The sequence below is a fragment of the Centruroides vittatus genome, unplaced genomic scaffold, assembly GCF_030686945.1.
Source record: "Centruroides vittatus isolate TY-2023 unplaced genomic scaffold, ASM3068694v2 contig_634, whole genome shotgun sequence".
Classification (NCBI taxonomy): domain Eukaryota; kingdom Metazoa; phylum Arthropoda; class Arachnida; order Scorpiones; family Buthidae; genus Centruroides; species Centruroides vittatus.
The window spans coordinates 159,766-438,939 of NW_027122389.1; the positions used below are offsets into that span (position 1 = coordinate 159,766).

A 279,174-nucleotide genomic window follows, 5' to 3' on the forward strand; every position below is an offset into this window, starting at 1 on the left:
ACCGGTAACCTAAGGTGACTGTGGCCTATTTCTCGAACGTGAGCCTCTGCCTAACCCACGAACGCGGACCTTGTTAACCTGTCTAACACTCGAGCCGGTATCACATCGAGATCTGGTTACTACCATGATAAATATCTCCACAGTATTTGGGTGTGGTCACTCTTAGCTTCATTTCTCCCATCGACTTTACTGGAATGCGTGTCCCTACCAGGAGCTTGTGCTCCAGCCTGCATTGCCCTATGGATAAGTAAAATTACTAGGCTCTCCCACCACGACCAGGTAGTGGCTAAGGAAAGCTATCATTATTATAATTATTATCATCATCGTCGTCGTCATTATCTTCATCGTCAATTCATCTCGATTATAAATGAAAAAAAACTTTATGAAATATTTTCAATATACTTGATTACTTTGTAATGTCCACAAGCAGTTTTTCAAGTTCATTGAGAAGAAATGATTTTAGTAAGCTTAAATAAGTCATCTGGAACTGTCCAATGAATGAGACGATTGAAAGAACTCCGATTTGCCAAATATTGTTGTTGTTCAGAATCATTAGAGAAACTAGTTTCTAAATCTTTCATGTGTTCTTGACCGTTTTTAGATGTTAAGAATTTTTCAAGATCTAGGCTAGAGTTGTATTCATTTTCCGTTACATCATCAGTGGGTTCATATTCATTGGAAAATAAAACAGAAATGTCAGAAATACTCATCCATACAATCTGGTGTCCTATGGAACAAAATTCTTTTTTTTTTCATTTTAATACTGAAATTAATTATTTTTCATTTTTAAGTAACTTAATACGTTCTGCGACCTCAAAAATAATATTAATTCGTAAAATATGTATAAAAAATTACCATCGAATTACGTAGAAATTTTCACAAATACAAAAAATTTATTAAAGTTTGTTGGAAACGGCTTACAACAAAAAGGCCTTTGAATTTAGTTGAAAATTTAAAAAAAAAATGAGCTTAGATCAAACTTCTAACTTTCAAGGTAATTTTGGTTTTTTAAATAAAACATAATACAAAATATTATTGTACGTTTTTATAATAAGATATTAAAAGCAAAGACGGTCAATACACCGATCACTCGATCTGATTTTTATTTTTGTAATGAAAAATACTGCTTTCGAGAAAGCCCTTTCCGATTGAATTGAGGTCGATGGAATAGTCTTTAATGCGTTTACGAGAAGACAGATGTTATGTGTTTTTTCACCCGGAGTCTAGAAGATTTGTAGTTCGTTTTTTATGCGTTTTAGTACTTCGTTTGCTCTCTAGTAGTCTCGATTTCTCTATCTCGGCTAATTTCGAGCTTACATCCCAATAATTCGGCAGTTCGTTTGGCTTTAATAATCAAATTTATAAAGAAAAACTTCATATTGCATACCTCGTACTTTTTTGTATCCTTGCCCAATTTGCCCAACCTAGCATATTTCAGTTATTAAAGCTACTAGGAACGGTTAAAAATTAAGACAGATAAGTACAATTATTCCAGATATTACAGGTTCTGACAAGTAAAGAATTTTCACAGTCCTGCAGCAAATAGGCTACACATTGATTATCGACAATCTGTGACATGCCATAACAAGTAAATACTTAAAAAAGTAATAAGCGGGCTTAAAATACATTTGTATTTATTTTTTTTTTGACTATTAATTATACTTTTTATTTGCAAAATTTCCTACACTTTAACACAAAATAAGAAAAAAGTGAACTTTTAAGAAATTTGCGAGTTTTCCCGGGATATTTTTCAGGTTAAAAACAGCAAAGATCGCGGAATTCTGTTAGAAAAATCCTAGGACATATGTAAGTATCACCTGAGATAATATCGAAATAAAAACCAAACTAACAGTTTAATCAGTTAAAAATAGTAAGGCTTTTACAATTTACAATTAACAGTAAAATCTATTTATTTGAATATTGGGAAGGATTATACTTATAAATTTTCTAAAGTATATAAAATTCTACTAGTATAGACCAGACCAGCGGTCATCAAATTACGGCTCGCGGGCCGGATCCGGCCTCCGAGGTCATTTTTATCCGGCCCGTTGCCATCATGTGCCACAAACGAGCTCAAATATAATTATCTATATGGAAATATCATTAATTGTAGATAAAATTACTATGTTAAAAATTGAAATAAAAGAAAGTAAAAATGCCAAAATTGGTACTGTACAATCTGATTTTTGCATTTGACATTAATTTAATATAATTTTTAGATTAAAAGGTGAAATAATAACTTCGGAGACTTTTTGTGACTTTGGCGATCAGTGCTTTTTGTATAAGTACCTCAACGAAGTTTCTAAGAAAAAGCGATTACCAGCTTGCTGCAGCCATCGTGTTTTTGTATTGGTAAATAAATATGCTGGTTGTCTTAACTTTTTGTGTATTCAGTGTGCTGTATTGAACAAAATGGTTATGCGGCCCGTGCTCGTCATTCTCTCAGTTATTTCGCCCGCTGTTAAAATAGTTTAGTGACCCATGGTGTAGACAATGAAAATTTCGAATTTTTGAACAGCCGTACTCAAGAAATCTATTCTCACACAAGTGCTATCGCTTAACTGAACGACTCAAACGCCCTGTAGAGTTGCCAACTCTTTAGTGTTAACACCAAATCTCGGCACGGTAGAATATTCCTTTGAATGTAATGCATTTTCTAGATTCTGGTACTTTAGAATATTTGTGGTTCCTGGGCGTACCACCCGGAAAGAAAAGACTGAATGCGGTCCAGTAAGATATTTGACAGTCCAAATACAATATCACTTCCATGGCTTGTATTTCTGATTTGTGAATTTTACTTCTGGCATTACTCTTGAATCTCGAAATAATCTTGTTATTTTTTTCACAACATAACTATGATAAAATATTCACAAATAAAAAAGTTTGATAAGGACTTTTTGTTCTTAGGAATAAATGTGCTACATACTATTACAGCAGTGGTAAATTTACGGTAAAAGACATACGTTGCTTGTCAGAAATACCCGATAGCCGCATCACGTAATTACGGTATGTATTATAAAAATAAAATACTGTAGTTATCACAGTTTTATAGCAAATATCAATATTTCTTTATTTGTTCCTTATATATTAACAAGATAAACAATTTTATTACTCATCTTACCTTAAAACCATATAGTTGCATTTGCCCGTTAAAGGTTAGCATTGCGTTATATTTACAATCTCTGTGTATATTATAAAACATAACAATCAGAAAAATTATAAAAGAGTTACATATGTGTATGCAGTATGTATCAAGTATATTATAGCCGCAAGAAACGTCGAGCTAAGCATTATGCTGCTCGCAAGACACAAGGCATTATCATAATAAATCTTTTTAAAATTTTTTTAAAACATTCCTTAAGACATTACATATAAATGTGTCTTTTTAAAATTTAATTTTATATGAAGTGCCACCGCCAGAGGGATATTTTAACTGTTTTGCAGTTAAAAGCGGAGAAGCAGCTTATAAAAAAAGGTCAATTTTGCCGTAAGATTGTTAATTCCTCAAATATGCGTTTAAAAAAACCAGATTGAAAGAGAGACACATTTGTATGTATTGTCTTGAGAAATCTTTTTAAAGAATTTTTAAATAATTTTAGAAAATGCTGCCCATAGAAAGTCCTGGTCATATTTTAAATTATTTAAAGTTATTTCATTAACATTCTTATATTATCAAAATATATAATGTTAATATAATCTGCAATGTTTATCACATAACAGAAATTTTTTTATTCTTTCTTATCTCTATTTCCGTAATGTTTTGATTGGAAGTTACTTTTTTTGTGATGTTCTATTTCTTGAACGTTGGACAGAAGACTGCTCAATGGGGATTCGAAAAATACGAAGAAGAACAGAGCAGCGATCAGTGACAGGAACATAGCAAAGGAATATATCATCAACTGTAAAAAGAAATGTAATCAGTTACAAAAGTTAAATTGTCACGCCACAAAGGAAAGAGCGTACCCACACGCACATCGCGGGACCGGTTCAGGTGAATCTACCGGTTTCGCGATTCGTGGCTGTACGCATTCCTTTGTCATTTTGCGTTTACACTTTTAAGGAGTGTATATAGTTTATATTTTTATAGTTATTTTATAATGAAAATTATAAAAGGTGATTTCCTAGTAAGATCTCATCACAGCTAGAAATGTTATGCACTCGTTCCTGGATTTTCTTATTACGAACAGTGCTACATTACATTTTGCAAGCTGGAGATATTTTAAATGTCATTCGTTCAGAAATGCTTCACATTAATTGTGTTCCTCATGGTCTGTCTATCGATTAGCCGAAAATATGATAGTTTGTTCTCCTGCAAACAATGAGGAGATAGTATCAGTCAGAGAAAAGTGTTTCTGAAATGAGCCTCAAAATTGAACGTTTAGAGAAACTCTCCAAATGTTTCCCTGCCATAAAAATCAGTTTTGAATCATTTAAGTACATGTACTGTACATGGCTGAAAGCTGTGTATTCTACGATGTGAATCGCATCAAAGTAATAAATAATATTAAAGAGAGGATATAATTTCGTTAAATAATGCTTATATGACGATTTACTTAGATCATTTTCAAATGTTTCTAATATTTGATAGCGAAGAAGCTGCAGCAGTTTGGCATGCAATAATTGCAATCTGTTGCAGCTTAGTTAAGGCACATTGGAAATACTTGCAAAATAATTTTGAGGATATTCTAAATTCTACTGCCGAACTGGAAAGTAAAGGTCTGCTGCTGGTAAAAACTGTTGACATTTTCTTTGAAACTACAGTCTTGCCATAGCTTCTCGCAAAATTGCAGCAAATTATAAAAACAATTCAGATAAAGTAACAGTAAGGAAAATTGCAGAAATTTTATCGAAATCTTGCACAACTACAGCCAATTATGAATATTTCCAAAGTGAAATCGGTTTATTCGAGCATGCAGCACGTCGTGCGATGTTCAGAGTAGTTTCTCTCATTTAAACATTATTGCAAAAGCAAGTGATTATGTCTTTAAACTAATGTATCGCCGATACCTGAACTTTCAATCGCCACTAGATGGCGCGTAAAAGAATATATAAAGCCGGTTCGCGCACGTCTCCAGCATATTTTTCATGGTTTGTAATTTCTTGTATGGTGACTAAAGGGATAGTGAACTCTGAAATTTTCGTTGGCGAACAAAAAGCAATATGCCGAAGATTCTGGGGATAAATACACATAAAACGAAGAATACGTGCTTTCAGTATTAGTTTCAACTAATCTTTCTATTTTTAAACATCAAAGTGTCTACTTTTTGCCTGTGTACCTATATTTTACAGTTATAGAAATTTTTATGCCTATATGTCCTACACTTTAGAATAATTAAATTTATCACGAGAATGGAAGTGCATAGACCACATCGCGGTTTATTAAATACAAGATTAGTAAGACTATTCCAAAATACGAAAAATTACAACTTTACCATATTAAAATGTGATATAACGATAGCCTTTCTCATACTGCAAAAAATGTAAAAGATGATCAGACTGTTAGACAGATATATCCAAGTATTCAGACTGTTGAACACTACAAAAATACGAAGAGATAACAAACGATTGACGGTTCCTGAAAATAAACAAATAAAATTTTTATAACGTGACGATTGAAGTTAACTAAAATGTACACAAAGTACGGTTCACGGTAAAGTGATTACTTAATGTTTTTCGAGTGACAAGTAAATAAAAATTTTTTACAAATACAGTCAGATTATTTTATTCAGAACAGGATCAAAAATTAAACTGAACAAAGTACAACTTCCAGCCTATTAATTTAATTAACTAGAATTATCATGTATAACTGTATCGGTAAGGTCAACAAACTTGTTCAGATAAAATAGTAGAGATTGGCTACAATATAAATATACTTTGCGGTATAAAAGTAATAATTATTTAAATAACTCTAATTCAGTTTCTGTATTTATTTACCCAAATGTAGTAGATAGGATATGCATCAGGTAGGAAATGGTATTTTCCATCAGGTAAAGTTTTAATCTTACAAATTTCACAAAACGTAATTAATATTATTATTAATGCAGCTTATTACCAGTTACAGTAAATTAAACAGAAACAAAAATAAATATAAACCTGAAAAATACATTTATTTATTCATAATTATATTTACATGAAAAAATTCGCCTGTAAACACTAGATAATGAAAATTTTCTTTACCTCCATGACCTCTCACACAAGCCACTGTCAACCAAGCGAGTCCGACGGTCCAAGCAAATGGAGCAATGCATTGAAAGGCGATGATTATGTTTTCGTTGGCCAAAATATTTTTCTTGTAACTACGAACTCCAAAAATTGATAATGTCATTAAAACAATGCATCCGGTCCAACAAAGTAGAAGGGTAATCTAAGAATTCAAACGTAAAATTTTTAATAAACGGACTACAAAAAAAGTTTAATTTAAAATTATTTCACAATACTTTCTCTAAATTGAAAATAAATGTTTAGAAATTTAAAAAGAGAACGTCTTAAATGAAAATTATGATATTTACTAACATCACGAGTAACAGTCCTGTCAACAACAATGTATTTTTTGTTGCAGCTTCACTTAATTAAATATTAAATATTCAATGAATGTGAATCTAATTATGCCATGAATTATTTTACGATGGTTAATTTTATTCGTAAGATATCGCTATTCGTTATAGGAAATGTGTAAGTGTTGAAGTTGATTACGTGGATAAGATGTCATATTCACAAAACAATAAAAAGTACAAGTTTCTCTCGTATATCACGGTAGTTATGTTCCGAGAAAAGCCCTATTATGCGAGTCCGTCATATACGACACTAAGGAAGACTGCAAAAACAGTTTATGCTCCAAAATCTAATGAAAGTATACAATTTTTTTTTGTTCCAAAAAGAAATATGTTTACTACAGTAATCGGTAATTCATTTCTAATCAATAATGAACTAACAGTCACAATTGAAAGTATTGTATTACGCATTTATATTAATTTTAGTTAAACAAGGGCATTTTCTTTTTACAAAGTATCGTGATTATCTGAGCTTGTTCAGTCAAGTACCGAGAATTTTTTTTTATAAAATTTGTGTTGGAATACCGAAGTTTTCGAGTTGGAACAGTTCGAGTACCGAGATACCGTTGTATTTCGTTCGTTATTTTTACGAACAATTACTTACCTGCAGTTTTAAAAAAGTTTAATGACACTTAACCGTTAACGCGTGAGGTGAAAAAAAATACATAACCCGTGAGGTGGGGTCACTGTGATTCCTGAACTTTTGTTACAATTTGTGTAATTCAGAAAAGGAAGATAAGGAAAAATATAATCAAAAAATACTTTTTACACTTTATTTAACACACCAGAAATATAAAATAAAATTTTTAATAATCAATTATAATTTTAAAAAAATCTTTGAACTTTTAGAGTACTAGTAACACTTTAAAATGTTTGGCGCTTAATTAATTAAAAATATTAAATAAGGTATACTAAATACAAAGATTAATCTATAAAATCTAAACACTGTGACTCACTTAGTGGGTAAAGTCTAAAAGCAACAACAATACCAGCTGATTGATAAAAAAGCAAAGACAAAAGATGAATAATTGTATTATTAGTTTTCATTAATGTAATCCTGACAAAAATGTACTTACTTTCATACTTACTTTATGCCATTTAGAACTGCTTCTAGCTTAGATTTGCAAACCTAAACTACATTTTTATAAATGTTGTATATTTGAACTAAACAGTGAGCATCGAAATTAAAGAAAAGATTATCTATTGAGAAAACAGCTTCGGAAGTTGGTGTAGGAGGTTTCAGTATGTTGGCAATAAAAAATAGTAAGCTACCACGTCCGCAAAATTTGAGACCCGGAAAAAAGAGTATATTCAGTATCAAATAGAAAGGTACCGTGTACGTTTGATAACAATGGACAGGTTAACTTGCCATTACAGATGAAGACAAAATTGAAACATGACATAAGAGTAGTCAGGAATTCTACAACTATTCACAAAGGCCTTAAACATAACGACTTCAAAGCTACAGTTAAGACTACAAAGTCTAAACTTACCAATTCACATAACTCGAAACGTCTTGATTTTACGAAAAGTTACAAAAACTTCACCTTTGAAAATTGGAAGAGGAGTGTATAGTCAGATGACACAAATCATAATAGGATACGTTCAGATAGACAAAATGGGTGTAGACCATATTGATGAAGTTTAAAATTAAGCTAGACCTACCAATAATATTGAAATTTGGTAGGGGTAGCTTTATTATCCTAACTGTTAATACCAATTTTGCAGTGGCGTGCCGTGACATTTGATAATAGGGGAGTTGTGTTTCTGTGAGAAGCCGACTTCCGGGGGCAATCAGTTAAATGCGCGTCAGTGATGGCCTAGGGTCCATTCGTACTGTACGTGCGTGGTGGCAGAAGAGACGTATCTGACAAAAACCGAAAAAAAGAAACATATACGATGTACAAAGTAGTTTGCTTTAGGACAACCAGCCGTTCGGACATCCTGGGCGTCGATGTGGTTCTTTCATGGTCGATCGAAGGTGGCTTCGGGAAAGTGGCGTTAACAAGTCTGTAGGGCACGGAGAGACTTCTTCTGTTTGCGTCGGGGACACGGTCCAAGTCCGAAGTGGCACGGGTTACGGGTTGGCACAATAGACGAGAAACTGTTTTTTTTGCGCGTTGGCGCGCGGCGTTTCGGTTATTCGGAACGTTAACCGAGTGCCGGGTGTCTTCGATTGTCAGAGATTATATCAATCTCCGTTCTCTCTTTCATCCATTTTGATTGGTCGTTCTCCCTCACTCACGCCTCCAGACTGGTCGATCCCTCGATACTGAACGTAACGAGACTCTTACCTGGAGCGCGAGAGAAGTCAAAATCGAAGACCAATTCGATCTTCCACCGATCATAGGACGACTTCCTTCCGCGATTTATGGTTTCTGCCTGGCAGTTTAATATAAACAATGGGTGTCCGACTACAAACGACTTTTTCCTGTGTTTTTTTAAACTAATAAATTTTTTCTTGATTAACCGTTTTTTCGCGTCATTCGTGACGGGTCAGACCTGTCCGGTACATGACATTTCCATAAAAGTTTTAAACAGATACGGGAAATGAGAAAAATAAACAATTTATGTATTATAGTTTTAAAATACAAATAATACATACATAATGAAATTGATACGATACAAACAATGATAGAAAAACTAATTTTTTATTTTTTATAAACTAACTCTATTCGGCGACTTTTTTTCGCAAAGTTGTTAATTACTTTATCATAAAAGTCGCCGGTCGTCGACTTCATCAACGTATTTGAAAGCTCTTTTTCTATCTAAAGCAACGTTAGCGACTACAATCTTCCTTTGACCGAGTGTTCCTGGCCAATGTATGAATTTGCTTCGTGGTCGAAAAACTGCGCTCAGCAGACCCACGGGTAGATGGTAACGAAAAAATTAATGATATTACATGATATAATTCTTTTACTACGTCGTTGTTCGGATCGATATTAAATGTGAAAATTCGAACCGCCGGAACCAAGCCGTTAATAATAAAAGTATTTTATTGCTTGGCTCCCACGGAGAAAATATGAATCAGGAGGAACAAGAGTCGAAAAACGGGGGTTGGCGAAACGGAATAACGTGACCGAGAGAATAAAAGGGCGACGAGGGAAGACAGGGGGGCCGGTTACGTTCTGTCAATTTGACTGTGTGTTCGCGCAATATCGAGGGAAACCGCCCGAAATCGACGGAATACGTTGACTACGAGGACCGACCCGGATCACGAGGTATGACCCGAATTTATGTACACTCTCCCTTCGCGGATGCGGAAAGAGGCGACCGTCGCGCGCCTCTTCTGTAATTATATCGTTAGCTTAAATAAATTTTTGTTGTTGTTATTATCCGTTGGCTATGTCTTTTATTCGGGTATCGTCACCGCCGCTCTATCGTCGGACCTATCCACTTCCTCCACTCGCCTAAAAACGCGTAACGCGTAACCTTTCAGAATTGCCATCTTGACGTGGGCAGGTTTCACGGACCTGTTAGCCGACAAAAAGGAGAAACGAGGCTCTGTCCGCCTCCCAGCACCCACATAAATATAATATGTTTTATGTTTTACAGTTACTTGTCAATAAGGCCTATAGACCGGACACGAATATAAATATTGCGATTCACTATGTAATTTAGATAAATTAAAAAATTACCTATTAAATTTACTTAATTTAAAGAATTAAAACACGCTTGGAAAAACTGTTTTTCATAGTATTAAAATTATTAACATTTAAAAGTGATAAAAACTCTAAAGATTTTATGTCTGAAAATCTGTCAATATAATTATAGTATAATTAAAAATAAATTATAATCAAATATAACTTTGCAAAACAACGTACATAAAAATAACATTGAATACTCTATACTTTTTAAATCTTAAATAATTCACTTAGTCAGATTATTCCCTACCCACTGGCTAAGGGATAGAATTGTTGGAAGCGTTAGGACTGTTTTACGCTATGACCGACCGGTCAGACATGACCGATCCTATAATCGGACTGACTAGTAATAAAAGCATTCACGTGTGTAGCTTTTACCAACTAAACCCGGTAAGGATGGTGCTCTGTAAAGCTCATGCACCAATGTCCTCTGGCTGCATTACACCATTCAGTTATTTTCGCCGTGGAAGCTGTCTCGTATGCGCTTCCGTTTCGCCACTGATATTCGAATGTACTGTACAATAGCAATCTTATCGTTATTTTCACATGTAGTATAGAAATTTGTAATAAGATACGTCATGCGGTTATAATAAAATATTAATTTTAATTAATTCAAAGTACGTTAAAATATGATAATTTATATTATAAAAACTACAAGGGAAAGTCATTGGAAGGTGGAAGCGCCGCTTCCACCGCTTCCAATGACAGAACTCCACTGCTATTTTGAGCCCGGAATGCTGTGTTTTGTACTTAATAATATGTACAGTGTTATTTACACTTACAAGTTAGATGGTATCGTTGCAATCTGTTGACTATTAGCGCATAAACAGCTCTTTCATTTATCAGAAAAATAACTCAATGACTTAAAACACATATCGTGAGGGCAATGGCATGTCTTCGGGATTAATATATTAATTTGCTAGGCTGGCGTTATCAGTCGTCCCTATTTCGACAAATTAAATGCATCTACTAATATTCTTCTTAAACGTCGCTTATCTCACGATGTTGCCGTGTCCGAAAGCTTTTGCCAATTACGGGACGTGTGCAGGTTGAGTGAAAGAAAATAACATTGCACGATTGCGGAAAATTTATTACAGTATTTTTATGAACAATCGCATTACAAATGTCTTACTGGCAAAAAGAGACTACACAGGTATCCCGCAAATGAGATATATAGTTTGTTTACATCAAAATCCTTCCAAATACATCGTTACAGTACATTGTACGCTGCTATTATCAACAATATAATTACGTTGTTTAAGTAATTCTAACATTAATTATTCCCTTATGTGTATTTTGCATATTAGGCCTACGTATTTGGAATTTTGTTTTTTGCTAAACGATTTTTGGAACATTTTGCAGTTCTTTCTGTTTTTTTCTGAATTCTTTGGAGTAAATTTGACGCTTACTCTACTCCAGTAAACGCAGTATTTATTCCATTTAATATATTACATTTTATATTACTTTTTCATTAATAATATTAAATATTCGTTTGAACATAAGAAATAATTATAACATATTTCATTAAAAATTTTAAATCTAGTAATCGTATAGATATAGATATTCCCAAACCTAAGATATTTTACGAATTACGAATATTATTTATTTTTTCGTAACGTTTTCGAAAAGATCAACCTCAGTGTTTTCGAAAAATACTTAAATAAAAAATTTAAAATAGTAGACACAAATTGAACAACATTTTAAAACATCGGCTACGAGTTGCTTAACTTTCTAGGCAACATTGAATGGCTCCATCTCTTATGATATTTTATTAAAACACTATTTATATTTTTAACTACTGTATTATAAAATGGCAGAAAGCTTAATTTTCAAAACAGGCATGGATTTTATAAAAAAATTGTAAATCCTAATAACAAGTAAAATTTGTCAATAAGTTTGATCTTACTCGAGATACACACAACACTCTTTATTCCACCTCGACTTTTAATCAGCAAATTGTAATACGATTAATCTCCATAATAAAGAAACGCTCACGCCAAATCTTAAAAATATTCGACAAAAAGTACGGGAATTATTAAGCTTCAAGAAATTAAACAAAATCGCGCTACACACACATATACACAATAATGTTTATTAACACAGTAAAAGCTCCACTGAAATTTTTCCATTTTTTTCAGTTTCTAGGATGTCCTATCTCCAAAATATAAGAATCTCGGGAAAAAATCATTTTTGACCGATCGCCACACCTTTTCTCTGTGATATATAACAGCCGAATCTAAAAATATCTGGGGGGCGTTATTTTACGCCAACAAAACAATGGAGAAAAAGTTTAGAATATATAATAAAACCTCGCTAACGTAAGATGAACTTTATGAATTCAAAGCAGACTATAGATTTACAAGCACAATATACAATGTTTTTTGCATAAGTCTCATTAAGTCGAAATTGTAGAAACCGAAAACTATATTCCGGCTTACCCTCACACTTGAATAAGTCCGTGATCTTACCTTATATCCACGCACTTATATTTTATTTGAAGGTAGAAGATTAAGATAAATAAACACTATGGCTCTCCGCCGAACACAGCAATACTCATAATATCTTTTCTCTCATTCTTTTATTGGTAAACTATGTTACCGAATGGAGGAAGTAGGGTGCCAGTGATAAGACAATCAACAACGACAAAAACTGAATACAATTTACTAATCGTTTGTAAATATATTCTTGAGAATAAACTCGATAACGTTAAATTTACCAAATCGTAATGATTTCAGAAAATTAATTTCTTTAACTCGAAAATCTTTAATTCCAAATCGAGATATTTCCCATTAATCTTCGTCTTAGAAAAGGTTTACTTTTTTTGGCAACAATTTATAAAAATTGTAGACTTATAAATTCTCACTGTTTTCTTACATTCGTGAACGAAGATAGATACATGAATGTCGAGACCATATATGAAAACCTTGGATAAGGTGGAGTTCGGATATAGTTATTCCTAATCGATAAACTATATCCGAACTTCCTATGCAAATCAGAAATCACGTTATTTATATTCAAAATTTCTCTCGAAAGACGTTAGATAAATGACCGGTACAAATATATTATTAAAGAAAAAATGCAATGTACGGAGGCAAACCACGACTAATCTCAGGTTGAACTACATAAATTAAATTAAATACATTTAAAAAGTATAATTGAAAAGTGCAGCCGGAATCATGACCAAGTCACAAAAAAATAACTACTCGTATATATATGTGTGAGTGCATATATAATAATAATAATAATAATAAAAATAATAATAATACATATAATAACACATATATCACTCTACAGAAGGCCACTATATTGAATACATGTAATATTGTGAGAAAATTCCTGAATACAGACACACACACTGATACACTTTAATTTATGTTTTGGTTACTATGCCTTGACTTTGGTCCGGCATAGTACTTAGCCACCGGTGTTAACCGAGTATATCTAACTTAACCCAACATAATAATAATAATAACAGCCCTCAACAGATGTGAAAAACTAACCCAGCCTTGGTGTTTCTGTAGCAATGCATCCACAGACCACGAAGGCTAGAAAACCACGCTAACAAATGAAATGGATAACAGAAATAAACAACTTTATCATCCGTACTTATTACACCATCACAAAACTCGAAACAAACACGACAGCATACAGACAACAACTACACCATAAATTCACACAACAATATCCTCACCTCACTGTCACTGAACAAAGAATTGTTGATCAAATAAGAACAATTATACACAACAACCTTATTCCACAAACAACACTTGAACTTATTAAACAACAGGTTGCTGATCAAATACATCAACAGACAGAAACATCTAACATTAATGAAGATCATGTAATCTGTCAGGATAATCCAGCAACAAGCATTGATAATAACACACATACAACAATTACCACTAATGATACTACAGACACTTCCTCATCCATCACTGATAACATAGACATAGATTTAGTTAATACGCTCTCACTTATATTTCAGGAAACACTCACTAAATATACAGGCACAAATCCCACACAACGACCACGAATTCCAAAAATCAACACGTCAAAGGAACTAGGAAAAACACTAAATTACGTAAACACTTACTTACTACCACACTACATTCATTCAATTTCTACACTCGCTTATACTTTGTATAAATACAAAATCCTCAGGAATGATAAAGATGTTATAAAGGCAGAAGAGAAAGCAGGAGTTTATAAAATTCCGTATGAAAACATGCAATTGGGCGTTAAAAAAGATTACATCGGAGTAACCACTAGAAGTTTAGGAATTAGAATCAAGGAGCATGGTTATGATATCAGAAAGGGGTCTAATGCAACAGTTTTGTCCCAAATGGCGCAAGCGCCAGGAGCTACGGTCAAATGGAATCAGGCGGCCATCATAAATCCTTTATCGTCTCCATCATTAGCCTTGACAGCGGAAAAGTTGCAGATTTTTAGAAGTAGATTACAAGAAGGCTGTCTTAATGCGAGGGACGCAGATAGTCTTCCCTCTGCATGGAAGTTTATGGTTAAGAAGTTTAATAAGGGCTCTAACCAATCAATATAGTGGTTTTATTGTATGTCTTAGAAATTTGCATTTATTAATGCTTACGTATTCATTTGTTACATTTTTATATATTTTTTGTTATTTTTTGCTTTATGTTAGTTATTCAATATTTTATTTTGATTGTACCTTATTTAATTTTGAATTTGAATTTTTGTATTCCATGGATGGAATTTTAATTTCAAATGTATTCCAAGCCTGAAGATGGCCTGTGAATCAGGCTGAAAACGTTTGCGTGTTTGTTGCAAATAAATATATTTTTCTCGGCAAGTGTAAGGTGTTAAGTACGTATATCTATAATGATTTGCTGAGTGCTTTATAATATTACAAATACAGTCACTGCGAAAGTTTTTTTACAAGAAACAAGAAACATCACAATTACATAAAGCAGTAACTCTAGCAGATTGAAATAACACACCATTAAACTAACACTCACATCATATGGACACAACACAACATATAAAAGGAATAGACACCATTAAGCAATCGTGGGCTCGAAAAGCACTCCATGACAGGCATTCTTACGACCTGGCCCAGGATTTTGTTGACAAAACTGCGTCAAACAGCTGGTTAGCTCGGGGATGCCTCTTTGGGGAGACGGAAGGATTCATGATCGCCATACAGGATCAGGTCATAAATACTAAAAACTACAGAAAACACATACTCAAAGATGCAACACTCACAAATGACACGTGCAGAAAATGTCACATCATGCCAGAAACTATACAACACATCATTTCTGGTTGCAAGCTCTTGGCACAGACAGATTACTTACACGGTCATAATCAAGTAGAAAATATAGTACACCAAGAGCTTGTAAAGAAACACAAATTAGTAGACATCCACGAACCATACTACAAATACATTCCACAGACAGTATTGGAAAACAACACGCACAAAATGTACTACGACAGAGCCATAATCACAGATAAAACAATTTACCACAACAGACCAGACATCACACTCATTGACAAACACAATAGAATCACATACATTATAGACATATCCATTCCAAACACTCACAATATACAAAACGCATGCACTGAAAAAATTAGCAAGTACACAAAACTCGCCCAGGAAATAAGGCATCTGTGGAGGATGGATAGGGTGCTTATTGTACCTGTTGTACTCTTTTCTACAGGTGTCATACCACACACACTACACAAAAGCCGGGGCACATTACAATTGAATAGAAACACATACATCACACTACAGAAGGCCACTATATTGAATACATGTCATATTGTGAGAAAATTCCTGAATACAGACACACACACTGATACACTTTTTTAATTTCTGTTTTGGTTACTATGCCCTGACTTTGGTTTGGCATAGTACACAGCCACCGGTGTTAACCGTGTATATCTCACTTAACTAAAAATAAATAATATAAAAAAAAAATAAAATTAGTATACTTTTCCAAATGTCACCTGTTTCTTCTTCCTTAATATATCACCAATTAAAGCTCCAAGACAATAAGAACCAAGATGGGAATAATACGGTTTAAAATAATTATAAGCAATATATTTATAGGTTTTCCTAGAAAATAAATAGAAATATCAATCAATTTATTTGACTAATAATCATTCAATATCAAATGACAAAGAAGTTAAATGTTCATACTCAGCAGCCGCAGGTATTACAATCATCGCGTAATATCTGTTTGAAACTACGTCAACTATATACATGATAATCCCTGTTAACATTAGTACAATTATGCCGAGTCTTCGAAATCTTGGCCATCTGCAAAATCATATTCAATACATAGTAAAGATATTGAAAATATCAATCCTCCGTTAAATAACAATATTTAAGATATTTGTAAATACTGAAAGAATAATGTATCCCTATCTAACGCCATTTTGACAAATCTTAAGGGTTGCATTCGAAATTCTCTACTTTCTAAATCTATTGCAAATCTACTTTGGTGTGATATTTAGTAACAAGCTAAAAACAATTCTGTAAAAAAATTAGTATCAAACCTTACCACCATTGTGCTTTTGGCGCTGCAAGCAACAAACATTCTATACGAGCCGAAAACTCATGCTATACACAGGCGGTAACGCTGCAAAAGACACTTTTCAATTTTTAAACGTCCGTGTTTAACAACTCCCCAACGATAGTGCCTGCGAGTAGAGCTCGAGATGTCGTCCCTCGTTTTTAAAATTAATATTCCCGTTTTTTTGGTTTCGGATTTGTTTTTTTCTTCGTGTAGTCAAGTGTTTTTTTTGTGATTTATGTCTATAACAATAACTTCAATAAAGTATTTTCTGAAGACTGCAGGTATGTATGATTTATCGTACTATCCTGCGCTGTGAACGGACAAATTATCGTTAGATTATCGAAACTGAAATTAAATTAACGATAAAAGATCTTAACCCTAACATCAATATGGTCTCCATTCTGAAGATGGATAGCTTAAAGGAGGTGAATAATGTGTTTAATGACCGAACCTAATTTATCTGCGATGCGTATTACGTTCAATTTGGTAGTGGGTTTCAAGATGCCAAATTTTGCAACTCGACTTCGAAAAATTTTACTTATCGAGTATTAAAAAAACCGAAAATTACACGAATTAAGAACCGGAAACCTAAAAATGTAAGCGACTTTGGGGATTACACTCTGTAAAATCTAACACATCTAAGAAAATCCATTTCAGACCATTACGAGATAATTCGATACGTGTTGAAAAGGCTGAGTTAAGTACATTTAAAAAAATCAATATTCCTGCAATTATTGCCTAGCATCATTCGTACCCAAACATGTTCCGTTGGCTATTCGCCAGAAGCTTCAGGACGAGTTATATAGATGAAGTGCTCAAAAAATTTTCTTGATCTACACAGCTGATCCAGAATGAGATCTTCTTATCGTGCCAATTTTAAACAGAAAAGGAACAATTAGAAAAGATCTCTGGCGATTACAAAAATATTATGACTAAAGCCGTGCGATTAGTTTTTGATTTTATACGGATTATAAGCGTCAGTTTAAACTTCATCTGCAAAGCTGCATGTTTTCTAAATTTGACTTAGTCCAGGCTTAGCATCTGCTTACAGCGGATGACGAAACGGCAATAGTACAAACAATATTTGCCAATCGTGATGGTTTTAACATTTATTGCTTTCCTAGCATTGATTTTTATTAGCTTTTTTGGAAACATCTGTAACGCCGTGTAACTATAATAGAGATGAGCCCGTGTTCTCGAATAAGATTAGAGCCCAACGTGAAACAGAAAAGAATAGAATCAAATGTGAAATAGTGAACTACTAGATCAAAAAGGGAGGAGAGTGGAAAGACACATTTCCTGCCAGCACTAAAGATACAGAAAATCCTAAAACTGGGCTGTAGTATAGTCAGCATTAAAGTCGGTGTTCGTGGACACCGCCTCACATTTCTGCGGTTGTTATTTTTTTTATTTGAATAATTTTCGGTTTGTCCTATTTGCATATAGTTAGCGAATACATTTTGAAACTCTGTACAGATGCATTTCACAAAAACTAAGCAAGCTGTAGTGTCACGGTCATAGATGATCTTTAGTTAATAACCAATAGAGATAATTTCATTTGGAACAAACTCTTAAAGAATTCGAAACCTTTAGTAAGCTTATCTAATCGATTTAGCATTGTACGATGGGACCAGCGTTGCCAAATTTAGCTGAACGTAGCCAAATTTGAATAGCCTATTTTTAATTTGCGTAAAAAAATATCATTTGCGCATTCGCTACTTTTTGGGCTACATTAATTTGACTTGGCTACATTTTTGGCTTCTTATTATTTATAAATACATTATATATAACAACAACTAACCCGTTACATATAAAGATCAACTACTGCCGAATTATCGGGCTAGCAAATGGCTATAGTAATATTAATAATTAAAGTTAATTTGCTACTAGAGTTAGGCGTTAGGCACCATCTCTTGCTAAATTTAATAATTAGAATTTTAATTAAATAATTTAAATAAATTTAGGCCTAACTGGAAGAAAAGAATCGGCCCGAAGCAGGATTCGAACCCGCAACTTCTGCTATCCGTGCAGACACGTTACCAGTTACGCTATTCGGACCTTCGCTTCGATCTTTCCTTCCAGTTTATATAAGATTACTGTACCACCATCGACGGCCATTACAATTAATGTGTCCCCAGCTGGCATTGTAATGGCCGTCGATGGTGGTACGGTAATATCAACTGGAAGGGAAGATCGGAGCGAAGGTCCGAATAGCGTAACTGGTAACGTGTCTGCACGGATAGCAGAAGTTGCGAGTTCGAATCCTGCTTCGGGCCGATTCTTTTCTTCCAGTTAGGCCTAAATTTATTTAAATTATTTAATTAAAATTCTAATTATTAAATTTAGCAAGAGATGGCGCCTAACGCCTAACTCTAGTAGCAAATTAACTTTAATTATTAATATTACTATAGCCATTTGCTAGCCCGATAATTCGGCAGTTGTTGATCTCTATAAATACATTATTTGAATAAAAATTCACTTTAAAACGGTGTTTCATTATTTTTTTTTATTAATTAAAGACCCAAATAAAACAAATATTTGTGTTTATCAAATAAATTTTTGTTTGTCTCCTGTATAATAAATGAATTTATCTATTTGTAAGTGAAAGTTAAAAGTGTCTGTAAAAGAAATTTTTAAAATATTCTTTTTCGTGAGAAAGTTTTAATAATTATTACTATAATACAAACACGTTAATCCATAAATTATAAAAGTAGGAAAAATAATATTAATTTTTCTAAAGTTATTTAATTTGAAAGTTGGCTGAGATTTGTTTATCAAACTAATACAGTAGATCATCGATTATCCGAAACCCGATCAACCGTCACATCAATTAACCGACCGCGTTCTAGTCGGCAAATTCGAATGTCTGCTAGTGATGTGACACTACAATATTTGTCTATGTATTGGCTACTTTAATGTTAGTTTTGTTAAATTTTTGCGTGTCTTAGCTGGAAACACTGGCTCGACCATAAAAGGGAAGCCAGGATTTAAACCAAGCTTAATTTTCTTTTTTTTTTATTTTTGTAATTATTTTGTGCAATATACAAAAATAATTTGACTGTTACTTTAAAAAAAATTGTTAGGCTTAACATCGATAAAAGTTCAACGCGAAGTAGGTTAACAGAGATATACTAATATGCTTATTACATGGGATACACTATAATAATAATGTATTTTTTCCTACTTTTCGGTTATCCGATTGACCTCGGTCCTTAATTGAGTCGAACAATCGATGCTGCACTGTACATGCATTTTGGATACATCAATAAAATTCATCAATTTGGTTTTTGTTCTTCTGTTTTAAAAGATGATCTAGAAACGATTTTCAGTTTTCCTTACGCAATTTTCGATGATAAACTTAATATCTGTTTTTAATATCTTAATTTGTTTTTGTAGTCTACTTTCTGTACGGGATGTAAAAATTCTTTATGTATTATATATTTGAGCATCAAACACAAGACCGTGTTATTTATTAAACACTTGGCACTTTTCCACTTCTATTAGTTGATTTTAACCTGTGATTTGTTTTTTACTAGAGATTCTTTCCATGCGCTAATCTCCATGTTGGGCGGATACTGAAATCGTTTTACTAATTTCTCATGTTTATTGGCTTCGTAATCGCTTAAATTTATAATCGGGTCGATTCTTTTGTTTGAGTATTTCGAATTTTTGTCGTTTGATTTTTTAAAATTGCGCTTTAATTCTCTAAGCTTTATATATTTATACTTTATGGCTGATCTTAGTATTTTCAAATTAAAATAGTTCCTATCCCTTGTCGGGATTGCTTTAGCGATGGACTTAGGAAGGGAAAGTGTTTTAAGTGTTCTCTTTTCCCTTAGATGTGTTTTTCAGTAGTTTATATCGATAATTATTTTATTTATTAATCTCACCTTGCGTCCTGTCGATGTGCGTAGTATCCATTTTGTTAAGCTGTACGTGTGAATTTTCTATTTCTCGATGGAATTTGCCGTTTCTATGACAAAAATTTTTATAATTTAAGTATTCTTGAAACCGTGTTTTCTTATATGTTGAGCATCAAACACAAGACCGTGTTATTTATTAAACACTTGGCACTTTTCCACTTCTATTAGTTGATTTTAACCTGTGATTTGTTTTTTACTAGAGATTCTTTCCATGCGCTAATCTCCATGTTGGGCGGATACTGAAATCGTTTTACTAATTTCTCATGTTTATTGGCTTCGTAATCGCTTAAATTTATAATCGGGTCGATTCTTTTGTTTGAGTATTTCGAATTTTTGTCGTTTGATTTTTTAAAATTGCGCTTTAATTCTCTAAGCTTTATATATTTATACTTTATGGCTGATCTTAGTATTTTCAAATTAAAATAGTTCCTATCCCTTGTCGGGATTGCTTTAGCGATGGACTTAGGAAGGGAAAGTGTTTTAAGTGTTCTCTTTTCCCTTAGATGTGTTTTTCAGTAGTTTATATCGATAATTATTTTATTTATTAATCTCACCTTGCGTCCTGTCGATGTGCGTAGTATCCATTTTGTTAAGCTGTACGTGTGAATTTTCTATTTCTCGATGGAATTTGCCGTTTCTATGACAAAAATTTTTATAATTTAAGTATTCTTGAAACCGTGTTTTCTTATATGTTGAGCATCAAACACAAGACCGTGTTATTTATTAAACACTTGGCACTTTTCCACTTCTATTAGTTGATTTTAACCTGTGATTTGTTTTTTACTAGAGATTCTTTCCATGCGCTAATCTCCATGTTGGGCGGATACTGAAATCGTTTTACTAATTTCTCATGTTTATTGGCTTCGTAATCGCTTAAATTTATAATCGGGTCGATTCTTTTGTTTGAGTATTTTGAATTTTTGTCGTTTGATTTTTTAAAATTGCGCTTTAATCTCTCTAAGCTTTATATATTTATACTTTATGGCTGATCTTAGTATTTTCAAATTAAAATAGTTCCTATCCCTTGTCGGGATTGCTTTAGCGATGGACTTAGGAAGGGAAAGTGTTTTAAGTGTTCTCTTTTCCCTTAGATGTGGTTTTAAGTAGTTTATATCGATAATTATTTTATTTATTAATCTCACCTTGCGTCCTGTCGATGTGCGTAGTATCCATTTTGTTAAGCTGTACGTGTGAATTTTCTATTTCTCGATGGAATTTGCCGTTTCTATGACAAAAATTTTTATAATTTAAGTATTCTTGAAACCGTGTTTTCTTATATGTTGAGCATCAAACACAAGACCGTGTTATTTATTAAACACTTGGCACTTTTCCACTTCTATTAGTTGATTTTAACCTGTGATTTGTTTTTTACTAGAGATTCTTTCCATGCGCTAATCTCCATGTTGGGCGGATACTGAAATCGTTTTACTAATTTCTCATGTTTATTGGCTTCGTAATCGCTTAAATTTATAATCGGGTCGATTCTTTTGTTTGAGTATTTCGAATTTTTGTCGTTTGATTTTTTAAAATTGCGCTTTAATTCTCTAAGCTTTATATATTTATACTTTATGGCTGATCTTAGTATTTTCAAATTAAAATAGTTCCTATCCCTTGTCGGGATTGCTTTAGCGATGGACTTAGGAAGGGAAAGTGTTTTAAGTGTTCTCTTTTCCCTTAGATGTGTTTTTCAGTAGTTTATATCGATAATTATTTTATTAATCTCACCTTGCGTCCTGTCGATGTGCGTAGTATCCATTTTGTTAAGCTGTACGTGTGAATTTTCTCTTTCTCGATGGAATTTGCCGTTTCTATGACAAAAAGTAGTCTATCGGTTATCCGATTGACCTCGGTCCTTAATTGAGTCGAACAATCGATGCTGCACTGTACATGCATTTTGGATACATCGATAAAATTCATCAATTTAATTTTTGTTCTTCTGTTTTAAAAGATGATCTAGAAACGATTTTCAGTTTTCCTTACGCAATTTTCGATGATAAACTTAATATCTGTTTTTAATATCTTAATTTGTTTTTGTAGTCTACTTTCTGTACGGGATGTATAAATTCTATATGTATTATTATTATTAATGTACAGTTCGAATTGGCTTCATGAAAATTCTAATAGTCAACTTTTAAATTAATTAAATAACTGCACTTTGATAAATTGTTAGTAATAGCAAATTAATAACTATTGAAAATATTACATAGAAAAATTAATTTTTATAGTCCGTCTTGGCGAAATCACTTGTCGCAATATTCGTTGCAATCTACTTTGTAAATAAAATGAGTATTCCCGACATAGTAAATTACACTGTGTGTATGTTTTGAGTCTCGCGATCCTTACTTATTTCCGATCAGTTTACAGGCCTGCAAATTGACCAAAAGCATTTAATGGGATGAAAGTTACCGCTCGAAAAGCACGAATAGTGTTTTTTTTTAATGTAATCGTCAAAACTTAGGTTATTATAACAAACTTTTTGAGTTAGGTACTTTCGCGCAACTTGTAAAATTGTATTTGGCTACAAACACTAAAAGTATCAGGCAACACTAGATGGGACCATATTACAAAATATAAATAAATTTTTCGTATTAGTAAGAAACAAATAGTCGAATTCTTACCTGTCAACAATACATAATAAAAATGACATTAAGATGGAAAGCTGCACCAACACACTGATGAACCATATTACATCGAGGAACTCCTAAATAATGTTTATAAAGAAGACAAATTAAAAACTAATGATACTACTAATATTTTATTCGATGAATCTATAAATATTTAATGCACACAAACACAAGTAATATCCATAAAAGTATTCATCGACTGGCAGAAATTACAAAAGTTTACTTTTTCCTATCTTTATGCCATAAATTCATTTATTAAAGCCATTCCTACCAATTACTGAGCGTTAGTAAATTTTATCACTGTTTCTAAAGTTCCGTTAATAAGATTTTTCTTTTAAACGTTTCTCATTTTACTTAAAAAAAAAAGAAAAACGAGATAAAACATATTTCAGATGTTATTTAGTTTTCTGCACATTACAGATTAATACAGTTTTTAATAAACCAATAAATCTCTTTATTAAAGCAATCACGAGAGAATTGCTTCGGACGAATCCTTATCTAACCATTAAACTAACCATCGGTTTCGATAGTTAAATAATACTGCTTTTTTCACATAATATCGTGATTCCACCTGTTTTCTAGAACGTGTAAATAGTTCGTATTTCACTATGTCACTAAAACAGTATTTTCGGAAGCAACAGCAACCTGCACTACAATTAATTATCGAAAAATTATAATAATATGTAATTTGTTAAAATGGTTTTGTAAGAGATGTTTACATTTATAAAAAAATTATTAAAAATTAAATATAATACATAATTTAAAAAAAAAAACGAATTAAAATGGAATTTTAAACATTCTTCGTATTACTAGAAAACCACATTTATACTTCTACTGAATTTTTTCCACCGATTAAAGTTGCGAAATTTGTAGTGAGTTGCATTTCTCTTAACAAACAATCGACATTACGGATAATCAAATGGAAAACGTCCCAAAGAAAACATACTTATGCAGAAGTTTAAAGTGAAGAAAAGTTCACAGACTTATTAATGTATAACACGTAAGGAAATTTAAAAACATTTGTGGCTTAACGATTAATAGTATATATCTAATACATTGGTTTGTTCAAAACAGCTTGCGTGAATGCAAATGTCAATAATTTCACGTAATCATTTATAATGTCCGAAACTTTAATCGAAAACTGAATTTTAACTTTTATGCATTTACCATCGATCCATCCGGTAAGTAAATATGAATATGAGTGATATATTTCCACCATTCGTTTTCTAAGTGTTTTCCCTGAATAATAACGTAATCCCAATGAGGACCTTCTCCGAGAAGAGGCAGAAGAATTGCGAAGCCCAAAACGAAAAATATCGGAAGTGTATATCTGCAACACGAACAAAATATAATACACGAACCAATAACAGTAAGTGTTAAATATTTTACCTGATAATTCGCTTGACTGAAAACATAATGTAGTACTTGGCAGAGTTTCGTCCACGTTTTTGTCTCAGATACATTACCATAAACCCGCTAGCCAGAAATATTATTCGTTAGTAATTTTAAACAGAAAAGTATTTCCGCTAAAAACTATAAATGTTTTTATAATTACTATGATAGCAAATGTATACATTCTGTCGACTATTTTATTTATACGTATCAATTAAATTAAAATGACTTACCTGTAGAAAAAGTATGTTTCTACCATAGTGAAGCCTTGGAGGCTAATTTCGAATAAAAAATGATCCACAAGCTTGAAGATGTTGGAATATTTTTCTAAAAAATATAGTTATCGTTTTTTTTAAATGGGTAAATATAAAAAATGTTTTGTATGAAATATTTTATTTCGATATATAAATTTTAGATATATTAACTAGCTGCAATATGATAGAAATAACCCTCCCTCGATACGTCACTAAAATTCTGAATCGTTAGTTGTTACTAATTTCCAAAAAGTGACTGATTTTTGTTTGTTTCAAACTATAGCACGCTTTAGAAATACTGCGGCACTATCTATTGTTTACTTGATGAAACTGTCTTTACTTGTTGCATACAATATAATTTGTATATTTCTTATGTATAAAAATATATATATATATATTTATATATTAATATTCCTAATTACTCAAAAAATACGAAACTTATAAAAAACAAATGAGTAATCCGGAAAATCTGAACTTCAATGTAACATTTATTAAATAGTACAATTTTAAACAAATCAAAAAATATTTAAGATAAAACTTTTTGTCTGTAATTTCGATAAAAGATGACAAATTTATTCCATCTGCGCAACAAAGCTACAAAATTCCGACCAAAAATTTAGTTTCAAATTATTCTCTTGTACCTCATTTTTACCAGATTAGAGACGGAATATTAAAAATTAATTTCTTAGCGGTTATCTATATCATTTTAGGAATGCGCTGTGAAAATTACTCCTTTGGGTTTAGTCGTTTGCTCTCGACGATGATGAATCAGTAACTCGGAAAATGTAATTTTATATATATGTTACCGCTAAAGTCCGAAAGCCGTTAAGGTATACATTGCCTCGCTAATATCCAGATTAAAGTTTCGAAAATTGTTTCATTTCTCAAATTACCTAGGTAATGTGTAGATGATCTAGGCAATCCGCATATTACCTACTAGGCACTCGGTAGAGTGAAAATAAGATCTTTGCTGGAACAACGGCAACGTTTCTGTACGCTTAAATTAACATAACGTTATTTATTTAATTTTCGACATCTAAAGAATCCAGTTAATACAATTAAACAATCAACAAATTAGTTGATAGTATCAATTATCAATCGATTAAAAAACTGTAATACAAAAAATCAAACGGTTTAAAATATTATTACAATTAGGGAAATGAATATGAAAAACATGATAAAACTGTGCTTACTTATTAGTGTAATCTAAAGATTGGTGACACTTTGAGTTACATAGCAATTGGTTTTTGCGACAAGCGCGTCAATTTGTGGTACAATTAGATTTACGGTTTCATTTTCTGAAACCCTGCCCAGTACAAAGGGATTGTTTTAGTGCTGTTTGACGTAAAGATATTTCTACGGCGGAGACATCTCCTTCGTTAAAATTCTTTCTTTGCAAACACCGAATTCAGATTTAGCATACAATTGTTTTAGAATACTCGTTTCAGTACCAATTTTATAAAAGCCATTCTCTGTTTTTCCAAGAACCACAGCTAAAATTGAACGTGCATCAGTTTCTGCTCTGTCTTCCTCGGTAAGTTGTAGAGAAAGAAATGAGAGAAACAAACTTTTGAACTTTTACGATACGAAAGTCGTTAATGTGCAGTTTACCTAGGTAAAATGTAGAAAAATCTTGATTCCGCACGTTAACGGATTAGCCTAGTTAATCTGAAAATTAGCCAGGTAATGTACACATTAACGGCTTTCGAGCTTTAGCGATAACATATATATACATTTTGAATAACTATTCTTAAGCAATCGTTCCTCTTATGTGGTATTCAAACGAATTTTTTCAGACGGAATAAGCTTATAATATTAAATGATTATGCTTTATTGAATTATTTAAAAAACAGAGCGGGGAGTCTATTCCTTTAGTTAATAGTTATCGAATATCGGGAACTCGACTTTTTTTGTTTAATCTCTGTAGTCAAGATTAAAAAAAGTAATCTTTAAAAATTTAAAGAAAATTCAGGCGTCGCCGTCATTTTCGGGCATTAGAGTTTTCGACGATTTGTCATACAGATCAAGATTAAGGCGTTGAAAACTGTTGCCTTTTCTTGGGGAAGCAAAATCTTTGAAAAAAACAAGTATTTCTGAAAGCCGACTGCCTGACTGTCGATGGTGACAAATTTACTTTTAATTTGGATACGAATGAACTACAGAACATCGATACTTTTTTAGACAAACCCAGCCAAAAAGGTGAAGTGGAAGAACCGCTAACGAGACAAATAAAACTTTGGAAATGAGAATATTGTCTCGGAATTGCCAAGGAACGCTGGACTTATCAGCGAACGACCAAGAGTTCATTTATTTATTGCAAAATTATGATCTAGTTGCTTTAACTGAGACACGGTTAACTAAGTATTTCAAACCGGTTCTCTCTATGTTGAACCCAGATTTGTTTCTATACGAAAAACTTGCTAAAAGACCAATTTTGGTCCCGGTCGTCTTTATGGCGGTCTTATTTTTGCAATTTCCCAGTAATTCGGCTCTTCGAAAATGTTGTTTAACTCCGATAATCTTATGGTGATTAAATTAAATTATGGAAGATTTTTTTGTTCGCTTAGTCAAAGCTTCATCATTGTTCTCGTTTATATGAGAATAGATCTTTACGATTTTCTGTTTAAAAAAATGGAAGACTCGTTGATGAATTTCCCTGACGACGATATAGTTATTTTAGGTGACACGAATGCCAGAATAGGCGAGGAACTAGAAAATTTTTATGCTGGGAGTAATATTAATGTTTTAAATTTCCGAAGATCTAATGACTCAACATTGAACGAAAGAGGAAAAAGTTTTTTACAACTGATTAAGTCGCACGGATTATATATTTTAAATGGTCGATGTGCCTCAGACAATCCGGCTAAATTCACTTTTTTTTCGACAGTTGGTCTATCTGTTATAGATTTAATAACAGTAAATGTTTATTTACTAGATAGATTATTGGATTTTAGAATTCTCGATATTTTCAATTCTGATCACTTTCCAATCTCAATTTCATTTGAATTTACGACGGATAGCGTACGTATTCTGAAACTCCCAAAAATTCGTTACGTATGGAAACAAGATAGATCGGATGACTATTTATCTTTGGTGAACTATTAAACATTTTGTTGACTTCGGCTTTACGATGTGGGATGGTCAAGAAGAACATTTTCTTATTATCATTTGAGGGGCAATGGTTTGATCCACATTGTCTACGTTTAAAGGACAGATAGTTTTAGTTTAGAAAACCGTAGATTTGAAATTGCGTCTAACTTTAAATATCTGGATATTTATTTTTCTTCACACGGTACATTCTCCTACCATTTAAACAAGGTGTTACCTGCTGCAAGATCTAGTATTTCCAATCTCGTCACGTTACTTATTAAAATCAAAGCGTCTTCATTAAACAACTACTTTAAACTATTTGATTATTTGATTGGACCAAGCATGTTTTATGCTTTCCCGGTTTGGGGCGGTCTTTTAGTGGACAAGTTTGAACCGATACAGTTATTATTCTTTAAGCGGGTGTTCCGTATTAACAGATCTGTCTCGGGGTCTGCATTGAGAATGGAATTGGGAAGACCTCCCCTCGCAATTGGATTGGTGATAAAATTGTTTAGATTTTGGAGGAAACTAGTTGACCTACCGGAAGACGATTATCGCAAATTGACATATACAAGACTTTCAAAGATAGATAGTAATTCTTTTTTGAAGCCACGGCCTGCTATCGCTAAAGGATTATTAAATAATATAGGATTGTCATATAGCATTAGTCATATGTGTTTAAGTAAGAGTCTGTTTTTTCTGGACTGTGGTCGACGATTGAGAGACCTGTATTGGTTTATGGATGTTCAATATTTGACTGAAAGAGGTTAGAACAGTCAAATCTTTCTAAATTGAATGTGGAGTTCAACGCCTTATTTATTGTCTGATTTGAGTTATAAACTAAAGTCATTTGGTGCACAGTTTAGAGTAAATAGATTCTCCATAAACCTAAACGGCAAAGCAATTAATATCTCGGACGACTCAGAGTGTTTTTTTTTTTTTGTGTATTAGTAGTGATGGATATGAAAAAACACCTTCACGATTTTTGTGACTTCTTTTTGGATACCCGAGCTGCTACTCTGCCATCTGATTTTAGTTATCAAATTATACTCGATGATAATTTTTTCAAGCTAACTTTGTATAAATTATACAATTTCTTTGTTCATGTAACTACCTTAAAACAATAATGTTCTTTTAATTCCTTTTGTAATAACAAAAGTTATATCAAAAAATAAAGATTGATTGATTGATTGATTATATCTTACAATAAAAGAAAAAGTACCTTCTATTGTTGGAAAAAACAATGCTGTCACGTATACATGTGTCATCACCACAATATTTACTAGAAGAAATTTCACACCGCACATCGACTTTGTACTTTCGTCAAGATTCGTCGAATATAATTTATGCACAGATTTATAAGGTGAAGCTTTGAGAATATACTCGAAAATTTTTCCTACAAATAACAAACATTAATAATTTATTTTTTTTTGCACTTAACAGATATAAATATATTTATTGTAGAACTATTTTTATGAATTGTTCATAATATAGTCGAAAATATCAGCATTAAAAATCATTTTCCTGAACTTTAAAATATGAATAGATAAATTCTCATTCTTAAATATGTTAAAAGTTTATTTTGATAATCGCAAAGACTTACCTTTACTCGCCTCCAAAGGAATAACATCGAGTCTCAGTAATATTTCTGTAAACGTTGCCAATGAAACCCATGCAACAAATATGCCGAGAACAGTTCTAAATTATGATAATTAATATTTTTACATCAATTTACTTATATATAATTTACATCATTTAACAATTTATTAGTTAACTATTATTGTAATCAGCGGTGTAGCGTGGGTGTCAGCCGCCCTATTATTTAGGTATTTTTACAAGATATTATTATTTATTGTAAAATTTTGCCGCCCCCTATAAGTGCCGCCCCCACTGCGCTACGCCGCTGATTGTAATTGTATCTGTTCGAGTGTAACAAGATAAACATCATTTTTGTATACATTATAAATTAATGCAATTTTAATGTAGCTCTTATTTATAAATGTCTTAGACACTCGCTTAAATTAATGAAGCCCTTTCACTTGTGAAGCTCCGGCTGGGTCTGAATCAACATCAACTTTTTCTTACAAAAACTGTAGAACTAAACCACGAAAAATCACAGATACTTCTCATTTAAAGTCACACAATGATGGGAACTGACAAACATGTAAGCGCTTTCGGTATCGAAATTCGATGTTAAATCGAACACCGACGTCGACCTCTCTTTCGTCACCAGCTGATACCGAATTTTCTCTGGAAACTGATAGAAGACCATTCGAAAAGCGCGAGCGAAAAGCGAAGACTAACGAGATGAGCGATCAAAGAGAAAAACGGATAAAAACACGTAATGAAATAACCCGGATTCTATTTTAATGTGTTCGTTCCTTCTCCAGCAGATTCCTCTCCCACAATTCCTCCTGAAACATTTTTAAATGGTCCCTTCTTTCGTGCGTAAGTGTTCAGGAAGGTCCCATCGATTCATCACGTTACTCTCTTATCTGTAGAAGGAGAATCTTCCGTATGTCTGCCGTCTCGAAACGTTTCAATGGATCTACCTAGTGTTTACTGATAAACTTCTTTTTGAAGAATGGTTGGTCATTGGATATGAAACGAGATCAGCCGCTGTACATCGAAGAGCGGAGGAAAACTCGCTATTATTCGTTTTTATACTGAGATTTTACCATCGAGCAACTATAAACAATTATTAAAAAATTTGGTTTAGATTCATTCATTTAAATTATTCGTTTTTATTATTAAATATATTCTGCAATGGTTTTAATGAATTTAATCCATTTTTGTACAATTTAAATAGGTAAAGTGACCTCACGCATTTAAAATTAACATTTATACACTTAAGTAAAGTACATTATTTTAAAATTATTTATTTACCTATTGTTTTAAATATGTTGTGTATGACTAAAAATTATGTAAACATTTATAATCAAATATGAATCAGTATTGCGCCGAATATGAAAATAAGTTCAATCACTTCAGCAAATCAACGTCAGCCAAAGATGTATTATCATTAAATAATAATAGAAAAACTATTAGCAAAATATGAGAACAGTTATAATGCCACCAGAATTGTATTGTAATACTCATTTTAGAATTTTGTTTTAACTCTAACGAAAATCTCTGTCGATATCGAATTGGTACGAACTGTGCGATTTGAGATTTTTACGCGCTTTGGCAGTATACAGCAGAGAAATTGCAAATCAACATATTCGAATTATCATTACCATAATATTTTGCAAGTATTGCAAATAAAGTTCTAGTCGAAAAATCAGCAGATCAATTGCACAAACAAAAAAAATCGTCACAAATACCAGCGAAGAGATTTTACCTTCAATCTACGGTTTGGCAGGAAATGAAATTCCTCGTGCAGAATTAACAAGAAAAATTCCGTAATCTCACAAAAGAATTTCTCTTAAATACGAACATATTATGTATGTCGCTCACGCAGAAATTACTCTAATTTTTTTAATTGTGTTTTGTATAAAGTCTAATATGACCGATGTTTCGTGACGTTTTGTAAATGTATTTAAGGTATTATACCACGCAGTTCCGAGTCGAGTAAGAGGAGATACAATTGAAAGAACAGACTGTGAATTATCACCTATTTTATTTAGCAATTATATGCAATCTATAAAGACGTACAGGGAAACAAACAATAATTCTGTAAAGGTAAACGATAAAATTTTCAACACAATACGTTTGCATATTTCTGGTTACAAACAGGAATAAGAACTACAAAACATTCAGATCCAATTAACGTTTCGACTGAATGATAGAGAAAAAGAAGTTAGAGGGCGGCCTGGAATGTAATATATTAAGTTGTAGTAAAAGGCAAAACACATTACGTGATTCCGTTCAATAATTTTTTAAATAAAGAAAAAAGAAAAAAAAAGCAGCAATTCACGACTTAAACCAGAGTATTTTAAATACAGAAATCAAGACAGACGATGTGCATTCAAGTAGAAAATGAATTTCTCTTTAATATCATGTAACGCGCTTCAAATTCGATTGGCTATTTTCTTTGTTAAACTTGTTTTTTATGGTATGATTATTAGTTAACATGTTTTCAATCAATTTATTATCGCGTTTTACGAAAAAAGTTTATTATTTATTCATATTTTTTATTGCACCACCAATTTGCCGAATTTTTAAGTAATTTGATGTTATTTTCATACTTTTCAGATTCCTAATTTAATATAATTGTGAGATCGGAGCTATGTATAAACCAAATTTTTCTTTCCTCTCGTAAACTTTCAACATATTTTAAATAAATTCGTCACGCATCCGTTAAAACAACATCGCGGGGAACAGAAATCGAAAATCTCTTCAATAACTATCAAAATTTATAACCGTTCTTTTTGAATGTAAACATTTACCCACCCAAGAACTTATTCTCAAACTGCAAGACTTAAAATCAAACGTTAATTGTAAACTTTATCACTTTATTTTGGTCCAGGAAATACCTTTAACCTTCACACCTGCTAAAGTAACCTTTACCTCCGACATTTAACCATATGACATATTTTTCCAAGACGAATCTATGAAAGCACTCCTCCTCCCTCTACAAGAGAGTACCTCGTCGAACCTCTAACGGTGACAAATAGGAATAGACCGAGGAACCGCTATGCCGATTTTGTCTATACCAAGTGCGCGTTACGAATCTAGTCGCGACTTTTTATAATTGTGTACGCCTACCACAACAAGGACAGATTCGAACCTGCAAGAAAACATCAAAGAGGTATGATAGTGTGGGAACGTCCGGAGAGAGGACGGAGTCGTACTTCCTTTTTTTCGGAGAACAGGTCGGCAAGACCCACTCCACTGTCGCGGATGGCTAAATTTTTATGATATCCCGACTTGTCGAGATTGGGTAATTATTTGTCGGGTCGAGTAGAGGAAGCGTGTGGGTTCGTAGATAAGTTTAAGGCGATATTCGAATAAACGGAACCATGGTGAAAACAAATAACGATTTATTTAAACAGACAAACTAACTACAGAGAATAGCTCTACTCTAACGCGTCCGGTTCAACCGCAAGAGAGAGAGAGAATTTACAAATTTCGGGGTGATACCTCTTTTTAGGATGTGTCGGCTGGAGTAATTGTATGGATAAGCAGGAGGATCGGTCGTTCTCCGGTCGTTGAGGTTGGCAGAAGGATCGATCGTGGCGACTCGTCTTCAACGGGATTCGGAGTCTTCGGGGTTCGGCCCTCGATTCTCGATTCGGATCAGACCGGACGTGCGTCTTATTCGGACCTTCAGCGACCCCGTTATTAGCCTTTTCCCCCTTATATACTACGGGTCACGTTATCTTCGATCACCAATCGCGATAGTTGGTGAATCGCTGATGATTCAATCTCTGTGACTAAGAGTTTCGATCCGAAGTAAAAAGAGATGCCTTGAGGCGGCGGAAAGCTAAACATTTTTCGAATTTCGACCTTTTCTACAATTTCCCACGAGGAGTTTTGAACAAAAAAAAAAAAAAGATTCGGGCCGGGTTAAATCCTGTCCTCACAATAGTCAATCGTATAAACTCTCTTTTCGCCCCACTTCCTTGTACTCGGAAGCTAGAGAAAACTCTCGATAGATATTCGATGTTTGTATTTTTAATCCTCTAATTGTTTTTCAATAAATATTCGTTTTTTTTCTTAAATAATGTTATTTGTTCGTTTATTGCCTACGTCTTACCGACGACTCCTCTCACCTCCTCCACTCGACTTGACAAAAAGAATCTCGACACCTCGAGATCATAGAACGTAAAGCAGCCATCCTCCGACAAGTGGGCAGTTTTCACCAAACTGTTGCCAAAAAAGAGGCAAGACATTTGCCTTGCCTTCGGTTACCGTATAATTAATTTAATAAAAATATACTTACAACGATATCAATTGTCCTTCACTATATTCAATGCGTTCATCTATAATTTTGCAATATTCGACATTCAAGTTTAACATTGTTCCTAATACTGAAAAATAAAATAAAGAAAGTAGTTAAACACATAAATAAGTTCATAAATTAACTTTTTAATAAATTAAATTGAGAATTTAATTTACTGCTTATCTTATTTTCAATTTATCAGATAAAATGGCGTTTAAAATGCATTTTCCCCCCTTGAGTTTCTAAAGGATAAAAATTAAATTATTGTAAAATAGAATTGAACTAACAAAAGGACAAGTGTTTGAAAGAAAGCCAATCATCCAATGCAATGCTTCCCTTCACACGGAGGAATTTCAATGGTAGTTTTTACATCAGAACCATCTGACGTAAACTCTTCAGTCAATTCTCTACAAATTCTTTACAGAATCTGTCATTGATGGGCATTCCACGAAGTACAGTTACTACTTCCTTATAAAAACAGCAAAAAAATAGTTTTTTTCCAATTTATACAATTTACTTTTGTTAATCCGAATTCGTTATCGTAAGACGTTTACGGACTACTGAGTAATAATTTTAAAAATTTTTTATACTGAATTCGGTATTTATATACATATTAAAACACATTTTAAAATTATTATTTGTATATAGAAAGTTATTATGAATTTTAGCGTGATTTTGTTTTGTATTTGTCTAAATATATTGATCAGAATTGTTTCGGTTTCAAGAAAAAATTGATTAACGCTTGTTCGAATTTACGAGAGTATTTCGTATAATTACAAAATATCAAACGACTTACTCCAATTCCCAACGTTTTTTAAGTCTTCGTTACTGCATGTACTCGGAATGCACACATCCAAACGTATTCCCGTCTTCGTTTTGACTACATCTGTTTTGAATATGTCATCGAACTTCATCGGTTTCTAAAAAATTAATTAATTCAGTATGAAGATTTTTCAGGAATTATTTTATATACAACTTTGTTGTATTACTAAATTAAACTAAAAAGTACACTAAACTGTATTAATCCATCGCAAAATTTTTGTTCAAACTTTAATACTTACAATAATCTCTTTCGCTATTTTAAGCAATGTATTATTTTCAAACTTATGAATTGACTTCGTAATACGCTTTAGTGATTTTTGTATTCCAATTGTCAGGGCACAGTATTTGCCTCGAATCTGTTCACTTCCTTTGTCGGTAGTTTCTTTTCTATTTTGAGGAATATCTATGCTCAAACACTGGTCATAATCCCCTGCTATCCACTGTGTCATTCCTAACATTCCTGCCGGCAGTTTTCCAAAAGAATCAATCACTGCAAATAGCAAATACATAAAATTAACGTTATCTTTATGTATTACGTGTTTGAAAAACAAATCGAAAGAGAAAATAATAATACTTTCTCGTGCAGTTACACAGTAGAGAACCCTCGATATATGTAGTTAATTTTACTACCACAAAAATAGCGCGCAAGCGAAACCGCGAATGTAGGTGCTAACAATAAACCGGAAATAAATGAACTTTTAAAACCGTAATCTGTACATTTAAATTTGATTGGAAGAAGCGGAAACGATAATTATCAAAGATTTAAGACAAATTACAGTGTAGTTGCACTAGTAAATGACGTCTTAAAAACGTGGTAAAAATATTTATCCAAAAATCCCCTCACTGTTGGTACAAACGGATTTACCATTCGAAACTTTCGTCCGTTTGTTCCAACGATTTGAAAATACTTCAAACGTTTTATCACATTAATACTTTAGGAATGACTCGCAGGTAGTGACAGCCATTCTCCTAGAAGAGTAAAACCTTGATTAAAGATCCCAACTTTCGGGTTGAAGGTTTAGACATGGAGCCAGCTCTCCCCTTCTCGAGAAAAAAAAACTTAAAAGCTAAAAATCCCAACAGAAGTAAGCCGGCTGCATATTCGGGACGACGTGAAAGACAACGGAAAACGACAATGATTATTGAAACGTGGAATGTGCAAAGTATTAATAATAAAAAAAGACTAATTGTCTCGGAATTAAATAGAATACAATAGGATATTATTGTATTTACTGAAACCAAAAAGGAATAACAGGTAGTGGTAATAAAGGATAAATATCTACATGTTTAGTGGCGTATTGAAAATACTAGATCAAAAAGAGGAGTTTCTGTTCTGATATTCACGAAATACAAGAAAAGTGTAACGTCTCGAGAAGCAATGAATGAGAATATGATTAAATTACTTTAACTCTATTTGGTAGAAATATTACAATTTGGGAATATATGTGTGAAATTCGAGTTTTTATCTAGTTTTTCCGAATTAAATGTTCTTACGATTTTAAAAACGAAAAACAGAATTCGTGGGAAATTTTATAATTTTGCCTATTATGGCAACCGATCTCCCGCTGCAACATCATAAAATTTAAACTAAACTGAATTCCTCATTTTTTTTCTTTCTGACAACGATCTCGTGACTCAGTTCCCACGGCGATCTCAGTTCATTGATTTTAATAAATATTGTTTTGTTGTTAAATAAAGTCTTTACTTGACTGTCGATCACACCTTGTCGTCGACCCCATCTCATCTTCTCTCCCTCGCGTAACGCGTAACAAAACGTAACAGCCACCCTTGACAAGTGAGTAGGTCAACGATGTGTTGCCGGAAAGAACAGTCAGACTTCCTCAGACACTCTCCCAGGCTCACATATTCTTTAAGTGATAGTGAAAATAAATTAGGTAAAGATGAATTCTTTGAGAAATTAAATACTGTAATAAATAATATTGGCAACAATAGAAAAGTTATAATGGCAGCAAATTTAAACGGCCGAATTGGTAAAAAGCGTAAGAACCAAATAGCTGGACCTTTGGAGAGTATAGAATAACTGATTATGGCGAATGATTAATTGAACTATGCACGCAGAACTCATTAAAAATAACAAATGGTTATTTCTAGCATAAAGATATTTATAAACACACTCGACATCAAGACAAAATTCAAAATCAATATTGGACTATATCATTGTGAAACAGAATACTGCAAAAACTCTGACATCTTGGACCGATAGTCCAAGATTTTTAGAGGAATTGATTGCGGAAGTTTTTATTATGTGATTAATAGTAAAATAAATTTTCTATACTTTTAAGTTGACACTAGTATCAATAATGGGTAAAAAAGGACAGAATTACAAATTCCAAGATATAATCTACTCTCTTTCCAAAATGAAAGTAATCAACTATTGTATCAGAAACGACTAGATGATAAATTAGAGAAAACTTACTTTGATACAGTACAGGAACAATACACTTATATAGTTCAGAGTATACATCAATCGGCTAAAGAAGCATTAGGAGAAGTTAAATGTGGAACATATAAGATAAAAATGTATTATTGGAATAAAGAAATAGCAAAATTGGTAAAAAATTACAGAAATTTATATTTAAAATCGATAAATACAAAAAATATAAAAGATAAAATAAAGTACAAAAAAACGTCAGAGTGTTATTAGGAGAAAAGTATGGCAAAAAAAAATAACAATTGGGACAACGTTTGTAATACCTAACAAACTTTTATACGTAAAAGACGAAATACTGAAGCATACAGAATTTTGAAAAATTTCAGAAATAATAATAAGAGAACCAATAGTATTCAGCACATATCACTAAATAAATAGGAAGACTATTTTAATAATCTTTTAACAGAAAACAGTAATAAATGTATGAGTTTACTAGCTGTTACCCTCGGCTTCGCCCTCTCGGATTTTTCAATTTGATAGAAATAACCCTCTCTCGGTACTTCACTAAGGTTCTCAATCATTAGTTATTACTAACAAATAAACATCAAAATGTGCATGAGACAGGTCTTGCATAAAATTAGAACGCAGTCGCTTCACGGGATTTCCTTCTACACCAAATTTCTCATACAGCTCGCCATTGCAGTAAACTTCGAAAGTTAACAGAAATATTTGTCCCGTTGCTACTAACTCGCATAAACCTCCATAAGTACGAAATCGCGACAAATCGTCGAAGTATTCGACAGAACTGCTATAATTATTTTCATCACTATCATGCGAGATAATCGAAAATTCATTGCAGTGACTCATCACATATTCCACTATTTTTGAACGTTTTTTTGGCCATCACTTGGGTGTCATACAAAACAAAGGATATTGTTTTAAAAAGGCAACCTCCATTGCTTATAATTGGAAAGATGGTGTGGGGCATCATAACACCATAGTAATTATTTAATTTATAACAATCTAATCTAAAGCTAAATATATAAAATACTGACACGAGCAACAATCAAACGTGGGTCGTATCAACTTACAGACTACTAACTTTTTCTCCCCTCCTTACTACTTCGAGGTTCTCACCAAAAATGAATCTATCTCTTTCCGTTTGGCCCCAGAGCCCCACACCGTCTTTTGTTCTACTTATCTTCGTGGAAAAGATAATCCTACTCAAGATAAGGGTTAGATAAGAATGTTCTAAAATTAATCTAGAACAGAGAAACAGGAAGGAAGGCTAAGATTAATTCAAATAAAATATACAAATATACAATATCATGGCTTACGGCCACACTATAATCGAACAAATATGTAATAAATTCGGATTTAAACGGTTCGAACATTTATTTCGTTAAAAAATCGTAATACCTAAATATTGTACATTTGGATATCAACTCTTCCGAGGTCATGTGATTTTTCGATTTAATTTCAGTCACGTGGCCTTCAACAGACGCCATTTTTTATCTTAAAATAGTATAATTTTTGGCTTCGCTTCAAAAATTATTATTTCATCTTTGTTTTCTTTATTCTCTCTACTTTTAAACTGTGTAAAATATTTTTATATCGACAGAATTGCTTTATTTGTGTCGAATTTAATGTAATTTGATACGTAAAACGTAAAAAATAAACATACCTTTTTTCACTCGCTGTAATTTATCTCGTGTTTCGCCGATTGCCATCGGGTTTGTTCGTAAATAGGGAAGAAATGTAACTCTTGCAAGTTAAGTCAGTAGAAATTCCGTACTATTGCAAGAAAATTTGTCCACAGACCTCGCGATACCCCCTAAAGTCATAAACGTTAATTGTTTTTGACTCTATTTTCAAATGTTACTTTTTGAGTTGTAAATCGACCAATTGACAAAGTTTTTATCTCGTTTTACTCATAGAAATGTTGTATTTACGATTTAACAGGTAGTTTTCTTAGATGTTTATATATTAATTTAATTTTTAGTTTTTAAATTTTTACCATCGGAAACAAAAAATCGCATCTGAAATAGTACAGTTGAAGCCGTTCTTCTGGTTAAAACTTAATGCTCTCCCTTTCCACGCCGCGGGAAAATTTCGAAAAATCGCTTCTCAGTGCGCATCCCCATGGCGGACCCTAACTCTGTGCCGAATGTCACCTTTTTAGGTTCAGCGGTTTGCTCTGGGCGATGACGAATCAATCAGTCAGTCAGTCAGTCAATCAGGACAAGTAGCTTTATATATATAGATATAATACAGAGAATGAAGAGATACAAGATAATATAAAGAATGGCAATATTCCGATAATATGAAACTTTTTTAAAGTACAGTGGAATTTCGGTATACGATTTTAATCCGTTCCTGATGTTTGGACTTATACCGAATAAAACGTATACCAAACCAATCTTTTTCGTAAGAAGTAATGTAAAAATAATTAATCCGTTTTCATGTAAAAAATACCCTCTTGATATGATATATTAATCAGGTTGTAAAATATTGATCATTTAAACTCTGAGCACATTAAGAAAACCTTGGCAAGCCTCTAGAAAAGGGTCGGCCTCTCCTGAACCAGAGGATCGAAGGCGACAAGAGAAAAGACAGTGAAAACTCAAATCAAGTGAGCGAATCCAACAAATTCTTAAATCAGACACTGATTCGGAGGATGAGGAACGGTGGAAAGGCGTCGTTCGGGCCGTAGAAACTCAAACAAATTCCAAAATCATTATATTATACATAAATAATGTCCCAGTGGAATTCGTCATAGACCCTGAGTCGAATGACACAATGTTGTCGAATGAAGTGGCTAATCGGCTTAAAGGAAAGGCACCTGTTAAGTTTGGAACTCGAAGAAAAATCAACGGCTCAAGAGGAGAGTCAATTTAAACAATTGGCATGGCAGTTCCCACGTTTAAGTTCAGGGGACACAAGTTCCTTATGTCATGCAAAATTGTCCGAGAAGATGTTACTTTCCCGTGTGAGGGAATCATCGGAAGAGACCTCTTCGAACAAGAAAATCTAACGATCGATGAGAACAGGAGGAAAGTTTTCTTGCCCGATGGCAAAGTTATTCAAAGTTATTCAAAGCTCTTCGAAAATGCCAAAGACCAGACGTAAAAGAAAATCTCCTGAGAACAAAGAAGAGGAATTGGTCGTTCTACGATTCATGCAACAGTGTCAACACCTCTCCCAAAATCACGTAGGTCAACGACCCAGAAAGGAGAGAACACAATCATCTAAACTGAGCTACAACCCCATCATCCGAAACAACTCGATCAATTTCGAAGGGTATACAAAAACGGAAATAAAGCGAATTAACGTCGAGACTAGAGAAACAGAGCCTCCATCGGATCCAGAAAAACGAAGTGAATACGAAGACACACGACAACGTCACAACGAAACTGAATCACGAGGAGATACGGAGAAACAAAAACGTGGTCAAAGTGAAAGAGCGACACGTCACACTAATCTTCTTCACTTCATATTATTCATCCTATCTCTGATTACAGGAACCTTTCCAGGCGAGAAATCAAGGAGAATTCAACAGGGCGGCGCTTTCATAGAAAATGAGCTCAACGCAGGCTATAAGCGAATTAGCGAAAACGAAGCCGAAGTAGAAGAACTACCTAGACTTAACCCTTTTTATCCTTTAGAAAAAGTTTTTGAACATCAGCAAATAGCCTCTGAACATTAGCGCATGTAAGCGATTTTATTAAACCCCAAAGTTTGTAAGAGCGCGTGTTTAGCTTTTGACTTTTTGTATCACATTTACCTCTCCCACATGGAGAGAAAGACATCGTAGAACTTTTTGTGAACAAATTATTTTTACGCCTCGAACGCCAGTAGCTAGACATCCGGAAAGTGAGACCGACATAAATTCTACGACCCACATCGCAGTCCACAAACACCGACCACATAGAAACTGCATCGAAGGACATTGAACTGTTTAAACTGTCAACAATCAACCACATCAGCAGCTGTGACCATAGGTCGAAGACCTTTGTAAATCATCAAGGAAATTTGTAAACAGGTCGGAAGTGCCGATTGCACGTCACGCGGTAATGTTTGAACTCGTCCCAAGCAGATTTTGGCGGAATTTTTGTTTTGACCGAGAGAAAGAAATTTAAAGTTAAAATTATACTCCAAGCATAATTTTAACGGAAGCAAAGGATGGTGTGAGACCGCGGACTTTAGCGGGCAAATTTGTGTAAATGAAAGATAATTTTTATTTTTTGTTCAAAAATTAATTAAACAATCACCGATAGAAAAATCTTCTCGCGGAAAAACGGAGCAGAGGTCCCCAGTAACTATCAACAGTTAGGAGGGAAAGTTGACACTTAGCTGTCGAGAATTCGCGAGTCATCGTCACAACCGACCGCTTCCCACGCTAACACTATAAATGCTCGCGCCACCGAAAACTTAGCACGCTCGCATAGGAAGTTGTTTCTATTCTTGTGTCGTCGTTCTCCATGCCTGGGAACGAAGTCCTGTCGGCGAGAAGACCTACAGCAACTCTTTAACATCGTCGGCGACCGCCATACATCGAATTATATCGCCCAATCTCACACTAAGAAGTATTTTGTTAGGACCTTTGTAAACTCTTTCTCTCTCCCAACGGCAATAGGCTTAGCTCCTAGCCATCTGTTTGTTTAGAACTCGTAGAGTTATCTACATGCATATAACCGCATTTAAACGCATAGCATCGTAAAATAGTTGTAATCGTCAGCAAAAGTTTATTGCTTCACTTACTTGCAGAAATTCATTTTTATAATGAATCTATCATTTTTTAAATTTTAGACAAAATATACTCTGGTACTATAAAATTCTCCTGTAGTAAGTATTAAAATAATTTATAATAAATATCGTTTTTCTTTGTATGACTATATTTAATTGAGATACTTTAATATAAATTAGATTTCAACTCTCAAAAATTCCCAAATGGCCTGCATTAAAATTAATACAGTGTATTATAATATAGTTTTTGATATAGATATTATCTTCGTTTACAATTTTCGGTAATAAACGAGGCCAAACCTAGAAATATAGAAAATCACGAGTTGAAAAAGCAAAAGTTTGCCTTAGACCAAAAGTTTGGGTTAGACATTTTTCTAGATAAAAGTAAATCTTTCGAAAATTCACGAGTTTAACATCAATTTATGGAGGTGGTAGAATTTTAAACTATATTGATGAGTTTATAAAATATGAAACTCAGATGAACCATGTTATTCCACAAACAATTTTATTAGCTTCATTCAATAACTATTGTAGTAAAAAAAGCCTGTCAATGTCTTATGAATATAAGTATAAATAGAGCCGTAATTTTTTGTTACAATCAACAAAACTTTAATGTTATATTATTTTAAATTGCTGTTTTAAAAATTATTATTATTATTGCAAATCAGCACAGTTTAATTCCATAATTAAACTAAATATATTAAACTTTGCTTTAATTAAAATAATTTTATTTTAACAATAAGATTTATGATTAGTATAGCTAAAGAAATTTCGGTGTTATATTATTTGAAATTGTCGTGTTTTAATTTACTCTGACATTAGGATAAATTTGATAGCTAAACACAATATATTAAACTTATTGTTAAAATAAAATTTATTATAAACTGTTCAAATGACTTATAATTTCTTCTTTTTTTCATCTGTAGATTATTTGCACGGTTTATATGTATCATATGAGAAACAAACTTTTAGGGAGTAGGCGCTAAGTGATAGAGTTTAAAAGTACTATATAACTTATTTCTGAAATATGAAAAATTTTTGCCGACTTTATGTAAATTAATTACTTCACTTACTTGCAGAAATATGTCATGTTGTAGATAAACTGGAGGGAAAAGTTCAAGCAAAATTCATTTTTATAACGAATCTATTATTTTTAAAAAGTTAACAGTTAGACATAAGAATTCAGCAATTATTTGTAGGGTTTATATCTATCGTGTGAAAAACAAATTTTTAGGAATTACAATCAGAGGTTCGTTTTCTTGGAGTTTAATATTCTTTAAACTCTTTCTTAATTATATTTAAATAAATACTCAGTAATATAAATTTAAATGTATAGAAATTAATTAAAATGATAATATTATTGATAATAAGTTAATATTAAATAAATAAATGTAATCATATTATAGATAAATTTTTTAAATATATTTAAAACTAATCTAATTTTACGTATTATAATATATAACTAATACAGATAGTGTTACAATTTTATTGTTTTTAGTTAGCTTAATTAAATAAGTTGTTTTTAAAATAAACCACCTTATTGTTGTAAAATTTATTCTTAAAGTTCGTTGATATATAATAATTTTCATTGAAGTGAAATGAGTTTATAATAAATAAAAAAAATGTATGTAATCACAGTTTTATTTTATAAATTTAATATCTTTAATTAGAGTTTGTCAGTTAAATAAATATTATTTTAAAAAAATTATGGTTTAGTATAAACCGTATAGTAATTCAAAGTTAAATAGGTTGAATCACACAGTATAAATTTGATTTGAAGAAAGACCATTTTGTAATATTGTTATTATCATTATTGCTACTGTACAATTTGAGTAAAATTTTTGTAATATATCTTTTACTTTCATTTCATTACAGAAATAAATTTTGTAAATTTTAAAAACAAGTTTCATTTCAATTCAGTTACAATATAAATTTTAAAAATTATATTTTTATAGATTTCACATTAACAATTTAATAAAATGGATGAAATAATTGAATATAATCGCGATATAATATCAAAAATAGAAAGACGAGACAACATTTAGTACATCAATTAACATTCTATATGGTCGGTAAGAAATGTTTATGTATGAAATCTTTTCGTTATTTTCTTATTAAATATAAAATAATAGTAATCCTAATTTTTATTTATACAAAATTACAGAATGCGATGTTAATAGATTTTCAAGCATTTCAACTTATCGACTGTTGGCCATAAAAACATTTGACACTCCTATAGAACTGTAATAGACTTTTATATGGATTCCGTTAAAAAGTATCAATTATCAGCGAAAGATCAATGGCAAGTTAATTTTACTACCAAAAAAAAACATTTATGGAGTAATAGTTTCTGATATAAGAGTTATCCATGTCTTCGAAGCTTTCACGATCCGAGACGAAAATCTTCCATTCAACATCTTATGTAGACAAATTGGGTTTGAAGCAAGACATACAAACAATTTTTGGAAGATGGATTTTTATAATCAATTCATTACTTTCGATAATTTATCACCACGAGATAATAAAAAAATCTGTTAAATTTGGAAATTTCTTTACATGAGCTGTATTTATCATATAAAAAACATAATTTTGGATGTTAGGAATTCATAGTAAGGTATATGAAATTTTATTTAATTTATATAAAAAAGTACGATATAATTTATTACAAGGGAGGGCAAATTGAATTTAATTTTTTAAACTTAACCGAAGCAATATATAACATAAAAATTCCATCATTTCACACTGAAAAGTTGGGAGTACCTAAATCCTCAAAAATTGGACAGATAGAAATTTTTATTTTACTAATGGAACTACAATTATTCAGACATCGAACTTCTTGGGTGTTTAAGATTGGATAATATTAAAAAGAAATGTTCTTTTTGCGATATGCTATCTTACCAACAGTTCTTAAACAAAAACCAGATATTCTCAAAATGAATACACTGTATAGGTATTTAATAAATAAGTAAGAAACATAATTTAAATAATTATTATATTGAACTATTTCCGTATTTTACTTTGTCTTATTGTTAAAATATTATTTTAAGTTGTCGTGTTTTAATTTACTTGGATATTAGAACAAATTGTAAAAATTATTATTGCAAATTAATTTAATAATTTAATAATTAAAAAAATTATTAAACTTTGCCTGATTGTTAAAGTATTATTTTAAGTTGTCGTGTTTTAATTTATCCTTTATATTAGTATAAATTGTATGGATTGAGAAGTTTTCTAAAAATTAAAATTATTTATAATTGTAATTTACTCGACAAATGTTTGATCTGAAAATAATTTCATTAAAAAAATATTTATATTCTGAAAAATTATTTGTAACCTTAACTTAATTTACTCGACAAACTTTTATAATTTTAAATAATAATTTATTGATTAAATTAAATAATAATTTGTCGAAAAATTAATTTTGTGATCTGAAATAATTCTATTCGACAAATTTTTATTTCTAATCGTAATTTAATTTACTCAATAAATTTTATAATAAACATCAATCGAGAAAATAATTAATTTAAAAACATAATTTCAAAAAATTAATTCTGGTATTGATGAAAAAACTATTACTCGACAAATTTTTATTTGTGATCTTAATTTAATTTACTTGACAAATTTGTTATCTGAAAAATTAATTTTGTGATCTGAAATAATACCATTCGACAAATTTTTATTTTAAAAATGATCACTGCAACTTAATTTTATATTAAAAGAAATCTTAAAAATTAATTTTGTGATCAAAGCTTCCCAATATTGTTAAAATAAAATTAATTTAATTCAAATTTGTAATTAGAAAATTATTTTTGTGATCAGTATGGCCCAAACCACTACTACTGCCCAATCTCACACTAAGAAGTATTTTGTTAAGACCTTTGTAAACTCTTTCTCTCTCCCAACGGCAATAGGCTTGGCTCCTAGCCATCTGTTTGTTTAGAACTCGTAGAACTGTCTACTTGCATATAACCGGATTTAATCGCATAGTATCTTAGAATAGTTGTAATCGACTTGTATTTTATTCTAGTTATTCAATAAATGTTTTATTTGTTAAACCTGTCTCCTGTCAAGTCAAGACCCCTTTCGACTTACTGACGAATTCCCCACTCACTTTTTGCCCTGCTAGCTATCCAACGACAAAGAGATCGGGTTTCCCCAACCCGTGCAGTGTAAGTGGTCAGCGAGCATGAACCCCTGACCCTCTGCTTATCTCACAAAACATAACACAGTTATGTTGCATGTTATAACAGCCAGGAAAGTAACGTAATAAATGCTACGATTTTAAAACTTTCCCTTCACTCCTCTTATCGCAAAAAAGTAAAATTAAATGACTACTTTCTTTTCTGTCAAAATAGAATAAAGTATTGTTATCTTGTAAAATTTGTCCCTCCGAGATATTTGTAAATCTTCGCGTTTTCAGACCTCCCGGACCCAGTTCATAAGACATTTTCATCTGCGTTATACGAGAAATACCTGTGTATATAAATTCTAGCTTAAATTCTAATAATTGAAAACATTGAAGTTTACTTACTTCGAAGAGGCCACTCTTTCAGTTTCATCAAGTCTTTCAGGAAGAGCGTGGAAGACTTCACGCAAGGTGAAGATACGTTTACTTCTTCGAAAATTCTCATCAGGTAAGGAAGACTCTGCTTTAAAACGGACTTCAAAGAGGTTTTGATTCGCATCTCTGCAGTATCTAACATTTCCGACGTTTGTTCGAAATCATCGCCGTCATCAGGATTTGTATTGTTGCACTTCGCGTAAAACGAGAATATCGTCAAGAGTAAGAAGAAACTAAAAAACCTTTCGTACTTCATTTTCGGAGCTTTCTTTGTCTCGATGAGCAACTTGGAAGTGGCCTTGTATTTACTCTCGTCACAGAATTTATAAAATTGCGTTTCCCGATTATAAAAATCTGACTTATCGATAAGAACTACTTTCCTGAAACTTATAAAACATGATTTGTTGTCTAAAATACAAATTACCAAATAATTTTTGGATGTTCTAATTATTCCCGGTGTTCAAGTGATTCGATTATCTTTTAAATATTAAAAGAAAAATAATAAAAATCTTATTTAATATTTGAAAAATATAATTGTATATTTCACTATCTAAGGGCAAAGTGTTCGGCTAGCAAATGCAGTTCGAGGAAGTACGTGACAGAAAAATAATCATGGTTTAAACTTATTCAAAACTCGTTTGGAAACAATAAAAGAACCGCGCAAAAAAATAACTCTTCTAAGTAAATGCATTTTTAGGCGGATATTTTACACTAACTGCGTATTTATTATACAGTGTCTTTTCCTCTTAGAGATTGTTCGTACAGATAGTAAAATGGAAAATCTAGTAAGCAGATTTCGGAAATTTCACTTTAAATAGCGAGGGTTAAACTGTCAGCCTAATAACTAATGCGTAAATTCAAATTTAACTTCCACAATTTACACTTCGCAAAAAATTTCGAGCATTGTCTCATTTCGCGCCTCGTATCGAAAGACTTAATTACGGGTTACATATACATTTTATTTGATGAGGGAGAATTCATGAGAATATATAAATATAGAAATAATAAGGAAATAAATAATTACTGCATACCGACAGGATAATGTAAAATATATCCGACAATAAGCTGCGTAATTTTCCCGGTTGAAAAAAAATTAAAATTGTACCTGGCGCAATCTGTTTCGATATTTTATTTTAAAATGTTTATATTATTAATTATTCTAAAATGGCAAAATGTTAATTTCCAGGTTAGAGACGAGTTTTATAAATAAAAAACAAAACATTGCCAGTACTTATAACGAGTAAAATCTTCGCGAAGTCCGACCCCTATCGAGATACGACGTGTGAGCCCCGTACTTTCCCCACTTCGTAGACCTTTAGCCACCAAAATTGAGCAGCATCGATTCTCTTAATGTACAAACTTCTCTGCAAAAGTTTAGAAATTTTCGACAAAAAAATAGTTATAAAATTCAAATTGAATGAAAGAAACGCTCTCGCCCAACACACACTAATAAACGTACACATAAAAAACACCGAATTTTGTTTTTCATTTCTCCATGCTTCCAGAACTGTTAAATTCATAAATATGAAAATCTTAACCGAGTTATTTTCTGACTCATTTCCATGCTTTCTTACTGTTGTTCATAAACGCCGAACGAGTAAACAATAATATTTTAGTTAAAAGAAATAAATACGATTAATTATGTTCAAATAAATATTACGAAGAACTATAAAAACGCAATAATTTAAAAAAATAGTTCAACGAGTAAATTATTTATTTATTGTTGAAGTGTCTGAGATTTTCTCAATTCGATATTAATTTAGGTAACAGGTACATTACAAACACGTGATTTGAATTAATGATGTGTCGAAACACATTATTAATTCAAAACACGTGTTCGTAATTTATATTATTATCAAGGACACCGAGATTTTAAGAATTTTCTGCTTTTATTTACGTAAAGAAAATTTTTATTTTTTTTAAATCCGGGAAATAGTTTATCATATTTTTAAACAGTTGTCTCATCCAAGGCAGAGTGTAGTGTAACATGCAATGTCGTTGTTCGTCGTTATGCCGATTTGTACACTTTTACGCTTTATTTTCGTATTAATCTGTTTTTAATTATATATATGGCTCGTCTGTTGCTATGACCACGAAAAAATTCAGTAATCGCCACTTTTATATATTACTTACATTATTAATTTATATAACTTCACTGTTAATATTAAAAAGTACAGTGCGATTACGTCAGTTACAGATTTTCGATACTTTATTTTATTTATATCTATAAATTAATTTTTATTTTCCCGGCCGTTATGCGCAAGGATGGTTAGAAAATGACCCTCACGATTTTCGGACCTAGCACATAGAAATACCGAAAAAGGAAGAAACAATAAATTGAAAGTTTTCTTTATACACGTGTGTATACGAAAGGGACGATTTTTTCCACCTAAAATAAAGCGTAATAACTCCCGTTCGTTTTGACCATGATTTCTGATATTTGGTAGGGTGGTTTGTGTATTAGGGAGATTGGTGTCATTAAATTTTAGTAGTTAAAGGTGGAAGAAATTGCGGAATATTGATGATGATGAGTATTACGATGAAATGATTTTAATATTCTTATTGTTTCGGTCATAAAAAACGACAACTTTCGTTTAAACTAAAAGAGGACTCCATAAATTAAAACAGGAATTGAAAATTTAAAGAACTGGATGTCTCTGATTACTGAATGTTTCCAAAGCACCTAACTTATAAAAACACAATTTTAGGAAATTAATGCGTAGCTGACTGCGAAATAGCGAGAAAGTCAATTTACATACTGCCACATAAGTAAAAAACCTGCATGTTTCTCTCAAGTTTGAAGTGTAAAAGTATTTTTTTTATCATGTCTCGTAGTATCCATTAAGCAAACATCAAGAAAGGACAAATTGTAGTTTTGAAAAGCACTGATTTCAGTTATCAGGCAGTAGCAAACAGCATCAAACGTTCAAAAAGGTCGTTCGGCATTATTTGTCAAATCCTGCAAATTATAGACCAAAGCGTAGAAGTGAATGTCCTTCGAAGCTTACCCTGCAAGACCGCAGACGAACTATTAACGCGGCTTCTAATTGTACAGCATTCGCGCGTAAAATTTGAGACGATTTGGTTATTTAAGTACATCACGAAACCGTTCGAAGGATTTTATATGGCAAAAACAATAATGTTTGGTCTCGAATGAGAAGTGCTCTGCACTTAAGCCTGAGCACAAAGCTGCCCAACTCGATTTTACTAGGAAAAATATCGCCACTTAATAGAATAAGATAAGTTTTTTGTTTCGTTTAGACCTATTGTACTAGCACAAGAAATAACAATGTTTTTGTCGTATAGATAATATTTTCGGGCAAAAAATTTAATTCGGATGGGCTAGAATTTAATTCAATTTAGCGTTCTACTGGCGTGATTTACAAAAGCAGCTCAAATCCTTTTTGCAATGGAACTTCGGTTGTGGGTGTGTTATTGTTTTACGTGCTTTTTCTGCATTGAAACAATTGGATTTAGCATTCGTTACCTGTCGCATGAACAGCGCCGACTATCAACAAGTTCTGCAGAACAAATTGCTGCCATACAAACGTAGATTCAGAAGAATTTCTGTTATTTTTCAACGGGACAACGCATCTACCATGTATCACAACATACGAAACAGTGTTAGAAAATAAAGGAATTGGCCAATTCATTCTCCTGATTGCAACTCTATAGAAAACGTTTAGGGATCTTGGTTGACCGAATTTATGACGAAAATTATCAGTATGCCGACATTGAACACTTAAAACAAGCAATTGTTACTGCATGAAACTTTTTTCGGGCACCGATTATAAAAAACCTTGTTGATATCGTGCCAAATTGCATTTTCGATGTTATCAGTAAAAAAGTGCGCAAATAAATCACTATATCAAACTATTTTGTAGTATATAATTTGTTTTGCATTCATTTACTAGTCAGTTCTATACTTTTGTGGTGTTTAAAATCACTTTATTTACAATTTCTGCTGTTTGCAGCAATACAGGAAACTATGAGTTTCGGTCTCACGTAGCGCCGTGTATTGGCAAAAATGTTAACAAAATAATTAACTAAATATAATTTCTACAAAAAAGGATATAATTTTAAAAAATATATATTATATTCACTAAATTACTGAGATTATAATATAGCGCGAAACACATGCGCCATTACGCCATTTCTGCGACAGGTAGCAGATAGCACTTGTCTTGCAGTGTAGTGGTGTTTTGCTGCTCTACATCATACTATTCCTGTTAGCAATAGAGGAGATTCGAATGTGAGACTGATAGGTTTGCTGTCATTGTGCTCTCCATATTTTTGGTCGTTTTGTGCGTAATATCGTTGTGAATACGTTAAATTTGTCAATTTCTTTTCCGGAAGATCATGGAAACAAAATAATATCATGTATGACCACTTTTTTCCAAAAATTTTTGAATTAGAAGCTAAAATTTGCTATATTCGCTTATCCGGAATTTTCGCTGCCGGTAAATTGATTTTCGTAAAGACACCTTTTGCGTACAGTAATAACATGTACTGCCTTCAAAATTGGTAAATTTTGGTGCATTTTTTAGCAATTTATCACTGTTTTTGGTGCATTATTCAGCGATTTATCACTGTTTTTTGGTGTCATTTCCGGTCGGTAATCGAACGCCGTTTTCTCGCTTCCGGTTAATTATTTTCAAAAGATTTTTTGGAGTCACCATCTACACCAATTATGTAACATTATCGCAAATTTTCGTCAATATCTGTTTATTAGATTTTAAATTATGAAAATTCTTAAAACGTATTCTATTTCCATCTTTTTAGTTTCCGTGACAACAGTCATTGACCTTCCGTCTGAAAACTTCGCGTAATAAAATAGAAGCTGCTTTTATTCCTTGCCTATTCCTCTGAAGTATTGCATATCATATATTTTTGGAATCAGGACAATCTGTTGATTTCAATTATTGTACTTCATTCCTAGTAAATTGCTTTTTCCATATAGCTACAATATAGATGCGTCTGATGACTCACTTTTTCCAGCAGCCCGTATGGCTGCCAATAAAGTAATTTCTGAGCTTAAGGGTTACATAGCTATAAATACTAAATGCAAACTCTCCACTCCCTGTCATACCGATTTCATTTTCGATTGTATAAATCGCATAATAAAATTATATGAAGATAACACACTCCTCACTATGTTAACTGAGATAAAAGATAAAGTTGAGAAACTCGATGACAAAACTGATAATGTCTACAAACTAATGTAGTGGCCGATACCTGATCTTTCAATCGCCACCAGATGGCGCGTAGAAAAATATAAAATGCCGGTTCAAACATGCCCCCAGCACATTTTTCATCGTTTGTAATTCCTCGTATGGTGACCAAAGCGATAGTGAACTCTGAACATTTTTTGACAAACAAAAAGCAATATGCAGAAAACTCTATAGATAAATAAACATAAAACAAACAACAAGTGCTTTCAGTATTAGTTTCTACTAATGTTTTTTATTTTTAAACATTTAAATGTCTACTTTTTGCTTGTGTGTACCTATATTTTACACTTATAGAAATTTTTATGCTTATATCTCCTACACTTTAGAATAACTAAAATCATTACGGGAATAGAAGTTCAAAGGTCACATTGCGGATTTTTAAAGATCAGATTAGAAAGACTATTCCATAACATGAAAAATTACAACTTTACCACATTAAGCTGTAAAAGACCAGTAGCCTTTCTCATACTGCAAAAAATATATAAGATGATCAGACAGTGAAGCAGATATATCCAAACATTCAGACTGTTTAACACCACAAAAATACGAAAAGATAACAAACGATTCACAGTTCCTGAAAATAAACAAACAAAACTAAAAATTTTAAAACTTTTATAATTTTATATTCTAGTAAACTTCAATCGTGACGATTGAAGTTTACTAGAATGTAAATGTACAAAAAATACAGTTTACGGTAAAGTGATTATTTAAATTTATTCTAGCGACAAGTAAATAAAAACTTGTAAACAAATACAGTCGAATTATTTTATTCAGAACAGGTTCAAAAATTTAACTGAACTAACTAAAACATCCAGCCTATTAATTTAATTAACTACAAATTCCGGTAAAACTGTATCTGAAAAGTTAGTAAACTTGTTCAGATAATATAGCATACATTAGCTACAATATAAATACACTTTGCGGTATGAAGTAATAATTATCTAAATAACTTTCATTAATGCAGTTACCATATCTATTTACCCAAATATAGTACATAGGCTATGTATTATGTAGGAAATTGCATTTTCCATTAGGTAAACTTTTAATCTTACTAATTTCACACAACGTACTTAATATTATTATTAATGCAGCTTATTACCAGTTACAGTAAATTAAACAGAAACAAAAATAAATATAAACCTGAAAAATATATTTATTTGTAATTATATTTACCTCCGTTACCTGTCACACAAGCCACTGTCAACCAAGCAAGTCCGACGGTCCATGCATATGGAGCAATGCATTGAAAGGCGATGATTATATTTTCGTTGGCTAAAATATTTTTATTGTAACTACGCGCTCCAAAAATTGATAATGTCATTAAAACAATGCATTCGGTCCAACAAAGTAGAAGGGTAATCTAATAATTCAAACGTAAAATTCTTAATAAACAGACTACAAAAATTTTAATTTAAAATTATTTGATAATACTTTCTGTGAATTGAAAATAAATGTTTAGAAATTTAAAGAGAGAACGTCTTAAATGAAAATTTTGATATTTACTAACATCATGAGTAACAGTCCTGTCAACAACAATGTATCTTTCGTTAGCAGTTTCACTTAATTAAATATTAAATATTCAATGAATGTGAACCTATTTATGTCATAAATTATTTTACAATGGTTAATTTTGTTCGTAAGATTTTGCTATTCGTTATGGGAAATGTGTAAGTGTTGAAATTGATTACGTGGATAAGATGTCATGTACCCAAAACAATGGAAAGTACAGGTTTTCCTTGTATAACACGGTAGATATGTTCCGGAAAAAACCGTGTTATGCGAGTCCGTCATATACGAAACTAAGGAAAAAGTATACAATTCTTTTTTGTTCCAAAGAGAAATATGTTTATTAAAGTAATCGCTAATTTATTTGTAATCAATAATGAACTAACAGTCACAATTGAAAGTATTGTATTACGCATTTACAGACATACGTACTTAACACCTTACTCTTGCCGAGAAAAAATATATTTATTTGCAACAAACATGGATGGAATTTTAATTTCAAATGTATTCCAAACCTGATGATGGCCTGTGAATCAGGCTGAAAACGTTTGTTTGTTTGTTGCAAATAAATATATTTTTTCTCGGCAAGAGTAAGGTGTTAAGTACGTATGTCTATAATTATTTGCTGAGTACTTTATAATATTACGCATTTACATTAATTTTAGTTAAACAAGGGCATTTTCTTTTTACAAAGTATCGTGATCATCTGAGCTTGTTCAGTTGAGTACCGAAAAATTCTTTTTCCAAAATTTGTGTTTTAATACCGAATTTTTCGAGTTAGAACAGTTCGAGTACCGAGACACCGCTGTATTTTCGTTTGTTATTTTTACAAACGATTACTTACCTACAGTTTTAAAAAAGTTTAACAACACTTAATTAAAAATGCTTAAATAAAGTATACTAAATAAAAAGATTAATCTATAAAATTTAAACACTGTGACAGACTTAGCAGCTAAAGTTTGAAAGCAATAACAATACCAGCTGATTGATAGAAAAGCAAGGACAAAAAATAAATAATTGTATGAGATTTTCGTTAAAGTAAACCTGACGAAAGGCATCTAATAATTTCAAAATTTCAAATTTCTAAAATCTGTGGGTAAATTTGAGAAAATGTGCATGCTCGCTTGAATAAAAAAATATCAAATAACACAGTTTGGACTTAAAAATTGGGAAATTTTGTCAGAAGATTTTTCAAATTGTCAATTTGTGTAAGAGCGAAATCAGTTGTAGAAATGCCGTGTTGTGTGCGAACCAAATCTGTATTGGAATCGTATAGAATTTGACCATAAGTGTGTGTTTGCAAAACTATGTTTTCAGTTTCCTGAACCTTGCCGAAAAAAACAAGTTTCGTGCATTTGTGTGTGTGGAAGGGTACGTGTGTATTCGCATATTTTTTAATATCTTAGCATGAAATAAATGTTAAGAAACGAAATTAGGCAGGGTAACTTGTATGCATAGCAGATGATGTTTTTAAATTTTGATGGTGAAAGAAGATCGGCGGAGTGGGAAGATAGAGGGAATTCAAACTTAATGAAAATTTTACTCGTTATTGCCATTTACAATTTTTTATGAAACTCATCACTACTCTCAAAATTGAGCTTTTTGTATTTCGAGTAACAATAATAAATAACATAAATGCTATTTTTATATCAAAATTTGTAACAGATAATTTTATTTATTAATATTAATAATAGAAAAATAATTTTTTTCAATAAAATTTCATATCAGCTAGGAGAGATACATAACTCGTTGCTGAATTTTTATCGTTCTACTCACAAGAAGAAATGATCTTGTCTTATTAGTGTATTGTATGTCAATTTAACAGCTGACAGAAATAAGTCATGACAAATTTAACAACCAAAGCACATCATCAGAATTCTTTGCTCAGAATAATAATCTGAAAATACCGCCATCAGTTATTTTTATTAAGAAAGTTTTCAAATGCTTTAGTATTCGGCTTTAAATTAGTTTCAGTGCAAAAATCCCCCCTGTCAAATAGTCAAAATCTAAATTTCAGCATTATACAAAAAAGTTTGTACCTTAGCTTATAATAAATTATATACTTTTCTTATAGTAAAAGTTTACCAAGCATAAAATATTTGTACACCAGTCTAACAATTCTTTTATTATGTTCTAACTTCTTGCAAGTTTAACAGCCGGATGGCCGAGTGGTCAAGGTGGCAGCCTACCGCTCGGAGTTACCCGGGATGGAATCCGGTTCCCAGGTCGAAAAATCCCTAGAAATTTTTCGGGGGTGGTCAATCCAGATATGTCGGTCTCTGTCCCTCGCCACCCGGCTGCCCAATTGTGGGTCTGGTTAAATCCATAATAACTTTATTAAAAAAGGCCCTCTTAGCGCCCACAGAACGAGAATAAAAAGTTAAAAAAAAACTTTTTTCAAGTGTTAAATGTGACTCTCGCTACAGATCACTACAGAACAGATGATCCAACGTCACCCAATCATGGATTTTCTAGTTCTTTGTAAACACGGGGCAAAATATACATCGCATCTAATGCCCAACCATCCTGCAAGAGAGCGAGAAGCAAGAAAAAAAACCCATGCTGTATGAGCTGCCAATGTTTTAGATATGGGCTAATCGAAATTACCATAATGGTCGAAGTTTCTCGCTTCATTTTACCTCTGTTAAATACAAAATTAATTCACAATTTTATCAAATTACTAAAACTGCAGATGATAAATTAAGATAAAATTTATCTAGCTTTTAAATAAAAAACTAATACAAGTACATAGCCGGCATTATTCACATTACAAATATAAATACAACTTTACATAGATAAACCTTTGCATTTTGTCCTTTCTTTTGCCATTGTAGGAAGGACAAAATGAAAAGTTTTATCTTTTTAAAGTCGTATATATATATATATATATTTATTTATTAAATGGCTATATTTATTAAATCTAGCTTGTCCTCACTCATCATTTCAGTCTTAAACGATAATATTAATAAAAAAATTTCCATAAACTATGTTACAGTGTAAATATTTAAGATCTGGATTTCTATAGCTCGAAATTTTAATTATTTCCACCTCTATTATATAACAGCTTAGTCAACAAAATTCCTTAGCTAAGAAAAATATGAGACCCTCTTTCCCTAACTTTCAACTATCCATTGTCTTTACACTGTGTGCAGATTAACTTGCAACTTAAGTTTATAGTTAGCGTCAGAATTCGTCATTTGTTTTGAATTCTGGCAAATCCTATCACCCTAATCGCAATCAGCCATCGATCACGTGATCAATTTTCCCATCGAAAAGCTATAAAGGCCGTTTCTCTCCCCCCTCAGGGGAGACGATCGTCAACCGAGATCGAGTCACGTTGGATTTTACAATTTTACCTTTGTGCCTAACCTACCAATTTACCCTTGTGCCCAATTGGATTTCTAAGAATATACGAATTATACCAGAAAATACGGTTTATCAAAGAGGTATGAAACCCATCTTTATGAACTCTCTCTCTCTCTCTCTCTCTCTCCTTCGCGCATTAGAGATTAGTAACTCCCCTCAACGTTAGATTTTGTGTAATGTCTCATTAGTTATCAAATAAACCGTTGTTTCCTCATTTATTTGTGTCCTCCTTGCTCGAATATTATCTGCCGCCTTACCGACGACCGACCCTACTTCTTTCCTTTCACTAGATCTGACGTAAATCAGTCCTGTCCCCTCGGAACCTGTATCGTAAACTTAGCTACCTTGACAAGTGAAAGGACCTGTTGCCAGAAAGGGGAGGTGACGACTTCCTCCTCCTCCTAGCAGTTCACAAATGTTTAAGTTCAGAATGACTAAATAAGAACATTTGATTTAGAAAAGTCAATAAAATCTGTTGATTTTATTGAAAAAGAAGATTGTACGGACACAAATATTAGGCAAATCGGGAAGATGGCATGGTTAAAGAATGTTGTAAGATGCTGAAAACTACCAGTATTTAACTTCAAAAATTTTACAGGATAACTGACAGCCTTTCGTTTATCTGCACTGCATCATCAAAAAAGCTAAGACTTTTACAAACTATGTTATGTAAGTGGAAACGTTCCAGATATACGGATAAGATGCAAATAGTATAAAAACGGAAGGACAAATGGAAGCTGCCAGATCTATGAATTATGAAGAACCTAGTATTTTTGAACTGTGATACGTTGTATAATAATTGATGCCAAATCTGCCAACTTCCTGGTATTATTGTAAGCTTATCGTACCGAGTTTTATCAAAACTTCTCATACATCATTTATTATATTTTCAGTTTACTTCAAAAAACATCTACACAAGACTTGTACATGCACTTTCTACAGTAATCTCCGCCGGGTCCAAAAACTTAATGAAGCCATTTTTTATCGGTATATTCAATTCAATCACAAATATATCAAATACAATATGGTATCTTATCTCAAACGTCAAAAAAATGCCACCACAGCCTAGTCCTCAAACTGCCTCACGTACACTTTGTTAGCCAGGCCACATAATTATGAATAATATGTAAATACATGGATTTACGTCAGACACAGGACCAATCAACTTTAATCAGAGGATCGGTAAGCGAAACATTATAACGTTTCTGATTAACAATATCACTGTGCATAAATCTGCATTATCCTCTGATGACTGACAATAAACAAATAGAAACCTTCAAGTCTTATACCACGCACCTAAATGACAATAAATGCAAATAAACTGTAAAAGTATGAGTATAGTGGCATCTTCCCCTAACCTACATTATGTATGCAAAGCTGAAAAAAATTTTTTACACTAGAGTTACCTCTAGCCCGGTCCTAAATTCCTTCATCTCCATGAATTTGATTATACTCTAAATGAAATGATTTACTAAAGAAAGCATAAATAAATGTAAAATTAAGTTTTGAAAACCTAACCTACATTTTTATAAACGGTGTATAGTTGGACTAAACAGTGAGCACCGTTATTAAAGAAAAGATTATCTATTGAGAAAACAGCTTCGGAAGTTCGTGTTGGAAGTTACAGTATGTTGACAATAAAAAATAGTGAGCTACCACATCCGCAAAATTTGAGACATGAAAAAAAGAAAGTATTCAGAACTAAATAGAAAGGGACTGTGTACGTTTGATAACAATGGACAGTGCAATTTGTCATTACAGATGAAGACAGAATTGAAACATGACATAAGAGTAGTCAAGAATTCTACAACTATTCACAGAGGCCTCAAACATAACAACTTCAAAGCTACAGTTAAGACTACAAAGTCTAAACTTATCAAATCACATAAACCGAAACGTCTTGATTTTACGAAAAGTTACAAAAACTTCACCTTCGAAGATTGGAAGAGGAATGTATAGTCAGATAACACTAAACATAATAGGATACGTTCAGATGGACAAAATGGACCACATCGATGAAGTCTAAAATTGAGCTAGACATACCAATAATATTGAAAGTTGGTAGGGGTAGCTTCATGATCCCCAGTGTTAATATCTATTTTGAGCCCGGAATGCTGTGTTCTGCACCTAATAATATGTATAGTATTATTTACAGTTATAAGTTAGATGCTGTCATTGCAATCTGTTGACTATTAGCACGTGAACAGCTCTTTCATTTATCAGCAAGATGACCCAATGACCCAAAACATATATCCTTGAGGGCAATGGCATGTCCTCGGAATCATAATGATAATTTGATAGGCTGGCGTTATTAGTGGGCCCTACCTCAACAAATTAAATGCTTCTAGTAATACCCTCATTAAACTTCGCTTATCTCACTATGCTGCCGTGTCCGAAAGCATTCGCCAATTACTGGACGTGTGCAGGTTGATTAAAACAAATTATCATTCCGCGATTAGAAAAGTTATTACAGTATTTTTTATGAACGATCGCATTACAAAAGTTTTAAAGGCAAAAAGAAACTACACAGGTTACAGAAGTATCCTACAAATGAGATATATGGCTTCGTTTATATCAAAATCCTTCCAAATACATCGTTACAGTACATTGTATGCTGCAATTATCAACAATATAATTACGTTGTTTAAATAATTCTAACATTAATTACTTCCTTATATGTATATTGCATATTGCATATTAGAAATTTTGTTTTTTGCTAAACGATTTTTGGAACATTTTGCAGTTCTTTCTGGTTTTCTCCTGAATTATTTGGAAAGAATTTAACGCTCACTATACTTCAGTAATCGCAGTATTTTTTCCATTTAATACATTACTTTTGATGTTATTTTTTATTAATAATATTAAATATGAATTTGAACATAAGAAATAATTCTAACGTATTTTATTAAAAATTTTAAATATAGTAAACGTACAGACACAAATATTTCTAATCCTAAAAAATTACAATTAATATTTATTTTTTTCGAAACGTTTTCAAACAACAATAATAATAAATAATGTAAAATAGAAATAAAATTAGTATACTTTTCCAAATGTGACCTGTTTCTTCTTCAATAATACACAGTGCGGCAATTAAATTCCGGGACTGAAGCTATATCTCAGCAACCAGTAGCAACATCTGTTTAAATTTTATGTCATATGAAGTTTGGACATGTATGAACATAACCTAAAACTTTTATTTAAATCGGTTGACATTTATCATTGTTTTTGATATTTTGTTTATCAGTTTATTTTGTTACATGTCGGAAAACAATAATGGAACAACGTGCTGTTATTAAATTTCACGCTAAACTTGGCACAAGTGCCACAGAAACGTTCAAAATGATGCAAAAAGTGTATGGAAGTGAGTGTTTATCACGGTCAAAGACTTTTGAGTGGCACAAGCAATTTTTGGAAGGCAGACAATCACTGGAGGACGACAAACGTGTGGGAAGGCCAATAACAATTCGAACAGCAGATTCGATTCAAAAAGTGCAAGAATTTGTATCCAACGATCGCATTGCGACACTGAGAATGATGGAACAGGCATTAAACATTAACAAAGAGAGAATACGACAAATTCTTAAAGAAGATTTGGGCAAAACAAAAGTTTGTGCTAAATTTGTTCCGCACACACTAACCCAAGAGCAAAAATTGAGGAGACTAGAACATTCCAGACAGATTGTACGAGCAGCGAATAACAGCTCAACCTTCCTCAAATCAATTGTTACTGATGACGAGACCTGGTGTTTTCAATATGACCCACAAACAAAACGTCAAAGTGCCGAATGGAAGTCAAAATCATCACTTCAAGCCAAGAAAACACGAAAAGTTCCATCAAAAATCAAGACGATGTTCATTGTTTTCTTCGATAGCAAAGGCATCATCCACCGTGAGTTCGTCCCACAGGGTCAAACAGTTACTGTTGCTTTCTACTTGGGAGTTTTACAACGATTAATGAGAAGAATTCGTCGAATTCGACCAGAATATCGCAATTCTGATGACTGGTGTTTGTTACACGATAGTGCACCGAGTCACACATCATTGATTGTTCGTCAATTTTTGGCACGAAATCAAGTCTGTGTGTTGAATCATTCGCCGTATTCCCCCGATTTAGCACCATGTGACTTCTCTTTATTTCCAAAAATGAAAATGAAGTTGAAAGGACGCATTTTTAATGATATTGAAACCATCCAAAGAGAGTCTACGCGCATATTAGAGGCAATACCGAAAATTGAGCTTGAGCAGGCATTTGAATCACTATTGAATCGCTGTAAAAAGTGTATTGAAGCAGGAGGAGAGTATTTTGAATAATTTAATAAAAGGATTTGAATAAAATTGTTTTGTTTCATTTTTATAGATCCAGTCCCGGAATATAATTGCCGCACTGTGTATATCTCCAATTAAAGCTCCAAAACAACAAGTACCAAGATGAGAATAATATGGTTTAAAATAATTATAAGCAATATATTTATAGGTTTTCCTAAATTAATAAATAGAAATATTAATTAGTTTATTTGATAAATAATCATTCATTATCAAATGACAAAGAAGTTAAATGTTTATACTCAGTAGCCGCAGGTATTGCAATCATCGCGTAATATCCGTTTGAAACTACGTCAACTATATACATGATAATCCCTGTTAACATTAATACAATTATGGCGAGTCTTCCAAATCTGGACCATCTGCAAAATGATATTCAATACATAGTAAAGGACTTCAAAATATCAATCATCCGTTAAATAATAATATTTAAGATTTTTGTAGAAACTGAAGAAATAAAGTATCTACTATCACTCTTAGGTACTGGAAGTTATAATGTCTTTTTAAAAGCTTTCTATTTCCAGTAAAACATAAAAATATTAACTTGTTCAAACAATCGTTTTCGTATCTCTATCGAGAACTGCTTCAAGTTCATCATTGTTCTAAAATTGGAATGCGCAGAGTTTAAAAGTTAACTGCCAATCAATACAGGCGTTCGAATTATTTGATGTAAATTAATTTGGCTATTTATGCTTCCCCCCACTATAGGCTTTCACCAATTGCATACTAATACTCTAGCCCATAATTCCATGAGTAAGATGTCACATTTGTTGTTGTTCTTTCTGGCATGCATATTGCCATGCATACGATATGGCGTTGCTGTCTTTGTAATTTATGCTGTTTCCTGCTTTGCTGGCATTGCATATTTCCAATTTTTCCAATTTCCTTATATCGTCGGTTTGGAATGATTTTTTTTATAAGAGTAGCGGCCGTTAGGTCAGCATGTATATCTGGGTCTGGCGCATATGTAGACAATGCGGTTGTATTCTTATTTTTGTCTATATCGTATTTATGTGTTTTTAGCCTTTTTTGTATCGACCTTTTTGTTGATCTTATATATCCCAGGTTCTTGTGAATTCTATTATTTTTGATTGGTACTTTGTATACTCCTGGCACTCTCATGGTGTTCATCTTGTCTTTGTCATTTCTTAGCAGCTCATATATTGTCTGGGTCTTTGTATATGTAAATTTGATTCCTTTCTCTTCCGCTATTTCCCTATATATGTGATGGAGGTTTTTACTGTCTTGGACAATTACACGATTTGGTCAGAAATCTTAGTATATCCCGCTTGTCCTATGCCATTAATAATAGAATAGAAATCTACATAATAAAAACCGTAATGGCATAGGACAAGCGGGATATACTAGGATTCCTGAGCAACACAATAACGCAAATCGTGTAATTGTCCTAAATATTTGGTTATGTCTTGACTACTTTAATATTATTTTTGTTAAATTTTTGCATGTTTTAGCTGGCAGCACTGGTTCGACCATGAAAGGGAGGCTGGTATTTAAAACAGGCCTAATACACTATACTAATAATGTATTTCTTCATACTTTCTGGTTATCCGACTTTTCTATTAATTCGACCAACCCCAGTCCCCAATTAAGTCGGATAATCGATGCTTTACTGTACATTATTTGAATAAAAATGACCTTTAAAATGGTGTTACAGTATTTTTTAATAATTAGAGACCCAAATGAAACAAATATTTGTGTTTTTCGAATAAATTTTTGTTTGTCTCCTTTATAATAAATGAATTTATTTATTTCTAAGTAAAAGTTGGAAGTATCTGTAAAAAAAATTTTTAAAATATCCTTTTTTGTAAGAAAGTTTTAATAATTATTACTATAATGTAAACATGTTAATCCTTAAATAATAAAAGTACAATAAATAATAATAATTCTTCTAAAGTTATTTAATTTGAAAGTTGGCTGAGATTTGTTTATTAAACTAATACAGTCGAGTCCGAATAAGTCGATCCTTAGATAACTCGACACCATCAATTAAGCAGTCAGTTTTCTGTGGTCCCGGCCAACTTACATAGACATTAATGTTAAAAAACTTCGGTTTACTCTACACCGTGTAACTCGTCACCACTGGTTAAGTCGACATACTTTTGCTGTCCCACACTCCGATAAGTCGTCACCCCCGCCTGAAAATATAAATTAACTCCGCACGTGTGGTGCGAACTCATTTTTTTTAGGAGGGGTAGTCGATTTATTTATTAATATATAATTAAATATTTAATAATATATTAACATTATTAATATATATATATATATATATATATATATATGCCCTAACATTTTATGTATAAAGTAATAACAGATAAACAAAAAGAAAATATACAATATACATCAACGTCACACCAGAATCCAATTTTGCATTTTCTCACGCTAGAGGCATTAACCTCTTAACAGTGGAACAGTCAGACTCGGCGCTACCAGTTAGTTGTGGAAGTAAATCGTGGGAAATTTTTTAAGAATTTTCCCGCGCGTTTCTCTCGTTTCCGTTTAGGAAAAAAAAAATTTTAAACAGTTACGTCTAGTAAAGAAAAAATTGTTCTTTATTGTCATATAATTATTATATATATGAATTTTTTTAGCGGTAATTTTTTGCTAAATTTTTTTTTTCAAATTTATATTAAATTCTTTCTTGATTTTCTATCCGATACGATTTTTTCAAAAGTTTTTAATTTATTTTCAATTTTATATAATTTTTTAAAGTTTTAGGCATTTAAGTCATGACGATTTTTTTCAACCTTCGAATCAAATTCAAGAAAATGTAATTGACAGCTAACGAATTTTATCCACAACAATAGATGACGTAAAAGTTGTTACGTTTACAACTACGACGCCTGGCGGCCTTTCCCCCCAGACTGAAATGTGGGTGAAAGTCGTCTCGTGTTCTACTTTCTGTAGAGTAACGTAATCATTGTAAATAAAAAAAAATTTCAGAATATCGTTTATTTAAAATTTTAAAATTCGTTGTTCAAATTTACACCGAGATATTAAAGCGGATTAAAATATTAGCATTTTGTAGATAAACTTACTTGACATATAATAAATTTAAATAAATTAATCTTTAAGAAACAACAAAACAATAAAAAAATGTAGAAATATTTTTATATTCATCTTCACATTTATAACATATGTTATCGTCATTGACCGATATTTAATTTTAAAAACAATTCTCATCATTGGCATGCATCAGAAAAAAAATGCACAACTTCCCTAAAACACACTTCATTGAGAAGGTCCGCTTCGCTCTGAAAAAGCCGACAGTTTTATGTCAGAAATCCAATGTGTGAATTACTTTCTCTAACATAGTAAAACAAAGTAAGTTACAGTACAACAATACACATAAACCTATATAAATTAGTAGCCCAATAATACATACTTTCATGTAAATCCATATGTTATATCCAAAAGTCAGTTCTCCCAAATTGTTGAAAAATAAATTATTTTCAACTTTTCTTTTTGTAAAGTAGCATATTCTGAAAAACAAGTTTTATATTCAGCGTAAAATTTTCACCTTTTATCCGTTAAAAACAACGCAAAATGTACGAATCCACGTAATAAAAAATTATCGCAGTGAACTTCGAAAAAACCAGAAACACAGATACACCAGACCGCACTGTACAAAATTTTTTCACGAACTGATTCATATTTTAATGCACATGTGAATAATTTCATCACATGACGAAAAGTTTTTGAATAAAAGCTAAAAGTTTTTCAAAATTCTTTCATAAAATCCGATGAATTTAATTAATACACAATAACTAAATCTGTTTAATAAAGATTAATAATTTTCCATTATAATTATGCAAATTAGATATAAAAAAGATCATCGCGCAAATTCTCCCGCGAACTATAGATGACTCTTACGTCATGTGGATTGAAGTTTTTTGCAAAATACTGAAAATTTTTATATAATTATTTTACTAATCCAGTCAAATTTAAATAATATAAAATGTCTAGATCTGTTTAATAAAGATTAGTAATGTACTATCATTAATATGCAAATTAGATATGACAAAGATCAATGCGGGAAAATTCTCGCCAAGATAAAAATAGCTTTCGGTCACGTGATCACCAAGAAATACGAAGAAATATGCCTTAAATTTAATGTTTGTGTACAAATTAATACATTTTAACTAATGTCATCGTTTAAAATTTAATGTTTCTGTAAAAATTAGTAAATTGTAACAAATTTCATCAAACACAACAGAATAATTTTCAGCTTATAAAAACTCTACAATAAATGATTATTTCTTCGAAAGACGTCGATATGCACGAATAAATAATAAATATACAATAATGCTTTTATCCATTTTAAGTGGATATTGTAAAAATTAAGCTATTTAATTTGTTTGGCTTTTATAATTTAGTTTCCGAATATTTTACTGTGAAATTCCATTTAGTAAACAGAAACAAAGACAAGCTATTAGTTATAAACAGGACAATAAAATAATTTTTACGTAAATTGAGTGAAAATACAGAAAAAAACGAATTATATCAAAGATGGGGACAAACAAGCTTACATCCCTAGAACAGAGCTTATAATTTGTTGACAATTTCAGCCTGTTCCTACTTTGACTGTTTTATGTTGGTAAAAACTTATTTTTTTAAAATAAAAGTACTTTGTTGTTAGTGAAGAAAGATAAAAGTATCGAAATAAAATATTCAGAATTAAAAATATTGATGTATGTCCATATTAAAAATGTATATTTTTTTCCGATATTAGAGATAATATCACGAGAAAAACATTATATAAATGAAATGCGGCCATAAACAATTTCTTTCTGTCAAATAAATTACGGATTAAACAGGCTTATCTAAAAAAATTCAATCGCGAATAACTGACTTTAAATATACAGAGGATACAGTATGCTTGTTATGTGATAGTATCTGCGTTTACAAATTAACAGAATTTTCCATTTTTTTTTTGTTTTTACATATTATTATGCTATAATCTAGGAAACTATGTTTAATACACAAGACATACTACAGAAAGGGTAAGAAAGGAATGTCAGTCATTGTAACAAATGTATTATTAAAAGTTTCATTTATATAGATAATTAATTTTATTAAGATACATTTCTCCAGAAGAAAATTATCGATATTTCTCGTAAATATAAGTAAATTTTATTATAATTTAGATAAAAACTCATTTTTTTCCCACGCATGGCTTCTTTCTCCTCCCTTTTACTTCTATACTTGGAACATTTCATTTCTTAATTTGATGTAATAATAACGTTTAAAATGATTCTAAATAAAATATTGACACTTAAACTAGGTTAATATATATTTGTCACGAGTCTCAGGTGTATTCATAAAAATGTAATAATCTATACAATAATACTTTCTCACATGCTCCATGTGTTAAAGTTTGCAGCTGTAATTGAAGGTAATATATAAAGAAACAAAATGTTTATATTATCAACAGTTATAAAAGATATCTTATTTTCACGTAGAAAAACAAAATAAGACAGAAGAAACAGACAATCACACGATATCTCTATCCAGGACATTCTATAATTGATTTCAAATTTCTAATGTCGACATACATGAATATTTTTGTGTGTGTGAATATTATATTTCGATACTTTTATGTTTCTTCACTAAGAACATCTTAAAACATTAACTTTTTACCAACAAAAAACAGTCGAAGTAGGAACAGGCTGAAAATAACAACGAATTATAAGCTCTGTTCTGGGGATGTAAGCTTGTTTCTCCCATCTTTGATATAATTCGATTTTTTTCTGTATTTACACTCAACTTACGTATAAATTATTGTATTGTGCTGTTTATACTTAATAACCTAACTTTGTTTCTGTTTACTAAATTGAATTTCACAGTAAAATATTCGGAAACTCTAAATTATAAAAGCCACACAGATTAATTTTTACAATATCAATTTAAAATAAATAAAAGCATTATTAAATAATTATTATTTATTCGTGTATATCGACTTCTTTCGAAGAAATACTCATTTATTGTCCGGTTTATGTAAGCTGAAAAATTAAATTTTAAACATATTTTTTTGTGAACACGTGACCGAAAGCTATTTTTATTTTGGCGGGAGATTTCCTAGTGACCTATCTCATATCTAATTTGCATATTTGTAATAATATTTGTGATAATCTTTATTAAACAGATCTAGACATTTTATATTATTTAAATTTGACTGGATTAATTAAATAATTATATAAAATTGTCAGTGTTTAGTGAAAAAGCTTCAATCGCATTGACATCGTAAGTTTTTCCATGACGTATAGTTGGCGGGAGAATTTGCGCAGCGATCTTTTTTATATCTAATTTGCATAATTATAGTGGTAAATTATTAACCTTTATTAAACAGTTTTAGTTATTGTGTATTAATTAAATTCATCGAATTTCATGAAATAATTTTTTAAATCTTTTAGCATTCATACTAAAACTTTTTCGTCATGTGATAAAATTTTTACAGGAGCATCACTATATCAATCAATTGGCGGGAAAATTTAATAGCGTGCGGTTTGGTGTTTCTGTGTTTCTCGTTTTTTTGAAGTTCACTGCGATAAATTTTTATTACCTGGATTCATAGATTTTGCGTTGTTTTTAACGGATAAAAGGTGGAAATTTTACTCTAAATATAGAACTTGTTTTTCAGAATATGCTACTTTACAGAAAGAAAAGTTGAAAATAATTTATTTTTCGACAATTTGCGAGAACTGATCTTTGTTTGGATGTAAATGAAGGCATGTATTATAGGTTTACTAATTTATTTGTGCATATAATTATGTAGTTCTAGTTTCGAGATATTTATGGTTTTTAGTGTTTATAAGCGTGTTATTTAGACATGTCTACAAATTTAGTGCTAAAACGTAGAACTACGTCAAAGAAGAATACAAACTTTAATTAGCAAGTAGTATCTTTATTAGCAAACTAATTTGTTGGTAGACTTTTTTACATTTAAAGTGTAATTACATGAAACTAAATGGATGTGAACATAGAAAGTAGAATATGGCAAGACTAATAGATAAAACTATTATTACATATTACTCGATCAGAAAAATTTATACTTGACGAATTTTGTTTTGATAATTATTGCCTAGGGTTTATGTCGAAAATATTTTTCAGTTATATTTGTAATTACAGTTAATTCGAATAGTAATGGCGCTTAAATATTTATAGGATTAATTGAAGTTTTCGAATTTTGTTTGAGGAAACTGAGGAAGGCAAGAGTATCGACAGTTGTATAATGAACTGAATTTAAGTAAATTAGGTGACTTTGTATGTTTCGATGTAGTTTTTTTATAATATTACGATATACGAACTTTCGATTTTGTAAATTGTATTATACTAAAAAATAAAGTTTTTCGTTATTGTCCTACTTCATGATGTATTTATAATGTTTTTGAACTAAATAATATTTATTAAATTGAAATCCAAGCTTTACAAAGTACTATAAATATTAGAGAAGAGCGTTTTACTATAAACTACTACGTTTTACTACAGCTTACTCCAATGTTGATTCTACGAAAATTAGGTCAGACAAGGACCGTTAGACTAATGACGTAGACTGTTTACTTTTTCCGGTTGCATCGGTGCTCTCCCGATAGCGTCATTTACAGAAGTCACACCTACTTTTTTCTGACGCGAGCCAATTAGGAATATTAATTTTTTTAACCAATCAGATGACGGCGGAAATTTAAATTCGATTTATGTCGATAGATGGCCGTCTAAAATTTCATATTTATTTTAATTTTCTTTCTTTTATTGTAATTTCTCGAGAACTAAAGGATATTCCAAAACAAAGTTGGAGAACCCAACTACTCGTGAAAATTCTACGACTTCACGAAATGGTCCAGGTATTTTATAAAAATTTTTTAACGTCGGTTAATGTTACCTATGGTATCCAAGATGGCGACGGGGAAATTTTTCTACCCTACAATCTAGACGGCGGCAGGGATTTTTCCCCCGCCCGTATATTGCACGCGGCGACCGCGAAATTTTTTCTTTCTACCGTACATTTAAACGGCGACGTGAAGGTTATTTCTACCCGACGGTCTATATTAAGAATACTAAAAAACACACGAACGAAAAAACAAGAGCACTTACTTTGTTACTGAGCCTTTCCTCTTTTTCTTCGTTTCCCGTCGACTGAACTTGATTCTCCGGCATGAGAAGAGGATCTCTTTTGCGCTTTTCTTTTAACAATGTTCTCGTTTTTTTCCACCTTTTTCTTCTTGGCAATAGGTGCGGGAGCGGCCGGAATGGTCTCCGGTTCTTTCCAACTAGGTACTTTTCCGCGACCGGGAAATATCATTCTGACGTGTTTGATAAAGGTGTGGAATTTTTCGCCGGGATTTTTTAACGTCCAATTGTGATACTTCTTATACATGAATGCGTACATATACGAATCCGACAAATCTTCTGTGTAATGTTTCGGCAAATTCTTCTTGTTTTTTAAGTGACCCCACAATCTTTCGATATTCTGAGTATGAACGCCTGTAATCGGGTTGACAAAATTTTCAGAGTGGTTTACTGTTTTATGAGAAATTTCTATACCTTCTAAATCGTCGATGTGGTTATATCCCTTCCATTCGTCTGTGAACACTGAGCTGCCGGAGTTAACGTATTTCGAAATGATCCAATTGAGAGTTATTTCAGATCTGTCATTAACCTGGCATATAAAACAAGTCTTGTCCTCCCGGCACAAACCTCCGACGACCCATTTAGTGCTTTTCATCTTTCTTCCTTTCTCGTATTTTCGTTTACATATCACTGTTTCGTCTATTTCCACTGTTTTGCCGACGCCTCCTATTTTAAACGATGTCAGATTGTGTAAGGACACTAACATAACGAAACGTACGTGGTTAGCCCAGTCTATTCCTGCCTTTTTAGAAACGCCCGAGGAAATTGCCGAATTACTCGTCGTGCACTCTAAACCAATATAGTGCCATATGAATGCCAACAGATTGGCCCACGAAACATTGCCGCATTTCCCTTTGAACGTTCCATCGAAAGCCGAACTATTCCGCCTGCATTTTCGGCAACGCATCGCGCAAGAATTCCGGTCGCTGCGATAAATCAATTTGCATGTTTGGCCGCATTCCTCGCAAACTTCCTCGGCGTGTTGGAGGCCTAATTTCACGGCGAATTTCAGTCCGCCATCAATTCTTTCGTCTAATCCCAACTCGGAATACTCCGCTTCGATTAACTGATAAAAACGTCGTCCAGTACACTGTTTCCAAAATCCGTCCGATTCTAAATCACAATCCGCCATGACTCGGTTGCGAAATATCTATTCCAAAAATCACAGAAAACGCTTAGCCTACTTTTCAATATAAACAACTTTTCCAACAGCCTAAATTCGCAAATAAAATTAAGAACATTACAAATTACCTCGTAATAGAAAAATTCCAGAAGTAAGAAAAAACCAACGAAATCTCTCGGCACGACAAGACGCCCACTCATACTCGGAGGAAAAATTTGCATAATTCCGATAACACGCAATTCGAAGAATCAAAGCGCCCTCTACGGATATCTTCAGTTGATGACGAAATCATGACGTAATCCCGGTCGCAATCTCGAACGGAGAGTGAAAAAATTTCCCCACCGCGGTCTAGAATTTCCCCGTCGGCCTCCAGAATTTCCCCGTCGCCATCTTGGCTACCATAGGTAACATTAACCTTAACGTCTATTGACGTCCCTCACCACCGCCACTCGATCGCCTTGGACGTCTATTTACGTCCCTCACTGTTAAGAGGTTAAGATTGAATACAGCAAATTTTGAGTTGAGTAGGATGTTTAGTGTATCCGAAGAAACAGTACGAAACGTTTTCATTACTTGGATCAATTTCATGTATATACAATGGCGAGAGTTGGATATATGGAGTGAAAGATCTCTTGTTGATATATACATGCCTAGAGATTTTAAAATGAAATTTCCGAATACTAGAGTTATCATTGATTCTCTAGAATGCAAAATAAGCAAACCAAAAAATCCTGTTGCACAGCAAAAACTTCATCTGTTGTTCTGACTCTTCTTCACTTGTAAATTTTAAATTTCAAAACAACAGATGAAGTTTTTGGATATAGTCATAAAGAGAAAATAAACAAGAGTATTATTTAGTAAGTACGAAAAACCACGTAATGTAAAAAAGACTATTAATTATAAATCTTATTGTCTCATAGACACTAAAAGGAATGCATTTGTTATGGAATTAAGAAAGATCCTAAATAGAACAACCCTCAAAGAAGATATGGACTTAGAAATAAAACAACTTTTCCAAACATTTATGTTAAATGACTACCCCAGGAATATCCTTCGTAAGTGGTATAACTCACATTTAAACTATAGATTTAATGTAAAAAACGAGATAAAAAAACCTTTTTATATAAAATTTCCTTATATGTTTAAGCTATATGAAAAATATAAACCAATTTTTAAAGAATTTTCTGTATGTATGTCATGTCAAAAAAACAAGATGTACGGTATAATTAATTTTGTAAATAATGTAAAAAAACGGCACCAGAGGACCAATTGGGAATCGCAGGAGTGGTTTACAAGTTAGTTTGCACCTGTCCAGTACCAAATTTTTACATTGGAGAAACAGGAAGAAGACTTGGCCTATGAATGAAAGAACACGAAGCGGCGATTCGACTAAAGAGAAAAGAGTCAGCATTATTTTTACATTGTAGTGAATTCAATTGTAATATAAATATTAATAATGTCAAAATATTATATACTGAAAAAAAAATAATAGAACATTTTTGTATCACCAAACATGCAAATACGATGAATTTGAATACCGGCATAGCCGTCGATGCATGCTGGGATAGATTTGCTTGACATAAAAGGAATGTAAAGATTAACAAGAGGATTGTTTCACTGACGAGGCTCTGTCAACGAGCGAAATGCATTTGGAATATGGAAATTATGATATTAATGAAATAAAACTGGTAATAACGAAATGCTGAGGTCTTTCTTTCATTATTAGTTCGTCCGTCTGAACTTGTCGTGGTTTCCTCGAAATCGGATTAAGAAAGTATTTTTACTTGTTTAAAGTTAAGGATAAATCCTTTTTTTTAAAGAAATTTTTTTATAAAGTATTATTATTCAAAAGAGTATTATAAGACATCAACGATACGAAATTAAAAGAAAAATCGTGTAGTAACAACATATCTTCGAGACAGGATATCTCTTTTTGCATTTTATGACCAAAGTTTATTGTAGATTATGGAAAAAATGTTGTGTGATTTGTACATTATACTTTTTGTTTTTAATTTTACAGATAATTTGATATTACCAGCATCACAATAATGATATTTAATTAATACTGTAAAAAGAAAAACAAAATTTAAAAACTTCATACGCAGTGTTTGTAATAAAATGTTTTACTGCACGAAACAGATATGCGATAAAGCAGCATCATTAAAATTACCACAAAATAAAATATACGAATGGAAATTCTTTCTAATAAATAATAAAATAACTGAACTCTTTCGTAATTGCATTAATTGTAATAAATAAATGTTGTTTTTTATTTTAGATATTGTATATTCTAGAAAACTGAGCGAAAATGTATAAACCCCGAAAAGTCTTTCGAATGGGCAGCAGGATACGGTGTTTTCAGTAATAATAACTATGTAACTGAAGCAGTGGCGTAGCGCCGGTGTCAGCCGCCCGGGGCGGAGGAAAATTTCGCCGCCCCCTTATTTAGGTATTTCAATTTAAAAGACTAAAATATACAGTAATTTTGAGGAACTTTTCGGCAAGAACAATCATCATTATTGTGTATTGTACAGGTTTCAAATAAAAAAGTCATGTATATATCTTTTACAATATAATAATCACATTTATTATAAAAAATTTTTACCCGTATGCCACTTATCCGCACTGTAATCTAATTTGCAGGTTTATTAGGCTATACAATATTGATTACTATTCTTTATATGATAGAAGTCATTCTCGCTGAATATTAGTCTTGAACAATCCAAGCACGAAATAAAATACACGAATCCCTACAAGTCGGCACAGACGTGTTGACAGTCGCTACAGTGAGCAAGATGTCATTATTATACATTTATTTAAAGAAAGGGGATTCCCCAGTTTCGTCACAGAATAAGTAATAGAAAATTCCGTGCTCATTTCAATCGGTCCGAATCGTAGGTGCGACAAAAATATGAAATGAAATGGTTCAAATTTTTACAAGATATTATTATTATTTATTGTAAAATTTTGCCGCCCTGAAAGTGCCGCTCGGGGCGGGCTGCCCCTGCCGCCCCCACTACGCTATGCCACTGAACTGAAGCAAACGAACGAAAATTGATGTTCACAGATTTATCAATCTAAATGTAAAATAATTGCTATGGTAGAGTAGTTTTAAATGTGTTTATAAAAGCCAGAACTGCAATTGCACAAGTAATATTTGATAAAATCTTTACTCCGACTTTATTGAAAAATCTGTTCGATCTATACCCGAATAAAATGGTATAACTCAAATTTTATATCATATTATCATCTATTGACTGATTCTTTTTAAAACAGTGTAATCGTAATTTTGTAACTATATATAAAAATGTATCCTTAATCACGTATATTGTATGCATATAAAAAAATAAGGAAGTTATATTCTAATATATTATTTGCTTTATGTTTTTCATTATAGAAAATAAACATGTGCTCGTTAATTGGGAAAAATCTTCGAGTTGAGCAGTGAACGAAAACACCATCCGACGTTTCAGAGATCGATTTCTCTGAAATATTACGAGTCAATGAAATGACTCGACTATTGACTTCATTTCCGAATTTGTATATAAATTAGATTGGGTGTTTAAATAAAGAAATTTTTATTTCCTATTTCATTTACTGACAAACATAGACATGTAAAATGGGAGGAGATTTGTGAATATCAAATACTAGAAGAAGAATTCGTGAATGACTTGTAAAAATATTTTTATTGGGATCAGATAGGTGGATTTTAAATTCTTTCGGATAAATTTATTAAGTGTAACTTACATAAATTTAATTTCAAAAGAGTTTTAAAATACCAACGATTGAATACTGAAACTGTACGCTGGATAACAGATCAGCTGCGCAAGAACTTGTTTTACCGCTACCAAATACTCGAAGAAAAATTCATAAATAATTTTCAAAATATTCTTCCTTGGTGTCATAGTCTAAAATATCGAAAAGTAAATCGGAAATATATTATTGAAAATTCGCTAAATTTACTACTTCGCGTCCTTGCAGACATTTGTAAAATTTGTTTTTAAATTTAATTTCAAATCATCTACACATTTATCAACACGTATTATGATATTTTGTATATAAAAGATTACAAGTAAACTCTAAAACTTCTTCAAAGAAGCTGACCTTTTGTTTTTATTGTTACGATAGAATTGCCATTAATTTCGAAATTACGTCGTAACTTTCATTATATTAACTTCAAATACCTTTAAGCACCAGGTAATGGTAATAAAACTGCCACTTCAATGCGGTCCAGAAAGATATCAGCGGTTCAAATGCAATAAAATCTGTATGGCTTGTGTTAATAGTTCTGATTCATGAATTTTATTTTCCGATGTTACTCTTAAATCTCGTAATGATCCTGCTACTTTTCTCATAACATTACGTTTGTAGATATTTTAACATACGGTTAACCACTTACATTGACATTTCACTTGGAAATTCACGTGTATACGGATTACATTTGTTACTTTTTTATATCTTATACTATAGAATGTCAGGTTTGTGAATAACATAAGCGATACTTAGCTTCGATAGAGAATTACATACTTTAACGTACTGTACATACATATAAATTTTCACGCTTATAATCCAAACAGAATGAGCAACAGGCAAAAGGAGACTACAGTCCTACAAATAATCCATTCATCAACTTTCCTGTGCAGGGACACTTTTGTTTCGGACACACTCGTGCCTTTTCTAGCACACTTCCTCGCATTCTCTTTCTGACTCAACACATTCCGTTCTTTCAGATACTAACCCATTTGTTCAAACAAAGTCTTTCTCGGCTTTCCCCAGCCACGCTTTCCATCCACCTTTTTCATATATACTTTTTTTCAACAGTTATTCTCCTTTTGTTCTCTCAACGTGGCGAAACCATCGTAGAATCAATTCACTTACCTCTTGGTTAATTGTAATCACCCAAAATTCCTCCAACTCTTGTTCATTCTCATATAGTCTCTTTTTGTTATTCCCCGAACTTCTCTCAAATAACTCATTTCAATACAATATTGCGACTCCTATGGCGTTCTCCAATAAACGACAAGACAGTTAAAATATATATAAAAATTGCTTCAGTTTGATAAGGCTTTTTGTTCTTAGGAATAAATGTACTACCGTGAGAATAGGGCTTTATTTTTTTCAAATTATATAAAACTTTAATTTTTGTAAAATATAATAATAATATTTCTAAAATTATAAAACGCAACATTATGATGTAACAAGGATGCTTCCGTTTCGAACTTCCTTGACAATGAAAGACAGAACTTACTCATCTTTCATTTTTTCATCCCCCATCTATAAAACCAAGGTTCATCTAATATATCATTAAAGAAATACTTTATTATACGTGGAATTAATTGTAATAATTGAGGATTATGTTGATTAGTTAAAGAAAGAATTACTTTAAATAAACTTATTGCCAATGTGAAAGGGAGGAATTACCCCCCTTTCCGTTAAAGAGGAAGTTCGACAACTCTTATCACCTATCTCATCAATCAGTTTCAGCGTCATCGAAAACTCTGTTTCCCAGATTTTACCCCAAACTTCTAGGTTACGTAAAGAAAATCCTTTATTTTGATTGGGTAAAACAGAACGATATTATAGAGTTTCGCGACCAAATCGAGGAGTCCGCCGAAAGACTTTATCAAAGAAAAAAGTGTAGTAAGTGTTCTCCATATACTAATCAAGGAGTCCGTTTAAAAACTTCATCCCACGAAGAAGTGAACTAGAGTTCTCCACATTTATATGATTAACGGCCTCCATATGTCTGCCTATACAAAGTAGACTAAAGATTTATATATGTGCCTATAGAAGAAGTATGAATTTTTAAATAAAAGACATCGGGTCTGCTAATTTGATGAGGTATTATGAACCACGAGAATTATGTGTAAGCTCTCTCTCTCGCGCGTTAGTTTAGATTTAAGATCGTTTAATTTGTAATCCATTTATTTGTATCTCATTTATTTTTTCGATTCAATGAAACGTTTTTTATTGTTATTGTTAAATGGATTTATCATTGACTCAGATCCATCCAGCACCCGTCCAAACTTACTCGCGACCTTCCTACTCGTTATTCCACGCGAGGTAAATTTTGCGAGTCAGTCCTCACTGACTGACTGGTGTCAAAAAAAACCCGACAACAGGGCGTCCACGCGTCCTTGTTTTACGGGATATCTTCGCAGATACCCGTCTCATCTTAAAGGAAGCCATTCCAAATTGACAAACCGGGAATCATTCACGCGATCGTACGTCGATTAAGTGACAGAAGATCGTTTCTAACCTGTTCTGCCCCCGATTATAATCTCACACTACACGTTATTACAGCAGTGGTAATATATACGGTAGGAGAAATACACTGACGTCAAAAATACTCGATATCACGTAATTATGGTATATATTATATAGAATAAATACTGTAGTTATCACAGTTTTATAGCAAATATCAATATTTCTTTATTTGTTTCTTATATATTAACAAGATAAACTATTTGTTTTTGTTTTCACAGCTAAGTGCATAGGTAGACACTAGGCATCTTTGACATCACTCTTTATTCAGGAATACCCTGCTGGCCGATAAGCGTTTCGGGCATACTCTTCTCTTCTGTCGGCTTTTCTTTTGAAATATCTTATAAAAAGGTGCTAATTAATATTTATCTTGCTTAAAAATTACACACATTTACAGTTAAATGTTTGTACAGATAAACTTTCCCTGCATACCACTGAATGGTACTTAGATCAAACTTGCGATGTCCGTGATTACAAATTGTCCGTCGGAGGTTAACATTGGGTCATAGTTACAATCTCTGTGTATATTATAAAACATAACAGTCAGAAAAATTATAAAAAGATTACATATGTGTAAGTGGTAAGTACCAAGTTTACAACATGAAATCATATAAGTATATGCAATAAACGTTGAAAACAACCATATGCTGCTCGCGAGACATATGGCATTATCATAATTAAATAAACATATTTAGTATATCATTTAAGTTGTTTAATTAACATAGTCTCATATTATCGGCATATAGAATGTTAACCCAATTTTCAATATTTATCACACAACAAAAATTTTTGAATTCTTTCCTGTGTTCATTTCCGTAATGGTTTGATTGGAAATTACTGTTTCTTGCGATGTTCTATTTTTTGGCACGTTGAACAAAAGACTGCTCAATGGGAATTCGAAAAATACAAAGAAGAACAGAGCAGCAATCAGAGTCAAGAACATAACAAAGGAATACGACATCCACTGTAAAAAATAAATGTAATCAGTATTCTATGGATAAATATTAGTGATGTAACGAATATTCGGTTACTACCCGGTATTCGGCCTATTTTTCGCTATTCGGCCGAATACCGAATATCTAAAAACAGGAGTAAGAAATAACAAAAACACAGTAAATTGATCATTTCGGTAACTTATTAATGCTGAACATTAAATTATAATTATTAATGTTAATAAGAAATAGCATCTAACTCAAATATTAAATTATTTCGTAATTAAATAATATTATAGCCTTTATCTAGCCCGATATCTTATGACATTGATGGCGTGTAGGTTAGAATGTATCGGGCATTAATGTTATTGTTTAGTTAATTATGTTATATTCGTATTCGCGTATATTTTAATATTTTTTACGATATTTTTAAATGATTTACGAAACGTTTTATTGAAACTTATCGTATTTGATGAAAGAATTATTTATCTATTTCTAGAAGATAAGTAACTAATATATAATTTATTTTATATATAAAGCACAGAATGAGCATTTCTCATTATATACAAAAGATAACATTTAAAATCGTGTTAATTTTTAAAATATTGACAAAAACAATAGCAACAAAATATCACAAAACTTCACAAATAGAAACCCCCAATAATATATTTGAACTGTTCCACATCTGGGGAGAAACTAGACCGTATGTCCCCACTAAAGTATATCCTTAGGGTACTATTCAGTCTACAAATACGTAGTAAAAACAACATTTTAGTGCTTAATTAAACAGTTAAAAAGATCGATTGCAAATAAAATAACTAATAAGTTACAACGTACATCTAAATACCAGCAACTGCCGAATCGTATCGGGCTATTTACGGCAATTACATAAATTATAAACCAATTTGGCACTAGAGGTAGACGTTAGGCTTCATCTCATATTAACTTTAATAATTATAATTTAATTAATTAATTTAAATAATTTAGACCTACTGGAAGAAAAAATCGTAGTGACAGCGAACCAGTAGAGAGCAGGGTGCGCGATCCTTGCCATAAGGCAGTTTGCGCGCCAATTTTCGTACGTGCGTTAATCGAGCCGCATAGTTTGGCCGAATATTCGGCTATTCGGCCACGCTCCTAGCGGAATACTCGGTATTCGGCCTCAGGCCGAATATACTATTCATTACATCACTAATAAATATAAATAAAACAAATAATTGCTGCTTTCAGTTTTAGCGTATACTGATTAATTAACTTTCAACTACTGTGCCTATTGTTTTCCTGTGTGTACATATTTTTTACCCTTATACAAATTTTTATGCCTATATGTTCTAGCCTTAGTAATGACTGAAATTATAACGGAAATAGGTCACCTTGCAGATTATTAAAGATTAGATTAGCAATTCTATTCCGTAACATGAAAATTTACCACTTTACCATATTAAGCTGTAAAAGACCAGTAGCCTTTCTTATACTGCAAAAAATGTAAAAGATGATCAGACCGTGAAGCAGATATATCCAAACATTCAGACTGTTTAACACCACAAAAATACGAAGAGATAACAAACGATTGACGGTTCCTGAAAATAAACAAATAAAATTTTTATAACGTGACGAGTGGAGTTTCCTAAAATGTAAATATACACAAAGTACAGTTTACGGCAAAGTAATTATTTAATCTTTTTCGAGTGACAATTAAATAAAAACTTTTAAAGAAATACAGTCGAATTATTTTATTCAGAACAGGTTCAAAAATTAAACTGAACAAAGTACAACGTCCAGGCTATTAATTTAATTAACTACAAATATCCGGTAATACTGTATCTGTAAAATAAGTAAACTTGTTCAGGTAATATGGTATAGGTTGGCTACAATATAAATATACTTCACGGTATAAAAGTAATTATTATCTAAATAAATTTAATTCAGTTACCGTATTTATTTACCCAAATACATGGGTTATGTATCATGTACGAAATTGTATTTTATATCAGGTAAAGTTTTAATCTTACTAATTTCACAAAACGTAATTAATTAGTAATATTATAAATGCCAGTTATTACCAGTTATAGTAAATTAAACAGAAATAAAATAAAAATAAACCCGAAAAAATATGTTTATTCATACCTATATTTAGATGGGAAAACAATCGACTGTAAACACTGAGGGTTGAGTTACAAACTGCGTAACGTAACCGTGTCCGTATTCTTAAATGTTTGCTACACTGGATATCTACAGTAATAGTTATAAACTACCGTAAGGCCTTTCCGTATCCGCAAAGGCACAAACGTTTTTTACCGTTCACAAATCAGTCCATCGTCAGCGTGCGCAAAATCATCGGTACTTATTGCCAGATCTAACACTATAATTATTTATTCATTTTGTCATTTTTCTATTCTTTTATGACCAAAGTAATTCTTAACTTAAAATTTTATATTATTCAGAAGCGGCATTTTCGGGCAAAAGTTACGTTTTAACCAATTTGTCGAAGATTTGTCGGTTGCTTCCGGCACAACTTCCGATTGTATATCGACTGATGGCGACTAGCGCATGCGCAGTAAATCAATTTTCCGTATCCCTACCGTAAAAGTTTAATCGATTCACACTTTTCTTACGGAATACGGTACATCCATACGGATGAGATACGGAGTTTATACCCACGCTATACGGATACGCTTACGTTACGGAGTTTATAACTCGACCCTAAATAATGAGAATTTTCTTTACCTCCGTGACCTGTCGTACAAGCCATTGTCAACCAAGAAAGTCCGACAGTCCATGCAAATGGAGCAATGCATTGAAAGGCGATGATTATATTTTCGTTGGCCAAAATATTTTTCTTGTAACTATGCACTCCAAAAACTGATAATGTCATTAAAACAATGCATCCGATCCAACAAAGTACAACAATAATCTAAGAATTCAAACGGAAAATTATTAATAAACGGACTACGAAAAAGTTTAACTTAAGATTAGGTGATATTACATTCTGTGAACTGAAAATAAATGTTTAGAAATTTAAATATTCGAGTTCAGAATGCCAACATAAAAACATTTTGTTTAAAAATGTCAATAAAATCTGTTAATATACATGAAAGAGAAGATTGTACAGGCACAAACATTAGGCAAATCGGGGACGATGGAACTGTTAAAGAGTATGTCGTAAGATACTAAAAACTAACAGTATTTCACATTGAAAATTTACGGGATAACTGACACTCCTTCGTTTAATTCTACTTCATCAAAAAACCTAAGACTTACAAACTATACTTTCGTATCTTATGTAAGTAAAAACTTCCTTGATAAATATGGTTAAGATGCGATATTTTTTGTATTAACCGAAGTACATGGAAGGTGCCAGATCTATGAACTTTGAAGAACTCAATATTTATAAACTGTGATACGTTGTACATTAATCACTGCCTAATTCCAACTTCGTGGTATAATTGTAAGCTTATTGTTCTTCGTTTTATTAAACCTTCTCGTACAACATTTATTATATTTTCAGATCACTTTAAAAAACATTAAACAAGACTTGTACATGCATTTTTTACAGTAATCTCCGCCGGGTCCAAAAACTTTATGAGGCCATTTTTTATCGGAATATTCAATCCAATCACAATTATATCAAATACAATGTGGCATCTTATCTCAAACGTCGAAAGAATGCCACCACGGCATAGATATCAAACTGCTTCGCGTACAGTTTGTTAACCACATAATTCTGAATAATATATAAACATATCGATTTACCTCAGACACAGGATTAACCAACTTTAATCAGAGGATCGGTAAGCAAAACATTATAACGTTTCTGATTAACAATATCACTGAGCGTAAATCTGCATTATCTTCTGATGAATGACGATAAACCAAAAGAAACCTTCAACTTTTATTCCACGCACGTAAATAGCAATAACTGCAAATAACCTGCCCTGATCTCTGTTGGCTGAAAAACGAACTATATGTATAGTGGCATCTTCCCCGACTTACATTAGGTATGAAAAGCTGAAAAAAATTTTTTAATACCAGAGTTATCGTCCAAATCCTTCACCTTCATGAATTTCATTATACTGTAAATAAAATGATTTACAGTAGAAAGTATAAATAAATGTAAAATTAACGTTTGCAAACCGAACCTATATTCTTATACACGTCGTATATTTGGACTAAACAGTGAACATTGAAATTAAAATAAACATTACCTATTGAGAAAACAGCTTTGGAAGTTCGTGTTGGTAGTTGCAGTATGTCGATAATAAAAAATGGTGAGCTACCACATCAGCTGGCGTTATCAGTCGCCCCTACCTCAACAAATTGAAAGCATATACTAATACTGTTCTGAAACGTCGCTTATCTCACTATGTTGCCGTGTCCGAAAGCATTCGCTAATTATGGGACATGTGCAGGATGAGTGAAACAAAATAATATTGCACGATTGCGGGAAAGTTATTATTTTTATGCCCAATCACATTACAAAAGTTAAAAAAAAAATCTACAAAACTTATATATTTTATTTGTAAGAAAATTTTGTAACTCTTTACATCAAAATCCTTTCAAATACATCGTTACAGTCAGTGTTGATATTCAGCGGGTTCGCACAGGTTCGGCCGAACCCGTTGGTAAAATTTTCAGTTTCCGGAACCTTGTTAAACACACGTAAAATTTTTCAGTGGTTTTGTTTCTTTTAAAAAATATATTAAAATATACGTATTATACTCTTGTAACACTACTAAACTAGAGCGTTACACCCCGTTCGCACCGAGCATTTCAATCTAAATTGTGAGCAAGGTCGGAAACTATGCCTTGGAGGGATCTCTCTCGACCGTTTCAATCTCGACCGAAACGACGTTTAATCGCGATCGATTCGAGAGAGTTCTCGAAACTAGATCCAGTCATAAGAGAGATCCCACAATCTCACGCGCGCGAGATAATACAAGATGGCTGTGGAACACGTGTCGAGCTATGGACAGCGAGTCGACAGCACTAATATGCTATTGTTACCTGGTCTTCGCCCAGGAACCCTTACGTTCCAAATACGCCACTGATATATCTCAAGAAAAGATGTTGTATTTATCTCTAGCCAAAACTTTCATTTTGTTTGTCGGTGATTGTTAGGGAAAAATTTTCTGCTAGCGAACCTTTTGTTAAATATTTCAAATATCACCACTAGTTACATACAGTACATTTTATGTTGCTATTAGCAATAATATACCCTCATTGTTCTTGTAATCGTAACATTAATTATTTCCTTATATGTACAGTAGAAACTCGTTAAGCGGAACCCCGGTAATCGGAATCGCCGGTAATCGGAACGATTTTCAGTCGGACTGTGTCGTGCCGAATCGACCGTTTTTGACACTAAATTTACTTCTAAAGTATAATTTTCATGTTTTTAAATTCTTCAATATATTTATTTTGTTTGTAGAAAATGCAGAAATAATTTTTAACGATACGATAGCCTCGATTATTATTATAAAAATTTTCGTTAGGCTTAAAATAGACGAAAATTCAACACGAAGCGACACGCAACGGAAAAAAATTTGAACATCAGACAGGTTAATATATTTATTTGTACATAATCGGTAATCGAAACAAATTAGTAATCTGAACAACCCCAGTCCCCAATTGATTCCGATTTTCGGTTCTCTACTGTATATTGCATATTACGTATAAGGGAATTCGTGCTAAACGTGTTTTGAAACATTTTGCAGTTCTAATTGGATTATTTTGATTTCTGGTATTTATTCCATTTAATATATTACTATTGATGTTAATTTTTTATTAATAATATTAAATATTCATTTGAATATAAGAAATAATTATAACGTATTTCATTAAAAATTTTAGATATAGTAATCGTGTAGATATAAATATTCCCATTAAATTTCCTATAGTAACTGTATTATATGTTAATCTAGTAATAGTCTTTTTAATCCGAAAAATATATTGACGGTACACTGTCTCACAGCTTAACAGTTTCAAACTTTTTTATCGCTTTTTTACAGATGCATTTCGGATCAGTATTATTTTTTCTGACCCCTCTTCAGTGCTATAAAACAAAATTTACATATGTAACAAAACTAACGCGAGCAGAAAAATCAAGAAACGCTTTTTAAAATACCGTTTTTCCAATACCTTAAGTTCTTCATGCACACCCTTATACCTATACAGTACTTCTGGGTTCTGTTTACATTGCCTTTTAAAATACAGTTTTCTCCTATTGCAACAGTCCACTACAGCAATGCTACATAAGTAATTGCAAAGTATGACATTTAGGAGTTTGAACCTGTTAAGTTGTGAGACAGTCTACCGTCAATATATTTTTCGGATTAAAATGACTATTACTAGATGAATAATCCCAATCGAAAGAAATTACGATTATTATGAATTTTTTCGTAATATTTTCGGGAAGATCAACCTCGTCGTCTTCGATAAAAACTTAAACCAACGTTTTAAAATTGTAAACACGAATTCTGCAACATTTTAAAATATCGGCAACGAGTTGCTTAACTATCTAGGTAACATTGAATGGCTCCATCTGTTATGATATTTTATTAAAACACTTTTTATGTTTTAAACTACTGTATTGTAAAATGGAAAAAAGCTTAATTTTGAGGATAGGCATGGGTTTTATAAGAAAATTGTAAATCTTAATAACAAGTAAAATCGTCAATAAGTTTGACGCTACTCGAAATACACACAACTCTATTCTTTCTCGACTTTTAATTTAAAAAATTTAATACGATTAATCTCCATAATAAAGAAACGTCCTTGCCAAATTTCGAAAATATTCGTCAAAAAGCACGGGAATTATTAAACTTCAAGGAACTAAACAAAATCGGACTACACACTCAAATAAACAATAAAGTCCACAAATACAGTAAGAGCACCCTTGACATTTCTACATATTACCAGGTTTCAGGATGTAAAATAAGTGAAAGGATTCCGAATATATAGTAAATTTTCGCTAACGTAAGTCGAACTTTAGTAACTCAATGCAATCCCGAGCACAGTATACAAGTGTTTTCGTATAATACAGTCTCGTTAAGTCGAAATTGAAGAAACGGGAAAGTATTTTCCCACTTGTTCTCGGCACTTGAATAGGTCTCCGATCTACCTTACCTTATATTCATTCATTTATATTTCTTTTCAAGGTAGATTAAGATAAATAAACACTTTGGCTTTCCGCCGAACACAACCGTACCCATAACACCTCCTGTCCTCATTGTTTTATTGATAAACTATGCTACCGAATGGAGAAAGCAGGGTGCCCGTGATAAGACAATCAACAGCGACATAAACTGAATACAATTTACTAATTTGTTCTTTTTTTTCTAACTTTGGACACTTGAAAAGTCCAACCGCCCGTGTCATCTGAGATTAAAGATTAATTTCCTGTGAGCATATTTTTGAAAAAAAGCTCGATAACAGAAAATTTGCCGAATCGAAATAATTTCAGGTAATTAAATTCGTAAGTTTGAAAATCTTTAATTCCAAGTCGACATTTCTCCCGTTAATCTTCGACTTCGAAAAGGTTTAGTTATTGGCCGCAATTTGAAAAAATTGTAGACCTGTAAATCTCGAATTTGATCCGTCTGTCTTTCCTTACACTCCAGAACGGAGTTATAGACGTAAATGTAGAGAACATATCTGGAAAACGTCGGAGAAGTAGGCTCCGATGAACTATATTCGAATTTCCGATACAAACCGGACGTCGGGTTATTTCAATTCAAATCTTTTTTCTCGAAAGGAGTGAGATAGATGACAAGCACAAGTCTATTGATAAAGGGAAAATACGACGTACGTGGAGAAACCACTAATCATCTGAGGTATTCAAAATAACATGCATCCGTTGACTAATACATGCTTTAAATTAAATACATTTAAAAAAAATAAAAAAATAAGAAAAATTGCAGCCGCAATTATGCCAATGAAAAAACATATAATTACTCTTATATTATAACATTAATAAATAATATAAAATAGAAATAAAATTAATATACTTTTCCAAATGTCACCTGTTTCTTCTTCCTTAATATATCTCCAATTAAAGCTCCAAAACAATAAGTACCAAGATGGGAATAATATGGTTTACAATAATTATAACCACTATATTTATAGGTTTTCCTAAATTAATAAATAAAAATATCAATTAGTTTATTTGATTAATAATCATTCATTATCAAATGAGAAAGAAGTTAAAAGTTTATACTCAGATATCGCAGGAATTCCAAACATCGCGTAATATCTGTTTGAAACTACGTCAACTATATACATGATAATCCCTGTCAACATTAACAAAATTATGGCGAGTCTTCCAAATCTGGGCCATCTGCAAAATGATATTTAATACATATTAAAGGAATTCAAAATATCAATCATCCGTTAAATAATAATATTCAAGAATTTTGTAGAAACTGAAGGAATAAAGTATCTCTATCCAACGCCATGTTGATAAACCTTTAAGGTTCCAAATGCAACCAGATCTGCTTTCTTTTGGTGAGATTTCGTAACAAGCTAAAAACAATTGTGAAAAAAATTAGTATCAAACTTACCACTATTGCGCTTTTGGCGCTGCAAGCAACAAACATTCTATACGAGCCAGACATTCATGCTATACACAGGCGGTAACGCTGCAAAAGATACTGCTCAATATGCCTACATTCTGACGACGTAAAACTTGAAGGAGATACACAATGTGTTTAATGATCGAGCCTAATTTATCTGCGATGCATTTTACCGACAGTTTGGTAGTGTGTTTGGAAGCTGTCGAATTTTGCAATTCGAATTAAATAAATTTCACTTTTCGAGTATTAAAAAACCCTAAAATTACACGAATTAAGAACCGAAAACTCAAAAATGTCAGCGACTTTGGGGATTACACTATCTGAATTCTACCACATCGAAGAGAATCCATTTCAGACCATTGTGATATACAGTAGAGAGTAGTCAATCGCGATCAATTGGGAACTGGGGTTGTTCAGATTAGTGATTTGTTCCGATTACCGATTATGTACGAAAAAATACATTAACCTGTCCGATGTTCAAATTTTTCTCCGTTGCGTGTCGCTTCGCGTTGAATTTTTGTCGATTTCAAGCCTAACGAAAATTTTATAATAATAATCGAGGCTATCGTATCGTTAAAAATTATTTCTTTATTTTGTACAAACCAAATAAATATATTTAAGAATATAAAAACATGAAAATTATACTTTATAAGTAAATCTTGTATCAATAACGTTCGATTCGGAACGACACAGTCCGACTGAAAATCGTTCCGATTACCGACGATTCCGATTACCGGGGTTCTGATTAACTACTCTCTACTGTAATTCCATACGTGTTGAAAAGGCAGAGTTAGGTACACTTGACCGAACCCAATATTCTTGCAATTACTCACCAGCATTATTCGTACCCAAACATGTTTTTTTCGGGTGTTTCCGGGTGCTTCATGACGAGTTATGTAGATGACCGCTCAAAGTTTTCATGATCCACATAGCGGATCCGGAGTGGGATCTTCCTATCGTGTCAATTTTAAACAGAAAAGGAACAGTTAGGATGTCCGGCGATTACAAAAATATTGTGAATATACCCGCGTTATCAGGTTCTTATCCTGTATGGATTATAAGCGTCAGTTTAAACATCATCTGCAGAGCTGCATGTTTTCCAAAATTGACTTAGCTCAGGCTTACCAGCTGCTTATAGTAGATGATGAAACGTCAATAACACAAACAATTTCGGTCAATGGTGGTGCTTTTAAAATTTTTTGCTGCTTTAGCAGCATTTATTATTAGCTCTTTATCGGAACGTCGAGCACGATTCACTGACGTTCCAAACGCCATTGTCAAACTTCTAGGCTTACAGAAATGCGGCGCTAAACGTCCGACATACTTCTAGTACAGTACATCTTTGTTTACATCGTCATTAATTATAACATTTTTTTATGTCTAAGACTGACTCGCCAATGTAGACTGGACATAATTACGTAGTAAATTGCTATATTTATATTTTAGATAACTTAAAATGTTTTTCATAAAATTTACTTAAAGAATTAAAACTCTCTTCGGAAAATTGTTTTTCATATTATTTAAAATCATTAACATCTAAACGTAATAAAAATTTTACAGATTTTATCTCTGAAAATCTGTCAATACGATTATAATTTTAAAAAAGTATAGTTGAATATAGTTTTGTAAAAAACCGTACATATAAATAACATTGAATATTCTTTCCTTTTTAAATTTAAAAACAATGCATTTATTGAAATAGCGCCCTACCAGTTACTAAGAAATCGAATCGTTGGAAGCGTTATACGATATTTTGGTGTTTAGTATCCACCAGCGAAACTGCCAGAGGTTAATGCTCCGAAAAGCGCATACACTAATGCCTATTATCTGGCTGCTTTACACCATTCGAATATTTTTGCCGTGGAAGCTGTCCCGTATTCGACGATACGGCGCTACCGTTGGTAATATCCATACACGAATTTATATTTGAATACACAATGTCAATCTTATTGTTTTTTACATGTTTAGAAATTTGTAATAAAATACATAATGCGGTTATATTAAAATAATGATTTTAAGTAATTGAAAGTAAGTTAAAGTATAAAAATAATCGCACGGTATGTACTTATATTTTAGAAAATACAACGGAAGCGGGGCTTCTACAGCTTCCATGGACGGCACACCACTGGATTGTAGTATAGCAGAATTAGAGGAGGTGTTTCTAGACAATACCTCACATTTCTGCGACTGTGTTTTATTTATTTCACTCGAGTAATTTTTGGTGTGTCGTGTTTGTAAATAGTAAACAAATACGATTTGTTAGTCTGTACAGATGCATTTGACGAACCTTGGAGACCTGTAGTATCTCGGCCATATATGATCATTCGTTACGGAGAAATAGAGATCACCCAATTCGGAACAAACACTCCAAAAATGTCGAAATACTTCACGTAAGTTTATCAAATCGATTTATCATTATATAAGAGAAGCATATTAGAAAATATAAATACGTTTTTCATATTAGTAATAAATGAATTGTCGAATTCTTACCTGTCAACAATACATAATAACAGTGACATTAAGATGGAAAGCTGCAGCAACGCACTGATGAACCATATCACGTTGAAAAACTCCTAAAAAGATTTATAAATGGAGGAATTAAAAACTAATAAACATACTAATATTTTATTCGATTTATCTATAAATATTTCATGCACACACACACAAGCAATGTCCACAAATGCATTCATAGACTTGCAGAAATAACAAAAGTCTACTTTCTCCTATTTTTATGCTATAAACCCTATTTATTAAAGCCAAGCAATTACTGAGCGCCACTAAATTTTCCGTTAATAAGATTTCTCTTCTAAACCTTTTTCATTTTACTTAAAAAATTGCGATAACGAGATAAAACAGATTTCAGATGTTATTTAGTTTTCTGCACATTACAGTTTAATATAGTTTTCAATAAACCAATAAATCCTTTGATTAAAGCAATCACGAGAGAATTTCTATGGACGAATCCTTATCTAACCATTAAATTAACCATCGGTGTTGATAGTTAAATAATACTGCTTTTTTTGCATAATATCATGATTTGATTTGTTTTCTAGAACGTGTGAGCAGTTCGTATTTAACTAAGATGCGACTAAGACAAAGTTTTTCCAGAAGCAACAGCAACTTGCAGTAGGGATACGCTGGTGTTGCTCTGCACTACAATTGATTATCGAAAAAATATAATAATATTTAATTTGTTAAAACGATTTTGTAAGAGAAGTTTTTATTTATTAAGAAACTTTTAAAAATTAAATATAAAACATATAATAAGACATTATTCGTATTATTAGAAAACCACTTTTATAGGTCTACTGAATTTTTCCCACCGATAACAGTTGCAAAATTTGTAGAGAGTTGCATTTCTCTTTACAAACAATCGACATTACGGATAATCAAATGGAAAACGTCCAAAAGAAAACATACTTATGCAAAATTTAAAGTAAAGAAAAGTCCACCGACTTTTCAAATTTCCTTACATGTTATACATTAAAAACGTTTGTGGCTTAACGATTAATAGTATATGTCTAATACATCGGTTTGTTCAAAACAGCTTGTGTGAATGCAAATGTTAATAATTTCACGTAATCATTCGTAATGTCCGAAACTTAAATCAATAACAGAATTTTAACTTTTATGCATTTACCAACGATCCATCCGGTGAGTAAATATGAATATGAGTGACATATTTCCACCATTCGTTTTCTAAGTGTTTTCCCTGAATAATAATATAATCCCAATGAGGACCTTCTCCGAGAAGAGGCAGAAGAATTGCGAAGCCCAAAAAGAATAATATCGGAAGTGTATATCTGCAACACGAACAAAATATAATACACGAACCAATAACCGTAAGTGTTAAATATTTTACCTGATAATTCGCTTGACTGAAAACATGATGTAGTACTTGGCAGAGTTTCGTCCACGTTCTTGTCTCAGATACATTACCATAAACCCGCTAGCCAGAAATATTATTCGTTAGTAATTTTAAAGAGAAAAGTATTTTTGCCAAAAAAGTATGTGTTACTATAATTTTTATGATAGCAAGTGTAAACATACTATCGAATATTTTATTTATATGTATCAGTTAAATTAAAATGACTTACCTGTAGAAGAAGAATGATTCCATCATAGTGAAGCCTTGGAGAATAATTTCGAATAAAAGAAGATCCACATGCTTGAAGGCATTGGAATATTTTTCTTTAAAATATAATTATTGTTTTTCTTTATTAAATGGGTAAATATAAAAAATGTTTTGTATGAAATATTTTATTCGATTTATAAATTTCAGATATATTAACTAGCTGCAATATGATAGAAATAACCCTTCGTCGATACGTCACTAAAATTCTGAATCGTTAGTTGTTACTAATTCGGAAAAATTACTGATGTTTGTTTGTTTCAAACTATAGCACGCTTTAGAAATACTACGGCACTATCTATTGTTTACTTGATGAAACTGTCTTTACATGTTGCATATAATATAATTTGTATATTTTTATGTACAGTACATGTTAGAGTCAAAACCCGTTTTTAGTTAGAAGGCGTTTTATCTAATTGAAACTAGTTTATACTGGATGTCTTTGTTAAAACCCGTTTTGTCTAGTTATGACTAATTTTAACTCAAATTCATTTTTGACTAGCAGTAAATTCTAGTTTTAACTAGACAAGACGGGTTTTCTCTAGTTAATTTACTGCTGTATATGCTTTGATTTTAGATAAAACTAGTTTTAACTTTTAACATTAGTTAAAACTAATTTTAGGTACATAAATGTTTGGGGAAATAAATAAAGTTATGTATAGTGATTCGTAGGAAGATGCCTAACATTTTGCTTATGAAGGAAATTATGAGTTTTGGAGGCCTCTAACGAAAATATCGTATTTTTGAGCATGTTTTTCAAATAAAACTTTGGAGTATATGAAAAATAATTGTATATTGTGTTTCTAATGACAACTTTTTTTCTCTCTGGCATTTTAGACATCTCACCCCAAGTATCTGGGTGAGATGCCCAATGACATTAAGTAAGATAACAAATATAATTGCATAAAATTAATTTTCGAATATCTTAACCGAATTTAATTTATTGCATATGTAGTACAAAGTACTTCATAGTAAGTATAACAGTGCAGTGTAAGTATTGTTAAGTTTCCGCCCGTTCTAACGCGCTCTATAGCTAGCCGAAAGCTTTCTTCAGTCCAAAAACCTTTTTGAGAAGTCTTTACATAATTTCTATGCGTATCCTGCAATAAAACGAAAAAACAGAAATATATTAAAAATAGGCATATCCTCTTGGGATGCCGAGTGTCGTATATGACACACAATTTTCCTTCTAAAAAATGAGAAGCAGCTTTTGTTTTTTGCTTGCTAAACAATTATGTTAGTTATTTTTTTCATCACTTGAGTTTAGTGAAGCTTATTAGACCACATGAATCCCACTGCGATAGAGATGAAGGAAAATATAAGTGATTGTCTGAGCACATGTTTTTGGAAGTGATCACAAGTATGACTGTTTCATGTAAGTATTCATTTATCTCTATTGATTATAATTTTACAATTTAAACGTGTTTTTGTTCAGGAGACTTCTAAGATTATATAAGAGTATTTTTTAAAAACTATATTAATAACAGTATTTCATGAGATGAGCTAACTTTTGAATGTGTCGTATATGACACGTTGGTTCTTAGTGTTACAATAATTACATTACAGCCTATGAACGGTTTTCCTATTGGCAAGTTATTTACTTTTATAGTTATTTTGTCATTTAGTCAGCAATATGTATTCTATTATTTATTTTCATTTTTATTAAATTAATTTATTAATAAAAATGATTATTTATTTTTATTAATAAATTAATAAATTAATTTCTGTCATTTGTTTTTGTATAGTTATTTATCTGGTCTGCAAGATTTTGTTTGTTAAGAATTTACAAATTACTAATATCATAAATTATATATTAAAACTAAATCTTTGACATTTATTATAAATTTTTCAGTGTCAACAGATGAAATAAGGAAGGAACATGATAGGACACTTGATATTGATAGAAATTTGTGTAGACTGGAAGGCTGGTCCAGTGATGAAGACAGTGACCAAACATTTAAACCAGTCAGAACATTTATCAACCAAACTGTCCTGAAGAATGTAAGTCATTAGATGATACATTTGACAATGATGAAAATAATGCTTCAGCTATGTAAATAGAGGAAGATTTCTTGACATCAGTGCAGTAACAGACTTCACCATGGTGCCATACGAATAGATTTAAGCCCTTGCTACCAGCTGCTACATTTCAGGAAGAACCCTGAAAGGGTAAGGAGTGTGAGTCTAAAGAATATTTCTTGAATTATATTCTTGAGAATCTCTTTGATGTCATTGCTTGATGATGACATGCACAAATCAAATATCACTGATTCACCTGGAAAAACTTTTGAACTTTACTGCTGATGAAATGAAAACAATTTTTGGATAGCCTGCAGAAGAGATAGTAGAGCAATACAATAAAGAGGAAGAAAAACACACTTCAATATTTAAAATTTAAAGTAAAAGTGTCAAAATGGCTATTCCATTCAGATAGTACAGAAAAAAAAATTAACAGTGAAGATGACAAAGAAAAGGAAAATAATAAAAAAATACTCCAACTCTACATCCCAGAAAAATACAATGCAAAAGTGGAGCAAAACATATACCAGAAATCATTGCAAATGGGCAAAATCACTGCTGCCAAATGCACTGATATAAAAGTGTATGAGCTACAGTGTACTGTATCAAATGCAAAATCTATCTGTGCCTTGTGACAAATAAAAATTGCTTCAAAGCATGCCATATGTAAATATAAAATGTCAATTATTGTACAAAAACAGTCAAATAAACCATTTTTACATTAACAGGACAGTTTGCATTTTGTACAGGTAGAGATCCATTGTGTCATATATGACACATGCCATTTTTTAATGACCGAAAACAAAAAAATTCAAAAAAATGATAATTTACTAACAAGTGACACCCAAAGGTCAATAATATAACAAAACTTCAATTAAAAAAAAGTTTTTTCTAGTAGTGGATCTCAAGAGGATATTGGAATTCAATTAACAAAAAGTAGGCATGTTACCCCAAGAAAAATGTGGCATCTTTCCAATTTGTCAGGGTAACAGGCCTAGTGGAGTCACGAGTTCTACCATATCCAATCGGGATCGGCGGTAGCTCACAATGGAAACTTTAGAACCTTAACTACATCACACATTAATTGTTTTTCGCAAATTTTAATAAATTCTATTTTAACGTTTAGTTTTAAAATGATTCTAGAAACATTTCGCAACAAAAACTTCGTTTTTATCTTCCTTTTATTCTTCTCGGATGTAGAAAATGAGGTAACGGTAGCCAACTACAGCTTTCCGCACTCGATATTGGCCCAACGACTCATCGTACAAACACGTGACAATATCTGACGTCACCGTTCGAAAATGTCAAAAAGTAAGCATCTTTCCCCCGCTTACCATCTTACCCCGAATCACTCTATATGTTGTAGTCAAAACCAGTTTTTAGTTAGAACGCGTTTTAACTAGTTAAAACTAGTTGATACTGGATGTCTTTCTTAAAACCCGTTTTGTCTAGTTAAAACTAGACAAAACGGGTTTTAACAAACTAGTTTAAACTAATTAAAACGCGTTCTAACTGAAAACGGGTTTTGACTGTAACATATATATTTTTTAATAAATTAATGTACTTAATTACTCAAAAAATACAAAACTTATAAAAAACAAATGAAGAGTGATTTGGAAAATTCTGAACTTCAATGTAAAATCTATTAAGTAGGCCTAGTATAATTTTAAACAAATCAAAAAATATTTAAGATAAATTTATTCCATCCGAGCAACAAAGCTACAAAATTCGACCATAAATATGTTTGGAAATCTGTACTTTTGTACCACCTTAGAGGATGAATGTTAAAACTTTATTATTTTTTTTTTTTTTTTTTGCGGTTATCTATGTTATTTTAGGAATGCACTGTTCAAATTTCTCGTCTAAGTTCAGTGGTTTGCTCTGGGCGATGACGAATCAGTCAGTCGGGAAATGTAATTTTCTATATATATAGATTTTGTTCAACTATTCTTAAGCAAACGATCCTCTTATACGGTGTTCAAGCAAATTTTTTAAAAAGGAATTAGCTTATAATATTAAATAATTTTAAAAACACTCCAAGCAATTTTTTACTGTAGAATAAAAAATAAATTATTTTAGTTAAATCATCATATTGCAAAATTGTAAAGTTTTTTAAAACATTATTTTGAAAGAAATTTTGTATTTTTATACAAAAACTAAAGAAATTGCACGAGATTCGGTAAACACGGGTGGATTTTTATTCGATTTCTTCTTAAGCGTTTCGAGTTTCCCAAAATCGAATTAAAACAGCATAACAAAATAAAGGCAACATTTCATACTCGAATATATTCGGTTATTCTTCACAATCCTGAATCTATATAAATAATCGAGACGAGTTGATAATAATAATAATAATTAAATCCATGGAAGAAGGTGAGTTCTATAAGTATTTAGGATTCCAACAAGCCAAACTAACAGAACATGCACAAATGAAGCAAAGATTAATTAAAGAATACCAAAGTAGGTTAAATGCTATTCTCAGAACAGAGCTAAATGCAAAACACACAATTAAAGCAATAAACACATGTGTCATCCCAGTACTCACATATTCTTTTGGAGTTATACATTGGACTCACACAGATCTCGAGCAACTCCAAAGGAAAACAAGAACTACACTTACTAAGCATAAACAACATCATCCTAAATCCGCCACAGAAAGATTAACCCTTCCACGTAAAGATGGCGGACGTGGCCTGATTGACATAGTTAACCTTCACTACAAACAAATACAGTCACTGCGAGAGTTTTTCTACAAAAAACAAGAAACATCACAATTACATAAAGCAGTAACTCTAGCAGACTCGAATAACACACCATTAAACTTACACTCACATCATATAGACACAACGCAACATATAAAAAGCACAGACACCATTAAGCAATCGTGGGCTCGAAAGGCACTCCATGGCAGGCATCCTTATGATCTGGCCCAGGATTTTGTTGACAAAACTGCGTCAAACAGCTGGTTAGCTCGGGGATTCCTCTTTGGGGAGACGGAAGAATTCATGATTGCCATACAGGATCAGGACATAAATACTAAAAACTACAGAAAACACATACTCAAAGATACAACACTCACAAATGACACATGCAGAAAATGTCACATCATGCCAGAAACTATACAACACATCACTTATGGTTGCAAGCTCTTGGCACAGACAGATTATTTACACAGACATAATCAAGTAGCAAATATAATACACTTAGAGCTTGTAAAGAAACACAAATTAGTAGACATCCACGAGCCATACTACAAATACATTCCGCAGACAGTATTGGAAAACAACACGCACAAAATGTACTACGACAGAGCCATAATCACAGATAAAACAATTTATCACAACAGACCAGACATCACACTCATTGACAAACACAATAAAATCACATACATTATAGACATATCCATTCCAAACACTCACAATATACAAAACGCATGCACTGAAAAAATTAGCAAGTACACAGAACTCGCCCAGGAAATAAGGCATCTGTGGAGGATGGATAGGGTGCTTATTGTACCTGTTGTTCTCTCCTCTACAGGTGTGATACCACACACACTACACAAAAGCCTGGGCACATTAGAATTGAATAGAAACACATACATCACACTACAGAAGGCCACTATATTAAATACATGTCATATTGTGAGAAAATTCCTGAATACAGACACACGCACTGATACACTTCTTTAATTTCTGTTTTGGTTACTATGCCTTGACTTTGGTCCGGCATAGTACACAGCCACCGGTGTTAACCGAGTATATCTCACTTAACCCAACATAATAATAATAATTATAATCAGTGCAGAGCCCAAACGGTTAGGAGTTAAAAGTTGGAATTTGGTACACAGTACCAAATTTAAGTACTAAAGTGTTAAGTAACAATGGAAGTGTCAACAATGGAAGTGTTAAGTAACAATAGAGAACAAGAGAAAGCGACGTGCAAGATTTATTGGCGCTAGAAGAAGAAGAAAAAAGAGCAATATGTTAGAACATATTCGATTTTAAAATTTAAACAGATAAGAAAGGTCGAGAAAAACCGAACTAATTTAGAACATTCGATGACAATCGAACGATATAATCAGAACACGTTGTGAAAATCGAACAATATTAGAACATTCGATTTTTAAGTTCGACTTTTCTTAGAAACATTTAGTTTGTTGATGAAATTACTTTTTTTCTTTTTTGACTACAGTAGACCGTCGGTAAGTGGAACGTCGGTAAGTGGAATAGCCGGAAAGTGGAACGATTTTCAGTCGGACTGTGTCGTGCTGAATCGAATGTTTTTGATACTAAATTTACTTCTAAAGTATAATGTTTTTATATTCTTCAATATATTTATTTTGTTTGTACAAAATGCAGAAATAATTTTTAACGATACGATAGCCTCGATGATTATTATAAAAATTTTCGTTAGGCTTAAAATCGACGAAAATTCAACACGAAGCAACACGCAACGAAGAAAAATTTGAACATCGGACAGGTTAATATATTTTTTCGTACATAATCGGAAACTGAAGCAAATCATTAACTAGAAGGACCCCAGTCCCCAATTGGTTCCACTTTTCGACGCTCTACTGTATAACGTAATAATCTTAATCTTCGCTATCGTTACTTTTGCCCGAGCAACGACGGGCCTACTTGCTTGTAAATAATAACTTAAAACTAACTTTGATTAAATAATCTACATACTTTCTAAATAACGCAACTTCAATTATCCTGCTGAATCATTTTCCTCTCAGCAATCTCAAATGTTTAGCCTAAATATTAATCGAGTGAGTTTCACCCATGATTTCGTATTGGAAATTTTTAAATACAAGACAGAATTCGTATGAAAAACGAATAATTCGTCACTTTTTAAAACCGCTTTTTTTTCTTTGTTTCTAGAAATTTATTTTTTCATTTAATTTTTGAACATTCGTCTTCACTTCTTAACGTTTCGAGTCCACTTACCTTTACTTCCCATCAAAATTTCACAGCAAACTTCCTTCAATTACAAAACTTTTTGTACTGCGCAAATCTTGCCTCCCATCTAGGTCATACACAAATAAAGATAAAAGCTGTCAATAGTAATTTGGTATTCTTAATTCATTGTTCTTATTTTTCTAAATTTTATCCGTTGCTTTTACATTCATTGTAGCTTTGACCAATCTAATGATTTTCTGCCGAAATAAAAAGAATAATTTTTTTCTCCAATTATTATTATTATTCGATATTTCATGTATTGGATCGATGGTATAAATCAACACATAATGTAAACGATCTGCTAAGAGGTGACTTCGAGAAAGTTCCTCTGCAAATCTAACCCCTGCACAACTGATTGCATGTTTCTCTTAGTCATTATCTCAGAAGTGTAAATCATGGAGTTGTTTCTTAAGATGTTCAAAAAGACAGAAATAGAATGCCTTGCGTTCGAACTATCAGCATAACGGCTCGTATGCTGCATGGGAATTCCAGTTTCCATACTGCATGACTAACTTTAAAATGGCTAAAATGGTATGGATAAAAGGATATGGCAAAATCAGTTTGTACATTTGTATACGTCTTATCAAACGTTTTGGTGACTTATGTTTCTCAGACGTTGACGAAGTTAAAGATGCAGTCGTGCACTTTTTGAAATCATTAAGCGGGGATCTTTCTCGGTAAAGTACTCTTGTCGTTGTATTCAGCTAGAAAAAGTGTTTTGAAACAGTAGCAAGCACCTAGAAAAATAACTTAGACTGTGTATTTTTCAACGACTAATTTAAATTTCAAACGTAATTCGTTATTAAATTTCTATAAAAGGTTGTACCTTATTTTCGGCACGTGCCCGGATCATTATTCAGTACTGTAGTTTTTCGTGTGCTTCTGCTGAAACACACACGTTGTTTTTTTTTTCATTATTAAAATTTAGTCCGTATCTTTGCTTTCGGATGTGCAGTAAACAAATTAAAACACGTAGTCTCGAAGTCGGTTTGCTTTCTTCGCTTGAACAGATGTTTCCATCCATGTTTTTACATTTTGTCGCTAAATTTAACAAAGAGATTTCAGAAATGAACGCGGGTCGCGGGAACGGTCAAAATTGAAGTTTAATTCGATTCCCATAAGGACATCGACGATCTTGGTTTCTCCATTCTTCTATTGTTTAAAAGTTCGCGTCGTTTTCATTAAGAAAAACTGTTTCTAACTTCTACTTTTTTCTCTAAAAAGATAAATTCCTTTTCTTAAAATAAATCATTTTAACGCGAATTTCAGTGAGGTTCGGACCTGTTTAGAGCCTCACAAAAAGTACATACTACAATCTCATACTAAAACTACAACTGACGAATCGCATATTATTCATACAAGGAAGTCGAGCACAGAATGCAGAGTTAGTATAACTTCATCGAACACTAATTGCAAATATCTCATTCCTGACAGAGTTAGAAGAATCCGTCTATGTAACGCATGACTGCTTTTACATAAGCAATACTCTAAATTTTCGAATTCGGAATAATAATAAACAAAACATTGTTTGATGTAGAGTTGTCTCTTACATAAATTTGCATAAAATGACAGGATAAAAAAATAGGATAATTGTTGCGACAGCAAAGTACTAATCTGTTATTCCGTTAATCCGTCGGAATCGTCTTCTCTGTTCTGTACAATGAGGTTGTATTTCTTGCCACGACGTACCTGTACGTTGGAGGATCGTGCGATGTGTTCGATGGATTTTGCAACCAGTCTTTCCGTTTCTGTAATTTGTCAATTGCTTGTTTCTATCTCCAACACTTTTATGAAATTAATCTGTAAATACTTGTAAAGTGTTTTTGTATGCGTGATACAGATATGTTCGTTTGTGAAATTTCTGAGTTAAACTCTGCGGTGGAACGTAAAACCGTGCAATAAATAGAGAGGTCAAGTGTCATCTCTAGAGTGGGGTCAGATAAACTAAAAATTCTAATTGTTATTTGATTCGTAATAATTCAGAAAACTTATTCCTATTTCGAAAATACGTTTCCGCTTATTATAATAATTAATAAGTTAAAAATCGATTTTTAAATACAATTTCCCAATAGATTGAACCATACATAAATTAACATTTTGAATATAACGGTCAGTAGTGAAAAGCACTTCTCTGCTGTTTTCCGTAGCATTTCATCTTCTCAGGTTAAATTTGGTTTTCATTTTTGTACAGGTTATTAAAATAATTCTCTAAAAATTTAAAATTGAAATAAATATCGAAAAATGGTTACGGTTAATATTCGATCACTCTGTGCAGAAAGTAACTGTAAAATGAGTGACACGCAGCAAAATATTATTTTAAATCTTAGAAACATGATCACAAAATTCTCTTCGGTGACGCAACACTTCGGGTGATCTGCCTTTTTAATAAAGGAAACTGGCCCCTATTTAGGTGTTACAGACGTGAAAAATACCGGAAAATTCCACGTGGCCAGCCCGTCCGAGCGAGGCGCGAAACAATGACGAAACTCCCAGTGTTCAGGGTACGAAGACCACTTAGCCACTGGTGGTTATGTTTGTTACCAGCGGCAGCCTTGACTGCGAGGCCCTGGGCGGCAGATCTTTGCGTGGCCCTTGTCCTTTGTGCAAAGTATGTGAATTGAAAATAGATATATCTGATGACTGACGAGAAATGCAAAAGTTATAAATAAATAAATTTAGTGTGTTAAAATATTATATTTGAAGATTTATAAAAGTTAACAGTCATAGAGACGACAAATTAGTAATGACGATAAACTAAGGTACACGTACATAAATGCCTTAAAACATATACGCAGGGATTTAAAAATGATGATGTTTGCGGCTTATAACAAATAGCTAAAAATAAAATAAAAAGTTTTAAATATCAACTATTTTCTACTCGAGTTGTTGCGCGAGGCCCCTGCAAAAGCGAGGCCCCGGGCGATTGTCCTGCTCCCCACCCCCTATGGCCACCACTGTTCGTTACAGAATTAAAAAAAACCGATTTAAACCAGAAATTTCTTATTTCGTAAGACGATTACGCTACTTTTTAGAAAGTTAATTAAAAGTGATAATATAATTTCATTTTTTATATTGACTATAACAATGAAGGTTAATGTTACCTTAGGTCACAAAATGGCGGCGGTGGGATTTTTTCCCTACGTTGGAGACCGCTGCGGGGAAAAAAGCTTTCCCTCGATTCAAGATGGCCGCGATTCCGGCCGCCATCTTGATTTTCTCTGCAGACTCCGCGGATGTTAACCGAAATAAAAAATAAAAAAAAAGGATTTTTTTACTCACGTTTCGATGGTGGTTGCCTGCTTTTTCCTATCTTTTTTTCCTTTCCGAACGTACTTTTTAATATACGCCCTTTCTCGTACTTTCTTTTACATAATACGGTCTCGTCGATTTCCACCGTTTTATTCGGCCATCCTATTTTAAACGATGTCAAATTACTCACAGCTATAAGCATTACAAACCGTATGAGATTTAACCAATCGACTCCCGTTTTTCTTAATATGCCCGCCGCAATCGCCGAGGTCCTCGCCGTATATTCCAGACACAGATAGTGCCATATAAACGTCAGAATGCAACCCCAGCAAATGTGGCCAAATTTACTTTTAATTGTTCCTTCGAAGGCAGTAGTCTTCGTTCCGCACTTACTACGTCGCAATAAACAGCTTTCTCTACTACTCCGATAGTATAATTTGCATATAAAAAGGCAATGAATGCAAACGGACTCGGTCGGCTGTAAACTTAATTTTACAGCAAATTTCAATGCGTTATCGATATGGGGAGGCAAACCTACCTCCAAAAAGTCGTCTTCCATTAACTTGTAAAAATCACGGGTGGTGCATCTCGACCAAAATTCGGCGTTGCAACTCAAATCGGCAATACTACTCGTTATCGAACAATTGGCAATAAACTAAACACGGGGAGGTGGGGAGGAATAAAAATGAAATATCGTAACCAGAAAAAAAAACACAGCAATTATTCCAATACGCAATTCGTCGCAACACTGCGGTAAACGATTCCGACTGAAAACTAGTCGATTTGCATAAAATTGCATTGAAATTAACGGAAATCACGTCACAGATCGAGCATTTGCATATTCGTTCGTAACACCACTACGAATTCCCCGCCGATATTACTCTCGCACGACGTCACGAAAAAGCTCCCTCTACCGTCGCAAATTTACACACACGACGGTCGCTGTTTCGAGGTTACAGGATAGTCGGCAGCGTCGAACTCAGGGTTGTAACCGAACGGGGAAAAATTCTCAACGGCGTCGACGTCACGACTCTAGGGAAAAAATTTTTCCCCGCAGCGGTCTCCAACGTAGGGAAAAAATCCCACCGCCGCCATTTTGTGACCTAAGGTAACATTAACCACAATGAAGTACAGTCAAACCTGTTTTTGTGCGGGGGATAGGGACCGCATAAAAGAAAATGCACAAAAAACATCGCTCGAAACTTCACGAGTGGCTATAAAAAATAGTTTTCGCAACACAATTAAAAAAATATTTTTTTTATGCGGTGAATAGGGAACGCATAAAAAAGTCTCACGTAGAAAATAACTCGAAACCGTACGAAATAACTAGGAATTAACATTGAAAAGTTAAAAATAATCGTTAAATAATGATTTTATTTGATAAATATAGCTGCAGGAAGTGTTATTTCATTTAACAAGGCGTGAAATTTCACACCCGCAGTCTAAAGCTGGAGAGGAGCTAACTTACCGCATCTGTTCAAATATAACATAATATTTATAGTTTTTATGCTATTATAATAAGAGGGGACCGAAATAAATGTATGAGAAAAAAATTTTACTGAATAAAAAATTAAAAAATCTGCTGATGTCATAGAAAACAACCAATAAAGTTTTTAAAAATTTTACAAGAGTCAATTATGTTCCAATTTGATTGAAATTTTCATATACCGCGCACAAAAAATATCGCACAAAACAAATCGCACAAAAACAGGTTTGACTGTAATTGAACAATACAAAAATTTTGTTACTGTGGCAAGCCTTCTGCATACACTGTGGCAAAAAATTTTATAAATATTAAATATTATATCTTACAATAAAAGAAAAATACCTCCTATTGTGGGAAAAAACAATGCTGTCACGCATACGTGTGCCAACACTACAAGATTTACTAGAAGAAATTTCACACCGCACATCGACTTTGTACTTTCGTCAAGATTCGTCGAATACAATTTATGTAGAGATTCATAAGGTGAAGCTTTGAGAATATACTCGAAAATTTTACCTTAAAAACAAATATTAATAAATTAATATTTAGGTGCAGTTAACAGATATAAATATATTTATTGTAAAACTATTTTTATAAATTGTTTTTAATATATCGGAAAATATAAGCATTAAAGGTCATTTTCCTGAACTCTAAAATAACAATAGATAAATTCTCATTCTTAAATACGTTAAAAGTTTCTTTTGATAATCGTAAAGACTTACCTTTACTCGCCTCCAAAGGAATAATATCGAGTCTCATTAATATTTCTGTTAACGTTGCCAATGAAACCCACGCAACAAATATGCCGAGAACAGTTCTAAATTGTGATAATTAATGTTTTTACATCAATTTACTTATATCTAATTTACATCGTTTAACAATTAATTAGCTAACTATTATTTTAATTATATCTTTCCGAGTGTAAAAATATAAATATCATTTTTGTGTACATTATAACTTAAATAAGAGCTATATTAAAATTGCATTACGTCTTAAATACTTGCTTAATGAAGCCCTTCCACTCGTGAAGCTCCGGCTGGGTCCGAATCGCCATCAAACTTTGTCTGACAAAAATTGTAAAACTAAACCACGAAAAATCGCAAATACTTCCCATTTAAAGTCACACAATGACGAAAACTGGCTAACATTCGGTATCGAAATTCGGCGTTCAATCAAACACCGACGTCGACGTTTCCTTCGTCACGGAGCTGAAACCGAATTTTCTCTGAAAACTGATAGAAGACCATTCGGAAAGCGCGAACGAAGAGCGAAAACCAGCGAGATGAGCAATCGAAGAGGAAAACACATAAAAACACGTGATGAAATAACACGGATTCCATTTTTATGTGTTCGTTCCTTCTCCAGCAGATTCCTCTTCCACAATCCCACTTGAAACATTTTTAAAAAACCCCTTCTCTTGTGCGTAAGTGTTAAGGAAGGTCTCATCGATTCGTCACGTTACTCTCGTATCTGTCGAAAGAGAACCTTCCGTATGTCTGCCGTCTCGATACGTTCCAACGAATCCACCCAGAGACGGTTTATCCGGTTTTAACCGATAGACATTTTCTCTTTTGGAGAATGGTTAGTCATAGGACACGAAACGCGATTAGCCGCTGTACGTCGAAGAGCGGAGAAAAATTCGCTACTATTCGTTGTTATTACTAAATAAATTCTGCAATGGTTTTAATTAATTTAAAACTATTTTTTGTACTTTTTAAATAGGTGAAGTGACGTCACGCATTTGAAATTAACATTTATATACGTAAGTGAAATAGATTATCTTAAAATTATTTATTTACTCGTCGTTTAAATATGTTGTGTATATCTAAAAATTATGTAGACATTTATAACCAAATAGAAGATTTCGTATTACGCCGAATATGAAAATAAGTTCAGTCACTTTAGCGAATCAACGTTAACCGAAGATGTATTAACGTTAAATAATAATAGAAAATCTATCAGAGGAATATTAGAACAGTTTTAATGCCATCAGAATTGTATTGTAATACTCATTTTAGAATTTAAAATTAATTTAAAATTATAATTATTAAAGTTAATAAGAGATGACGCCTAACGCCTTTCTCTACTGCCAAATTGGTTGCGTAATATATTTAATTACCAAATCTAGCTCGATAAAATTTCGGCAATTGGTTGGTGTCTAGCTTATAACATATCGAGTGTAGCGTTGTTGTTTATGGTAAAATCTTCAACACAATACGTTTGCATATCTCTTGTTGCAAACAGGAAACAACAGCTACAAGTGGTTTTGAAAAATCTTAATGACTAAGAGCCAAACCCAAACATAAAATAATGATTTCTTTAAAAGGAAATCGAATGAAATGCTAAAACAACACGAAAGGGTTGACAATTAAACAGTGTGGACGAACATCTGACAGGTTTAAAAGATTTGTGAAGTCGGAAATTGAGCAGTGAAAGACGATAATATCAAGAACATCAATGTGAATGTAAAAAGAAATCTTATTAAATGTTTGGAAAGTGACGTCGTTTGGAACGGAAAATCCATGTTTTCGAACCATTCAAAATCAGAATCTATAGATTTGATGAAATTTCTGTTTAAAGAGAAGAAAAAACTAAACCCTATAGATAAACGAAAAAACAACATGACAGGACATCTACTAAGATATCCAGGTCCAATTAAGCTATCGACTGAGTGATAGAGAAAAAGTTACAGGTCGACCTGGAATGTAATATATTGAGTTATAGTAAAAGGCAGAACACATTTCATGATTCTGTTCAGTAATTCTTGGAATAAAGAGGAAAGAAATAGCAGAAGCAGTTCATGATTTAAACCAGAATATTTAAAATACAAAAATCAAGATGTGCATACAAGTAGAGAATCAATTTCTATTTAATATCATGTAACGCGCTACAGAATAAAGTAGATTCGATTGGCTATTTTCTTTGTTAAACTTATTTTTTGTGGTAAGATTATTGGGTAAAATGTTTTCAATCAATTTATTATCGTGTATTTCGAAAAATAAAATATTATTTTATAGTATACTGGCACAATGAAATGACTTCCATTCAACTCTTCGCAAGTTTTCCATCTTTTATTCAGTTACTACGCCATTTACAGATGCGTTTCGGGCGTTCGCCCCTCCTCAGCTAACTAAACATGAAAACAGATATAACGTAACATAAGAAACATTACACATTTAAACGTGAGCTAAACACACAAATTATTTCATAACCAGTAAAACATACCTGAGATTAAATTCCCCAGACACACCCACGAACAGCATGTAATGGATTGACAGGTGACAATAGAGATCGCGTAACGATTATTGTGGTATTTATAGATACAGCTCCCGTACATCTGTCACGACTACACAGTCGGGTTCCTTTAATTTTGAAAATAATGGTGAACAACTTTATACATACATTAAAACTGCGTTTATGATACATCAATGCGTCTACAATTTTGTTGTTCCTAACACAGAAGTTAACACGAGTTATGCACAAGCAAAAACGAACATATCTCAAAACTTAAGTATTAACATATAGATGAAAGATCTAACGAACAATTTCCAATTTTGCGGAGCGAATGAAAGAAGGGTTGGTTTGACACGAGGCACGCCTAATAACACAGCGTTTAAATATAACTAGTTATAAAATTAAATTATCGAAACAGAAATTACAAACATTATATCGATAACTAGCTTACCTATAGTGTATAGCATAAAACACAGTATGAAATTACATTGTGTTACAGTTCTTTCGGACACATTTTATAAACTGCTATCCCGACTCTGCTATCCTGTTTACTAATTTGCATATATATCGGCATGCAGCAATATTACATTTTGAATTTTCACATAAATTATTAAAAAGAATTAACGGTAGAAACACACTCGAAGTTTTGTACATAGTAAAACATCTTGAAAGTACCTGTATATTAACCAATTTTGATTAGCGTGCAATTATAACGAATAACCAACCAATTCTAATATTTTCATCCAGTTTTCACCAACTCTAACGCTTAGATTCTTATTTATACAATTCCGATATTTATTTCTTATTATTCCTACACTCTCTTTAAATTTTCGATCGTACGCTTTCTTTTCGTTATGTAAAATCTGTATATTCAATTGATCGATATTACAGTTGTTGATTACGCGATGGTCATGAAAAACTGAGTTTAAGCGGCTGTATTTTAAGTCTGATATATGCTCTTTGACACGTGTTTTTAGTTTTCGTTTAGTCTCGGCTATGTAGAAACTATTATTTTTGTATGTACAGGGTATTTTATATATTATGTTTTTCATTTCTTCTTTATTTACTTTTTGTTATCCTGTACTTTGTTTAACAGTTAATCTGGAGATTAAATTTTTATAGTTTGAAGCGAGCTTTATATTATTTTTCCGTATCTCTTTATCTATTTTTTCGTACGTATTTTTTATGTATAGAAAACTTGAGTATTTAAATTTTGGTTTTGTTTTTTTCTTTTTTACTGGTATTTTAATAATATTGTCTATTTTTCGTTGCCATTCATTGATTAATCTGGTAGGGTATCCATTTAGGCTAAATTTTCTCTTTAGATCATTTATGTATTTACTTTTATTTATTTGTTCACTAGTTCTATTTTGTATTTTCTTATATTCCGTATAAAAAATATTCTCTTTAATATGCAAAGGTATATTAGAGTGATAATTCAGTGTGGTTTCGATCGAACATGCTTTTTTAAAAGGTTTAAATATTAATGTGTTTTCTTTCCCAGCGATTACGACATCAAGATACCGTATAGTTTTGTCAGTTAGTGCTTCTTCTTCAATTTTAAATTGGATTTCCGTATCAATGTTGTTTATTAGTTTACTTATTTTTTTAATTCTAACTTACGCTTCATTATGTACGATCAGAACGTCATCGACGTATCGTTTATAGTATTGTATACCAGGAATATGTTTAATTTTTACGTCTATTTCAATCATTATCAGTTCAGCTAATTTCGGCCCTACGACCGACTCCATACTAATACCATTCTCTTGTATATAATATTTGTCGTTTATCTCAAAATGATTACTCTTATAAGCACATTCTAATAGATCTATAATATAAAGTTCAATATTCAATTTTCTTAATTGGTTATTGATCACTTGCCATTTTATTGATGGATACATTTCGATTACGTCGAGACTAGCCAATTTTGACGTGTTTCGTATTTGGACCCGCTTTACATCATGCAGAAGTTCGTGTGTATTTTTAATAGAATAAGTTGAATTTTCATAACTCCTAAGCTTTCGTTTTAAAAATTTTTATACGTTGTAGAATACGGTGAATTTAAAATCTACAATTGGCCGCTCTTTTCGTCTTTCTTGTGAGTTTTCAGTTGTATATTTAATCTAGGTTTCATTTTATCTGAGGATAAAATGAAACCCTTTTCACTTTTAGTAACATCTCCAAGTTTTTGTAGCTTCGCGATTTTTTTATTTAATTCGTCGTATATGATTTTCCTTGGATTAATCGGTCATTCTCTGAAGTTTTTTCCTTTTGTAATTTCTAGCTTTTTTAAGGTAATTCAGTCTTGAGTCACAACAACAATCCGCTTGCATTTATCAACTAATTATATTAAGTTTATTGTCATTTAAATATTTATGCAGTTTTTCTATTTCGATTCTATATTTATGGTAATTTTTATCCCAAATTGTTACCTTATGTTTCTGTTTCACGATATATTTTTTTATTATATTACTCAATTTTGTTTTCGTTATCTCGGAATCTACTTCTGTTAAATACCACAAGAATCGTTACGCGATTTCTATTGTCACCTGTCAATCCATTACGTGCTGTTCGTGGGTGTGTGATTTAATTTAAGGTATGTTTTACTGGTTATGAAGTAATTTGTGTTTAGCTCACGTTTAAATGTGTAGTGTTTCTTTTGTTACGTTATAGCTGTTTTCATGTTCAGTTAGCTGAAAAGGGGCGAACGCCCGAAACGCATCTGTAAATGGCGTAGTAACTGAATAAAAGATGGAAAACAAGCCAAGTGTTGACTGAAAGTCACTTCATTGTGACAGTATACTATAACATAACTTTCAACACGGTTTCGATAGCGTCAGTTTATTATTTATTAAGGATGTACCGATAAGCAAAATGGCCGATTACCGATTATTGATTACCGATTACCGATTACCGATTAATCGGTCACGCATTATCGGCCAATACCGATTAATCGGTCGATTAGTGTTGATAATTTATTGTGTTAATAGGTAATTATATTATGATTATAATCGCGCGAAATTATATATTCTTAACAAAAATATAAAATTTCATACGATAAAAATAATTTTATAACAATTTCTTATAAACATAATTTTCAATATGAAGCTACTTTTTTCTTTTTCAGATTTATGTATTAAATTGAAATGATAAATTATTATTTTGGAAAAGTTTTTAATTTTAATTAATAGCCAAATCCAAACTTTTCGTGGCTTCCAGTATTGCTTGGAAATTTTTAGCAAAGATAAAAAGTAAAAGATTTCCAAGTTCAATTTGTGCCAGGCTTCTATGTCCAGAGGTGAAAAAAATGCCGAAACTTTTATCTCCGAAAACGTGATAAATCATCTGAACAAATGTCGTCGTGAAAACTATAGCTATAAGCAAATTGGAGAATTTACAAGACAAGTCAGGTTTGCAGAAACACAAATGAATTCAAGATGTTTCTACTCGCTGGAATTCTACATACTACATGTTGCAAAGAAACTTGAAACAGCAAAAAGTCCTTGTCGTGTATAATATAGATAATAAAATTTTCACGTTGAGCAAATATTAGTGGCCTCTCGTTGAAAAAAACTGTTCTACTTTTAAAACCATTCGAAGAAATTACTGTTAAAGCCAGCAACCGAGAAACCAGCTCATCTTCAATAATTCACGCAATAGAGACTCTGAAATTATTCTTATTATTAAAAGTAAAAAGCATTAGTTTCTTCAGTGGCATTAATACCACAACAGGACTAGAAAATTCAATAAAAAAAAGATTTTTATCACATATATAGAGAACAAGTCTTTATGCTTGTCATCTTTATTATATTCAAGATTCGAAATAAAATTTCAAAAAAAAAAGTATGGTAGAGAAAATAAAAAGATAGAGAATTGATAGCTGAGATAATGTTAATAATTCAAAATTTCAAGAAAAATTAAATCCCGAAGCTTCCATTTCTGGAGATGATTAAGATGGAGGAGAATCTCTAAATTTTTCTAATTTATTGATGAATTAGATTCTGGTAAACGAAACAATGAATAAGAGTATGTTTTTAAAAAGAAAGTAAAAACGAAACAAACGAAGAAACGTTTCGATCAAGAATTAGATAAATATTTACATTTACCTCTAATACAAAGACATAGTGTCCCATTTTGTGGTGAAGTTCAAAAGAACTTTTTCCTAATTTTAGCAAAATAGCTACGAAATATTCAAGTGCCCCAGCATCTTCCATTGAAAGTGAAATAATTTTCAGAATGGAGGTAACATTTACCAGCCGGCAAGGAACAGGCTATGCCCTGAAAATAATAAATTTCTCCTGTTTTTGCAACACAATTTAAGGGTTTTAAAATTTGAAAACTAAATTTTCATTGGTTTTATATATTTAAAGTTTGAGCTTTAAATAAAACAGATAGCTTTGAATAAATTATATTATACCTTATAATACGTATTGATAAAAGAAATAATTTAACTTAAATTTTTTTTAATATTTAGTTTGTCATGTGATATATAGTAAATATATAACTGAAATTTATTATTTTTATTACTAGTCTTATACGTGGCATTCTAACAAAAAGAATAAAATGCAAAATTGTCCGATTATTCAAACCGATTAATCGGTGAAATAAATGGCCGATTACCGATTACTTACCGATTAATCGGTGCATCCTTAATATTTATTCATATTTTATATTGCATCACCAATTAGCCGAATTTTAAGTAATTTGATGTTATTTTCATATATTTCAGGTTCTTAATTTAATATAATTGTCAGATCCGAGCTACGTGTAAACCAAATTTTTCCCTTCTCTCATAAAGTTTCGACATATTTTAACTAAATTCGTCACTCAACCGTTGAAACAACATCGCCGAAAAAAAGAAATCGAATATTTCTTCAACAAATATCAAAATTTACAACCCTCTTTTTTGAATGTAAACATTCATTTATCCGAGCACTTATTCTCATACTGCAAGACTTAAAGTTTACCATTAACGTCCGACTTTATCAATTTATTTCGGTCCCGAAAACGCCTTTACCCTTCACATCGGAAAATACGTCATGTGATTAAATGTGGACGGAGGTAAAGATTTCTTTAGCAGGTAACCTTTAGCTCCTTCAACATTTAATCACATGACGTATTTTCCCAAGACGAATCTATAAAAGCCCGTTTCCTTCCCCCTTCAAGAGAGTCTCTCGTCAAACCTCTAAGCGGTGACAAATAGGAACAGACCGAGGAACAGCTTCGCCGATTTTGTCTACACCAAGTGCGCGTAACGAGTCTATTCACGACTTTTTATAATTGTGTACGCCGACGATATCAAGGACCGATTCGAACCTCGTAAGAAACACGATACCAGTATGATAGTCAATCGTCTAAACTTTTTTTCCGCCCCTCTTCCTTGTACTCGAAAGTTAGAGAAAACTCTCGATAGATATTCGATGTTCGTATTTTTAACCGTCTAACTTTTATTCAATAAATCTTCGTTTTTCTTGTTAAATGGTGACGTTTTCTCGATTATAGCCTATCGACGACTCCTCTCACCTCCTCCATTCGACCTGACAAAAAGAATCCCGACAGCTCGAAATCATAGAAAGCAAACAAGCCATCCTCCGACAAGTGAGCAGTTTTCACCAAAGTGTTGTCGAGAAAGAAGCGAGACATCCGCCTTGCCAGCGGCTACCGCATAATAAATTTAATAAAAATATACTTACAACGATATCAATTGCCCGTTACTGTATTCAATGCGTTCGTCTTTGATTTTGCAATACTCGACATTAAAGTCAACCTTTGTCCCTAATACTGAAAAATAAAATAAAGAACGTAGTTAAACACTTATATAAGTTCATAAATTAACTTTTCGGAATGAGAATTTAATTTATTGCTTATTTTATTTTCAATTTATCAGATAAAATGACGTTCAAAATGCGTTTCTTCCATTCCCCTTGACTGTCTGAAGGATAAAGATTAAATTATTGTAAAATCGAATTTCACTAACAAAAGGACAAGTGTTTGAAAAAAAGCCAATCTTCCAATGCGGTGCTTCCCTACACACGGAGGAAGGTCAATGAGAGTTTTTACATCAGAAACATCTGACGTAAACTCTTCAGTCAATTTCTTACAAATTCTTAACAGAATCTGTCATTTATGGGCATTCCACGAAGTACAGTTACTACTTCCTTATAAAAATAGCAAAAAACTAGTTTTCTTTTTCAATTTATACAATTCACTTTTGCTAATCCGAACTCGTTATCGTAAGACGTTTACGGACTACTGAATAATAGTTTAAAAAATTTTTTATACTGAATTCGGTATTTATATACATATTAAAACACATTGTAAAATTATTATTTGTATATACAAAGTTATTATAATTTTTTAGCGTAATTTTGTTTTGTATTTGGCTAAATATTATTGATCAGAATTGTTTCGGTTCCAACGGAGAATTGATTAACGCGTGTTCGAATTTACGAGAGTACAAAATATCAAACGACTTACTCCAATTCCCAACGTTTTTTAAGTCTTCGTTACTGCATGTACTCGGAATGCACACATCCAAACGTATTCCCATCTTCGTTTTGGCTACATCTACTTTGAACAAGTCATCGAACTTCATTGGTTTCTAAAAAATTAATTAATTCAGTATGAAGATTTTTCAGGAATTATTTTATATACAACTTTGTTGTATTAATAAATTAAACAGACAAATTACACTGAACTGTATTAATTCATCGCAAAATTTTTGTTTGAAATTTAATACTTACAATAATCACTTTTACTATTTTAATCAATGAATTATTTTCGAACTTATGAATTGACTTCGTAATACGTTTTAGTGATTCATCTATTCCAATTGTCAGGGCACAGTATTTGCCTCGAACCTGTTCACTTCTTTTGTTGGTAGTTTCTTTTCTATTTTGAGGAATATCTATGCTCAAACACTGGTCATAATCCCCTGCTAGCCACGTTGTCATTCCTAACATTCCTGCCGGTAGTTTTCCAAAAGAATCAATCACTGAAAATAGCAAATACATTAAATTGAAGTTATCTTTATGTATTACGTGTTTGAAAAAACAAATCGAAAGAGAAAAAATTATACTTTCTCGTGCAGTTTCACAGCACAAAAAACCTTCGATTGATATGATTAATTACTACCACAAAAATAGCGCAAAAGCTAAACCGCAAACGTGGGTGCTAAGAGTAAACCGGAAAAAAAATGAATTTTTAAACGTGTCTGAAACCGTAATTTCTACATTTAAATTTGTTTGGAAAAAGCGGAAGGGATGATTACCAAAGATATAAGACAAAATACAACGTAGTTTCACAAGTATATCAAGTCTTAAAAACGTGGTAAAAATATTTTTCCAAAGAAACCCTCACTGTTGGTACAAACGGACTTACCATTCGAAACTTTCGTCCATTTGTTCCAAAGATTTGAAAATAATTTAAACGTTTTGTCCGATTAATACTTTAGGAATGACTGGCAGGTGGTGACAGCCACTTCCCTAGAGGAGTAAAATCTTGATTAAAAATTCCAACTTACGGGTTGGAGGTTCAGACATGAGACCAGCTCTCCCATTCTCGAAAAAAAAACTCAAAAGCGAAAACGTTCAACAGAAGTAAGCCGACTGCGTATTCGGGACGACGACAAAGGCTACAGAAAGAAGACAATGATTATAGGAACGTGGAATGTGCAAAGTATTAATAATAAAAAGAGACGAATTGTCTCGGAATTAAATAGAATACAATAGGATATTATTCTATAAACAGAAACCAAAAAGGAATGACAGGTAGTGGTAATAAAAGATAAATATCTACATTTTTAGTGGCGTACCAAAAGATACTAGAACTAAAAAGGAGTTTCTGTTCTTATATTGACGAAATAGAAGAAAAATGGAGGAAGCCAGTGTTTCTAGCTAAAACACGCAGAAATTTAACAAAATAATATTAAAGTAGCCAAGACATAGCCAAATATTGTAGCGCCACATCATTAGCGGACATTTGAATTTGCCGACTAAAACGCGGTCGGTTAACCGATGCGACGGTTGATCGTAGGTCGGATAATCGATGCTCTACTGTATTACAATTTTGGAAGTATGTGCTTTAAGTGACAGTGAAAATAAATTAGGTAAAGATGAACTTTTTGAGAAATTAAATACCATAATAAATAATATTGGGAACAATAGAAAAATTATAAAGGCAGCGGAATTTAATGGCCGAATTGGTCAAAATCGTAAGAACCAAATATTTGGACTTTTGGAGAAGATAGAATAAGTGATAATGGTGAAAGATTAATTGAACTATGCATGCAGAACTTATTAAAAATAACAAATGGTTATTTCCAGCATAAAGATATACATAAATACACTCGACATCATGACAAAATTCAAAATCATATATCATTGTGAAACAGAATACTGCACTATCGGTCCAAGATGTCAGAGTTTTTAGCAGGATTGATTGTGAAAGCGATCATTATGTGATTAATAGAAAAATAAATTTTCCATATTTTAAAGTTGACACTAGTATCAATAATGAGTAAGAAAGGACAGAATTACAAATTCCAAGCTATAATCTACTCTCTTTACAAAATGAAAAGAGAGTAGATATAGGAACTGTATCGGGTAAAGGTGACAATAGAAATGTATTTATTGCTTTAAAAAATCCACACAAATTCAGTTATTATTCAACTATTCTACCAGAAACAACTAGATGATAAATTACAGGAAACCTAAAGGACTGACAGAGGAGGATTTTCGAGACAGAACAGAATGGAGCAGGAAAGTTTGGGCACAGGAAGATGCTTAAATGAAAGATATTAATAATAATAACCCTTACTGTCGCTGTGCTTCCGCTCTTCTTTTTGTATAGTTTTCACTAAAAGTTGAAGAATTAAAAAAAAGTACACTAAATATGAAAATAAACTTACTAAATAACATCACTGCACGAATAAACTAAGTTTTATGCTCACTTGTAACCAACATTGAAAATGAGTGAGAAAAACTTTCAAGCGGAAGCATTACGAGAAAACGGTCCCTTAAGGACTGTTTTTTTTCGTAACGCTTCCAAAAATTTACGGGCTACTTTATATACATCGTTATTTATGTCCTGTGCAAATTTCATGAATTATTCTTGCCGCAAAATTTTTTTTATCACGATTTATTAATTAGCTACTTAATTGCGCTATTTTTATGGAAATTTTTTTATCAAATTAATTAAATCGTTCTAAACCTCTATTGGACCGGTTTTACTTGTGTAAAAACTTTTAAATCACTATTAGATGTTTTCTGTGACATCAGCAGCTTTTTTTATTTTTATTTAGTAGAAGTTTTTTTATGTATCTTTTTTTCGGTTTCCCTTGTATTTTAATAGCATAAAAATCAGAGATTTTGTGTTATATTTTAATATATGTTCTTCCCCTCGGGCGTACATGATAACGTCCCATGAAAGCTGCCACCAGCTGTTCTCTAGGTCAACTGATTTTAAACGATGTAGACTGCATATGTGAAATTTCACACCATGTTAAATGTAAGAATAACATTCCCTGCAGCCATTTTTATCAAACAAAAGCATTTCTTAGATTATTTTCAACTTTTATATACTTTTTTTTATAATATAACTTTTTCAATAAAAAAATTAATTAATTACTGGAATTAAAGCGCGGATTTACGACTGATACGTGAAATTGGAAGGGTTTTAATTACTTCAATACATAGTGGCCCTCATTTAGATAGCTTTCTGACGTAGTGTTGCCACTTTACAAAATCGCTGACCCGGACAGTAGGTCAGGTTTGTTCGAACAGAAGTTCCTGCCTGACATGTCTTTTTACAATGCGAATTATAACGTGCATGCTGGTTCTAAATCACTTACAGTTAGGGACTAGGGACATGCGTAAGAGTAACATACACGCAAAAAAAACGAGAGACAGGTTGCGCGTCACACGTCAGCATAAACAGAGTAACATGGCGGAATGGCAGATGAGTTTCACTGAGTGTAAGGCAGAGTGGCGTGCCGTGACATTTGACGATAGGGAAGCTGTGTTTCTGTAAGAAGCCTTCTTTCAGGGGCAATCGATTAATTGCGCGTCGGGGCCCGTTCGTATTCGTTCGTTCGATAAGCCAGTAAAAACCGTACACTTCTTTAAATGTATTTTTAATAGATTATCCGACGTACTTAATAAATAAGAAAGTTCAATATAGTTACCCCGTTGTTAGATTCAATAAATTTCCTACGCCCTCTAAATGCAAATTCTCGCTTTGAGAAAAAATATATAACGTCTATTAATTTAGATATACCTATTAATCCTAATTATCTCGTTATAATTTTCAATATTTATTTTATATTGTCTTCCAATGTTAAATTCTATTCCGCTTCGATTTCCAAATTGCTTCACTTTTACGAAAGAATCGTCATTCGTCATAAATTTTATCGTCAAAATGTCGAAATTTTTTGTCGACGTATTTATATTTAATTTCGGCATCGGTCTTTCTCTTTTAATAACGTTTTCTTTTTCGTTATACGGTCTGGAGCCAAAACTTTTTTAAAATAAATTTTTGAATCGCTAGCCACGATATAAAAGCTAAAATTAAAATTATCAGAAAAACTTACTCGGTAAAACAAAATGTGTGACGAATATACTTTTAAAGAAACTTATAATTAAGTATAACTTTGCGAAGAAACGTACATAAAAATAACAAAATATTCTTTACTTTTTAAATCTTAAAACAATCCACTTAGTCAAATAGCTCCCTACGAGTGGCTGACGAATGGAATCGGAAACGGTCCGGGTAGGTGTGCGCGTGCCAAATCCCGAGGGTGTCGATACCGGTCGACGTCGAATGCCTCTTTTGTCGCGTCACTAGTATATATCGAAGGACGCGACGGGGTTGTCGTAGATTTTAAACGGTTGTCACCGTAGCCGTAAAAATCTAAATACGTTAAACTTAACGGATTGTCCGTCGTTCGTTTTCTAACTAATTGGTTTTAGGACCGAGTGTCCGCGGAAATTTCCAAAATTTACGACTTTTCGGTCACTCTCGTCGAACTGGAAAAATTTCTGTCTTTATTACGTCTAATATTACGAAGAGATCGGACCCCGCCGTACTCGGCGAGAGATCGGTTGGGTTAAGCTTCCGTTTAAGTAAAATTTCGGCTCTTTCGTCGAGGTTTTATTTATGTTTCTAATTACCTAATCGCTTAATTATTTAATAACTTCTTAAGTAGAAATAAGTCGAAACCGGTTACTTTGTACCTGAATATCCGTAGTCTCGGAAAAGAAGTGGAAAGAAATTTTTATGAAACGGATACATAAATCGTAAATTTAAAGAAAATAAATTCTAGAGCTTTTTTTGTGCCTTGTACGTCTCGTTCGTTAAATTTGGTCGTAAATGATGCTGCCAAAATAACAGTTAATTTTTTAACACTGTCCTAGAATTGTACACGTTTTTTCTGCATCCCCTTACAGATGGGACGTACTAAATCGTAATATCACCGGTTTAACATCGAAATCCGTAAGTAATATAAGATGGGAGAGCGGAATTAACGCGGAGTAAATATATCAAATGTTTTAATGGATTTTTTTTAAACTCCCGTCGACTATACCGAACTATCGTAAAAACGTGCCAGTAAACTCTTATCGGTTGGGTTGTTATAAATCTAGTCTAGGGTGGGCAACCTTTTTTATAACGCGGGCCAGAATAAATTTTACGTTTTTTCCGCGGGCCGTAGTAGTTAATCCACGCCTTCTTGCGACTCGTAATTTGTTTAGTCTGCAAATACGAAATAAATAAATAAAAAGTTAATTACTACATTTATTTCTCTTATCGTTTTCGAAAATTACAAAGAATTGGAAAAATAACTAATTAATCTATTAAAGATTTCGCGGGCCGGATAGAAACTTCGCCAGCCGTAGCTGGCCAGCGGGCCGGGGGTTGCCCGCCGTTGACCTAGTCTACTCGTGATTTGCATAATCGGGCGAGGGCGGCCGAACATCTAGCAGGCGGGCGGCTAACAGCCCACAACCGGTCCGGAATATAAAATTAGATGCTTTACGCGTGTGTCGCTTCTACCGGCTAAACGGGGTGAGGTTGGTGCTCCGTAAACCGAATGTGACAATTCCTATATAAACTGGCTGATTGGAAACTGACCCGGTTTCGACACTCCTTCCGCCACAAAATTATTTGAATATGCAACAGCAATCTTATCGTTTTTCTCACATGTAGTATAGAAATTTGTAAAAGATACATAATGCAGTTATAATAAAATATTCATTTTAATTAATGCAAAGTACGTTAAAATATGAAAATATATATTTTATAAAATACGAGGGAAGGTCGTTGGAAGGTGGAATCGGCGCTTCCATCGCTTCCAATGACGGCACGCCACTGGTGTAAGGTCTTTCGTTGATCGAATGGTGTAAATTTATAACAATATTTGCAAGAACTTTGTTCCATTGTAATTTCACAATTTCTACGAAATTCCCGGACAAAATTAATAGTTCACCCGGACAGTGAGTCAATTCCCGGACTGTCGGGGTGAAAACCAGACGGGTGGTAACACTATTCTGACGAGATGATTAAATCTAATTTCTTATTAACCCTTAATAATTTTTGGGCTGTATACATTCTGAACAAACACATTTTTAGATCTTCCATACATCATTGATCTTGTGAGAATACGATTTGTATTTTTATTTTATTAAGAAAAGAAAGATTATTTAATATTGTATTTTTTTATTTGATAAATAATTTTTTTCAACTTGTTTAAACTTAATCTTGTGCAAGAAAGGACGTTTCCGTTTGGAACTTTCTTGTCAATGATAACGGAACTTACTCATTTTTTATTTTTTCACCCCATCTAAAAGGTTTATCAATTTTTCCATTTAAGAAATACTTTTGATTGATGTTATCATACGTGGATTTAAATACAATCTTCAGTTATTATAATTAAGTGTTAAAGAAAGGATTAATTTAAACAAATTTATTGTCAATGTAAAAGGGAGGAACTACACTCCCCCTTTTTCTTTAAAACGGAAATTCAACAGTTTTTATCACCACTGTCATCACCAAGTTTCAACGTCATCCGAGACTTTGTTGACGCCAAATTTGGCATTTCAAAGTGTTACTTGATGTAAAGAGTATCATTATAACAACGTTAAGAAACAAATATATACAACAATACACTATTAATGTACTAGTGAATTTACAAACAGGTGTAGCAATGCTACAAAGTGTCCCACGGTCGCCCGAATGGAGTTCTCTCAAGGATTAATAAATAAATGTAATCTCGATAATGTGTTTCTGCAAATGCATTATCAATCGGTGCTTTTATACAACTACAGTATTATTCATTTTAATTTCGAAATTGCGCATCGATTAATTCCACTAATCGTTTACTAAATTTCAACTATCACCGATTTCAGTTTGTTATACGGGCAAATGACTCCAACATGCATACTGCTGCTTATAAAGATTCTTATGGAGTCAATAATATCACTTTTAAATGTGAAAATTAAATAAATATTTAACCCTTTGTTGGTACGTTACTGGTAACAAAACAAAAATAATAATTACTTAGTAATAACATAAAAAATAAAAGTTTATATTTAACGTATCAGATTGATGAACGTTCACAATATTAACTAATATCTTTTGAATAGCAATCACAAAATAAACTTAAACAAGATGAACTTTTCCCGCCTTCTAATTTGCAAATTCGTCTATAATGTCCTCAAAATCGGTTTCTTTAAAAATATCGGTTAATGTTACCCTTGTTGGCAAAATGGCGGCCGGGGGAATTTTTCCCTACATTCTAGACGGCGACGGGGAAAATATTTTTCCCTGCGTTCGACGTGGCGACCGTGTTTCCTGTAACCTCGAAACGGAGACGCGCGATTTCGCGTTTGTGACGTGTGAGAGAGAGGGAGCTCTTTGGAAATGTTGTGACGTAATGTGTTGGTGCCGAAATCGTCGAATTATGCAAATTTTGTTTGGCGGGAGTGTAGAAAACAGTGGTGTGGTGCATGTTCGTTGTTGGCATCGAATTTTTTTTTTTTTTACAATATCTGTTCTTTCCGATTTGCTAAAAAGGTAATTTATATTTTTTACAAGTAAAAACAAAAAGAAATCGCGTGCACATCAGGGGCGACGTTGATTTGAGTTCGAAGGAATTCTGGGCCAAATGTACTACCTGGAAGTTTTATAAAATGATGGAAACAGATTATTCGGAATTGGGATTGAACCCGGCAATTGATAATGCATTCAAATTTGCGGTCAAATTAGGTATACAGCAGATGGAGTCGACGTGTTCTACGTGCGATAAGACATGCAAAATACATTACGGAAGCGAAAAAAATTAATGTCGTCTTAGATGCAGTTCTGTGCAGTTAAATATTCAGTGTACGAAGGAACTTTTAAAAGCAAATGTGGTCGTCTGTCTTGGGGATGTATCTTGTCATTCATATGGCACTACCTATGTCTAGAATGTGGTGCTACGATTTCGGCTTTAGCATCCGGGATATCTCGAAAAGCTAGTGTGGATTGGTCGAATCACATACGTCTGGCAATGATGATATCACTAAGTAACATGATGACGAGCTTCAAAATAGGCGGCCCGAATAAGATCGTCGAGATCGACGAAACTGTCATTTGCAAAAGGAAGTACGAAAAAGGCAGGTTGTTGAAATCGACGAAATGGGTTGTGGGTGGCATATGTAGACAGGACAGGAACTGTTTTATTTGTCAGGTAAACGACAGATCCGAACAAACTCTAAATTGGATAGTTTACAAATACGTCAATTCGGGAAGTTTGATAATAACCGACGAGTGGAAGGGGTACAACCACATTGACGACATCGAAGGCGTGGATCGAAGATCTTTACCAAACGAAGATCAAGGTTCGAAACTCGGGAAGAAATGTAAAAAAGAAAATGACAGACAATCAACGTGAGTAAAAAAATAATTTTATTTCTATTAAAATAGGGCTTATATTAGCTCATTATAGTATAGGAGTTACTAGGTCGCGTTATTACGATACAGCGCGCAACGTGCAGTCTCCATAGAAGACCAAGACGGCGACCGGAAACGCGTTAGTCACGTGACCACAGGGAAAAAATTTTCCCCGTAGCAGTCTCGAATGTAGGGAAAATTTTCCCCGTCGCCGTGTAAAATGTACGGGAAAAATCCTTCTGGCCGCCATCTTGCCACCAAGGGTAACATTAACCAAAATATCATTTTCTACGGATAATAAACTTAAAGTACTCGATCTGTCTCGGGACATTGTAGAACGTACATAGCTCTTAATGATTTTTAACTTACCGACACCTCTCACCCGAAACAACAGTCACGGGTAGTGTAAGCATTATCCTTAATGCAATACTGATGTTGAGATCAGACTCACAGAGATCCCACTCAACCATTCCCTGTAATATTTGTAAATGATGTAAAGATATCAAATTTTCAAATATTATTTTTGCTAGACTTTGAAAACACTCTAATTCGTTTACTATTTGCGTTGCATCCAATTCACTATATACAATGCAACAGTGGGCTGCAGCTTTTTTTAAATGTACTAATGGCGTGGTAACCAAATTTTTTCCATTTAAAAAATCAAAAATCGATTATATTAAACACATATTTTTAAATCGATCACCTAGTTGGGATATAATATTGTCAACAACTTCGTAAAACAAATGTTTTAATTCATCCTGCCTCGAAAGCTCCTTCTTCTGTTTCTCCAGGTAACAGTTTTCTTCTGCGTTTTCGCTTCATCTTGACTATTGAATCAATTCCCAACTCTTCACATTTTTGTTCGCATTCGAACATGATAATATCATACCGATTATTTCTAAAATGTTGAAAAAAGACACTAGTCCATTTAGTAATTCAGAAGGGCGAAAAAATGTCTCGTGATTTATCCCGTAACTGGTTATTTACAACATTTATTTTGGCTAAAATATTTTCCCACATAATTAACATAGAAATAAAATTGTATGATTTAATATGTCCAATAATAATTCTAGCTGTAACGACTCCATCTCCAAATGAAGAATCTTCCGATATTTCTTTAAGGACATCTTAAACTTCATTAATTTGATATTTAAATGACTTACTGAACGTGATTTACAGCACCACATCGTGTTGCCATGTCCTTTTAGTGTTGTCTTTAGTAATGTAATTTTTTTCCCATCTTCGGGTAGATGAAACAAAAAACTTAAACCATTTCTGGATTATTCCAAAAAAATGAAACCGTCTCCGACGTAATACATGCTGCGTGCACTCCAATTAAATTAAGCTAATGCGTGGCACAGGAACAAATTTGGCAAGATCGCTTAATCGTGCTATTTGCGCTTGCGTGCCATTATATATATATTCCGGTCATGTTTGCTCCGTTATCGTACCCTTGTCCTCTTATAGTTTTAAAATTTAAACCCTCATTTTTTATCTTATCCAAAACTTCAATTGCGAGTCCTTGTCCCGTTTTACATTTTGACAGTACAAAATCAACAAATCTCTCTTCGATAGTTATTATTTTATTTTCAATTTTTACGTATCTGATAATCTGGAATACTTGTACTTTATGAGCTACATTAGGAGTACTATCAATTATTATGCTAAAATATTTATCTGTCTATATATTATTTATAATTTTGTTTCAAACTTTAGATGCCAGTAAAACTGGTATAAAGTAAAGCTGTTCTGCAGGTCAATCAGTTTGTAAACAATGTAGACTGCAACATTTTTGAAATACAGTAGAGAGTCGCAATCGGAATCGATTGGGGACTGGGGTTGTTCGGATTAGTGATTTGTTCCGATTACCGATTATGTACGAATAAATATATTAACCTGTCCGACGTTCAAATTTTTCTCCGTTGCGTGTCGCTTCGTGTCGAATTTTCGTCGATTTTAAGCCTAACGAAAATTTTTATAATAATAATCGAGGCTATCGTATCGTTAAAAATTATTTCTGCATTTTGTACAAACAAATAAATATATTAATGAATATAGAAACAGGAAAATTATACTTTAGAAGTAAATCTAGTATCAAAAACGTTCGATTCGGCACGACATAGCCCGACTGAAAATCGTTCCGATTACCGGCGATTCCGATTACCGGGGTGCAGATTAATGACACTCTACCGTACATGTTCGTAGAAATTACAGATCATAAATACTATATAAATATAAATATAAAAGTTTTTTGTGTTATTAATCTCGAATGCATATTATTCCGAAACCTTCTCGTTGGCACCTTTGTTAAATCGGCGCCTATGGCGGGGGCCACATTGGCTATATTCTGGTTACGGCTCTGTCTGTCACTAATATACAAAACAGGCAAAAAACATGAATTTAAAAATTACAGAGGTACATTCAGCATGATATATGAAAAATTATTAAACTATTACTTAAAACAGGAATACAAAGATATGGAACATGAGAAACAAGCGTGTTTTAGGAGTGGAAGATCCACACTTGATCATATTTTCTGTTAGAAAAAATTACTGAGAAAAAAGTTGCTAGAAATCAAATTACACATTTATTATTTATAGATTCAGAAAAGGCATACGATTGTATACCAATCAAAAAATTATGGCAAGTATTGGATAATACAACAATAAATAGGAAAGTAATCTATATATATAATCGAGACGAGTTGATAATAATAATAATAATCAACGCAGACCTCAAACGGTTAGGAGTTGAAAGTTGAAATTTGGTACACAGTTAGGGTACGTCACGAAAACGCACACTAAGAAGGGATTTTTCGAAATTCCTCCCCACGGGGGAGAGGGACAGGATTAAGTCTTAACACTTCCATCAACAATGGAAGTGTTAAGTAACAATGATAGTGTGAAGCAACAATGGAAGTGTGAAGTAATAATGGAAGTGTCAACAATTGAAGTGTTAACAATGCAAGTGTTACGTAACAATGGAAATGTTAAGAGCCCAAACGGTTAAGAGTAGAAAGTTGAAATTTGGTACATAGTTACGGTACGTCACAAAAACGCACACTAAGAAGGGATTTTTTCGAAATTTCTCCCCACGGGGAGAGGGACAGGATTAAGGCTTAACACTTCCATCAACAATGGAACTGTTAAGTATCAATAGAAGTGTTAAGTAACAATGGAAAACAAGAGAAGGAGACGTGCAAGATTTACGGGCGCTGGAGAAAAAAAAAAAAAGTAATATGTTAGAACATATTCGATTTTCAAATTTAAACAGATTAATTCAGTTTTTCTCGACTTTTCTTCTTTAGAACATTCGATGAAAATCGAACGATATAATCAGAACACGTCGTGAAAATCGAACAATATTAGAATATTCGATTTTCAAATTCGACCTTTTATTAAAAATATTTAGTTTGTTCATGAAATTACTCTTTTTTTTCTGTGACTATAACGTAATAATTTTAATCTTCGCTATCATTACTTTTGCCCGAGCAACGCCGGGCCTATCTGCTAGTAAATAATATTTAAAAATTATATCATAACTCGATTGTTAAAATTAAAATAGCAACAAGATTATCTGTAGGAGTTATAGTTACTAAAGGTATACGCCAAGGTTGTTGTATTTCCCCAACATTTTTTAAATTTACATTTAAAAGGCTGTGGATATATGGAAGAAAAAACGTAGTAATATGGGTCTAATGGTTGGAGACACTACTGTATATATATTATTATTTGCAGATGACCAATTAGTTATAGCTGACGATTACGATGATTTAACATATTTGACAAGAAAACTGAAAGAATACAATAACTGGGGACTAAATATAAATACGGGGAAAACTAATTATATGGTAATTGGAACTGAAGACATACATGATTTAGTTTTGGAGGAAAATGGAATATCTGAAATGAGTAAAGGATGCGATGAATTTAAATATTTTTGGAACAAAAATGACTAATGATGGTCGGATGGAAATTGAAACTAGGAACAGAATTACGAAAGGAAGATCCACAATAAAAAATGTTAAATGGCATCTTATGGGATAAACAAATCTTTAAAACAACAAAATCTATATAAATCATTTATTATGTGTGTGATAACTTATGGAGCAGAAGTGTGGTGTGAACTCAAAATTTAAATGCAAATTAAAATCCACAGAAATGGATTTTTTGAAAAGATCCGCTCGTTGTTCAAAACTAGATAAAGAAATGAGGAAGAAACTCTATACTCGATTATATCCATAACAAACAATTAACCCGGTATGGCCATGTTCGGAGAATGAATGAAGATAGACTACCGTAACAGATATTGAAATGGATTCCGGCAGGCAGAAGGACGAGAGGAAGGGCGGGGACTACGTGGATACAGGAAGTAACAAAACCTATGGAGCACAAAGGACTGACAGAGGAGGGTTGTCGGGACAGAACAAAATGGAGAAGAAAAGTTTGGGGACAGGAAGATGCTTAACCAATCAGATGATGGCAGGAGGTTTAAATTCGATTTATGTCGATACATGGCTGTCTAGAATTTCATATTTATTTTTATTTTCTCCCTTTTATTGTAATTTCTCGACAGCTAAAGGATATTCCAAAACAAAGTTGGAGAATCCAACTACTCGTAAAAATTCTATGACTTCACGAAAAATGGTCCAGATATTTTATAAGAATTTTTTTACGAGTATAGTCGTCCCTCACTACTGCCACGCGATTGCCTTGGATGACTATACTCGTCCCTCACTGTTAAGAGGTTAAGCATTATTAACCTGTATAATAATAATAATAACCCTCGACGTTGCTGCCTCTCTTCTTTTCGTATAGTTTTCACTAAAAGTTGAAGAATTACAACAGAACGTACTCTAAATGTGAAAATGAACTTACTAAATAACATTACTTCACGAAAAAACTAAATTTAATATTCACTTGTAACCATGATTGAAAATGAGTCAGAAATTTACGATTTACATTGATAGAAGAAATTTACGTTTTTCGTAACGCTTCCAAAAATGTATGGGTTAGTATACATCGTTATCTATGATCTGTGCAAATTTTATCAATTATTTTTGTCGCGGAACTTTTTATGACGATTTATTAATTAGCTACATAATTGCGCTATCGTTTTTTATGGGAATATTTTATCAAATTAATAGAGAGGTTGAGGCGCACGTATTCAGCCCAAAACGTAAACGGCGGACGGACGAGCGCCGCCATCTGGCAATTCTGTACCATCGATAATGGCGTTTGCTACGTCTAGAATAGCGAGTAGACGCCCCACCGGTGGGCGAGTGGACTCCGTCTCCGCTCATACTGGCGGAGACCAGACCCTAAACACCGGAGTTCGATCGGAGGTTCGATCCTCACTCGGACGATCTGGCAGCGGGAGTTTTTTCCAGGTTTTCCTCCTTGCCAATGACGCCTGAATAGGGGCCAGCTATCCCCCAAGTCCTTCCGGAAGGCATTTCTATCTCCCCTTCTCGCGGTGGCCGTCTCCTATAAGGCCGACTTTGGTCGCCCCCGTGTGACCTCTCCTCTGTCTTCTATAAGGCCGACTCTTCGGTCGCAGTGCGATCATTATTCTGTTCTTCCGGAGTATAAAGCCTCAGTTGCTAAAAACTCCACTCTCCCACAAGGAACAAGGATAGCGAGTAGACGATCGGCTTAAGCTTCTTCATTTTTTGCCTCGGTGGTTAAAATTATGACGTATTATATTACAATAATGATTATTTAAGTATTTACTAATAATATTGTAAAGAAACAGGCAAGGGCGTCGCCAGAGGGGGCAGAGGGGCAGTTGGCCCTCCCTAGACACGCGAAAAAAATTATTTAAATGCTAAGTCATTTATTGCCCGATTTATAGTTCCCGCGCGAAAAACCCAAGAAGATTATGTTTTAATTAAAATAATCTTCTTAAGCTTCTTAAAATTTATGAATCGTTTTTATTTTACCTACATACAATTCATATCCTCTATCAATTTATATCATCTTGCCCCCCTGGCCCACTGGCTGGCGACGCCTTTGGAAACAGGTTTTAATCCAGAAATTATTAAATTTTTTAGCAAGGTTGTGAAGTGCCGATAGTATTTACATATATTCGCTTTTATAATAGCTTATCTTAAGGTAGGTTCGTTCTTGCATGGCATCTTCTACCATCAACAACATAACACGTTTGTAAATTTTCTGAAAATTAATTTTCCGAGCCGCTTTCAAATTTACATAAGTCACTACTTCCCTCACAAAAGTGTGAGATTGTCCGATCGTACGGTAGGAGACACAACGCTAATTAAAAATAATTATTTAGTGTTATTAAACATCCCATAAATACTTTTAAAGACTAATTTGTTTATCTTTGCTTGTAACCCTCGATGTTAAACTGGCGGTTAATTACGGAACGATTCCGTAGCCGTAGTTCTGGTTTTTACCACAGGATGCCGCTAGTGTCGTTTCGTTCGGGTAGCGTGTACCTCGTACAGTACGGTGAGTTTGGATTTTTTGTCGATATTTTAGCTTTAAAACCGTACTTTATCATCGATAGTTGGTTTTGGGTATTTCCGCTACGTTGTTACGAAATCGTCATGGAGACTATTGCATCGAATATATCAGAAAACACTTGTTGTTATTGCGATAAGCGCTTCTCATCAGAAGGAAATCTTACTAAAGGCCGCCACACACGTTCGGGAAATCCTTTGAGGAATAACTGTGCAGGCCTGGCCTCGAGGAAATTCAGAATTTCCTGTCGCCCACACACGAGGAGGAAAATCTCTCATAGCATCCGATGACGACGTACTGGCTGTTCTTGGATATTTATTGGCAACAAATTGTATTAAAACACGCGGGAAAAAACATGTGCGTAAAAGTCTGTGTAAAGAGTAGTAGTAATGGTTTGGGTAGCACTGATCACAAAATTAATTTTTCAAGAGAAATCTTGGGTTATAGATTCTGTTAAAAAGCATCAATTACCAGCGAAAGATCAATGGCAAGTCGATTTTACTACAAAAAAAATTCGTGGGTTAAATTTTATAGACGAAAATCCATCGGATACAACTGACTGGATCGAACATAGTAATTTACAAAACTTATTAAATTATTTCTCAACGTATAAAGAATTATTTTTATTTAAAGGTGGATAGATAGAGGAAAAAGTCTTTTTAAAAACTGGAGCTACAGTTATTTAGACATCGAACTTCTTAGGTGACAAAGATCAGATAATATTAAAAAGAATTGTTATTACCACAGATATTTTAAAAAGCATTGTTCTTTTTGCAACATTCTATCTTACGAACAATTCTTAATTGAACAAACAATAGATATTTTCAAAATCAATACGTTGTATACATATTTGATAAATAATTATTATATTAAACTATTTCCTTATTTTACTTTGTCTTATTGTCAAATATTATTTCAAATTGTCGTGTTTTAATTTATTCCGATATTAGTACAAATTTTAAAAATTATTATCGCAAATTAATTTTATAATTTAATAATTAAAAATAATTTATTAAACTTTATCTTATTGTTAAAATATTATTTTAAGTTGTCATGTTTTAATATAACATTAAAACAGGTATTAAAACAATATTTTTTTTAAATGTAAAAGAAAATGATATTAAAAAGTATCGAGATGTTTTATGAAACTAAAGAAGTGAACCGAAAAGTTTTCTAAATATAAAAACTGAGGAAATGAATTGAGAAGTTGTCTAAATATTAAAATTATTTATAATTTTAATTTACTCGAGAAATTTTTGATCTGAAAATAATTTTAACTTTTAACTTTTTAACCTTTATTATTTATAACCTGAAAAATTAATTTTTCGGGTTATAAATAATAAAAGTTAAAAAGGTTATAAAAAATAATTCTTGCAAACATTCACGAGACATTGTTCTCACGACTCGGCGGCCTCGCAACTGAACGACACGACTGCACACACGTTCAGTTGGCCTGCGCAGTCCAAAACGGTGCAGGAAAATCAAATGGTTTTTCGTTTGTATTCCGGTGGACTGTACAGGCCGCCGAAACTGTACAGTTGTCCCCCGCACACGTTCAGGAATTCCTCAAGGTCAGGCCTGCACAGTTATTCCTCAAAGGATTTCCTGAACGTGTGTGGCGGCCTTAACAAGCGTATAAAAGTAGAACATAAGCAAATCCCGGTGAAGGAAAAATCGATATTCTGTGGTGAGACTTCACGTTCCGAAGGATTTTCTACTTCCCTTCGATTACGAGAACGTTTGGAGAAAGTAGTGTACCCGTACATGGATTTGCCCGCGAAATTGAGAAGCCGGAATTCAAAAATACGAAGGGCAAGTGAATTCTGTTCCGAAATTTTAAAAATGCTGTATTTAATTAATATAGTTAAAAATAATTGTTTTCGTGAACATTAACGGCTCATTCCGTAGTAAATAAAAATATTATGTACTGTATTTGACAGATTTCTACGAGTGGAAAGCCACAGAGGAGTCGAGAACCGACTGAAGTTAACTGCTCGTACCAGCGCCATATTAAGCCTCTAGCGGGCCCTAGACAAAATTTAAAATTGGGGCCCCATTTAAATAAGTTCTAAACAAATCTTATATAATGTGACATTAACGTGGCTAGCATGGGTGACACTCGGTGCGGACATCGTAGTGTCACCCCGAGTCACACCGTAGTGTCACCCTTTTTAACTCTTTTATAAAACACTATTGAATTGTAATATCTTCGCACTCGGGCAACTCGAACGCTATATCGAATATGCCATGTCGCGACGTATAAGTTTAGATTTAGAAAATAAATCGTAACCATACATCAGTACTACCACGAGAGGCGGCCTTAGGAATATTTCTAGATGGCGCGAGAGATCTCGTGGCGTACAGTACATTACTTCTGACGCACGGGTGGCTGTTGACCTTTTTTTCTTATTTTTTTTTTCTTCTTTTAGGTAATAGCTAGTAGAGCGGAGCTTAGTAGGAATTGTTAAATACAGCCTTTTCTGTCCTATCGAATTTCTTACATAATTTTTAACTCGTTTTGAAACAGAGAAATCTTCTGCACCGAAGCCGGGCCCCTCCGAATTACGGGCCCTACACATTTGTCTACTTTGCCTATTCGATAATTCGGCCCTGGCTCGTCCTGTCTAAAAAATCATGGAATGGCGCGTGGGATCGTGACTACACTCAATTCAGAAATGTACCTACAAAAGGAAAACATTCGATAACAGATTGTGTATATGAAAATGTTGAAAATGTATCTTTTTTCTTAACTAACATTCAAATAAATCATTGCGGATCTGTTAAATGAGGCTACAAAAAGTTCACTAATATTTTACTGACGATGATAATTAGTTGTTGGATTTAAACTACCGATTCAAAAGACTTTACTCAAATTACACAAGATACACTTAACGCTTGGTATTCGCCAGGGTTGGGATTTTTAAAAATCTGGTGAAAACCAAATAAGAATGGAGAAAATTGAGTTTGGTTTGGTGGAACGTTTCGAAGATAAACACTAATTGTAAAATAAAATATTGAAAATTTCCTAATATAAAACGTTTAAATTATTTCTAAAAAGCGATGAATAATTTCATTAAATAATAAAAAAAAAACAAAAATTTCGAGTAAGAGATTGAAAATTCTCTGAGTAAGAGATTGAAAATCTCTTACTCAGAGAATTTAAGAAGGAAAGTTTACATATTCCGTAAAATAACTTTTATAATATAGTGTACAATTTTAAATGTTTTGATAAAAGCAAAAGTAAGGAACAATACTCATTCTTTAAAGCTACAATATAAGCATTGAATTTTATCAAAACACAAATTTGCCGTTCAACTTAACACTACCTAAAGAGGACGTCGAATTCGACGTCCTCTTTAGGTAGTGTTTCGGAATTATTTCGGGGGAGGACCCCCGAAATAAAAGAATAGCGTGAAGGACGACAACGAAAGTTTGCCGATCCACCTCCTTCAGAAAGGGTATTCGAGTGTGCTACCCATCGCCGATCTCCTCCTTCGACCGCCGTTCGCCGGACCGTAGCTGTTTTGTATCGGACGTTCGAACAGAGGCGTAGCTGAGGCGGGCGGCCCTCCCCGGGTGTCACCCGTGTAGGGGTTGACACCCGATAGACCTGTACCTAAAAAAAAAGGTCGAGGCGGCTCGCTTCCCACGACAGTATCTTCGCTACGAGGAGACGCCACGAGAGCTCGTACCGGCCGAAAATCTTACTATGATTTATTCTATAAATCTAAACACGTACGTCGCGACATCGCGTATTCAATATAGCGTTCGAGTTGCTCGAGTGCGAAAATATTACAATTCGACAGTGTTTTATAACAGAGTTGAAAAGGGTGACACCGCGATATCCGTACTGGGTGTCACCCGTGCTAGCTACGCCACTGCGTTCGAACAATACTTTACCAACAATAAACCGTACATGGCTCGACCCAACGAACTCGAATTTCTTCACCCGTTCATCGAGTGATGTACTATAGTCCGACTTCCATTTCGACCCATCGATCAAGTTTATCGAGGTATTTATAGGCCTAAGCAGAAATGTAAACACTCTGTCACGGCTAGGGCCCCATTACTATAGTACTTTTTCCGCCATATAGAAAATCCATTAAATATCTTACGCTACGTAAAGTCTTATCAATTTCGTTACGCTGTATATAAGCTATAACGGAAATGCTATGCGTTAGCCTATGTATATATATCTAAATATAAATAAATGAACGGCTATTATTCTTTTATAATTGAGTTGTAGTGTGCACTTCTTTCGGACGTCCCTCCTTCATACTCCGACCGCTCGCAAACGCAATCGCGATTTCTGTGTTCTGTAAAACAGCGGTGTCAGTCCCGACGTGGGCATCGCCGATCCGGTGCCGATTCTTCGATCACAATTGTTCAAAATGTGCTGAGTGAATATTTTACATATTTAATGTATTAAATACAGTAATATGTTATAAAAGTTAAATTTAGTTTGTCTAATTAACCGAACAACTTTTAAACTGGTTAATGTTAAATAATTAGGCGATAAAAATGAAACCTAATACATTATGTATATTTTATTACATTGCATTTAGATTACATATTATTTTAATTTTTTAATACAAATTAATACATTTTTAATGTAATTAAATATACTGTTTTACTCAAGATAAATTCCTGAAATCAATTCCTTGCACCATTCTTTGATCTTTTAGCACCCTGAAATCCTATCCTTGGTTATAACATAACACAGTTACGTTGCACGTTATAACAACCGAAAAAGTAACGTAATTAATGCTACCATTTTTAAACTTTCCCTTCACTCGTCTCATCACAAAAAAGTAAAATTGAATGGCTACTTTGTTGTCTGTCAAAATAAAATAAAGTATTGTCATTGTGTGAAATTTGTCCCTCCGAGATTTTTGTAAATCTTCACGTTTTCAGACCTCCCGGACCCGGTTCATAAGGAACTTGCTTCCGCGTTATACGAGGCATACCTGTGTATATAAATTCTAGCTTAAGTTCTAATAATTGAAAACATTGAAGTTTACTTACTTCGAAGAGGCCACTCTTTCAGTTTCATCAAGTCTTTCAGGAAGAGCGTGGAAGACTTCACGCAAGGTGAAGATACGTTTACTTCTTCGAAAATTCTCATCAGGTAAGGAAGACTCTGCTTTAAAACGGACTTCAAAGAGGTTTTGATTCGCATCTCTGCAGTTTCTAACATCCTCGACGTTTGTTCGAAATCATCGCCGTCCTCGAACTTTGTATTGTTGCACTTTGCATAACACGAGAATAACGTGAAGAGTAAGAAGAAAGTAAAAAACCTTTCGTACTTCATTTTCGGAGCTTTCTCTGTCTCGATGAGCAACTTGGAAGTGGCCTTGTATTTAGTCTCGTCACAAAATTTATAAAATTGCGTTTTCCGATTATAAAAAACTGACTTATCGATGAGAACGACTTTCCTGGAACTTATAAAACCTGATTTGTTGTTTAAAATACAAATTACCAAATAATTTTTGGATGTTCTAATTATTCCCGGTGTTCAAGTGATTCGATTATCTTTTAAATATTAAAAGAAAAATAATAAAAATCTTATTTAATATTTGAAAAATATAATTGTATATTTCACTATCCAAGGGCAAAGTGTTCGGCTAGCAAATGCAAATCTTCGAATTGCGTGAGAGAAAAATAAATAAGGATTCAACTTTTGGTATTTATTCAAAAGTTTTTTGCAAAAAGTGAAAAAACAGCGCAATGAAATAACTTTTCTGAGTAAATGCGTTTTTAGGCAGATATTTTACACTACGTCTTTTCCTCCTACAGATCGTTCGTACAGACTGTAAAATGGAAAAACTAGTAAGCAATTTTCGGAAATTTCACTTTGAATAGCGAGAGTTAAACTGTCAGCCTAATAACTGGTGCGTAAATTCAAATTTAACTTTCACAATTTACACACAGCAAAATATTTCGAGCGTTGTCTCATTTCTCGCCTCCTGTCGGAAGACTTAATTACGGGTTAAAGATACATTTTATTTGATGAGGGAGCATTCGTGGGAAGACATGAATATACAGATAATTAAGAAATGAATATCTACTGCATACCGATAGCATAATGTAAAATATATCCAGCGACGAGTCGCGTAATTTTCCCGGTTAAAAAAAAATTAAAATTGTACGTGGCGCAATCTGTTACGATATTTTATTTAAAATATTTATATTATTAATTATTCTAAAATGGCAAAATCTTAATTTCCAGGTTAGAGACGAGTTTTATAAATGAAAAACGAAACATTGCCAGTACTAATAACGAGTAAAATCTTTGCGAAGTCCGACTTCCCTCGAGATACGACGTGTGAGCCCCGTACTTACCCCACTTCGTAGACCTTTCGCCACCAAAATTGAGCAGCGTCGATTCTCTTAATGCGCAAACTTCCCCGCAAAATTTCAGAAATTTTCGACCAATAAAACACAAGAGTTAAAAAATTCAAATTGGGTAAACAAAAATGCTCCCGCCCAACACACACTAATATACGTACGTCTAAAAATACACCGAATTTTCTATTTCGTTTCTCCCTGCTTCGAAGACTGTGGAATTCGTAAGTATAAAAACCTTAACCGAGTTATTTTCTGACCCGTCTCCGTACTTTCCTACTGTTGTACATAAACACCGACAGAGTAAACAATAATATTTTAGTAAAAATAAATGAATAAAATGAATTATGTGAAAATAAATATTATAAAGAACAATACAAACGCAATAATTGACTCGAGAAATAAATTATTTATTTTTCGTTAAAGTGTCCGAGATTTTCCCAATTCGATAATAATTTCGGTAACAGGTACCGAAACACGTCATTAATTCAAAACACGTGTTTGTAATTTATATTATTATCAAGGACACCGGTATGTTAGAGATTTGCTGCTTACGTAAAGGAAATTGTTATTTATTATGTATACGTCAAATAATTTATCGCATTTTCTAATTAACCCTCATTGCTACCATTGTTAGAAAAAAAACCACGTGTCTACTTCGACATTACAAAAAAGTCCTCTTTATTGCAAGAATTTTGGCGTAAAAATTTTTACTCTTTCTGTTTTATGCTATATTTTACGCAACTGTGTTCCTGGCCTTACTCTTTTGCCGAAAAAGTAGCGAAAGTCGATGCTGTGTTTTACACTTAACAGAAATCGTAAAATCGTATGTTAGTAATTACGCGTTTAATTAAGAATTCCGGATCGTCTCCGGTACACCCGTATAAATGTTTCTAGCGTTTAACGCTAATTAAAAACGTAAAGATCGAACACGGCAGGGGAAGTAATTTTTTTTTCGTGTGTCTTCCTTATAATCTTCATTCTCATCTTTATTTTAAAAGAAAAAAAAACGTAATTAAATAACAACTTCGCCATAAACATGGCAGCTTTCGAACAGTTTCGGCGGTGCACGAGGGGGGAATGCGCGAAGCCGCCACCCGAATTCTTTCGGGTGATTGGAGCGAACCGGAGAATATTCGGCAAGTCGGGTGTGTTACAGTAACCTGTCTAAAACGGAAAAAATTCTGCGAAACGGAGCGATTTCTGTATTAAAAAGAAACTCGTTTAAAACGGAAGTCTGCTAAATCGGAACTGTTATTTCGTGCCGTGCCAAGTATTTAACTATTGTTTAAAGAAAAATTCGACGGGGAAGCTTACGAGCATTCCGGAAGAAGCGCTCCAGGACTGTTTCAAAAAGTAGAAACACCGATGGGATAACTGTATACGTTGGGGAAGAGACTGCTTTGAAGCAATGCGAGCAATAAATTGTAAGTGAAGTATTTTTTTGTAAGTAAAGTTCGGAAACTTTTTGAACACACCGCGTACTTCCTCTCTTCTAAATTATCCTTAAAGCGATGTGTTTCTAAGATAAAGGAAAAGAGCAATTAGACCAATAAGTCATCAGTGGATAACAACGCTCGTTTTACATTAGTGCTTTTATACCGTACAAGGCTATCCCGGCACGCATCTAACGACCATTATTTAAATTTATATTATTTGCATATTTTAGTATACTAAAGTGAGTGATCTTTCACGCCGCGTTTAAATAAAGTCTAACAATCTGGAAGCGGAGGAAATGAATATCGTATAAACGGATGAATTCGAACACCTTAAGGATGATCCAACAGAGAAAACAAAAGAAAAAAAAACAACTCACCAAATTGACGAAACACTACGAAAATAACTTCAAAAATCAACAAATAAAAAAAATATTGGATTTCGTCCAAGTAGGAAAATCTAAGTTAAACACAAGAATAAAGACTCATTAAAGGGTCTGCATGTATTTCTAGAAATACATGCAGACCTTTAGTAGACTTTAGGTATTCAACTTTCTATAATTTACAGTTATTTCTTAAAAATTACTTACGGGTCGTAACAAGAACTTACAGTATTAAAAATACGGTGTACAATATACGTATGAGAAAAAGGACAATAACGAAATGAACTTCTTGGATAGCGCAATTAAAAGAAAGAAACAGATAATCCAATTCCGTAAATACGAAAGAAGTGCAATGTCAATATAACGATTAATTACGAATCTTTTTGTCCTTTAGATATTAAAAAGAACACATTTATTATAGAACTTGTAGATGAGCCCCGTGTTGCTCGGGGAAAATACGAAACCGACAAAGATTAAGATTATTAGATTCTTTCCTACTTCTAACCCTTCTATTATATTATAGTATTTGCTTTATGTAACTACCGATATTATCTTACGTGAGGGTTTACAATACCGAGTGCCTAATGGCACGCATTTTAAAAATTCTTTAAATTGTGCACAGTAGAGGAATAATTTATAAAATCTATTAGATCGGTCACTCGGTGTGTAAACCCTTACGTAAGATCATCTTCGTACTTATTAATATATAAATCAAATACTATAATAAATATTAAAACTAAAACCGTGGTTTTTTAGCCTACCATTGTCAGGTTTATCACGACAATCGAACGGAACGAAATGGCAGAGTTTCATTGGTCAAGTAGACACCGAGTAAAGATGTGGTATATTAAATTTTTTCTCGACCTGTAAGAATGTTCCCTTTAAGAAACTGTTCCATTCACAGCCGAATATCAAATGGTCATCAAAAAACGGATTAAACGTTTAAACTCGGCACCGTCGAAAACCACTTAAATCATATTTTGTGCCGGTGGGTAACCTTATATTGTGTAATTTTACCATTCGAATGCCACCATACCGCTGGTCCGATAGAAAAAAGGCGCTGTTGCGGAAGGGGGTTGAAGTAATCGGACCAAAAGTAGGCGTCGACCTCCTGCCGGAAGAGAGAATGGTCAACGACTACTAATTAATACTGGTCTACTATTAATATTTGAAAAGTGATCCGTGTTAGACGGGTTGCGATGGCTCCAGAAACTAACGTAAAGTCTTCGGAATTAATAAATAAAAGTGCTTGACTTATCTATTTTCAACGGGAGCCATTTTCCTCTTTCTTCACGAATTTCTTGGAGACCAGAATTACGAACTATTGCATTAAATTTACTAAAATTTATTAAAATATGCAATTATTTAGTATTGAAAGTATTTTTTGTACATGGTTTACCATTTAAAATTAAATCATTTTAAGAACCTAAATGTTAATAAAGTATAATTACAAATTTTTGTAATCGACTTTTATCTGTTTATGTAATTGCAATTCATTTTTCTACTTATACTAAACTGAGAAAGTTCCCGCTCTCTCGCAATGACAGTTGCCGTCCAAAGTCGTGTTCTCCAGGACCTCCGAGGGCTTATACGGGGCTCGGGGGTAAAGTGGGCAGATCCGTTTCACCTTTTATTTTTTGAACAAATAAAACACTTAGAACGTTTCGGTTTGTAATAAAATTAATGTAACAGTTATTAATAGTGAAGTATTTTATATAACTACCAAATCCCATAATCAATCGCTAAGCTAAAATTCGAGGTAAAATACTTGCTAAGCTAGAAAAAACGGTTAATGTTACCTATGGTTCTAAGATGGCGGCTCATCTGATTCCAGCAAATAGAAGAAGGGAAACAGTGGGGACTCACGTTCTAACCTAACCTATTCTAATAAATTACCATAATTATTAACAACAAAATTATTAGAATAGGTTAGGTTAGGTTAGGATAGAACGTACGTCCCCACTGTTTCCCTTCTTCTATTTGCTGGAATCAGAGACGAGCCGCCATCTTGAAACCATAGGTAACATTAACCGAAAAAACTAACTAAAATATAATTTATTTTTATAATTAAGAAAATAAGTCAGCAATGAGTTGAGTAACTTTTTTTTTTTTTTTTTTCAGCGGCCGGATGGCCGAGCGGTCAACGTGGCAGCCTACCGCTCTGGGGGACCCGGGATCGAATCCGAACGGGTCGAAAAATCCCCAGGAATTTTTCGGGGGTGGTCCGTTCGGATATGTCGGGCCCCGTCCCTCACCACCCGGTCGCCCCATTGTGGGCCTGGCCGAACCCATAATGGGCCTACTAAAAGAGGCCCTTTTAGTGCCCACAGGGCGGAAAGAGTTAAAAAAAAAGTTGAGTAACTTTCCTGGCGAAAAATATTAATTTATGTTTAAGAAGCCGAGTTTAAAATTGTGTGTCGCGCTATCTGTTGTGGGATTTTATTTTTTAAAAAATACTTATATATTAATTATAATATAAACTCTTTAAAAAAAATTTTGTAACAAATGCTTTTATTTTTTAGTAAACCTAAAATTCGTACCAGCGAAAATATTTCATAACTCGGAAGCTATTTTAGATATGGTCCATCGCCTTAATATCTCCGGAACCGATGGTCTGGTTTTCCCGAAAAATTCTAAAAACATTTTACCCCGATACATAAATATCCCTGCAAAATTTCAGGAATTCTCGACAAAATGCACAGGACTTAATAAGCTTCAAAGTGAATGAACAAAATCGTACCTCACGCACACTAACATGAATACATACAGGAGAAAAACCAACGAGTTTTGTCATTTCTCGACGTTTCGGGGTTCCCAATCCAAAAATGTAAACACCTCGGAGGACTCATTTTTATCAATCGTAATTTCCTTCTGTTATACGGAGTTTAACAGCTGAGAAGTAAAATTAGAGAAAGGAAGACTTCAATAAAGGCAATATTAATACAGTAGAGACTCGTAAATCGGAACTCCGGTAATCGGAATCGCCGGTAATCGGCACGACTTTCAGTCGGACTGTGTCGTGCTGAATCGAACGTTTTTGATACTAAATTTACTTCTAAAGTATAATTTTCGTGTTTTTTATATTCTTCAATATATTTATTTTGTTTGTACAAAATGCAGAAATAATTTTTAACGATACGATAGCCTCGATTATTATTATAAAAATTTTCGTTAGGCTTAAAATCGACGAAAATTCAACACAAAGCGACACGCAACGGAGAAAAATTTGAACATCGGACAGGTTAATATAATTTTTCGTACATAATCCGTAATCGGAAGAAATCCCTAATCTGAACAACCCCAGTCCCCAATCGATTCCGATTTTCGGTTCACTACTGTAATTATAATTAAATTTATATTTGAGGTGCCATATACTGCACTCCATTTTAAGACAACACAAAGAGAAGATCACGTGTAACTACGACTCAAAACCGACAAAACCGGTTCCCACGACTCGCTCTGTTCGCCGTAGCGGGATAATTTAGAACTAAGATTTACAAGATTCTAGCACAGGCCTGGCCGACCCAAATTGTTTCGTTGGCCACTTTGATCACGCGTGACATTACGGTAGGCCACAATTTAGACAAACATGCTTTTAAAATAGTAAAACAAATATAAAACGAGCAAGATTTTATCGTTATACCGAGAGTTCGTACTCTCACTCGCGCATTACAACAATGACACAGGCAAATTTTCATTTATTTAATTGTTTTGGTATACATATAACGGCAAACAAAAGTTTTAATAAATATATACTATCGCTTAGCGGGTCACACAATTTAACGTGACGGGCCACATGCGGCCGTCGGGCCGCGGGTTGGCCAGGCCTGCTCTAGACACTTGTCCTTATCACTAGTGGCGTTGCCTCGAGCAGTGGTACACCACAGACCTTACGGCAGTATTTCATCTTCTCTTTCTTAATGTATGGAAAAAAACTCCTGGACTTCTTGAACCAACGTTACAGTGTCGAAGTCGGCGTCTCAACGTGAAGAGTTTCCGGGCTTGGACTAAGGAAAGAGAAACTTAGACTTCTATTCTGTCCGCCATCTTTGATACTTCTCCCTTACCGTTTCCTCTTTTCTTTAGTCCAAGTTAGTTTTAAGAATTAATTATAAGATTTTTGGGTAATAAGAAATCTCGAGGACTTTGTAGGCGCCGCGATATTTTGTAATTAGCCAGCAGACGGCCGTGTTTTGGGTTGCCGGAGTGTGTTCAAGATTTGGCATCCATTACCGATCCTGTACATGGTTATATCAGGCGAAACGAATTGTTTTATATTTTTTATAATTCTGTTTCATGAAACGAAATGAGGAAAAATAACGGTTGAGACGATGCATTTGTGCAACTCATCCCGTAATTTCTTAACGGAGAAAAAATTTCTGCGAGATATAAACATGCAAAAACCATTTTAGTGACTAGTAGAGCACACTAGAAGTCAATGAGTATAAATTACTCAATGTGTTCTATGTTATTATTTTATTCGTACTTATATAATGTATCGTAATAACGGACATTCGGCAATATCGGATATTCCTTTCACCCGATTAGCCCATTAAATCGAGGGTTTGCTGTATTGTAAAATATACTGATAATCTGACACTCGTAATACATTTTAATACTAGAGTATCAGCATTCAAAATATCTCGAATTTATACATGCGAGGTGTTTATCTTTTATTCTAATTTTTCCGACATACCGAAATTACTTGGCCATAAGACATAAGATATTCTTCGAGACGATTAATGCGACTACATATTTGAATATTGACACACGCAACTTCTTTGTCTTGCGATAAATATGATTTATCGTGATAACTCCTACAGTTATACTTTGCTAATGATGCATTATTCTGTCTCACTACATCTTTCTTTAATTAAAAACGTGAATTATATTTGTTAAAGTCTCCATTGTTTTATTTTCTTACTAATCGATAAGTAGCTGTCATTTTCTTTGTAACTATAGAGAAAACTGCAACGGCATTTCTGACACTAGCGCGATTGTTAAACCTAATTGTCAGGACTATTTAAAATAGATACTGTACTTGAATGATGCAATACCAATCACGATTGCGACGAAATAATTCCTTGAAAGATGACGTAACTTAAAGTTATTAGAAGGAAAGTCGACGGTGTTCTCCAGAACAATTTAGATACTAATGGCATTTTACAAAAAGCAGAGCAGGTTTGGAAACGATTAACTGGATGACGAACATATCAAAGTTTAAATGAGTTAGAAACGGCTTCTCGGCTTCATTGCTGTTTCTTTAGTTTACAGGTAAGTGACTTAAACGTCGGTAGTCAAAATAATGGTTTTACTTTATCTTATTGTTCTAACAAATATCGCAATTCTTGTAAGATTATGTAGATTTAATTTATTCGGATTTTTATATTTATACAAAGAAAGAAAATCGCTCCATTCGATTTCGACAGAGCAGCAAAAACGGACCCTTTCGGCGGAAGCGCGACTGGTTTACATCCGGCCACTAATGTGCGATTTTATCGGTATTTCTTTCATTTAAATTATTTTATTTATGAAATATTAAGACGAAATGAAGAGGTTAATTTATAATATGTAAACCTTTTATTTGATTACATTTTATAAATGTAGATGTTCGGGTTAGGAGGGCCTGAATCACTCTGTTATATAATAAACTGATGTTTATTATTTAAATAGTTTAAGAGTTATGTAAGAAGTGATAAATGCTGCAGATAATTTTTTATCGCCATTGACAAGAACGAAAGCAGTTTATCTTTAAAAGAATTGCGCAAATAACGGCCTTGAGGAACAAAACCTGTTTGCTATTCTGAGGGTAAAGAAGGTTGGAAATTAAACTAAATAATTTTCCATATTTTTCTCGTTTCGAATCAAACAAAACGAATATTTTCCCCATTCTATATACAAGTTATACTTTAAAATAATCTTTACGCTTATTCACACGGCACGACGGTAACGGCGCCCTCTGGAATTAGTATGTGTAATTTTCTATATCAATATAAGAAGTATTAACGTGTATATTCATTTAACTCTATTATTATTATTATTTGATAATTATAATTTATATTAGTTGTGATATCATTCGTATTTTGTTTTGAACGTTTTACGATTCGTAACTAACTATACGTATTTCGACACTAACCGTCGTGATTTCATCACTTTCTATGACGTCACGGAGGTGAAGCACGTGACGTTTGGCTGTTGTAGGAGAAATCGCGAGAGGGAAGCAAGTATGCTGGAGTGTGTTGTTAGTCACTTGTGTATTAATTTACCTCGAAAGCATGACAAACAAAATTAATTCTGCCTTTTTTACCACTTCTATTAACTTGTCTTCCAGTAAAAAGTAAGTGTAACGATATCTTTGCATGATAACGTATTAATTTTAATATAAATACCACGAATGCGACTGAATGACCCATAAAAGTAATATCACTCGACCTCCATACACAGTAACCTATTTATTAGTTAAACGATTGATTTTCTATCCTTAATGACTTTCACCAATTCAATTTAATTAACTAATTTCTGATTTTTTTTAATCATTTAAAAGAAGAAAATATTTCACCTGATATTTATGAATGTTGAGTTTTAAAATACTCCCTTCAGTCATTATGATTATGTAGAAACTGCTTGAAATATTGGAAAACAAAGAAAATGCCAGAAATAAAAAATACCGGTAAGTAGATAACGGCTTATGTTTTGTATTGACTGCAGTCGTTAAAGTTCTAGAATCCGTCGTGTGTTACTCGCTTTTTGAGCGCTTAAGCCCGTGCTTTGCAACCTGTGCGTGGAAGTAAGTCGTCCCCGGTACCTCCCGGAGCAATTCCGCGGAACTCCGGATGATGTTTGTGCCGTCGTCGGATACAAAACGTTGCTAGGTCCCGGTGACGTATTTTATAGCGCGAGTAGAATGGATCTGATGGATAAGAATACCGTGATTTTCTTTATATGAATACCCCATGTTTTCTTTTTATTAAATTATATATATTAAACGTAAATTGAGCGAGGTTTGTATATGTTGGGTTTTGTTCGACTTAAACTTTGTGCTTAACGTGAAGAAAAATATTGCTTTGAACGATATTTTATCACTGAGAAGTTATTGGCACACTAAGTGTTATAGATTGTATCTTTAAATTCAAAAGAGTACAAAAGGAACCTTGTCTGGGAGGGCTTGTTGCGAGTTTTGACTCCCGAAACTTGCTTTCGGTAATGCTCTTGTCAAAGTAGTCTCCTTGGCTGTCTATACACAATTGCCAACGTTTCTGCAGGTCTCGGAAGCAAGCGGAGAAAGCTTCCGGTGCGATGCTCGTTAGCTCGTCTGTTGCAGTCCGTCGGACGTCTGCGATACCTCGACAAAACGTTCCTTTCGGTTGCAACCCTTTGTCGGAAAAGTGCAATTTTTTTTCTTGTTTCCACGAGTGAAAAAGCAACCGAAAGAGACGTTTCGTCGAGATATCGCAGACGTTTGACGGATCGTGACGGACGAGCTAACGAGCATCGCGCTCGAACCTTTTTCTGCTTGCTTCCTAGACCTGCAGAAACGTTGGCAATTACGTGTAGATAGCCGAGAGGACTACTTTGACGGGAGCTGGAATCGTTACTTGGTAATTGCAATTTTCTATTTTTTACCAGCTTTGTCCCAGAACATTTCAGACAAAGGGTGTATCTTAGTTTATAATAATATATTATATAGTTATATGTTAATATTATATTTACAAAATACTATTTTCATACTTTAATGATATTAAAGTATTTATAAAAGATAGGCTGTCCCATGTAAAATTGACTTCACTCACTGGAAACGACACGAATGAATTGAGGCCAAAAACACTTGTTAGAAATGTTGTTTAATTGTGCATAAATTTACAAATGATGCTAAAAATGGTGTCTTTACCCACGTGTACATGTATTCGTGTTCAGACTGACCTTATGAATATTGATGTCACTATCCTCATTTTTTCTGCAAATGCTTTTCTTTAGTTTGCATAAAGTGTAAGAGATAAATCCCAGAACCATCTTTTTTAAATATCCCTATAAAATTTGTTTTCACGCAATCAAATCGTCGACGTTTTAGTTTTGTGCAGAAGTGTTGTCGTGCTAAAAAATGCATTTGTGCCAGGGAAACAACAACTTGAAGGACAGAAATTCCTTTTGCAAAATTTTAACATAACATTTAATTATGATAGTGCCATGACAGATAAATGAATGATGCAATAAGCTGACATACAGCTCCCAAGCATTATTGACACTAAGTTTTGAGTGGATCTTTGCTATTACCGTTTTATCAGCTTTATTTTTCCATTCACCATCTTTTGACCAGTCAAACAGATGGTTTTTGGAATACTGATTTGACTGACTAAATTGCATCTCCAAATTAGGGGGTCTCGGTTTTTGTTTAGCATAATACAGACCGAATCAAACGAACAAAACAGTTTTTAAATTCCAGCAGTATTCAGTTTAATAAAACTAAAGTTTTCAACCATATTTTCAAAGTTATCTCAAAACTTTTTCAAATAAAAAAAATGAGATTATGTTTCGAACAGTAGTGAAATAATAATAGTACTTTTATTGAAGATGGTCTTTAATTAAAAATAAAATGTTTTAATATATTTTCAAAAGCTTTTTGACAAGATGTCAAGTGACATAGATGATACCAAATGATATCAATCAGTTGTTGCTTGACATTAATTGATATTAAAGGTTTAAAAGTAAAAAACATACAAAATATTTTAGCAGATAAGAACAAGTGATAGTACTCGACGTCAGTCTTAATTCTCATCTTCCAAGCGTAGCAAATGAGTTTAGACGTAATTATGTCTACTTTTTTACGGCATTAGTTGCGCTTCTTTTACTTTCTCGTGCTACGTAAGCGTTTGTTATTCTTCGACAGCTAGTTTTGCATATTGCTACTTTGTTTTTAGAGTCGGTTTGCTCAAATATTGCTTTATAAATGTTTTTATATCGCATTATTTTATTCTTTAGTTTTAAAAACATTTTAAAGTAAAATTACACTTTATTTTAAGCTTTTTCTTATTTACCGAAAATGTTTGGCAGTTATCAAGATATTGTGGAATACAAAATTTATTGAAACGAAACAACCGAACATTGTACACGGAATTTAAAGTTTTTATGCAGTAGTTTTGTACTGTTACATTCAAAATGGAAAGTAATGTTTTAAAATTATCAGATTTTATTATTGGGTTATTTATTTAGTTGATAAGAAATCAGTCACTATTGAATTTAGCTTCATATGTAGATGATGCATCTTGTGACGATTTAACAAATAACTGATAATTAACCGTGACTTCAAAATTAAAATAAATTTTGAAGACACAAATGATATTTGTTATGTAACCTGCAAGCTTATTGATCTGGGAACTTTGACGGATAGAATCTGGGCAAGTTGCTCTGGGAAATTTTTGGAAGGTATTCAAACGTGGATATGTTGGCACCGTTCGTCACCACTCGATTGCTCCCATTTTGGGACTGGCGGAATTTACTTTGAGTAAAAATTGAACTATTGCATTTTTCTATATTATATTTTTTTAACCTGTTTTTATATTAGATAACATAAAATGAAACAAGCTTTGATTTATTTACAGATACAAAATAATAGTTCAATGTTTTGTAGGTGTTTGCTATTTGTATTTGCTTTGTTGGCATTCGAGTTAATTCTTTGTCATATTTTATCTTTAATCAATCATTAAATGATATTGAGTCATACTTTTATGAATAATTTATTTAAAAGAAAATATGATATAGATAAAAAAATGACGTCGTACGACAAATTAACATTAAAATTGATAAGTTTTTTAGTGTTAGTTTGTCGATGGCCCGATGGTCCGGCAGTTAGGCCGACACTGCCACTCTAGGAACCCGGATCAAATCTGGATGCGTAGAAAAAACCCCGGGAATTTTTAGGACGGTCCGTTCGACGTTTTGAATCCCGCCCCTCGTCACTTGGCCATCCGTCGCGGTCCCGGTCGAGCCCAAAATTGAGTCGATAAGAATACCCGTGGAGCAGAAAGAGTTGCAAAAAAAGTATTAGTTTGCCAGACGACAAAGGTTAAAAATGTGTGTAAATATTTACGATAAATTTTTTTCTTTACAGAACCATTGGAAACGACTTTATGATAACCTCAATTTATGCCATGGTCGGTTATCTAATGTCTTGGATGACGAGTTTCATTCCTAATCAGTTCTTAAAACGGTTTCGGTGGTGCCCCACGTCCTTTGAAGAACTGGACGAAGCCGAAAAGAACATCTTGAGTTGTAAGTAGAATTTATTTATTAATAATTCCAATAATTATTTTAAATTAGAAAATTCTAATAATTAGGTTTTAAATTTTCTGTGTTTAAATAAAATAAACAACAAAAGTCCAATCTGGTTTGTTGTTAATGTTGTAAATTTGCATCCTGTAAGTAGAAGTTTTCTATGAAAACTGTTCAGATTAATATTGGCTTGCCAGACTTGTTGTTGCTATCTATATTAGCATATAAAGGAAAAGGTGGACAAAAGGTCGAGATATTTGTGGAGAGGTCAACGGTCAAAATAGTGTCCCGGATTAGAGATATTGTCGATGTTAATTTTCAAATATTAACTATTAGATTTTAGACTGTAATTGAACTTCGTAACTTGGCCTACAGGTGAGGCAGATAGTTAGGCCATCATCTCATATACTATTAATTAGAAAATAAAATTAAGTAATAAAAACTCTAGTGGAAAACATTAACCCACAAGTGCAACACTCGCTTCGACTCCTTACTGTGCAAATGCGAGTGCGTCGCTAGTTAAATCTTTTGACATCTGTCTAATCTTTATTTCCAATCATTTATGTTAATTTAGGAAATAAAACCATACAAATTAATCACTCAAAATGGTTAATTGTGGCTTCTAAACAGTATTAAATGCTTCAATTTCGGTTAAATGAAACAAAGATGGAGTTGTTAAAATTTGTAGTTAACCTGATTTTAATGTATAAAAATCATTATTTTAAAGTTTAAAATGCTAATCATAAGTTGCAATTATTGCTTTTTGTTAAAGTTTAATTTATATCTATAATCAAAGCAATTTATCTATTTTATGTTAAAGTTTTTATACACTCTCAGATAAAAATCTGAAATTTCTATTATGATATCTAAAGAGCCACGTCGAATGTTAATATGTATTAGAGCATGGAATTCAGACTACTATAAAAAATTTTTAGAACAAAATTATATGATAAACCAAATTATTATTTTACAAAGTGTACAGTTTGCTATGCACTGGATAATTTGATGCTTATCTAGTGTTTTGAATCAAGTGTTTTTGTATATAATAATAATAATAATAAAAAAATAATTTTTGATTTTACTTTTCCAGCTTTTGTAACGTAACTCGGGAAAGTATCGTAATTGTGTCAAATTTGACTTCTAGGTTTTTGCAAATACTGACATTTTGAGATTCAAACCCAAAAATTGAAAAGTGGGAAAAATTCCATGCGTGTTGGCATGTATTTTCTTTAATATCTCAGGATGGGGATAAAGATTAAGAAATAAACTTTGACACGATAACTTGTATATAAGGAGCATTGATGCAATTAAATTTCGGAACGTAGAACTTTGGGAGCGAAAAGATACGGCGGGGTCGCGTCCCGTATCTCGAGCAGGGTCGAGCTTAACGAACGTTTTACTCGTTATCGGCATTTACGATACTTTTAAAAGTAATCTCTACTTTTTAATCCTTTCTAATTGTATTTTATAATGCTCATAAAAGATTATTTATAGAAATTAAAATGATTATCAAATTGTAATGCTTGTTTTCTTTTTAATCTTTAGCATCTTCTTCATAGTACAGGTTGGATATTATATAACTTAAACTGAGAACTAGGTGTCCAATAAGGCATAGTTTTTGTACTACTCGGTAAAACATCATAAATTCCAGTATTTTTACCTTTAATACCAAAAATCCAGTTTAAATTGTAATAAATCTATTCACTTCCTTCATAAAGCTGATGACATACTACAAATAGAATTTGGTTCGAGTCAACGTTATCTTAAACCTTTTGAAGAAATTCCATCATAAATATAAATTCTGTTTCTATAAAAATAGTTTTTTTACATTGATGTATTAAAATAGATTTTTTTTTGTTTAACATTAATTTGAAATATGACCTTATAAATGATTTAATAAAGAAACCGGATCTTCACGGTAAACAAGATAGACAATTGCGAATGTCACCACGTGTCACGAATGCAAGAACCATATCTTTCTTGGAAAGCTATAAAAATATTAGAAACGAAAAATAAACTGTTAATGATTAAAAAAAAACTTTAATAAATTACACAAGTCTCGCGAGAACTTTGTAAAAATAAAAATTGATAAAACAAACTAACAACAAATTATTCGGTATCTAAATAAATTTATTTATTTATAATTTTTGTATAAAGTTCCTTACGCAATGCCGAATTTGTAGACCATTTTTAGTAGGCTCTAGTCGAACGGCCTTGCAGATTCTATTTAAACCCGGCAATAAATTTAGAGATTAGTTTTATATCTGATTTAAAAAAACTGAATTGAAAATAGAAGCATGATATATCTGTATTTTTCTATATTTTCTAAATATAAATTAGTTGAAACTCAAAAACAAAACTAATATTAATTCCAAAGCTATAAATTTACAATATGACAAAATATCACTAAAAGAGTCTAATTACAATGTTTGTGATACCTTTGATTTTTAAGTCGGATGTAAGCAAAGAAAACTAATAACAAAATCTTTCAGAAATATAAACTTTGAGCTACAACTTAAATTAGATGATCTATGAAATGTATCAAAGTAACCATAATAATGTAACCTGAAATATAAAACTGCTAAGTTTAGGAATCAAAATGACCGTACTGTACGACGGCTATATACATAGTAATTTGACAAAATGGCCAAGGACAATAAGTATAATGCTTAGAAAATTATAAAATATTCCCAAAAACTAGACGATATACAGTGTAACCTTACGTAACGAGCAAAACAAATTGTTAAAAAGTCGACTCGCTTAACGAGCGACCGGGAGAGGGAAAGTCTCGGATCGTGCGCGTGCCCCGTCGGTCTGTGTTTCGCACTCGTTCCGCTAGCATCTTAGTGTCGCGTATTACTTATAAACGTCGACCGCCGTAGCCCGTTATATAATAAACGTTCCAAATTCTTGGGTTACGTAAAGGCTATAATTAAATACTGTATTAGAAATTAATTAACTTGACTAGAGGTAGACAGTTATGCTTCCATCTCTTATTAAATTTAATGACCAATTCCAAATTAAATTTTAGAAGTGTCTAAATTAAAAATGATTTATAATTATTATGTTAAATAAGAGATGGAAGCATAACTGCCTACTTCTAGTTGTATTAATTAATTTCTAATATTTAATTATAGCATTTACATAGCCCAAGAATTTGGCATATTGTTTGGCATGTTTATCAGACATATTATCTGTGACTTTTTTTCTTTTCTGAAAATTAAATTTGCATTCCAGGTTGGTTCATTTCATGCTAGAAGAAAAGACAATGATGATTCACATTCTTTAACGACGTATATTGTATAATTTTCTTAGAATAAATGTTTTACATAAAATATTTGAGTATTTTTTTTTTTTTGGCGTGGAACACACTATCATATTTTACATTAATTTATATGGGAAAAATTATTTCTTTTAATCGGTGTTTTGCATTACGAGTACGATTCTGGAACTAATTATGCTTGTTAAACGAGGTTCCACTGTATTAAAAATGTCTGCATTCTAATGTATTCTTCATGCCACAGGAAAATAAGTCTTTTGGAGTTGACTTTTATTCAATCTTCTCGTTCACCTCGATGTATAAAAATTTCCTCTGGTAGCAAGAAGCTCGAAATAAAGGTCGACTCTGCCAAAAGTTAATTTTTTTATAGTTCTTTTTTTATTATTATTATGTTGGGTTAAGTGAGATGTACTCGGTTAACACCGGTGGCTGTGTACTATGCCGGACCAAAGTCAAGGCATAGTATCCAAAACAGAAATTAAAGAAGTGTATCAGTGTGTGTGTCTGTATTCAGGAATTTTCTCACAATATGACATGTATTCAATATAGTGGCCTTCTGTAGTGTGATGTATGTGTTTCTATTCAATTGTAATGTGCCCAGGCTTTTGTGTAGTGTGTGTGGTATGACACCTGTAGAGGAGAGAACAACAGGTACAATAAGCACCCTATCCATCCTTCCACAGATGCCTTATTTCCTGGGCGAGTTCTGTGTACTTGCTAATTTTTTCAGTGCATGCGTTTTGTATATTGTGAGTGTTTGGAATGGATATGTCTATAATGTATGTGATTCTATTGTGTTTGTCAATGAGTGTGATGTCTGGTCTGTTGTGGTAAATTGTTTTATCTGTGATTATGGCTCTGTCGTAGTACATTTTGTGCGTGTTGTTTTCCAATACTGTCTGTGGAATGTATTTGTAGTATGGTTCGTGGATGTCTACTAATTTGTGTTTCTTTACAAGCTCTTGGTGTATTATATTTGCTACTTGATTATGTCTGTGTAAATAATCTGTCTGTGCCAAGAGCTTGCAACCAGAGATGATGTGTTGTATAGTTTCTGGCATGATGTGACATTTTCTGCATGTGTCATTTGTGAGTGTTGCATCTTTGAGTATGTGTTTTCTGTAGTTTTTAGTATTTATGACCTGATCCTGTATGGCGATCATGAATCCTTCCGTCTCCCCAAAGAGGCATCCCCGAGCTAACCAGCTGTTTGACGCAGTTTTGTCAACTTATTATTATTATTATTATTATGTTCGACACTCAGAAAATATTGTTTATCATTATTGTTCAATTTCTGCTCGAGGGGACTCGTCTTTGATACTTTCATAGGTATTTGTTCATTTGTAGGGCGATCTTGACTTCTTTTTCTTCTTTTTTTAACCAGAGAGTTGCTCTTGTTTTTTAGAATGATGGAAGCAGATCATCATCACCTTAAGGCAATTTTCAGCTGACAAAGAAGTTACAAATGCCATATAATGCACTCTTGTTAATTTGAATTAACTATTGTATGGAATCTGGATTATGGAAATTATGCATACAAGAAAGGAAATGGAAAAGGACTACCAACGTATATATACAATTCGAAAAGTACCGAATAAGGAAAAACATCAAAAAAGGAAAAAACAACAGATATGTAAATTCCAAAACTATACAATAAATTTGATGTACTTTAATTACTAAAAAAAAATAGAAGTTGCGAAAGTTATGTACAGATAGGGAAGGCAGTCTTACTTGATTGAGTAAATTTTTATATTTCTTTATTTTTATATACATATGAACATATTCATTGGAATTGTACAGAAAAGTTATACTGCATGTTAGCATAAGCAAATGCAAAAATCAAAATAAATTGCCACAGGCAACTTATGAGTGAAATGAAGCTCAGTTTGTTTGCTAGAGCTCAACACAATTATCAGACTCATTTTTTAATGTATTTAATTTTTAGATCTTAACACTTGCAAACTGAAGATATAAAATATTAATACGACTAACCTTTAACTTCAACCAAAAAATTACTAGCTTTATTTGTAGAAGCCCCCGAAGATGGCATTTAAGTGGTCAAAAACATACCAATATAGTTAGAGGTTTACATTTTAAGATTTTTATACCATACAAATTCATTAATCAATGGTTTTTTATAAAATCTTTCTTTGTAATATTGACATAAATGTTTTCTATATTACTAATAAGATTTCATAAATTTTAGACGTGAAAAAACCGTTTGTTGCGGAATACGTCAACATAGGTACGGAATGGGGTTACGACGACGGCGACGTCAAAATATGGACTTTAAAAATGAATACGACCTCCAGACAGACTCCTCTAGTCATGATTCACGGGTTTGCTTCCGGAGTTGGTCTGTGGATTATGAACTTGGATGCGCTCTCTTCGAACTGTCCCGTGTACGCTTTCGATTTACTCGGTTTCGGAAAGAGTTCCAGACCGAGGTTTGGTAAAGATGCTATAGAAGCAGAAAATCAGTTTGTTTGCAGTAAGTACGAGTGGGTAAAAATCCACTTTAATGATTTTACTTTTAATTAATTACAATTGGAAGGTTGAATCACACTGATATATTTTTATCAATTATTATTATTATACTGAATGTTTTATAATAGAATTTATATAATCAAGATGCATTGTTGAAATGTGAAGTTTTTCTCAAATTTTTAATGAAAATTACATTTCATAGTAATATTTGCATAAAAATATAATAAACTTAGATAAATTCAAATTTATATTTATTTCAAAAGAAATATATTTTATGTATTAGCAGTGGTACCAGGCTTTGCTCAGAAAATGATAAAGGCGACATGTTTGTATAAAAATGTATAATATGAAAAAGAATATGTACTTATAAAAAACTTACAATATAATATCTGATCAAACTCAATTACACATTGAAATTTACTCTAAATACATTCTATAGCCTGAGAAGGATACACACATTCTCATGTGATACTTGAACAGATAGACTTGCAGACATGAATTTAATTATATATATATATGTTACAGTCAAAACCAGTTTTTAGTTAGAATGTGTTTTAACTAGTTGAAACTAGTTTATACTGGATGTCTTTGTTAAAACCCGTTTTGTCTAGTTAAAACTAGTTTTAACTCAAACTCATTTTTGACTAGCAGTAAATTCTAGTTATAACGAAGACATCCAGTATAAACTAGTTTCAACTAGTTAAAATGCATTCTAACTAAAAACTGGGTTTGACTGCAACATATAGAGTGATTCGGGGTAAGATGGTAAGTGGGGGGAAAGATGCCTACTTTTTGATATTTTCAAACGGTGACGTCAGATATTGTCGTGCGTTTGTACGACGAATTGTTGGGCCAATATCGAGTGCGGAAAGCTACCGTTACCTCATTTTCTACATTCGAGATGAATAAAAGCGAGATAAGAACAAAGTTTTTGTTGCGAAATGTTTCTAGAATCATTTTAAAACTGAAAGTTAAAATAGAATTTATTAAAAATTGCGAAAAATAATTAATGTGTGATGTAGTTAAGGTTCTAAAGTTTCCACTGTGAGTTACCGCCGATCGTGATCGGACACGCTAGAACACCTGACTCCGCTAGGCATCTTACCCCGACAAATGGGAAAGATGCCACATTTTTCTTGGGGTAACATGCCTATTTTTTGTTAATTGAATTCTAATATGTCTATTTTTAATAAATTTTTGTTTTCTCGTTTTATTGCAGGATATGCATAGAAATTATATAGGGACTTCTCAAAAAGGTTTTTGGACTGAGAAAAGCTTTCGGCTAGGTATAGAGCGCGTTAGAACGGGCGGAAACTTAACAATACTTATACTGCGCTGTTCTACATACTAAGAAGTACTTTGTACTAAATATGCAATAAATTAAATTTGGTTAAGATATTCGAAAATTAATTTAATGCAATTATATTTGTTATCTTGCCCTAATGGCATTTGGCATCTCACCCGGATACTTGGGGTGAGATGTCTAAAATGCCAGACGGTAAAAAAGTTGTCATTGCAAACACAATATACAATTACTTTTCATATACTCTAAAGTTTTTTGAAAAACATGCTCAAGAATACAATATTTTCGTTAGAGGCCTTCAAAACCCTAATTATCGCTATAATTTCCTTCATAAGCAAAATGTTAGGCATCTTCTCCCGAATCACTATACATAACTTTATTTATTTCCCTGAACATATTTATGTAGCTAAAATTAGTTTTAACTAATGTGAAAAGTTAAAACTAGTTTTATCTAAAATCAAAACATACACAGCAGTAAATTAACTAGACAAAACCCGTCTTGTCTAGTTAAAACTATAATTTACTGCTGAGTTTGAGTTTGAGTTAAAACTAGTTTTAACTAGACAAAACGGGTTTTAACAAAGACATCCGGTATAAACTAGTTTCAATTAGTTAAAACGCCTTCTAACTAAAAACGGGTTTTGACTGTAACATATATATAGATAACACATTTAAAACTCAATTTATAGCCTGTTAGTAGCATGACATGTTGAGTATACTAGAATTAAGTCTAGCATTACAGTTAATAATGGGTCATTGCAAATGAAATAGCTGTTTTTTTAAAGAACTACAAGGCTGGGAATTTTAAATTTTAAAAAACATGAGATTACATTTTGAAATTCACATATGTGCACTCTCCCAATTGCAAACATACAGCACTGTTCACGGAGAAAAAAGTTGTTTTTCTATGTGAACAGTGCTGTATGTTTGCAATTGAAAGAGTGCACATATGTGAATTTCAAAATGTAATCTGATTTCTATTGTGAGTTCCACATGTTAAAGAGTACATTTTCTGATTGCATGGAAAAAATGAGTATAAGCAGGGACATAATGCAGCTGAAGCAACTCAAAATACCAAACCTTCACCAAAAACTTTTGGTGAAGGTTCTGTGAATTAACAGACTACCAGGCATTGGTTCGAAAAATTTCATTCTGGGAATACAAACTTCACAAATGGAAATTGAAGAACGTTGTCGAATCAGAACATCAACCGACCGTCTGGGGAAATCACGGAAAGGTTTAACATACCGCACATTATTCGACCATTTCTCGACATCTAAATATGTTAGGGAAAGTCAAGAAGTTGGACAAATGGGTACCACACAAACTCAGAGAGATGATAAGCATCATTTGGAAGTTGGCAGTTCTTTAATTTTTTCTTACAAAAATGAAAGTTTTTCAAAAGAAATTCTTCTCCATTCATCTTATTGTTCAGACTATCACTTTTTTATACATTTGAACAGTTTTTTGGCAAGGAAAGTCTTCAAGGAAGAGGACACAATAAAAAGTACCTTTGATGATTTGGCTTCTCATTCTCGTGATTTTTATCAACTTGGCATTAATGCATTTCCATTGAATTGGGAAAAGTGTAATAATGTTGGTGGAGAGAATTTTGATCGAATGTGTAAGTTTTAAATTAAATTAATAAATGTTTTGTAACAAAAATCGGCCATTTCATTTGCAGCAACCTTACAGTTAAAATTTGATAATCTCTAATGTGAAATATTATTGCATTAGCATCAAACTTCGAAATCAAATATCATTGAATTTTGGAGTTACGATGCTAAACCAGAATTCATATACAAATATCCCCTAAATCCAATATATTAGTAATACACCAAATAACTGCCGGGTTAAATTGGGATACACTATAATATGGTTGCCATCTATCGGTTCTTGTATGTGAACGTCTCTCTAATCCAAAACTACGTTCGGTAGACTATCTCACAGCATTACAGTTAGAAATGTCTTTATTTTTTATAAAATTGGATTAGATTACATTTGCATTTCGGGTTGGTTTACATTCCCAACCCCTCTTCGGTGCATAAATAGGCATAAAAAATCTTTCACAATAATTATATCATCTGTAAACATGTACAGAAATTAACACTAGAATGATATATATGTTTACAGATGATATAATTATTGTGAAAGATTTTTTTATGCCTATTTATGCACCGAAGAGGGGTTGGGAATGTAAACCAACCCGAAATGCAAATGTAATCTAATCCAATTTTATAAAAAATAAAAGACGTTTCTAACCGTAATGCTGTGAGATAGTCTACCGAACGTAGTTTTGGATTAAAGAGACGTTCACATAAAAGGATAAATTGCGATACTTCACAGCTTTTATTTTAATTAATTTCTAAATAATTTACTAGAGGTAGGTATTTCCTTATGCTTATCTCTAGTAACAAATTATATTAGTCATTTGGCATAGACCAGAATTAATATCACAAACTTCAAAATGGAACTGATTAAATTAAATGATAGTTTAAATTAAAATTTTTTATTAAAATATTCAATTGTTCACGAGATAAACATAGTCAAACCGATTCAGAAGTCGACGGCATTGAGATTTCCCGGTATCGTTAGACATCGCGACACGAATCGTCGACGACATTGCAATTTAAATTAGATTTCGGCGTAAATGGAGAAAGATACTACTACTATTTTTTGGTATGCATTTCAGTTGTACTTAAATCAAATGAATAAAAACTGCATTAATTGACATTTACGTAATACTAGTGGCATCCGAGAATTTGTCTTTAAAGGTACTTAAGTCAAATTAAATAAAAACAATTTATTATTATAATACAATGTGTAATATTGCTTTGCATTTCTTTGCTTCTTTTGCATGAAATACTGCAAAAAAGGTAAAAAGGGGTTTATTTTGGGGGTCAGGAACATATAAATATATTTTATATTGTTTCTACAGAAAAATTTGTTTTGGTTTCTGAACAACTTTGAGGAACAAATTATGTTTAAAAACTAAGGTTCCAATGTATTTAAGATTATATTTTACAGCCTTTAAATCACAATAGGAGACAATATGTCAGATGAAAATTGTTGTGTGTAACATTAAAATTTGATGTTTCTATGATCTTTCATTGATTGCCATGGGAATAATTCAGCAAACTGCTTGTTTGATGATGCTTTGATATGCCTGATTCTTTCAAAAGTTTACAAAACTTTAAAGTCATTAGCTGTATGCCAGTTTTATGTATTTAGTCGAAACAATTGTCGTCTAAAGTATTTTCTTAAGCCAATGTACACGAGCGGCAAAATAACAAACATTGACAATTGGCGGTCAAATCGGTCTCAACTCGTCGTGATTGTAATTTTGCCACTTTGCATATTGGTTTTTAATGTTTCCGTACAATTTTCACGACTTAAAATTTTTTCTATATGAATAATTGTCTAAATGTATTTGAAATTCCTATCGAAAACTGTAATCTTACGTAGTAGAAATAAAATTTTACATTCGTATAAATTTTTTGTAAGGCATCGAAGCATGGCGGAAGAAACTCGGACTGCAGAGATTTTTTCTACTCGGCCACAGCCTGGGAGGATTTATTGCGGCCGCTTACGCGCTGAAGCATCCCGACCGCGTGGCTCATCTGATTTTGTGCGATCCGTGGGGTTTTCCCGAACGTCCGATATCCACGTCTCACAGGTACAATTTACCGACGTGGGTGAAAGTGGTGGTTAATTTCCTTCGGCCGTTCAATCCTCTGGCCAGTCTCAGAGCCGCCGGTCCCGCCGGTAAGATATTTTAATTAATCTAAAAAGCTAAATTATGGTTATAAACAATAAAACTTATAAATTGTGTGCCTATGTTTTTTTCCATCTGTTTAATATATTTATTATCTTGAATATATATTGATCCTAATGATTGAAATTTATGTAAAATTAATATATTTAATAAATCAGATAAATGAAATGCATTATCTGTTGTTAGTTAATGTATTTCATTTATTTGTTATGATGTTCCAATTTGGTATAAAAACAGATTGAGAGATTTTATAAGTTTGGTTATGAACTGTATTTACTAATTTGGTGCGTGTCATTTGTAACTAAAATTTTAGAATTTTAAACCTTATTTCATAGGATTATTGGCTAATTAAATTGTCTATAAATGCTCATTCCAGACAGTAAAGGTTTGAATTGTATTTGGCTTGTTGTCACTCATATTATTGTTATTTGATTTAAATTGTAAAAGTAGTCATTCTATGAATTTGTTGCTTTCTTTCTTTTGAGATAATTTGTTTAGATTATCCTTTTGTTTTGTTCTTTCATTTCTAGGTAATGAGAAAAAGATTTATTCTCATTTTTTAATTGCAAATATAAGTCTAATTGATGTTTTATAAATAAAACTTCAGTTTTAAAACTCTAATTTAAAAATTATAGCATTCATTGTAGAAATAATTTTGTAATATGTATTATTTTTATGTATATCAGGTGATTATAAAATAAGTATCTGTATTTGGAGCTGTCAGTAGCTTGAAGGATTAACCCAAGTGAAACCAAAATTGGTACACTTACTATTTAAGAAGGGGAAGAATGGAACAAGGTTAAAAAGAATTGCCAATAGTGGACGCTACGGGGCCTGTCACTTCAGTTACTGTTGTAAACAAATGTGGGTCGCGGATGTGTCTGAAATCTAAATTCTTTAAAAGATAGCGTATCACAACGTGTGCAGACCGTTGCTCGCGATGCATTACATTCCGCAGTCCGACACAAAGGACTTACCCGTAGTGTGGAACCAGAACTGGATCGTCAATGCCGTGCGACAGCATAACCGCATTAACTGTGACATTTTCCAATAAATACAAGTATGCAATCGGTTTTTTCACCTTAATTCATTTTTTTTTGTATTACACATTAGATTTCGAACTTTACGGTGCACTCAATCGGCAATTTTTTCGACTTTGTTTTTCTTGTTCCATTCTTCTTCCCCTTCTTAAATAGTATGTGTACCAATTTTGGTTTTATTTGGGTTATTCCTTCAAGCTACCAACAACTCCAAATAGAGATACTAATTTTATAACTACCTGGTATAATATATATATTTTTTTCTTTTATAGTTTAGCAATTTAACAATAATGAAGTGAGTTTCAAAATCTAAATACATATCTTATAAACAATTCATTAAATATTTCTCTTATTTTTTCCTTAACCTGAAATGAGCAAGGCAGATAATAGATGCTTCCTGACACAGATTTCTGATTTAAAATAGATCTTGGATTGTTATCTTATTTAGTTTTTCAATAATAAAATGGGGTTGAGTTGAAATTTTCAATAGCTTATTTTTGAATTTTGTATTTTACCTTATCCCATATCTTAAGTACTGTTATATCTGAAAGTTTCTGTATTTACTTTGTCTTGTTTGAGCTTTTGTTCATTTGTAAAATTCTTTAGAAACAAAGAATTAAACTAGCAAATATTTTCAAGAGGGATCCAAATACTCAGTACATAGAGAAGTAAACAGTATGGTACTTTAAATTAATGAAGTCGTAATTTCTAATAGAAGATATCATTCGAACACTTTTGAATTGATTAATTTGTTATTGGGAAGATTTGAAAATAGAATTGTAATTGCAGTGCAGTTACTGACATAAATGAAACGTAGAAGACATTCCTGTTGCAACTAGGGTTTTTTGTTTTGAGTACTTGGACTCTACATTTGCTCAAACTCCGTGTCGGAGTCTAAAGTTTACATATTTTTACGACATTAAGTAGAAGTCGTCGGTAAGAAATCGTCAAAATATTACTAGTATAGATGTTAGGAAACAAAATGTAATTAGTAAAGTTAACTTGCTAGTTGTATTTTTTTCTTTACAAGTTAATTAAAGTAAAATTTAACTAGCAAACGGTTTTGTGTAAATACCGAGTCGAGTTAACCAGTATAAATTTTTAAATGCTCTTACAAATCTCGACCGCACACCGGAGTGAATATAAAAATTAGATTCACTCGAACCTTTAATCGGTGTGTATTACGATAAAATCTGGTAAATCAAACGTTTTCTTAACCCCTTCTGGGTTCTTGGGGCATCTTTTAATTGTAATCTATTTGCTAATTAATATAAATTGCATAAGTATATAATTTATATATATAAATTATATACTTATGCAATTTATTATTGCCAATTCTTTCATATATTATTAATATGTTCAAATACATTATACTTTAAGAGTGGTTGTTGAACCAAAAATAATAATTGACAAATTATATATTTAAAATTTAATCTATTATAAAATATTGTACTTGTGTCTCTCTTAAAACTGTAGGTCCCATTTTATTGAAGAGGGTGCGTACAGATCTGAGAAGAAAATTTTCTTCTGTGATTAACGACGAAGAGGCCATTCATAATTATTTATATCACTGCAATGCACAAACTCCGAGGTAAATTTAAAGATCGATTACCTGTTTTGGGGAAATGTGACGACAGTTACGTTTGATACAACGTGTTTATAAGTAAAATTTTTTAACAAGAACAAAAGTTTAGATAGATTTATATTATGAGAATTTCGATAGTCTGTACACATTTAAGCATAAAAATTGACTTTTCGTCAGTTAATAGTGAATTCTGTCTTAAATGGAACACATTAGTATTAGCCAGAATTTTGTTTTAACAGCTTTTCATTTTATAATAAGTTATAACCACCAAGTATCATCAAGAAATTATTAATTGTTATATCCCAAGAAAATCTGTGAACTTAGAGAAATGCAGATGAGTTTGGATATCAGAGAAATACCGACCAAGCTTTTTTTATTTCTCTGATAAGTATTCCGTATTTCTTTGAACTTATCACTAAATTAGAATTTGTTTTAATTGCTTAGTTCGGCTAAATGATGGCTTATCTTGCTATATATTATTTTAATAATTGTAAGTATTATGATCCAAAGGTGTGTTGAAAATATTGAAATGGATACAAGATTCCCAGTGCCATATACACATCGTACGTGTGTATAAAAAGTCGGTAATGACTAAACTTTATTTTAATTGTCTCATTCCCTACAATGTATTGCACTTAGTCGACAGTTAATTTGTTAACTGTTGTCAAATTACAATTTCTAACAATTTATTTTTTAGTTTTTATTTAAATATTATAATGCTGTCTAGAAAAATAATTATGTTAATTTTTATTGTTATTTGTGTTAGTAATACAGTACCAAATTTTGTTTAATTTTAAGAATATTTTTGAGATGGTACCGATTGCCTTTCTTTTAGTTTTAGTTAATACAGAGAAATTTTGTTTTCTTTCAAAATAATACAGTACAGTGGGTGATTGGTTAACAAACAAATCGGATAATGAACACCTCACAGAACAAACACAAGAGGAAGCAACATAAAGTAATGAATACCGATTGGTTTTCCCTTGTCTTCGGGCAACAATTCGAAACTTTTCGGAACACGGGAGACGTCAACTTGACGTTCGACTCGGTATATACTGATCGGATAGTATTCCTTTGAACTTTGAAATTCCCAGCCTTTTATTTTTCTGACAGAAATAATTCTTTTATAGTATTCGCAAGACTGTCGGGTGGGCGCTCATTGAGTTTTGCATCAATTTTTATTTTCGAAAGGTGAGAGTATAATAGCGAAGGTAGAGAGTGGACAAAAGATATCTGATGTTGCCGGGCAGTATGGCTCGAACAAGTCTACAGTAGGGCGCAGTTCAATCTTATCTAAGAAAGGTACAGTATAATCGAGAAGACTCAAGCAGCTTAAGGAGTAACAAAAATCATATCTGAGAAATAAAGAACATTGAAGAGTTCATAATGGAACCTGAAATGCATCTGATGACAGAAGAACGCCAAGAACTCTCGAATGAAGAACACGAAGAAACTCGGCAAACATATGTTTTCTTCTGAAAAAAAGGATTGATGCCAATATCTGCTATTAAAGATCTTTTGAAGAAGTGGAAGGATGTCAGAACAATGGTCTTAGAATGGCATCCAAACCAGGTTGAGGTTAATAGGCTTAGGGATCTCTACAATTACAATGCTATTAATTACTTTTGAAAAATCCTGAAGAAGAGAGAAAAGCAATCGACATTAGACAGATTTTTTAATCCCCACAAATGGAAAAAACATCACCAATAAAAATGCAAGACTGTGTATATATGTATTTTTATTATTACATATAAATAAACATAGTATAAAAGTATATATATTTTATGTTTTGGGGGTCTCCAGAACGAATTAAATTCCCATAAAACCTATGGTAAATCGATAGTTGGTTAACGAACAATTCGGATAGCAAAACAAAGTTATATTACGGATTATGTTTGTTAACCAATCACCCACTGTATATAATTGGATGAAAGAAATATTAACTTTGGTATCAAATGTGATGATACACGTGTATAGTCAAGCAGGTAGATGACAGATGTACTGGGAGATTCTGATTTGTGTTTGAATTGGAATGCAAATTTTGACTAATGTTTGACTTGAATATGTCAAGACCTACTCCTTGTCACCTTGCCATGTTGTAGGCCTAATAAGACTTGTAATGGACACAAAAATAGATTTTATTTCCTGTAATGCAGGAAAAGTCAAAATTATTTTTAAAATGCTATTAGTTGCATTTACTATTGTGATGTTAACTTTTGCATTTTTCATGTTTATGGAACAAATTAATTAATTGTCGGAACGAAGTGACAACTAATACTTGAATTCATGCATTTCTTGTCAACATTATAACTCTAGAATGAGTTGTCCGATCTTGATGAAATTTTCTAGGATGACTCATCATCACTCAAGGATGAACTGATTCAAATTTCAACTCTCAAAAATGATCCATTTTTGTAGAACTGTAGATAGGGGTCAAAACAAAGATCACATTTTTCTTCAGTATGGATCATTTTTGAGAGTTGAAATATTAAACAGTTCATCTTTGAGTGATCAGTTGCTCTAGAAAATTTCATCAAGATCGAACAACTCATTCTAGAGTTATAATGTTGACAAGGAATGCATGAAGTCAAGTGTTAGTCGCTTCCTGCACGCACGTGTAGAAGCGTCATCTAGTGGTCGGAAAATATGACAGGCATTAAAACGGTAATTTTGAGAGGTAAATGTTATCGCTAACTATATACACAACAAATATAAAAAATCTTTATAGAATAATAAGTTTTAAAAAGTTTTCTTTTTAAAACATGGAGCAGCAGCGATCAATATTGATGGCTTTACGATCCATTCTCTCCTTCGTCTTCCTATCGTTAGTACAAAATTTGGAGAAGCTGCACAGAGATTCCAGATTGAGATGAAGTCGCTCAAATTCATCGTAATCGATGAAATGTGTATGATTGGTGCAAGAATGCTTTACATGATCGAGAGAAGATTGAGGGAGATAAACCCCGAGAAAGATGAGCCATTTGGTGGATTCTTTATTTGTTTGGTGATTTTCGTCATCTTCCTCCTGTTTTAAAGATACTTTTCTCTACTGGAGTGCTTTTTACAATGTAATGTCTCAACAAGGTAGGGACCTTGTTGGAACATTACATTACATTCCCATTTGATTCTTTTGAGAAGTTCATTGAACTTAGTAATTCTCATAAACAAAATAGTGCAGATAGTTCCTTCATAGATGTCTTACATCTAGCTTTGGGTGATTTCTCTGATACAGATCTGAACATTCTGACGACAAGTAATGGAGCCTATTTATCCAGAGATGAACTTGATCAGTTCCAAATGGCAGTAGAGCTATATCCAACAAACGAGCAAGTTAAACAAAGCAATGAAGACTACTTACAGTCAACTGGATGCCCTCTTGCTTATACAGCATCTGAAAACACTCCAGATATTGCCCCTGCCTTTGTCCAAAGATGACTCGGCTCTTGGTCTCTCCAAGTATTTGAATCTGTCAGTTAATGCCAGAATCATGCCGAGAGTCAACTTATGGGTGCAAGGAGGTCTCGTCAATGGTTCACTAGAAACTATATGCTACATTATGTATGCACCTAATGCTTGCCCTCCAGCTCTTCCTCTGTTTATTTTAGTGGAATTTGACAGCTATCAGAGACCTTTCATCCATGGTAATCTCTTTCCAATAATCTCCATAACACGCTCTTCGAACGATGGCAGTATATTGTGATTTCGTAGACAGTTTCCCTTACCTTAGCATACTCGATGACTATACATAAATCACAGGGTCTTCCAAACAACTCTTCCACAAATCAAAATAGATATAGGGAAAAAAGAAACAGCTATTGGTCTTACCTATGTTACATTGAGTCGAGTAAAAAAAAAATAACGGACTCAGTATTTTTAAAGAGTTACAGATTGACGCATAGGGATCTTTATTGTAAGTCCAAGCCCCATACTGATACAGAATTTCACGAGACGTTGGCATAGCAACTAATTAATGGCTTATTCTGACCTTATATTTGTACCTTTAAATCATCCAATAAAAACCAAATATAGACCTATTGTTGAGAACGAATGAATTTTTTTTGTTTGTTTTCCCTCGTAATCTAGAAAATAAAGGTGCGAGCAGCTTTGTTCCGACTACACGTTGATACAGCGTTTTAAAGTTGGTTGCGGGACTATGGGCAACAGAAAACCCTGTTTTCTAAATATACATGCTATTTTTAGGGATATATGGCCAAAAAACAGTATCGGAGGCTGTACTAGAGTGAATTCTTCTTTGTTGCAGAGGAAAGATTTTGAAAATAATTTGTTCCTGACTCGGTTAAGGAGATAAAGAAATCTGGAAGTAGAATACCCAGCATTATGTACTGTCTTGTTGATAAGGTGTAATTCTTTATTAATGTTTGGGTGGATGGTAAGAGGAGTGCTCTCCGAATGAGAGAAGTAATGGCAGAATTTATAAAATTTGTAGGTTGGAAGGCGGTTGCAGGGATAATATTTGGTATGTTGTTTTTGTGGTGTACTGAAAAAGTTAGCTCAGGAGATCTACATATTTCAAGATCTAGAAAAGAGATTTTGGCATTTTGTTCCTCTTCCACAGTGAACCTGATGGTAGGATATATAGAAGCTAACATTTGAATAAAGTTGTCTAATTCCTCTGCAGAGCCATCCCATGCAAGTAATATGTCATCTACATATTGTAGATACATGATTGGATAGTGGATTGCTAATGGGGCATGGAAAATGCGATATTCTATATTTCTCGTGATGATCTCTGCTAAAATGGGTGACAGGGGGGTGATGAACAATGAACATCGTTACTTTGAACCAAAAATTCAGAAACTAGTTACTATATTTTATAGAATATAAGACATGACTTTTTTCCAAAAATAAAGGCTCAAACAATTGCCCCATGACTTGCAAAGTATCAATCTCCCATAGGCTAATGAATTCCTTAAGTCTTTGGATAACCTCTACCTAACTTAACTATTGAATAAAAGTGTTAGTTCAATTAAACATATTATTTACTGGAGCCAAACAATTTTTATGTATTTATGTAAAATATTTTAATGGTAGGTTGCAAATTACTTCTTTTAAACTCCTCTTCCCTCATAAATAAAGAACACATTTTAATTTTACTTTTTTAACCAAACAAAGTGCAAATGTTTTGAGCCAGGTGTCAAAAGTGTGGGATGGCTTAATTAAATACACTAAATACTCGGTTTTCAAAACATTTTTTACCGAAATGTGGGTACGATGTGTATGCTGTAAATACAGTAATTGTTCTCGACACAGTTTTACCGTAATACATATTTTTACTCTAATTGGAATCTATGTTTAAGTTTTACCAATTTAATGTCCCAAAATAAATTTTTTTCTATAAAAATATGTTTTGGAAAAATTAATAATGTAAACTATTTACTTATTATTTTTTTTTATTTTTATTTTAGTGGGGAAGTGGCATTTAAAGCCATGACTGGCGAATTTGGATGGGCGAAACAGCCGATGATATCGCGAATCGACAGTCTGAGACCTAACGTTCCTATTACTTTCATCTACGGATCTAAATCGTGGATAGACAAACAGACTGGCATTTTAATTAAAAACAGTAGATTGGATTCCTATGTCAACGTTCAGGTAAGCAAACTCGAGAAACTGAAAATTTAACTTCAATCGAGGATTTAATAATTAAACTTAAACTTAATTTTACTTCCATTTTCCATAACATATATATTGTGAAGGCATTCAATCATTTGTGTAGATTGCACAGGGGAGTATTTTTCAGACTGGCACTAAATTACTGTCAAAAGCTATTTTTACATATAAAAATTCTGTCTCCAAAACACAGTAGTTACACCTTGTGTATATATAAACTTTCACTGTTGTAGAAAATTTGTATTTTCATTCAAATATAGGAAACTTGGGTAATATACTTTTTGTTCAGTTTACAACTTAATGTCTCGTTAAGAAATTAACACAATCGAGAGCAAAAACATCCACCAAAAGAAACGAACTTTGTTAACAAACAGTTTTCAGTTTTGAAGGCAAAAATTATTAGAATTTTTAAAATCATTTCTGTTTAGTTACAAATTTTATTTAAATTAAGTAGTTAAGCCAAAGGATAAAAGGAGAGAGAAGACTTAGAGAATGTAAATAAAAAATGGCTGGTTGTTTGAGGTGATTAAATCAATTGGCCTGTTGCACTGGGGAATTTGGTATCAAATGGGCAAGCAAGTCCTCTCTAGGAATATTTTGGAGAACGATCGGTCCTCGATATATCGAGCTCTTTCTCTCTTTTTTCCCATTACGAGCTTGGCCGAATCTGCGACAGATATGGAAAAATGCCTCGTTAATGCTCACGGAGCAGATGGTTTATGAAGTAGTGCTTATAGAAGATATCTCAGATCAAAGGAAATGCGTGTCGCCCCGAGTAGTAGGAAAATCTTTAGAAGAAATTAGTCAAAAGAATTAGGTTTTCATTAATTCTAAAACACAAACCAGAAATACTTTCAGTATATTTTCATTATCTAAATATATACACAGAATGAATCTGTTTAAAATTTATTACATATTTTTAATTAAATATTATGAAAACAGTTTTATCTCAAAACTGTTTTTAACTTTATCAATTTATATATAAATCTGAGATGTTATTGACTTTTGTAACCATTGACAATAACTTTTCAAGTATTAATCTAAGATACAAAACCCAAATGATGTTTTTGGAGATTAGAATTTACTCTTGTCCAAACTTTTAAGTATGTGTAGCTGTTTAAAAAGTCAGGTTTCTGTGTTGATACTTTCATAGGTTATGCTACAACAATAGTATGAATTAAGTAGAAAAAAGACACTCGTACAGAGTATTATAATATATTTGCTTGCAAAATTACGACCGTAGTCCCAATTATCCGAGGTAAGGCGGGTCCGAGTAGCGGGAGAATCTTAAAGCCGTCGCGAAAGACAAATGCCCGCACCCGCTTAGGAGTCTACGCTCGAGATACGAGGACCCCGTTCGTTCTTACCGGAGCTCTATTCTAGATCTTTTCGCTAATTTGTAAATCGTTGCCCAAGGGCGGGAAGTGCCGAGCGAGCGGGAGAAAAGGACGACCCCATTACGTAACGGACGGCATCCGTTCGAGTACATTTATTTCGAGATTTGACGGCCACCGCTAGGGATGCTCGGTTAATCAAAAATTAGGATAACGGAAGGTGTGGTTAAAAAGTGATCTACGAAATACAAGAATATCGTTCTAAATTATTTTTATGATTACAATTAAAAATTCTTTCTTTAATCTTTCTTAAAATTCATACTGTCACGAGAAGTCACCAGAGTAAATTATTTTTAAAACTTTTAGAGCCCATTACACATAGTCCAAACTGTACCATACAAAATATTTTTGTCTTTGTTGACAAAATTCTAGTCCATAATTCATATTGGTTAATAAGAACATTAAGAGGGCTCTTTTGATCGTACTCATCGCGAGTTTTGCCGGACTCACAGTGGGCGCGCCGGGCGGCAAGGGGTAAGGCCCGACGTACCCGGGAAAGACTGCCCGTAAAAAATTCCCAGGGGTCGTCGACTCGGACTCTATCCCGGGTTCTTCGCGGCGGCAGAACGGTCTTCCGACCACTTCGGCCGTCCGGCGGTCGACGGAGATCGTTCGACACGCGACGGAGTTTGATCTTTTAACACCAAAAGTATGCAATTTAGATGAGCCGGCCTTAAAAAATAGAATAATTTAATACTTCACAAATCTAACTCCAGAGCTCAAAATTATAAAATGTTTTTATCGGAATAAAATTATTTGCAGCTCTCACCCGAAAATGAATAAACCAAGCTCCAAGTAGTTTGAGTCGTGAATATCTTAAATTTTATTCTCTAAAAGAGTTTATTTTCCTAAATTTTAATAAGTCATAATGCAGGAGATTTAGATCATTAGGAATATAATAAAATTTAATTTATTAAAACTTATATTTGAATATATTCCAAAAAATTAACGTTAAGAATCGTGTCAAAAAAGCTCATCAGAAACTAATTAATTCCGGAAATGGCGTGCATTAATTTAACGTCGTGGTGTTTCGATGGCATAATTTCCGGCGTTGTTGCGAGATTCGACTCGCTTAATCCCAAATACAAACTGTAATTAGTAATTAAAGTCATTTTTGAATGAGTGTTTACAAAATGTCGGAAGTGGATCGATTTTAATTACAAAGAAAGCCATTAATTTATACATTTCGTTATAAATTAATTGCAATGAAGGTCGGCGGTGTCGTTCCCAAAAATTTACACGAATTTCTAACAGTATCGTTCGTTCTCGGATATTTAAATTTTTGAATGTCGTCAGCGTACGCGCTATCGAATCATCGTTACCGAAAAAGGTTTGAAAAAGGTAATAAGACGTAGATTGGTCGAAAAGTAAGCGTGTCTCGACGACGATTGGCCGAGGAATGAATCCACTTCTGAATACTTGCGTTTCGTTTCAGGTGATACAGCGTTCGGGTCATCACGTGTACGCCGATCAACCCGATTACTTCAACAGATTAGTTCGCAAGATCTGCAACACCGATTGGCAGACCACGACGGGGAGGGTCGATAGCGAGACCGAACCCAGCAGCGCCGACGAGAACGCCCCCGAGCGGGAAAGCTCAGAATAATTTAGATATTCATCGTCCTCGTTCCGAGATACTATTAAATAGTATTGTAAATAACTGTCTAGATTCTAAGACATTCGAGTCTTTAAGGTCGACTACGTCATTCCCGAGAGGCTGTCGAGCCGGTTACCCCCTTTCTGCACGCCGATTACGTCATCGCCGAAAACTCTACCTCGCTTACGTCATCGGCGAAAGCGGGTTTCTCGGTCGGCTCGATCCTCCTCTTCGCTTCCAGGTAGAATCGGATATTTTTCCACGGCAGGGAATTCCCCTAAAGTTGGATTTCGAATAAATTTTAACCCGAAAATCCGAGCTTGACTGTAACGGAGTTACGTAATCAGTGTTGTTTATCTCGATGTGTGACGTCACTCATAAGATTCTATAGATGTTGTATACGAAACGCGCATTACAATAAATGTGTTAATGTTACCTGCGGTGGTAGTCACTTAATCAAAATTTCGTGACATTTAGGGTTTTGACCTTTCGTCGTGGGACAAATGGCACGACGACGGCGCTCACAAATTATCCATGTTCGTTCCGGTACCTCGAAAAATTTCGTTTTACGCCGCCATCTTGTTAAAAAACAGCGCCCGATCGAACGTAAACCAATCACTGAATTCTTTTTCTATAATTAATCTACTGCAAGGTATTATTGTATACCCTTTTCCGTCGACCTTCGTAGAGTGCGGAGAGTGGTTTAAACGATTTATTTTTCCGGGTCAAGGAACCAATCGATTTTGCCGTTTCGTCCTTCGTATCGATCGACTTTAAATGAATATTTATAGTCGTAGTTAACTGGTCCGATAACCGTTGCATTATTTTTCAACTGTAAGATGGACTCCACTTTACTCCACCATCTTATTTCAAAATGGCGGACGTATCGACTTTTACGGGCGGCATTTTGAAACGATTTCGGATGTTGACGGCGATTGGTGTACGACAAACTGCTTCTTCCTCGTCTAAAAGTTGTAAGCCACGTGATCTTTATAAGTAAACACAGCGAATTATTTATAGTTTTCATTATAATAGTAAATCTTGTGTCATACACGTCCTTGAGTAGAACTATTAGTCTAAGCAGATTTTACGAGGGGAGAATACCAGAATATAATAGAATCTTCCCAGACATCGTCACGTTGTTGCGGTTATATTTTGTTACGTAATAATTCGTGCTCCGTTATCTTTGCCCGGGCGTGTTAATCTCTTCGTGACGAGTTGCAAAAGGTTCAAGTTTTTACCGCTTTTAATCTCGACGATTGTCCAGTAAATTTCCGTTTACGTACAGATTATTCAATCAAACTACGTAGAATTGTTACGCTACGTGCGTGATTAATAATTTAAATGGTAACATTAACGCCGTGTAACCTCTAACACAACAAAATACAAGAACACCGGAACGGGTATGAAGTATGGAAACAATCTGTCGTGTCTCCGTTGGTTTGTTTAGTGATTTTGACTTTTAGCCAAATTTCTAGAGATTTTTCTTGGTATGTAAAGTGATTTATGAATATTACGACATACAAGATTATTTGTTTTTCGTGTTACTGGTTATGTTTACTAAGTGTTGCCAATTACTGGTATCGGTACTGTACCCGTTAAAATTATAAGCTGTTTGTTTATCGTAGATGCTTTCTTACGAAGTCATTCTCGAATTGGTTTGTCACTTAGTAAAATTACTGTTTTTAAATATAAGTCGGACAGAAATCCGAATATAAATCAGTTGGGTGAACTGCTGTTAATCTTGCCTTTTCCAGTTCTTCTCGTAAATTCGGTCCTGTTTACTCATACCGAAAATTTGCAAATAGTCACAGGTGTTACTTTTGATAGGAGCTCCTTATTTGGCACAATTTTTTAAAAAAGTGAACTGTACCAATTAAGTAAATGCCCGTTTCTTGTTCTTATACAGTCAACACCAGTAACGCATGGTGGTTCTCGAAAGCCGTAGGACCCTGCTAAGTGGCAGTACGTCGTCAAGTATGCGCGCGTAAATTCATTACCGTTACGAACTGTAATTAATTTGTTCACTTAATCGTTTACCCATTACCTTTTGTCAGTTCGTACAGCGTAGAAAGGAAGTGGTGATCATAAAATTACTTATTTTTCGGAAACGGCACCCGTAAAATGATCCAAACCTCGCGAATGACGGCATTTCCTCTACCTACACGGAATATCTTAAATAGACGAGATGAGAAAGCATTTTAAAATCGATAGTAGTTACGCTTACTAATCTTGTTTCCGCGGTAGTTAAGTGACTTTTAAAACATTAATGGAAAAACTAGACACTGAAGAAATTAGATATAACACACATTTAGGATATTTCTTTAAACGGTGACATTTACCTTAATCAAGGTAATTTGACTTGTCATACACATTTAATCACCAAAGTAGCGAGGTAAACATACGGTTTTAATTTACTATAGTAGTCTGTTAGTATATAAAGACACGAAGCTTTATATTACAACCAATTAAAAATGTCAAGGACGTACAAAGGAACCTTTTCGTACTTAAGCACTATAATTGTAACTTAACCCCGTGCAAAATTCAAACGAAAGTGTATTACCAAAGTCTCCTTCTGTTTCCCTCGAAACGTAACTTTTCCTGCTATTTCCTAACCAAACCTAATAATAAATTTGTGTTTGTGGAGATTTGTTTGCGCGTTTATCCTTGGCCACATTTAAAATAACCGTAATGCCCACTTAATTTCTAAGTATGGCCTTCGTGCGGACACCACAGAATCCAACACCTGTCGATAATTAACAGCCGAAACGGTGATAATTCGAAAGTTTTCATTTAAATTTAATTTCTTTAAATGGGAGGATCCCATTTCGGAGGAGGAAGAAATCGCTCTTCTGCCTTTTACAATAGTTTAAGGTCAAGTTCTGCGCTCTTGGGAAATCTTTCGAAACACGATCCGGAAGATTGCATCCCGTTTTACAATTCCACATTTACAATGTAATAGACAATCTTCTGGATCGTGTTTCGCGAGAAGGTCCATCGACGATATTTAAACAACCTTCGGTCTTTAAATGTAAGCTTTGGAAAATGGTTTTAAGAATTTTTATAGATGCAGTATTCCACGGTGTAATTTCGTCACATTAGTTGTTCGGTGAGGCGGTGGTGTACAAGTTCCAGTTGACTATTGCTGTAACATCCTCCTAGAAAATACTTTTCAAGACTATATTCCTTTATGAGAATAGAGAAGAAGAAGAATACCTACTTTCCTCCGAAAACCTCGATTTTCGAGGGAATCTCGTGTGACGTCGAATGAGACATTATCGTTGGATTCTTTTATATCGATTCGTATACGACTGGATTCGCGATGGAGGTGGATCGTACACAGTACATCAAACCGAAAACGATAAGAATTTCTTGTCTTTGAGTTGTAAAAATGTGTAAATCACATAACTAAAGACGAAGAAACTAAAACAAGGAAATTACTACAAATGAAATTAGTAGCCGTGGTTCCGTAGGTTCGTCTTCCGGATCGGTCGGGTGGTTACAATATCCTAAACACAATAGCGATTAAGCACTCAAGAAGGAAGATCACCCCGCTGTGTTTTCACTCCAGATTAGTGTTTCGATCCAAATAGCCTCGAACGAAAGACAATAGGAGGTGTATTTATAAAATTAACAAGCAGCAATTACTTCGCATTAGTCTAAGATGATAATATAAAGGTGTAAAAAGCTGTACGTAATCGTCGTCATAGAACAAGACGGTTAATTGTACTGTACAAAATCCAATTCGTTAACTGGCTTAGTTACTTTTCAGGCTTTTAGTGAACGGATTAATGCTGTTTAGTGTTTACGCTGTCTTTCGTGTCCTGGTGAATTTGGGATTTTGCTTTAACGCTTGGAACTTCGTGGAATCGCTTATTGTAATCACTCTACTGATAACATGGGAAGTAATAAAGACTGCAATTAACAGACGTTCTAGTTTTATTGGCCCCAATGTTAGCATTTGACTTGTTAATATTATAAATAATACATCCATTATCGCTATCGCCAGAACGAATTTGTATCTCTGTGGCGTCGAGTAATGGTCCGAAAATAATAGATTTTTAAAATCGTCCTTCTAAATTGTTTCCCAATAATAGAAAATGGCCTACTAAAAGACAATTTAAATAAAGGAAAATTTTATTTGAAAAAATAATCTAAAATACGATAATTTTTGTCATCGACCTACTTGTGAAAGAGCTTTTGCGTATTAAAAACATAATGAAGTATTTATCTGAAAAAAATCTAAATTTGTATTTTTTAATTTAAGTCGAGTAGATGCGACGTACCAAAATACCGTGTTTTCGTGATGTATCGTACAGCCAGAAGGATCCGGATTCGATTTCTCTTATGAATTCTTCAATCAAACTTCACGTATTTATCGTACTAAAATATGTGCAATTATATACGAGGAAATGTACGTTAGTATAAAATTATTAGAGATTAACACGCGAATTATTTATGTTAGATCCAAAGGAAATAAACTGAAACGATCGAGCCGGCTCCCTCGTAAAAGATGTAAATTAATCTGTTAGTTATAAATTTCTGCGACAGGAGGCGCTGTCTTCGATTTATCGCCGTACGGGAAGTATTGTTACTGACATCTGTACACTAACTGGTGTACCGAAACTTCAAAAATGGCGACCGCTCAAGAATAACTGTTTGACTTTCTATAACAAAGCATTAATAATGTCGTCGCGGTGGTAGTTATTTTCGTGTTTGACGCGCGCCTTGACCGGAAACGGAAATAATAACAAAGTTATAATTAACGAGCGCATCTGTCCGAGTAGAGAAACTGGAATATTTACTTTATCCTTACGTCATTTCCGACGGAGGCGGAGTCGAAGCCAAGCGAACCAATAGGGAAGCGATCGTCGGGGAATGCGCACGACGGTTCGCGGTCCTTGGGGGCATGGAAGGATCGCGGCAGTGCAGTAGAGACATGGGGTTGTTCGGTTGCGCGTGGAGGCTCTCGCTGGTGGTGTTATTGTTCGTATGTCACCGAGTGTCGTGCTCTTCCGAAAGCCCGAGTGAATCGGAGAGGTTTCGAGTGGCATCCGTCGACTTTGCGCACGTGGGCACCCTTTCATTATTTCGCTATGGATCGTCATCGCCGGACTGGCCAAGATAGGTGAGTTTCTTGTGTCATTGCTTCTAATTCGACATTCTTCCACTTGGGGGAAAGGACACCGTCGTCCCCATCTTCCCATTCGTTCGCCGCTTACCTTTTTATAATTCTCGCCCCCCACTGCCACGTGCCTGAATAAACGAAGACGACTCATAAGTCATTTGCAACCACGTGACCGGGGTACGGAAGAAAAACAAAACTCGTTCGTTCCGCGTGACAACCAGTCTGACTACCTCTCACGTCGTCTCCTCTACTTTTCGGATAGGAATGCGCCCTTCGCCCTGCCCTTTAGCTTTCTTCGGCCCTTTTCCGGCATCACTTCCGGGTCGAGCTGGCGCTCCGGATCGGGTTCCGGTGGGTGGAGAAATCCGTCCGTCGCTCGGCATCCTCCATCCGGTAAGGACACGCGACGGTCACGTGACTGGCGGTCTAACCGGTTGTGTGTCATTTATCACCGGTTCCAAATAGCAACGAAATATTATGTTTTTTGGGTCCGTGGTCTGAAGTTACTCAAAAGGTGGTACGCGGTCACTACTTTGCTAAATGTGTATACAGGAAAGTATATTTATAAAGTATCAAATAGTAGAACGCGAACTACAGCTTGGAAATATCGACTATAATTCGTCTTCATTCGAATCGCCGTTTCTTCTTATATAGATAAGAAGAAACGGCGATTCGAATGAATAGTGTACTATAAATAGTTATAGTACACATGCACGTGGATTTCTGCGCATTTTTTGCATTACTTGGGAATTTTTAATCTACGTACAAATTATGTCGTGCAGCTTTTTCGCCTCCTCGTGACGACGTAGTTTCCGGCTTCTGGATCGAAATTTGGCCGAGAATTAGAAAGTGACGTCACCGGCTTCGTATTCCCGGCGCGCGTGACGCTTTCGAGTTACGGTCGAGAGCGTATCGATCGCGACTTCTCACGTTTCGGCGAGTCTCGCTCCCCGTCGACATTTTCTAATCCGAAAATCGTAACGTGACGCAATCTCGTCGAAAGATTCGTGGGGTGTCCGAAAATGGTCCACTCTATCGGCACGCGCGAGGAAATTTACAAAATTCAAATCGATTACGTTTACATCCGCCATCGATTCTTCTCGCGTCATAATCGAGTATCGATCGATCTGCAAGCTTAAAATGCCTTCTCGAGTGTCTCGTGACGTGATGAACATTCACGTGCATTTTTGTCAAACGAGTGACGCCAAAGTCCTTTCGAATTTTTTCCTCCGCGTCGAGCTCCACTAACGTTATCGTCACGCAGCAAAGGGATTTATTTCCTGGTGGCGCACGCGCTTACCATCAGGCACGTGCTCGTACCGGTTTCCTTCTAACGTCGGCGGTAATTAAGATTTACTACCGTTTTTTACGGAACTGTTTCTCGATTTAAAATTTAAATCGAAACCCGATATAAAAGGGATGATTTTGCGTCACGTGCGCCACGAATTCGTACCACGTCACCGCGCGTGTGTTTGTAGCCACGGTTGTGTTACTTGTAATATTTTTTTCGCGTACTCGATTCCGGTAACGCGAACGTTACGAAAGGACAATTGCCGAAAGCCACGGTACCATTAACTGTACCGTGTTTGGTGCAGCGGTGAACAAAAGCTCATACGCAATAAAAATGAATCCGGGTATTCCCATTGTTCGCTTTGTTTGCTCCATTTTTTAACGCAGTCGTGTATTGTGTGTTAACTGCCGTACGCAATATTTAGCGCTATTTTAAAGTGTATTGTTAGCGTTAACCATTCAGATTCTTTCTAAGATAAAAGCCCAATAATTTCCCTTACGTAACGAACTTCGGTGTAGCGTCACCCGCACATTACTTTTGAAATTATTAATAGTGTTAGTAGTCGACGGTTCCCGGTTAATTATACCCGAGATCGTTAAATGTAGGCCAAGTCTACAAAATTAACCTCGTTTTAGCGAATTTTTCGAGTGAAAACATTTTTAAATCGATGCAGTTCCTCGAAGTGCAAAAAAATTGATTACCAGGGTCGATAAAACGGGAGAAAACACGGGAAGATTCGTCGTATTGTCGTTTTTTTGTTTCGTGAGTCGTTCGATTTACCTTCGAAACTACGAAAATTGCTTTCATTGTTTAATTGTCACCAAAAATGGCAGAGGGTCATTAGTTTGTTCTGTGTATAATGAGCGTAGCAATTGTTTAATTAAACTGGAAGAGAATAAATAGAATAATGTACTGAACACCGCGAACGAGACTTAAAGTTCGAGAAACACGAGACTTTCCTTCTCCGTTTCGCTTACTTAAATATTACAAAGAAGAATACCCCGTGTTTCCGTTTGTTTCCTAATTTTCTGTTTGTTAAAGCGTCACGTGACAATTGCTAGAAATTCGGGCATCGAGAAGTTTTCCATTTCCTCACTGGAAGTCACGCGAATCTAATGTATGTACAGTTAGGAGATTACTCGTTGTTTCGTCACACGAACGTGTTTATCTTGAAGATCGTTTCCTCCGTCGTGTGGTGTGTTCTGGCTGTGGAAGAGGTGCCAAAGGGCGTGTAACCAATACTTTTCTTACCTTGGGTCGTGTTTTACGCGACACGCCCCTCATACCTGCGTCGGAATTTCTCGTTTATTAATTATTCCTGAAATTCTTTTTCACCTTGAAAATCCTTAAAGAGAAAGGAAACTTTGTGTTTTTTCTGTTTCGCGCGTTTATGGCTTGTTTCCCCTTCGAAATTTTATACAGGATGTTCGTAAAGCGCTCGACTGTGTTGATTTCCAGTGTTTTACTCGTTATTTTCAACTTTTTCGCCATTTAAATTAAAATTATAAATAATTGCTATAAATAGTTCAAAATATCGATTTTTGCTAAATTTAAGCGCAAAATCGAGGAAAAAATCCCGAAATTATACGAATTTGGCATTTTAAATCATTAAAAAAATTTATAGTCCGATTATCGGAGGAAGATACTAGTAATTGCTATTGTAGCTGTGGTAACGGGCGAGTTCATTCTATTTTAAGGTAAGTACTATTATAGGAAGTTGGCGTCAAAAATTACTAATGTGCAAATATTTTTGATTGTTTTCCTATTGTTTACTGCAAAACATTTATTCTTAAATTTCCTAAAAATATTTTATTTTATTAATTATTTAGGAATATTCGTAAAGGGTTAAATGAATCCTAAAATACAATAATCTCACTTTTATTATGTTACGTGATAACAGATCTTTGTTTACGTGTTCTCCACGTGTAAACCTTTCTTTTACGTAATAAAGAGCACTCGGGAGCGGGAACACAACTTTATCACGTGATAGAAAAAAGTCGAACACAATAGCGAGAATACAAATATAGAAATCGAAGAGCATCGACACGTGTTTCACTCTTCTATATTCGAACAATACCAATAATTTGCGTTACGCTCGATGTGTTTCGAGCGGGAGCGTCAGTAGCGTGTCTAAATATCCACGTGCTTCGGAACCGCTCATTTTATTCGCGGGTGTGACACAATTTCCAAACTTATCCGTTTATTATTAGTTTACACAATTCCCCCCGCCGTTCTTCGCGGGATACTTTGACTCGTTGAGGGTTTACTCCTGTGACGTCAGAGTAACTTCTGTCGCCATACCTGGGCCCTCCGCGTAATTAGAGGTGGTGATAAATCGAAGTTGGATGCGCTTGTCGGAAAACAAAGTCCTATTGTGTTTTCACCCCTCTTCTCCGTATCGATAACTTCCGAAAGCGAAAAATCACCCTAGACGATGACGTCATTCTTTTCGTTACAGGTTTCCACGTGACTCCACGAATATCGTTGATATGCCCGGAAAGCTGCCTGCTGATCGTCATAGGGGTGATTATCGGTTTCCTGCTACACTACACGGGATTATCGCAGGTGGGGCCTCTGACTCCCGACGTCTTCTTCCTGTTCATGTTGCCGCCCATCGTGCTGGACGCGGGTTATTACATGCCAAACAGACTCTTCTTCGATAACTTGGTCACTATCCTGCTCTTCGCGGTGGTGGGCACCGTCTTTAACGCTCTGTCGGTGGGCTTCTCCCTATACGGGGTGGGCCTGACGGGCCTCTACGGTCTCAAATTTCCTCTGCTCGAGGCCCTACGTTTCGGCGCCATCGCCTGCGCGGTCGACCCCGTAGCCGTTTTGGCAGTTTTCGAGGAGATCCACGTCAACGACGTTCTCTACATTGTAGTGTTTGGAGAGTCTCTACTCAACGATGCCGTCACCGTGGTGAGTATTCTCTTCCATCGACCGTTTTCCGTTCGGGGACACTGGCCAGGTGCGCTTCACTAGTCCTATTATATTTTCAGGTGTTGTACCACATGTTCGACGAGTACTCCAAGATGGGACAAAACATCATTCCCGTGGATTACGTGGCGGGCGTGTCGTCATTTTTCGTGGTGGCCGTGTGTGGCACCCTTGTGGGCATCGTCTGGGGTTTTCTGGCAGCCTTCGTTTCCCGTTTCACCCATCACGTGCGAGTCATCGAACCTCTCTTCGTCTTCGTCATGGCCTATCTGGCCTACGTCAGCGCCGAACTTTTCCACCTGTCCGGAATATTAGCGTGAGTAGGACGCATTGGTCCGGAATTGAACGATGCCACGCGTCTCACCTTTAAATTAATCGATTGCAGGTTGACGTTTTGTGGTCTCACAATGAAAAATTACGTAGAAGAAAACATATCGTACAAGTCTCACGTCACGGTGAAATACGCCATGAAGATGTTGGCCAGTTGTTCCGAAACCATTATCTTCTTGTTCCTCGGTGTGTCCACCGTCAACGATAACCATGTGTGGAACACGTGGTTCGTAGTCATGACCATCCTCTTCTGCACCGTGTACAGGATCGCCGGTAAGTGTCCGGTTTCGTTAAGTCGCGGGTTCGAATCTCGTATTTAAATCTTCCTCTCTGTTACCCGCAGGAGTGATGTTGCTGACGGCCGTTGCCAACCATTTTCGACTTCACAGGTTGAACAAGGTGGAGCAGTTCATCATGGCTTACGGGGGATTGAGGGGGGCCGTGGCTTTCGCCCTCGTGCTCGTCGTGTCCAACGAAGGGCCTACCAAAGACATGATGGTTACTACCGTCATCGCTTTGGTCTACTTCACCGTATTTGTACAGGTGAGTGTCTATTTGTCACGCAATACCGCGTGTGCGCCTCTGATTACTTCGTGTAAACATTTTAATAACAATAAAGTAGCCTAAACGTGCAAATCTTGGTGTATGCAAGCGCAAACGTTAACTCGAATTGGACCGTTCGAAAATTCAAAGTGATTCAAATCTAGTCGACCAATCGGAAGCGAAGAAACACATTTTTGTTCTGTTACGTCAGTTTTTAATATGTAAAACCCATCCTTATAGTATCTCGTCGATACCGACTTTGCAAATTGCCAAATTCTCGTTTCGTATTAATCGGCGACGGCAAGTTTTATAGATTTGGGGTGAAATTTTCGCGTGTGGTGATATTTCGGTGTTAATTAAATGGCTTCTTACGTTACGTAAACAACTGCGAGTGTATTCGGTTGCGTAATTTACACGCGATATTCATTACGTATTTAAATATACGCGGATGAAATTTATTCGTTTCTATATACAAACCCTCGTATATGGGACGTAAGACGTCGTATGCAAATTTCTTTCTCGTTCGGCCTATTATTGACCGGGAAGGGACACTACTTTTAGAACAGTGAAAATCGAAGATAACGTTCGGGAATTTGGTTGGAATCTTACCAAAAAATCATAAAAGTTGCTGCTCCGCGCGAGCCGCGACTCCTCGATAAGGCACGGCTCTCGGAAAGCGTAACACGAGATCGTCACCGAAACGCTCTACCAACGCCTACGGCACTTAAAATAGTAACCCCGGTGTTACGTATTTTTATCACCTGTAGACTCTGCTGCCGTTTTTATGCGCGTTTATCATCAACAGATGCGAAATAGTTAAGAGTTGAGACGGGTGCCAAGTCGTCGTCAATCTGTTGTTCTGTGTTCTTCAGATTTAGGCCAAGTGGAAAGGGGGGACGAAATTCGTTTTTTATGGTCGCGACCTTACGTCGTTCGAATCTGCAATTAGACGTCTCGTCTGGCCGCGGGGGTAGAGATCTTCTTTCCCCGTTTCGAAGGACCTATTTTCTTCAATTACGTAACAAAATGTGTTTTCGAACGATTGGAGACGCCGGTTTTCCTCGCGTGACGTCGCGACGTTCTCGAGTCGATACTTCGTGACGCGGGGTACGGCAGGGTCGAGGACGATTCTCATCGATCCGAGCGTTTAATGTACCGTGTAGGGTACTTTAAGTGGCGAGTGTCTTGTAATCGACGTGTAGTGGTTTTTATGGTCACTTGACGCTTCGCTTGATATTTTCCTCCTCCCATTGTTGTTTCTCAAAGGACCATTTGTAGCGGGACAATGGAAGGAAACCATAAACACTTCTCGAAAATTAAAGTTGGCTAAAACCGGGTAATTTTAACCACCTCTAAATTGCCGTCACAATTTTTTTACATTTGCAGGGCATGACCATTGGTCCTCTGGTGCGCATTTTGAACGTTACGAAAAGTAGTAAAGTGAAGCCGACCATGAACGAAAGAATTCACACTAGGGTAAGCGTGGCGCGTAACCTTTCCCCTAAATCGCTGGTATTGTCACGTGATTAAAATCTAATCAAATTTCAGCTGATCGATCATCTGATGGCCGGCATCGAAGATATTACGGGACAAATCATGGGAAATTATCATCTCAGAGACAAGTGAGTTCCATTTTACTTATAACTACACCTTTTTTAATTATTTTTATTGTAAAAACTTTGATGTCATCGTATATTATTACGTGCGAACTGAAATTTTAACTTCCTTCGAGCGCGAAAGATTCATTGTGATTTATTTCCTGTTAAGTATGAGATAGCTCCGTTATGAAATTCCCCAAATATACCCCGCAACAATGAATAAAAATGTCGGACAATATGCTCTTGACGTTAAGGTGATGTATTTATAGTATTACAGATTATGTAACGTTTAAAAAGGATCCGAAGTGTTTGTTTATTAATACTAAATTAAGGGGAAAACAAGCGTTCGGGGAAATTTCCCCGTCCTCCGTCCCTTCTGATAAATTTTATAAAACGGGAAAATTTCTTGTTTCCCGAAAGGCGGGAGAACTGCGAATAGAGATCTTTACCGATAAAATCGTCATTAAAGAAACTGGCGAATTCGTTAAAGCGGGGTTCGCAAAAAGTCAAAGCTAGGAATGAGGCTTAAGTAGGCGGTAATCAAACGCGTTCCTGTGTTAATTAATTACAGAGATGGGAAATTCGATGTAACGCCACTCGTCGTCACGGCGAGAATATCTTTGCGTTTAGTGCACTAGTAATCTGCCAGTAACGTAATTGTGACACCTCCGTCACGTGACGAATGTTTAACGTGTCGAAGGGAGGCCTACATCTCTAGTGTGACGTCGCGTGATTAGTTCTTGGTAGTGCTGCCACCCGCTGTTCTATTCGGGAGGTGGTTAATGCGTCGACCTTCGACCCGATCTACTTCCGTCTTATCGCGTTCGGCGGCAATCTACCGGAATTACGTTGGGAAGCCGAAAATTAGGTTAATCCCTTCGGCGTACCTCGAGGCACATTTACAATAGGGTGCTTCTGCGACAGATAGATATGCGCGAATACTTCTGAAAATAATAATGGCAAGTGAAGTATCGCGAGCACCTCGTTTAACGTTCGTCACCGTTCCGTCTCTAATGTTAGTGTTCCATTTGGAGCATTGCAAGTGCTCCATATTGTACACGGTCGAATTTTAGTGTATCGGTGAACACTAAGAAATTGTATTTTAGTGTTCTAAATTGTGCTCTGTTCGGCTTCGGCACTATAGCCGTTTGGTTTCGAGCTGGATTTAGAGCACTATTTTTGTACCGTGAGCAAAAAGAGCAGATTGTCGCCTTAGTGTTTAGTGGGTTAGGACCAGTAAACGAGTCCAGAATGCTTTGTTTACTAGTCCTCACCTGGAAATATTCGCCGATGAGAAACCGGAAACGAAGGTCATCCACCGCTTTATAATCCGGGAAGTAGAAATATGGTGGAACGATTTTTTTCTCCGTAGTATACCGCTCCGATTTTTATCTTTTCTGGTGTTTCCACAAACAGTCGAAACCGCAAAGCAGAAAACTTTCGTTGTGTTGTAGTCAGTACGAATTCGCGACTAATTAATCAATTTACGGCCTCTTCCATTGTGTCTTCTGTTTCAGATTCAAGTATTACAATAACAAATACCTCCGCCCGTTGTTGCTCTGTGATCACGTGGTGACCGAACCCAAAATCTTCGAGACTTATTCGAAATTGAACATCGCCGATGCCATGAGCATGGTCAAGAACAATGTTTCGATGGCAGCGCACGAAAATGGCTCCCTGGCTCACGTCTTCAGGACCTTCACGCGAGCCAACTTAGCGGAGGGGTGAGTGAATCTCGACTCGTAAAATTGGGAAATGTGTAAATTTTATGACGTTTCCTGTGTTTCGTTTCAGTTTCGGAGGAGGTCGCGATAATCCGTCTTTCGATCGTTCGTCCTCTCGCCCCGATTTTCTCAACGTCGACATGGCGGAACTCAATTACTCCCCCAGTTACAAAGACGTGGCGGATGCGGAATTGCATCACATCCTATCCGACGCCATGTTTAAACCTCCGAAGAGGGTAAGTGTCGTTTTCCGTTACGTAATCGTTCTTGTAACCAGAAAAGCGACCGTCTTGGGGATTTCGTTTAAAAACTAAAAATAATAAATCCCGCGGAGGTTGACGGTACTTTCGTCAGTTTTTCATCGCCACGCTCGTCACGCTCGGCAGATAATTGTTGCGGGTTGTTAACCCGTAACAATGTGAAAAAGTTGGAGTTACGACCGTAAACATCCCCCACGTCCCGGTAAGACACTAGTGGAACCGACGGACGGTGGAAACGTTAAATCGATTCCGGTAATTAGCGCCATAACGTCGACTGGCGATGAATTTTGGCAATGCGTTTCCGTACATTCCAGATCCAATTTCCGGTTAACACGACGAGGAAACTGTTCCGACGGCACGGAACGAAGGAAAATTTGCCGGAAACGACCCGGTTGTCGTGGTTACTCCATTAAAAAAATCCCCGTTTCCTATAATTTTTGTGTTTCTGTGCAGAGGAAATAGAGGTTTTGATAGCCACTAGTTTGTTTCCAACTGCATTAATTTCGACGTCACTTACAACTGGTGACGTAAGCAGGTAGAAAATGTCACATCGATATGTTTTAAAAACAAGAAACTTGGGAATATAACGGTTAACTGTAATTTAATAGCGAAACGTTTCTTTGATCGATCTTCCCGTCTTAAAATAGACCAAGATGGCGGACGGTCGAATTCCTGCAACCAGCGCAGTTCTTAATTACTTTCGCTAAGTGGAAGACCCGAATAGTACCTTTCGTTACAGGAAGACGACCGACCAAAAAGGCCAATATCTGGCTGTGATGTCACAATAACTCGATTAGAATCGTTTCCGATTCGTGTTTTAGAATTTATTGGGGTATGCTGATACCTAGAATGATACTGTTACAATATAGCAAACACACACACTACGGTTGTAGAAAAGTAACCGATAACGGTAAGATCGCCAACCTCGACTTGTGCCGCAACGTTAGTTCCACGAAAATACCCTTCTTTGTGTGAAGCGGGACCGTCAAAATTTTGTATTTAATTATATATATGCAACGTGATTAAATACGTAATTTGGATATTGATTCCGTATCGGTTAAGGAAATTTGGGACCCTCGGAAAAAAAGTCGTCGGTCGCCGGTCTGCATCTCGCCGACGGGCATGCAGTGCAGAGTTTTCCGGATTTTCTTCGTCCGTCTAACACCTAAATAGGGACCGGTTTTCACGTGGCGAGTCTTCCCGGGAAACGTCCGTTCCCCTTAACGGATTGCCCACGCGTCGCGTTGCCGTGTCCCGTTAAACCAAACCGATTACATTTGGCACGAGACCTTCTTAGTGAAACTGCAAACGATACTATGTTCACACCGTTAATTAAGTACGTATTTAAAATTCTATTTATTTACGTGTGAATTTACAAATGAAGCTGGCCTGTCGGTGCTCTATACAAATGTCTTCCTAAGCCTAAGTCCTGCTTCGGGTGCAGTGATTAATTCTGTTATTTTCAAATATTGTTATGTTATCCCGAATCTACACCTCTGCAAACACTAAATGCAAAGATGTAGCATTTAGTGTTTGCAGAGTCTATAAAATGAGCTCGTACCGTTTAGTCTTTGCGTCGTCTGGGCGTAAAGCACGAATGCCGTATACCGCGGTCGAGATTTTGGCGAGTTAGATTTACGGCCCAAACGATCTACAATGCAAGCAACACAAGAACTGCTATTATTAAAATTGGAAGCGGTTCTGTGTGGTTATCGGTAGCTAGTCCGTTCTGCGTAAAGAATTTATTAGAAATACTAAAGTATAGCGTGCCACAAACAAATCATTTTGTCAAACCATCCACCTTTATGCAATTGTACAGATAAACAATTATTTGTGTTACCAACTTAGTTTAACAATAAATTAGTTAAATAGTTCAACAAAAAATATTAACAACACAACTGGTTAATTCTAATGGAATACCCGAGAGTCTACAATAAGAAACGAGTCATTTCTCATATTTCTAATAGAAAATTTGAATAGAACCAATTGCCAAAATGACGTGGCGAGACTTCGGACGATATTTTAAATTTGTCCCGGTGCTTGGGATTTATCGGTAAATTACGCAAAATCTTCTTTTGCTGTTTCGAAATAATACGATAAATTTCGTTTTTTATCTCATCCAAAGTAAATTGCTTGCAAATGACACACTTTTGACATAACTAGTAAGTACTTTGAGCAATTACAGAAATAAAAAAGCTACTACTATTCTCTAACGGTTTAATACCCCGATTCTAGACAACGTGCCTCCTCTTAATGTCTTTAATAAACTAGAAAGACAACTCTGGATGGCTTATTGTTTTCTTCTTTTTATTTCCTTGTGATAACTTATTAGATTTGCCAAGTTTAACGTAACATGTGGATCAAAGTAGATCGTTCGATACGTCAAAGCGACGCTCGAGCAATCGTGTCGCAGCGTCACCAAGCACTTTATACCAAATAATGTTTACGCACGATCTTAGACAATGCACGTAGCTATATAAAATTATGTTAAAATAATTAAATAATAGTCTTCCCAAACTTACTGTTCACAGACTGGTGTTTTTGCATTTCCATCCCCTTGCAACTGTACAAAGCTCTATATTTATTAATATTACTTCTACATTAGTAATCACCATTTCCAGTTTATATGAAATACACAATGGTTTAATTTATATAAACTTACTAATCTCAAAAATATGAGAATAATGTAGGAAACATAAAAAAACTCTTAAAACAGAATTTAAATACATGTCAACTAAAGTTTTTTTTTTGTTTTATATGTGAAATTTGTGTTACAGTTTAGTGAGAATCCTTGCAAAATCCTGTTTAAACATTACATATAATACTCTTTCAAATAGCACGAACTTATTCGGACGACATTGCTAACATATTTTGAAGACGGCAGCTGCGGTCGTGTCAACAGTATATTATGTAATGTTTTGTTTCTTGATTTATATAAAAATGGGCAGTTTTATTAGATTTTATAAAGAAAAAATCTAGCAGATTTAATCCCTTTTTTATATAGTGTTATTCCCGGAAACATGAAAGTTGTCTTTTTCAAGAGTTTACATTTTTTTTATTCTTGATGTCTTATAATAATTGAATATCATCTCATTCTTCCTCTCCTCCTCTCCACAAACTAAAGGTTGATGACTAGCATCCAAGTCCACCATTCACTTCTATTTAGTGCTAGTTGCTTAATCTTCTGCCTTTCACTATATCCCAGTACTCCATTCTCGGTTGTCCTCTTACTGCTTTTCCCTCCGTTACGCCCTCAAATAATACCTTCGTCCATTCGAATGTCTTAATAGATGTCCTATTGTGCCGTTCCTTCCTTTATTTATAGTAATAAGAATGCTTCTGGTTTCTTCCACTCTAAAATCTGCTCGTTGGACAATTTTTCAGTCCGAGCTACCTTTGGCATTCTTCTCCGACGCCACGTCTTTTTTACAAATTCTATAATATTTTGCAAAGCTTCCCGAATAATGGTAGCTTTACACACTGTCTAATTCATTCCCCTCCAGTGTTGTTCTGGCACATCTTTCGTTTCCTCTTGAACAAATCATTACTTTTGTGTTTTGTATGATTTTATTTTAAATTGCATTTAGCCTTTAGTGCGTAAAGGCTTCTCGATGCCTCCCGTAGCTCTCGTTCACAGTTTGCAACCAGAGCCGTGTCATCTGCAAAATGTATTGCGTTGAAAATTTTACTCCATTAATTTTGCACAAATTCAGTTAGTGATAAAAAGGACATATTTGAATTTATCGTCGACTTTCTATAATTTGGGAGGAAATTCGGAAAGTAATATTTTGCTTGTTTATTCAACTTTAATCTCTATTGAAAGATAGAAAAAAATATCATAAACATGACAAATGCTATAAACAAAAAGAGGAAAGAAATACAAATTTGAAGTTTAAGTATTTGAAAACAAATAATAATAAATCAGAATTTACATAATGGATGACCTTAAAAGTCAGATGATGTCTGGTTACTTTCGAGATGACCTTAATTAGATTTGCAACCGGTTTTTTAGCATAGAACAAAAGTAAACAAACATTGCAAAATGTAGATGTAAAATTTACAAATACGACAGCAGTTAAAGCAACCGTCCGGAGCTTCTAGGTCCACGCGCAAACAAAATTTCGAAACACTTTTAATAGACTCCGTTTGACGTAGTCATTAAATTTCGAGTAACCCGGTTTGTTATAAAATCATTCTCGGTAACCCAATTTGTCACGTTAGAATTAAGAATATGGTTTTGAGTAGCAAAAATAGGTTATAATACCTTTAACTATGTTTATAAATTAGAGTTGGTTGTATTTTGATTATTATCTTCAATTTACTGTCTACTTGAGTAAAAATATCAAATTGAAAAATTATATTATAATTTATTGACAAAGTTATACTTTCTCAAAACTCTTTGGACATTGATTTTTTTATAAAGCAATTTAAAAGCATACCACGTGCACGAAATGTTTAGTGTAATGTTATCCGCTAACCGAATACAAATATTGCAACATTTTCCTGTAATTAAATGTGTTGGTCTGTCATAAAACATGGAATTAATGTAAAATAAGCTGTATTCATACTCTTCTGTCTTATCAGGATTAGTTGACACTGTGTGCTACATACTATAAATTATTATTTAGCTTGGCAGAATTTCCATAAACATTAATATGTATAGTAAATCAGCTTTATATATTATTATATTATTGTTATATATAAGCTTAAAATTATGAAAAAACAAAATAGAAACTGTGGTGTCGGGAATTGATGAATTGTCACAAAATTTTTCGACGAGCGAAGGTCGTCGAAAAATTTTCCTAAAATAAAATTAACGAACGTCCCGCAAGGGAGGCTCGAATGTTCGTTAATTTTATTTTAGAAAAAGCACGAAGAGCACTCGGCATGTTGTACCTTTCCTGCAAATTTTACGTTTGTTGCCTGCCACCTTCGCGGAGTAGCAATTTTAACGGCCTGCGGTGTATTTCGGCCATACGTATCCGTATAGTTCCTTTTGCATCGTGAGCTACAGACTCTATGATTTAGATTACTACAGTACATTATTTTTTTTGTTAGTAAAGATTACATTAATTTATTGGGTAGTAATCACTATGGATTCTTAAGTTCAATTTTGTGATATTCAAGAGTATCACATAACCATCTTGCCAAATACATTGAGCAGGCAATGAAAAATATATATTAGTATTAAATAAACTTTTCCTTCTGATTATTCAGATGGCTTTTTGTCCATTGTCTTGTTTTGTGCTAGCACACGTTTCCAAAAAATGGACTTATCACAGTGGATTAAAGCACAGAACAGAAAGGATTATTCTGCAAATTACATGTCTCAAGGTCAATGTATTATATTTATTTTACCATATGCATTTTGATTAACTGCTCCATCTTCAGTTTTAATTCACAGATTTTTTTAGGATTTGTAGGCACATTCATACATGTTATTAATTTTTACAGCTTCTAACATTCTAATGTTTTGCCTGTTATTAATTTCATAATAGAAACTTCACAACGTATGCGACAAAACTACACCCAAGTAAGAACATTTTAACTAGGATGAAAATTTGTACAATTCCATACAAACTCCAGAAAATTGATGAAATCATAATAAATTCATAGTACAATTATACTCTAATAGAATTTACTAGAAATACCCCTCCTACATATCTGCTTTGTCTTTGGGTGTGTTTCCCTCACACTCACAAGTATGTGCTAATTTGTTTATTTTTCCTCTCTCCAGTTAGGAATCCCTCCCAACATTCGGGTCTTTCTGATACATAGATTTAACTGTGTTCATGTAAGAAGAGAAACTCCTTCATTTGCTATTCACTGATAGTCTGATTTTTTTCTGAAAAAAAGTAGTCCAACTGTCCTGGTTGAACTATTGAGCCAGATGCTGACAACAAACAATAAAACAGAATTGTCCACAACACTACTAATGTATCTTATGACTTTGGCCAGAAATTGGATCACAGCTTATTGCATACATATGCTTGGATGCATCCATATCATACTAAGCATCAATAAATAGTTTCTCATATTCTCCAGCTGTGCTATAATAACTGGACAATCTCCCATGAAGTGTTATTTTATACAACTATGGTCAATAGTTATATAAAAGACATGTCATCTGTAAAAATACTCTCTCTCAAGTCCATATTTTGTTTAAATGATCCATGTAATTTTATTTTAAACTTTATAAACTATTAAATCTGCTTTATGTTTGATATTTTTTAATACATGGGTTGGAACTTTAATAGTGGCAAGAGTGCTATAGAAACCTAACACAGTGCAACCAGCTAATGCCACCTAGAGCAAATGGACTTTACCATCCAACTCCAAGCACCAGTGCAGTGACAAGGTCTGTTGCTATCACCTTGGATAAAGATTGAAAGTTCCAGAGGTTATACCGCATACTGCACGAAAGTATTGCCGAGGACTCGGAGGCTTGTGGGAAATCTGCATTACCACATAGAACAATAGCAAGATGGGTAGAAGCTTTCGACAAGGAACACGAAAACTAGAAAGATAGGCCTCGTCCAGGTTACCCCCGCGTAAGTGAAGAACAAGTGAATACCATACCCACGCCAGACCGTAAATGCCCAGTATTACTCTACATTTTTGGAACACAATCTGCAGTCAGCTTTGAGAGAAAAGCAGAAACACTTTCTGCAGAACCACCCATCTTGAATGACGATACTCAAGCTCGTGTTGCTCAATGTGTTCATTCACCGGGGCTGGGAAGTTCTCTGTCATCCACCGTATTCTCCCGATTTAAGCCCCCGTGGTGTCGACTTGATCCCTAAAACGAAGGAACCAATCTGTGGAAGGTGGTTCAGAACGATTCCAGATATTCTTTGGCAGCAGACCACTCTATTCGGGTGATCGACCAAACAGGGTCTGCCAATGACATATTGTGACTTCTACATCATTGACAACAGGTCTTATACACGGCCGGAGACTACCTTGAAGGAGCATAAAAATCTGAAATATGTATGTTTTTTGTACAGATTGTAATTGCAGAGTTTCCACTATTAAAATTCCAACCTTCATATCTGTCAATAGGAAAGCAAATTTATAAGTATAGCATATAATAAATATATAATTTTCTTTCACAGTTTCGAAAATACAGTCGAGATCACATTCCAGACAATAAAAGTCATCCTCCTTTTCATCACCAAATTCGCATGCAGATACGTCACCTAGTTAGTGAAAATAACAGACATCGCCGAAGATCTCAGCCAAATAATTACTTAACTGTAAACAACAACAACAACAACAACAACGACGATACTTATTCTCGTAATCATAGTTTGAATACGATACAACTTAGTAATATGAAAAAAATAAAAGGTTAGAAGAATTCACACGACATTAATATCTAGTTAAAATTTATCTGTAACTTTCCATTTTTCTGTGTGTATACTTTAACAGAAAAAGAAAGGACAACCAGTAAAGCGAGTCTTGCCAGCATCAGTTCCGAAACGAGTTCGAGTCCCAGTCAGGACGACAACGGAATTATATTTCAAGTTTCGAATCATTCTCCTCAGTCTCCCGATTCCGAAACTTCCAAGCAAAGTACGTATTTGTGTATAACCCGTAAAAATTACGAAACGGCAATAAAACCTTTTGCATAACCCACGGCTCCGTACCGACCATTGATTTTATAACATTTACCGATACATAGTTAAATTCTATTTCAATTTATTTTAAAATAACTCCTAGTAGCAAGAACAGTTCAACACATGCTTTTACTTACTACTTCCAGCACTCATGTTCAATAAACATCAGATTAATGGGAGAAAAACAAATGTTTTTGACTGCTTCATGTAACCTGAAGAGGTCCAATAAACTTTTCACACCTTTTAAATGAGCTTGTGCGAATGTTGGTAAATAAAATTATTTTATCAAACTTATTACTAAAGGTCAAAACACGAAATATTATACACTTCAATGACATTAATAAATGTTAGATACTGTAAATAGAAGAAAAATTTATATAAACATCAGTGCTGGAAGTAGCACACAAAAGCATCTGTGTGTGCATTTTAATGCTAAAATAAGAAGTTGAGTGATTGGCTCTTGAATCTATTTGCAATAGTGAACTAAAGTAGGATAAAATGTACAGCTGGCTTCTAATGAGCTATTTAAAAGTTGTGTTTGAGAGCCATTATATGTAGGGAGAGAAAAAATTACTAGAAACTTATCAGCTTCCAAAATATGAATTCAAGTAGGAGTATCTAATGATCAGAATCAATGTATAGAAAATGAACAGGAGGGTACTAAAAGCAAAGCACATTGTGTATTATCAAGGAGTGAAATATTGTACTTGAATGAGTAACTTAATAATTAGATTATTTGAGCAAAATCAAAGAATGGTGGTGATAATCCAGGAGCTCTTGCTTTTTTATGTAATTAAAAATATTTTATTCTTAAATGTTTTAAAAAGGTCGAACAGGCATAACCTCATAATTATAAAATTCTAAAGATTCAAAACAAATTCACAATCTAAATTGTGATTAAGATACAAAAAAAACTGATGAATATTCTATATCTAGTTCCATTGAGCATATATTTCAATTGGGGTTTTACTGTTAATGCAGGGAAGGAAATCTAATGTTACAAGACTTTTATTTATTTTCAAGATTACAATAGGAAATTATTATTCTACATATAGAATAATTAAATGGCAATACTGGCAGAACAGTAGCCAAGTTGTATTCTCTTGGCTACTGTTATGCAGTCTTGGAGACTGCATAACAGTAGCCATTGAACAACCCTTATAAAATAAAATGTTACTCGCGAAAAACCCGTAACCGGTGCATAACGTACAATATCGGTCACTACGAACGTTTTCAAAATCATTATAACATGGGTTGTTCAAATGAAACCTAGACTGAATCATATAAAGCATATATTACCTCACTGGTCACCATAGCATAATGACAAAGTTGTGTTAACTGCTATGGGAAATTATCTCCTACATTAAGATGTGCATTCCAATATGATAGAAGTGTATGTATGCCAGTGGTCGGCAGTCTATGGCACGACGTAGAGAATATAAACACCGAAAAAGTTTCGTTAATTGTCAAATTAAACTTTTTACGTAATAACTAAAACATGAAATGAACTTCCAGACAGATTTTTTCATATGAAAACAGTTAAATGACTTCCACACAGATCTGTTCTTTTAACTGAAGAAAATTCGGAAATGTGCATAAAGTTAAAAAATTCAAACTATGAACTGATTGTTCATAGTTTGAATTTTTTACAGCTCAGATATTGAACTGTTAGCTTCAAAATTTGAACCTCAAGGGAGTCACTAATGTTTAAATATTGTTAAGAAAAATTTATTTGACTATAATAATACACACTATAATAAAAACATTATTAAAAACTCACGTAGTTTTACCCACCAGTGACCGAGTGGATAAAACCAACAAACACTGGTAGATGGTTGTGGGTTTGAGCCCGGCGAACAGGCTGGCCACGTGGAGTTTTCTGGGTTTTCTTCGTGTTAGTAAAACCTAAATAGGTGCCAATTTCCCAGAAAAGATCTCCCGAGAGGCATTGCCCCTTTAGAAAATTGCCCATGTGTCACGTTGCCGTAATCAAATAAAAACCAAACCGCTTAACATAGTTTTACTAGTTTGATTTCATTAACATGCCGAGTACCCAATATTTCAAAAAAAAATTTATGTGGCACCCCAGGTTATGGAGATGGCAGACCACTGGCGTATACCTTCTGCATACAAAAAAAGGAAGGCTGCTGGATGAACCAACAGTCTGACAGTGAAGTTCATGCAGTTACAGCTGCTTGAACTTCACTGTCAGACTGGGATATGTGACCTTTTTGAATCTTTAAAAAAGTCTCTCAAATGTAGTAGCAGCAAGGCAACCTACTTTTTACCTTTCATAGGCTCTGTACATCTGGCAAATATAATTTCAAAGGTGTCTAATAATTATCAAACCCTAAATTTGACATTGCAAAGAAAGGCTGTGTATCAGGACTATACAGTGCAGAACTGCAGAACTCCCCATTCAATACATAAGTGATGCATCATCCATTTTACAGTCCCAATACATTACCCTGCTACTTCCATGTTCCTCAAAGATCACAGATTCCAGTCTGATAGCTATAACTGAACCCAGCAACCTCCCTTTTTTTACAGGAGACGATTTCCTATAGCAGCTAATGAAACTTTGTCGTTACGCCGTGTATACTGAAATTCTGCTACGACAACCAGTGACACTGTGTTTTATATGGTACAATCTATATTTTGAACAACCCTTGTATTTTTAACTTTGCTTAACTGCCTATTATTAATTAACTTCGGGTTATACTTTAGTTAATCTGGTCTTATCATTTGATTATTAGAGCAATTTTGACTTAGTTACCTACATGTAATTAAATATAAAATTGCAATAATTCTTGAAGGTTTTAACATCAGTAAAATATTGAATAAATATAATTTATAATCTTCATTTTAATAATAAATAGAAAATATTTTAGTATTTAATACTTATGTTATGCTTATTACTTAGCTTTGCCAGACGAAACAGTTTTAACACCGGTTTCTCCGACCGTAACCGAAACCACTCTTCCCTGGAAACGTCTAGACGACACGACGGAAGACGAATGTGCAAGAATACAGCACGAATTTCCGTCCTGGATCGACAACAGAGAGTACATGGCCTATGCATCTCCCACCGACACGCTGTTGGGCAAGTTGAGCGGATCGGAAGAAAAGAGACCCGCCGTGTTCGAAATTTTTAAACTAGACGCCTCTCCAATAAAGGGCGTACCCCAGAAGAAACGAAGAGGCGATCAACGCCGTCCTGATAGAGGGTCGTCGATCTCCGTCGACGTCAAAAGACGGAGTAAATGCAGAATGCGACGTACGAGACACCTCCATCGACATGTCAAACTACGTCGAACAACACACCAAGTTATAAAATGGGTGCTTTGTGCAAAATTGGTCTCACAAATGTTTTCCGTGTTAATTTTACTAGTATTAGAAGATAATTGGAAAGCATTACTTAAAACATAGACTGTTGAGGGTGCTCCAGATTGACATCCCCAATATTCCATATTTTTAATGTTTAAATAATTCATTCCAATTTCATAACTCAAATGTAGTAAACGCATACATTTACATTTACTTTTTAATTCCAAAAAAAAATTTAGCATTTTGAGTAGTTTTGCTAGTTACTATTTTTTTTTTTTTTAAATACACATAAGTCTACTGTGTCTCTAGTTTATCTTATATGCACAAATTTGCATATTCTTTGTCATCTTTCATATGTATTCAATATGAAAGACTCTGTTACATATTGTAGACACTAATTGCAAAGGTATTTTGCACAGGTTTTATCCTTTCTTGGATAAAAATTGAACTTTCTTCAAAGATGTATTTTTGCATCTGACAACATTTTGTTGAAGTGCAAAATGTTTTAAAAAGAAAAAATTTAACTTCTGTTTGCCATTATGGTTCCTGTTTCAAATTGGGGAACAAAGACAATTTTGTCTTTCCTAAGATTATCAACAATGATTTACACGTTACTTTGATTATCCAAATGCATCTTTTGATCTGTAATAGATATTTTTAAGTTCCGGTGTAAATAATTATATTATTCGGACAATGTGATTACGGCACAAATGTGATAAAATTATTAAGTTTTAAAGCAATTAACGTTCCTGTATTATATTGTATATAGGACGCAAAACATGCCGAGCTATCGATCCGTACCTGCATTGTAAATACGTACCTTTTTTTACCTCGTTACGGAAACGTGATCATTTTTATAGTTTGTCGTTAGTTTCGTATCGTCGACGGTTGCACAATTTGAAAAATAGTGTTTTTGTATATAATTTGTGCGTACGGCGAAACGTTTTATTCGTTTACCTCACCCCGGATGCCGAATTTCTCGTTCACTCCGTCCACTTCGCATTCGAGCTTTAAGAAAATATTTTCGTGCACGATCTTGGTTAGTGCATTTTTACGAGTGCTAAAATGTTTTTTCCTAATAATAATTTTATAAAAGGTATTTAGCATAATGTGTTATGTAGCCTCAATAAATCAAAATTTTTTTTAAGCAAAACGTTCTTGTAAAAATTTATAATCTTTTACACATATATATTTAATATCAAATTATGCTCTGTGCTTTATGCACATAATTTCTAGCACAAAATTTTGTATTGTTTTTATAGAAATAGCATTCAAATTTTTGAAAATAGCAATAGAATGCACAAACATTGTAATTCAATTAATGAATATGTACTTAAATACTTTCTCACAAAGAATTGATCTTCCTGTTAATTGTTTTTTAGAAAAGAATTATACTTAATGCCATTTAATTATAATGTCATTGCATATCTACAAAAATTTTTTGCTCTGCACAAAAATTGTAATTCTGTCAAGACTTGAGTCGTGACACAAGCACTGTTGAATTGTAACAATGCTGGAGTAATCCAGAATTGACATTAGAGTGAGATTTGACATTATGCAATATTTGAATGCTTCTTATTCCAAATATGCTCAATATTTGTTAAAGATAAATTTTTAAAGTTCTGCAAAATGATTTTAAATGAAGATTGTCTCATTATGTACTTAGCACTTATCAAACTTTATGTAGAAACACCATATTTTTCAGAAATTCTATCATCAGAGCAATACAAAATACTGGATTTATTTCATCCGCGATTCCCAGATGTACGTGATTCTAAAATACCGTTAAAATCGTGTGATCGTACGTCGATGATAGTGCCATGAATATTTACTGTATTATTGTAAATGTACTGTGAATAACTGTAAATAAAATATATGAATTGTAACTGATTATATATTACTTAAGCTTAAAATACAGAATTATTTGTACAGAGCAAAATTCAACTATTCGAATATAAATTCAGAACCGATAGTGGTCAATTCGGTATTTTTAATTTTGATCTATCTGATCTCGTGCCAAACGGAGATCTTGTACTGTGTATCAAATGTCTTCATTCTCTCTCGGGCACATTTCAATTTCATGCTGCATATCTTCAGCAGTACATCTTAGTATCTCATTCATATTTTCTTTCAGCTCATCAGATGTGCAGGACTTGCTATATTATAATTATTCATTAAAAATCTTGCAAAAAGAAACTAGAAAATATTGCAGATTCTTAGAAACTATCTAACCAACAAATTAACTTGTCTATAGAATCCACAATGATTGTTACCTCATCTCCAGAGCAATCTCTAGTTCAGGGTTCTCTAGAATCTGCAAGCTGATGGTTGGGAATCTAAGAGTACATTTCAGCATCAACAAAAAAACCTCAAAATTACAAAAAGAAATAAATTCATGTCCAGAAAATAAGCATAATTACCCAATCCTTAGATAGAGCAAAAATTAAACAAAATGGTGTAAAATTTATATGAACATTTCCGGAAAAAAACATTTTTCACAAGTTGTCAAATGTTCGGGCTCCATACATACAGCAGTGTAGCATGGCAACGGGTTGTATCGGGGTTCCCAAATTTTTTTAACAGTCGACCCGTTCCAGAATTTTCAACTTTTATTGACCCCCCTCTACTTTGTAATTAAAAAATTACACAATAGGACAAGCTAAGAAAGGCACTTATGTGATTTTTAGGTGTTTATTATACAGTTTATTATTTCTATTACATACATATATTTATATCTAATCGGATGCATTAAAATAATTTTACAAACTTTGACGATGTCGGTTAAGACTTTTATTATGTGACGGGTGTGCCTGGTGACTCTTGACAAGATTAACTAACTTATTTCTGTATCGTTCGCGTGGAATTAACATGGCCGAAACCAATTTCGGCTAAGAAATGCAATAAAAAAGGAAAGTACCACTTCAGAAAGTTCTGGATAATTTTGTACAATATTTACATTCACCCAAAAGTAACTTAAAATGACATTTTTAAAAAGTGTCTTAGCATCAACATCAGCTGACAATTCAATAAGTTCATCTTGTAAGTTACATTTGATATTTTCAACTTATGCAGAAAATATTTAGTTATTTATTATATTAGTGATTTTTAATTAACGTTTCCGTCGATCTCGGGTCCGAGTCGACCCCTCTCGACGTCATATCGACTCCTGGGGTCTATACGGATCAATTTGGGGACCCCTGGGTTATATGATTAGTTAAAGTTAAGCATAAGCTTTCACTTGAAGATTACAACCTAGTTGTATGATTGAAAGTCAGCTTTTACTTCACCTGCAAGTAGTAGTAAAAGGTAGAGCATTTACTTCCTTCTCAAGTAAAAGCTAAAGTGATATGATAAAACAGCAGGAATTGCTTCATTTTGGGAATAAATGCTTAAAATTTTTCAAGTTCCTACTCTTGCAGCTTGATTCATAAAGATGTGTGCAATTTTACATGTTGGAAAATAAGAAGTAGGAAAGTAAAGGAAAACAGAGAATAGTAAAGAAATGTGATGGATAAGGTTTTATAGATTTAATGAAGACAATGTTAAATGGATGGCAAAATATTTTTTAGAAAATAGCACTGAAAAGAAGTATGGAACCTTATTTCCAAAGATAAAGATTATTCTTTTTCAATATTTACCAGATTGTTTTCAAATTGGTGTTGCTGTAAATTCAAAGTTGATCAGATCATACAATTTGCAGACTAAAAGTAAGTATTTAATTAAGGCTACAAATGCATTTTATAATTGGGTTGGAAAGCATTCACATCCATTATTATTTTTCTGGTTGCTGCATGCTGTGATCGAATTTTTGCCACATGTGCTGTTGAATCCTTCTCAAAACACTCCAAAGAAAAGGAGTGATGATTTACTTTAACTGGGTTAAGGGACATTCGTGAGTTAGCGGAAATGAGCGGGCAGACCTGTTGGTGAAAAAGGCCACGAGGTTGGACGAGCCCATCTCACTAAGCATTCTTTGAACAAGCCTCACTAAGACCATGTTAAACAACACCATAATTCAACAGTGGCAACGCCAGTGGAAATTGGGGATATGAGCCGACACACCTTTGAGTTTCTACCGAGTCTTATGGACAGACAAACTAAGAACTTCTACCAGCCCAACTTCGCTACCTCACAATTCATAATGGGGCATAGAAACTTGAGCATATCTGAAACAGTTTCTTAATAAAGAGGATGCAAAATGCCTCTGCTCCATGGATGAAGACCAGGATGCAAAGCACACCTGACAATTTTCTTGTGTCCAAAATATAAAGCAGAAAGAAGGCATCTGGCAGGCATCCGGGCTGATGGCTTTCACTGACCTTGCCAGATGAAAAATTTCCTTGGACTCTCCAGGCTTTTGAAACCTTCATCGGGACGACAGACATCTTGAAGTCCACCAGGTAATCGACCCTCCTGGTAACAATCAACTTGGGCTTGGCATCTGTGAAAGTCTGCTCTGGGACTATGTCTCTCTGGTAGCCCCTAATATTGTCTGTGGCTCACGGTGTTGTGGGGTAGGCTTGTTAACATGCATAAATTGTGGCACTGTTCTTGTTCTTTGTTTTAAGGTGGTCGATGAGGTGAGTCAGTAGGTTGTTTTAAGGTGATCGTATATTGTTGTTAATCCAACTTAATTACTCTTTGGTTGCACACCACTGGGTAGGAATGATGTCATTGTCCCCAGTCCCTTCACAGGAGAATTTGTCGCTCATGTTTTTTGTACCCTCCAAGGCCATGGAGGTTCTCTCCCCCTTGATAGGTGATGTACTGTACAGTAGATACATGTTTGTTTGTGTGCAGGCCCTTTGGCAAGATAGCTGTTAAGGGACATTTTGCCCAGTTTTGGGCTGTTCTTTGTACAAATGGTTGCTTTCTCTTGTTCCCTCCAAAAGCATGGAGGACTTGTCTTCCCCCAAAAGAGGTTGTACATTCCCGTGAATGTGTTTGTGGGCCCTTGGCAAATGAGCCGTTAGGGGCCTTTACACCCGGTTACAGGCTGTTTTTTGAACGTACGGTTGTTCTATTTTGTTCCCTCCCCAGGCATGGAGGATTTCTCTGTCTTTCCCCAACTAGATTGTACATTCACGCATGTATGTTTGTTGAGCTCCAAGGCAAGTCAGCTGTAATAGGCTCGTACTGCCTCAAAACAGAGGCAATTATTCCGTATACCACTGTATTTTAGCTATTTGTACTTTTTTGTGTTAAATAAATGACACTCGGTGCACACTCTGAGATGTCATATTTCACACTTTCCTATCTACCTTTCTCTTCTCTTCACACTTCCACTATAACTTCTCGTCTTTCCTTTTCCAAGGCTATACCTATTGATGGAGGCCTTCTAAGCCTTTAGTAAATGTAAATGTAAATGAAGCGTGCAATGCCATAAGGTTGTAAATGCCATTTTTCTCAAAATACGTTTTATTGAAGAAATGAATTTTAAATGCAATGTTTTTTCCTACAAAAAAACATTGTGGCGATAGTGGCACTCTAAGTGGCTATATTTCGAAGATGAATTTATGTGCAAGTCATAACGTTTTAAGTGCCAAAGTGCAAGCCACATGACTTTTGGCATGTAAAATATTACGGTTTACATTTACATCATTTTGTTGTTCCAATTTGTAACGCAGTGAGTTTTTTATCCAGAACTGGATAACTGAATGCCAGTTTATTAATAGTTAACCTGTATCACCTTATTATTTGATATTTCAAAATGATATTTGGACTTCCATTAATCTTTCAAATTTGAAGTTTTTAAATACATTTTAACTTTTATTACACTAAATTAATACCTTATTGTTTATATTTTCCTTTATTTATCATAATTATATTACAATTGATAAAGATCACAGCCCAGTTCAAGTACCAAAACTGTGGGCCCAACATTGTTGAAGCCAGGAAGCAGTCACTAACTTGATTTTGCAGTTTTTAATGTCTAACTTGATACTTGCAAGGTTGCTAACATTGAGTTAAAATTAAAGGACTCCAGTAGTATGTATTACAGAAACCAAATGTTGAAAGTGCACAAGAGTTATTTAACTCTATGATGGACAGGAATAATTCTTGTAAACAATCAAATGATCATCATGTAAGTAAAGAAACATGTATATATATTTAGAATAATGTCCATATGATCAGACTGCATACTTAGAACACCCTCCAACTGATTATAATCAGTTACATTTGAATACCCCATTAAGAAATGTTTACAGTAAGTGGATACAATCTTCACCTGTCAGTACCGGTACACATAATGTTCAATACAGCATCATCAACCTTTACATTTCCGGTAAAAAGACGAAAAAATAGCAGAAAAACTAACGTTTTCGAATCTCACATCGAGATCTTCTTCAGGTTCGTTACTAGAATGTAATGGAATCTTTTAAACTTTAAAGAGTTCGAATTCCATTACATTCTAGTAACGAACCTGAAGAAGATCTCGATGTGAGATTCGAAAACGTTAGTTTTTCTGCTATTTTTTCGTCTTTTTACCGGAAATGTAAAGGTTGATGATGCTGTATTGAACAGTAAGTGGATATATTATTTTGCAATATTAAGTATTTAAAAGGTAAAATTTTTAAAATTTGTTTTGTTACTGAAAACAAGAAAGCATGAAAAATCTGTTGGGAAATGCATGGTAGAAAGCCTTAACAGATCCAAAACTCAAAAGTTACAAGTTTTAAAAAACATAGAGCAGGTGGTGAATGAAATTGCGAGGAATATTGAAAAAGGCATCAATTCATGTCAAAAATAAGATCATTTACGGTAGTTTGGGTATCTGTGGCTAGTCATGGAGCTGACATGTTCTTAGCTCGTAAAGATCCCAGGGAGGTCATGGAGAGAAGTTAAACTTCTCCCAAGCATGCTCAATGGGATTCAAATTGGGTGATCTTGCTGGCCATACCATATGAAACAATGTTTCTGAGTCTAAGTAATGGTCAACAATATGAACTATGTGAACTTGTTTGTTATTGTCCATTAGAATGGCATGAGAGCCCATGGCCACAAGAAATGGGCAAACATTATATGCAACAATGTCATCTCTACACACCAATGCAGTCACACTGCCACAAGGGAAAATATGGAAATCAATGTTGCTGCCAACTGCAATCACTGCCAAAACCATTAAACCTCCACCTCTGTATACATGCATTTTGTAAATGTTATTAACACAATAGCAAGTTCCAGGCTATCTCCAGAGCAATAACCTTCAGCAATCAGTCTGCAGACAAACCCTTGACTCATCCAGAGTACAGTACTCTATTGTTGTGAAGACCTGTTCAGGTGATCTTGAGCCCAATTTAACTGGGCACATCTGTGCGAGGGAGACACAGTGGAACACAAACTGGTGATCTCGCATACAGCTGGCTAGCATGTAGCAGTATGCCGAGATACCGCTCGCCCATTGATGCTGCAAGATCCAAAGCATGTTTATGCATAGTAATTGACCTGTAGTATTGTGCTTGCAGACACAGAAAATGGTCGTCCTGAGCAGCTGTGACTCTTGGACATCCACTTATTGGTCTTTCTGTCAGTGTTCCTTTGCTTTGATATCAGTTCCACAGGCAGCAAATGACAGAATGATTGAGACATAGGACTCAGGCTATTTCCAACTGTTGCTGGCTCCCTTTTGAGATGCCCTATTCCCTCCATCTGCTGGTACTCAATGATATCATATCCTCATTTTTCAAAATTTGACTATCTCAAGTTTTCTTCTTATGTCTGTAAAGTGGAGACACAGGCTCTGCACTAAACAAGCCATTTTTATATCTGCCATGTTTCCTTGTTAAAAATGTTCATTCACAAAATTTTTTCCGAGGATTACTTTCAACATGCTTGTCATACGTGGCGTGACAGAAAAGTAATGAGAATTTGTTTTTTGCAATAGTTTATTTTATTTTTATACATTAATGTTATCCCCTTCAAAGTAGTTCCCTTGAGCAGCTATACATCAGCAGAGACATTGTTGCCAGTCTTCATAGCAGTGTTGGAAGGCTTCAACTGAAATGCATGCAGCTCCATGGTTATGGAGTATTCCGAAAATAATTAAAAAAGGCTTAATTTTGATAGAAAGCCAAAATGCATTTTTTATTGTCTTCAGATAGACAGTGGCAATTAATGCATATTACGACAAGATTCTCATATTAAATATATGTAAACTAATTTACAATAATTTAGAAAAGTTGGTACACCGCCAATAACCTCTAAATTACCTGTCATAGTGCACAGAAGTAATTGGCACTTACAGGAATATGATCATGTGCAGTTCAGTGAATGTGATTTTAGTATTCTTAGCCACAATATGGAACTAAATAAAACTAACTCAGCAATCAACAGAGATGTACAAAAGATTCTAATTACAAAATGAAAGAGCATTGTTTAATTAATACAAAATGTACGTTGTACAGTGCCAAAAAAATGTACATTGTAGTACATTTCCGTGGCACTGTGACAGGTGGTTAAAACTTGCAGGAGTGTATGGATGTTTCTAAAACCCCTAATATAAATACAAAACAACTAATTGGGACATTTATGTTCATCCTGATATGGGTATTGTTACATAATTTGCTATTTATTGTTAACTAACCAAAGACGTAAGATCTGTCTTTTGTGGCTGTTAACCATATCTATATATATGATCGAGACAATTTGATGATGATAATGATAATGATGATAATAATCATAATCATAATAATAATAATAATAACTCTCCCGTGGTCACCACCTGGTCGTGGTGGGAGAGCCCAGTAATTTTACTGATCCATAGGGCAATGCAGGCTGGAGCACAAGCTCCTGGTAGGGACACCCATGCCAGTAAGGTCTATGGGGAGAAATGAAGCTAAGAGTGACCACACCCACATTCTGTGGAGATATTTATTATGGTGATAACTAGATCAAAGTGTGATACCGGCTCGGACGTCGCCCAGGTTAACAAGGTCCGCGTTCGTGGAGTTAGGCAGAGGCTCACGTTCGAAAAATAGGCCACAGTCTCCCCTGGTTACCGGTGGCGAAAGCAGCACCGGCCCAAGCATGGCTACTGCAATGCCCTCAACAGATGTGAGGAACCAACCCAGCCTTGGTGTTTCTGTGGCAATGCATCCACAGACCACAAAGGCTGGAAAACCACGCCAACGGATGAAATGGACAACGGAAATGAAAGAGTTTATCATCCGTACTTATTACACCATCACAAAACTCGAAACAAACACGACAGCATACAGACAACAACTACACCATAAATTCACACAACAATATCCTCACCTCACTGTCACTGAACAAAGGGTTGTTGATCAAAAAAGAACAATTATACACAATAACCTTATTCCACAAACAACACTTGAACTTATCAAACAACAGGTTGCTGATCAAATACATCAACAGACAGAAACATCTAACATTAATGAAGATCATGTAACCTGTCAGGATAATCCAGCAACAAGCATTGATAATAACACACATACAACAATTACCACTAATGATACTACAGACACTTCCTCGTCCATCACTGATAACATAGACATGGATTTAGTTAATACGCTCTCACTTATATTTCAGGAAACACTCACTAAATATACAGGCACAGATCCCACACAACGACCACGAATACCAAAAATCAACACGTCAAAGGAAGTAGGAAAAACACTAAATTATGTAAACACTCACTTACTACCACACTACATTCATTCAATTTCTACACTCGCAGACATTCATACATTAGTTTATGCTGGGGCAGTCACAGTAGTGACACACCATGGACTGAAAGTACAATCACAGACAAATACACAGAAAACACAATACTATCACAAGCCTGCTTGGCAGAGAAGAATAGAAATACAAATAAATGACATTAGACAGCAATTAGGCAGGCTGACACAATACACTAAAAGCAACATAACACCCAAATTAAGGAAACAGCTCAAAAACATTTTCAAGAAAATAAAAACACATACAAAACATGAACATCACAACACACACATTACAGAATACATTGATACACTAAAACAAAAACTTGCTGCCAAAGCACGTAGACTCAAACGTTACAAAACATGTACACTACGAAAACAACAAAATAAATTATTTACAAACAATGAAAAACTCTTTTACAGACAAATTAATAACAAAGCAAACACTGATACACAGCACAGTGGCACACCAACAGAAGAAGAACTCACAACATATTGGTCTTCTCTTTGGTCCAGTGCTGTCACGCATAATGCTGATGCAGGCTGGATCGAGGAGGAGAACAGAAACTTGCACAACATACCAACTATGCCCTGTGCTGAAATAAACATACATGATTTCCAATACACTGTCAACAGAACACACAACTGGAAGACACCTGGTGTAGACAACATTCACAATTTCTGGTACAAAAAGTTCACATCACTGCACCAGGAACTAGCTAAACACCTAACACACATCATCATCAATCCACAGGACATGCCAAATTTTCTTACTCAGGGCATCACCTACATGAAACCTAAAAACAACAATACCACAGACCCCACACAATACAGACCAATTACATGTCTCCCAACACTGTACAAATTATTGACATCCTGTATCGCAAACAAAATATACAAACATATTGAAGAACACGACATTCTAACAGAACAACAAAAAGGTTGCCGTAGAAATCACAGAGGATGCAAAGAACAGTTACTCATAGATTCAGTCATTCTACAGCAAGCACACAAACAACACAGAAACATACACATGGCTTATATAGACTACAGAAAAGCATTCGACAGTGTTCCACACAGTTGGCTGCTACATATTCTACACATGTACAAAATACATCCATCACTCATTGCATTCTTTCAAAACACTATGCAGCACTGGAGAACAACACTACATCTCAGGGTTAGTAACACTTCCATACAAACAAACAAAATTTTTATTAGGCGAGGAATTTTTCAAGGAGATTCCTTGAGTCCTCTCTGGTTCTGCTTAGCCCTGAACCCATTATCCAACATGTTAAACAACACGCAATATGGTTACAATATCAGACATGAAAAAACAACACAGTTTACACTGTCACATCTCATGTACATGGATGACATAAAACTTTATGCATCCACACAAAAACAACTTTGTCAACTCCTACAAATCACACATTCATACACCAAGGACATACAAATGGAATTTGGCCTAGATAAATGCAAAACAGTTCACATAGAAAAAGGAATCCTGAAGAAAGAAGATTTTGCACTTGGAAATGGAGACGTTATTGAATCCATGGAAGAGGGCGAGTTCTACAAGTATTTAGGATTCCAACAGGCCAAACTAACAGAACATACACAAATAAAGCAAAGATTAATTAAAGAATACCAAAGTAGGTTAAATGCTATTCTCAGAACACAGTTAAATGCAAAACACAGTTAAAGCAATAAACACATATGTCATCCCAGTACTCACATATTCTTTTGGAGATATACATTGGACTCACACAGATCTTGAGCAACTCCAAAGGAAAACAAGAACAACACTTACTAAGCATAAACATCATCATCCTAAATCTGCCACAGAAAGATTAACCCTTCCATGTAAAGATGGCGGACATGGCCTGATTGACATAGTTAACCTTCACTACAAACAAATACAGTCACTGCGAGAGTTTTTCTATAAAAAACAAGAAACATCACAATTACATAAAGCAGTAACTCTAGCAGACTCGAATAACACACCATTAAACTTACACTCACATCATATGGACACAACGCAACATATAAAAAGCATAGACACTATTAAGCAATCGTGGGCTCGAAAGGCACTCCATGGCAGGCATCCTTATGATCTGGCCCAGGATTTTGTTGACAAAACTGCGTCAAACAGCTGGTTAGCTCGGGGATTCCTTTTTAGGGAGACGGAAGGATTCATGATCACCATACAGGATCAGGTCATAAATACTAAAAACTACAGAAAACACATACTCAAAGATGCAACACTCACAAATGACACATGCAGAAAATGTCACATCGTGCCAGAAACTATACAACACATCACCTCTGGTTGCAAGCTCTTGGCACAGACATATTATTTACACAGACATAATCAAGTAGCAAATATAATACACCAAGAGCTTGCAAACAAACACAAATTAGTAGACATCCACAAACCATACTACAAATACATTCCGCAGACAGTATTGGAAAACAACACGCACAAAATGTACTACGACAGAGCCATAATCACAGATAAAACAATTTACCACAACAGACCAGACATCACACTCATTGACAAACACAATAAAATCACATACATTATAGACATATCCATTCCAAACACTCACAATATACAAAATGCATGCACTGAAAAAATTAGCAAGTACACAGAACTCGCCCAGGAAATAAGGCATCTGTGGAGGATGGATAGGGTGCTTATTGTACCTGTTGTTCTCTCCTCTACGGGTGTCATACCACACACACTACACAAAAGCCTGGGCACATTACAATTGAATAGAAACACATACATCACACTACAGAAGGCCACTATATTGAATACATGTCATATTGTGAGAAAATTTTTGAATACAGACACACACACTGATACACTTCTTTAATTTCTGTTTTGGTTACTTGCCTTGATTTTGGTCCGGCATAGTACACAGCCACCGATGTTAACCGAGTATATCTCACTTAACCCAACATAATAATAATAATAATAATCAGCGCAGAGCCCAAACGGTTAGAAGTTGAAAGTTGAAATTTGGTACACAGTTAGGGTATGTCACGAGAATGCACACTAAGAAGGGATTTTTTGAAATTCCTCCCCACGAGGAAGAGGGACAGGATTAAGGCTTAACATTTCCATCAACAATGGAAGTGTTAAGTAACAATGGAAGTGTCAACAATGGAAGTGTTACATAACAATGGAAGTGTTAAGAGAAAGTGACGTGCAAGACACAGATGCAGTTTTTTTCGTTTTTGCGAAAAATCGAACATATTTTTAGACCCATCTAAAAGTTCTCTAATTACCCTGGAAACAGGGGGACCCAATTCTTGCATTCCGTGAAAACTAGTAAGGTTGACTATAATGTAATAATCTTAATCTTCGCTATCGTTACTTTTGCCCGAGCAATGCCAGGCTTACCTGCTAGTTTATGTATAATTTTTGTATATATTTTTATTTTAGGTTTAGTATTTCCTTTGTTCTTTGTCTTTACTAATCTAGAACTTTCCTTCTTAGGGTCGAGTTACACACAACAGTGACATGCCGGCACAGTGACCATTTGGTGCAGTAATATTGATAAATATCACACATAGCCAATCAGAGTTTTATGTACAACACTTGTATGTCTAATCCAGCAACTTCAACCTTTAAATTTCCGGTACAAACGACGAAAATTAACAGAAAAAACTAACGTTTTCGAATCTCCATCGAGATCTTCTTCAGGTTCGTTAATGGAATGTCATGAGAATAGAACTCTTTTAGAAAAACAAAAGAGTTCTATTCTCATGACATTCCATTAACGAACCTGAAGAAGATCTCGATGGAGATTCGAAAACGTTAGTTTTTTCTGTTAATTTTCGTCGTTTGTACCGGAAATTTAAAGGTTGAAGTTGCTGGATTAGACTTTATATGTACCGGTAGTCACGAGTGAAGTTTGTTTTCGACACTTGTATGATTGATAGAATACAGATCACGTGTCATAGATGAAACTCTGATTGGCTATGTGTGATATTTATCGATGCTTACTGCACTGTGCCGGCACATCACTGTTATGTGTAACTCGACCCTTAATCCCTTTCCCCTCGGGTGGGGTCACCAGTTCTTGGAACAGACGTTAGAAAACAAAAGATTTAACAACTTGCTAGGGAATCAAAAGAGCAGGAAAGCTGAGAATTTGTGGAGACCTGTGTCAAATCGTGCTAGGGATTGTGGCCAGTGCAATCAGAGGCAACTACAGATTTTTCTCGAGAGTACGATAAGATTTTTTTCGTTTGATATCGTGGGGGGTTTAGCTTTAGTAGTGGCCCCGATTAACGAGAATAAATAGTGAAAGTAGATTCCCGAAACAAGAGTTTTGAAGGCAAGGAGCTTCCAGAGTCAAGGAGTCCAGTATAGAGAATTTAGTGAAGATACGCAAAGTAAAGTGAACTAGTAAGTGAAAGAGATGATAAGATAAAGTGCCGAAACCTATCGAATATCATTCACTAGTGATCCATCCGAGGTATATGACTACAAAAATTCCTGGATCTTTCCTTCTTCTCCCTTCTTTTTCCTTAACAATCTGTCCAATTTCCCTGTCTCTTTCTTAATGTGTAATTAGATTAAGTTATATGCATAAGTTCCCACAATAATATTATCGCATGTTTGTTCAAACTGATTATTATAAAGGACCATTCAATTGTTGTATATGCAAACTGAAAGCCTGTGGGATGGGATCATTTTTTATAGAACCTATACAAAGCTAGAATAAAATTGATCTGTTATATCTATCTTACAGTGTTGTCCCCCTTCTTGTAATTCTGTTCGCGGAACTACCTGATAATCGCTTCGTATCCACAACACTTTATTTCTTTTGTTGTTATGATCATACACAAAATAACCAGAAAAACATTTTCCTAAGAATTTCCAAGAAAACCAGTTTAAATTGCCATAATTTACTTTTTCACTTAAGAAATAATGTAAGAAATTCCAATTGCTTATTGAAATGTCATTTTCAGTTTAAAAATAACAATACAGACATCATACTTCTGACCAATTTCATTATCCCAATGACATGTCCCAAATAATTATATTGTCTGGTTTATATATTTATACCATTTCTTATATTGCAGAGATGGCCAAAAGGAGCCATATATCACTTATCAGAAATATGTGAAAGCACAGTTTTCTATTAGAACAGTATTATATGTATACAGTTTATAAAAAGAAATAAGGTAAGTAGGCTATATGGGAATCTTGATAAACATCTAGAAGAGCCACCTGTGGCTCGCAAGCTGCAGTTTGGCCATCATGATATATAGTGTGAAATACACGTGTTCAGTTATTTCCTTGTGTAATAATCATTTGAATAATCAAACTGTAATGTTGAAAGCAATTATAATTTAAAAATTAAATAATAAAATATACTACATTAAAAATAATTGTTTATTTTCAAATTTATATACTCGAAAGAAAGGCAGACAAACTATTACTACTGTCATTTTGTTTCTTTTGATTTTGTTCCAGTAGTAGTTGCTGAAGAAGAGAGTTTTTCTTCTTAGGTTTCGGGGTAATTTTCTCATTTGAATTATTTTTTAAAATTTGAGAAGATCCAGAATTGTTAAATGAAAGTGACATTTTTCTATTACCAGAACTTTTAACACTGTTTGTACTGTTAAAAGACAAATTTGAGATATTGAGTTGTCTTTCTGGTGTCAAAACATCCATACTGCTTGACATCTTTGAACTAAAATAATTAAAAAAAAAATATGTATTACTAAAATATATCAGACAAAAATCAATATTACAGTAAATATTACATTAAAAATTATGTTTATTCCACTATCGTTAGATCATTTCAAATCAAATTGTCCTCTCGAATAATTTAGAAGTTTGATGCAATGTAGATTTGTCGTGAAAATAATGAAACCGACATTAAAAAGAATTTTATTGTGAAAATTATTACATTTTAACAGCATATTTTTCAAAATAATTATCTTCAGAAACAACTAAGGATGCACCAATAACCAAAATGGCCGATTACCGATTATTCGGCCGATTAGTGTTAACGATTCATTGTGTTAATAGTTAAGTATATTACGATTATTATCGCACAAAATTATGTATTCTTAATAAAAATATAAAATTTCATACGATAAAAATAATTCTATAACAATTTGTTATAAAAATAATTTTCAATATGAAGCTATTTTTTTCTTTTTCAGATTTATGTATTAAATCAAAATGATAAATTATTATTTTGATAAACTTTTTAATTTTAATTAATAGCCAAATCCAAATCCCTCATGGCTTCCAGTATTGCTTAGAAATTTTTTAAGAAAGATAAAAACGAGAAATTTTTCAAGTGCAATTTATGCCGGTCTTCTATGTCGAGAGGTGGGAAAAATGCTAAAACTTTCACCACCAAAAACACGATAAATCATCCGAACAAATGTCGTCGTGAAAACTTTTTAAAATAAACTTAAAAGACGAAAAGAGAAAGTTCCGAAACGAAAGAAGCCGGATGGTTCGTCGGTAACAACAGACTCTCGTATCCAAAGACAAGCTACTTTAACTCAATTAATAGAGAAGAAAAAATTGTGGGATATAAATGATCAACAATCCAAAGTTTATTATTTGATTGGATAAATGATAAGTGTAGATATACAGCCATACTCTGTTGTGTCAGATTTAGGATTTCGCAGATTACTAAAAAAAAATCGTTCCTAATTACAATATTCCCAGCAGAAAATATCACCCGTGATATATTTCAAAAAGTTCAGTCAAAAATTCAGAAAGCTATTGATGATGCAAAATATATTTCTTTAACTGCTGATATTTGGACAGCAACTACAAATAATTTTTCTTTTTTAAATGTAACAGCCCCACTGGTTAAAGGATGATTTTCAGCAAAAAACAGCTGTTTTGCAAATTGTTCCCTTTGAAGGTTCCCACACAGCTACACAAATCAGTGAATAGATAAACATTGTTCTTGAACAGTATAACTTGACAAAAGTCATGAGATATTCTTAGTACTGAGAAATTTTGGAGGAAATATGGTAGCTGAAATCGGGAATTGCAACGTAGAGGCATTATCATGCTTTACGCATACGCCGCAGCTGACGCTAAACGAATGCATATTTTCTCAGCAAGATGTGAAAACTATAATCACAGTTAGAAATATTGTCACACATTTTAATCATTCTGCTGTAGCTGTAGCAAATTGGAAGATTTGCAAAACAAGTTAGGTTTGCAGAAACACAAATTAATTCAAGATGTTTATACTCGCTGGAATTCTACATACTACATGTTGCAAAGAAACTTGAAACAGCAAAAAGTCCTTGTCATGTATAATATAGATAATAAAATTTTCATGTTGAGTATATATCAGTGGTCTCTGGTTGAAAAAACTGTTCTGCGTTTAAAACCATTCAAAAAAATTACTATGGTAACGGTTAGCAACCAAGAAACCACCTCATCTTCAATAATTCACGCAATAGAGACTTAAATTATTCTTATCGTCAAAAATAAAGCCGGTAGTTCCTTTAGTGACATTAATACCACAATAGAAGGACTACAAAATTCAATAAAAAAAAGTTTCAGCACATGTAGAAAACAAGTCTTTATGGTTGTCATCTTTATTAGATCCAAGATTCACAATGAAATTTCAAAAAAAAAAAAAATATGGTAGAGGAAATAAAAAGATGGACAATCGATAGCTTAGATGATGTTGATAATCCAAAATCTCAAGAAGAATTAAATTCTGAAGCTTCTACTTCTGGAGATGATCAAGATGGAGTATAATCTCTAAGTTTTTCTAATTTATTTGATGATTTAGCTTCTGGTAAATGAAAGAATGAATAAGAGCATGTTTTTAAAAAGGAAAAAAAAAATTAAACAAACGAACAAATGTTTCGATCAAGAATTAGAAAAATATTTACGTCTGCCTCTTATACAAAGACAAAGTGACCCATTTTTGTGGTGGAGAAGTTGAAAAGAACTTTTTCCTAATTTGAGCAAAATAGCTATGAAATATCTAAATGCCCCAGCATCTTTCGTCGAAAGTGAAAGAATTTTCCACACTGGAAGTAACATTTACGAGCCGGCAAGAAATAGGCTATGCCCCGAAAATGGTGAAATTCTCATGTTTTTGTATTACAATTTAGGGTTTTAAAGTTTGAATATTAAATTTTTATTTGTTTTATATATTTAAAGTTTAAACTTTAAATAAAAGAGATAGTTTTGAATAAGTTATATTACATCTTGATATGTATTGATAAAAGAAATAATTTAAGTTAAAAATTTTTTTGATATTCAGTTTGTCATGTAATAAATAATAAATATAAAACAGAAATTTATTATTTTTTATTACTAGCCTTATACATAACATTCTAACAAAAATATTAAAATGCAAAATGGCCAATTATTAAGACCGATTAATCGGGGAAATGGCCGATACGGCCGATTACCGATTACTTACCGATTAATCGGTGCATCCTTAGAAACAACTTGTTGGTCCTTAAATCCCAGAAAACATTCTGGAAAATTTTCTTCTGAGTGGTCCATCACTACCAATTTAATGAGAGACCTCTCAAACTTTCCAAAATTCATTGATCCCATTCTTCCAAGAAAAATTAAATTTGGAGTTTTTAACTTCTTATCATCTACCTTCTGCATTATTGGAGCACTTATAGGTGTTTGGCTATTACTATGACTTAAAATTACTTTCAAGCCTTTCAGCCTATCATCAGAAATAAAAACTATATGAAAACCTTCATAAACACAAGATAGAACACTATTTTTAAACTTAAATTTTTCTCGTTACATGTTTTTTTACTCTTCCATTAAACATTTCCATCTCAAATAGTTTATCTGACAAAGGGCATGATATTAGATCAAGTTTATCATAGTATATGTTAATTTTATTATTTATTTTTTAATTAAGTGGATCCAGTGCCCATAAACTCCTGATTTGTCCTTTTGTTGTAATCGCTCGAACTTATCTAGGTGATTGTAAAGTTCACAGACTGATAATGAAATATTGTATTTTTATTTCTGTACTTACTTTTATTTTTCAATAGAATCTTCTCAAACCTCACGACACTTTGTCCGGTAATGCTAAAGTACATTTATTCCATCCCAGAAGTGCAGTTTGTCAGGTGATCAAAATAACCATTTACTGACACTTTCAATTCATTATCTAATGAAAATCTTTATCACAAAGAAATTTTTTAAGGTTGTAGAATAGATGAAAGTCAGGCAAATAACATGGTTGGGATAGCAAATTATACTTTAGTTCTACAACTATACTTACTTCTCACTGGGCATGGCAACTTCTGCAGTTACCTCGATAGGTTCCTGCGGAAGACCAATGGCAAGTGCCTGTGCTCCCTCCATAAAGACAAAGACACAGGACGTGTTGTCTGGCACTGCTCTATGTACAATGTATAGTGGAAGGTACTCATAAGCAAGATCCAAAAAGAGAATGAACTATGGCCATGCCACAGTAAGACTTTGATAAACAACAGCAACATCTTCAAAGCCTCGAAGACTTTTGCCCTGGATATAAAAATCCTTGACTGAACATCTTTGTGGGCGCATCAGCTGTTCTTCTGTGTGGGCTTCTTTTTATGTGCGTGATCTTAGTGTCGGTAAACCTATCGTAGTGTAGCGTTGTTTCCACAGTCAAACCTGCTCTACTGTAATCATCACTGTAAAAGTACTTTGTCTTCCCTGGTAGCGCATTCTTCGTGCTTTCTAGGCACTCGTCCCAAATTGTATGTTTCCGTTCAACTTTACAGGTCAGGTGTTGTTTCTCAGGTGTAACGTGTAATCCGTTAAGTGCACCAAACTGTGTGTATATACTGTATTGCTGCATGCCAACTGCAGTTTTAAGGCCAATTTAAGGATAATATTTTCATATTGCAATCATTATGTCCTTTATTGTGTCATTTTACCTAATGTAGCCATTTAAGGACATCCAATCCTTATATTACTACCATTAACGGTATCTACAAAATGTATTGTCCAAATTTTAGTCAGAATAACATGCCTGTATTATGTATGTGTACTGCTAAATTAGTTCTAAATTGTCGCGCCACAGAATTTTGTAACACTGTTAATGTATGCTCATCTTTGTAAATATTTATGTACTTTGTTTTCATTCCAAATAAATGCGATGCAGGCGCCCATGGATCCCTCATCAACTTTCAACTATCCTATCTCACTTCTTTTCACCTTCACCTTACCCCCCCTTCTTAAACAAACTTTACTTCTTTCCTTTTCCGGTTCCGGGGCTATACCTGCGAGTGCGGCCCGTCACCACCTCCTAAGATGTATACTTATATAGACAGTTGCATAATCCCGATAAAAAAATGATTGTTTACTTTGATAAAAGCAGTGTTGTTTTGCAAACTTTTTTAGTTGATCCAAAAGGTTTCTCCCATTATCATTTGGCCCTTTGGAAGATAATCAATTAACAATATCCCATTTAACATGCTAAAAAATCAAAGTCATTATCAGCTGGGACAGATCTAGGTTTTTCGGGGCCTAGGACTTATTGAAGTTCAATGGGGCCACAGTTTTTGTTAATACAAATAATACTATAAATTATCATTATTATTATATTATTAATATTAATGATTTTTTACTATATAATAAGTGCTCATTGTTAATGAAAAAGTATTAAAAATTTATGATAATAATTCGTTTTTTGTGGGCCCTTGACACTTGAGGACCCAGGGCTTAAGCCTATTAGTCCCTATGAAATGCACCTCTGGTCATTACCTACCACACAGAAAAAACTGACTGCCATTTTGTAGCTGGAAAAATCACCATGTTTCCATCATTTTAACTTCTGTTTCTTTTTCAGTATATATATATATGTGTATCCATACACATAATCCTTCATTAAAACCTTTAACCAGCGTGGGGTGTGATCAAATTGTGTACGCAAACGTTTTCAGATCCCTCCCTGGGTCCATCCTCAAGCTACGTTCTTTGTAACGATCCATTATAACAAAGACCAGCCGTTTCCATTTTTGGAACGAAATTTGAACTAGCAAACTTCAAATCCAACAGGAACCACGAGAAATCCAGTTTCGAAAATTAAAGTCATTACGTAATGATCATATCTTACGTAGATGGTTTATGTATCTCTATATGAATAAAATCTGTATCAGCGGGTCGGAAGTCGTAGAAAATGCGCGATGAGATCCCCCAATTATTATAAAGACCCTTATTCATATAGATACATAAACCATCTACATAAGATAGGATCATTACGTAATGACTTTCATTTTCGAAACTGGATCGCTCATGGTTCCTGTTGGATTCGAAGTTTGCTAGTTCAAATTTTGTTCCAAAAATGGCTGGTCTTCGGTATAATAGATCATTACAAAGAACGTAGCTTGAGGATGGACCCAGGGAGCGATCCAAAAACATTAGCGTACACAATTTGATCATACCCCACGCCAGGTAAAAGTTTTAATGAAGGATTATGTGTATATTTCTCCGGTGTGTGTCGATTATTTGTTCATTTATATGTATGCATGTTTATATGTATATATATTGATGAACCAAGTTTAATCAATGGTTCACAAATTGACAAAATCAGCTACATGCTTTTTAAAGAAGTCCAGTTTTGAGAAATTAGCATTTGGGTATTTTTTTATCAATTGTTAGGAAGTGCAGTATCTTGTAGGTCCATTCATCTGAGATGTCCACAGCCTCACCAATTTCTGACATTTTCAATTGGCAATATTCCAAAACAATATTGTGCAATTTATGAATGATTTCAAGTGTTATTACACTTCTTGGATGTCCACTGCAAAGCTAAACTTTCAAGCTCGTACTTCCATGTTTAAATTCTGCAGCCTGAATTTTACAGTTGTAAATGAAGATGCACCATCATCCAATACATCTTGTTAGAAATTTTCTCTTGGTAGAAACCTTTTAATGAAATCTTCAAAGAATCAACTTGAAAGCAATGTCACACATGATGTTGCTTCATTAAACCAATCAACACATTTCCTAATGATGTCAGCACTTTTTGCTTAATATGTTAGGCAATGTATAAATTTTATTTTATTTTTTCTCACTAGATGTCGAGACGACTTTTCCGTTAATTGTGTTTATTTTTTATAGCACTCATTAACTTTGAAGAATCGTGCATTTTACTACTACTATAGCGAACTTCCTTGTATTCCAATACCAGAATGCAAAGCTTTCATAACACTATTAATAATGGCAGTGATGTGTTTAACAAATGAAGAAGAAACCAGAATTAACTTGCCACAACTAGGCAATCAATGACTGATGCTCATTGCTTAATACCAGAGTATAATCTTTCCATAGATAGACTATAAATATTTTATTTTAAAAATAATGCATGCTATCTAATAAATATTAGATAGCATGCACTTTCTGTATTTTTATCCTCGATAATAGGCCAAAATGCTTGAAAGTACTCTAAACCTGTTGTAGACATCTCTAATACGACAACAGTTCCATGTTTCAAACATACACAATTTAAAACATGTACTCCTATCATCTCGGTAATTTAATAAGTTTGAATTCAAGGAAATAGTATTACATAAATTCAAACATAAAACACTAATTTACTTTTAAACATCTTTAATACAAATATAAATCAAAATTCAATCTATACTAAAGATCACCCAAAGTAAAACCTGGAACAATTCATAATACATAATTTTGATTTTCTGAATTAGATTTTTTCTTGTTTATTGGGCTTTAGTTTGAAAAACTGTAGACCTGTAAATTCCTACCGTCGTTCGTCCATCTCTCCTTAATCTCGAGAACACAGTTACATAGATGAAAGACGAGACCAGTTACGGAAACCTTAGGGGCAGGAAGCCCCGATTAGCTATATAAGAACTTGTGATGCAAACAAGAAGTCACATTATTTCAATTCAAAAATTTTTCCCCAAAAATTGCTAGATAGATGACCGGCAGAATTCTATTGTTATAGGAACAGTATGATGTACAGGAGTGTCTAATGATGTGTTCACTTGTTTATAATCCTGTCGCGGACGCCAATTATGTGGTGTGACGGGTTAACGAGACCCACGTGTTACAAATAAAATATATCGGACTATCACAAATATTAAGAAAGTAATAATAATATTGATTTATTATAACAGATGCCGATTTACAGTTTACAAAATTAATACAACGTACACATATCGCGTTACTTTTAACACAACAATGGACCGTAATTTTCCGACAATTATAAGTTTCGGATACACAATCCGATTGCATCGGCATATATAACTGATAGATTTAAATTATACTAGGCTAGATTAATATTAAGGTTAGTAATATTATAAAAATACTCCCCTTTTACTTCTCCCGTCGTTTGTTAGTTCAGGATCCTTTGTTCTCGTATCTTGTGGTAGCGACACAAGGGGAAGGGAGTAAGTCCGTATAGCGGGAAAAATATTCACCTCACCAATATAAGGGTTCTTTGTAGAGAGATAAGTGCGATCCTAATTCGTAACCTTCCCTCTGCTTCTCACAATCACCAAAGACGACACTATTCTCCAACGTCTGCACTCCGTAGCACCTTTCTCACGCTTCTTCTTACCCACTTCCACGTGCTTCCTCCTTCGCCGTCGTGACTCCGAATGACGAAAGTTGACCCCTTCACCTGGGTAGGTGACCCCACACTCGCCCAAAACACGCCATCAAGTCAGTGTTTTACGGTTGAAAGAATTAGATATTTAGGGTTAGTAGACTTAACATTAATTCTAAAAATATGACAATAATAAAAATAATAATAATGGTGATGATAAAAATATACATAATTACATGGGGGGGCTTCACCCACCACATCATCCCCCACCAACAGGTATCTTGGTTACATTGCATAGATTGACAAATCACTAGAGTCCATGATGTAGCAGGTGGTAGTTGATGCGCCGACCTCTCAGGTTGTACGGTTTGGGGACCACCCCCAGCTGATTTTCCTCCGGCTGCCTTCTGGCCACTTCTTGTTGCGACCCTGTTGATTTCTGACACCCTCTCTGACTGTCTCTGGTAGTTGAGATGATGCGGGGATCGAGTTCGTCGCCCTCCTCCTCATCCATATTAGTTGATCCGTGGTCTATTTGCGTCACTTTTGCCTTCCCCCGGCTTTTATAGTTCCTATCGGGGTGTGGCTTGTAATAAGGTTTAATCCTGTCTATGTGAACGGTTTGTTCTTTGTTATTGTTCCCAGCACTGATTCTAATGTTAACGTCATTAACTATACCAGTTATGCGGTGAGGGCCCAGGTACTTAGGGGAAAATTTCCCTTTCTTCGGGTCGCCATGGGGCCTCAATAACCAGACTCTCTGACCAACAGCGAACTTTCTCAATTTCCTCTTTTCGTTCCAATATTCGCGTGCTTTTCGTTTTCTTTCCTCGCTAATCCTCCTGGTAGATTCATATACTATACGTATCTTATCTACGAGTTGTTCACGGTATGACTCTACACTCTCAGCTTCTCTAGACGGTGTCTCGATATTAACTTCGTGCGGGAAGGTTGGGTCGAATCCATACATAATGAAATTTGGCGTGTCACGTGTCGTGGAATTTACGCTATTTCTATAGGCAAACATTGCGGCAGGTATGTATCTGTCCCAGTTACGGTTGTTGCCATCTGAGATTTTCGATACGATGTTTACTATTGTTTTGTTGGCCCTCTCCACCGCACCATTTGACGTGGGCCTATACGATGTGGTGACCTTCCTTTTTATTTTCAGGTTGGCACACAGTTCCTCCATAGTCCGGCTTGTTAAATTTGCTCCCCTGTCCGATATCAGAGTCTGCGGGCAACCAAAACGGCAAATGACATGGTCAAACAAGGCTTCTGCAATTATTTCGGATGTTTGTTGTGGGATGGGGATGGCTTCGGCGTACCTCGAGAAGAGATCGATCACCACCAGGATGTACCTATTCCCAAGGTCTGATTTAGGCAGGGGCCCAATCAGATCCATTCCTAGCACTTGCATTGGGTGACTGACTTTATTAAATTCCTGCACTGGTGCTTTCCCTTTGTGTCTGTTATATTTTTGGCAGACAGTACAGGACTGGACATACTCCTTAACTCTATCCCACATTTTTCTGAAATAGTATCTCCTTTGCACGTGCTGGTGAGTTTTATACACTCCACCATGTCCTGCCAGCTGGCTATCGTGGTGAAGGCCAATGACCTTTCCAATTGCGTCCTCCCCTACACACTCCCTAAAGCGGGACCTGTCACTGTCATTACCTCCCACGAAAAAGAGAGAGCCATCGATTATGTCAAAACTAGTAATGGGGAGGGATGGGTTGTCACCGTCCTTCCTGTTCCCTTGTATTGTGCGCTTTATGGGCCCAAACATCGGGTCAGTTTCCTGAGAAAGCACGATAATGTTACGTATGTTCTCACACTCGTTACTAGCCACGTCCGCACTTCTGCTCTCGGGTCTTGACAAGTAGTCGGCAACGACGTTATCGGCTCCTCGAACGTGTCCGATTGTGCAGTCATACTCTGAGACTTCCAAGGCCCACCTCATTAGACGCCGATTGTTGTTTTCCATGTTCTTCAAGAACATTAATGGGCGGTGGTCAGAGAAGATCCTTATTGGTCTCCCGAGGATGAGGTAGCGGAAGTGTCTCAGTGCAAATACGAGGGCCATACACTCTTTCTCAATGGTTGAATAGTTCAATTCACTCCCATTTAATCTCCGACTGTAGAACCCGATTGGTCTCACCTCCTGGCCCGGACCTTCTTGTTGTAGGGTCGCTCCAATGCAGTTGTCGCTTGCATCCGTATATAGCTGAAACTCAGCATCAAAATCAGGATGTCCCAGTGTTGGCGCCCCGGAAATTATGGCCTTTATCCTCTCGAAGTCAGATTCGTGCTCCTCGGTCCAATCAAACTTTACACCTTTTCTAGTCAGATTTGTTATGTTATTTATTAGCCCAGATAGACCCTTCATGAACGGGCGATAATAATTTATCATCCCTATGAATCTTCTCACTTCTCTCACGTTTTTCGGCGGCTTTATCTGTCTTATCGCCTCCACATTCTTCGGGTCAGGTGAGATACCTCTTGCGTTAATGATGTGTCCAAGGTATTTTATTTCCCGAACAAACAAGTGACACTTTTCAGGTTTTAATTTGAGCTCGTGATCTTCTATTCGGCGGATGACATCGTCTAAGAGTTCAATGTGCTCCTGTTCTGTTTTCGAGTAGAGTACGATGTCATCTTGAAAGACATAACATCCGTTTCCTATTATATCGAATAGGATGGTGTTCATCACTTTTTGAAAATAGCGTCCACTATTCTTTCCCCCTTGCGGCATACGGCAGAGTTGGTACTTGCCTGAGGGGGTAGTAAATGCGAAGATTTCTCTCAACTCTTTATCAATCGGGATTTGGTAATATCCCGAGCTGAGGTCCAGCACAGAGAATATGACACTACCTTGGAATTGGGTCAGAATATCGTCCACTCTGGCCATAGGGAAGTCTTGGCCAACTATGATCTCGTTGACTTTCCGTAAGTCAAGAGTCAATCGGACATCTCCATCGTCTTTTTGCACTAGGTGGATTGGGGAATTCCAGGGGGAGGTACTGTTTTCAATTATGCCGGCTTTCTTGTAATCGTCAATCTTTTGTTTTAGTTTTGGCAACAGGATGTGGGGGATCCTATATTGACGGGTATGTCTAGGTCTATTGTCCGTGATTTTGAACTGGTGAGTAAATTTCGAAGTTCCGTTTAAGTCACTCACGTGTAATGAGAAACATGCCCTATGTTTTATAATTATGCTCCTAATTTCCTCTCTCCATGGGCTATGTACACCAGAGAGGTCCACCTTGTCTAATAAGTCGTCATTCACTACTTCATTACATGATAGGGCAATTGTCTGTCCCATTGAAGCGGGCCTTACACCGTTTTGTACCATATTATCCAATTTCCTTATGATTGATCTATCCTTGGCAAGAAAATCAATTCCCAATACACCAAGATAATCCCTCGTGGGTTCGATATTGTGGACGATGAAATCATGACTCACTTCCCTCCCTTCCGAGTTAACCACGGTCAGTTCAACTCCTGTCGAGCAGAGGGTCGATGTGCTGTTTATTCCTTTTAGTAATACATTGATGCGGTGGGTTAGCGCACCCGCATCCTTAATTCCATTCACCAATCCTTCGTCGATTACTGACCGCTCAGCACCTGTGTCAATGAGAAATTTCACAGTTTGATTGCCGACTTTCACTGTGCACAAAGGTAATCCACCACGACCCTGTATCAGACTATTGGCCATCTTTACTTGGCATTTACCCCGTTGATTCTGGCCTCCATCATTGGGGTTATCTAGTTTAAATTTCCTTGCCATTTACAGTTTTTAGATATATGACCCAGCAGATTGCATCTATAGCATCTCGGCCCTGCTCTTCTCTCCTCGTTACCAGCCCCAATCTGAGTTTTTAGAGCACCGATGGCAGCCGTCAGCTTTTCGATGTCATCTCTCATTTGTTTTATTTCTGCCCGATGCTGTTCTTCTCTATCATTATTGGCACTATTAACTCTGCACTCTTGGGGCTCGTCCTCAATGGTCGAAGAGTTAATCTCACTTCGTTTCGAGTATCTATCCCTTTGTTTGACTATTCTCTCGGCTAACTCCACAGCCTCTTCTAATGTCTGCGGATCAGTATGGATAACGTCTTTTTGTATGTGGGGTACTAGTCCTTGCAGGAACTGATCTTTTAGCATGTCCCCTTTTATGCCTTTATATAGAGGGGAGCTCTTTTCTAGGGTTTCCATTGCGGTTTTTAATCTACAGGTGTAGCTCCTGATGGTCTCTCCTTTCCTCTGTTCTATATGAATAAAATTCTCCAGAGCGATGTTAGTATTGCATATTTGTGGGGAGAAGTGTTCAATGAGGTCTTCTTTGATTTTTTCAAAGTCCGATCCATGGAAGGATTCACTTTCGAATAAGTAGGTGAGTGGTCTACCCTTTATCCTGGCTCTTAATGTTACGAGTTTGGTTATCTGATCCCATTTCGCTAATTTGGCAACTTGTTCAAAGCAATTAAAAAACTGTGCGATGTTAATTGATTCCTTTTCGGCAGAGAAGAAGGGAATCATTCCCAAAAAACCAGAGACAATCGGGGCATCTTGCTGGCTGCTGGAGGGTCGTTCGTCCAGAGTTCTTTGTTCTTCCATAATTTCCGAATATACACAATAACAACAATATTACACTTATATATATATACACTAATAGATTCGATACGTGCGAAGACACTCGAATCCTGTCGCGGACGCCAATTATGTGGTGTGACGGGTTAACGAGACCCACGTGTTACAAATAAAATATATCGGACTATCACAAATATTAAGAAAGTAATAATAATATTGATTTATTATAACAGATGCCGATTTACAGTTTACAAAATTAATACAACGTACACATATCGCGTTACTTTTAACACAACAATGGACCGTAATTTTCCGACAATTATAAGTTTCGGATCCACAATCCGATTGCATCGGCATATATAACTGATAGATTTAAATTATACTAGGCTAGATTAATATTAAGGTTAGTAATATTATAAAAATACTCCCCTTTTACTTCTCCCGTCGTTTGTTAGTTCAGGATCCTTTGTTCTCGTATCTTGTGGTAGCGACACAAGGGGAAGGGAGTAAGTCCGTATAGCGGGAAAAATATTCACCTCACCAATATAAGGGTTCTTTGTAGAGAGATAAGTGCGATCCTAATTCGTAACCTTCCCTCTGCTTCTCACAATCACCAAAGACGACACTATTCTCCAACGTCTGCACTCCGTAGCACCTTTCTCACGCTTCTTCTTACCCACTTCCACGTGCTTCCTCCTTCGCCGTCGTGACTCCGAATGACGAAAGTTGACCCCTTCACCTGGGTAGGTGACCCCACACTCGCCCAAAACACGCCATCAAGTCAGTGTTTTACGGTTGAAAGAATTAGATATTTAGGGTTAGTAGACTTAACATTAATTCTAAAAATATGACAATAATAAAAATAATAATAATGGTGATGATAAAAATATACATAATTACATGGGGGGGCTTCACCCACCACAGTTTCCCAGATTAGACAAATTCCTTAGTACACGCACCTGTTATCAAAGAGTTGACCGTTATCGAGAATTGACGGTGTTGGCAATTTGCGCTGATCAATTATAAACAAGTGAACACATCATTAGACCCTCCTGTACAAGGGGGAGGCACTGCTAATTTGGGATGGAGAGAAACACCAAGCAGAAACAGCCCCAGTCTGAAGAGTCCTGGGAATGTCAGTGGAAGGGGGAAGGAGGAGAGGAAGACCTAAAAAGACCTAGAATGAAATCCTTAAATGTGATATGGAGGAGTGTAGTGTGTCTGCAGATGTTGCTTTGAACAGGACAGAATGGAAGAGAAAGACTCTAACCCCATATAGTTGAGAAAAAGTCAAGAAGAAGAAAAAGTGTACAGTAACATTCAAAGATATGAATCTCTCCATGATGTTAAATATCACATTTTTCTTTTTTAACGCAAATAATAGTTCTTAGGACTACGGAACTCTGTAGAAATTGATTTATGTACATATTTTGTCGAAAAATAAATTTATGATATACAGTACTGCCGTGGTTCTCAATCTGTGGTCCGCAGAACACGAGTGCTCCGTGAAGCCACTTCAAGTGTTCCGCAAAAAATCAAATATACAATTAAAAATTGTTGCAAAAGAAATATGAATACAATGTAAAATAATTTTTGTATGGGAATGTAATCAGCAAAAGCTAATGTCGTCATCTACTAGACCGAGTGCGCTCGATTTCGAAAAAGTTTGCCACCCTTCTTTAAAATCTGATGTATTGTAAATGTTCCGCAAAAAAAATGCCAAAGTTTAGTGTTCCTCGACTTCAAAAAGATTGAAAACCACTGCAGTACTGTATATTCATCTAATATATTTCATACATTATAAAGACAGAACTATTTTCCTCTTAATGACTTGTGAGAACTAAAATTGGCCTTACTTTACTGCTAGACTCATTACACCACCACAGAACATCAAATTATGCTTAGAAAAACACTGTTTTATTTTCACAGTGCATTTCAGACCTGGAGTCCCTCATCAGCTTTTTTGCTACATAAATTAAAAAGAGGTTAACAATTTTAAGGTACCGTAATTCACACGAATGAAAAAAGGCCGGCCGTAGACTTACATTTAACGTGTCGATTCAATATTTAGAACATTAAAAGATTAAACACTCCATAAAACAAAAAAATTATACATAAAAAAGGGTAGTGCAGATACAATAAAACAGAATAATAAACTAAGGTACCGGTAAAACAGCAGAGTAGTAAAAATATACATTGTTAAAACAAAATAATAAGTGGATTCACTGTACGACGAATAAAGTAACAAAATGATTCGAAATACATTCCAGAATAGCCGTCACCCTCTCCCCTATCCATTGTCACACTTCTTATATACACACTGAAAGAGATTCCGGATCCATTCAGAGTCAGAAAAATCTTCTGGAAAATAAAATTAAATTGATATTTAAGATCTGTCAAGTGAGTTGTTATATCTTTAATAACCGATTAATTAACTTTTACTTTGTTTTCTATAACAAAACTTTCTAAAATAGGAAATGATGCAAAATTAATCTCCTTGCAGTATGAGCACCACAAGTCTATTTTCTTTGTAAAAGCTTTGATTTTATCAATGTCCATAAATATATTTAATTGTTCACCTTGAAGACTTAAATTCAACTTGTTCAATTTGAAAAAAATATCACTCAAGTAAGCTAACCTACATAGCCATTCTTCATCAGTTAAAAAGTATATAAATTTTTTATCTTTGTCATTTAAAAACACGAACACCTCATCTTTAAGTTCAAATAGTCTCGTTAGGGCCCTACCCCTCGAAAGCCAATGCACCTCTGTATGTAAAAGCAGCTGCTGATGTTCGCTGCTCATTTCTCTGCATATATGTGAAAAAATCCTTGAATTCCGAAAACACACCTTTATAAAATTTATTATTTTAATTCCAGTATCTAAGTCAGACTTTAAGTTCGGTGGCATGTTTTTCAATACAAGCGCTTCTCTATGAATCATACAGTGAACCCATGTTACATTGGGTGAAACTTCTTTGATTCAAGATAGAAGTCCGCTGTGTTTTCCAAGCATAGCACGAGCTCCATCACTACACACCCCCACACAATTTTCCCAAGAAATATTGTTTCCCGTGATGTAAGAATTTACTAATTTAAAGATTTCTCCTCCCGTAGTCCTTTGTAGTTCCTTGCAAAAGAGAAAGTTTTCAATGACTTCATTTTTGTATTAATATTTTGCAAAACAAATTAGTTGTGCAGCATTTTGGCAATCAGTGGATTCATCCAACTGAAGACTGAAAAATTTACTTTTTTGAATCTACTTATAAGTTCGCCTTCCACATTTTCTGCCATTTTGAATATTCTGCAACCAATTGTTGTATCAGAGAGTGGTATTTGATATATCTGTTGCTTTTCCTTTTTGCCAAACATAATACTTACTATATCCCGAGTTGCTCTTTTTTACACAATTAACTCTTCGGCAATTGTGTACGGTTTGCCAGATTTAGCTATAAGATAGCTCAATCGGTAAGAAACATCCGGTGCTTTTTTGTTAATATTGGTAAAAGCAGACATAAAATTTTGCCTACATGTCAAATATCCTATTTTTTCTGAAAAAATTCAATGGTTTTATCTTTGGATTCTGGGTGTTTGGTATGTAGGTGCCTCTTTGGTTTGTTTGGTTTCAGTGACTCGTTTGATGGTACTGCCAGGCACATAAGGCATCTAGCCCTTGGTTCATCATCTTCAGTACATAAAAAACCATATTTTATAAACTCATTTATTTGCTTTTACTTCTTTATGTCTCGACTCTGTAGAGGCAGAAGCTTCCAAATGTATTTGGTCTGTGTCGGAAGTTAAAGCAACCGAAATCGAAGCGCTTTTCTCGTCATTTGTCCCTTCGCTGTCTGTTTTTTCAATTATGCTACCAGTTTTTAGCCACTTATCCACGAGGGACATAAAATTTGTAACTTTAAAAGCAGTCAATTTATCACAAATACTAAGTTAAATATGATATTTTACACCAAAATAATAATTAAACTCACAAATGGGCCACGCCGATGGTGTAAATAGAATATGCATTGTCGTCACTTGTTTGCCAAGTTGTGATTTGCCAAAACCGACATTACACGACGTCGTCCGAGACATATCCGAACCTCTATCTCTTCAAAGTCGTCCTTCTAAAAATATAGTAATCTGTCTAGAATTTAATAAAATTTCACATTTTAGAAACTAATATTTTTCTGAAAAAAGTTTGTCAATGATGTATTTGTATCCAATTAAATTTATTTACAATTTTTCTATCCACCTTGCGACCCCAAGGTAATTTTTCACGATCCCATATGGGGTCGTGACCCATAGATTGAATACCACTGATCTAAGGTGTTTAGTTTTTCTTTTAAAATAAGTTCTAAATTATAAAAGATATATCCTTTTATATCTACGGTCTATACGAGACTGGAACTTTGTGTGTTTAACTCTATAAGAAAACTTGTGTGTTCTGTTTTCACTATTTAGAATGAAATGTTTTTCTGTTTGGTTAATAAGATTTTGTTTTTCAAGTTTCACAATTGCCTTTTTTAATTTTTTCTTAAGAAGGACAGTTGGATTATTATCCAGTTCAATATACATATTTTGATCCAACAATTGCTTGTAGATGCTTGCGTCTTGCTCACAACTAGGTTTTGTTTTGTCTGCTTTGGCTATTATTAATTTATTATCAGTTAAAAACCTTTTCAGATTCTCTATTTTGTGCCTATACTGGATTTTTTTATTTTTCCTATATCTATTAATTTTATATTTAGACAATTCATACTGTAACTCTTCCCTCATTAGTATTATTAATTATTTTCTCGGTTTCCTTTTTGTATGTATCGGGTTTTCTTGGTTTGTACCGTGTCGCGTGGAATTTTCTTATGATGTCACCTTAGGATACGTGAGAAGCTTTCTGATTGGTCCAGAGTGGGACAATAAGTGAAGCGGACTTCCGGAGAGCGGGAAATATAAATTGAGGGACTCTCACGATTGAGGACACTTTTTGGCTGCTTTTGGATTCGTCGAGGAAGGTTGCCGAGGAAGGGTCAGCAAGGACGTCGGAGTTAGACCGGGAGAACAGGAGTCTAGAAAGGGCGACCACTTTCAGTCGGGAAGCACAATCCGTTTCCATCGTAGTGTAATTGAGAAGTATCAACGAGGGACGTACTTCTGGTGACGTAAATTACGTTCAGGTATCGGAAAGAACTATTAGTTTTGTGAATTAACGTAAAGAAAAGGAACGCTTGGAACTCGAGATCGTGTTGCATTTACTTAACATAATACCGTGATTCGTCGAAGGCTAATATATGCAATTATTGTATAGAAGGAAAATGTGTATGTATATATGTATATAGAGTATTGTAAATTTCGTTAGTTTTAAGTCGTGTATCGTGTAAACTTGAGGGTTAGGAAGCATCTCGCGGTTATTGTACTGTTAGAATAAATTACTGTTGTTTCGCCAAATTCGTGCACGTGTAATTGGTCATTACTTGAGTCCTTAACATACATCCTTATTACATCCGTGGACTTAGATCCATCGGATAATCAACATTGGCGTCCGCGACAGGATATTGATCGGGTTGTTTGTTGTAAAAGGACCGACCAAACGTGCATCTTGTATTAACCCCTCATCCTACTGCCGCTTATATCTGTAATTATAGCCATTGGAATTGTAAATTATATTATTGTAAAACCAAAAGGTTTCGGTAAACTATGGATGAACAAATTACCAGCGGATCTTCAGGGGCAGGGGAATTGGGCAATGTGCCTATTGTAACGGGATTTATGGGCATGATCCCATGTTTTTCGAACCTGCCCGGAGATATTTTAGATGTGAGTAGGTTTTTCCAAACCGTCGAGAACGTCGCGTCGTTGGCAAGCTGGGATGAGACTGTGAAGGTCACCGTAGTTCAAGCCCGCCTAAAAGGTGAGCCCTTGTCTTTATTTTTCGATTTAAGGGACCAGGGCGTCATGAGCTATGATGAAATAAGGAGGGCTCTTATAAAGTGCTTTGGTCGTAAAGAAAAAGAACAGGACCCGTTTGATCAGGTATTAAAGATCTCCCAGAGAAGAGGGGAGAGGGTTTGCGAATACGGGATTAGGATTAAGTCGTTGTTTTCACGAGCGGTGACGCGCAATTCTAATTTAGCGACGCTTCGCGACAATGCTGTTAAGGAATGCTTTATAAAAGGACTACTAGCGGAGATTAGGAGGCAGGTGATGCAGAGGCGGCCGGACACCTTGGATGAGGCGATAGTAAAGGCCGAAGAAGAAGAGGAAATCGAATCGGCCTGCAACAAACGAGGTGGGATAAGTGAGGTATGCGCAAATGTTGAGCATGAAAGGGGGTTGGAGAGAAGGGAAGTACAATTGGGTAAGCGTGTAGAGGAGTTGGAGACTCAAATAAGGAGTTTGACCGAGTCCATGGCATCTTTACTCGAGCACATGAAGGGGAACAATAACCGCGAGAGGTGGGGAAAAGAGCGCCGTTGTTACACGTGTGGTGAAATAGGCCATATTTCGAGAAAATGCAACAAGAGAAGAGGTTTAAACTAGTCAGAGGTCATTTGAAAGGTCAGGCGAATGACCGGTTAGTTAAATTAGAACTGACCAGAAAGATCCACTTGTCAGACCGGGGGTTACCGATTGTAAGAGGTGTAATCCTAGGACGTGAAATTGCTGGTCTAGTAGATACAGGTGCAGAAAGGACCGTAATTAAGAATGAATTGACTGAATATATCAGGCGTGAAAATAGGAATTGGGTGGTCCCAAACAATTCATGTATTAGTGGGATGTCGGGAGCACTCATAAACAGTGATGAGGCCGTAGCAATCGAGTGCTGTTTCCACGATGGGAAAAAGGTATGCACGACAACACCAAGTGTTGGGTTTCCTGAAAGGGCAGGTTACGAGATGATCATCGGGATGGACATTATTTGCCAGCACCCTGGGCTGTTGGTGGGGATCGAATCAGTGGTTAAGGCAGATAAGCAAGGTCGTGAAGGGAGATTTTGTATTAATATAAATAGTGAGGTAGGGGTGGCAGAGGTAGAAAGAGAGGTGTGGAGATTGGATCACCTAGATGAACCGGTTAAGAGGAAAATAATAAATATTTTGAGAAAGTATCCGGACGCTATTGCTAGCGAAATTGCCGAGTTATCTGGCACTAGCAGACATATGCACTCTGTTAGCCTGACGTCGGAACGTCCGGTCAACGTTAGACAGTACCGAATTCCGTACAGTTACTTACCTGGCCTTAAGAAGCAAGTTAGTGAGCTGATAAAAGCAGGTATATGTGAGGAGAGCTCATCGGAGTGGAACTCTCCTATACATGTTGTTCCTAAAAGCTCTGGTGAGATTCGTATCACTTTGGACCTGCGAAAAATTAATGATATAACAGAACCCCAAATATTCCCGATGGCTCGAATAGACGACATCTTATCCCAACTTAATGGGAACAGATATTTCTCGGTATTGGACTTAAAAGCAGGGTATTTCCAGATTCCTCTAGATCCCAAGGTAAGACACATATTTGCGTTCTCCACACCATGGGGAAAATACCAACTTTGTAGGATGCCTCAGGGTGGGAAGAATAGTGGGAGGTTTTTTCCAATACATTATGACGAAGATCTTAGCAAAATTTGTCGGAAATAGCTGCTTTGTGTTTCAAGATGATATTGTATTATTTTCACAAAGTTTGGAGGATCATCTTGAGCTTGTCGATCGAGTAATTAGTACATTAAGGGATGAGGGCCTAAAATTAAATCCGAGTAAATGCCAAATATTAGCAAAGGAGGTGAGATATTTAGGACATATTATTAATAGCGAGGGTGTGCGACCTGATCCCAACAATGTTGAGTCGATCAAGAAAGTGGAAACACCTCGTAGTGTAAAAGAGGTCCGCAGTTTTCTCGGTGTGGTTGGATTTTTTCGGAATTTTATCCCGTCGTTTTCCGATATCGCTGCTCCATTAACAGAACTCACCAAGAAAGGGAAGAGATTTTTATGGAGCCCAGAATGTCAGAGAGGTTTTGAAAAGTTAAAAGAGGCAATAGCAAGCCCACCAATTCTAGCTCACCCGGATTTTGATAGACCATTCTATTTGCACACTGACGCATCTGACAACGCGGCAGCTGCGGTGCTCGAACAACGGCACGAAAAGGGACTGGCTCCGATAGGCTATTTTAGTAGGAGATTTCAAGGGGCAGAAATCAATTATTCCACAATTGAGAAAGAATGTCTAGCAATTGTTTTAGCCTTAAGACACTTCAAATTTTTAATTCTAGGCCAAAAAACGATAATACTCTCTGACCATAAACCCCTTGTGTTCCTTAGCAACATTCAAAATGGGAGCAAGCGTCTGACTCGTTGGATAATGGAGATTATGGACTACCATATAGAAGTCCAACATGTGAAAGGCGTTGACAATAAAGTAGCGGACTTCCTTTCGAGGAACGTTAACGGGGTTCATCACTTCGATGTTGAATCTACAAGGGCTGTAATCCCTAATAGATACGAGATTGGTTTATCACAGGATCGCGATGAAACTTTTGGCCCCATAAAAAGGGATTTACTGAGAAGCCCCGGGAATAGAAATATTGGGAGCTATATGCACCAGTATGTAGTAATAAGCGAATGCCTGTATAGAAGAAGCCTCTTGAAGTCCCGTGACAAGTATGTTAGCCAATTATGCGTAGGGGAGGATCTTGCTAGGGAAGTGATTAAGGCTGTTCACGAAAACAATCTGTCGGGGCATTGGGGCGTGCGAAAAACTATAATTAACATTGAGAAACACTATTATATTCGGAATTTGAGAGAGAAGGTCGAAGGTGTCATTAAGACGTGTGAAAGGTGCCAGAGGCATAATGTACACAAAGGAAAGGCTCCTTTCCAAGAAAACGAGACGGCTGAGGCACCTTTCCAAAAGATTGCTGTGGATATAGTAGGACCTATCCGCACATCGAGCAGCGGTAACCGATTCATCCTTGTAATAGTAGATATTTTCACTCGTTTCGTCGAAGCACACCCTTTGAAGGACCAAACTGCATGGTCTGTGAGTAATACAATATTTAATGAAATCGTTTGTAGGTACGGTGCCCCAGAAGTAATTATTTCCGATAGAGGTACCAACTTTCTATCATCTTTATTCTCGGACTGTTGCAAGTGGTTAGGAATTAGGAGGAACATTACTACCGCTTATCGACCTTGTGCGAATGGCACGTGCGAACGGGTGAACAGATCGTTAGTCGAAATGATAACTAAATCCTCTGACGATGGGAGAGTCGAATGGGATGAAATGATACCTTCTGCATGTTTTGCCTATAACAATTCGCACCACACTGCCATAAATGAGTCACCTGCCTTCCTCTTGTATGGTGTTGATCCCCGTACCCCTAATATCGAATACCTGCCTGATGATATGTCTACCGATGAGCGTAGGGCATTCCTGGTCACGAAACTCCGTGCATTACGGGAAAATGCGAGTATCCATGCGCGAAATTACAACAAGAAAGGAAGGGATTATCGAAGCAAAGGGAGAACATTAGTAAGTTTTTCGGAAGGGCAGAGGGTTTGGGTGAGAAAGAAAGGTGTTAAAGGGAATAAGTTTTCTTATAATTATAAAGGACCCTTTCGGATCACCAAGGTGATAAACCCAACTACGTATCGTGTGGAGGGTTGCAATATGAAGGATCAGGAGACTGTCCATGTCGATCGCCTAAAACCTTGCTATGGCTATCCGATTTGTAATAAGAAAAAAAAGAGGGAGGATAGAGGAATTGTACTGGAGGATGATGATGAAGTCCTGGATGATCGGTTGGTGAGGAGACGTGGGGTGGTCACTAACACGCAAGGTGTTGACACAAGTGGTGTGCAGAAGTGCACTGACCTTGAGGTGCGTAAGAAACCTTATAACCTACGTGAACGCAAAATTGATTTCCGTAGTTTGCACTACGGGAAGTGAGTCGCTTGGGGGGGAGATATGTAGTGCTACGCAACTATGTATTATTGTTATTATTATTATTATTAATTATTTTCTCGGTTTCCTTTTTGTATGTATCGGGTTTTCTTGGTTTGTACCGTGTCGCGTGGAATTTTCTTATGATGTCACCTTAGGATACGTGAGAAGCTTTCTGATTGGTCCAGAGTGGGACAATAAGTGAAGCGGACTTCCGGAGAGCGGGAAATATAAATTGAGGGACTCTCACGATTGAGGACACTTTTTGGCTGCTTTTGGATTCGTCGAGGAAGGTTGCCGAGGAAGGGTCAGCAAGGACGTCGGAGTTAGACCGGGAGAACAGGAGTCTAGAAAGGGCGACCACTTTCAGTCGGGAAGCACAATCCGTTTCCATCGTAGTGTAATTGAGAAGTATCAACGAGGGACGTACTTCTGGTGACGTAAATTACGTTCAGGTATCGGAAAGAACTATTAGTTTTGTGAATTAACGTAAAGAAAAGGAACGCTTGGAACTCGAGATCGTGTTGCATTTACTTAACATAATACCGTGATTCGTCGAAGGCTAATATATGCAATTATTGTATAGAAGGAAAATGTGTATGTATATATGTATATAGAGTATTGTAAATTTCGTTAGTTTTAAGTCGTGTATCGTGTAAACTTGAGGGTTAGGAAGCATCTCGCGGTTATTGTACTGTTAGAATAAATTACTGTTGTTTCGCCAAATTCGTGCACGTGTAATTGGTCATTACAGTTAAATAACCTTTTCAGATTCTCTATTTTGTGCCTATACTGGATTTTTTTATTTTTCCTATATCTATTAATTTTATATTTAGACAATTCATACTGTAACTCTTCCCTCAAGTTAAACTTTTTGTTCCTGTGTTATCCGGGACAAACAAATGATGTTTTCTAAACTGACGGCCCAATCTTTCCTATTAACAGTATTGGAATCATTAAAACCCAAGCCTTTGCTTAGCATTTTTCTTATATCAATCAGTATTTGGACATTACTTAAGTTGACGATTGTGCCATTCAGCCAGGTCTCTCTTTCTTGAATAGTTGGGTAATTTAGTTTTTTTGACTAGTTTTTGATACTTTTTGTTAAAATAATAAAACATATCTCTGCCATAAAGTACAATAATAACAACTCGGCTGTAGCTGTCCCACTGTAATAAAGAAGGCTGTCAAATTGTAAAGGATACTGTCAAAATAGTTAAAAAGGAATCAAATACTTATAAAAGAAGATGATATGAACACTTAGAAATAAAAAAACAAAGAGAAAATCATGAATAATAATTTTGGCCAAAAATTACATGAATCGTGGTACGCATATTTGACTAGAGGGATCGTGGGGAGGGGAAAAGTGTGACAAGGAGACAGATTTTTCTGACTCTGAATGGATCCGGAATCCCTTCCAGTGTGTATATAAGAAGTGTGATAGGGGAGAGGGTGACGGCTATTCTGGAATGTATTTCGAATCATCTTACTTTATTTGTTATACGGTGAATCCGCTTATTATTTTGTTTTAACAATGTATATTTTTACTACTTTGCTGTTTTACCGGTACCTTAGTTTATTATTCTGTTTTATTGTATCTGCACTACCCTTTTTTATGTATAATTTTTTTGTTTTATGGAGTGTTTAATCTTTTAATGTTCTAAATATTGAATCGACACGTTAAACGTAAGTCTACGGCCGGCCTTTTATCATTCGTGTGAATTACGGTACTTTAAAATTGTTAACCTCCTTTTAATTTTTGTAGCAAAAAAGCTGATGAGGGACTCCAGGTCCGAAAAGGCACTGTGAAAATAAAATAGTGTTTTTCTAAGCATAATTTGATGTTCTGTGGTGGTGTAATAAGTCTAACAGTAAAGTATGGCCAATCTTAGTTCTTAAGTCATTAAGAGAAAAATAGTTCCATCTTTATAATGTATGAAATATAATGGAGTTGCTAAAAAGGTCCTCTAAGTGCCCATGGTATATAAAGAATTAATAAAAAACACCTAAATATTTTAAACAAGATAACGATAAAAGCACAATGGATTAAAGCAAAACCTTAACAAACAAAATATATTTTTCTCTGTACAATAAACTCTCAATTACCCAAATGAATGAGAAAAAATAATTCCAAATAATTGCATTTCCAGTTAATCTATTATCTGTAAAAATTAAAAGACCTTTATAAAGTTTTATATAAAATACCATATTCAAGCAGATTATTCATCAACATTTCAAAACTTCAAACAAAATTTGAAAAACTACTTTATTGAACCCAAAATTAAATAAAACTGTCACTTCCTTAATACTTTTGGATCATTTAAGTTTTCTCTAAGTAAGCTCTAACAAACTGGTGTCTTGAAATTTCCAAACATTTGATTAAGAACAATCTTGACGAAAACTTTGGAGAGAAACATTCAAATATTTAGTTAAAATATTTATCATATGTAACTCAAATAAAAGTTTGATTACATACATCCAATCACTATCAACATACCGTATATAAAACTGAATGTCTGTTACTATCTATTCCCCATACATATCCATCCTTTTGACTGATGAAACCAAATTTTGCAGATAATCCCGTGGAAAAATGGAAAACAATCTTTGAAATCAGGTCTATATCTGCGAATGAAATTCTAACTTCAATGTACAAGTTTGTCAATTTTATAAAAATAAAAATTTACCATCATTTTACAAAATTTGTAACATTTATCGTTACATTGCTATTTTACTTTATGATAGGTAAATAAAAACAGTAATCATTAACGACAGTGTTTTCCATTTCCAAATTTCTAATTATTCGTAGTTTGATCCTTCCTATCTGTAAACATTTAATATAAGCAGGACAATGCCGAACTAACTTGCTAGTTTTCGATATCTCGACTTTTTGTCAACTTTTATACGATAAATGAGTTAAACTTTGAATGTAAATTCTTGTATGGTGCTTATACAAGGTGTGTCTGAAAAGTTCAGTGAATGGTCTCATAAAATAAAGGAAACAAGAGATACAAACAAAATACTTTTACTGGCATTCAAAGTAATCGCCATTAGCGACAACACACGTTTGACGTCGGTTACGGCTGCCGGAAGCCGTGAGCAAACGCTTCCTTCGATATTGCACGAAGCACCGTCGTCGCACGTTGTTGGATCTGCGTAATGTCGGAAAAGCGTAGGCCTTTCGGGCGGGGAACGAGAAGAAATCTGCAGGTGCCAGATCTGGAGAATATGGAGAAGTGTTGAAGAACTGTCACCTGGCGTGTAGCGAGGAAGTGCCGTAATGTTCACGTGTTGCTCCATTTTGCAGTGACACTCCTCACACTGAGTGCGTTGCATTGTTTGCTGCGTGCACTTCTGTTTAACTGTCGCGATTTCGACGCTAGGGGGCACTAGTTGGCAAGTCTCTCACTACGTCTGCGTGAGCACGACATCCTAACCGGCACGGTTATTCAATTATGGGACCATTCGCCGAACTATTCAGACGTACCTCGTAGTAACTATGACCAAGCAAATGCAAAAATAAAAGTTTAATCTTGGGAAGTGAAATCAGGCACATGGAAAAACTAGAATATATCGCTTACATAACAGGAAATTTTTATTTCACATATATCTTGTGCTGTTTGGTTTTTATCACAGTTAGAAGTTTTTGAATTTTGTTTTCGACGTAAAATAAACAATATGATCTTAGCAAAAAACAAGGAAGTATATTTAAAAATAAAAGTAATTCAGCTACTTTCTACTGGAATACAAGATAACATATTTTTTTGATATATAAAATTATAAAATTAAAATTCTGTTTGTTATTCAATTATAATGACATCTTTTATCCTTTTGTTATCTCTGAATAAAATAAACACAAAATTGTTGTTTGTTTTTATTTGTTTTCATACACTGTTGAAGTGTCCTAATAACATAATTTTAGTCACCTTTAAACAGTATTAAATGTCAACGGTGATCCATTTTCTATTATTATTAAATAAAAACACAAGTCATCAAGGCTTTGGAACAATCATTTTAAGAAGAATAAAAAAAAAACTCTTTACAAATAATTTTTATTTATTTTTGCTCAGTCACTTAAAATTCTTGCAAAATATTCACTCGTTAGCATCCAAATAGCTTAAGCCCCTAGCAGATGCTTATGTAAACTAAATATTTTTTCGAAAGTTCGGGGAACCGATGTTTATTTTTCTACTTTGATTCAATCACATCACCACTCGTATTGTGAACAAGAAGTCCGTACACACAAAATAGTTTTACACAAAAATCTTTTATTGTTGTAAACTGATATAATGAAATGAATGGCTCTTCTTGAATCCACTATTATTTTAGATTGTGCATAATGTTTTAATAATCTATCTTGAGATAATCGAAAGTTTGCTGTAACAATCTGCAAGTTATCCTATCTCAATGGTAAAATTTTATACTAAAGATGTATTTTAAAGTCAAAATAAAAATATATCTTACTTTTCTGATTCTGCTACAAAATTTTTGAGAATTTTGAGTGTTTTAATAATGAATTTAGATCATAATGAGCAAAAATTATTTTGACATCATCACAATGCAGAGGTGCAATTTTTAATTTAGTTAATTTAAAATATGTACTCTCCCTCTCAAATTGGTAGTGTCTTGCCCTTGTATATCGTACTTTTCCCAATAACAAAAAAGTCGCGCCAGTCGTCTATGTAATTCTATTCCATTTTCCGTTCAGAAAAAATTTAAATTAAAATCATTTTACTTCCAGACTAGACCAGAAGTTCATATTTAGTTAATCGGGGCCTCCTACTCCTATGCTTTCCGTATCCTGTATCGACTTTTATTATCTAACACCATTCTCGAGATTAAGGAAGGACAGACAGCCACACAGATGAACGATAGTGGGAATTTATAGGTCTACAATTTTTTTCAAATTGCAACCCAAAGAAATATCAATTAAGCAATTAAATTATTCAAATTTGTAACTCCTATACACAAAAATGGGCATGCCATTGATTTTAGTAGTAAACTTGATTCTTCTCTAATTATTTTGAAACTCTTACTTATTATACATTATTACATTCTAACTAATGCCATATTTAGATTAACAGTCTAAATATACCATGTTTTTGATTGATTAAATATATTGCTGGAGTACAGGATGTACTGCTTCTTTCATTTAACAGTTTAAATTTATATGATTAATAATCTAGTAATTTTAGTTGCTTGATTCAGTATCAAATTCAATTTCTTTTTACCTTTCTCCATTTGAAGACAAAATACTGGCAGATAAAATAGATATGTTAGATCGTTTCCTTTCTTTTAACGAACTTCGATTAAAGAACAATTTACTCGTAGAAGCGGGTGTCTCGGAAACGGGCAATTTTGGTAATTTCGAGCCGGAATACTTCGTTGTTTTCTTACAGTTTAAACATAAACAAACCTAAAAAATATTTATGAATAATTTAATTGAGTTGTTGACTCGTTAATTTAATACAAACTAGAAATAACCAATTGATTAAAGTAGCCCTACATTAAATAGTGGGTGAAAGTTGAAAAACATTTAACAATTTTAACTTCTAAACTTGTTTGATTCATAAGAAAAGAACTTGAAATACCGAAAACAGTTATCTAATATTTAACATAAGGCTCTTTTAATCACATAATTGTTTTAAATTAATACAATTTAATTTTTATTGTAATTAAAATTATGTTATTCATTTGTTCAATTATTGTATTATTATTAAATATATCAGAAAATATATTCATAACATCCAGAATATTTTATGCCATACAACTGATCTAGTGGCTTGCCACACAGAAAATGCAAAATTGCATTTCTTCTCATCTTTTCGTCTCGATTCGTCCCTTCTGATTTATTCTTTGTTATTCCCGACTTTTGTAGCAATGCTTTTAAAAATGACGAAGCCCAGTTAACTCATTTTGTGGCAATTTTTTTCAAATCTTTCCTTGTTATGTTCCTTTTTAAAAGATAACAAGATGGATTCTTGCCAATTTTAACAAAAAATGGATGCGATTTCATACTATGAATGTCTTAAAATTTGACATTTTTACTACTACAAGATAGTTTCACTACTGATCTAATCACAACCTTGGCTAGGAATCTCACCGTAGGAATCTCGCTTTTTTTATACTTCATTATACATGATTATCTCAGTTCCGATAACAAACATTATTTTAAATATACACAATAACCCAAACTAAAGTGTAAAACCAATTAATTAAAGTAAAGAATAAATATTTTTTTGTGGTCCTAAGCCACCGTCTTCAGTTTATTCAGTCAAATGTAGTGGGATGAATGGGTCACTTATATTGGAATATTTTAATTTCAACCTGTAGAACATTACGTGCTATTTTAATTAATTGGTTTCGTGCTGGAGTTTGGGTGTATTGTGTATGTTTATTGAAATCTCCGGTCCAGTCCAGTTCCATTAGTAGTAGTCATATATCATTTTTGTTCCTTAACTATTTTACTATAGGTAATAAGTTTTCTATTGACACAAAATGTACTGTAGTGTATTATTTTTAATTAGAAAATTTTTCTCTCTAAATATCCATGTTATTCTTACATTGAGATGTGAAAATTGTCATCAGTTTTATATGAACTGTCTTTATAAATAACTTCTGCAGTCAATATCTTACAAGAAGAGTTCATGAATATATTTACATGGACGTTCCAAGTACTTGTTGAAAGATGTGGGAGATTTTTTGAAAAGATCTCAAAGATATTACAGTAAATTTATCCGCTTGGATTCTATTCATTAAACAGAAGAAACCGAAGGAAAAATTACATAAAAAAGTATATTCAATATCCAATTCATTAGTTTATACAATTACTATAAATAGAACATGTCTTATTATGTATTAAAATTTCATAAATTTTTAAATATGTTAATAATAAAAAGCCTATTGGATTTCTTATTATTCATTAAAGCCCATTGGATTTAATTAATTGAAAACGACAGGATACTCAGAAATTGAAAGGACACTATACCCTGTATGTTGGAAAAACATTTTGGTAATATTTTCATTAATCAAAAGATCAGTCTGTTCATTCTTGGCATTAAACAGTACAAGTCAGAGAGCCAGAATGATGCTGGGGCATCTAGTATTCACAACTGTATTAGCAAGTGTTTTTTTTTTTGGTGCTTTTTCCAGTTATTTATAATTCTCTCTGGTAGTTCGACACACTGCTGTGTATCGAAAACCAACTGCTGTCTCAATGTATATTCCAATAGAATCATGTGATCCATTTTCTTATATAATAGCAGCCTTCAGAGCATTGGTCAGGAGAGCATACACACACTCTTCCTCCTCGCATGCATTAATGCAAGAAATAAGAAATATAGAAGGGATAGTCGTCAAGCACGGATACACCAACCTTATACGTAGGTTATGTGAAATCTACAAACATACGCAAGAAGTAGCGTCTAGTAGGATGGAAATACCGAACAATGAAAAGAAAGACGATAGGAAGAGGATTCCCCTCACTTATAACCCGCATTTAAAATCAATATATAATGCAATAGCCAAGAAATGTAAAATCAGTATAGAATACAGGAGGTGTCCATCCATTTACAGCATACTAAGGAATGGAAAAGACCATCCCAAGCCGGACAGATTACCGGGAATCTACAGTGTCCCGCTAAGAGATGGCAGATGCGGCAAAGATATGGTATATGTTGGTTCTACCAAATGTTCCTTAGTGGTAAAATTAAAGGAGCATAAGTCAGACATACTACACAATAAATGCACAACGGCTCTTTCGACGTATGCGACGGACCCGGACGTCACAGCCGACTTCAACGAAGCACCTATCATCCTCACCACCTTGCATCATGATCACCTCAGTGTTGGAGGCAATGGAAATATTTAAGGTGGGTTGCAAGTCCACATGCATTAATTTTAAAGAAAAAATGTCGCTTTCCATGGCATGGCAAGCCCTAATGGATGATAGCATTTGATTTAGTATTGGTTTTTTAATGGTTTGAATTCAATCTTGTGCACATTTAGAATTTAATACAATTATCCGATATTTGAATATCTTGAAATGCGTGCACATTTTCAATCAGAAATCGAATGCCTTCTAAATGAAATTCAGATATTTCAGTAATATAATGCTTTTAAATACTGTATAAATTATATTGTATAAATCACAGGTCAATAAATGCATTTATTCAAAAACATTAAAATAAAATAAAAACTTACAATTTTATTTGATTGAGATTTGAACCGAGCCAATTTTTTCTTATCTTTCATACTCAAATTCCAAGAGCGGCTTTGTTCTTTCTTATGTAACCGTAGAATTTGTTTGGAAACAACGGGTCGTGGATAAATACGAATTTTACAGTTGTCGGGTAACAACGGATTAAAACAATTTTTACAGAGTGGACAACTTTCTTTTTCTGAAATAAAATTTAAAGTACAAATAAAATGGTATATAAATATAATAATTAATTATAATTAATAAACATCTAATAAAGAGAATGTATTTATACTTTGTTATCAATTTCAGTACTTTTAATCACTGGTTATTTACTACCTCTTAAATATGTTCACTCTTGAAAAGGATGTACAGGCTCATTAGAATTGTAAAGGAACACCTAGATGACTTAAATACGGTTATATTTTCTTTTATTCTACAAAAATTTACATATAATATGAAAATGTAACTTGCGATTTGTATGTAGAAGTAAGTGTTTAGACCACAACGAGGAATGAGCCAAAAAGTAGTTTATAGTTCTTGGGTCCCCTAATTTATAGCTCTAGGAAGGAGATTCTGCTTCCAAGAGTATACCCTTTACTATTGAGAAGGACACCACATGCCGCCACAGTTCTCCCCAGTGATATTAGTCACAAAGTTTTTGCAGAAACCAAACGCATTCTGGTGCACTTCTCCGTGATTATCGCAGTGAAGCCTGACACTGTGATCCTTGTTGTAGAGCAGGGATGAGCAACCTGCGGCCCGCATTCATATATTTTGTGGCCTGCAACGCATAAAACGTGAATAAATATATCAATTTCCCAGCTTGAGGAAGTATGCAGCAGAAATTCAAATGTTATTTTCTACAACTTATGTATGTGAATAGTTTTTTCGCAATGAATTTAGTAAAAATTAAAACAAGAAACCGGCTAACAGACATATCAAAACTAATTTAAAACTAGCAGTGATGAATATTTAACCAAATATTTCCAATATATTACATTTACATCGGTTCCAGAAGCTAAATTAAGTATACCTATGATAATTTAGAATTACACCCATACCTCGCTTTACGGCCTAGATACGTTCCACGAAACTTGGCCGCAAAGCGAAAAGCTGTATAAGGAATCAATTATTCTAATACAAATTCATACAAATTCAATGGGATCGGTTCCAAATTTGTTAAATATGTAACATGGTTTATCATTCAAAATGCATTTTATCTTTTTATTTCATTTAAATAAAAAATACACACACTCAAACCTGTTTTTGTGCGGTCGATTTTTGTGCGATTTTTTATTTGTGCGGTTTGTTTTGTGTAATTTTTTGTGTGCGGTATATGAATTTCAATCAAATTGGTATACTGCACAAAAACACATTGCACGTATAAAAAAACGCACAAAAAAAGACCGTACAAAAACAGGTTTGAGTGTACATAACAAGTACATACTTTTGTACATAAAATAATAACAGACTCCAAAAACCAACAATAATCTATAAACAAAAATGAAACAAACTTTATGTTACATAAAATATGTGTATGTATAAATACATAATTTTTTTTAAAATGGCTTTAATCTGAAGACGATGAAGAAATGGTAACCTGCAGATCACTGTCGTCATCATTTTTCGCTGGTAAGGATGGGCCTGGATTAAAAAAATTGTTTAACGTTGTTTGTCTTGCCTTCTTGTCTATTTCGTTCTTCAGTGATTTATAACAGCTAATGGCTGAGTTAATTCCTCGAGAAACTTTAGCGCTACGTTCGACGTCAGGATCGTTTTCAAGGAGGATGTTTATTCCTTGTTCGAAATAGGAAAAAGCTTTCGACAAATTTTTTGATGTTAACTGTTTGGATACAACAGGCTCTGTCTCTTCATCAAATGCCGGTTCTGCTTGCAACTGAATGAGTTCCTCATATGAAAGGGGTTCCCTATCAGCTTCAAGTAGATCAAGCACATCACGTTCGTTCAAACCTTCAAAACCGAGATCATGTGCTAGATCCAAAATGTTTTGCCTAATTTCAGGAAGGAAATTAACTTCTGCATCAGTACTTTTTACACATTCTGGCCATATTTTTTTCCAAATATGGTTCATTGTTGTTAATTTTAATTCCTTCCATGATTCACTGATGCTGTCAACAGCATCCTTGATGTTATAGTTTTTCCAAAATGTTTTAATTGAAGATTTACCATCGGTTTCCCTTATAAGTTGTCGGAAAGTTCGGCGTAGGTAATATGCCTTAAAAGTGGCTATTGCACCCTGATCCATTGGTTGGATCAGAGCTGTTGTATTTTTCGGAAGGTACTCAATCATGACATCTTCAGATAGTTCGGATAAATTAGTAGGATGCCCTGGTGCATTATCCAAAATTAGCAAAGCCTTGTTGCTTAAGTTATTGTCTCGCAAATATTTTTTCACTTCTGTACAAAAGTGATTTTTGAACCAATCCTCAAAAATAGCTTTAGTCATCCAAGCTTTCTTGTTGGATCTCCATATGACGGGTAATTGATTTTTATTTAGTCCTTTAAGAGGCCTTGGATTTTCGGACAAATATATTAAAAGTGGTTTTAGCTTAAAATCACCCGCGGCATTTGCACCAAGTAGCAAAGTTAATCGTTCTTTAGACACCTTATAACCAGGCGCAGATTTTTCGGTTTTTGAAATGTACGTGCGATCAGGCATTCGCTTCCAATAAAGCCCTGTTTCGTCTACGTTAAACACTTGTTCTGGTTTATAACCACCTCTTTCAATAATTCCCTTTAAAATGTTGAGATATTCCTTAGATGCGGCCTCATCGGCGCTAGCTGCTTCACCTTTTATTTTCAAATTATGCAAATTAAACCTATTTTTAAATTTTTCAAACCATCCTCGGCTTGCTTGGAATGTGACATCTTCAGCAGATTCATCGGTATCTCCATTCTTCAAATTTTCGAAAATACTTAAAGCTTTTTCCTGGATAGTCATTTGACTCATTGGCATTCTCCGTTTGTTATTGTCCTCAATCCATATAATCAATAGTTTTTCCATTTTTTCCATAATCCAGTTTCTTCGGCGTGTTAATCTCGAGACATTTAAAGGTGCAGCAGATTGCAAATATGTTTTAATGTCTTCTTTTTTATCGCGAATAGTTTGAATGGTAGATTTCGCAAGTCCCATTGCCTTGCAAATTTCAACAATTTTCTCTCCAGCTTCTATACGACGTAATACTTCTAGTTTAGTTCCTAGCGTGACTGATTTTCGGCATCTCTTTTTATCAGTCTCCGAAGTCGATAATCGTTTCAGTGGCATTTTGTCTAAAAAATAATAAAGTTATAAAATAAGTTTAATAAAAAAATACATATTAAAAATTTTTAATTTTTACATACATACATATGTACTGTACTTACGTACCAAAAATGTCCCTAATTGTTTCCAATTTTTCCAGTTAATGTGTAACAATCAGTAATAAATATGTACATAAAACACTCACAGACAAGTCTAAACCAGCCTCTTTATGAGCCCACACTGAATAACGCTCGTAAACAAGAGGAAATAGAAAATAGTGTGCATCGAGATTGCGCTTGCGCAAGATTGGCAACATGTAGATATATCGACATCGAAAAAAAGTTTTTTTTTGCCGTTATAGCAAAACATTTTAGGCCGTAAATCGAAAACGTGCCTTAATTGAAGAGGGCCGTTATAGCGAAATGCCGTATAAAGAGCGGCCATATAGCGAGGCTAATTTATAATTATATATGAATAAATAATTCTGATTTACCAACATTTTTTTTCCTCTTTCTCTTGTATGCGGCCCGCATCAGTTCAAAAGTCTTAAAATGCGGCCCTTGCATAGAAAAAGGTTGTCCATCCCTGTTGTAGAGTCTGCTGGGCTTTCAGGTTTCAGTTGGTTGATGGAGATTTCCCCCTTTCTTCCTTTTATTCTTACCATAAAGTGCTTCTCTCTCTCCACACCACTATTACAAAGGAAAATTCCGTATGTCCGAAGGCTATATGGCAAGATAGCAAAAAAGAAACACGTACGCATCACCTACAGAAGATGTGCGACATTATTTAACATCTTGACCAACAGAAAAGATGAACCAAATAGAGATAAGCTGGCCGGAGTCTACACCATTCCGTTTATGGATAGCAGATGGGACAGAAACCTTCTATATGTGGGCTCCACCAAACGATAACTTGAGATTAGACTTAAAGAGCACGCCATGAATATTCAGAGGCAAAGAAACACGACAGCGCTGGCAACGTACGCATCCGATTCCTGATGTTCACCCTGAATTAGATAAAGCCAGAATTATCTGCACCACATGGCACCCACAACATATCAATCACACCCCTGGCTAGGTATATGGAAGCGGCCATCATATACCTAGCCAGCCTTAAGGAAAATCGGTGCATTAATTATAAGGACGAGATTACGCTTTCACTAGCGTGGCAGGCCCTTATGAATGATAGTTTATGTTAGCCAAGTTGGTCAACTAATGTGCATGCGTCAGTATTACATAAACAGGAAACGTGAATTTGAACATAATTTCAATGAATTTGAAGCGATTCAAACAACAGTTCCAACAAATTTCGTATTATCTGAGGAAGAACCAACATTTGTGGTTTGAAAACGTTTGTATACACCTATTTGTGTTACGAGTTTGGATGAAGAGGGATTACACACCGGTAAAAGGTAGTTATTATTACAAAGGAACCATCATAGGTTGGTAGCAGCAGTGTTTGCACTGCATCTCGATGCATGAAAGAGTGTGTGCACATCGATAGGTCTGAATGCACAGAGACTTTCACTTGCACGTGGTTTGATGTCAGCTTGGGTTTCAATCTATGCATACACTATTGTAATTGGGAGGCAAAAGTAGTTGGGTCTGTTCACTCCAATGTGGTTGCTTCAAGGAACTCACCCAGGAGTCAAGGCCAGCCATACCAGCCATACACCATCTCCACACATGTATCTTGGAGATCCAGTTTGAAGGCTGAGTGGATGTCCAGGATAGTAGGGAAAACTTCAACTCAATGTATTGTGCTGTAACATTTTATCATCACCTTAAGTGGTTAATGTAGGCAGTCGACAGTGCCATTGGCCTTTGGGCTAAAGGCAGCGGTACATAGCTTGTTTATTCTCAGCAGTCTCATTATCTCCTGAAACAGCTGTGCCTCAAATTGTCATCCTCTGTCAGTATTAATCTGTTGGTGATGCCAAAACAGGAGATCCATCCACTTAGGAATGCATGTGCAATAGTTTCTGTCGTTATGTCAGCTATAGGAACTACTCTGGCCAATGTGTGAATTGGTCAACCATGATCAGAGCATAGGCATAGCCCCTAAAGATAGTGGCAGAGGTCCTATCAAATCTAAGTAAATGTGTTGGAAATGTTCATTCAGAAACAGGAATTTCCCTGGTGCACTAGTTGCATGTCTCTGTACCTTAACCTTCTGACAAGGTATGCAAGCTCTAGTCCATTTGTTACTGTCAGTGTTGATAACTGAGCATATGAAGCATTCCTTAAGAAGCCTGTTCATGGCCTTAATTCCTGAATAGGAAAGGTTGTGTAGAGCTTGTAACACAGTAAACCGGTGTTGTTTTAGTATATAAGGTTATTTTTCCTGTCAAAATGTCACAAAATAGTTCCACCTTACTATCTGGTAGTGCAACATTCTTCAGTTTCAAGGAAAAGTTCAGTTTCAAGAAAAAGTTTTTCAAGGAAAACTTTTCCCTGACATAAACAAATTGGTAACCGAGTCAATTAATCTCTGTCTTTTAAGATCAACTATAAATCTGAAGTGTCAAAGGAAGTTGGCACCAATTATGGGAACATCAACTTTCACAATGACAAAACACCATTTGAAGCTTATCCTTAGGCCTAGGTTTAATTCCAAGAGCCTAGAACCAAATGTAATTTTGGATCTGTTTGCCACATACAACTTGAGGGAAGCAGGTGTACTGTTTCCTGCTCTGCCAGCAAGGGTATGCAAGAGATGTTGCTACCTATATCAATGAGGTATTTTTGATACATCTTTTCATCATAGACATTCAGTCTAAGGCTGATGGTGCATATTGGAAACCCACTGCCACCTGACTGCTGTTGAGTGGCAGTATTTATGCATTTCCCAACTGAGAGAAGGAACAAGATTCCCTACATTTCTTGGCCACACTGCCAAAGCAATTATGGTATTAGCACAGGGTCTCATTACCAATAGGCACAGTAGCCTGGCCATGGTATGAATCATGTCTGTGGCTAGCAATTCAATTTCCTGAGGGGCTCCATGACATGATAGCCTCTCTATTTGCTCTGCTAATTTTCTTATTTGGTCCTGTAGATCATGAATGACAGACAAAGGGATAGCTGCAAAGTTGCTAATCCCATAGTTGCAACTTTACACTTTCTCATACAGTGAGGTCTTAACAAAGGTTTATTTCTGGACACTACAGGCTTATTTTATATATATATAATTATATTATAATATATATATTACAAAAATTCTATATACATAACATAAATTTACAAAACTATTCTATTACCTCTCTGTGGGGTAACAAAAATTTATATACACACAAACTCGAAAACCTTAATAAAACAGTCTCACACGTGTCCTTTTGTAGTTATAAAAAAATATGTACCCAATTCGTACAGATGTCTTCAGGCAGGCCTTGGATGAAAATGGATTTCTTTTCACGTTCAAAATGGTCTCCAATCTCTCTTCCTATCGTACACGACGATCTCCGACGAATCCAGTCCGAAGGTCAACAAAAAGTCCCGTCTCCAGTCAAGCACTTCCCTTTTATACCATTGTTGACGTCATAACTCGTATACGTCAACTTTCACATAACCAATAAGAGACCCGTGAGGTTACATATAAAGTGAACTCCCGACACAAACAAAAACGACTGCCAATAAGCAATTACGGTATTAGCACACGGTCTCATTACCAATAGGCACAGTAGCCTGGCCATGGTATGAATCATGTCTGTGGCTAGCAATTCAATTTCCTGAGGGGCTCCATGACATGATAGCCTCTCTATTTGCTCTGCTAATTTTCTTATTTGGTCCTGTAGATCATGAATGACAGACAAAGGGATAGCTGCAAAGTTGCTAATCCCATAGTTGCAACTGAACAAACCATGGGGGCTTCCATGGCTATCTCATGAATTTTGTCTGCTAAGACAGATGTGATAGTCCTTCTCCAGAGGTTAACAAAATTGTTTGTACATTTGGTAGAAGTCTTTGTAGCCAAAAATTTTTTAAAAAATCATCGTTTACCATATTGTGAGCTAGCTCCCACATCTGGCAAAGGAAGATGACTTATTATCCCCAAGTTGAAGCTGACTAAGTAATTTTCGAATGCTCTTCCCCTCCAAGTCAAAAAACTCTGCAGTGAATTGGTTTTTTAATGACTCATATTTGTTTTTGTTTGGCAGTTGAAATATCAGGCCCAACACATGAGTAAGAGTTTCAGCATCCATAGATGCCAAGAGGCTTGCATATTTTACATTATACCCAATAATAAAAATGCTGCTTCAACTTGCAAAAACCATAATTGAATGTTTTGCTTCCAAAACTGCAGAAGTTGTAAAGCGATACGGTTTACCTGATTATTTGCATCACCTTCATTCGGTGCAGGCAGGGACATGTTGTGCGATTATAATAATTAATAAAAATGAATAACGAACCTACTGGAACTGGTATAATAAAGAGAAAACAACACTTTCGTTCTCTCCCTCAGATATGAAATGGACCAACCTGATTATTTGAAATATTGTTATGACGTCATTGTCGATCTTGTATTCTGTACCTCGATGCACATGGTTCTTAATCCAGTTCCATGAGCATGTTAGTGTTCAAATCACCACTATGGGCTCATTAATATTGTCAAGGAACAGCTAGATAACTTAAATACAGTTATATTTTCTTTTATTCTACAAAAATTTACATATAATATGAAAATGTAACCTAGGCAATTCGTACGTAGAGGTCAATGTTCAGACCACAATGAGGAATAAACCAACAAGTTCACAGTTCTTGTGTCCCCTAATTTATAGCTCTAGGAAGTAGTTCCTGCTTCTAGGGTATGCCCTCTAGTATCAAGAGGAGGCACTGCATGCAGCCACATATGAATGTAACTACCTTTTTAAGAGTTATACGATAGCTATGTTAAAAAAAATATAAAAGTAAACTCACGCCAAAGTTGTATGTACTTCGGATAAATAGCACCGAGTTCAGCGTTAACGTAAATTCTTCTTTTTACTGCAAGCACTTTCGACGAAATTACATTCGTCGTCTTCAGGCGAATAAGAAAAGAACAAATTTGAAAGTGGCACGTGCCTAATGTTCCAAACTGATAACAGAAAAATTTTTTTTTTTCGTTGGCGAATTTTTAAAAATAATATATTCTTTTAGCGTTCGGTAACTTCACCAGTTCGAAGGAGAATTTTAAATCAGCGCGACTGACGGCGCATGCGCTGAAAAGCACATGTGCTAAGTGTGCGACTGTCGGCGTGTTTGGGTGTTTAGAGCGCTTGTAAAGAGTGACCCAAATTTCTGGCAAGTCCAGGGTGGGGACGTTGCATGCATCTGATGTTATTGTGAGGATTGCTTCCCAGATGAATGTAATTTTTCTATTGTTGCAGCTTTTTAGGAGCGCTGTTTCTGACCACAGCAGAGTGTAACCTTGTTGTAGAACCTTGCACACAGCAGAGTGTAACCTTGTTTTCTGTCAGCTCTGTTGTTTGTCTTCCTTTATTTATATCGTCCTGGTGTTCTGCGATACGGCAGGCGAGCATTCTTGTTGTTGCCCCTATATATTTCTCTATTGCTCCTGTTGTTGGATTTTCTAGTGGCACCGTGTAGACCCCCGATTTTCTAATGTGCTGATTATGTCTCGGTCGTTGCATATGCTCCTGTGTAGGCTGGGTAGAGGGGTTAAGGAGAGCACAAAGCCGTACCGCCGGAATATACGGCTAATGAGTATGGACCGTGCTCCTAGATACAGTAATGTTGCCGGTACTATTGCCATTTCTTTTTTGTTGTGTAGTGTGGTGAACGAGTGGATGGAGTCATTCACTCTACGCAGTACATGCGTAAATTTGGCGCTTGTAAACCCAGCGTGATGTACTGCCGTTCGTATGATTTCCAATTCAGCGTTTGTTAATTCCTGCGATGATGGAAGCAGTATCGCCCTTCTGATGAGAGCTGCTATGGCGGCATTGATATACCGCGCTGGTTGGAAGGCATCAGCTGGAGTGATGTGGGGAATCATGTCGGACTTGTGGTATACCGCAAACCGTGGTCCTTCCGGCAATTTTTGTATCCGCATATCCAGAAACGTTATTGTTTGGTTCCGCTCCTTTTCCCAAGTGAATTTGATGGTGGGATAAACGCTTGATAATTGCTGCATAAATCAGATAAATTCTTCCTCCGAATTTCCCCATACTAGTAGGATGTCGTCTACATAGCGTAGGTACAATAGAGGGTAGCAAATAGTGAGCGGGGCGTTGAAAGTTTTTTGCTCCACGTCCCTCATGACGAGCTCGGCCAAGACTGCAGAGAGAGGGAAGCCCATGAGGACACCCTGTTTCTGAAGATAGATTTTCTGGTTGAAGCGGAAATAGTTGTTTTCAGTGACGAAGATCAGGGCTTCACGAATATCCAGCACCTGCTGAACCGTGAGACCTTTCTTAAGGCGCATAGCGTTGGCTAGCATTACGGCTTCAAACATGGGGACGGAAGGGTATAGAGATATCACGGTATAGAGAAATTTTCCATTATTGGTTAGGAACGTTAGGCACGTGCCACTTTCAAATTTGTTCTTTTCTTATTCGCCTGAAGACGACGAACGTAATTTTGTCGAAAGTGCTTGCAGTAAAAAGAAGAATTTACGTTAACGCTGAACTCGGTGCTATTTATCAGAAGTAGATAGCTATGTTTCTTCTAGCCATGTTTTCTGTCTCTCTCTCTCTCTCTACCTTTTAGGTTAAAAAAATAATTACAGATTTCAATAAAAATAAAACCATAGATAATATGTACCAACTGTTAATAATTATGAAAAAATTTATATGTGAATGCAGTAGTAAATATTCATTGTAATGTTGATAAAGTTGCATCCTATAATAGAAAGTTCTACATGATATAAAGCCTTTCTCCATCCATTTCAAGTCCTCTTTACATTCACAATCTATTCTCTGCTCTGTTGACTTATTTTCCTCTTCCTTTCTACAACTCCTTATAATATTATTTTTAATAACTCTTCCAAACGTCTCTTTGGCACAACTTCACTAATCTTCCTTTACATTATATGACTTAATAAGTCTCTCTCTTTATCTACCTTCCTAAATATCTATTTACTCATCACACTATCCACATAATAGCTTTTCAATAAAAAACTAATTAAAAATCAAATAAACTAATTCAAATACTTTTATTAATTATAAAATAAACTTCACATATGTCTGCAAAAGATCTAATCTGAAGTGTTTGGTTTGCTTAACTGACAATTTTGTCATGTGTATGCTGCTTAATGTTGATACAAGAATTCAGTTTGCTTAAATTCATTGACAACATTTTACAAGTACAGTACATTGTGTGAAAGACCTAGTCAACAGTGAAGAAAATACTTTTCATGAGATCCAAAACAAATATAAAAAAGAAAGAACAATTACATTAGATTATGAGTGCTATGTATTGCAGCGCCATCTCTGGCAATTCTTATATGTTATGTTGTAGCGCGCCTGCGCACCACAAGTCAGTTCTGTACCGCTTCTTGTTCAATAAAGACGTGCTTGTTACTTGTTCATAAGAATCCGTCTCCATCCTTCTTAATCTAATTCCGACGACCATACATACCAATTCTGGCGACGAGGTGGATTAAAGATAGTCTATTTCTTCAATTCTATTCAAGTTTCAGCAAGAATACTAACGTTTATTTTTTTTTCCTCGACGAAGTCAACACGTGGCTACCTTCAAGCTAGACTTTGAACCTTCGACCCGTAAGTTACCGAATTGCTTATTATCATTAATTTCTTTCCTTTATTCGGAAATGGCAACGATTAACGTTAATCCGTATAACGTGAATAGTGATTGGGATGAATATGTGGAACAATTGGAAGAATTCTTTATAGCGTCTAATATCACTGACGATAGAAAAATGGTGGCTACTCTTCTTAGTCAGATGGGACCGGTGGCTTATAAATTGTTAAGAAACCTTTGTCAACCTGATAAACCCTCTTCGAAGACATTTTCTGACTTAAAAAGTATAATGAGATTACATAAAAATAAATCAGTTAGTATAATTTCCGAGAGAGCGAACTTTACTCGCCGGGTACAGAAAGAAGGAGAATCGATTAATGATTTCATAGTTGGGTTAAAATCTTTAAGCGAAAAGTGTGATTTTGGAGACTCCCTTGCAACACGTTTAAGAGATCAATTTGTGTCAGGCTTGTACGACCCTAGAATTCGTTCAAATCTTTTTGCTAAAAATGAGTCGGAATTAGACCTTCAGAAAGCGATCAATTATGCTATTGCTATGGAACAAGCTCTGATTGATGCAGGTCGTTTCAATAAATTGCCACTCGAAAACGATTGTTTTAAAATTCGTTCCACAAAGTTCCCTAACAGAAAGAAGGAGTTTAGTGAGAATAGTTCTAGAGATAAAACTAAGTTTGAAACAAAGAAAACTAGTAGTTACATTTGTAGATCTTGTGGAAGCAAAGATCACTCCCGTGAGAATTGTAGATTTAGAACATTTACCTGTAATAAATGTGGCATACCTGGTCATATTGCAAGGGTTTGTGGAAAAACTAAGCATCCTCATGTGAGCGTACACCAACTATCTCGTACCAACAAAGATTCGAATGGTTATTCAGAGATAGATAATTCAACTTATTTTAATCTTTTCAATATTCAAGATGTCTCCACACCAGTTCCACCTATTATTCTCACTCTATCCATTAACAAGAAGAACATTAGTTTTGAAGTTGATACTGGCTCCCCACTTTCCATCATTTCTGAATCCACTTTCAACAGAGACTTATCATCCTTTTCTTTACATGAGTCTAAACATTTTCTTTGCACATATGGAAATTTCAAGTTGAATGTATTGGGATTTATCACAGTACCAGTTCTTTACAATCGTTCTCGCCATAAACTTCGCCTTTATGTGGTTCGTCATGGTAATGCTAATCTCATTGGAAGAGATTGGATTCGAGAGTTAAAGCTTTCATGTAAAATCAACAGTATTACTCCTGGGATTTCTCATACAAACTCTAATCTGCTTACTCTACTAGACAAATACTCTACTGTATTTTCTGATGGTATTGGATGTTCTAAATCAATATCCCTTCATTTAACCTTAAAACCAGATGCACATCCTATTTTTCTGAAACCAAGGACAGTTCCTTTTTCCCTCAGGGATAAAGTTGAAGCAGAGTTATCTAGGTTAGAAAAGGCTGGAGTAATTTCTAAGATATCCAACAGTGCTTGGGCTACACCTATAATTCCAGTAGTTAAAAATGATGGTAGTGTTAAGATAGCTGGACTTTTTAATCTAACCCTGAATAAGATGTTACAAATAGATGTCCATCCAATACCTCGTTTGGAAGAGATTTCCATGAAATTACTTGGAGGTGAGAAGTTCTCTACCTTTGACTTAAGTGATGCCTATAACCAATTCCAATTGGATGATGAAAGTAAAAATTTAGTGGTTATCAATACTCATCTTGGATTGTATAAGTGCAATCGTCTCTTATATGGTATTGCATCTGCCCCTGCTTTATTTCAAAGAGCTATGGAGAAATTATTCTCCACAATTCCGAAAACGCAACCATATTTTGATGACTTGGTTACTTCTGGTACAAATCAGTCAGACCATTTCAGTAATATTGAAAGGAATCCTATCCATTTGTGAAGTAGAAGGAATCAAACTAAATAAACGAAAGTGCAAATTCTTACAAGATTCTGTAAAATTCTTAGGATTTGAGATTTCAAAACAAGGAATTGCTCCTTTACCCTCAAAACTGGATCCTATATTAAAAGCTCATAAGCCTCGTAATGTCCATTCTCTACGTTCGTTCCTAGGCATGTTGAACTATTATTCTAAATTTGTACCTAAACTGTCTACTTATCTACACCCTCTCTACAAACTCTTACGTAAAGGATGTTCTTGGACCTGGACAAAAGAACATGAATCTGCTTTTCAAAGTGCAAAAAACTCATTAAAACAAGCTACACTTCTTATACACTATGATCCTAACAAAGAATTATACTTGGCTACAGATGCTTCTCAATTTGGTGTCGGCGCTGTTCTTTTCCATATTATCGACAATGTAAAACGTCCTATTACGTTTGCTAATGCTTTACTTTCACCTGCTCAACGTCGATATTCTCAGACAGAGAAAGAGGCATTATCCATTATTTTTGGTATCAAGAAATTTCGTCAATATCTTCTTGGTCGCCATTTCATCTTAAAAACAGATCATAAGCCCTTACTTGCAATTTTCGGTGATAAAAGAGGACAGAATGAGATTGTAGCTGCTAGACTACAAAGATGGAGCATCATACTGAATGACTATAATTATACAATCAAGTACATCTCCTCTGCAACTAATATCATAGCTGACGGCCTTTCCAGAAATACTACTAATGATTTATTCATAGAAGATTTTAGTAACTCAGTTCCAAGTTCATTATTTAATTTGCAGTTTGACTCCCTTCCTTTTACCAATAGTGCCTTTATAGAAGCATGTCGTACAGATAAACTTTTCAATGTTTTGCGTAAGTGTATCAAGAATAATTGGCATCAGATAAATACAACTGTTAAGCCATTTCTTAAATTCAAGGATTCCCTTTCTCTAGAAGGAAACTTAATATTTATGGGTGATAGAATATTTGTTCCTGAAAAATTTCGCAGAAATGTTCTCATTGAATTACATTCTGGACATCAAGGTATCGTTAAATCGAAAATGTTAGCAAGATCAATTGTTTGGTGGCCAGGCATTGATAGTGATCTAGAACGAACAGTGAAAGAATGTATTTTATGTCAGTCTTACCATCGAAATCCTCCCTCTACTAATACTTTAAGATGGCCAATTCCTGAAGAGCCTTGGAGTAGATTGCACATTGACTTTGCTGGTCCATTCCTTGGAAAAATGTTTCTAATAGTATTGATGCAAGACAATCTTCACCCGTGATTACCGGTACAAATAAATTCCAATACAGTCTCTTCAACCTTAAAATTCCCGGTACATAAGACGACAGTTAACACATAAACTAACGTTTTCGATCCTCCACCGAGGTCTTCGTCAGGTTCGTTGATCATGGAATGCGAAAAGAATCGAACGCTTTCGAAATTCAAAAAAATCGAATATCCCCGCGTGCAGTAATGACGAATGCTACATCGTAAATTTAATAGACAGGAGTAAAACATGATTACCACTGCGGATGTATCTCAGAGGCATATCGCCACGCGCACGATAATACGTTACTTTCCTTGAAATTAATACATTTCCCCGATTTGGTAGCCTTGTAAATCTCAAGAGTCTCCAAAGCCCTGATGTGGTCCGTCTTAAACGACTTCTTAATGAGTCTGGTGTTATCGAAGTCTGCTCTTATATCGGGGTCCGTAGCGTACGTCGACAGACTGTGAGCAAGTGGCAGATAATTATGTGAACAAATTACAGGCGCGTGTTGTACGGTTCACGAGCACACCCCTTGCGAAAGCGCAAGGCTTAAACAGGGCGGTGGTCGCGTCACCAGATACACCCAGGCTTTTTGCTTTTGCGAAAACGCACAAGCCTACACCGGCACTCAGACCAATACTGGATAAAGCTAGAGCCCCCACTAGAATTCTGGAGAACAAGTTACACTTCATATTAGCTAGACATCTAGAAGATTATTCTCTAACGGTGAAGAACTCCAGAGAGCTGGTCGACGAGTTGAAAAGTACACAGATAACTGAGAACGCGCACGTCACGGTGTTTGATTTTCAGGCTCTGTATCCATCCATCAAACTCCAACCTTGCTTCTGCGCCCTTAGGGACGTCTTACTATCCAAGTACAACGTTCCAGCACACCGCAAGCATGTACTTGAGCTCACGCATCTAATGTGCTACAATTCGCTGTTTAGGTTCGGCAATACCACATATCTACAAAAGAGGGGAGTACCCATGGGGAGCCCTATTTCGGGCGACCTATGCGAATTAGTGTTACGGCGGTTAGAGAGGGAAGTCATTTCCAGGTTCACACCTGATATTATTTTGTACCGTAGGTACGTGGATGACGTGATTATCATATGGAAGAACGAGCCGAAGGTTGATGATTTTTTGCACAGCGTAAATGACAACCCGTATGGCCTAACGCTCAAACTTGATCAACTATCAGACACCAGAGTGCACTTTTTAGACGTCACCATTCAACTCAATATGAACAATATTGAGACGCGGGTGTACTACAAACCCGGCTACCTGCCTATATACATACCCGCTGGGTCTGAAGATCCATATCCATACAAGATAGCGGCGTTCAGGGCGTTAGTTAGTAGGGCATTCACCCATAATTCTAAAAGAGAAGATATGATCACGGAGCTTAAACACATTGAAGACATTGCCGCTAGTCATGGGTACGGAGGTAACCTTATCCGTAGTTTAGCCCGTAATTTCCTTGATACAAGTACAGCGCGACACGCCTCCGCGGTGCGGAGTGAGTCTAATTTGAATCCCGACCAACACCAACGCACGGTTGTACAATACAACAAACGTCTGCATTCCTTGTACAAGGAAATAGCGCTAAGGAAGGGCACCGAGTTGGCATACTCGAGGACGCGATCTATCTACTCGCTTCTCAGAAACGCTAAAGACAAATCAGATATGTTAAGGGCACCAGGGGTGTATAGTATCCCGATAAGAGATCACAGGTTCCAAAGGGACCTGGTATACATTGGGTCTACCAAGAGATCTGTTCAAAAAAGGGTTTCTGAGCATAGATATGATGTGGCCAAAAAAAGACACACCACCGCCCTGTCGACGTACGCTACGGACCCCGATATAAGAGCAGACTTCGATAACACCAGACTCATTAAGAAGTCGTTTAAGACGGACCACATCAGGGCTTTGGAGACTCTTGAGATTTACAAGGCTACCAAATCGGGGAAATGTATTAATTTCAAGGAAAGTAACGTATTATCGTGCGCGTGGCGATATGCCTCTGAGATACATCCGCAGTGGTAATCATGTTTTACTCCTGTCTATTAAATTTACGATGTAGCATTCGTCATTACTGCACGCGGGGATATTCGATTTTTTTGAATTTCGAAAGCGTTCGATTCTTTTCGCATTCCATGATCAACGAACCTGACGAAGACCTCGGTGGAGGATCGAAAACGTTAGTTATATGTGTTAACTGTCGTCTTATGTACCGGGAATTTTAGAGTTGAAGAGACTGGTATTGGGAAGTTTCTAATAGGTATTGATGCAAAAACTAAATATCCTGAAATTCAAATAATGCAATCCACAGATTACATGTTCATTCTGATAATGGCCCTCAATTCACATCTCGTGAATTCAAAATGTTTTTAGCTCAGAATGGAATTCGTCAGACATTCTCTCCACTGTATCATCCTGCAACTAATGGAGCAGTTGAAGGATTTATCAAAACGTTTAAGTCTACTTTAAAAAAATTAATTCGTGAAAAGGATTTAATGACATCCCTCTTTCAATTTCTTACTTCATATCGTTCTACTCCTCACTGTTCTACTGGTAAAACACCAAGTGAGATGCTATTCAACAGAAAACTTCGCTCAAGACTAGATTTGTTGCGTCCTTTAACCTTATCGAATAACAACGTAGTTCGTCCACAGCGTTCATTTATGATAGGAGACACAATTTTTGCTCATGACTTTTGTTCTAAAGAATATTGGGTTGCAGGTAAAGTTATTCAGAAACTTTCACCTGTTACATATAACATTGAGCTTCCTAATGGTTCCGTATGGAAACGTCATATTGATCAACTGAGATCTCGATCATCTGCATCCGTCGAATCTCAAGGTGCTTCATTTGTTCCTCTTCAGCTGTGGTGGGAAGAAAAAGAAGAAAATAATCCAATAGTTGAAAACACTCCTCAGAAAGATAACATGAAAAATTCCTCTTCAGATACTGCCTTAGCTTCAGACTCGTCTAATACTCAAGAATCAAGTCGTAGACATCGTAAAACCCCTACCTACTTACAAGACTATGTTTGTTTGTAATTCTCCTTAGGAGGGGATGATGCTATGTATTGCAGCGCCATCTCTGGCAATTCTTATATGTTATGTTGTAGCGCGCCTGCGCACCACAAGTCAGTTCTGTACCGCTTCTTGTTCAATAAAGACGTGCTTGTTACTTGTTCATAAGAATCCGTCTCCATCCTTCTTAATCTAATTCCGACGACCATACATACCAATGAAGAAATAATTTGTTTTTCATCATGCCAAATAATTCAATACCCTTAATTAAATTTTTCTTATGCAGGGTGTATCAGAACGGCGTTTTAAAAATTTAGGGGAGTGTATAGGATGAAATATTGAACGTTTTGATATAAGGAACCCATAGCCGGAAATGCGATGTAAAGTTTCTACAGCGGTGGGAAGTGCCCGACCGCCCTTCACTTTGGTAGCTACCCTTCCGTCATGTTATTGTTCTTGACTTCTTCCTCTGGGGTTATGTAATGTCCCTTGTGTACGCAACACCTGTAGGAACAGTTCATGAGCTTACAGAGCGCATCTTTACAGCATTTAATACCATCAGAGGGGAACGTGACATCTTACAGAGAGTCAGACAAAACATGGTTCGTCGTTGCACACAGTGTAATGAAGTCGGTGGTCATCACATTGAATACTTACTCTAAAGTAGTGCAGCCACTGATTCGATGTACAGTTTGATTGTACTCTACTGTTTTGTCAATAAAACTTGTCATAAATACTGTATTCTGCTGTTTCGTTCAGCATACCGACCGCAAAGTGCAAAGTGTTGTAGAAACTTTATATCACATTTTCGGCTATGGGTTCCTTATATAAAACGTTCCAAAATTTCATCCTCTACAATCCCCCAAATTTTTAAAACATCATTTTGATACACCCTGTATATCATTGTGTATAAATAATTCAGTAAACCCTAGCTATAAAAAACCTGAATAAAATGGAAGTCTACCTAAATGAAAAGACTTTTAGAGCATTTTTCTACATTGATATTTACTATAAGCCAGAAACTTGTCTAAAATGAAAACAGAAGATAATTTTGGGCATAAAAAACATAATTTAACCTGAAGAAAGTAGAAAATTACTTGTAGATAAATAAATAAAATCACCTTTGGGTATAACCGACATTGTAAAGCATGACTAACTGTATATCCAGAAAAAGTTCAGATCGTTAGAAATACAAGTCATGTGACAAGAGACATACAGACTGTCTTTGTTAACATTAGCCTCTGTTGAAATTAATCATGAATAGACAGTTTCCAAGAACTAACTTCTTAAAAACAAGCAATGAAGGTAATTCATTGAAAGCAATGAACATAAGGTTACATAGTTCTGACAATTTACACTGTATGGACTGGAGTAGTTAGTAAGTACTATTGAGTATTCAAAAACAACTTGATTAAGTAATTAGAAATTAAAGTTAACAATTAATTACAGTATTGAAATTCCTCAAAAAGTCAGTTCATAGAATAACTTGGTCTCTGAATTACTGTAATAAAGAAATCAAACAATTTCAGGCTCTAAATTTGGCTACTTTACCACTACTATTAATAATTAAATACTGAGTAATTTGGTTCTAGAAATGGGCATTAGGCACCATCTGTTACCGAAGAAAAAAACTCCGAAGAGTCACTTGGTCTAGATACAAGAAAATGAAGATTTTAATATTTCAATCATAAAAATTATTCCAATAAATCCACTGAACAATTACTAAAATATATACAGAAATTGGGACAAAAAATGCAAATTGACTAAAATGTCCTATGCAAACAAAAAACTTAACCTAAACTTATCTCTAACTTAACTAATATTACAACTAATTAGGCCCTGGAACAAGATGGAGTTCGATGAAAACTAAAATAATTCATTAAATTAATACTGCAGACTTTAGAGAAAGAAACAATTGGCAGAAATAACACCTGGGGTTTTCTTTCTTTGATGAAACAGTGGTAATTCCAATTTATTCTTCTCGTTGCATGTGTCTTACTTCTCTGAATCACTCATTTCAGTTATTCCATGACTTGGGCAAAAAAATATAGAAACCTTTATAACTAATTTTCTTCCTTTATACCTAGTGAGATTATTTGCCGATCTTCACAATTTACAACTCTGTCTCTCTCTTTATCTTGACAATTAAACTTTATTCCGTCCTCTCTCTTCAAAAACTCGACCCAAAAATCCCTTCTTTCGTCATCCTCCTCCAGTATATACTCCTTCACTCTTTAGTTTTCCCGACCCTTTCTGTCCGAAAGCACCACTAAAGCCAACCAATGTGGACAAGGCTAGATAGACAAATGGCTGGAAGTAATAGATTTTAAAAGAAAGGGAAAAGGGAAAGAAATTAAAGAAACATGGCTTGACCAAGCCACACATCTCTTACTAAATTGTGGGATCTCTCTTATGACTGGATCTAGTTTCAAGAACTCTCTCGAGTCGATCGCAATCGAACCTCGTTTCGGTCGAGATCGAAGCGGTCGAGAGAGGTAGCACCGAGGCACAGTCACCGACCTCGGTCACAATCTAGATCGAAATGCTCGGTGCGAACGGGCATTACAAGATTTAAGAACACGATATAAATGAAGTTAAATAAAAGCATTTAATAATAGTAGTTAATAATAAAATATTACAATCTGTTCAAAGTGGAAACCTGTTACAACAGAAAAAAATTTGGTACTGCGCAGTGGTGATATTCAGCGGGTTCGCACAGGTTTGCCCAAACCCGTTGTTAAAATTTTCAGTTTCCCGAACCTTGTTAAACACACAAAACATTTCTCAGTGGTTTTTTTTTAATATATTAAAATATACGTATTATACTCTGTAATACTACTAAACTAGAGCCTTTTACCCCGTTCACACCGAGCATTTCAATCTAGATTGTGAGTGAGGTCAGAGACTATGTCTTGGCGCGTCTCTTCGACCGAAACGAGGTTTAATCGCGATCGATTCAAAAGAGTTCTCGAAACTAGATCCAGTCATAAGAGAGATCCCACAATCTCACGTGCGCATTGAGAGGGCGCTGGATGGTGACTTGTTTGGTTGTGTTCGGATCGAGCTCCGCGTTTATCCGAGTTATCGCCAGGATATACTTTTTACCCGGTTTTTTTTGTGAGTGGTTCGTTAGTACTAGTGGGCCTGATGCTGTAGACATCAAATTCGGTTGGGTGGACCAAATGATTTTGGACCTATAGACTCTTTAACGTTCCGATTTTCGGACTCGTTTTCTGGACTGCCAAAACTTGGTTATCCGGAAAGGTAAGTGGCGGAAGATCAAGCCTTTCTTTGCACGTACTCTCACCAAATTTTGTACTTTTTGGCCCGGTCATTCTCCGGATTTTGGCCATTTTGACTTCGGCAATTACTGGCCGCATCGGGCTCTGTGGACGCCATCCGCGAAAACCTTATCATCATTGGGTGGCAGGCCTTGCTGACATTGTGTCCAATTGTTGTGCTAAATTCTCCAGTAGCTTTTAAATCGCGAGTTTTAAATTTGAAGTGTAATCTCCACTGGTCTCCATTCACCGTTATCTAGGCAACGGCCAACGACCTCGTAACTATAACGGACATAACGGTCATTTCTGAAGATCGGCGATGACGTCATCTAACTGCTGCATGTTTACTGCCGCCAGAGACTGAATTCTTGGCTTCCTCATGCTGGCATCTCGACCTTCAGTGCTGCATGACAACCTCAAAGAAAGCATCACGCGAATTATTGTTATTTTACTTTAGGCTATTTTAATCTTAGTTAAGCTAATTTAAGTAAATTTATTCTATCCTTCTTCTCTCTGCTCTGTTGGGTGCCAACCCGTCAGTGCAGAGGTTTTGGAACAACAGATTCAACTTTACATTCATCCCTTCAGCTTGGGAACTAGGAACACAACACACACACTTGGGGGTATTCTTTTTTCTGTATCTTTCTGGTCTCCCATCGATGATGGCTACAAGTATCATAGAAGAGTTTATAAAGCAATCGGGTTTATCATTGGACGAGATTAAACAGTATGCAGTGGATAATCCGAAGGCACACCTTGGTACTAAGACCCATATCAACTTCATAACAGAAAAATTTGAAAAGATCATAAAACTTGCAAAGGATGCGATAGAAAGTAGCATCACACCGCCCACCTTGGTGGCAAAGCTGAATGATACACAGCAAACTATCATTGAACGTCTGGAAAACATTGAGGAAAGAGTTGCTCAGCGCACACACCCCGCTTCCCTGTATAGCTCAGTGGTGAAAATGGGCAATCTAGATAAGGAACAACGGAAACTGCCAGCGCATTCAGCTCCTAGAGAAGTACTGCTGGTGTACAGCAAAGATAAAACAAATAAAAATAGTGATATGGTCCGGAAACTGATGCAATCAAGAATCAAGCCCTCAGAACTTAAGATTGAGGTGGAGAGAATACGGAGAGTGGGAAGCGGTGGAATTGCTGTTGAATTGGGCGGCAGTGGGAGTGCAGAAACATTAGAGAAAAGTATAGAGGACAAAATTCCAGAACTTTGTGCGCATAGGCCCAAGAAGAGATGGCCACACGTCATCATGTTGTCCATACCTACAGATATACAAAAGGAGGATCTTGCCAAACAGATATATTGTCAGAATCAGGCTTTCCAAGAAAACTACACTGAAGAGGAATTCAGAAGTCAATTTCGTGCTAAATTTCAGATGGGGAAAAGAGAAGCTATCTTTAAGAACTGGGCAGTGGAGGTGTCCCCTCTTGTTAGAAAAATGATGTTAAATCTCGGTAAAATCAACATAGACTGGACGCGCTGCAGGATCGCGGATTTTTTCCCGGTCCTGCAGTGTTTCAAATGTTGCCGGTATGGGCATGTGGCCAAGGAATGCCCAGAGGACAAACATACGTGCAGCCAGTGCACGGGGGATCACCCCTTTCGTGATTGCCCAAACAGAGCAGAGGAACCAACTTGCTGTAATTGCCAGGCGGACAAAACAAAGAATAGTAAGCACAATGCAAGGGACCCCAGATGTCCTCTATTCCAACGGGCCAAATCAAATATAACTGCACGAACCAACTATGAATAACACTAGCACAAATTTACGTATACTGCAGAATAATGCTCAGAGATGCATCTCCGCTACCTCACTCATCTCCAATCAACTTACCAAGTATGATCTGGTGCTCCTACAGGAGCCCTATTGCCGTGCAGGTACCCCCGCGTGCCTGCCAACGTTTTGCCCCATTCTAAGTGGAGCCTGCCAAGACCCGTGGGCCATTACCCTGGTGCCCAACACGAACTTAACTGTTATGCACCATGCTAAGCACAGCAACGAACATATTGTTGCTACTGAAATAGACCTAAATGATGAAAGAATCGTCATCCTAAACATCTACTTCCCAGGAGGAGCTGACAGTGAGAGCTATCTTCAGAACCTTCAGGACACAATAGACGCCTTTAGTGGCACTCACTTAATTATCGTGGGGGACATTAATGCTCATTCCCCGGCCTGGGGTGGTGAAGAACTGGACGGACGTGGGGGTCTCTTCGAGGAGTTCCTTCATCGAAATAACCTCCTTCTTCTTAATAACCCTATGTCACCCCCTACCTTCCAATCCTCACGCGGACACTCTTGGATAGATGTGTCTACTTGCAGCTCTGGTTTTTATAACAGAATCCTCAACTGGAGGGTGCTCCCTGAGGAGTCTCTGAGCGACCACGCTCACATTACTTTTGACATTTGCCCCAAAGATGGGCACTTTATTGAGAATACTCCCAGAGAGAAAATATGATCCTAAAAGAGCTAACTGGGCCCATATAAAAGAATTCTTGGAGACCAACCTTATTAAGGACTACTCCCCCGAACAAAACGAGGCAAGAACTCAAATTGATTATAACCTTGAGATTATACGCAAAGCTTGCGATACCTACATTCCAAAGAAGAGCATTGGGAGAAGGAGAACCCCCTGGTGGACTCAGGAGATCGGTATTCTGCGGAAAAAGACCAATAAATTAAGGCGCATATTCCAGAGACATAGAAATGCCAGTGACCACCACATTCATAAGGAGGCTTATCTCAGTAGCCTTCGGGCTTACAAACAAACTATTAAAGCAGAAAAACTACGCAAATGGCACGAGTTCTGCACAATTACCTCCAGGGATCCCTGGGGGTATGTCACAAAAATGTGTACGGGTAGGCTACGTAAAGTCAAGATTTTGACTGACAACAACAATAGCAGCACCCCTTTGAATATTGCCCAGACCATGCTTTGTCAACTGGACTCTTTTTGCCCTGCAGATGACCCTGAAACAGACACCGAATGGCAGGGCGTGATTCGTGCTGACAGGGACAGACTGGCAGACACTGATGACACTCCGCCCTTTTCCGAAGGGGAGATTAACAAGGCCATCCTAACTCTTGGGAGACGCAAGGCGCCCGGTCTTGATGAAATCAACACCGACATTGTGGTAAGGTTATGGGGCATTATTCCATCACATTTTTTACACCTCTACAACTGCTGTCTCCAGCATGCCATTTTCCCGAAGACTTGGAAAAGAGCCCGAGTGGTCCCCGTTCCCAAGGCCAGTTCAACAACTGACGTTCGACCCATCTCCCTCCTCCCAATCCTGGGGAAGATTTTAGAGAAACTTATCAAATTTCGTCTGGAGTGGCACGTGGAGCACAATCACTGCCTGAGTGATAGACAGTATGGATTTCGACGACAGAAATCTGCCGAAGACGCAATTTATCGTACTGTTCAAGACATTCAGCAGCTTTTACAAGATAACAAATACGTCCTAGGGGTCAGCTTGGATATTTCCAAGGCATTTGACAGAGCCTGGTGGCCCCTAGTGACACAGCAGCTGCGTAAAATCGATTGCCCCCGCAATCTGCTTAAATTGCTATTGGACTACTTCAGGGACAGGGAGGCCGTCCTTCAGTATGGAAACCTCGAGGTCCAGAAAACAATAACGAGAGGCTGTCCACAGGGGTCCGTGTGCGGACCTCTGCTTTGGAATATAATGTTCGACGTATTTCTGAGGAAGCACTTCGGTCAAGATTCAAGTACTGCTTATGCAGACGACGTGCTCATGCTTGTCGGGGGCAGGTCTCGAGCAGACCTTGAGACCAAGGGCAATCGCCTGTTACATCTTATAAGTACATGGGGCTCCGAACATAAACTGTCTTTTAATGCCAACAAAACTAAGGCAATAGTCTACAATAAACCGAGAAAGGGCAACCTCTACCTAAGAACACCGGTCCTTAAAATGAATGGGAACACCATCAAAGTAGAGAAGACTCTTAAGTACCTTGGCATAGTGATGGACCACAGACTTTCGTGGGATGCTCATATAGAGCAAGTTACAAGCCGTACTGGCATGATCTTTCAGGCGTTTGCCCAGGTGGCCAGGAGAGATTGGGGCCTCTCCTCTGCGGCCCTTTCAACTATTTACGACAGTATTTTTACTCCTATCATCAAATACGGGTGCGGCACTTGGGGCTGGGCGGCCTCTAAGGTTCACCCGAAGAGAAAATTGGTGTCCGCGCAGCGACGTGCTCTGATGCTGCTTACGAAGGCCTATCGGACTACTAGTAACTACAGCATACAAGTTATTGCACGCAAAATGCCCATCGACATTGACATCACACGAAAACGTAAGATGCAGCAAGCAAAAATGGGCGAAGATATCCAAATTGGCAGTACCATCTTCAAAACAAAGGACCTGGAAAAAGACCACCCCTACTGTGACACCATCTACAGCTATGCAAACACTTCTTGCAACCCTGACCACCAGAGGGCGGCTAGAATCATAATTTATACCGATGGCTCTGGCATCGAAGGTGGAATAGGCTGTGCCTTCGTGGCATATGATGATAATCAAGAAATCCACCATCAAAAACACAGGCTGCACAATAACTGCAACGTTTTCCAGGCCGAGCTCCTGGCAATCTGCAAGGCCCTGGACTGGGCAGATAACACCTACAACAACTTAGAAATCGGTATCGTCACAGACTCACTCTCGGCCCTCAATCTTATCTATTCTGACAAGCTACATCCACTTGCTGTGAACATAAGGAACAAAATAGACACCTCCCCTAATCGTATTCAGATCAGCTGGGTGCGCTCTCACCAGGGAACGAGGGGAAACGAGCGGGCAGATGCCCTTGCAAAAGAAGCAGCCTTAGACAACACCATCACTATTGATTATAACAGGATCAGCAAGGGCACCCTGAAAAGACTCCTTTGGGAGGAGGCCATCAACAATTGGCAGTTACGCTGGAATGAATATAATAATCATATCACTTATCGGTTTATACCCGACATCAATCAATTCCTAAAAATCGACTGGTACACCCCTAATCACTTCACATCGCAATTCTTGAGCAACCATGGAAAGTTCGCGAGTTATCTCGCCCGATTCACAGACCGCACCAACGAGAACTGCCCAATCTGTATGATCAAGGATGACGCAAGCCACTATTTTTACGATTGTCCAATAACCAGCAGTGAAAGGAACGAACTTTGTCTTCTCTTGAGCGAGATAAACATTACTTGGCCATGTGGCCTACACGATATTTGGAAGAACCAGGAAATTTATCGTATTTTCAAAAACATAGCAAAGAAAACTGTAATGACCAACTGCAAACTTCTCCTGGGAGAAGCTAATTGACTTACCTCACGGGCTTTTGGGTACGGGCCAATTGTTCTTCCCCTCCCTTCAATATCTCTGAAGGGGTTTTGATTAACCCTGAGCCTCTCCTTCTCAGGCTGGGATAAGTCTCCCACTTCGGGCATAAGCACTGCCCCCTGTTCTCTTGTGTACGTCCTCTCCGGGCATCAAGCTGACGCGCGGATACTGTACTTTCATTTTTCTGTGATTTCCCACTCTGTTGCATCTGTACTCGTCCATGTTCAGTACTATTTCAATTGTAAACTATTGTAATTGTATGTTTTCTCCCTGGTTGTGCCTCTGGCAGGTACAGGGAATTGTAAATTATTTTACAGTCAATAAACATGAATGAATGAAAAAAAAAAAAATAATATCTCACGTGCGCGAGATAATACAAGATGGCCGTGGAACACGTGTCGGGCTATGGACAGCGAAATAAAAAGGATATCGTATTACGAGAGACGATGACATCTGTCTACTATGAGTAGTGCCGTTCGGGGTGAAAAATTTCTCTGTCTAAAAAAAAAAAAGGTTGACAGCACTAATATACCATTGTTACCTGGTCTTCGCCCAGGGCTCTTACGTTCCAAATACGCCACTGATTATTAGATATATCGCGAGAAAACGTATTGTATTTATTTCTAGCCAAAACTTCCATTTCGTTTGTCGGTGATTGTCAGGGAAAAATTTTCTGCTAGCGAACCCTTTGTTTAATATTTCGAATATCACCACTGGTACTGCGTGAATCTAGTTTACACAGTTTTCACTGTATCTGGATTTAAAATATGCCCTAGTTATTCAACAGCTCCAATTATAATTTATAATTTATGTTATAATTTCAACTCCTACTCCAAAATGTGTACTGTGTAAAATTTCTGTACAAAATATATTTAAAACAGGAGAATAAATGTTAAACTTTATAACCATTAATGTTAAATGCTAATAGTATAAAAATGCTGATTCCCCACCACTCCTTTCAGATACACATATACAAAGTTGAGCATTAGTTTTTAATTAAACTTATATTTACAAAAAATGTTACTGATAGTCCATGGAGCATATGATGTAATCAGTCATTGAGGCCAAACTCTGTACTTCATGATGGTTAATATGTAAACTACTATGCTTTATATACAATATGGCACAAGGATGATTAAAAAAATCAAGATCATAACATAAGTTGGCAACTGCAGATTTTATTTCTATATATATTTTTATGTTCGAAAATATAAATCTATAACTTACCATTTCTAATTTTAAGTTTTCCTTCGGCTGCATAACCGAGTGATCTGCAATGACATTTAATAATAAATAAATGTCCATTACACAAATTTAAAATATTAATAGTTTAAATGACCAAATTAGTAAAAATTTTTATGTATTTTACGTAAATCAATTTCATTTACTTATAATAAAAACAATTTAAAATAATTAATTCTCTGTCTTATCTCAATAACATAAATTATGAAATTTTTCTAAGAATTTTTCAGAAACTTCAAAAATTAATCTTATGAAACTTCAGTGCTGTATGACTTTACTCAAAAGCATTGAACCTATCAATAGATAGTAAAAGGATTTTCTCAATTTGTGGTAATATTGCAAACAAAAGTGAAAAATTAATTGCCTTCTCATCTTTTTAATGCTTTTGTATACTTAACATTTTATTTCAAAGAAAATCCAAAAGATATTTAATAATCAAACAGATTTGAAATTCTACACTGAATTTAAATAAAGCTTGTTTCTAAAATTTCTGGTCTGTTTACGAATTTAATTTTAAGAATTCCCAATATAGTCATTTAATCGATTCAGAATAGATTAAATTCATTCATTTCTAGTAACGATAAATTACTATGGCAAAAATGTTGGTATTAAAACTTTTAAAACTTCAAAAATTTAAAAAGCCGAAGATTTGATATCCCTAAAATATGTATTGCTAGGAGATCAAGACAAAAATTTCCATTAAACCTAGTATTTTTGAGCTTTCCAACCCATCTTTAAAGGTATCAATACAATTCTGATGGAAAGCACAACTCTGACAGCCGGTAAGAAAGAATCTGAGTTGTGCTTTCTGTCACATTGATACCTGAATACAGGCTGGAAAGTCTGATACTTGTTTCAGAATGCTTACCGATCAACTGGTTAGTAGCAGTGGATGCAATGGCATAGCGAGGGGGGTGCAACAAGGTGTATCGTGCACTGGGTGCCACTTGCAGAGGGGCGCCCAAATGGTCTCCAAGACAAACTATATGTTTCTGGAGGGGGGAGGGGGTGCCAATAAAGTGTCGGGCACCAGTTATGCCCCAGGCACCAGTTATGTTTGCTACGCCACTGAGTGGATGTCATCACTGGTATTTCAGTCTGTCTCTAACCCACCCTCAAAGATCAATGAGCTTGCTAGCACCTGGTAAATCACCAGATTCTGGTAATTTATAGGTTAACATTTTTCAGTGACATCCAGTCTCAGTGGTTGAACTAGTAAGCACTTCCAAACAAAACTTAGGCAGGCCATACATTCAAGTTTGGTCAGGACAATTCTAATTTGAAGGTCCTGTCCCAATATCCTGGCCTGTTTGTATGTTGTTTCAATAGGATATAATAAATAAATATGTAATTTAATTACATTTTATATATATTATTTCATATTTGAGTAAATTTAAGGACAAATGGTTTTAAGAACGTGAATAAATTAATTATTCACAATACACCTTAAATACACTTCCAATGCAGTATTTAAAATCAAAAATGTTTTTCGTCTCACTCACGGGGTTCTTTTACGTCGTAAACACTACTTATAGAACATTGGCTAAGACTTTTTAAATTTGAAATGTTCTACGGCTTCCGTTCTTCAGACATCACTTTAATTTTGAATAAATTATGTTGTTTGCTTTAAATTGATACTGTCTTGGCAGATATTTAACACAACTCTTAAAAATATTTGTGTTAACAGCAAGAAACCAATGTGCTGTCTGATGCATGGCATACATTTATTGATAATCACCTTATGCATAGTAAGCCATTTGGATCTCTAGTGTTGATTATAATATCCATATTACTTAATGCTTGACGATATTTTTGTTAAAAATTTGCATTTTACTTTATATATCATGATCAGTTTAAAACAATCATCATAATATATTTGAAATTGAAATGGCATCTCAAGAACAAAAGTAATAGAACATTCCAAATTTTATAAATATAACTCACAAAAGTAAAAATTCACAGATCAACTCCGAAAGGAAACAAACGTTTCGATCTGCGAGCTGAATTTTTGTTTTTGTGAGCAATATTTACACTTTTCATCCAGTATACGACGTGTTATTACATTCAAAACTTAAAAAGTCTCAGCCAATTTTCTGTAAACAATGTTTTTAACCCAAAGCAAGCTCCTGAATGAGAATTAAAACATTTATGATTTTAAGTACTCTACACTGAGAGTGTATGAAAGGTGTATTATGAATACATAATCAATTTTAGCTTCCATAATCGGTTAATGTTACCTTAGGTAACTAAAATGGCAGCACTTCAGTTAGGTTAGGTTCATTTGGTTAGGTTAACTACATCTTTAGTAGACATTTCCTTTTTTTCTTTTGTTCAAGAACTACCGTGAATCAATAACTAGTGACGTTAAACACTGGGCGGCCTGCCGGTGGCTCCCCTCCGGGAGGAGCCCGTCGGGAGCACGAAGTTGGAAGCGCTGCCATTTTAGTTACCTAAGGTAATATTGACCTTTATATAATATTAAATTAATGTAACCCTTGGTACCAAGATGGCGGCTCGTCTCCGATTCCAGCAAGGAAACAGTGAGACACACGTTATAACCTAACCTAACCTATTCTAATAATTTGGTTGCTAATAATTATGGTAATTTATTAAAATAGGTTAGGTTAAGTTACAACGTGCGTCCCACTGTTTCCTTGCTGGAATCAGAAACGAGCCGCCATCTTGGCACCAAGGGTTACATTAACTTAATATTCAAATTGTTCATAGAAATAAACACTCTTAATTCTCTAATAATTCAACTTACAGAAAATATTTGGAAATTTCTGAATGCTGCGTTACAGTTCCTAATTTTTGCAAGTGTTTAATGGTTTTAAAATAAAGAGCATCGTTGTTAAATTCCATTATTTCTTTGCAGTAAACGTCAACACAAACACGTGTTAACCCGTTTCTTTCGATTTAAAACTCACGCTTTTTGCGTCCAGAAATAGCACTAAACTAGCCAAACACAACTTTTAATTACTCTTTTTTTAAAAAAAAAGTTTATATATTCAACTTTCTCTGTAATAATTCGTAATATATTTCGTAAATAAATATTAATTTAACTTATATTTTACGAAATCTTAAATAATAAATTTACAATAATCGGAGGCCGTTGACGGCCGAGCGGCTAAGAAGGTAGCCGCCGTTCTGGAGGATCCAGGATCGAATCTGGACGTGTCAAAATCCCCAGGAATTTTTCGGGAGTGGTCCGATACGTCGAGCCCCGTCCCTCACCATCCAGCCACCCCGTTGTGGGCCTGACCGAACCCATAATGGGCTTGCTAAAAGAGACTCAAACCGTTTGGTATCAAGAAATTATAGTGAGCTATTACGTCTAAATATTACGGAAAAAAAACATTTATTGCACTTCGTTTACGTAAAATACTGTCCAGACACGGGACACGGATTCCTTTGTTAACCTTTTTTATACTCTACATTCCGAGGCAATAATGTTCCAACGAATATAAACCCCGGGTCAATGAGGTTGCCAATACATAACAAAGCCTACCCTAAAATCTATCCACGGACCCTTGGGATGACACACGTAGATGGTCCCCAGGTTAAGAACTTCTGATCTAAACTTAGTTTTTCCCTACAGACTTCAATACAATCCTTTCTGCGTTTAGTGAGGGATCAGCGGAGCAATTTTGATCACAGGGCTTCAAAAAATTAGGGTTTTATTTAAAGCAGGGTACAAAAATGAAAGAAATTAGTTATTTTTACGAGTGTGAAAAAACTTTATTTTATTTTATTCATTTTGATTCGCATATTTTTATAGCTTTCGGAGAGAAGTAAACTTCATTAGCTGGGCATATATCGAAATTTTCACATATATTCCGATTTACTCCTCCTGTTCTGTTTAGTATCTTCTTTCGTAGCTTTTTAATACGAGAATAAGGTCCGTCAAGAGGGATAATTGGGAATTTTTCCTCGAATCCTTAGAGAAAACTTAGGGACCTGTAGCGATTTTTACTTCTATAAAAAAGTTTGTTTATTAACAGAAAATAAAATTCGTAACACTGTTTTTTGACAAGACTATATCTTGTCTATAAAATTGTACTGCCGTTTATGTTACCAGCTTAGAGGTATGAAGGAGTACATGTCAAGAGTTGATATTACAAGTATTAGGTATGAAAATACAAAATGGCGACCATCTACAAACAGGCAAAACAGGCACTTCACCCCACCGAAGTCAGGTGGGGAGAGTACCACCCGCAGTCATTCTAAAAAGTGAACTCCGACCTTAGGACCGAACACGTAGTATCTTCTATGTTAAATAAAATTGTAATCTAATTTTGTAATTTGGGAGTGCTTCAGATATGACGTTAAGACAGGGTTTTATGTCGTTACAAGTGGTTTTTTTAACATCATCTAGTATAGTAAAATCGTGGAACCGATAAAAATTTGACGTGTAGGGCAGAGAGCGCCACCGCGCGACCTTCGTCTTCTGACCTCACTTTGCTCCTAAACTCTAACCAGGGGAGACATCTTTTTATTTCATTTAGTTAATATTTCGATTGGACAGCCGTGCCGATCTTGGATTTATACCATATCTCGACACTATATGTCGCGTAGCCGATACAAATTAAGTAAATTACCAGTTTCTCAGTTAATTTTTACCGGCAGAACAAAAGACGCAGAACACGTGGTCGAAGTCAACAGACAAGGTAGGACGCAACCCAGTATTGTTTGTGCAAAATAAAAAATAACAATTTTGGACGATACAATAGCCACGATTTTTTTTCAAAAACGGAATTTTCGTTAGGCATCGACAAGAATTCAACCCGGGCCGACAGGCAACGGAAAGAAATTTCTACATTGGATAGGTTAATTTCACCGAAAATGCATCGTGGCCGGCGAAGTTTGAACGATCGCGCTCAAAACCAGCGATACCAAAGAAGATTGGAGAATGAGAACGAGATCCGCCTTGAGAGGCAAGGTGATCCCGCTTAGTAGTGAGTCTTGTCCCAAATACGGCTTTGCCGTTTTACTTCTTATTAAAGAAGCATTCTACTTATTTCTTTTGTTCAAAAAAAAGATGAAAAGGGCTTGCCGATCCCATACAAACTCTCGACGGCCTTAAAATGAAAGAGATCTCGATCCCACTTTTATTTGGTATTACCAGACTACCGTTAAAAAATTATAATCCTACACCATCAATTTAAAATATGATATCGATTGTTTTCGTTTGCATTACAAACAAATTTAATCTACAAAAATCTGTCCTTTAACGTATTCTAATGATTCGCGATCTTCCGCTTGTCATTTCGTCATCGAATCTACGTCAGTTTTTATGTTTACGTTTAACATTCCCTCCTACACAAACATGTAGGAGTAAAGTCGTACAACATTCTAATATCGTGACGTTAAACGAACCGCTTGCGTAATTTTTCCTACGTCACATTTGTCATTAATAAATAATCCTGTTTACGAGGACGATAAATTCTAAATTCGTAAATAAATATTATCAAATTTAGATAAAAAGGAATACGTTTTATGAAACTAAGTGGAAACCTGTTCTTAAGCAATTATTTCCTAAAAACAGAATTAATTTTGTTTAATAACATATTTTCGCGTCAGACTCGTTCGTGTTTTCATACGGCACACTCCTACGTCATTCTTACACTTTCTTATAATGAGGAAGCGTAAAATTACGTCAAATTGGGGTAACGGTGTGTACTATTCTAACGAAACGAATGTGCCTATAAATAAGTTTGAGAGTTTTAATTTAAAGAATAGAATTTTCATCTCCTTTTACGATTTTATGCTCTACAACTGCACGCCTACCACTCGATTCATTTGCATATTTGCGTGCGAATGTCCCACGAGTTACGCCTCTAGGAGTATACGCATTCGACTATGTAAATTTTCAATGTACACAGTATACGCATATATATTGCACCGAATGCGTACACTTTTTTACGTACGAATATCATTTTACTCTATTAATTTCTATTATGAAATTACTCGTATAAACGTTTTGAAACGGATACCTGCAAAGGAGAACGAATTTCCCACACAATGTTATTCTTATTTGAAAATTATCTGAAATTCTCGAAAAACTACAATAATTATCTGATTTTTCCATTTCTCAATAGGGGTCATTACAGACCCCTAAAATTCCATTTTACCCTTAAAATTCTTTTTAAAATTCCATTAACCCTTAGGGGTCTATAATGATCCCGTTGCGAACCCTGTCTTCTAGGATAACACCACCACTTAAATTTTGCTATTTGTTGTTTTTGCCACCTTCGGCGAAACGATGCAAGAATGTAGGTCGAAGTGGTTTGGCCACGTAGAGCGAAGAAGCGACAATTATGTTGGAAAGAAGATCGGAAAACTGGTAGTAAAAGGAAAGAGGAAGACCAAAGATAAGGTGGAAGAAGACTCGAATCGGGGGACTTAAGAGAGAAGAAGCCTTTGATAGAGAGAAATGGAAGAAACGTATTAGAGAAGGAAACGCCGATCCCATATATACATGGGAAAAGGCGAAGATGAAGAAGTCCCTAATAGTCCACTCGAGATTAGAAATGAGTCCCTAATAGTCCAAACCTTAATTAAGTGTTCGTTTCCTTAACGAAAACAATTGTTTTTCAAATGAGTTTAAGTCGTGTTTAACGTGTATTATAATTGTAATCGAATCATCTGTATCGTTAATAATATAACAAGGCGAAGTAATAAAATACTGTAATTTTTCACCTAATCGCCCATGGGATTATGTGTGACTGCTGTTATGAGAAAGGTAGTTGGTTAATGCATATATGCAATACTGTATTTTATTACATATTTTCAAAGAATACTAGTGTGAGGAGGGTATTCGAAAACTAGGAACTACTGTCTTAAAACTTGAATATGAAAGTCGATTATTATGGTATAATTTTTTGTTCTCAATTTGATATTTGTTAATTAACTATTACTTTATTTAAAAGCTGGTGATTATTATGAATAGCAATTATTTTATTCTTGTAATGAGCAATATAATTTCAATAATGATTATTCTAATACTAAAGGACCTATTTTGGTATTATTTTTCAGAAATTTTTTCAGTTTTATCTATTTATAGAAAGCTTTGACGATATCTTTGACAACACTGCCGAACAGTAAAGCTGACGTGATAATAAACACGAGAAACTATTTCCGAACCTAAAAATCTCGCACATAATTTTTAGCAAGTACTTTAAATGTCATCACAATAAGAATTTCATTACCTACACTACAAAACAAGTTTGAATCTTCTAATGTACAGGTGAGGGTTCATTCATTCTTTCCATTACTAATAAATGTTGATTTATTCAAATATACTGTTAAATATTACTTTGTCGTTGTTTTAATATAGAATATTTTTTATTGTAACAGTATTTTTGAAATCTTGCACTATTTACGGTATTGCCTTTGCTGTATATTTAATTGTGTATAAGCTATGTAAATATATAAATATTTTTTCCCATGATAGATGCTGTATTGAAAAAGAAAAATAGGCACAAGTGGAAAATGTAATTAAAACGTGGCTGAAATACTCTAAAGAAAAAACTGCCGGGGTTAGTTGGCACCAGACGACTGTTTCTTGGTCTTCCTCCGTGCCTATTCTGTACAAACGTGTTGTCTAAAACTAAAAATTTGTTTCTCTTGAAATTGTCAACTCCATCAATGTTAAATTTAAACAAACGTTACAATAAATAGGTTGACTTAAACTTTTTATAGTGTTTGTTTGAACCTAAAGTTTATGTACTGGGCTGCTAAAATGATCTAATTACAACAAAATACGAACATTAAAAAACAATGCTTTTTATTGAAGACACGTCTGAAACATTATCTTAACAAATCTTACTAACAAGAATAAAAATGTTTATTTTGGAAGACACAAGTCAGAGAAATGAGAAAGAAAATGGAAGGAATTCTTTCTAAAAGAAACTGTCCATAAAGGTCCTAAGAAATGCCTAAATTATAAATTAGGACATCCAGGGTACATTGATAGGCGGACATTATGATGTTCTGAAGATGTCTAGCAGTGTACTGTAAATGATGTCTTAATATCCTGTGTAGTGGCGTAGCTGCATGTTCAGCGCCCTGGAGCAAGTAGAATTGGTGCAAGTAGAATCGGAAGAGGTCTCGCGCAATTTATTTTGAAAATTTAATTTTAAAACATATCTAATTATTTTCATTTAAAACCTTACTTAGCAATTCATTTCAGATTCGAGGCATTTCAACAATAAGATATTCAATTTAATAAATGCAAATATAACAATACAACAAAATATAATTCTTTAAGTACAGAGTACCTAATAATATTTACTATATTGTTTTTTTCTTTTAATTCTTTCCACCCTGTGGACACTCTGTGGACTTACTAAAAGAGGCCCTTGAGGCCTCTTTTAGTAAGTCAAGTCAACAATAGAATAGCCGGGTGGTGAAGGATGGGACCCGACATATCCAGACGGACCACCCACCGAAAATTCCTGGGGATTTTTCGACCCGTCCGGATCCAGGGTTCCTCAAAGCGTTAAGATGCCACCTTGACCGCTCGGCCATCCGGCCTTTTAACTACATAGTATATAAACTGTATTGACAAAATATATGCAAGTTTAGTTTCGTAACAAATACATAAAAACTTCAGGACTTGCTTTTTCGTTTGGAAATCGGTCAACCACGTTCTCCAGATCAAGTTGACAAGTTATTGTTTCTTCAATTGTTGTTATAGCAGAGCTAAGACGGTATTGTGACATGCTGCTTTTTAAATAAGTTTTAATTAATTTTAGTTTTGAAAAATTTCGTTCTGCTGTCGTTGTCGTCTCCCGTAAAGTTAAAAAAAATGTGGCATGCTACAATAATGTCGGAAAACCTATTGAGGCTGCGATGTGAATTAAAAGTAGTTCGGCAACTTCGATTATAGAAGTAATTTCTTTTATCTGACTATAAAACACATTTTAAATCGAAGTAATTGAGGTCCAAAATTAGGCAAAATATCACAGGGATATGCCGATTCTAAAAATTCTGATCCTTCCAGATCATTTTTATCAGATGACGCGACAAGATATGCAGGTGATAAGCTCTTAAAAAGTGTAGATAATTGTCGAACGGATTTAAATCTAATTGTTAATTGATTAACTATTACATCAAAACTTTTTTTTACAAATGTTTTAACAAATTTATATTTCGCCCTTTCTAATTTGGCGCCCTCATGATTCCTGCGCCTGGAGCATTTGGCTCCAACTGCTCCACGGTAGCAACGCTTCTGATCCTGAGTCTAGTGGCGCACCCAGGGCGCCAGAGTCTTGGCACCCTCCAAAGAAAAACAAAAACAGAACACTAAAAATTTTCCAAACATCGTTTCTTAATGAAAATCCATTTTGTTTTTATTTATATTATGTCGTGCTTTCTATTTCTATACTATTAATACTTATGAACTAGTGGTCACATAAGGTGGAAATCTTATTGAATTCGCATTAAAAAAGCTTTTAGTCGTTTAGCTCTGCTCCCCCCAAAATTAAATTACGAGTGCGCCGCGGCCAGAGTCTTACATTTTTCGGATGTCCCAAGGATGTATTTGTATTGTTCGATGAGCGTTTAGCGATGGATGGGTACTTAATTGCCCATTGCACACTTAAATTGCCATGAGCGATTGAGTGAGGATTTATGGTAAGAGTAGGCCTACAATTAGGGAAAATTCTGACTTTATTGACCCTGTAGTAAAAAAGACATGTTAAACCAATTAAAATACAAATAAAGATTTAATAATAATAGTATTGTGATAATTAACATTAATTTAGCCGGTGATTTTTCTCTACTGTTTCTCGCAGTAGACCTATAGTCTTTAACAATAAGTAATACATAATTACTGTATTATATAACTGAAGTAAATGTTATCAGTTTAAACACTGCAATTCGAGTAATTAATAATTACGGTAACGTTTAAAGTAGTGGTAACCTGTAACTGATAATGATTGCGCGTTATCAGCCATGTGAAGCCGATAATTTGAAAAAACAATTTAATGAAGACTACACAAAGACAATGATAGGCTTATTTATAACCCAAACACTACTAATACAATTAGCGAAGTTTTACGAGTGTATTTTAATTAAGCACGTATTAGGACTTTCTAATTCCGATAACATTAAACGACTGATCATAGTATCCTGGATTATAATAATAGTCTACTGTTTTTAGATTAAAAACTTGTAAAAGAAGTCTGCAACAGGGCTTTATGAATTTGGAATGAAGTAGAAGTTCGTTAATCCGGCATTGATCTGGTCTCATTGATGCCGATAGCGGATTAATTAACGAATTTCTACGGTACTAAGCTATACTGAGTTAAGATTGACCGAAAAACCTGCAAAAACGCTAATGAACAAATTATATTTACGAAATCAGCGTTCGCAATGATTCTTGCGCATTTAATACTGTAGGCCCTACATATTTTCCAGATATACAAGTTACTATGTTTGTGCGGTTCGTAAAACGTACACACGGGCGGAATATTAGCACGAATTCGGATTATCGGTTATTTTTCTTAGGATGCTGGATTACCAGGCATTCTCGGATTATCGGACTTCTATTGTATTATATTAAATTTCCTTCTATTTTGCTGCCATTTCGCATCCCGATAACGCTTCATGTAGTGTAAACAGCGAGTTATTATACCATAATGTTTTTTAATGATCTCGGAAATTGGTAATTGGGGTATTCTCATATGTTGAAATCCATTCTGCAATTTACTCCTGTTTTAAATGGTTTAGAAAACATTCCCCCTTTTTCCACCTGTAGTTTTCCTATTATATTAAAACATAATAGGAAAACTACAGTATTGTTTGAAGATATATATTATTAAGTAATATTATTTCATAATAGTACTATATTTCATTTTCGTGTATGATCAACGGCAGAGACATCCAACATTTTTACGTAGAACCTCAGATTGTAGTGTAGGGCTAGTCAAATACTATCGTAGAAGGCATTGAGAATTGATATGTGCGTAAAATTTTATAGCCAGACATAAAAACACATCTCCCCGAACCAGCGCCGGATTAAGCCTCTAGCGGGCCCTAGACAAAATTTAAATTGGGGCCCTATTTAAATAAGTTGCTTCTAAACAAATCTTATATAATGTGACATTAGCGTAGCTAGCATGGGTGACACCCGGTGCAGATATCGTGGTGTCACCTCAAGTCAGACCGTAGTGTCACCCTTTTTAACTGTTTTATAAAACACTATTGAATTGTAATAACTTCGCACTCGAGCAACTTGAACGCTACATCGAATATGCGATGTCGCGACGTATAAGTTTAAATTTAGAAAATGAATCATAACCATACATCAGTATTACTATGAGAGGCGGCCCTAGGAATATTTCTAGATGGTGCGAGAGATCTCGTGGGAGAGATTACTTCTGACGCACGGATGGCTGTTGACCTTTCTTTTTTTTTTTTTTTTAGGCAATGGCTAATGAAGCCGGGCCCTAGACATTTGCCTACTTTGCCTATTCGATAATCCGGCCCTGCCCCGAACACTTCTGGACTCATACATGTGCAAAACAAACTACTGGTGTAGTATGTCGATACTCATTTTTCATTCAGTATTCTGATTTTATTAGTAGCTAACATCCTGAACAGTGCATGATATGCGTTTTCTATTATATAAACTTATTAAAAACGTGCTTTTCTAGCCTGTTTACCCGTGATTTGTACATTCTATAATCACCTTTGCTAACAACTATTGGGAAAACTATCCTTTGTATAACTGAAATAACACTTATAAAATAGTAAAATACACAGATTTGGATCAAAATATATACCCTTTATGGCACTGAACATTTTTGATGTACAGTTAACAATAAAACGAATAAAGTTTTGATATTTTCTACAACAGATTTAAAAAATGGTTTCTGAGAATATTTGTTTTAATGAATATATATATATATTCATTGAAATGAAAAATATGTCTTCTTGTTACTGTAGGTGTTCACTAACTCTAGTTAAATACAGTACATTATTTTATGTCTGTGAAATACCCATAATCACTCATTAGTTCATCTCTGGTTCATAAGTTTGAATATTCTCTAAGCCAGTTTCCAGCATGCAAATTAAATTGTTTTTAATTAATTAATTTAACTAAAATCACTAATATAATCACTAATACTATTGCAAAATAGTCAGCCAGACTCAACTCAAACCTTTGTAATTTTTAAAATACAAAAGAGAGACTTTATAAATTAATATTTTTAAAAATATTGATTTATCAAGTGGCCAGAATCTCTATAAATGTCAATTTGAAGTTATCTATAGGCTCACTTCCATTTTCCACACTGATTTTAATTTTTACTTTTATTTCTATATTCTCCTAGGTATCCTTATCCATATTGACAGTTGAAAATCTCAAAGCAGTTCTTGGTGACTAGGTCCCGATTTGATCGGGACACTCTCAACTTCAGGGGGATATCACAACATCCTGGCCAGTATGTAGTTTTTTCATGAAGAGAGGAAAGGTACCAAATCCTTATGTAAATTAATTGAGAATACAGAAGTTTTGTCCTAAAAAGAACATTGTTGTTTGAATTCTTGTCCCCATTTTTGGTTAATTTAAGTAACACCTTATGTTACATGTTTTGGTTAAAAATGATAATAATGGCATTTTTCTAGGTATGAGGAAACTTAAATACATTGAATTGTAATGGGGCACATTGAGAGGATGGGTGCTTCTGTTGCATCTCCTGGTTTGACATCATGAAAATCTCATAAACCTATCTGTGATGGAATTGAGAAATTTTTCTTTTGTAATGCCCTAAATTGTCTGCTGTTTTAAGTCTAATCTTCAAGACCATATCATATTGTATCTACTTGGATTTATCATCTAATCAATTTGTCATGAGATTTTCTCAATTGGAAGACCCAAGACACATTCTGAAGCAGGTCTCTAATGATTCCTTCTTAAACTGAAAAAAGTAGCAATGATCTATGTTTATTATGATCAGAATTTGATACTTGTATTTTTACCCTAAAATTCAGTATCAGACTAACATTACTTTCAAATCATTTTATTTATTAATATATGTAATAAAAGATAAAGTAGTCATTCATTAAATTGAAACAAACATAACAGATAATCTTTAAAAGTTACAAATTCATTATAATACATTGAGAGAAATAACTTGATTTCAATAAATATGCTTTGATTAGGCCTACTTTGAAAATTTTTTGACTATGGTATATGCTATTGCTGGCTTCTGAAGATAAAGACCAACAAGATAATTTCTTTTTCAGTTCCTAACAATGGGCATATAGCCCAAAAATTCTAAAACAGTTTAGCTCCAAGAAAAGAAGTTTAAACTGGAAGAAAATTAATAATTGATCAAAATAATTCTTTCATTAATATCATGTAGCAATATTGTATTTTGGGATATTTAAAGTATATTACTTTTGCTGATCATAAAATAATCTCAAAGTTAAAAATTCTTAATTGACTGGAGCAAGAAAATTTTCATGTAAACACCAAAAAGCAAACTGATGTTTAGAGAAATGATTTATTTATTGAAATTTTTAACATTTACATTGAGACTGACTGTCTTCAATTGCATAACAGCACTTTACTTTTTTTCTGAAATATGTTGTTAATAATTTAAATTAAATTATTCACTAACCTACATTTATTGTCTCGATATTCAGAAAACGCAATAAATAACTTATGTACTCTCAATGCCGAAATTTTTATATATAACTGAAATGTTCAAAGGTTAAAGCACACTAGTGGCCGACTCGGTAAACCCACCAAACACCGGTAGTTGCCGGCGAGACGGTGCTCGACTAACAGGTTGGCCGCGCGGATTTTTCCCAGTTTCTTTTGTGCATCTAATACTTAAATATGGATGTTTTTCACAAAGTCCTCCGGGAGGCATTTCTCGTGGCTGATCATCTGTGTTGTATTGCTATATTTCATAAAACCAACAAAAGTTAATGTGAATCAACAATTTTATATTGTAAATGTATTAATATAATGATCAATTGTACAAATTAAGCAAAGATTTCTATTAAATTATAATAATCATAGTTCCATTTCACTTTTCATTTTTTAGTCAAAAACATTAAATATATTTTACTAAAGAAATTTGACCCGAAATCTTAAATGGAAATAATTTCGATAAGTTCAGTAAGGAAAATAAATTATAAAAATATAGGATCCCAAATTCGAAATAACGAATGACCAATCGTTCATACATTTTCATTTAAAGGGAGTTTTGGGGTTATTATATCAACGCTTTTCGACGTTAAGTTGACAATTGCATATTATAAAAAAGGTTAGTTATACAACAGAGCAAGACAATATTCTTTCGTAAGAAATACATCACATTTTGATCAGAATAGTTTCAATCCTTTCTGTACAGGTCAAGATAGTGAAAGAGAAAATTGTGTATTTTGCAATATTCTTAATACATCA

The 279,174-nt window shown here is 34.5% G+C and overlaps 5 protein-coding genes across 6 annotated transcripts; 2 read left to right on the forward strand and 3 right to left on the reverse strand.

Moving 5' to 3' along the window:
• Positions 1-6,182: 6,182 nt before the first annotated feature.
• Positions 6,183-131,619, reverse strand: LOC136979745 (nose resistant to fluoxetine protein 6-like). Its single transcript, XM_067275768.1, has 16 exons — positions 131,420-131,619; positions 111,731-111,981; positions 111,465-111,588; positions 110,681-110,768; positions 102,473-102,567; positions 102,093-102,266; positions 90,001-90,094; positions 89,766-89,852; positions 89,544-89,706; positions 88,394-88,476; positions 85,549-85,668; positions 85,340-85,463; positions 80,061-80,247; positions 78,836-78,913; positions 59,589-59,612; positions 6,183-6,364 (listed from the first exon to the last, which is right to left on the reverse strand). Exons 1-16 carry the CDS (start codon positions 131,589-131,591, stop codon positions 6,297-6,299), a joined length of 1,932 nt encoding a protein of 643 aa, XP_067131869.1. The 5' UTR covers positions 131,592-131,619; the 3' UTR covers positions 6,183-6,296.
• On the reverse strand, positions 34,673-46,557 carry LOC136979752 (nose resistant to fluoxetine protein 6-like). The gene is made up of 3 exons (XM_067275777.1): positions 46,411-46,557; positions 34,981-35,231; positions 34,673-34,839 (listed from the first exon to the last, which is right to left on the reverse strand). Exons 1-3 carry the CDS (start codon positions 46,508-46,510, stop codon positions 34,693-34,695), a joined length of 498 nt encoding a protein of 165 aa, XP_067131878.1. The 5' UTR covers positions 46,511-46,557; the 3' UTR covers positions 34,673-34,692.
• An 8,191-nt stretch (positions 131,620-139,810) lies between the features above and the next one.
• On the forward strand, positions 139,811-167,351 carry LOC136979741 ((Lyso)-N-acylphosphatidylethanolamine lipase-like). Of its 2 annotated transcripts, none has more exons than XM_067275763.1 (7): positions 139,811-139,832; positions 144,664-144,824; positions 150,311-150,595; positions 155,399-155,659; positions 158,186-158,300; positions 163,721-163,907; positions 166,755-167,351. In XM_067275763.1, the coding sequence occupies exons 2-7, from the start codon at positions 144,683-144,685 to the stop codon at positions 166,923-166,925; spliced, it is 1,161 nt and encodes a 386-aa protein (XP_067131864.1). In that variant the 5' UTR covers positions 139,811-139,832; positions 144,664-144,682; the 3' UTR covers positions 166,926-167,351. The 2 variants fall into 2 exon arrangements, with proteins under 2 accessions (XP_067131864.1, XP_067131863.1); XM_067275762.1 differs by lacking the exon at positions 139,811-139,832 and adding an exon at positions 140,728-140,895.
• A 4,436-nt stretch (positions 167,352-171,787) lies between these two features.
• LOC136979744 (Na(+)/H(+) exchanger beta-like) lies at positions 171,788-191,888 on the forward strand. Its single transcript, XM_067275767.1, is given in 13 exon segments — positions 171,788-171,991; positions 171,994-172,044; positions 175,794-176,254; positions 176,335-176,588; positions 176,658-176,875; positions 176,946-177,145; positions 178,532-178,621; positions 178,694-178,767; positions 180,261-180,467; positions 180,538-180,703; positions 187,843-188,077; positions 188,159-188,302; positions 191,270-191,888. Coding segments are annotated over 13 exon segments (2,772 nt in total). The 5' UTR covers positions 171,788-171,825; the 3' UTR covers positions 191,776-191,888.
• Positions 191,889-206,748: 14,860 nt separating this feature from the next.
• LOC136979750 (UPF0711 protein C18orf21-like) lies at positions 206,749-267,633 on the reverse strand. Its single transcript, XM_067275774.1, has 5 exons — positions 267,514-267,633; positions 264,735-264,778; positions 237,643-237,839; positions 234,672-234,856; positions 206,749-207,067 (listed from the first exon to the last, which is right to left on the reverse strand). The coding sequence occupies exons 1-5, from the start codon at positions 267,609-267,611 to the stop codon at positions 206,779-206,781; spliced, it is 813 nt and encodes a 270-aa protein (XP_067131875.1). The 5' UTR covers positions 267,612-267,633; the 3' UTR covers positions 206,749-206,778.
• Positions 267,634-279,174: the final 11,541 nt, after the last annotated feature.

Bases quoted from the DNA above. Each gene is read 5' to 3' on its own strand.
- LOC136979752 (XM_067275777.1), bottom strand. From the start codon at position 46,510: ATGAGAATTTTCGAAGAAGTAAACGTATCTTCACCTTGCGTGAAGTCT. The intron at 35,232-46,410 runs GTAAGTAAACTT...TGCTATTTGCAG, and splicing joins GAAAGAGTGGCCTCTTCGAA to TGATTGATTCTTTTGGAAAA. The intron at 34,840-34,980 runs GTAAGTATTAAA...TTAATTTTTTAG, and splicing joins AAATAGCGAAAGAGATTATT to AAACCGATGAAGTTCGATGA.
- LOC136979745 (XM_067275768.1), bottom strand. From the start codon at position 131,591: ATGTTAGAAACTGCAGAGATGCGAATCAAAACCTCTTTGAAGTCCGTT. The intron at 110,769-111,464 runs GTAAGTCGTTTG...TTTATTTTTCAG, and splicing joins AAAAAACGTTGGGAATTGGA to TATTAGGGACAAAGGTTGAC. The intron at 89,707-89,765 runs GTAAAATATTTA...TTCGTGTTGCAG, and splicing joins TCAGTCAAGCGAATTATCAG to ATATACACTTCCGATATTAT.
- LOC136979741 (XM_067275762.1), top strand. From the start codon at position 140,834: ATGACAAACAAAATTAATTCTGCCTTTTTTACCACTTCTATTAACTTG. The intron at 140,896-144,663 runs GTAAGTGTAACG...TTTTCTTTACAG, and splicing joins AACTTGTCTTCCAGTAAAAA to AACCATTGGAAACGACTTTA. The intron at 163,908-166,754 runs GTAAGCAAACTC...GTTTCGTTTCAG, and splicing joins ATTCCTATGTCAACGTTCAG to GTGATACAGCGTTCGGGTCA.
- LOC136979750 (XM_067275774.1), bottom strand. From the start codon at position 267,611: ATGGAATTTAACAACGATGCTCTTTATTTTAAAACCATTAAACACTTG. The intron at 264,779-267,513 runs GTAAGTTGAATT...ATGTCATTGCAG, and splicing joins GAAATTTCCAAATATTTTCT to ATCACTCGGTTATGCAGCCG. The intron at 207,068-234,671 runs GTAAAAAGAAAT...TAATTATTTTAG, and splicing joins TTGTCTTCAAATGGAGAAAG to TTCAAAGATGTCAAGCAGTA.